Source organism: Cupressus sempervirens, chromosome 11 (genome assembly GCF_028749045.1).
Source record: "Cupressus sempervirens isolate cs-2001-9-10 chromosome 11, ASM2874904v1, whole genome shotgun sequence".
Taxonomy (NCBI): domain Eukaryota; kingdom Viridiplantae; phylum Streptophyta; class Pinopsida; order Cupressales; family Cupressaceae; genus Cupressus; species Cupressus sempervirens.
This window is the reverse complement of record NC_143128.1, coordinates 497,768,242-498,056,599: the sequence shown is the minus strand read 5'-3', so window position 1 is coordinate 498,056,599 and position 288,358 is coordinate 497,768,242. Positions and strand designations below refer to the sequence as shown.

Below are 288,358 nucleotides of genomic sequence, written 5' to 3'. Positions count from 1 at the left end.
GACATCCCTATCTAATACAATGTTGATAGGTAGTCCATGAATCCTAACTAGTTCCTTGAAGAAAAGGTGTGCTATGTAGATAGCATCATGAGTTGTCTTGCATGGTATAAAGTGACTCATCTTACTAAATCTATCCACTACAACAAATACACTATCAAAATCAGTTCTTTTCCTTGGTAATCCAACTATGAATTCCATACTTATGCATTTCCAAGGCCTGTTAGGTATTGGTAAAGGTTGGTATAACCCAGAATTTGAAGAAGTTCCCGTAGCCTTCTGAAAAATGATACATTGCTCAACATATCTTCTAATATCCCTTTGCAATTTTGGCCAATAATAGTGTCTACTCACAAATTCTAAGGTTTTATTTAGTCCAAAATACCCACTCAAACTCCCATTGTGTTTTTATTGGATATAGTTTCCCTTATGGAACCCATTGGAACACATAACTAGTTATCTTTAAACAACAAACCATTTTGTAGAGTATAGTTAGCAAACTCACTATGAAAATGCTTGTTAAATGATGAACATACCTGGCTTGGTAAGCTTCTAAAAAATATTCATTTCCCTCACAAAGCTCATTGAATCCCTCTATGCCAATGCTCTTCAACTAAACATATCTTCTAATATCCCTTTGCATTCTTGGCCAATAATAGAGTCTACTCACAAGTTCTAACATTTTATTCAATCCAAAATACCCACTCAAACTTCCATTATTATTATTTTTTGGATACAATTTTCCATTATTGAACCCTTTGGAACACATAACTAGTTATCTTTAAACAAAAACCATTTTGTAGGGTATAGTTAGCAAACTCACTATGAAAATGACTATTAAATAATGAGCATACCTAGTAAGCTTCTAAAAAATATTCATTTCCCTTATAAAGGTCATTGAATCCCTCAATCCCAATGCTCTTCAATAGAATTTCTTGGACTATTAGGAGCCTCCTACTCAATGCATTTTCCACCTTGTTAGCTTGCCCCTTTTTGTGCTTAATTGTGAATGTGTATGCTTGTAAGAACTCCATCCACTTAATGTGCCTCAAACTGAGTTTATTCTATGTATTGATGAAGCTCAAAGCTTGATTGTCAATATAGACCACAAATTCTTTAGGCAATAGATAATGCCTCCATTTCCTAAGTGCTTGGACTAATGCATACAAGTCTAGATCAAAGAAAGAATATCTTGACTTAGTCTTATTCAACCTTTCATTGAAAAATACCACGTCTTCCCTCTTGTAATGCCTTGCTCAGAGATCCTTGGAACAAGGATAATTAAAAGCTAAGATAAAAAAAAATTAAACAAGTATGGATGCACATGAAAATCAACATACAAGTATCTATAATATCACAATAAAAGATTTAATCGATAATCCCAACATCCAACAAATCTCCAAACGCCACTACCAAACTAACACGCTCAAACTAAAATCAAAATCCAAAGATGACAATAGAACATAAAATCTCAAATCTATTAAAGCATGGAAATACAAGCAACTTAAAAGGGTACTCAGATTGCCAAATTACATTCCCCAAAAAATAGCAGAGATGCCCCCTATTTTCCATGCGAGAAAACATGACTAAAAATCTTGTTCAAGGAGTAACTTATCATGTGAGAAAGTACACCATGCCACATGAGGAAACACTTGGTGTAGCATCCAAAATATATTGCACTAGTAATGAGGTTCACATGAGGAAGTACAAAGAACCACGTGAAGAAATGCAAAGTTGTGTATGAGGAAATCCCAAGTCTCACACTAGAGAGAGTAAAATATTGTGTGAGGAGTAGCAACAGCAAGCAAGATAAGCACAAGAGAGTAGATAGGTAAAACAATTCCTCCATACTAGGGAGTATGAGATCCAAAAATCAAGGCTTAGACACTCAAACACAAAAATTGAAAGATGGAAACTACATCTAACCATCTGAAACATAGTTGTAAAGGAAATGTATTGAAAGAAACATCACAATGTACAAAAAAAACACAACTCATGCATGGTTCCTCTCAACCATAATAGCATCATGAGACCACAAAGGCCTTAGCCATCCCCCACATGTAACATCCCAAACTGCCAACTAAATAGGTGGAACTGTCTTATGAGGATGTCACTACTAAAATGTAATAACATTATAAGAACAAGAAAACTAACATGCTAAACCAATAACTAATAGATACTCCAACTAACCAAATCACATCATCTAATCATATACAAAACATCATAATATAGGAATGTGTCAATTGAACTAATATCATCTAAACATGATATCCAAGCATTCCAATGAAAGCATAAATCACAAGGAAGCATACTCTAGAATCTTGAATATACCAATTGAAAATCAAGCACCGGTCATACTAGAATACTAGACTGTCCCTATACACTGGTCCCTAGAAGTGGTATAGGTTGCTACACCTCCCAACCATCTAAAACCCATAGGTCCACTCCTACTATGTTGATAAAGATAATGATCCAACCATGAACACACATAAAGAGAACATCCATGGCTAACACTCACACCATACAATAAAGAGGACTGCAACCAAGATCATGAGATAATGAGAGTGGATCAAGTCTTGGTTAGACAATCTATGGGTCACTATATAGGGGCTTGTTGCAAGGGAAATAAATTGGCATCAAGTATCCCAAGATGGTGGTGGCAGCATCAACTTCCCAATGGAAGGTGCACAATCTTATGTTCTCGGACTTAACCAATTGCTCACATAGAAAGTGTCCTCAAAATGAATCAGGTGTTGACTTAGAATTTGATTATCTTTCATTTATTACCCAGTTAATTTATTTAATTATCACTTAGTTAGAACTTCTTTACATCAACCTTCAGGTAATATTCACCAAGGTTGCAAGAGAAGCCCCCCCATGCTACCCTACATACCCATACTCATTACAACAATGAGTGCCCATAGGCATGCATAGTCCCAACCTAACCCCAATAAAAAAAATCAACTAAAATACAAATGGGAGATCATGCCTCGCAAGTCACCTGAAAAATGTATGTGCACGTGCTTGTGTGTGGCATACCACCATCATGAAGATCATAAGACAAGAACTAGATGAGAACACAAGTAAAAAATAACACTCAACTAAATACAATCTTGGGAGGATGGATGTGATACACATCCCAATGCAACATAAAAGTGCAACAATGGTCTAAGTGACATCCTATGGATGATCTAGGTTCTTGACCAACATCGTACCAAGAAAACTTGAGAAAATTGGGTGGCATGCAAATTGAGGTAAAAACCCCAAAGCTCAAAAACTTCAAAAATAAAACCCATTTGGTCTTTGAGCATAAAAGCTAAGAAAATCCAATAAAATTGAGGTTTAGATACCATATGCAAAAATGACCAGCATAACAGTGCAAAATCTCAAACCCTCATCCTGATAAATAGGAAAACATTTATACCTGACCAACTGGGTAGAACTAGCAATCAGAAATGGAGGGGAACACTAGTTCTTAGCCTCCTAGCATACAACTACCAAAAATAGAAGTAGAAACAAAGATAAAATTAAAAAATGGGAGAGCCCTACCTGATAGCTAAAAGGACTAAAATAGGAATCTGACAAATAAAATAAATATCCCACGGAAGCTATCGAAAGTCACGGCAAAGCAAGGTCTCCCCAAACTGGATCCAATGAGATCAATCTCACGAAGATCCCATGCATGTAACTCTCACAAAAAATAGAAACATAATCCTCTAGAAGAGTATTTTGGGAAAAAGCTCTCAAAAGTTTAATTTCCAAAAGTGAGAAGTGAGTAATTAATTTCCTCTTTGAATACTTATTCACTTTTCGAGTGAATAATCGATTAGGGTGAATAACCAGGAAGACTAACTAAACCCAGAATCAACCCAAATGAAAATAGGATATTCCATGTAATTGGAATTCATCTATGGAAAATTTTCTAGAAATTAAAATTAATTAAAAATAAAGCCCAAAAACCCAAAATCACAAAAATTACCATAACAACTTTTGCGACAATGTGAACCTCTAAATGCATAGACATGTTCACAGGTCTAATCACATAATGCAAATGAGTCCAAATTTATCAAATAAATATAAGGTTTAAATTAAAAACTTAAATAAGATGTGTTAACCATATAAGGATGACATTGGTTAAATATGAATAGTTGAATCACTAACTCCGTGTATCACTACCAGAGATATAAATCCTACATACTAAAACACATGATCAAGTGCAATTGCATATAATAACATAGCTGAAGTAATAAATATATTAAATAATCTAATTTAACCATTTATTTAATTATACTAAAATAATCCATTTACATTACTCATGTTTGCATAAAGCATAATGAAGCAATAATGAATTAAATAACCATTGCATTAAATCCAACATATAACATAATTAGAGATTTGTCCAAATACTAGATAACCAGATATCATCATAAATCATATTGTCATCTCAAAATGGCATCATCATGCAAATATAATAAAATAAATAGCATAGTAGTCTAACATCTATGATACTAAAATCAAAGTATAACATATGACCCTAAGGTCATCTCAAATGTAAATAATAACATGAGTAACAATTATCTCTTAGATCAAAATATAACAAGGTACAGACTACAACCACGAGAGGTGCTACATCCTCCCCCACTAGGCATAGACTTACTCCTGGAAGCCTACAAAAAGATAGAGGTACAAATCTCTCAACTGTGTAGCATCTTCCCAAGTAGAAAAAGTCTCATCGCTTAGGTCCCACTGGACCCTTACCCGCTCTATGTCCCAACCTCTCAAAGTCAATCTCCAATGCTAAAAGATACAAATGGTCTCCAAAGAAAGTTGTTCATCCTCCACCTACAAAGCATCCCAATCAAGAGCATGGATCACAATGGGTTATACTGTCTCAGAATAGAAACATGAAAAACATCATGGATGTATGATAGGCTAGGTGGCAATGCTAGTTGATAAGCAATAGGACTGATCCTCTTGAGGATCTCAAATAGTCTGACAAAATATGGCACCAAATTAGAGCCTTTCCCATAATAGATGGGGTGCTTCCTCAAACACACTCTCAAAACCACCCTGTCACCAACAGAAAAGTGACGATCCAACCTATGGGCATCTGCATACTTCTTCTACCTATCCTAAGTAGTAACCAAATTATCTCTAATGTGAACAACATGTTGATCCATATCCTAAAGCATCTCTAGACCTAAAAGTGCATGGTCCTCCAAATGATCTTAACTTAAAGGGGTATAGCATGGTCTATTGTACAAGGAATGAAAAGGTGACATGCCAAAAGAAATATGATACATGTTGTTATATGAAAACTCAACAAGGTATAAATAATCCTCCCACTTCACCTATCTTTCCCTAACATACATGTAAAGCATGTCTACTAGAACTCTCTCTATTGTACCATCGGTCTTTGGGTGATAACCCAAACTAAAACTGAGTTGCATGCCAAAAGCATGTTGAAGAAACATCCATAGTGCTGAAGCAAACACTAGATCTCTATCCAAAATAATCTGATGAGAGATCCCATGCAAGAAAACAATATGTTTCAAGAAAACATGCACTATAGAAGAAGTTGTGTAGCATGTCCTCATGGGTGAAAAATGTGTTACCTTGGACAACTTTTCCACTATCACCATAATACAATCATGTCATTGTGATCACATAGGCAACCTCATGATAAAATCAATAGATATTGTATACCATTTCCACTCTGGAATGCTATGTAGTTGTAAAAGACCTACCAGATGTTGATGCTTTGTCTTCACTCTCTAGCACTTGAGACATCTAGCAACAAAATCAGAAAAATTTTACATCATCCCTACCCAAAAGTACAACTCTTTAAGGTTGGCATGAATCTTCTTGATGTCAAGATGTGTAAAATATAGTGCACAGTGTGCTTCCAAAAAATCCAAGGTACAAAGATCACAAGACACTAGTACATAGATATGCCCCAAGTGTCATAGTAGTCCATTAGACTCAAGAAAATAACCTACAAACCTCCGCTCAATGGTACATACAAACTCAATCTCCACCCTAACCTCTTGATACCATGTGTCACCAGGTAGAGCCTCCAAGATACGGCCTCGTAATTCCACTCCCAATGAAAAAATTGATATCTCATGTCGCCTCCTACTTAGGGAATCTATGATGAAATTTTCTTCCCCTTTAATGTAGTGAACATCAAATTCATATTCACCCAGGAACTCCATCCAGTGATGTTGTCATGCATTTAGGTTTGGTTGAGTAAAAATATACTACAAGCTCCTATGATCACTATACAACTCAAAATTGTATCCCAAAAGGAAATGCCTCTAATGAACAAGAGCATGCACTATTGTCGCAAGTTCTAAATCATAAGTGGGGTAGTTAATCTCATGGTCCTTGAGTTTTCTAGACACATATGTAATTACACAACCATCCTACATTAACACCGCACCTACACCTTCTAGCGAAGCATCTGTGCAAACCATAAAATTGCCTATAGAATTAGGCACTACAAGGACTAGTGCACTAGTCAAAAATTCCTTAAGAGAAATGAATGTTGTCTCACATTGGTCTAACCAAACATACTTCTTCCCTTATCACTACAAGGAAGTTATGGGATGAGCTACACATGAGAAGTATTTGATGAAGTGACAGTAATAACCCACCAATCCAATGAAACTATGAACCTCAAAAACATTAGTGGGTACTAACCAATCCATGATAGCTCAAATTTTCTTTGGATCCACTACAATACCATCACCAGTGATGATATGCCCCAAATACTTTACCTCCAATTGGAAGAATCCACATTTACCCATGTTGCCATACAATTGATGATCTCTTAAGAACTGCAATGCCTAGCATAAATGGACCTCATGTTCCTCAATAGTCTTTAAATAGATCAATATGTCACTCAAGAATACAATGACACATCGATCAAGGTACTTTTGAAATACTTCATTCATTAAACTCATGAACACCAATGGTGCATTGGTTAACCCAAAGGGTACAACCGTGAACTCATAATGCCCATATCATGTACAAAAAGTTGTTTGATGAATGTTGGCCTCCTTAATATGAAGCTAATGGTATCTTGACTTAAGATCAATCTTTGAGAACACTCATGCTCCCTTCATCTAATTGAACAAGTCATCTATCCTTGGAAAAGAGTATCAATTTTTCACCGTAACCTTATTCAACTATCGGTAGTCAATGCGTAAATGCAATGATCCACCTTTCTTCTTCATAAAGATGACTGGTGAATCCCATAGGGATACACTAGGATGAATATGGCCCTAGGCCAACAATTCCTCCAACTACAATCTAAGCACACTTAACTCCTAAGTAGTCATGTGGTAAGGAGCTCATAAAATCAGCTTCACTCCTGGTATGAGATCGATCCAAAAATCAATATCATACTATGGTGGCATACCTGGCATCTCATTAGGAAACACATCTACATACACATGAAGGAGTGAGTGATCATCAAGTTTCATCATATGAATCATGGCCTCCTCAAGATCACTAATAGAGACTACAAAAATCTAACATCCCTTTTGTACACTCCACTTTAGCTGGTTAGCTGAGATTATCCAAAGTGAGATTGGTCTTTGGACCCCTAAAACTTCCACCTACCCACTTATGTCATCAACACATTGTATCGACTTATGGCAAAAATCTATATTCACCTAATGGGAAGCTAACCAATCCATGCCCAACACAATGTCATATGATCCTAATAGTAGGATACAAAGATCAATTATGGTGGTGAAGATGCCAAAGTTCAATCTACAACCAGTAACCAAGGAGTCTACCAGAACTTTGAATCTTATGGCTAACTCAACCTACCACTATCGACCTGACATGCTATCACTAGCCCACATTGTTGAACAAGAGATGGTGAAATAAGAAAATTTGAAGCACCTGAGTAAAGCAATATTGAAGAGGAAATACCATGCAACGTACCTATAGCCTCAACTATGGTACCCTGATGCTCAGCTTGATAGTTATCAACTGCCATAAATACTTGATGGTTTTGACCAGCATCTCCCACAGTAGGCTCTTATCTAGTTGTACCTCTACTAGGTCCTGTAGATGGCTTAATAGGACATTTCCATGCTTCATGGCCAAGTTTACCACAAGAGAAACATTCTCCTAGAAATTTGGAACTATTCTCATGGCTACCTTGGGTAGGACTAGAATAAGGTACACTACCTTGCTAGAGTTTTGTTGGCTTCTCTAAGAAAGGTGATTCTATTGAGACTTTTGACCATGGCTCTAGTTATCTCCTTTCTTCCCCAAGGCACCTAAATTTTGTCTAACCACCTTGTGAGGGCTTGGCCCTTTCTAGAGGATGAGTTAACCTATGCATCCTATCTTGAAGTCTTGGCACAATGGTTTTGAGAACCTAATTTACCACTAAACCCTCTAGCCAAATTACTCTCTACAATTTGAGCCTTCTCCATCACAAGGATAAGTGTCCTGGATTGATGCATATGAACATTTCCAATAAGGGAGTCCTTTAGATCTCAGATAAAATGTTGAGTAAGGAGTATCTCATTATGATTATAGCATGAGTATTGCCTAAGCTCAAAGAATCTAATCTCATACTGGTCCACTATCATGTTCCCTTATCTAATATCATGGAACTCATAAATATGAGCCTCTTTGAACTAAGGAGATATGAATCTCTCTTGGAACCTCTCTTCAAAGATCTCCCAGGTGAGATCTACAATGTTGATTTGGAGCTCTTGTGCCTATATATTCCACCAAATGGATGTGTCATCCCTCAATTGCATAATTGTACAACAAGCCTTCAAATTGGTTGCATATGGATACATGGTAAAATAATGCTACATGTCCAATAACCAAGTCTTTTCCCTGAGGCCACCTCCCTTTCCATCATAGAATGGTGGTTTGGACTCCTCAAGAGTCTTCCTAATGTCCAAATAGATGGAATCCTCATCATCATGGTTCCTACCACCCCAATGGTGTTTTTGACCACCTGATGATGTATGAGAATGTTAATGCTCCTCCCTATGCTCAGACATGTGGGAATCTCCATGATGAGATCTCTCTTCCTGACCATGCTCATGTTGGTTTTCCCAATTGAGCTATGATCTCTTATAACAAAGGCATCAGTGCCCCAATGCCACCCTAATCATTGATACCCTATTCTCCCTCTCCATCCTATCATTCCTCCTCATGGTGTTCTTCTTCATTAATAATTTTTTGGTTACCACCCTGACCACTAGGTCTACGTGCAAGAAGAATCACTATAGTGAAACAAGATAAGGTCAGATTCACACGTTAGAAGCATAAGAGTCATGAACATAAACCATAATGAGATTTCAAAATAATAAACATAAGATAACAATACACACACTGAAACAAAACATAGTAGAAGCATAACACAAAGATCCCAATGTTGCAACATGGGCTCTGACACCAGATGTAATACCCTACTTCTAGATCCTTGGAACAAGGATAATTAAAAGCTAAGATTTAAAAAAAAAATTAAAAAAGTATGGATGTACATGAAAATAAATATACAAGGATCTATAAGATCTCAACAGAAGACTTAACTGATAATCCTCACATCTGACGAATCTCCAAATGCCACTACTAAACTGACACGCTCAAACTAAAAATGAAATCCAAGATGACAAAATAACATATAATCTTAGATCTATTGAAGCATGGAAATACAAGAAACTCAAAGGGTACTCAAATCACCAAATTGTGTTCTCCGCAAAACAACAGAGATGCCCCTTATTTTCCATGCAAGAAAACATAGTTGATAGTCTCACGAGAGGAAGTACCTTTTTTTGCAAGAAACTACACCATGTCACGTGAGGAGCTAACCTCTCACAAGAGGAAATGCTTGGTGTAGCAAACAAAATACATTTCACTGGTGCTAAGGTTCATGCAAGGAAGTGCAAAGAACCATGCAAAGAATTGCAAAGTTGTGTGCAAGGAAATGCCAAGATTTACACTAGAGAGTAAAATCTCATGTAAGGATTCACAACATCAAGCAAGAAAAACATAAGATTATAAGATAGATAAAACAATTCCTCCACACTGAGGAGTACCTGATCCACAAATCTAAGCTTAAACACTCGAACACAATAATAGAAAGATGGAAACTGCATCTAACCATTTGAAACATAGTCATAAAGGAAATGTACTAAAAGAAACATTACAATGTACAAAAACAACACATCTCATGCATAGTACCTCCCACCACTAATAGCATCATGAGACTACAAAGGTCCTAGCCATCCCCCGCAAGTAACATCCCAAACTACCAACTAGATAGTCAAAGCTATCTTATGAGGATGTCACTACTAAAATGTAATAACATCATAAGAATAAGAAAAATAACATGCTAAACCAATAAGCAATAGATACTCCAACTAAGCAAATCACATCATCTAATCATATGCTAGAAATCATAATATAGGAATGTGTCAATTAAACTAACATCATCTAAACATGATATCCAAGCATTCTAATGAAAGCATAAATTATAGGGAAGCATACTCTAGAATCTCATATATTCCAAGTTAACATCAACCACCAGTCACACTAGAATAATAGACCATTCTTGTACATTAGTCCCCAGCAATGCTATAGGTAGCTATGCCTTCCAACCATGTGAAACTTGTAGGTCCACTCCCGTCATGTTGATAGAGATAATGATCCAACCACAAACACACATAAAGAAAATGTCCATGGCTAACACTCATGCTAGATAGTAAAGAGGACTACAACCAAGATCATGAGACAATGAAAGTGGACCAGGTCTTGGTCAGGCACTCTATGGGTCACTATATAGGGGCTCGCTGGAGGGTGCATAGCTTGGCATCAAGTAGCCCAAGCTAGTGGTGGTAGCATCAACTTCCCAACATAAGGCACATAATCCTAGCAGCATCAACTTCCCAATGGAAGGCACACAATCCTATGTCCTCAGACTCAACCGAGTGCTCACATAGCAAGTGTAGTCAGACTAATTTGGGTTTTCACTAAACATTTTATTATCTTTCCTTTACTACCCAGTTAATTTATTTAGTTATCACTTAATTATAACTTCTTTACATCAACCCTCTGGGAAATAGTCACCAAGGTTGCGAGAGAAGCTCCTCCATGCTACCGTACATACCCATACTCATCACAATGATGAGTGCTTGTAGGAATGTATATTCCCAACCCAACCCAGTAAACATAACTCAACCAAAATAAAAATGGGAGATCGAACCTCACAAGTAACCCAACAAATGTGTGCACATGTGTTCATATGTGGTCCACCACCATCACAAAGATCATAACACAAGGGATGGATGAGAACACAAACATAAAACAACACTCTGCAACCAAATACAAGCTCAAGAGGATGGATGCAACATGCATTCTAATGCAACATAAAAGTGCAAGAATGGTCTAAGTGACATCCTACAGATGATCTAGGTCCATGACCAACACCATTCCAAGAAAATAAAACCCATTTAATCTTTGGGCACAAAAGCCAAGAAAATCCAATAAAATTCAAGTTTGGACAAAGTATGCAAATATGGTTAGCATAATGGTATGAAACCCCAAACCCTCATCTTAAAAAATAGGAAAGCGGTCATACCCATCCAACCGAGTAGACCTAGCAATCAGAAATGGAGAGGAACACTAGTGCTCAACCTCCTAACATAAAGCTACTAGAAAAAAAAGTAGAAATGAAACTAAAAAATAAAAATGGGAAAGCCCCACCTGATAGCCAAAAGGGCTAAAATGGGAATCATCCAAATAAAATAAATATCCCACGAAAGTTGTTGAAAGTCATGGCAAAGCAAGGTCTCCCCAAGCTTGATCCAACAAGACCAATCTTGCAAAGATCCTATGCTAAGTAGCTCTCACAATAAACAAAAATGCAATCCTCTAGAAGAGGATTTTGGGAATAAGCTCTCAAAATTCTAATTTCCAAAAGTGAGAAATGAGTAATTAATTTCCTCTTTGGATACTTATTCACTTTTTGAGTGAATAATCGATTAGGGTGAATAACCAGGAAGATTAGGTAAACCTCCAATCAACCCAATGAAAATAGGTTATTCCATGTAATTGGAATTCATCTATGGCAAAGCTACCAAAAATTAAAATCAATTTAAAAAGCTCGAAAACCCAAAATCACAAAATTTACCATAACAACTTTCACAACAATGTGAGCATCTAAATTCAAAGACATGTTCATAGGTCTAATCATAGAATGCGAATGAATCCAGATTTATCAAATGGCTGGAAGGTTTAAATTAAACACTTAAATAAAATACATCCACCATCTAGGGATGACATTGCTTAAATATGAACAACTGAATCACTAACTCTATATACCACTGCCAGGGATATAAATATTGCACAGTAAAACACATGATCAAGTTCAATTGCATATAATAACATAGCCAAATCAATAAATGCATTAAATAACCCAATTTAACCATTTATTCAATTATACTAATATAATCCATTTACATCACTAATGTTTGCATAAAGCATAATGAAGCAAGAATGAAGTAAATAACCATATCATTAAATCCAACATATAACATAATCAGAGATAGGTCCAAATACTAGATAACCAGATATCATCATAAAACATACTATCATCTCAAAATGGCACCATCATGCAAATATGATCAACTAAACAACATAGTATTCTAACATCTATGATACAAAAAATCAAAGTAAAATAATTGACCCTCATGTCATCTCAAATGTAAACAATAACATGAGTAACAAGCATCTCTTGAATCAAAATATAACAAGGTACAAACTACAACCATAAGAGGAACTACACCTCTTGACTTAGGACTTCTCCTACAGCAATCTAACTTGTATCACACTCTGCAATGAACAACTAATCAAAATTTGGCAAAACTAGTAGGGTTGTGTAGCAATTTCTTTCTTCAATCTCTTGAACCCTTGATATGTTGCTTTGTTCCACACAAACTTTGTTTTAAGTCATCCCTTGATGGCATCCAACATAGGTGCAAAAATTTCACTAAATATCATCACAAAATTCCTTTAGAATTGAACCAATACATGGAATCTTCTAGCTTTTGTCCTTATTTTGGGAGTTGGCCAGTTTAGAATAGCCTCCACCTTACTTGGATGCATCTTTAAATCCCTTTGGGAAATCACAAAGCCTAAGTACACCAATTCTTGTTTCATAAACTCATTCTTTTCAAGATTAATAGTGAGGTTCTCCTCTTGTAGCTTTTTTCAATACCAACTCTAGATGATTCATGTGTTCCTCCATTGTTTTACTAAAGATAAGGATGTCATCTAAGTACACTACTAAAAAATCTCCTATATAGTCCTTCAAGACTTCATTCATCAATCTCATAAATGTGCTTGTTGCATTTGTAAGACCAAAAGGCATAACAAGCCACTCATAAAGTCCTTTTATGGTTTTAAATGTAGTTTTCCACTCATCTCCTTCCTTCATCCTAATTTGATGATAACCACTTTTAAGGTATATCTTGGAGTAGTATTTAACACCACCATGACAATCCATCAAATCTTTTATTCTAGGAATAGGAAACCTATATCTAATAGTTATGTTATTTATAACCATAAAATCAATACACATTCTCCACTTACCTCCTTTTTTTGGTGCTAAGACCACTGGAACTACACATGGATTGATGCTCTTCCTAATGAGGCGTTGATCCATAAATTTGTATACTTGTCTAGCTATCTCCTTGTGTTGATCAAGAGTCATCTTGTAGGCAGCTTTGTTGGAAAAGGATGCCCCTGGTACAAAGTAAATTTGATGACTTGCTACTCTTTTAGGAGGTAAGGTAGCAGGTGTCCCTTCCCAAATGATATCTTGAAATCCCTCAAGTACCTATTTTACTTCACTAGGAATAGTAGACTATTTGGTGACTTCTTCTTCCTTGGGTTTTAACACAATGGAAAATCTAATGCCTTCATCATGTTTGATGTCATTCAAGAACTCTTTTCCACTCATCAATAAGTTGTATAATGTTGGTGCTTCATCAAATTCCTCTTCCACTAAGGACTATGTTTTGTAAGTCACTCCACTCTTCTTAAAAGTATAGTCATTCCTCTTTCCTTGATGTACAACATCTCTATCAAATTTCCACGGTCTGCCAAACAGAGTAATACATCACAAATTACTTTGTCATTATAATCCCCAATAGAAAACTCAACCCAAGCTTACTCATTCACTAGCACATTTTGTCCCTTATTCAACCAAGTCACTCTATAGGTATGAGTATGAGGTTTCTTAACAAGTTCTAGTTTCTCCACTACTTCCTTTGAGATGATATTGTTAGTAGACCCTAAGTCTATTATCACTTTACAAACTTTTCCAAGGATCCTACATTTGATCCTAAATAATGATCATTTTTGTTTAGGTTCCTCTTTATTTAGTTCTCTAATCAAAACTCTTTTGAACATTAGGTTTTCTCCCTTCTTTGAAGTGAGTATTAACTCTAAATTGGTAACATCATCCTCCTCTCCTTGAGCATAAGTCACCTTCTTCTCTCTTTGGGATGAGGAAGATGACTTATTAGGATACCTATAAGCTTGGTGTCCTAGGTTGCCACAATTGTAGCACTTCATAGTAGCAAAATGTGTACTCCTACCAAAACTATTGAATCTTCATCTTCCTCCACTATTAGGGCCTCTTCCTCTATTGTAACCACCCCTATTTTTCCATCACTAGATTTCTCATGTAGCTTTGAGTCTCCTTGGTTCTTAGATTCATTTCTTCTTCCTCCATATCCACCCCTATGGGTACCTCTAACATCTCTACCTCTACCCCTACCCTTTGAATTGGATTCTTGCATCTCTGTGTTCTTCTCTTCCACCTTAAGTGCCAATTAAAAACACTTATGAATAGTGGTGGGGGTCCATAGATTGATCTCTTCTTGAATCCCCCATCTCAAACCTCCCAAATACCTAGCAACCTTCACACTTTTGTCCTCTTATATTTTGGACCTTTAACATATCTTTTGAAACTCCTATGTATAAGAGGCAATATCCATGTCCTTCTATTTTAGACTTTGTCTTTTCTTATGAAGCTGTATATCATAATACTTAGGTAGATAGTTATCCCAAATTTTGTCACCACGGCCTTCCAAATAGTTATTAGTTTCTTGCTTTCTTTCTCCCTCTCTTTTTGGAGAAATGTCCACCAAGTTAGGGATGGTTCCCTAAATATTTTCTTTGCAACCTTCACCCTGTGAGCCTCTGTGACTCCTTTACACTCAGAGTGATTCTCCATGCCCTCTATCCATTACATTACCAACTCTAAATCCATTTTTGTTGTGAACAAGGGTATACCTTCCAATGACTTTCCACTCATTGCCTTAAGGGGTTTGAGGAAGGGTTCCTCTTGCATAGGGGGGTCTGGTTTAGGTTGTATATCTTCTTCATTTATGGTTGTTCCCTTATCTCCATTCCCTTATAGCTTATCTTTAACTTGTTATATTGTCTCTGCAACCTCTTCAAGTTTCTCTTTCATGGCCTCTAAGAATTCTTCTAAAAGCCTATTTCTCTCCCTTTGTTTTGTCAAATCCCTTGCTAGCTTTGCATTCATCACCATGGTGCTCTCACCTACTAACTCTCCTTCCAAGCTAGACATGCACTTATCCCAAATCTTTCACTTTCTCTAATACCAATTTGATGAGGAGGGATTGCTACTCCACCTTGGCCTATCACCAAGGCAATCAAGGCTCTTCTCTAGCCTTCTTAGGGTCTTATTTTCACCCTAAAACTAAGGGAATACTTCCTCTATTCTCCTACTCCACCAATCCACTCCTATTAGCTTGAAATGCTTCACAAACTCTAAGGTTCAACTTCATCCCTTGTCTTCAATCCTATCACAGGATGAACCAAGACATTCACCAAGCTTCTATGACTAGTAGAGATCCCATTCTAATACATTTCATGATATTTAAGGTGCTTGAAGTTATTTGATTAATTAGTTTGCATACAATCTCAATATTTCCTTGTTTAGGAGAGCTGCTACCTAGAGTCAGTAGCAATTAGGCCTCCTGGTTGACCTTTTGGTTTCTAGTTCCAAAACTTTCCAAAGGACTTGTCATACAAACTCTAGATCATGATACCCTTTTCAAAGTACTCCAAGATTCACCTAGTTTTAGGTCACCAATGTGTCTGTACAACCCCTTTCCAATTTATCCCTATTTTAAGGGTTTAAAATATTCCAATCAATAATTTACTAGGGTTATTTAAAAACCTTCCAAGATGGCTTCCCCAAGACTTTTCGCTTGGTGTGGTGCACCTAAATTCATCACTCCTTCCATCCAAACAATTGGATTGGTCTTTTCAATCCATTTAATTTACCCACGACCTCTATCTTGTCAAACTTCACCTAGTCAGGTAGCCTCCTACTCACCTAGGGCTTTTCTTTTAAAAATAGAAACCCACCTCAAAAACACTCCAAAAAGGAAATATATACAATATATACATTTATCTTCCTAATTCCAAATATACATAAATATTTGACCATTGGAATTCAAGAGAGAGTCATTTTCCTTTATGTTGCTCCAAACAGGGCAGTAAACTATATAATTACAAGTTGATTTTCTAACACCTACTTAAACAAAAATTAAAGAACTCAAGTCAAAGTACTAAAAAATACATTCAATCCTCTAATTTTAAATGCAAATCAATAAGCGTAATCAATCCATTCACATCTAGACCTTGAGTATGCAAGTTGACTGTAACAAGAAAATGCTTCAAGTTTGATATTACTTCAAAGTTGAATCCATACAATATGAATAGAAACCCTTATCCTAGGTGAGTAATGGTATTTAATATCCCTTTTTTATGTGTAGAAACTTGTTGTATGGACCCATAACCAAAAAATTGCAAGTTGCTTGGTTTTGGCAAATTGTTGTCAATGTTGTAAAGTGCAACTTTTGCAAAATGCGTGAGCAAATTTTTACAACTTTTCACTTTGACCATGTATAGATCTAAGGACATCTTAAATGAGTCTATCAAGGTCCAAAACCAACTTCTATCATGATTTCCCAACTCAAGTGTATTTGTTCAAAGCTTGCTCAACCCTTGACCCATTTAAGCAATTACAAGCAACTTAAACATTCTAAGGACACTACCTAACTTCCCACTTTCTCACACTCATCTACCTATTTATATGACTCTCATCACACCCTTGGGGATTCATATTTAGCCCTTATTCCCTAGTAGTTGGCTAAAACCTCCTACAAACCAAAGCTTCCAGGACATTGCACTATGATCCCTAGGTGCTCCTGCACCATGGTAGATTCAAAAGAGGTAGAGCTAGACCTTATGGGGAAGGTGACAGATCTAATAATTTTGTGGAACATAAGGGAAAATATGAGTGGAAAATGATGACAAAGGCAAGACCTAATGGAAAGGTGGTAATTCTTACCAAGGAGGTCCTAGTTCTTACTGAGGAAGAGGTAATTCTTATTCTAGAGGATGTTTTATGGTAATTGTTTCAGATGTGGAAAAGAAGGCCATAGATCCTTTGAGTGTAGATATTCTGGTGAGAATGATAAAGGTAACATAAATATTATGATTTAAGGAGACCTTGAGTGTTCACCAAGTAGACCTAAGGTTGGATAAAATCTGATGGTGAGAAGAACTTTGTGTAATAAAGGAATTGATGAGGAACCTATCTTGGGGAGAAGTATTTTCAAGACTAGATGTAAGATGGTTGGAAAATGTTGCAAATTGATTATTGATAGTAGAAGTTTAGTAAATTTAGCATCAAAGGAGCTAGTTACAAAATTGTAATTACATAGGTTGAGACACACTAAATCCTCTCAACTTTCATGGATCAAGGATAAACATGAGTTGTTGGTAAGTGAACAATGTGTCATGAAGTTAAAGATTGGAAATTACTTTGATGAATTTCTATTTGATATTATGCCTATGGATTATTGTCATACTATGTTGGGTAGACATTAGAATATGAAAGATATGTTATGCATGATGAAAGATTGAATCAATATACTCTTTGGGTGAATGGAAGAAAGCAAGTATCATTGCATTTGATTGAAAGTCCTAATGAGGTTAATTGTACTACTATTCAAGTTTGTGTGGTCAATGCAAAACAATTTGAAAGGGGGCCAAAGAAGAACCAAGCATTTTTTTTTGTAAACCCTAACGGATTGAGTTGTGGTGGTAGCAACCAAGTGACAACAAATAGTGATGTAACTGAGTGACAAAATCTAATGGAGGTTGAGTGAACACAAAAGTTAGAAGTGTTAGCCGAGTGCCAACAAAAATAGAAAACTTTTTGAATGAGTAAAAGGAAATTATTGTTGAAGATATACCTGATGGTTTACCGCTAGTAAGAAGTATAAGTCATTGTATGGACCTAATTCCTAGAGCTAGTTTATCGAAAACATATAGATTGACACCTATAGAAAATAAAGAACTTAACATACAAGTGCAAGAGTCATTGTAGAAATATTTAATCAGAGAAATTTTGAGTCCATGTGTTGTACCTACTATATTAGAACCTAAGTAGAATGGAGAGTGGAGAATGTGTATTGATTCCAGAGCTATTAACAAAATCACAGTGAAATATAGGTTTCTTATGCCAAGGATGGATGACATAATGGATTGTTTGAGTGGAGAAAAGTATTTTACCAAGATTGATTTGAAGAGTGGTTATCATCAGGTCAAAATCAAAGAAGGTGATGAATGAAAGACTTCTTTGAAGACAAAAGATAGTTTATATGAATGGTTGGTTATGCCTTTAGGTTTGACAAGTGCACCTAGTAATTTCATGAGGTTGTTGAATGAAGTTCTCAAGAGATTTTCCATGAGTTTGTGATTGTTTATTTAGATAATATTATAATATTCAATAAGACTAATGAAAAACATCTTGAGCATGTTAGACAAGTATTAAAGAGATTGAAATAGGAGAAGCACCTGACTAATTTAAAAAAATGTTCCTTTATGCAAGAGGAGATTGTGTATTTGGTTTTTGTAATTTTAGATGATGCTTTGAGAATGGATCCTAAGAAGGTTAAAGTAATTTTGGAATGGCCTACACATGAGAATGTGGGTGAGATAAGATCATTTCATGGTTTGGCTAGTTTCTACATAAATTTTATAAAGAATTTTAGTTATGTTTGTAATGCTATGACTAAGACAATGAGAGGAGATAAAAAGAATTTCAAGTGGACACATAGAGCTAACAAAAGTTTTGAGACTTTGAGGAAAAAGGTTGGTGAGTTACCTATATTAGCTTTGCTTGATTTCAATAAGTTATTTCAAGTTGAATGTGATGCAAGTGGCATTGTAATAGGATTTGTGTTGAACCAAGAAGGTAAGCATATTTTTCTCTTTAGTGAGAAGTTGAATGATGTTAAAAGGAAGTACTTTGTGTATGATCAAGATTTTTATGCTATTGTTCAATCCTTGAAGAAGTGGAGACACTAATTGATTCCTAAGGAGTTTGTATTGGATACTGATCATAAAGCTTTACATTATTTGGGAAGTCAACATAAGTTGAATCAAAGACATATGAAGTGGGTTGAGTACTTGTAGAGTTTCACATTTGTGATCAAGCATAAAAGTAGAGTTACTAACCAAATTGTTGATGCATGAAGTAGATGATGTTCTTTGTTGACCAAGATGAAGGTTGAAGTTATTGGTTTTGATGAAATGAAGGAATTGGATGATATTGATCTTGATTTCTCTGAGGTGTGGCAAGAGTGCAAAGAACCAAGTCTATCAAGTCAAATGAGTAAGTATGATAAGTATTTCATTCAAGAAGGTATGTTGGTTAAAGGATTTTAGTTTTGTATACCAAGAAGTTCTATGAGAGTTAATTTGATTAAGAAAAAACATTGTGGTGGTCATTTTGGAATTGATAAGACATTGAGTTTCCTTAAGGATAAGTATTATTGGCTATAGATGTATAAGGAATTTTAGAATTTTGTAAGGAATTGCAGAATTTGTCAAGTTGCAAAAGGAGTGAGTCAAAATACTAGATTGTGTAGACCTATTTATGTTCCTAAGAAAACTTGTAATGACATCAGTATGGATTTTGTTCTTGTATTACCTAAGCCATTAAGCAGGTATGATTTCATATTTTTTGTTGTGGATAGGTTTTTTAAAATGGCATATTTCATACCATGTAAGAAGACATTATATGTTGTGCATGTTTCTCATATTTTGTTCAAAGAGATTGTTAGATTGCACGAATTACCAAAAAGAATTATTTATGATAGAGACAATAAGTTTGTTGGTTACTTTTGGAGGACTTTGTGGAAGAAGATGGTGTCTGAGTTGAGATTTAGTTCTACATTCCAACCACAAATAGATAGATAGACAAAGGTCGTGAATAGAAGCTTGGTAAATTTTTGAGATGTTTAGTGGGCCCTAAGTCGAGTAATTGGGATATGGTACTGGCACAAGATGAGTTTGTATACAATAAATATATGAATTGAAGTACATTAAAAACACCTTTTGAGATTGTTGCTAGAATGTAGCCTAGAGGATTATTAGATTTGAGGGATGTTTTTGCTGAAGAGAAGAGAATTACTAAAGGGGAAATTTTTTTGGTTTTATGAAGTCTTTGCATGAGGAAGTGAAGTTGAGATTGGAACAAAGTAATTAGAGTTATAAGGATAATGTTGATAAGTCTAGAAGACATCATATTTTTGAAGTTGGTAATGAGGTGATGGTTCATTTGAAGCAAGGAATTTTTCCTATTGGAACATACAGTAAGCTGAAATTGAAGAAATTTGGACCTTATAAGATCTTGAGGAGGTTTGATAGTGGTAATGCTTATGAAGTTGACTTAACTGATGAAATGGATATATCTCCTATATTCAATGTTGCTGATTTGTATGAGCATCATGAGTCAAATAACAAAAATTTTGTACCACGTGATTATCATAAGAAGCAAATTGAAGAGGTTGAATAGATATTAGATCAGAGAGTTAGTAAAAGGATGAGAGGAAAAAATTGCCATGAATTTTTGGTAAAATAAAAAAACAAACCTATCTAAGATGCATCATGGATTTCTCATTTTGAGTTGAATTCATCTCAAGTTGTGACATCTCAATGATTCAGGAGAATCATTTCATTCAACACCAGTTTTCTAATGCAGGAGCATAATGGGTTGTCTTTCTATCCTACTTGTCTTTGTTCATTCTGCCTATTGGAGCAAAGTTTCAATGGTTACCAATTTATTGTTGTTGTTGATCTGTTCAATATTGGTTGAGTTACTGTAGCTAGCATTGGTCGAGTTACTGGAGCTAGTGTTAGTCAAGTTATTGTATCTATCGAGTTAATGTAGCTATCCAATGTTGGCCAAGCTATTGTAGTTGATGAGTTACTATAGTTATCTAGTGTTGGCCAAGTATTCCTTCATGTGTCAAGTGAGCCTAATATTTACTAATGCTTGAGTCTTTCTTTGACCGAGTTTTTCTATGATTGGTTCTTAGTTTGAGCTAACTTATGTAATTAATTAGGATCATGAATTTAATGTTTGGATCTTGTCTTGGGATATGTGTAGACCATTTTAAGGTTAGCCTTTCTATTTGTAATAATCTACAATTTTCTATAAGTCATTTTGGAAATTATAAATAAGGGTGATTAGGTTTAGGTTAGGCAATCACTAAGAGAGTTGAGAGCATATGTTCTTGGAATAACAAAATTTGAAGCTAGATCATGGATTTTCAAGTTGTATTTTGTTGGTCATAAACTAGAAGGCCTTACAATTGGGAATGTATGCAAATAATTTGATGAATTAATAAACCATTTCAAAGTTCCTTCTCTCCTTGGTATTATTCTCTATGATGTTTTCTTCTATTGTGTCACTTAGCAAGGTGATTGGATAGTTAGGTATGCCTCTAGCCTAGCTATTTAGTTCCCTCCTTGCATCATGTTGAAAGCCTCAATGTCGACAATCTTCATGAGTTTGTATAAATCATCACTAATGATACAATAGACATTTCTTCACTATTTCCAAGGAAATTTTTATTTGTGGGACTAGGGTATAAATTTCAATCTTCAATTACAACTTATATAATCGTATATTAATTTTGTCAGTATTGAATTACAGGATATTACATCTCACCCTTCTTGAAAAATGCTTCCCCACAAGCATTCCTATAACATCATGATGATTTTGGATCCCAAGTAAGTTTATAGAATTATTCAACATTTTTTCATTACTTTATATAGATGTCATTGAATTCATTGTGTAATCCACTTACTATGCATACCTTTGCATCACAAGGATTAGAAATAAAATTTATCCTTATGTTTTCTTGTTGAACATCCCAATAAAGAAACTAATTTTTCACAATCCATAACACTTTTTAGACTTTTTCAATGCTTGAATACTTTGGAGGAAACCAATTTTATGATATCACAAGCTAAAAATATTTTCTCAAATTTCCATAATCCATAACACTTTTAATGCCATCACAAGTTAAAAATATTTTTATTTTTAACAATCCATAACACCTTTTGTTGGTATAGATTGTGTCCATTTTTTCATCATATCATATGATTATCTAAGGGCTTAGTAAGAGACCCATTTTGATCAACTCCTATGCCCACTAGGGGAAAAGCCTCAATGGCCACCCATAATAACTTCACAAACCTAGATATCCTAAATTGTAAGTCTAATTTTGTTGATTCTTTTGTTGAACCTTCACAAATGAGTAAAGAAAGGTAAGGTTTCAACTTATGGGTTCTCATGGATCTCTTTATAGGGATCAGAGAACACAAAGTGGTCCAAAAGTGTCATTACAAAATTCTCACCCAACACCTATTAAAATATATAGTCCACCAATATAACTAAGAGGGGGGGGGGAGGGGAAGGGGGGTGAATCAACTATCCAACTAATATCACAATTATCAACCTTATTAAACTTTAACCATATGAGAAATATAATAAGAAACCACAACAAAATACTCATGCACAGTAACACCAGATATGTTAACTAAGGAAACCCTTGATCAAAGGGAAAACTATAGTGGGGATGGTACCCAAAAGATGATGTAGTAATATAAATATTCCTTTTTAGAGGATGGACCCTATTAGGAGTCAATAAAAACATTTAGTAGATATCAATCCCTGTTAGGAGACTTTGAATCCCTGTTAGGATATTCCAACCCTATTAGGAGTTGTGGAAGATAGTTGGACTCACTGCCCAAATAGCTTCAAGGGCAAGATCAATGAACCCACTATCCAAATTATCTATGTATTATTCCTTGTAGAATAATAGAAATGAATAGTACCTCATTCCTCCTTCTTTTTCATGTCAACCAAATTTTTTCTCCTTCTGATCTTGTAACCTGATCACAAATCTTACATCCAACAATCCCTTGGATTGTTTACTCGCATTTAGTAAACACTCTACTCCTTTTCACACTTTTCACTCGATATGATACTTGATACTCACTTACAAACAAGGAAAACATCTTTCCTTTATACCATATCTTCAAAAGAATTCCTTGAGTTAGCCTTGAGGCTTTCCCAGTTAATTATAATAACATAATTAATTAATTTACAATCACAATAGCACTGTCAGCTCACAGTTTGTACAAAACTTCACACGTGTGATTTCAAGACTTGTGCACTTGTTGATGTCACCATTAGAGTGTCCTTTGTCACTGGTTGACTATGCATCAATAGATTATACCATTAACAAAGGATAAAATGCAAACATCAGAAACTACTTTTCAGGTACTCTGTCTCTGTACTTCTCTTTATAAATCAGGTCAACTCTCATACATCTTTGACTTACATGTTGTGCATTTAACCTTCACATTAGAACATTATACTAAACATTTCCATGAACACGCATCACCCAAAAATCAAAATATTGTCCGTACAACTAAGATCTTTGTCTTCTACTCTATCAATCTTCAAAAATTTATTGATATGTTGACATCAATGACAAACACATTCATGAATGCAACAAGTCAATATTCTCCAATGCTTAGGATACTCCCCCAAAGTAGTATCATCAACATTCCATCTAAAAATCTCCCCCTTTGGCATTGATGGCAACATATATGAAAAAACATATAAGTTCCAAGAATACCAAATAGTAATCTATTATTGTTGTCATTGTTCTCATCTTTTCAAATCCTCTTCATCAATCAAATCTGAAATCCTCTAGAACACTACTTTTTTCTTCTTCTTCTTTAGGATCAGCAATAGTTGTTCATAGTAAACAAATCACCATGCATCAAAATTCATCATGTTGCATATCTCCCCAATAGAGATATTTCTCCTTCTTTCTTACATGAATCTTTCTAAATCTCCCTAATAAAATAAAGGCTTCGCATGCACTCTTCTCCCCATACATACTTAGGAAATGTTTTTCATGTATGTTCCCCCCCATTGACATCAATAAAGAAGGCCTGGTTATGTCAATTAACTACTTCAATTCTACAACCAACTCAAGTGTCCAAAGACATTGTTCAAGACCAAATACCAAGAGTCCTCAATGACTTAGCTCATAATAGACACTCCCCCATACAGGAAGCATCTACATTTAGTCCAGTCTAACAATAGTGCTATGTACCACTAGGTTGATACAATCTCTACATCATCTACTTAGAAGTAGGCAAGGGAATAACCCTGAGCATACCTCTCAAGTACTCAAATATATCTTTAGATAAGGGCTTCATAAAGATATCTACAATCTGATGTTTAGTACTCACATATTCCAATCGAATATCATTTTATGTTTCCTTCTCTCTCAAGACATGATACTTAATAGATATATGCTTAGTCTTACAATGTAATACAGGATTCTTAGACATACTTATTGTACTATTGTTATTATAGTATATGATAATAGGTTCTGCAAACTCAATCCTGATATCCTTCAATATCTATTTCATCCACATCACTTGATTACAATTTTTTGCTACTACAACATACTCTGCCTCAATCATACTTTGTGAAATACTATCTTTTTTCTTGCTTAGCCAAGAAACCAATCTTCCTCAAAGAAAGAATGCTCCACCACTAGTGCTCTTTTTGTCATCCATATTGTCTACCCAATCTGCATCAATATATGTACAGAGAGTAAAATCACTCAGTCTATCATACCAAATTCTATAGTCAAATGTTCCTTTCAAATATCTAAATATCCTCTTCACTGTTCCATAATGATACTCTTTAGGATTAGCTTGAAATCTAGCTACAATCCCAACTAAATTTTCTATATCTGGTCTGGTGTGAGTCAAATATTGTAAACATCCAATCATGGATCTATATTTCTTTTTCTCAACTATAGGTGTGTTTATGGTAATATAGGTGAATGAAATACATAGTTTTCATTACATAAAAATATGTTTTAAAGGACCCTAAACCTTTCACAAAGTATCAAGTACAATCTAACATAAAGAGTTCAAAAAATAAAAGGCCTCAGAGAATAGATAAACAAATACATTAACATGAGGCCAAGAATAGCTATGCAAAAAAAGATAGCAAAAAGAAAGCAAAAGGATAGCACCCAAATAGCTACAGAGTTTTCAACAAGTTTGCTGCTTGATCTGCAAGAATGTTTATACTTTCTGTAGTGGCCTTTATTTCCTCCAACTTTTTACCTCCCCAAACCACCCCCCCCCCCCCATCTGCACTCTTCTTGGAGTTGGCCCTCATGTGTTTTCTCAGCCCTTGGTCCACATTCACAACAAAGGAGTCAAGTCATCTAACCTGGTCCATCTTATTCAGCCAAGTATTGCATTTATCAGCAAAAGTCTTTAGAGTGCTACGGTTTTTGTCATCCAAATTCCTAACCATTTTTTCCATATTGCTCACTCTAGCTTCCATGCTTTCCAACCTTTTTTGGATATCTTTATTAACCTATTCCAAATTCTTCTTTTTGTTTTCAATTAGAGGCACCCTTTTCATTAAATTTTTTACCTCCTCACCACTACCAATGACTTCTAAAAGCCTATTAATATGTTGGCCCAAAGTATGCTCTTCTCTTGTCGTCTTATTAAGCTGCTCAAAATCCTTTGAAATCCCTTGCATTTTTTGTTTAAGGGTCCTAGTTTCCTTCAAAATTAACCTTGGGTTACCCATGATTCCTTTAAGGAATCCTTTCTCAACTTCCTCCCTGTTATGATCAGAATGGTGTTCCTACTCCCCTCATTTTCTTTTGTCTACATCCTCCTCATTTGGGATATTATCATCCCCCTCATTCTGAGTCAACACCCATTTCATTTTTCTTTCCATCCCTTGAATTAATGGTTCACCATCTGAGGGAACCAAAACCCTATCCACATTCAAACCCTTATTCCCTGAGCCCTTCCTGACCCTTCTTCTTTTCAGAAAACCCTTTCTCATTTCCTCCTCGTAATCACTATCCTAATCCAAATCACTCCCCTTTCCTTTATTTTTCATCTTACTGCTACCAAAAACCCCCTTCATACTCTTCTTAACATCCTCCTCTTCATCCTCGGTATCCTTGTTCAAGTCATCCTCTGAATCACTGCCCTTTTTCTGATAAACAGTTGCTTGGCTGGGCCTCTCCACCTTTTTAGACTTCATAAGGTTCATAATGAGAACCATTAACCCATCATGGTAGGCATGGTCACCATCTAGGTCATTTTGGAAGGCCAACATGGAATTATCCAAAGATTGTCTAAGATAAAAAGGAAGATTTATCCTAATCCCATGTTAAAAATGATTGACTAACATAAAATGATGGCCATAAATTTTTTTGAACCAATCATCCAAGGTGAGATATTAAATAATCACAAACACCACAAAATTCCAAGGGTGCAAGATGGAAGAATGCTTAGAGTAGGAATTACCTAAATTAACCAGTTTGTTGTGTTCTTTGACAGAATCTACAAACTCATTGACCGCCCTATCAGAAATCTTTCGATCCCGATAAAAATTAATGCACTCCATCTCCAATCCCCTAGCTTTAGTAATGATTTCTTCGGTCACTTTCATTCTTTGGTTTCCCACTAGAACCATCCCATCTCTCCATGTCTTAATGAACTACCGAGTAATGGCAGGGTTGTTTCCCATTAGCTTTTCCATAAAACTAGTAAAGTTTCCTTGCTCAAGAATTTCCCAAATTTCCTTCTTATTCATCCATTCTTTACAACTAGCTTGTTCAATTCTTTTCTATTTTCCACCCATCTTCCTATTTCAAAAATGAATATCTTGTCTTCTCCAAAAAATCTTTTGCAAGTGAATGTGGTAATCAGTATAAAAATCAAAGCACACAGTGGCAAATAAGACCCACAAACCATTTGGAATTAAGTCGAAGAGATCTATTTTTCTCATAAAAGCTCATCGCATCCAAAATCTATCCATAAAATAATTAAAATTTTCTGACATGGTAATCATTAATGAAGCACTTTTTCTTACTTCAAACTTTGTCATGTTCAATCAGTAAGCACCCATCTATAGGTATAATATCATTATTGTTCTATATTACCTTTTCCTCACTTTTACAAGCCACATTAGTAGCCTAGTTAGCAACACTATTTGTTTCCCTAAAATTATGAGTAACAATATAGTTCTCAAAGGAATTAATAAGTTCTATTTCTTGGAAAATAGTGTTATTAATAGTCTAGGAAGGTTTGGCAACTCTGTTGAGGCAATTTATAATATTAAGGGAATCCCCCTCAAGCCACATATTATTTAAGTTCAGACTCTTAGCATAGATAAGACCATAAAGGGAAACATTTTCCTTAGCGACATGGTTCGTTTGAATACCAATAGGGATGGAAATACCCACCCATTCTATCTCCATTCTCATTCCTAATAATGAAGCCACAACCCGCAATTCCTAGGTTGCCCTTCGAGGCCCCATCAAAATTGATCTTATACCAGTCCATCGAGGGACAATACCATCTTGCTAAATCCCAAAGGTTAGGACCAATTTGTATCATACTAATAGCCTTAAGATTCCAATTCCAGATCACCAAATCTTCCCATTCATTCTGAGGTTGTTGACCTTTTCCACTAGACCTGATATTCTTAGTTACCAAATTCTTAATCTTACAAAACACCTAATCTAGATTTGATTCAACTCTCCTAAACACCCTATCATTCTGTTCCTTCCAAACACCCCAGCAAAGGAATGGGAGAATAAAACCCCACAATCTCAAAACTAAGGCACTATTAGAAGGTGGCTTCCAACCAATGAAAAAGTGTTAAATGGTATCAAGGAAAACCCAAACAATATTTAGGAGACCACAAACCTTATCCCACACCCTTTTTGTATAAGAGCAATGCAAGGTCATATGATTGACTAACTCAACCTCATTCTTACAAAGGTAACATTTATTAACAATGTTGAACCCTCTCTTCAGCAAGTTATCCGAAGTCAAAAAATTTCTTGCAAAAGTATCCAAAAAAATATGTTAATTTTGGGGGTCATACCTTTAAACCATGCTTTAGCCTAGCAAGGCTTCGAATACTCTTCAAAGACATTAGCATACACCAAAGACACCAAGAAGATCCCAATAGGACTAAATTTCCAGATTAGCATATCCTCCTCATAGCTTAAGAAGACCACATTCAAAATCTTGATAAGACCATTCAGGCTTCTATCTGTTAGAAATATTAATCTTTCCTTGGATGTATTTAATTTGGGATATTCCAAGGATCCTTAAATGTAGTTTGTCCTATTGTACACATGTGGAGGACATGTCATTTACTTGTCCATTAGTCCACATGTGAGGACAACTCATTTTTATAATTCCTTTATTAAGGAATTTAGTTTATCCTCCTTAAGAGGATTGTGACACTTTGCACACACCTATTATGAATGTGGCATTCATAGAAATGGGAGTTACACATGCGAACACATGCAACTCCTTTCTCATCTCTTTAAAAGAGATGTCCCTCTTTCTTTCTTCTTTACACATCACTTTGATGTTATTGTATTGAGCTATTTTTTGCTCCACCACTCTCTCTCTCTTTTCTCTAGGCATTTGCCTTCATTCATAATATTCACAAGGGGTTTTCTTTTCTTTCCCCTTATAAATCCTTGTCTCCATTGTTGAACCATCTTGGTGTATGCTCTTTTATTTTTCGTATCTCATGGTAACATTGTTTCACACTTAACTTACTTGGATTGCTTTCGTTACTTGCTCTATCTTCTCATTTCTTACATGGTATCAGAGCTCGGTTACTAATCCTCGTTTTAAGTTTTGTGTTGAAGGTTGCCATTCATTGGAGCACACCTTATTTGGAGACGTTTTTGAGAGAAGAAATTTGTGTTGTGGTTGTTTTCTCATTCTAACATCTTTTGTGTGCAGGTTTTATTGTATCATTTTTATCATTGTTTACTAACCCTCTTTGGAAGGCTTGCTGCCAAAGGATTTTTCGTTCAAAAAAATTCAAATTATTTTTTGCTCTTGTTTTGGAAGGAATGCTACCAAAACAAGAAGCATTTATTAGATAGCACTTATTTATTTTAAATTGTGTAATTTTTTTTAAGGAAATAATAATCCTAAGTGTGATTTTAAAAACCTTAAGACATTCAATAGATTAAGTTTTTTTTTTTAATTTAGAAATTTAATATATTTCCTACTCATTTTTTTTAAAATTTTATATATTTTTCTAATCTTTTTTTTATATTTTAAATATATTTTAATCTATATCTTAAATTATCTATTTTGAAAATTTAAATCTTTTAAAAAAATCTATGAGATTTTAATTAGTATCTTGTTCTTTCCATTTTTGAATCTTATCTTTTCAGTTTTTCAAGATCGCTCAAGATCTTTTTAAGAATCTTTCCTTCATTTTCTTTCTTGCCCCTTTTTCTCTGTGCTATCCTTTCCTTCTTCGGCAAAATCCCATTGCTCCCAACATTGAGAGAACTATCGCTACCTCCTAGATTTTTTTTCTGGGTTTCTCCCATTGTTAAAATTGAGTCTAAGGGAAGGACGAAAGTTGCAGAGGGATCCCATCGCCTTCAATTGAGATCCCATCACCATTAATCTTTATCAATCCTCGCCCACGCTTGCAGTGTGTCACTGCCACTACCATCTTCTTCCCAATACAATTACAATAACGTGCCATCTTCTTCTAGCCAAAACTCTGCACCGACTCCACCTTATGCTCAAACCCTTCATTCTGCAGCGGTCGCGTGTATTAAATCCTGCGAATACATTTTTTTAAAAACGCTTTTCTCCTTTTTTTAGGACATTTTACAATAATTGTTTTACATTTTTAAATCTCTGCGTCTGAAGTTGATTATAACTAAAAGTTGGGTGCAATTTTTTTGTCTTTTAACATATTGTATTACTAACTGTTTTTATAAAAACATTTCTTAATACAATTAAAATCATATTACATTACGTTTCTAAAGTTTTTTCTCTCAAAAATCTATATTACGTTTAATGTATTTGACATTCAATAAAAAAGATTGAGTCGTATTCCTTTGAAGGCTTATTCAGACTTTTAGAAAAAGAGAGTCATTTTTTCAGAAAGTAAGTATTACGTGTTTTAAAAAGACTTTTAAGCTTTTAAAATTAGCGTATTAAGTAGCATGTTTTTTTTCAAAAGTCTATTACATTTTTTTTCAAAAAAAAACATATTAAGTATTCATTATTTTTCTTAAAGCTTTTATTGATGTGTTTTTTTTAGCACTTTATTTTATTATTAAACCTTGTTTTTTTTTAAAGCTCTCTTGCTTAATTTAATAAATCTTTTTTAGTAGAACTATTGGTCTTATTATTATTATTTTTTGCATTAACACATTTAGATATATTATTGTACATTTATAATTATTTATAATCATTTCTAACATCTGCTTGCAGAGTTCTATCATTCTATTTCACCTTAATAATTAGTAATTATTATTCTAACCTTTTTTTTTGTAGGGTTGTATCATTTTTTTTTCAGAAACTTCGTCATTGTTTCCTCAGCCAGTTTTTTAATTCATTCTAGTTAATTTTTTTTTAATTCATACTTCTATAAGGGGGACATTTTTTTTCCATAAAAATGTCAACCTTAATTCCAAAAATAAAACTTAATCATACTAATTATCATTCTTGAAAAACACACATTTCATTTATTTTTCGTTTTAAACACCTGTTTGAGATAGCGACAGATCCTTCTGTTGAACCTGGTTCAGTGGCTAGCCAAGATGAAAAAGATACTTGGAAACTTAAAAATGAAGAAGCTTTAGGATTAACTGGTATTTCCATTATTTCAGATTTATATGTGTTAATTGCACACTGTTCTAAAGCTCATGATGCCTGGTTAATTTTGCAAACCAAGTATGACAATGGAGATGAATACCGCAAAATACAGTTGCAAGATCAACTTGAAGATCTCAGGTATACATATTTTAAGACTATGGATGAATTTTTGTTAAAATTTGATTCTATTAAAATCCAAATTATTGCTTTAGGTGTTCTGTTAGATGACATTCGTTTAATTCATATTATTCTTAAAAAGTGTCTTCCTAGACAGTTTCAACAGTTTATAACTAATGTTCATGCACAGCTTGCTATTCCTACATTAACTACTCAGTTAAATTATGTTATTTTTCAAACTTTATTAAGACAGGAAGAAGCTAAGCTAATTCAGTTTGGTACTCTTAAATCAACTGAACATGCATTTATGTCTCGAAATTCGAATAGTAATAACTTTTGTTCAAATAATAATAATCATCATCATAATAATCACAATCACTATAATAATAATTCCAATAATACATCTAATGTCAAACATAAAAATAATCATAATAACCATAACAATCATCATAATCACAATCATAATAATAATGATAATAATAATCAAAGGAATCATTCAAATTCCAAACCCCACTATACTTATTGTGGGAAAGATGGTCATGTAGCTAATAATTGTTTTAAAAAGCAAAAAGATAAGCAACCTATCAGTAACAATAATCAAAACTCTCATCCATCCCATCATGCTTTTACTATTAGTTATAATGTTCCTAAAAATTTAGAATGGATTATTGATACTAGCATGTCTCAACATGTTACTTATCATAAGGAAGTGTTTGATTCTTTAAAACCCGATCCTTCTAATAATCCAATTCAATTAGCTGATAATCATAGTTGTAAAGTTGAAGGATTTGGGAATGTTAGTATTCCAAATGGAAAATTACATGATGTCCTTTATGTTCCTGAGTTGAAATACAATCTTCTTTCTGTTGTTAAATTATGTCAAGATTATAAAATTGAATTTTATAAGGATATGTGCTATGTTATTGATCTTAACACTAACGAAGTTGTTGCTAATGCTAAGTTAGGCCATGATAATTTATTTCAATTTTCTGGGTTCACCTCTTCAAGAACCTCTATGCACAAAGATATTGTTGAACATGAAAAGCTCGCTCATTTGAATACTGATCATATCTCATCTAATATGGTTGAAATTTTACCTCATATTGCTCCATCTAAGATTAATCATGTTACTAACAAAGTGCAAATAGCACAAAATGTTTGTATTGCAAAAAATAATTCGCATGACTCATCTAATGCTCAAAATGTACAATTTAGTGAAAGGAAAATTGTGTTAGTGGAGGACCAACCTCCTTCTCTAAACCTTACTCCTCATATATGTACCTTTATTCCTCCTATTCTTTCTTACAATGGTAATGATACATTTCTAGATCATGGTAATAATACTAATGTTGATAATGGCAATCAAGCTAATGTTGAAACAAATGGTACATTCATACATCATGACTTTTCCTCAAGTGATAAATCTGTTAAGAGAAAAACTAAATGGTTTCAAAAGTTACTTAGTAAATGAGATCAATTCCTAGAATGGGTGGACTTCAACCTAGGAGGATTAACTACTGCAAATATTGTTTGATGCTAATAATTCTCTTTCATCATCTTTGGCATTTTTCTTTAGTCTGTTTCTTAGAAATTATGTTCTATATATGATCTTAATTTTCCTTGCATGATTTCATACCACAATATTTTAGGTATCTCTATTCATGTGTATATATGGGGGCCCACATATATATCCTGATAAATATACAAATTATTGTGTCTTTATGACTTGTCACTTATTAGTGCATTCTTATTTATTTCACATTTGTAATTTTTTTTTAGCTTTTTCTTATTCCTTGGGATTATGAGTTATTATACACTATTGCCTTCATCATTTATTTTGTTCTCCTGATTGGCACATAAGTGCAGTATATGCTTTTCTAGCATCATTCTATTGCCATATTGGCACTTTATGGTCTATACCATTTATTCTTGGAGTTTCCCTCCAATTTTAGTTAATTTGACCCATCTCGAAGGCATTTTACTCTTATTTGAAGGCAATCTATTGTTAACACTCATACTCCTTCCCTTTGGTATCTTTTAAATCATGTCATATAATGTTATGTATACTTCATTGCTTAAATCATGAGTCATGCAGGTTATGGATTGATCACCCATTAACTTGCAGTGAAATGACTTATTAGTGGACTGTCTATATCCACATGATTGATGCATTGTTGAAGTTGGGCTCATTATTTGGCCTTGTATATGGTCATTTGTGCCTTGTATATTCCTTTCTTGAGAGCTTTGATAACATATTTGTTCTTTGAAGAATATGATTTATCTTGATTACTTTACATTTATATTTATCACTCTATTTCAATTTACTCCATCAGAGTTTACTTATACTTAGAAATTTTCTAACTTGAATATACAATAAAATTCTCCTTTTGGATAGTTGCCTTGTTTCTTGTTTCTATGTTTCAGGTAATACATTGTGGTACATACAAGACCTCTTGAAGATGTATCACACTTGAAGGACTATCCACTTCTCTTGGCTCTCCAGCAATGTACCCATGCTAATATGAGACCTCTTGCATGATTGAAGATATTTCAAAAAAATCAAGTTGTACTATTGTAAATTGGGTTTAACTCCCTTTGATGTAAGCTCCCCAAGTAAAGATTAAGGGGGGGTATTAGAAATATTAATCTTTCCTTGGATGTATTTAATTTGGGATATTCCAAAGATCCCTAAATGTAGTTTGTCCTATTGTACACATGTGGAGGACATGTCATTTACTTGTCCTTTAGTCCACATGTGAGGACAACTCATTTTTATAATTCTTTTATTAAGGAATTTAGTTTATCCTCCTTAAGAGGTTTGTGAAACTTTGCACACACCTATTATGAATGTGGCATTCATAGAAATGGGAGTTACACATGCGAACACATGCAACTCCTTTCTCATCTCTTTAAAAGAGATGCCCCTCTTTCTTTCTTCTTTACACATCACTTTGATGTTATTGTATTGAGCTATTTTTTGCTCCACCACTCTCTCTCTCTTTTCTCTAGGCATTTGCCTTCATTCATAATATTCACAAGGGGTTTTCTTTGCTTTCCCCTTATAAATCCTTATCTCCATTGTTGAACCATCTTGGTGTATGCTCTTTGATTTTTCTTATCTCATGGTAACATTGTTTCACACTTAACTTACTTGGATTGCTTTCGTTCCTTGCTCTATCTTCTCATTTCTTACACTATCCACCCTTTTAAGGTCCAGCCACTTATTCCCCTCCCAATAATCTTCAAAAAAAATCCCAAAGAGATTCTTACATTGCTCCATAGATTCATTCCACCTTTGATTAGCACTAAGAGGATGATCAAGAATCCAAATATCATCCTAGAAAAGAACAATCCTCCCATTTCCCACCTTCCATATAACCCCTTTCTTAGTAATATGTTTATGTTTTTGGGTATTTTTCCATATCATAGAACCACCTTGCACCGACTCATCATTCAGAAAGTGATTAAGGTCTTGGTTCTCCCTATTATACTTATAAGTCCATATATCTCACCATTCACCTTCATCTTTGTGCCACCTCCATAACAATTTGGCAAGAAAAGCATCGTTCATAGTGGTAACTCTTCTCAGACCAAGGCCACATTTATTAATAGGCATGCAAACTTTCTCCCAAGCAATCAATGGTAGTCTTTTATTTTTTTCCATACCCATCCATAAGAAAAGCTTCTGAATTTTTTCAATAGCCAACATAAACTCTCTAGGGATCTTGAAAACACTCAAAGCATATAGTGAAACATTCTATAAAATGGATTTGAGAACAATAATCTTAACAACCTGACTAAGGAGGAAGCCTTTCCAACCTAAGGAAGCCTTTCCAACCTACTAACTTTGAGTGAATGTTGTCAATCAGAAAACTCCAAAAGGTCTTAGGTGGGTCCAAACAAAGAGGTAATCCAAGATAAGAACTCGGTAAGGTGCTCATCTCACAGCCAATAATCCCTTTAAATTTTTTATGTCTCTTCTCATTCACATTGATAAAATAAATCACACTTTTGCTCCAGTTAATAATTTGAACTGAAGCTTTCCCATATTCCTCTAGCGCCTCTTTATGTTTCTAACATTCCTAATTGAGGCCTCTCCCATAACTATAGAATCATCCATAAATTGTTGATGCAAACAAATCAACTCTTTGGAAGAGGGTTTCAGACCGAAAAAGTCTCCCAAACTCACCATTTTTTCCATGAATCTTCCCAAACATTTAGTCATCAAAATAAAGAGGATAGGTGAAAGTGGATCCCCCTACCTTAAACCTAGTGAACCTTGGAAAAAGGGGGTAGGTGATCCATTCACAAGAACTAAGAAAGTAGCTGAAGAAACTAGCATAAAGACTAGTTCCCTAAATCTCTTGTTAAAACCAGAAGCTTCAAGTCCTCTTTGAAGAAAAACCCAATCCACTCTATCATAAGCTTTGGAGAGATCTAACTTAAGAAGAAACCCTCTTTCTTAGAGGTAGTGAGAGAATGAATATTTTCATGCACTGAAATAATTAAATCCAAAATTTGCCTTCCCAAAACAAAACCATTATGCTGCCTAGAGATCAAGCTAGGGAGAAGAGATAAAATTCTAAGAGTGAGCACTTTAGAGATAATTTTTTTAAAAGAATTACAAAGACCTATTGGTCTAAACTAATCCATACTATCTGCACCTAGCTTCTTGGGAATTAGAGCAAGGAAAGAACCATTCAACTCTTTGAGTAGTTTCCTAGACCCAAAGAACTCCTTAACTCCATTACAAATGTCATTACTAATGATACACTAGTACCTATGAAAAAATAGGAAAGGAAACCCATCTGGCCCTGGAGCCTTGTCCCCATCAAATGAGAAAATAGCCTTTGATATTTCTTCATGAGAAGGAATAGCAGTTAGGAATTTATTTTGCTCCTTAGAGATATAGTTTGGAATACACTCCAGAAACAAATTTTGCTTATCCTTATCCAAATTGGGGTCACCTTGAAGAAGAGTGCTAAAAAAATCCATGGCTTTCCTTTTAATAATCTCTTCATCCTCCATGAACCTGCCAATAGTATTAAGTCTAGAAATTCTATTACCCATCCTATGCTTCAAAGTAGTCATATGAAAGTACTTAGTATTCTGGTCTCCTTCCTTCAAAAAAACTTTTCTAGATTAATTAATAGATTTTATATATATATATATATATATATATATATATATATCCTATCTACTACATTGTATGTATAGGCTAGGTCACCTGGGGATTGGACAAGGAGACCACATTAAAAACTTGACAAGACCTTGGTCCTTGCCTTTCAAATGAGTGTTTTCCATCCCTCACCATGCCTAGATGCTATGCCATACCTCAGTCCTCAAACATTGTGGTGGGGTCCCATAGCTCGATAAACCTAAGCCCAAGAGTCAGTATATTCCCCTCTTGCCTTAGGACTCAACCCTACCCTCTTATCCACCTAGTTCTTACTGATTATCATAATCTTGAGATCTTTCTTGAATCATTAACTCTTCTTAATTAATTACATAGATTAGATGTTTGTTTCTTTTATTTAATTATGTCAAATGAAAGAAAATGTTCATTCTTATTACCTTGGTATTTCTATATAATTATGTTACCTCATTATTATCATAATTAATATTAAACAACATTTAAATTAATAAATGTTTACCTTATTACCATTTTTCCATGAGTGTTGGATGATGTGGTTCTCGGTTGACATGGAGATGTGCAGATCAACTCCCTCCACGCTATCTTGTCCTTTGGTGAATTAGAGGTTACTTCTAGCGGCATTGACTTGCTCCTTTCTCCACCTTTTTCAATGCCTGTATTTTCTTTTCTTGGTCCATATGGCTCTATCCTTAGTTAGACCTTTAATGAATTATACCTTCTAGATTATCTCAACTCTATATTTACTTTCCAAAATTCTTCATTTTCTAATTATAAGGAAAGGACAAGATATACTATTTTGTTTCTCTTTTTCCAAGAGTCAACCTTTCATAATAAAAATCCTTTTGAAAATCACAACACTTCTTAATTATAATCATTTCAAAAAGTCATGACACTTCATAATTAAATTCATCTGGAAAAGTCCAAATACTTTATAATCAAAATATTTTTTAAGAGTCACAACTATTCATAATTATGACCCTTTCAAAGGTTCGCATCCTTTCAATACCATTGATGCCTCTTTAGAAAGTCACTTCCTTATTTTCTTCATATTCCTTTCCTCTTCCATTTTTCCTCTTTGAACTCCTCTCTTCTTCTCTTTCTTTTTTCCACTCTCTAAAATAAACTCTCCTCCCTTTTATATCTAAATTTTAAGGAATCGTGTCTATTTGTTAAACATCTCTTGACTTTTTATTAGATTTAGTTAATTTATATTATTCTATGATATATTATTTATTAACTTACTTATTTGTGTTTATTTTATTTATTGTTAAATTCTATTTAGAAAGTCAACATACTTTCTACAATATTGTCTCTTGTATTTAATTTAATTTCTTTATTTACTTTTTGAAAAATTATTATTTTTTATTTATTTAAAATATCATACTAAATATTATTTCATTAATAATATAGATTAAATAATAATTATTTCCTAGTTTTACAAATATAACTTTATTATCATTATTTATTTAATAACAATTTATTATCTAATTATTATTAAAATTCTATCTTAAAATAGGGATATCACAGTTTGTCCTTCCTCAAATTGCTTGTCCTCAAGAAATTATATAACTTCTTCTGTTGAGTTGAAATTTATATTTCTTTTAGTCCAAATTCTTAGGTTGCTATCATGGATATATGTTTGCATCATTTCTAATAGTCATTAAATTTCTACATTAGTCTTTTATATAAATTATTTTTCTAAATCCTCTTAACCCTACAGGATGGCTAGATCATTCTCTGATACCACTATAATGTCCTGAGCAGGGACATTAAACTTTTGCAGTCCAAAGATCTTTATTTCTTCATATTTTCCCTTACAAGGAATAAACTTAACATGTTTCCTTTCCTTCCCTTTGATCTTTTCAAATCATCTACTTATATATTTCATTTTTTTTCTCTTATCTATTTGTGAGATTCACTACTGCTTTATATTTTTTGAAATAAGAAAAGTTGTGTCTTTTCAAATTATATTTAATTATATTTATATATCATATTATATTTCTTATTTATATTTTTTTTTAATAATAAATTTATTTATTTTTATAATTTCTATTTCATATTTAAATATATGATCATATATAATATTTATATTTATACTTTATTATAATCATACATTGATAATATAATTATTTATACAAATATAATTATTAATATTTATTTAACCATTATTATAATTGTCTAAGTAACATGTTATTGTGCTACTAATATATTCTTATTTACTTCAATAATCATTATATCTTTGTTATTAATTCATAATGAACTTATAATATAATTTGTTATTTACTCATATAATGATTAAATGTATATATATAATTTATATAATCTATTCATTAATAACTATGTATTTCATTCACCTATATTACCATAATTAGGGGACATGATAAGGTGTCTCATCTTTGCTAGATAGCTTGTGACTAGTTATCATAGGTGTACCAATAGGCTTACAACTTTTCTCTTCAACAAGTATTTTAAGTGCTTAGCTTGTGAAATGAAAAGACCATCACTATTCTGCACAATCTACAATCCTAGGAAAAAATTCATTTCTCCTATCATGCTCATCTCAAACTCATTCTTCATCTCTTTAGAAAAATTATCACTTGCTTCATCATTACCTCCAAATATGATGTTATCAACAAATATTACTATTGTTAGCAAACCATTCTCAATTTCTTTCAAATACGAGTTATGATCTATAGTACCTTTAGAAAATCTAAGTTTTTCCAAATAGTTGTCAAACCTTACATGTCAAGTTCTAGTTGCTTTTTGCAATCCATATAGAGCTTTATTTAGTCTGCATATCATATATTTTTCTTCTATCAAAGGAAAACTTTCAAGCTGCTCAATATATACCTCTTCTTCAAGTTCTCCATTCAAGAAAGTTGATTTAACATCCATCTGGTATACTCTGAAATTCTTATTCATTGCATAAGCCAAGAACATTCTTATTGCTTCCATTTTGGCTATAGGGGCATATGTCTCCTCATAGTCTATGCCTTATTGATGTGAGTAACCTTTGCATACAACTCTAGCCTTGTTTCTCACAACTTCACCTTGTTCATTCATCTTGTTTCTGAATACCCATTTGGTTCCTATCACATTCTTATCTTTAGGTCTAGAAACTAACTCTCATATTTCATTCTTCACAATCTAATCAAATTCTTCCTTCATTGCTTGAATCCAATGATCATCTTTACGTGCTTCATCTACACTTTTAGGTTCAACTTGAGAAATCAAACATATCTCCTCATTAACTATGTTTCTTATCATCACACCTTTGTCTTACTTCCAACTATCTACTCTGGAGAGTGATTCTTTTTCATGTTTCTAATAGGGGTAGGAGTTGACATCTCAACTCTTATCTCATCTCTAGGTTTGGACCCATGCTCTCCTCTTTGCTCAACAATTTTCACATTATTATGTAGATCATTGTTAGTCTTAAAGAAAATTTCTACATTCTGTCTAACAATTCTTGAATTATCTTCTTCCTTGTTTCAATTTTAATCTAACATCTTTTCCTTAGTTTCAAACTTTATGTCAATCTTTACATTTGAGCACTCAACTATTATCTTGGTTTTGTGATTAAAAAATCTATATGCCTTTCTTTTCAATGAATAACCAAGAAACACACCTTCATCACTTCTTGTATAAAACTTACCAACATCATCATCTCTCTTAATACAACACTTGCTTCCAAATATTATGAAATACTTAACTAATGGTGAATGACCAAACTATTGTTCATAAGGGGTCTTGCTCATACCTTTTCTGATATGTACTCTGTTCATAGTATACATAGTTGTATGAATTGCTTCTCTCCAAAATGTCTTGGATACATCATTCTCAAACAACATCGCTCTTACTACCTCTGCTACTGATCTGTTTCTTCTCTCTACAATGTCATTTTGTTCAGGTGTCCTAGGTGAAGATAATTGTCATTTGATTCCATTATCTTCACAAAACATGTTAAACTTTCTAGAGGTGAATTCTCCTCCTCTATCTGATCTCAAATAAAATATCTTGAAACTAGATTCATTCTCAACTCTATTATTAAATACCTTAAACTTCTCAAAAGCTTCAAACTTCTCTTTAAGAAAATCTACCCACATGATTCTAGTAAAATCATCAACAAAAATCATTAAATATGTTTCACCATAGAATCCTCTTGTTCTAGAGGGACCACTCAGATCTGTGTGGACAATCTCTAGCTTCTTTGTGGTTGTGAACTTCTTGTTGGTAAATGATACCTTCTTCTTCTTAGCCAAAATATATTCTTTGCAGACAATATTAGTAGGCTTTATTATCTTAGGCAAATCTCTGACTACAAATGTGCTACTAATTTTCACAACATTATCAAAGTGTATATGAAAGAATCTCTTATTCCATAACCAATTGTTATCCATTTTAGCAACCAAACATGTTATTTCAATAAAATTTAACTAAAATACATTACCTTTGGACCTAGTTCTAGTTCCAATCATCTTACCATCCCTATCCTTGATAGTGCGAGTCTTTTATATGAGTTTCAATTGATACCCTTTGTTCACCAACTATCCAACACTCAACAAATTATTCTTTAATCCATCAAAAAAATAAACATCATATGTGTTAGTTCTTCCATCTAAATTAATGGATCCAATCCCTATAATATGACAAGTTGCATTGTTACCAACTCTAAAAATACCTCTATCATAGTTTCTAAATTTAAAAAACTTATCCATATCACTAGTCATGTGATATGCACAACTATTATCTATTATTCAATCAAATTTCTTTTCAACTTGGGAAACTAGATCCTTTTCTTCTCTAATTTCTCTATAAGAATCATCTTCCTTAATAGGTACAAATCCTAGCTCATCATCACTTTCACTCTGACCTTTTTCATTGGATTCCTCTTCTTCATTAGAAAACAAGCAATTCCTAGGCCTCTTGGGATTGAACTTTCCTTTATACTTTTTCTCTCTTTTAGGATATTTAGATGCATAATGACCAAACTCATTACAAGTCCAACATTTAAAGATATTCTTACAATCTTTTTCTTTTCTCACAAGAAGTGCTATAACTTCTTCAATCTTCTTGTCTTCATCAGATTTTATTTTGATGCTACTAGAAAAATCTCCATGTGTACTTGCACTTCTAGACAAACATGGTCAAACATTTAAAGAACTGAAAGCTATCTCCACCCGTGTTAGTTCTCTTGATTGTCTCAAACCTACTTTTGTTCCTTCCTATCTTCCAAGCAACATTTCCCTAGTAAACTCCTTAGTAAAAGGTATAAGTAGTTGAATCATCTGAGCTACTTGCTTGAAAGGTAGTGTCAAAGTCTTGAAGATCTTCTACACAACCTCATCTTCTGCCTTCTTTCCACCATATGTCTTGATTCTTGCAACAATTTTTTATATCCTACCAATGTGGCTTCTTAGATATTCATCTTCCATCATGTTAGAATCTTGAAATACACATATCCAATTCTACAATTGTACTCTTTTCATATGTGTATCACCTTCAAAAATATATTCTAATATTTTCCAAATTTCATGAGATATTTCTAGTGATTTTACCTAACTATATTCATTATCTAGAAGAGATGATAATAAAGCTTCTCTAGCTCTCATGTTACACATGAACAGATCTCTCTTTACTTCATTACATTCTTCAAGTTTTCATTCTTTGATAATTTTCTTTTCACTCTTTTTCAAGAGCCAATAACCTGGACCTATACAAAGCAAATGATTCTTTATCTTCTCCTTCCAACTATCATAGTTGACCCCATCAAATCTAGGACTATCCTTTCTGAAAAGATTCACCATCGACCTCCCAAATTTGTTAATATTTTCCTTCAAGAACCTTGCTCTGATACCAATTGTTAGAATATATAGTCCACCAATATAACTGAGATGTGGGGTGAATCAATTATCTAACTAATATCACAATTATCAACCTTATTAAACTTTAACCGTATGAGCAATATAATCAAAAACCACAAAAAGATACTCATGCACAACAACACCAGATATGTTAAATAGGGAAACCATTGATCTGAGGGAAAACCCTGGTGGGGATGATACCCACAAGATAATGTACTCATATAAATATTCCTTGTAAGAGGATGGACTCTGTTAGGAGTCAACAACAGCATTCAGTACATATTAGTCCTTATTAGGAGACTTTGAATCTCTATTAGGAGATTCAAACTCTCTTAGGAGTTGTGGAAGATAGTTGGACCCACTGCCCAAATAGCTTCAAGGGAAAGATCAATGAACCCACTATCCAAATGATCTATGTATTATTCCTTGTAGAATAATATAAATGAATAGTTTTTCCTTCCTCTTTCTTTGTCCTGTCAACCAAACTTCTACTCCTTCTGATCTTGTAACCAATTCATAGATCTCACATCCAATAATCTCTAGTATCACTTACTCACATTTAGTAAACATTATGCTCCATTTCACACTTTGACCTCAATATGATACTTGATACTCACTTATAAATAAGGAAAACATCTTTCCTTTATACCATATCTTCAAAATAATTCCTTGAGTTAGCCTTGAGGCTTTCCCAATTAATCATAATAAGATAATTAATTAATTTATAATTACAATAGCACTATTGAGTCATAGTATATACAAACCTTCACACATGTGACTTCAGGACGTGTGCACTTGTTGACATCACCATCAGACTATCCTCTGTCACTGGCTAACTGTGCATCAATAGATTATATCACTGTCAAAGGATATAATGGAAACATCAGAAACCAATTCTCAAGTACTCTAGATTTGTACTACTCTCTATAAATCAGGTATAATTTCCATACATCTTTGACTTACATGTTGTGCATTTAACCTTCACATCAAGACACTGTACTAAACATGTTCATGAATGTGCATCACTTAACAATCAAAATATTATTCGTATGACTAATATCTATGTTAGTCCTTATAGACTCACTGCTATGTTGACATCAATGACAAACATAGTCATGAATGCAACATGTCAAATTTCTCCAATGCTTAGGATACTGCCCCAAAATAGTATCATCGACATTCATGCTAACAATACTCACTATGCTTTGCACCAATAGTCACTCACTAAAAAATGTAAGTACTTGTGGCTAAATGTCCCAGTATTCTTTATGAAGTGCCCCAATGGTGGTGCACAAATGGTCCAATCACCAACCAAAAAAGCTAAAAATGATCGATATTAGTACATTTTTTATTGATTATTAGTACATTTATTCTCACTTTTTGGGTTGTAATTGGTTAGTATCTATGATAAATATAATAACGCTTATCAAACCCTCTATGAGACCCACTACATTATAGGATCTCTTATCACTCTCTCAAATGACTATGAAGCAAACAAAATTTTCTTAGATATTTTATTTTTCTTATTTATTAATTAAGTTAGAAATGCAAAAAAAATTATGTATGATAATTAATCAGCTAATATGCTATTATATTTGATACTTTATCTTAAGTGAGTGATGTCTCATACTGGATTTTTTATTTTATGACATTTAGCAAATTGATAGGTAATTATATAACAAAAACTTTATGATAAAAAAACAAGATATGATAGAAGGAATCCAAAGTGTTTCTTTCTTTCTTGTGAACCCTAAATACTCTATTGTAGTGGAGAAACAAAGCTCACTACCTCGGCTCAAAAAAGATCCCACCAAAGTAGGACATTATGGAAGTTATAAAATATGTTGGGATTGCTCCCCTTGATTAGGATTCTTTCATCCAAAAGTAGATGGGTCATGGAATGGTTACATTCAAGGTATTTTAGCCCTAGGGAGATATACAAATCATTTGGACCTATAGAGGAGTGAGACTTAATTTTAAGGAATTTGTTCCATTCTTAGCACCGTTGATGATCAACAAGATGTAGAGGCATCTCTTCTTCATCTTCTTGTCCTCATGCTTTGCATAATCTTCTTCTTTTAGGCCTTTGCAAGTGAATCAACACTCAATGATGTGGAGATAGGAAGGTGACTCTTTGAGTTCACTGAAGCATTCGGTGAGGTAAAGACAAAGGGAAATAAAATTAGAAGATCCATGGTGCCCATGTGGTTAATGATGGAGTAGAGACAGATGATAATATTCCAACCTCTAATTTCTTGGTTCATCGTTTCCACCACTTCTATGAAAAATTGTCATTGAATTTCTATTGATATGTGTAGTCCCCTATGCACATACTTAATATGACACTCTTGAATCTAAAATCAAATAACATGAATAATGTTATACAATAGACTATGTTCATATATTGGATAGTTTAAGTTGATCAACTATTATAAGTAATGTCATATATTATCAGTCTCGCCTATCTATAGGCAGAGACTATAGCTTTTGTGTGACTCTTTACAATTAATTGTTGGAAACTATAATTGAAATAATTGTTATGTTGTCATTGATGTCAAATCTATTGGTGAGATAGTTTGTTATCGTATCTGAGTGTCATATCTATTTGATTGATGAAGAGGATTTGAGAAGTTGTTCATAACAAAATAGTCTAGAGGATAGGTTGAGTTATGATGAGGAAACTAAAAATGGACATTTGATTAGTTAGACTTTGACAAGATAAATTTATTGTTTAAATCGTGTTACAAGTGGAGAAGACAGTAATGCTCAAGTCTTGAAATTTTGAACAAAGATAGATCAAATGCATAGGCTTGACCGAGAAACAAAGTAGTGTTGAACTATCATTTTGCATGATTTTGAATGATAAGGATCCTTTTGAATCCCTCTCTTGAAAAGATAATCAAGGATCAACTCCAAGGTTCCAGGTGGTCTTACAACCTACTAGAATCTACTCAATTGAAGATAAATGTACATGTTCATGAGGAGGCTTTTGTTGGTTCTAAACAATTTTAGATAATCTGTTTGTTGATATTTGAGATGTAACAACAAAAGAGATATATTTTTGTATTATCTATTTTATGATGAATGTAATTTATCGATGCAACTATATGAATTACCATTTTAAACAAGTGTTAGAAAAGAAAATAACAAAGATAAGGTAACAAGAGATTTAACACAAATAACTAAAAGGGAAATTCCTAATGGACATAAACCATGGTAACAACACTTTTGTGAATTAAATTGTCAAAAAGGATCGGGTAGGAAACCAATGAAATTAGGAGCAGCACTTCTTTAACTCCACTGATGCAATCATCGATGGGAACTCAATATAAACTGAAAGATGTTTCACATTTTGCCAAATTGCAAGGCCACAAAAAGTGTGCTCATGTGAGACAAGACACTATGTAAGAAAAAAGATAATCCTTTCTCTAATTCATTACATCAGTGAAATTTTTTAACATGAGGCAAACACCAGAACTAAAAGATCTCACAATATTAAAAACACAATAAAACTATTGACTCCATTATTATTCATGAACATGCATTCACAAAGATAACACACTCTAACAAGAACTATACCATGAATGAGAGCACCAATAGTATATATTATTACATCAAAATAACGGCCTGGAGTACATATTACAACCATGTATTTATAAGAAATAATATCCTCCATTTGTGTTAGGAATGAGAACTCTTAAAATGAAAACTCATTATAAAAACTAATAAAACAAATCTAATTATATACAAACTGACTCTCTAAATGGTGCTAAATAGGTCTCCGCCCTTGTTTATCTTTATTAATGGGTGCATGAGCCTTTACATGACACAAAAGAATAAAATAATGAGAAGGTAAGAAGAATGTAGTTGTAAGATGATCTGGGAGTCTCTAGAAGCTCTAAAAATGGAAGCTTGGCCTTCTCTGGGCAGAATTGGGAGTTTAATTGTTGTCAAAATGTGTTTTCAGTGCATGGAATGCTCTAAATTAGGAACTAGTAGTTAATTTTCGGTGCATTGTTTCTTACTCAAAAATGCCAGTGCACCTCTATGAAAATTGCAGTTGTGCACCTTGGGGATAGGTTCCAAAAATCTAAAATTTCTCTTCTAAGTGTCCAAAACTGAATTTCCAGCAACTAGATTTTTTTCCCTCTTTACACCAAAATGATGTCTTGATGTTTACTCTTAAATTTCTCTATCATCTCTGCTACTAGGGTAGCTACCGGTATCTAAATCTCCATACTTATCCTTTATTACTTGTTGGTAACTATTGACTTCTATCTTAGTCTCCACAAAATCCTCAAGCTTAGTGTCCAGCTCCAACAATACTTCTTTGGTCTTGAATGCTTGTCTTATGTCATCATTTGATGAAGCATCTTTAAATATGGCTCTAAATTGTTGGACAACTTATTACACCACAAAAAATCTTGGTTTTAGACTCATCTTCAAAAATTACAAGGCAAGAAGTGTTGTAGTTCTTCTCCACTTCCAAAAATTGTTCTTGAGTTTTATCCTTAATCTATTGGATCTCTTTGTGCAATCCCTCCATTTCTTTATTTCTCACTGATATTTTTTCTATCCAATCATCGAGCTTATCTAGATCCTCTATAGTATACACATCCATCAACATCTAATACCTTTCAGCTTTTATTGATCTTAATGCTTGTAATTAATTCACCCAGGTATGTACTTCATCCATCAGTCCTATTGGTGTTTCAAACTACTGAACAACAAAATGCTCAATATCATAGTGAAAATACTCATCCAATCTAAGGATTAGCCAATTTCTAATAGCAATTACATGAATAACCCACTATGACCCAACTTCAACAAAACCAAAGGATGGTTTCCTACTCTTTTGGCTCTGCTAAACCAAGGCGGGTATACCTAGGGATGATTCTAATGCAAATTGTTGTGTAGAGATTCTTTTAGTTTCATTATGATTCTCATCTATTACCCACTAACACATGAGTAGTTTACTTCACTTCCTTTAATGTTTGCAAACTTGTATGCATCCCTTATTAGCAGATCTGGTCATAATTCTCCTAGGATTTACAAATATTCCTGGAAACAGCAACTACCTAAGACTTAGAGAATAGATATAAATGAGTAGTGACCAGCATTTATAACTTTGAACAAAATGGAACGAAAAATTACTTTGATTTTATAACTGGTTTGATATGCAGCAGCAGAATTCATCCTTGTTCACTTCTGACTTATGTGACCAGTGCCTTATCCATTGGGCAGAAAATTGACTATTGGCAGGAGATCTAATTCAAATAACTTGTAAATGAATTAATCAATTGTAATCACCCATTCCTATTCTTATGAAGTATCCTTTTCATGAATTCATAAACCCTATTGATTTACTAAAGCATTTCTATAATTCCTTGAATTAAAAGCAACAATGAAATTAGTATACAACCCATCTAGATTGCATTCAATCAATTTAAACCTTATTTAAATGACTTCAAAGTAGATAAACACATAAAATGGACTCAGAAATTGATGACATAGACATAGTGTAAATACCCTTTTGTATTGTCCTTTTAGATGACTAATACAATGACCAATATAATGGAAAGCCCAGAATACCTTGTTGATCCTGTCATTTCAATATATCATCAAAAAGTATAATTGGAAATAAACTCAAAACAACTACACATTATTGGACCGATTGTATTCTCTCAAAAGACTAAAAATTATACAAAATTTGGACCATCACATTGCCTTGAAAACTCACTTATATAGGCATGAGTTGCAACAAGAAAAGGGAAAATGTGATTGATAGGTGTCCTTTTACAACAATGAATATACTACCCCTTTACAAAAATATCCGGACACCTTAACTCAAAAAGAAACAATAAAAACAATCGCAGATGACAGCTAGAGCATAAAATCTTTAACTTTGTCTTTTTCTCTAGCTGCTCCCTGTTGGTAAAGCTTTGATTTCTGTGATTGCTTCCCAGACAAATATTTCTCTTTTGGTGGGCCATTCACATTCCTTGACTTTTGTTAGTTCACTAACAATTTTCTGCAACCTGGCATCAGTAATTACCCTTCCTTCTATGGAAAACCTATTCATTTTAGTCTCAACCTTGAATAAGGTATCAATTAGTTCATTGAAAGCACATTCATTAGTATCATCCATGAAGATTGATGCCATGTGTGGCAAGTCTACAATATGATAAAAAGAACTAGACCATTCATTGAAATCTTTTAGTTTATCATTAGGATTAATAACATAAAGAATTAAAGAATAAAAACCACTTGTTAATACTTTCATTTACTTTGAATTGCTGCCAGCTGCCCTATGAAAATTTGCAATAAATCTTTCACCTTATCCATACCCTCTTTCACAGTAATAACTTTATCTGGGAGATCTGGCTTCTTGGCTAACAAGGGTATCAGTCTATCAAACAATTGCATATATAACCCCTATTGTTGAAAAATTGGCTCAAGCCATCCAATTGCATCCTTACATACCTATTGTACAGACTATAGATTTATGAATGCATTATAAACATCTTGAGATGTCATTTTCAAAGTGCTTATTCTATGGTTTAATACATTCATCAAAACATCTTTCTTGGTGACACTATCAGATTGAGAAACTCCTGACTCCATACTAACCATAGGCACTAGCACTGTCACCCCTATAGATATTTCTTTTGTTTGGGCCTCTACTTCTATAGTGTGCCTTCTTTCTTCCTCTTTCCTTGGTGCATGTTCTACCTCTATTGCTGCCTTGAGTTATTCTTTGAGGGATATTATTTCTATTTCTAGATTTTTAATTTTCTCCTCCAACTCTTCTATTCTTTGCTTCTATACATGGCTCATTTTGAGCTCTTCTTCATACATTTTTCTAATGTCAAGGCACTCATTGCACATTGTAGCTAACTTATCCTCAATTTCATCCACCTTTTCCTCATTCATGAGAGCAAAGTTTTTAACCAAACTAGAAATCTCTTTGCCAGTAGTGCTCTCCAATGTCCACACAATCATATTGCCCTATGCAATCTCCTCTATATCCATCATTTTGGGCTTCTTAGTGTCAGGGGCTACACTCCATACTACTACAATTTCTGTGTCTATATTAAAACCTGGCCCTCTTTTAAAACCCTCACTGCTAGTGGCTTCATAACTGATGGCCTTGTCTTGTCTTCTCATTTGATCCAGAACAAAGGCCCTCTCAATATCCCAATGTGGTATTAGAATCATACCACTCCTATGTACCAACTCCCTGGCTTCTGCAGAGATCATTGTTTCACTCTCAGGATCATAAGCCAATAGTTTTTCAACTAAATCCTTATTCTTCTTTGGATCCTCTCCTGGCATGAGACTCAATGTGAGCTCATTTTGTTTGATTTTATAAAGAAAACTTTTAAACTCCGATGATCATCTTCCATGAACTTTTCATATTGAATGAGCCTGTCATCCAATCTTGATGCTACAACTTGAAGATCAGTAGAGGCTTTCCCTACTTCTGTAGCCCTTTGGTGTAAATAATTTTGCCTAATATCAGTAAAATACTCACTATTCCTCGACATTACTTGTAGGGCTTTGCTTACCACCTTTTCTAGGATGTGCATTGTCTTTTGTCTCTTATTTCCTTTTGGCACCCAAGTTGAAGTTGATGGTTGCTCCTCTTCTAACTCAATCTCTAATTGTGTATCTAGCTCAGGGGATTCTCTATTTACAATGGCTCCCTCTCCCTCTAGCTCATGCAGCATTTGTGACATAATGTAGTCAAAATTGTCCACCATTTTTCTCAAGTTATTGGGATATGGAATCTCTGTATAAAAACCCTTAAAATTAGGGTTGGTCCTCTTCAAAGCCTCCTCTACTCTCCTTGTCTCCTCATATTTCCTTAATAACTCATCAGCCTCCTTTTTTGCTACTATATTGGCAATTAAGTCCTCTTTAGGGATTGGCTTGCTTGGAGGCAGAATGTATCCCCTAATGGCCTTGACCTCATTGGTAATGTAATTGTCAAGGTCATACATCCTATAGGGCCCAGTAGCAAATTTGTATTGGCCTAAATACTCACTTAATTCCTCAAATGCATTCTTGCCTATTTCAAAATCTCCTACTTTAAAGGTTCTACAGAAAAAAGTAGGCTTGTGCAAAGAGGGAGGGATCATTTCTTTATTCGTCAATAAAAAATGCCAGAAGAATTCAATAATGGCCAATCTAGGGGGTAAATATTTAGGCAGAAGATGAGGAGGCTATGGGTATGCAAACACTCTGATTAAAGTGCAATCCTTAAACAAAAAGATACTCCCCCAGTTATGATCTAATTTGGTTTTTTCATCTAAGAATGAGGGCCTAAGCAAAGTCTTCAAAACATTTGGTGCCCTAAAGAAAGTATGATCTAATTGCCTCATGATAACAGAACTAAACAAATTAAAGAACACAAGGGCATTTGAATAATAGAAATCCTTATGCCAAATACGAGTTCAGAGTTGCATAGGTAACTCACAAAATTCATCAGAAGTTTGATCAATGAAGTCCTCGCTGATGTATCCAATGTTGTTATATAGGATAAGGTGCATTAGCAGTGAATAATAGTGGAACTTGAAGTCTTTCATCTCTCACTTCTTTTCATCACAAATCTACATGTGCATACTGTCAATGATGAAGGCCACATAATCATACTCCTTATGGTAGAAAGGGTCTTGTATATCACATGCCATCAGAAAAAGAGAACCATACACATGATCCTCTGCACCATCACTTTGTGCAACCCATACACTGTGTTTTTGAAATAATTCTTAAACCTACTCAAAGGTAGAAAATCCCCCACCTTTTTTGGAAGTAACCCTGCCTTTCTTATCATGTAAGGAATATGTGGCAGCATAACATTGTTCACAAAGTAGGTTTTATTCCTATCAAACTTTCCTTGCAAATCTGCAATGTCAATAGGTACATCCATTTGTCCCATTAATCCAAAAGCCTCAACAAAAGAAGTTTTGTCCAATGTGCATAATAGACTCCCATTATGCCTATGGAATGTCCTGGTTATTGGATTGTAGGAATTCATTAGGGCCTTCAACAAATCAACATCAATGAATACTTTTGGAAATATCAATTTTGCCATGTTTATGTTCCATGGGTTACACACTCGCACATTTTTTGTTCTATTCTAATAAAAGTACATTAAAAATCATAACCAGTCACTCTAGGGCATTCAGCATCTCGAACAAAAACATATGGGTCTCAAAAAACATGGTCATTTGTAGAAATTGCATTTGATGATCCTAGGAGAATTTTTAGCCAATCCTCAGCATGCTTATTTGGTTCCTAATCCTTGTCTTCTTCTCAATCTTAACAACACCCTTTTTCCTTTTCCCTTTAGCTGTGACTTCCATGATATCGTCACCTTCATCTTCACCCTCAACCTCTTCTTCAGGAACTTATTTGACTTCTTTGTTAGCCATGTTCTCTTCAAAATATATTTTGAGTTCTTTCACAGTAGCACAAAACACACAAAGCTCTACAACTTTCAAATTTCAAAGTGGAGCAGAAAACAAGCTTCTTCGCAATAGAAAATACTCTGACATTCAATCAAATTTTTGATGTTTTAATCATACAACTACTAGCTTTTTAAATAAATTTAGCATACACGAGCTTTAAAATCATTCATGCAAGTTGTCAGCAAGGTATGTTAACCACAAATTCTATCATGTCCGCTTTTCAAATAATTAAAAATAATAATCTTTGCTAAGGCAGGTAGGCCCAAAAAGGTGAAGTTTCAGCAAAAGGGGATAACTTTGGAAGCAAATGGACTAATAAATGAAAATTATTATTAAAATATGATTTATTAACCCCTCTTGGACGTGAGTTAGGGTTATTCCCTCTTTTAAGGGGTTTGGAGGCATTTTGGGCTCATTCCAGAACTTGATTTTTGCTCATTTCTTTGTTATTCTTCAGAGGCTGCCAAACCTGTGGAGAAGGAGACCCAAGAACGAGAGTTTGCAAGTTTCCAAGGAGACCCAAGAATGGGATTTTGTAGGTTTCCAGGAAGGCTAAGGATGGGATTTTGAAGCCATTCCATGTGCATGCTCATGCAGAGTTTGCCTTTGTGCTGAACAGTGCAGATTTGTGGGTTTTCGGGTGTATATTTTGTAAGAGTTTGGCGTTTCCAGTTGAGTATTTCATATCAGTTTGGTTTGCTGCTGTATATCAGACTTTTAAATGTCAAAATAGATCTGAAAATATTTATTTGGATATGATGATACTTCTGTGATAGATTATTAAGTTTTTGTGGTGATTCCGGGCTATTTTGTGCTATTTTCGGGAGCCCGATGAGCATTGTTTTTGTCCTTCGTTTGGGAGCTATTGTGTGCATGTTATACAGATCTGGAAATTTCATTTTATATGCTGTTATGCTGCTCAAATTTCTATAAAAATTTCCACTTTTAGATTTATTAATAATAGGTGAAGCTGTGAAGCTTTTGGCACTATTTCTGGCATACCCGATTTGGGGTTTATTGAGAAATTTGGTGGATCTTTGAAATATTGGTTGTTTGATCTTAAAGATCTGATTAGAGGTTGGAAATATCATACCAAATCAGTAAAGGGACATTTTAGTGGTATCAGAGCCATGATCTTGCTAGCCTGAGGGTTTGTAGAAGTTTGCATGTCAGTTTTGACAACTACCCAGATCTTGCATGTCAGTTTTGACAACTAGCCAGATCTTGCATGTCAGTTTTGACAACTACCCAGATCTTGCATGTCAGTTTTGATAACTACCCAAATCTTGCATGTCATAATTTATGGTCGCATGTTGCTTCCAATCAGTTGGATGTCAAAATTTATGGTTGCATTCTACTTCTAATCATTTGCATGTTAGTTCTTGGTGAATTTGGTGGTTGCATGTTGCTTCTAATTAGTTGCATGTCAAAATTTATGGTTGCATGCAACTAAGTGAAAGAGAAAAGAGATATTTACAGCAAGAAAAGAATAAAGAAATTTTGATCAAACCTCCAGTTGAAAGTAAAAGTATAAAATCCAAGGAAGGAAAAAGTATGGCTAATCTAGATGAGATGGCAAAGAAATTCTTCCAAGACATCCAAAATACTCAGAAGCAAACAGTGGATAGTTTGGCAGAAACTAGAGAGGCTTTGTGAATATTGAAAGAAAAATTGCAAGGAGTTGCATCTATTAATGAGAAAGGAAGCACTTCAGAGGAGTCAAGAAATCTGAAACTCACACCCTCTCAATCAACAAAAACTATTTTTCTGCATGCAGATGAGCCACCAGTGCCAAATCCAGCCCTTAATCCCATGGAAGAGGTTACAGGTAACTTGATTGCATTAAGAGTTACTTACAATGGTTTAGATGATGACTTTCGCACTTTAGTTCCTTTTAGAGAATATGTGGATATGATGAACACTTTGATGCCCATGAAAGAGTACAAAAGGGAGCATGATATAAGTGGAAGAGAGCTCAAAAATAAAATAAACAAGTTTATAGCACCTACTTTTGATAGAACAAATAAAATTTCAGCTAGAGCATGGTTACAAAAATTACAGACCTTCTTCACACTTAACCCCATGAAGGAGAGTGATGCTGTTCAAATTGCAAGTCTACACTTGGAAGATGCAGCCTATGATTGGTGGTATCATGGAATGACTACTCAAGGTCATGATCAGGTAACTACATTTGATGATTTTAGTCAAAGAGTGATGGATAGATTTGACCTCAAGGATGATGATTATGAGGATGTTGTTGTGCATGATGGTGAGATACCTGGTAGAGATGAGCAGACATTGAGCATTCATGACTTTTCTGAGAGAGAGTATCAGGCATAGTTAGATGCTTCGACACATGAGGTTGAGACTAGTAGTACTTCACATGATTTGTCCAGCCAGCTGAAAGTGAACAACGACAGTATTTTTACTTCATTATCTCATCATGACAGGTATGTGGAGTTAGTTGGTATTGGTCATATTACTCAAGTGAGGAGTTTTCTTGAGTTACCAGCTGATTCTAGTTTACAGATATGGACTTGAGATTATTATATTGGCATTTGGGATTTAGTTGACTGGAGATCTTTAACACTTTTTGGTAGCAGTGTTTGTTTGGGTGCTATCATGGATTTGATTAGCAGATTGCACGGTGTTGTCTTTTCTTGTGCCAGCAGCTTGTCCGATGCTAGTATTAGTTTTTATACACCGGTGTTGGGCTTTGTTCATATATCCAGTCGACCATACTTGCTGGAATGTGTTGATGATCTTTCATATTTGGAAGTGTCTACCAATGAGTCCCAGGATCATATTGGCATTGATGACATCGAGGAGGATGCAGTGGGTAGTTTTGAAGACTTAGTTTCCTTGGTAGTTTCTTTTGGTATAGAGGAGTTAGACATCAGTGCTACAGTTTTTGATACTCCATATGTTGATATGAGCTTTGGAGTTGATTCACAGGATATGGATGGTAATACTCTAGAGACTAGTAACTTTGAGGATACTCCTTTAGACAGTGCATCAGAGGAGGTTTGTAGAAGACAGTCTAGCTAGTGCCATCATGTGTCTAATCAGTTGAGAGTTAGTGAGCAAGACATTTCTATCACTTGCCAGCATTTTGATGCTGCTCATCAGTTGTTAGCCATTTATGGATGGGGTTCTCCTACTAGTGATGAGCAGGGAGGCAGTTATCTTTCCTTGACAGAGTTCCACTCTTTATGGGAGGCTATCCAGATTCTAAGACAAGATTATATGCAGTTGGTAGCCAATAGAGATTATCTTATGGAGTGGGGCAGTACAGCATATGATGCATTGTTAGCCAAGGAAGATGAGGTGAGTGAGCTTACTCAGTAGCTTGAGGTGACTTCTAAGATTCTTGAGAGTACACAATTGGCTTTCAAGGAGTCACAGTTTCATTTGGCTAAGGTGACCATGGAGTTAGAGTGACTACAGTCTTTACCTAATTCTATATAGTCACAAGCTATGGTGTTTGGTGATCCGAGGATGTCCATGGTCGAGATTGTTAGAGACAGTGGAGATGGGGATTCATCCATCCTTGATACTAACATTGGCATATCAAGTTCATTCCCACTAGAGTCAGGTTCAGTTGAGTTGGGTGTTGTAGCAGATTGTTGTATGCCTGACATGGTGGTGGCCTCTAGTACTGATGGCACAGAGACTAGAGATGTATCAAAGATCATGTGTGATGTTGGTGAGTCGGCAGTTGGCATGGTTCCTGCTAGTAATACTACTCCCTTGGTGATATCTTCGGAGGTAGTAGTCAATTCCAACATGCTTAATGATCAATTGCAGTTAGTTTCATCTGGATTACAGTTTGAGCCACTAACTGAGATTGGCGCATTCTATCGGCATTACACCATGAGGTACGCTCATCAATTTACCTTTGATGACCATGTTGATGAGATGATGATACAAAGATGTACTTTGTTTCCTAGTGCTTGTCATCGATTATGGGATAGTTTGATGCTTCGGGATGAGAGTTGTAATGGGCATGACATGGTGATAGGTTCTGTAGTTGATAGCTTCATAATACATGACTTAGAGCAGGAGTTTGGGGGTGATGCTTCAGCAGTTGTTGTTACTGATTCTACTCATTCGGCTATGACATCTCCTAGCTTAGCTGGTAGTTAGTCACAGTGTGCTATATCACTTGTTCATGGAAAATTTGGTTTGGGTTCCATTTCTTACTCTTTATCTTGTAATGTCTTTTAACCATTAGCAGTGCATGGGAGTTATGGTTATGAGATAGTGGCTGGTGATTTGCAGAGTTGTGTTGACTACAGGAGTCGTATAGTGTTTGGATTCTCCATACTTGGTACAGTTTCATTCGAGAGCGTTCACCATTGTTGCAGAGTTGGATTGTACATTTCGTATAGGCCAGTGGGATGCGTTGATGGTATTTACTGTGTTGGTAGTTTGATTTGTCCACTTTACTTGGGTTTTGATGTTCTAAGAGTTTGTGTCTCATGGGTTTTTGACTATGGCAGTGGTGATTTTGGAGTTTGGTTGAGCTGTAATTGTCAATTTGATTATGGATTCCTCTTGGTCATATTGCAGAGGATATTGCAGGAGCCTATGTTAATTGGCAATAGTATAGTTCATGACTACATTTGGGATCCAGGTGGATTGATTGGTTTATTATTCAGCCATTTCTTGAGGACAAGAAATATTTGGGAAGGGAGGACTTGTCATGTCCCCTTTTCAAATAATTAAAAATAATAATCTTTGCTAAGGCAGGCAGGCCCAAAAAGGTGAAGTTTCAGCAAAAGGGGATAATCTTTGGAAGCGAATGGACTAATTAATGAATATTATTATTAAAATATGTTTTATTAACCCCTCTTGGATGTGATTTAGGGTTATGCCCTCTTTTAAGGGGTTTGGAGGCATTTTGGGCTCATTCTAGAACTTGATTTTTGCTCATTTCTTTGTTATTCTTCAGAGGCTGCCAAACCTGTGGAGAAGGAGACCCAAGAACGGGAATTTGCAGGTTTCCAGGGAGACCCAAGAATGGGAGTTTGTAGGTTTTCAAGAAGGATAAGGATGGGAGTTTGAAGCCATTCCATGTGCATGCTCATGCAGAGTTTGCCTTTGTGCTGAACAGTGCAGATTTGTGGGTTTTCGGGTGTATATTTTGTAAGAGTTTGGTGTTTCCAGTTGAGTATTTCATATCAGTTGGGGTTGCTGCTGTATATCAGACTTTTAAATGTTAAAATAGAGTTGAAAATATGTATTTGGATATTATTATACTTTTGTGATAGATTATTAAGTTTTTGTGGTGATTCCAGGCTATTTTGTGCTATTTTCGGGAGCCCTATGAGCATTGCTTTTGTCCTCCGTTTGGGAGCTATTGTGTGCATGTTATACAGATTTGGAAATGTCATTTTATAGGCTGTTATGCTACTCAAATTTCTGTAAAAATGTCCACTTTCAGATTTATTAATAATAGGTGAAGCTGTGAAGCTTTTGGCACTATTTCTGGCATACCCGATTTGGGGTTTATTGAGAAATTTGGTGGATCTTTGAAATATTGGTTGTTTGATCTTAAAGATCTGATTAGAGGTTGGAAATATCATAAAAAATCAGTAAAGGCACATTTCAAGTTCTGATCTAGTTGTACTTTTCAATGCTTTATTTTACTTGGTTGTGGTGATTTTGTCCTTTCTGCTTACTTGGTATGACACATCCACAGCTTTCCTTTCAAAATCTGGTCTTTCGCCCTTACGCTAAATCAAGATCTCTAGTCTTTGTAACCTTGGAAACACCTTTGGTGAGCAAGATTCCTTAAAACATCCCAAGCATAAGAGCATTAAGGCCTTTTAAATACTGCACTAAAATCCTTTTATGCCTTTACGCAGCCCTTTACACCGTAAGATCTCAAACCTTCTCAACCGACACCTTCACTGTTATAATTTAACCACTCCTCATATGAGTGTAAAAAACCCTTGTTAAGACTTTCTTTTTACCCTTTACACTCATACGTACACATATCAAGGGAAACCCTAAAAATTTCTTCTACATAGCTTTGCTCACTTCATTACCCAAGACACCGTAAGACTCCAAAATTCATCTTCTGATCATATGCTTGTAGCTTCACCCGTAGCATTGAAATATCTTTTAGCTTTTTCCTTTATGTCTTTTCGAGTTACCTTTACCTCGTATGCTCAAAGAGCCTTCTGAAATGATACCCCACTCCTATGTTTACCCTTTCTTGTAGAAGCGTAAAGCCCTTTCCTTTATTTCCCTCGTTTAACATTTTACACTTATATGCTAAGATTGAACTTGTAACCATGGAGAAAGGATAAAATAGCTCTTTTTTCATATGCCTACCTTGCAGTGTAATGACAAAACTTCCTTTTCCACCTATCAATGACCTAGATCTGATCTTTAAAATGATAAAATAACATCGCCATTGATTTTGTCCACATGCAAAATTTAGAACTTAAGTTGTATGCCACATGGGTTGGGCCAATCTGACATGGATGATGTGTCTTCATCAGATTCGCTTGTACCAGGGCCCATATGACAACTCAATAGGTCCCACTCGACACTATCACTACTAAAACATGGCTTTATGATTTCTTGCGAGCCCAAGGAGCATATGCACGTAAACACATTTGAACTTTATCTTTGTCCTTACGAAATCCTTTTACCTGTAGAACTGTAAAACCTTTCATGCATCCTTTCAAAAAATATTTTACACCATGCTAGGTATTACGACCTTACGCTATCCATTGAAACGTATATGTGTAAATCATAACTCAATACCTCTCCACCCCTTCGCTCAAACTGCTTACTTGTAACCCTGTAATAAGATCTTTCAAAGCGCAACAAATCTTTACGCTTCTTCACTTTAAGACCATTCGTATGATTGGGAAGCCTTTGGACAAACCATTCCACTACTATGAAAAAAAAAAGTGTATCCCTATAGAACATGAAATCCTTTATGTTGCTACACTACATTATGAAACATGACCATGAAAACAAAAGGAATAAGGTATTTTGCTCTTACATGAAACCCTACACTGTAAGACCGTAAAGGATGAATTTTAAGCACTTTACAAATCCTTTTCCAAAATTTGAAAGGAAACCTAGGGTTTTTCACACTTAGGGTATTTTCATGGCCGCGTTAAGGGACAAACCTTGAGAATTTAATAGAGTTTGACAGCACATGAAACAAGGCACAACTAGGGCAACCTAAAAAATTTAAAACAAATGAGGAATGAAAACCCTAATCTGCTTAATTCAAAGACCGAAATGATTTTTCACCAAAATTTTAGATTTTTCTACACTATGAAAAATCAGACCAACAAGTCCAAAATCTTGGTTCACTATAGAAACCATCTTGTCAACACTCGATTGGATTTGGTGCAACACGTTCAAATTTCCCTGTATTATTAGCACACATTTCTCTTCCAAAATTTCTCGCCATTGTTGACATGATTCCAAAAATGGATCCAACTATGTTCCTGTCACTTTTCTTCCTAATGTCACTGCAAGATCAATCTCTAGATTCTCCAAGTCAATGGGGCCCACTACTTCATTCAAGTAGCCTATTAGTAGCTCATTCTACTTTTGTAGCACTATTAGCTCTAATTCATCTTGATCCATGTACCTAAACACATCTTTCATGCATGTGTTGATCATCACTTTAGTCGTGTCCACCATGGGCCTTCCCAACATGACCTCCTTGATTTGATAATATTTTAGAGTCAATTCTTTGGTGTCACCATGAGGAGGAATGACAATATGTTCAAGAAGGTCCCGATCTTGGTTCTTCATTATGAAGGCCAATGTTCTTGCATCACCTTTAGGTGGCTCAGGCCTCTTCATTGTTTTAATCAATTCCTTCATTCCTTCATCTACTATTAGGTCTAGCAGCCTTTTCTAACAAAACATAACCTCCCTCTTTAGCCACATTGGTGTAGTACCCATGGGTGACATGTGCTTGGCAGAAGAGGTTGGTTCTCCAGTAGGCTTCTTTCTCTTATCACTTCTCTCTAGAGTCTTCTCATGTCAAAGATCTTTAGTAGGATTCTTTATACTCTATTGTGTTAAGGATTTAGTTTCTATATCTTAAGGAGCTTGCTAAATTTCTTCTACTATTGTCCCTTCTCAGATACTTCATTGACATGAAGTTGTTGGAACTCCCCTTCCTTGGTTTGTTGTTCTTTTTCCTCTTCTTGAATGCCTAGAGGAAGTGGAGTTACTGACCCTTTGTCTAGAATGACCATATCCTGTGATGGTTGTAGTGGAATGCCCAAAGGTTCTTGAGGTAGAGGAGGCAATTGATTACAATCCTCTCCTAAGGGTTCACTAGTGGGGTGTCTGATCTTCTCACCTACCATCTTAGTAACCACTGGCATAAAGTCAAAATTAGAGAGATCAAAGATATCAATTCCTTCACTCTCCATATCTACTATCCATTTTTTATGTTCAACTTTTGAAGTTGACACTTGGATATGCTCTCTTGGAGCAGATGGAGGTGTCATTGTGGAGCTTCTTCTCCTCTCTTCCTCTGCAAATTTACTCAACTAGGTCCTTTGGCTTAAGGGGACAAATTGTATTTTCTCCCCTTCTTCTTCATTCCCCACTTCTAGGATGGTATTAGGAACCTATGGGGATGGAGTATTTTTCTTCTTTAATCTACTCCTCCATGTACCCACCACAGTTATTTTAATTCTTGCTTTCTTCAGACCCAGGGGAGGAGGAGCTTCTTCCTATGCAATTGTCACTGGTGGAACCCTCTACTCTTCTACTTGTTCCTCCTCTAGTTGATCTAGATTAGCCTACTCTAGAGGTTGATCAACTGGCTCTACTTGAGGTTCATCTTGCTCCTGTTGAGCTACCACTAATTGGGCCTCAACCACTTGTCTCTTTGCCCTTGGAGGTACCCTTTTCCTTTGTGTGCCTCTATCAGCCTCAAAGTACTCAACCTCCCACTCATCTTGATGAACCATTTCTAGCCTTACTAGGGATTGAGTGGGGTGGGTTGGCATAGTAACGTTCACACCATTTCCTTTGATCGGTCTAGTTGTGGTCTGCAGGGGTATGGCTTGAGGAACTAGATCCATCTAAAATGGCTTTTGGTTCCATTCCCTTATTAATTCAACTACATGCATAGCCCAATGAGCTATGTCATCATTCTCATCCTACCCTATCTCAGCATTCATAATCAGTTGGTCGTAGATTTTATCTCTATTGTATAAAGGATCCATCACTTCTTTGGCATCCTTTTCTATGGCCTTTAGATGAATCTTCATTTTTAGCACATTTTTTTCTAAATATAGAGTCATCCTACAATAGTCCCTTATATGGACATCATATTCATCTATAGTGTTCATCCAATGATCCTCTAACACTTCCTCATGAATGAACTCTTTCCCTATCAGGTGTTGAACCATCCCAATGTTATCAAATAATGGGTGAGGGGAGTTATATTCTTCTATGGGATATTGCTCCTACTCAAAATCAAAGGTGGAAATATCCTACTTCTACTTCACCTTGAAGGCACTAATTGTGATGGGCTAGACCCATGTCTTCTTATGTTATTTTCTCACTTTGTTATATGCAGAAGTGAGTTGGCATGCAATCTCTAGGAGTATGAGCCTATCTGATGGGTATCCTGGGAGATTCTTTGGGCATAATAGAGTACTAGCTACCCAAAGATATGTGAAGATCTTGAACTGAATGTAGTACGTGTCAATCTCTATGATTTTGGTTGTTGCCTCTACTAACATTCTCTTTGCATAGTCACCTTCAATAAAACTAATAATCGCAAAGATAAACCCATAATTCACCACTTGGTATTCCACACTTTGTAGTGGGATCTTTACTAATTGTGGGTATACCACATAGGGCCAAGTATCTGCATCTTGCATGCTTCCCTTTCTGTAAAGGCTTGGATAATGTATGGTTATAGCCACTAGTAAGTACACCATGTATGATTTCATATAGAAGCATAGGTCTACTTTGATAGCTACTAGTTACTCATCCAAGTTGTCACTTAGGATGGTAGCCCAATCAATGGGAATCTTTGTTGTTCTGATGGTTTCAATGAAATGAACCATCCAAGTTTAAAGGTGACCTATTGCTGGGAGACCTATAACTCTTCTCAAGAGGATAATTTCATATCTAATATCATCCTTCATGTATCCCCTTGTCATGTCTACTTTTCCCACTTTGTAGCCCATATGTGTCCTATCAGTTAGGAAAGAGGATTGTACTATTTCCTTGGCCTCCTCCTTGTTCTCCATGTACCATCTCTTTCACCTGTCATACAAGATTTGCAAGTATTGATCTGCCCTTGGGAGGTGAAATACTTTTTCTATGTTTTCGGGTCGGAGGTCCAAGATAATTTCTCCGGTTATGTTCTTGACGATATTTTCTTTGGTCACATAGTTCTCAGGTAAGGTCATTATTAGTTCTGAGGATTGAACTAATGGTGGGTGAGATGCTGAATTCACAGGCCTTGACCAGGTGAGTGCAAATACCATTGGCAATATTTCCTTTGATTTATTGCAAATGGTAAGGAATGTGTTCTAGTCTATATGTCCCAATTCTATGTCTTTAATTTCTGCATGTCCATCTTGGAACCTTGACTTCTTTGGTTCTCCTTGGAACTTGAATGAGACATGTTTTGAAGCTATCTTCTTCATCATGGAAGATAAGGAGGATGTCATCTGATATGCACAGAAGAGATAAACATCAATTAGAATAAAAAACTTGACCTAAAAAGACCCTGGACTGAAGCCCAAATAGGTCAAAACTATTCAAAAGACATGAAAAAGAATTCCCCCCCTCAAAGAACCTTGCTATTAATTTTAGCACATGTAGAACATCCTTACAAGTGTGTTGGTGCGTTGAATTAACCCTGGAAAAGGCTAATTGTGCACCTGTGCACCTAGGCAAGATGTACACATGTGCATGTGTGCAGCTACACATGTGTGTATTGCATAGTTTTTATTTGGGTTAGGGGTCTAATTCTTTTCCTTTTGAGTATAGGGGTGCACACTTATGCACCTCATGGAGGTGTGCCAGTGCACACCTTCACAAAGCCTTAGGAGTTTTAAACTTTATCTTTTTATGTTAATGTGGAGGTGCATACGTATGCACCTCATGCAGGGCCTTTTGAGTTCTTTTAAGTTTTCTTTTTCATTTTTTTAAGGTTTTTGGGGTGCACACATGCACACCTGAAATGGTCTAACCTTGGTAGGTTTAGCTATGCAGGAAGGAGTAGAGTGCGGGGAAGCGTAGTGGAGACTAGTGTGGAGGTGTGCTCTTGGAGGAGGCAAAGTGTAAAGTGAGAAGTAAAGGGGGGGGTTGGGGTCTTTTATAGATCCTAGGTGCCAAATGTGCACCCCCATAGGCGTGCACCCTCTAAGGGTGCATACATTTGCATGTGCACACCCCCGTACTAGGGGTGCAGTATGCACAAGCACATTGAGCACACATATGCATGTGCACAAGTGTGCATGTGCACAAGTGTGCTAGTGCACACTTAAAATGCAATAGGGCCCAAAACGTGACTTTTTCCTCCTTCCTAATTGCCTAACTCAAACCTTTCTTAGAGATTGGGGTTTGAACTAGACCCGGGGTAGAGTCCAAAATGACCAAGACTAGGATCTTAGTAGAGACAAATTCACTAGGGAGTCCCCATTTCTCATAGAAATGGGGTGTGCATTGTGAAACCACAACAAGTAGAAGACCAAATAATTTTGAAGTACATGTCAAGTGATGCTAGTGTCAACCGAGCCACAGTAAGTGTTGAGCAAAATTAGTGTTGACCAAGCATTATTATCAACTAAGTGACAATGCATGTGTCAAGAAAAGTAATTTAATAGCGACTGAGTAACCCAATGATGACTGAGTGTCAAAACTTAGTGTTGGCTGAGGAACATCATTTTTAGTGTTTATGAGAAATTGTAATTTCTAGCCGACTGAGTTGATTTCTTGGAATATGGAAATCATTTTGTTAGTGTAAATAATTAATAATTATTAAAATTTAATTAATTTTACTTAAAATAATGCATTTTTATATTAGTTTTCATGTAGACACTTAGGAATATGCATAGTCATATGAGTTGTCTTGTTGACAACACAAGAGTTAGCAACGTATTTGAGCACATGGTGTCTACAACATCTCTTTAGGAGATACACCTATGTAAACTTATCCTCTCATCATTGCACAAACTCTTGTGCTCAATGGAGGATAATGCACTCTTGGTGGGCATGTGCTTAGTTGTGGTGTTTATCTCTTGGGTCAATGCAAGAAGTTGGGTCTCACTTTTGGCCAAAAAGTGGAAGTCTTTTTCTTGTTTTTGAAATATTTTATCAATTGATGCCAAAATTTGAGGCATTTAGAGATTAAATATTAAAAAATCTAGAAATAAAAATTGTAGTGCTTGGAATCTTCTTTTTGAATATGTAATTTATTTGTATACCCATATGATAGATTTTTTTTTTGGTATGGATCTTTAAAAACCACTTTTTCAAAATGCATGTTTTAGGACCATACCACGCTCGTGTATGGTCACCATAATTTGACACAACTAAATGAATTTTTGCAAATCCTTTTAAACGAAGTTACCTAACACACCAAAGATTGATGAGAATATTTTTCTTGAATTTTTTAATGAATTGTTTTAATTAAATTTTAATTGACAATTAAGCTAATTTCTAAAACGTCTCGTGTACGGATGCCATAAATTCTTTTTTTTAACTTTAAAAGACTTGTGTGAGGATTGATGACATCTAAATTAATTTACAAAATAGAAAAAATTAAAAATGTTATTAAAGTTTTAGTGAATGTCACTATTTAACGTTTAAGAGATACTTTTGATTAATAAATAATGGAAAAATAGCAAATGAACTCATAACACTATAAAATTTACATTTTTGAAATCAAAGCAGTAAGACCTATAATGGGTTTTATTTCATCAAAAAATTCAATGGGGACAACCATATAAAAATTACAACAATCCCTAAAATTGTTGATTAAATGCCTTAGAGAAAAATGGTTCATGAAGGCATGGCTTGGTGGGACCAAGCCTATGCCATGTCTTTCCCCAAGGAAAAACTCAAAGCAAATTTGCAACCATTCCAAAATTCCACCTATGTCAACTAGAATCGGGCACTCAATTTGTAATTCAAAAATTGGGTGCCCGATTTGATTTTAACCATTGACAAAAATGGGTACCTGATTGTTTAAAAATTGGGTACCCAATTTTTAAACAATTGGGTACCCGATTCTTATATATCTGAAGCAAATTTGTGACCATTCCAAAATTCCACCTATGTCAACTAGAATTGGGAAATCAATTTGTAATTCAAAAATTGGGTGCCCAATTTGGTTTTAACCATTGACAAAAATGGGTACCCAATTGTTTAAAAATTGGGTACCCGATTTATTTAAAAATTGGGTACCCGATTTATAAATCGAGTACCCAATTCTTATATACCCGCTAGGCCCCAAAAGATGCCCCATAGACCACTTTTCAATGATTGCAATCATTAAATAACCATTTCGATCTGCAACAGGGAATTTTATCATAGTTATTCTATTTTCTTGTCTTCTTCTGCAATTTGCAAGCTGTTGATTTGAATTCAAAACTGGTGCAAACATGGGATCAAAACAATGAAGAAAGAAGAAATTAAAAGTTCTAACAAATGAGGAGATTGCAACAAATAAAGAGCATGAAGAACAACGTCAATGAGAGAGAAGACAAAGAATTAGAGAATTGAGCAATGTTTCAAAGGAGAAAGACATTGAAGATACCACAATGGATGAAGAGGCTAAAGAAGAGAACCCATTACAAGGAGATTCAAGTGCACATTCTAATCAAATATTCAATACAAGTGTGTCTCCAAACCCTCAAATTTTTTCTCATTATGAAATTGGTGATTTTTTAGAAGTAGATTATGATTTAAACAATTTAGATTTTCTTCATGAGAATAGATTGTCAAATGATCATGCACAACAAACTCCAATAGAAATGCATGTCCAAAAGAAATACCAATAAAAATTGAAAATGAGATTCAAATCCCAAATAATAGTGATTTAATAAAATGCCAATTTAAAATAACAATTGTATGAATGTAGACATAGAAACACCAATTACTGAACAAACATATCAAAATGATGCTAAAGTGCCTGAACATAATTTTAATTTTCCTAATGATGTGCTAGATAATCTTGAGGGATTGATTTCATGGAGACAAATTAGGACATGATGGAGACACAACCAAAGACTAGAATGAACACACAAGAAAAGGGAAATATTATTATTAATGAAAATTCTCTATGGGCTTACAACAGTATGATTCTGGAGAAAGAAATCCTCCACATAGTAACTTCTCTCTAATTCCACTAAGAACTGTCTTTACAATGCCAGAAATGTTCTTAAATAGAACCCAATTTGTTTAGGGTTAGGAACACATTCTATAATATGCTATTTGGCATCCACTTCCAAAACAGAAGGTTCCATAAGTCACGTTAGAAGTCGGTGTAAAATTAGAAGAATCCAGAAACGGTAGTCCAACTTTCGAGAGGGATAACTTTTGAACCAGGATTCCGATTGACGAACTGTTTACATTTCTAGAAAGCTCTCAAAGTGCTCTATAGCCTAGATAGGCTTCATTTTCCCCCATTTTTTGGCCCTGTACAAGACCATTTAGTGCCCCATATCTGACTTTAAAGCACTCTCAGGAGGTCTCTAGGAAACTTAAAACTGTAATAACTTTCTAACCATAAAGTCTTTTGACCTGATTGTTTTTCTGGAGAGTTTTAAATTACAAATATGATCATCTCTCAAAATTACACCCTCTAACTCATCATAATTTTGGATCTATTACAAAATAATCCATTTTTTGCATTTACACATATCCCAAGGTGCTTAAAACTCTAACCCAGAAAACTAATAGTGGAACTGTGAGAGTTGGAACCTTTATTTGAGCCAAATGGGTATCCAAAAATAAAAACACATTAAACAGAAACTATCCCTAAGCATTTTTTTTTTGGGTGATAGAGAATTGCCCTTACACCACCAGATACTCCTGCATCAAACACTTAAGGTGGATTGAAAAGTGACCCTATCACTTTATGGTAGAGGAAAACCCAAATGGGAAACCTTTGCTACGTATATCCAAGTTGAGTCCTCTATTTTTCGTCCTTTCCACTTTACCATGTACTCTTCATACTATCTATTTCTGGTACTCTTACCCACACGACTATCCAGAATCTCTTCTATCTCCTCCTTCTTAGAAGTAGGAATTGGACATGGCTCCAGCATCAACCCCTCATCTGCACCATCATCATGATATTCTATTAAGTATGTAATGTTGAAGATAGGAGAAATGTGAATCCCATCTAGCAACTCCACCTCGTATGCATTTCCGGAGTCATGTTTCTTCAAAATTTTGCAGGGCCAAATTTCTTCATCTTCAGCTTGTTGTAAGTACCCACTGGAAACCATTCCTATCGTAAGTGTACCATAACCATATCCCCTACTTGGAACTCCTTATGTCTCCTCCTTTGATCTGCCCTAGCTTTATACTATTGATTCATCTTGGTGATGTGTGCATGGACCTCCTCATGTAGGCTCTTGTTATATTCAGCAAATTCTTCTACCTCAACATTTGACCTCTCCCCTTGCTCCATCTTCCTTAATTATGTTGTAGTCCTTGGACTACTTCCATACACAATTTAGAATGGTGATCTACCAATACTCCTATTTACAGAATTATTGTAACCAAATTCTGCTTGTGGCAGAATCAAATCCCATCCCTTGGGCTTATCTCCCACTAAACACCTCAGCAAATTGCCCAAACTTCTATTTACCACTTTGGTCTATCCGTCAGAATGTAGATGATGTGTAGAACTGAACCTCAATTATGTCCTCAACTTCTTCCATAAAGTCCTCTAGAAATACCCCAAAAATTTAGTATCTCTGTAGGAAACAATACTCTTTGGGAGACCATGTAGTCTGACCACCTCTCTAAAAAATAAATCTGTAATATCTACAACATCATGAGTCTTGTGGCATGGGATGAAATGTACCATCTTCGAGAACCTATCAACCACCACAAATACTGATTCATTACCCCTTTGTGTCCTTGGCAATCCAAGAACAAAATCCATACTTATGTCCTCCTTAGGCTTTGATGCAACAGGCAATGGCTGATAAAGTCCAGTATTGTGACTAAATCCTTTGGATGCTTGACATACTTGACAACTCTGCACAAATTTCTTCACATCTTGTGACATTTGAGGCCAAAAATAATGTTCTCTAAAAATGGAAATGGTCTTATCTCAACCAAAGTGTCCTGCCATTCCCCCACTGTGTTTCTCTTTGATCAAGTTTTCCCTCATTGAACTCCTTGGAATCCATAATTGACTGCACTTGAATAGCATACCATCCTGAATCAAATAATCTAGCCACCAGATTATGTCTATAGTAACAGGTTCTTTACAAGCCTTCCATGCTTCAGCAAAATTAGGATCCTCTGGGTATAGATTCTTGAGTTCATCAAACCCAACCACTTCAACTTGCATTACTGTAAGTAACAACTGTCTCCAACTCAATGCATCTGCAACCCTATTAGACCTTCCACTTCTATGTTTCAACACAAATGTATAGCTCTACATGAACTCTACCCACTTCATATGTCTCTGGTTCAATTTACCCTGGTTATTTAGGTACTGCAATGCTTGGTGATCAGTATAAAAGACAATTTTTTTTGGAAATAAATGATTCCTCCATTTCTTTAAGGCCTAAACAATTGCATAGAACTCTTGATCATAGATAGAATACTTCTTCTTTGCATCATTCAATTTTTCACTAAAATATGCAATAGGCTTACCTTCATGGCTCAATACAGCCCCAGTAGCACTGCCACTAACATCACAATCTACCTGGAACACTTTATTGAAATCGGGAAGTACCAACACAAGTTGTTCTATCACCTTCTTCTTCAATAGTTCAAAACTCCTTGTAGTTTTTGTAGTCCACTTGAACTCTTTCCTATCCCCCCTTATTGTTTTAGTCAGGGGTGCACATATGCCACTAAAATTCTTAATGAACTTCCTGTAAAAACTAACCAGACCATGAAATGATCTCACCTTAGTAGAAAACCTTGGAGTAGGCCATTCCAAGATAGCCTTTACCTTCTCTAGATCCATTTTGAGACCTTCAGATGATACAACAAACCCCAAGTAGACTAACACTTTTTTTACAAAGCTACATTTCTTCAAATTAATCAACATTTTCTCTTCCCTCAACCTTTCAAGGACACTATGAATGTGCAATAAATGTTCATCCAAAGTATTACTAAAAATTAAAATATCATCCAAATAGAAAATAACAAATTTCTCAAAGAACTTCTTTAGTACCTCATTCATAAGCCGCATGACGGTGCTTGGCACGTTGGTCAGTCCAAAGGGCATGACTAACCAATCATATAGACCATCCTTGGTCTTGAATGTAGTCTTCCACTCATCTCCCTCTTGTATCCATATCTCATGATAGCCACTCTTGAGATCTAGCCACTCTTGAGATCTATCTTTGTGAAGTATTGAGCTCTATTCAAATAGTCCATAATATCATCCATTCTTGGCAAAGGAAATCAATACTTGATGGTTATTTTGTTTATAACGTAAGAGTCTGTGCACATTCTCCACTCTTCGTCCTTCTTTGGTGCCAGTACTACAGGAACTACACATGGACTCAGGCTCTCTTGAATCAAACCCTTCCTCAATAGCTCCTAAACTTGTCTATTTAGCTCCTTAGTTGCAGTAGGAGTCATCCTATGAGTAGCCTTGTTAGGCAAACTAGCTTCATGAATTAAATTTATCTGATGACTAATCTGCCTTACTGGTGGTAACCCTTCTGGAACATTGTCAGAGATGACATCTCCATACTCACTTAATAGACCTAAAACTTTAGGTGGAATTTCACTACTACCTTCCTTATCTCTTCTAGGAATCAAAGCATAACACATACGCTAATGTTTCATACCATCCAAAAAAATTCTTCCATCAACAAGACATATTCTAGCACTAATGCATACCTTTTCACCTTCCTTTATCAAGGGCTTCATTTTATGGCAAACTCCATCCTTTGTTAGAGAGTATTTATTTGCATGACCATCATGTACAACATGTCTATCAAATTTCCAAAATCTTCCCAACAATAAATGGCAGACATCCATTGGAATAATGTCACAAAGAACTTCATCATGGTAACTCCCAATCTTGAACTTCATGAAACAATGTTCACTAACCAAGACCTTATGATCATCCTTCACCCATGAAATCTGATAGGGTTGAGGGTGTTTCTCCCTTTTGAGCTTTAGCTTAGAGACCATCTCCTCAAACACCAAGTTGTCAGTACTGCCACCATCAACAATCATATCACAACACTTATCCTTGCACTTGCACCAGGTACGAAACAAACTCCTCCTTTGTCTAGGTTCAGTCTCACCACTTAATAAGACCCTTTCATTTATAAGAACCTGTCCTCTTTTTGCATCCTTAGAATGTGATGACTGTGCATCTTCATCCACATGAGCAACCCTTGCTTGACCATTAGTTCTCCTATCTATCCTTCCTTGTCATTGAGGGCATTGAAATGCATGATGACCTTCTTCATTACAATGAAAATAGGTACCACAGAAGCCTCCTCTTCTTGAACCTTTTCCATGTCCTCTACCTCTTCCTCTCTGATCTCCAAAGTTTTGATCATGGGAGCAGTTGAAACCCTCGTTCCTCTAGTTCCTACTAGTACCCGCATCTTCATTTTTCTTTTGGGTCTCATTTTGACCTCCAAATGATCTACCACTACCCCTTCCTCCTTGATTGTACCCTCTTTGCCTTCCATCAAAAATTTTTTTAAGCTTCTCTTCAACTCACAAGACAAACTGGTATGCCTCTTTAATGCTAGTCATTCTAACCAGACTTAACTCCTCCTAAATGCTAGGTCATAACCCACTGAGGTAAAGGGAAACCTTCTCCTTATTAGCTTTTACATGCCCTACCCTAATAAGAAGTTGAAAAAATTCCTCTATATATTCCTGGACAGATTTTCCTGCTTACTTTAACCCTTGCATTTTCTTGAACAAATCAAGCTCATAATCAACAGGAATGAACTACTTCTTTAGTTTGTCCACCATGTGATCCCACCTTGTGATTTTCTCCTTTCCTCTTCTATTCCTTTCCAGCTAAACCTCTTCCCACCAAATTTTTGAATGGCCTTTTATTTTGGCCTTCACAAATTTAACCCTCTTAGGGTCTTTGATATCCTCATACTCAAAATACTCCTCTAATTCATTGATCCAATCAATCAACTCATCTGGGTTTAGAGTTCCCAAAAACATACCCACATCAATTTTAGGTCTTTTTCAAAGCTTAGAAATGGCCCTAAAAAGCCTCTCCTCTGCCTGATTTAGGATTTCCTCTTCACCTTCCCCTTCTTGTCCAATATTTTCTTCTTCATTTTCTTCCTCACTTTCATTGCCTGTAGCAATATTCATTCCTCTACGTATCTCCTCCTACAATGCTTGAAATTTTCTCTAGAGGGCTCTAACCTTAGGAGCAACAACTTTGTCCCTTCCACCATGTTCCCTTCATGGAGGCATCTTCTTGTCTCAAACCCACAACCACATAGTCTTGGTACAAACTGCCTCACAATCGGCGCTCTGTCTACACACTTAGGAAAACCTGCTTTGATAAAACTTGATGGAGACACAACCAAAGACCAGAATGAACAAATAAGAAAAGGGAAATATTATTACAATGAAAAATTCCCTATGGGCTTACAACAGTATGATTCTGGAGAAAGAAATCCTCCACACAGTACCTTCTCTCTAACTCCACTAAGAACTACCTTTACAATGTTAGAATGTTCTTAAATAGACCCCAATTCATTTAGGGTTAGGAATAAATTCTAGAATATGTCAGTTGGCATCCACTGCCAAAATAAAAGGTTCCAAAAGTCACGTTAGAAGTCAATGTAAAATTAGAAGAATCCAGAAATGGTAGTCCAACTTCTGAGAGGCATAACTTTTGAACTGGGACTCTAATTGACGAATTGTTTACATTTGCAGAAAGATCTTGAAGTGCTCTATAGCCCTATGGATAGGCTTCACTCATCCCCCATTTTTTGGCCCCATATGAGGCCATTTAGTGCCCTATATCTGACTTTGAAGCACTCTTAGGAGGTCTCCACAGAACTTAAAAATGCAATAACTTTCTAACCGTAAGGTCTTTTGACCTGATTCTTTTTCTAGAGCATTTTAAATTACAATTATAATAATCCCTCCAAATTACACCCTCTAAATCATCATAATTTTTGGCTCTATTACAAAATAACCCATTTTTTACATTTACATGTATCCCAAGGTGCTTAAAACTCTAACCCAAAAAACTAATAGTGGAATTGTGAGAGTTGGAACTTTTATTAGACCCAAATGGGTATCCAAAAATAAAAATACATTAAACAGAAACTATCCCTAAGCATTTTTTTTTTCAGTGATACAGGATTGCCCTTACACCACTGGATGCTCCTGCATCAAGACACATGCTAATAGATTATATAGACATTTTTTTTATAATAAGAATTTTGGGTTTCAATGTCAATTAATGTTGCAACTAATTAAAATGTCTAAAATGCGAAAAGTAATGAAAAGGTTAGGAATGTATGCAAAACCCAAGAATAAACACGAGTCTTTAAAATGAGTTGTATCCATTGTTGCTAATGCCTTTGATGTTATTGGAAAGAAAACTCGCTCTAAAGATAAGAATGTAGCATGATGAACAATAACAACAATTTTAGTTAACAAATCAACAACTAAAAAAAGATTGATTAGCAACATAAGTGGATATCTTAATGTGAATCGTAACACTTTAGAAAGAGTTGTAAAGAGAAGGGTTAACTTTGAATGTGATCCAGCAAATATTTTGTGGACTTCTAGTGGTAGACTCCTAAGATGTGATATGAAACATACTAGTGAAGTCAAAAGTTTGGTTGAAAAATTGTTGCATGATAATACAAGAGTATCACCTAATTCAAGAGATGTTCTTAACTTGAGAGTTGGGGCAAAAATATGTGATCCACATCCTAAACACCTTTTGGACATGACTCAAACTGAATTGTTTAGAAAATTTGTAGATGGTAAGGTGTTAAATATTACCATTAGTCAAAGGTCTTTTGAAAAGCATAAACCATGGTATGTAAGGATTAACAAGTAAAGAATCACATGTTGTTGCAAAACTCATATTCAATTTCATTACCATTATGATGTATTTCGATCTATACGTGGTACCATGCATAGTAAAGAATGTTGCAGGAATGTGGTATAAAAATACCACCTAAAACTATAAACGATTTCATATCAAGTTTATTTTGCAAGCCACCTAATGATCAATACTTTCTTTTCAATGCATGTCTTTCTGGTACATGTGATATGTGTGGCAATATTTCTTTGTTAGATGAATGTTTGCATGAAAATGCTTTGACTACTTTTTGACAACAATTAGTTGAGGTAAAAAGATTCAAAACTATTGAATATCCATTGAAGGATGGGAAGATTGGAAGAAGGTGTGATCGAGTTACAGATAAAGTTAGTTGTCATGCATTTATGGATGAATTTAAGAGTGTGATCATACCAAAATATGTTAAACACTCTCAATATGCTAGGTGGCTTGATGGATAATTTTGCATATGTAAGAATACATTTCCAATTGGTACTATACTTTTAGTTGTTGAATTTGCAAAGAACTACACACTTGCACCGCAAGATGAGGTACAACCACAATATTACAATTTAGTGCAAGTAACAATTTATGTCCATATAGTTTATAGGCATGCACCTGATAGTACAAAGGAGGATTGAAAAATATTGAGAGAGTATCATTTTTATATGAGTGATAATAAACTCCATTCATCTAAGTTTTTCCAATATTGTTTCAAGGTCTTTTATGATAATTTAAAAGAGAGACAAATTCAAATGACACAACATTGGATATGGTCAAATAATTGTATAGGACAATTCAAGAATGCTAGAATGTTCTATTGGTTGAGTAGGACACATAGGCAAACTAACATCCAACATGCGTGGAGTTTTTTTGAGGCTAGACATGGTAAAGGAGAACATGATGGTGTTGGTGCATGCATGAAGAGAGCCCTTAGTAGAGAACAATTAAAATTTAAAGAAAAAGCCAAATTCAAAAATGCACATGAGATTGTCGAATGGTGTAAAAAATATTTATACACGTGATCAAGTGAGAACTCTACAATCAAATGTTTCTTATACTTAGTTTAAGAGAAGAATATCCTTTCAAGATATGATTGTGATACAATTAGTGGGTCAGCTAAATGGCATTCATTTAGGAGTTCATATTCTAACACTTGGACTATATGGACTAGGGAGCTTGCTTGTTTTTGTCAGTTTTGTCTTGCAAGTGAATGGGAAGAATGCAAGAATACATAATGGGTTGAAGATTGGAAACGAAAATCATTAGCACCTACTAAAACACATTTTCAAGATGATCTAGTAAATGAAGGCCAAAATGTTACTTTTGCATTAGAAGAGTATGATCGTATTTCAAACCTCATAGAACCTAGTATGCACAATTTAATTAGATTTTTTTGTGATCATGCTTCAATTTATATTATTTATTTATGTACATGTCATTAATGTAATTAAAGTACATAAATGTCTTTAACATATTATTTATATATGTACACATGTGATTAAAGTGTTTGTGTACTTTATCTTAACTTGTAGGACATGTTTATGTTGTTATTGCACCTAATGATAACAATGAACAAACTGAGTATTGGCTAGCTAGATGTGTGGAACCTAAGAAAAAATTGATATGTCATCAAGTAGACGATGATGGTTTTGAGTATCTAGTTGGGTCTATTATTGTTGCTAGCACCTGGCTACATAGATACCTAACAAGAAGAAATGGTTTACCAGCATTTGAAGACTACCAATCTGAAAAGAAGATTTTACACTAGTCTCATTTGGTTGTGGAAATGAATATCAAATTAGAAAGATGCAAAGGGAGACCCGCCAATAAGGTATTATGGACAATTTCAATGGATGAGCACGAGACAATCATAGATGCATTGCAAAAGAGAGAGGATGCAGATGGTACAGTGGGATGACTACATTTAAATCAAACACATGTAAGTTTTTTCTTTATTGTGCTATTTTTATATGTGTCCTTAGTATATTTAATTACATGTATGTATGTGTTGTCAATAGAAAATTAGAGAACTTATATATACCTCTTATTCAGGTCTCAATTACAATTTATGTAAATTTAAATGTTAAGGTGGATTGAACATCAACATCTTATGGAATTACACATAGTGAGTACATACAAATTACACATATTTACATAGTTCAGATAAATTTATGCTTTTATTAACATGTGTTTTTGTTTTACAATTTTATTTTACAGGACCTCATTTGAAGAAGTGTGTTGAACTAGTTTTATATTTTGTCACTTCTATAAATATGTCATTGTCATTGTCTTACATGTATTGTAAAACATGTTGTAAACATTTTAAAATAGGAGTTTAGTTCTATTTGAAAGTTAAAGGTGTGCACTTGATATTATAAATTAATTGTTAATTCAAGTAATGACCTCCTAATTTTTTCCATTACTTTTACATTCAAACATGTTTAAATTAATGTTTGTATATATAAATTGTTAAAATTATTGTTAAATTACCATATACTTACAAAATGTGTCATAACATGAATAAAATATGTCGCAATAAAGAAAATGGTTTGAATACTTACAACATGATCTAACATAATAATATATACTACATCTAACATGTCATAACATGATCTATGAAGTCAAAAAATACATGTAATACAGTTAACTGTCCTAATACAAAGTGTATCAAAATAAACAATGTGTCATAAAAACACAATCTAAAGGTGCCAAAAAGACCTAATTTTTTTTATCTATAGTCCTCTTTAGTCCACGTGAAGGGGACTCGGATGGATCATCCTATGTAATATGAGCTATCTCATCACATGGGACACCTTGTGAGGCAGATGGATCATCCTATGTAGCATGAGGTATCTCATCATGTACATGCTTAATTGAAAATGGTTTCAACATCTAGCTTGCAAATAAATTAAATATTCATTGCAAAATAAAAATACTACCACATGAGATGGGTGTCCCTCTATAATTGGAGGAGGTGCATTATGAAAGCTACCAAATGCAACACTTGTGAGGTCCTATAATTTACAATACATACATTTTTAAAATTTGATAAAGAGCATAATGAACTATGTATATGTACATAAATCACAATACTGACCTCAAAGGATGATGTAGGTACCTCCATTTGGCTTAGTCTCGTACTCTCAACAACACTCATGGCAACATTGTCCTAAATTTATGGATAAATAAATGTTGAGTCAATATTATATATACATGAATTACTAAAGTACATAATTTGTACACTACATTTTTTATACACTATAAAAACATGTGTGTGTGTGTATCATACCTGAGTTGTAGCCAATGTCACAGATGTGTCTAAAGATGTGCTAGCATGATGATCAAAAGATGGAGTCGAAAATAAACTATATCGAGGCCTATATGGATAAGTACGATCCATCTCCTGTTCATAAAATCAAAACACATTATACACACACACACACGTGTGTGTGTGTGTGTGTGTGTGTGTGTGTGTGTGTGTGTGTGTGTGTGTGTGTGTGTGTGTGTGTGTGTGTGTGTGTGTGTGTGTGTCTGTGTATATACGAGTCAAAATTGTTCAAATTATAAGTTAATAACAATGTACATACATAAAAATAGTGCAAATTATTTATCTTCAGTCAAAACTTCATATTGTATGTATTTGAGGTTGTGCCTCAGTGGTGAATGGACCAAGACCTATATTGACATCAAACTATGTAGCAGCCGACAATTCCTACAAATTCAGATAAAAAGAACATATGAGCACATATTATTAAATTCAAGTTCAAATGTACATTTTTATAGTGTAAATCAAAGTGCATAACATATGAGGGATGCCAATGTTTGTAGGTCTCGAAAAAAGACTATGCTGCCTCCTAGGAGGAACAATATCATCCATCCTCTATTATTTCCAAAATCAACATGTACATAAATATGGTTAATACAATTACACATGTATGTAGAAAGTAAATAATTATGTGTTTTATATTTAAATTTTAATTAAAATTTTCCCTGCTACTCTTGATTGTCTCCAAGCTCTTCCTACATGACGTCAAAAAGTGATGACACATCAATGTCATCACTACCATCACCATGGGTAGCATATGTATCATCACCAAAATTAGGACCCTTAACATAATGGTCATCATGTGATGCATCAACATCACTCTGGGGGGCTCTACATATGCCTCCACAACTAGTACAAATGTGTCCAACTGGATGAATATGTCTCACCTGCATCCACTGCTCTACTAAATTACTTGAAAGGACACTCAAAGAGGTAAGAGTAGATGAAACTGCTCAATGATGATGTGGAAATAGTATAATAGGTGTGGGAAGAGGTACAAGAAGCTGAGGTTACATGTGATTTCTTGTTCTATCACTCAACTTTTCCCAAGGACTATCTTGAGGCATCCCTCCACCAACCCCTTGAAATGATTTCATATCAAAATAATTGGGTTTTAAACCCAATTAAAGCTCAGCCCATAGTTTCCTAAGGAAGTACATGGGTACCTCATGATTAGCGTGTGGTGGATGGTCAAATACCATCCACCACTGCTCCCAAAAGTGTGTTGATATACGTGGATGTGTGCACCATCTAATAGAAATACAAGGCTTCTTCTCATTAATCTCCTCACCCATCTTAGGGTTTACAAAATCTCTTGTAAAATTTCATTTACGTATTTTGAGGTTATGGACCTCTCTATATGATAAGCCATCAAAATAGTAGGCACACATGTTTTTCCTACATAATCTAAATGAATCAATATCAGAATCAAAATGTTGTATAGAGTGAACGACACCTTGCATGTTATCTGCAAGGTGTAGTAGGTGAGGAAGGGAGTGGGCCTCACGCCTAATAGCCTCAATATTTTTCATGAGGTCATTAAGATTATGCTTCATGCTCTCTCATAGATCATCTCTGGTAGGTGGTGGAGGAGGACTAGGCAGTCATGGAGGTGGGGGTGGAGGTGGAGGTGGAGATGGAGGAGGCAAAGGTGGGGGTGGGGGAGAGGGAGGCGGTGGCAGTGGGTCCATCAAATATAATCTACATATATGTTTAAACAACATAAAAAATCACAAAATTACTATTTAATAAAATAAATCTAAAATATCAACTATATAAGCGCAGATCTTTAAAACCATATCAATTAAATAAATAAAGTTAAACACTAAAGTAAACTTTAATGTTAAGGCCAATTGAACATTATACTGAATTTAAGTCTAATCATAAAATAATACTCCAAAAAACTATATTAATAAATCAACTATAAACTTAGTTTTAATGTTAGATACAAACTTGTTTTGTCTATGCAAGTTCAAGGGAACATGTTTTTGATATTAAGGAAAAGGACGTGAAAGTGCCCAATAGTTTAACCAAATTGTTTTGTTATATTATGATCTAGATCCAAAATGGAATTACTTTATGAAATATTGTAGTGATTTTTTTTTATTAATATTTTATATTGAATGCTAGAGTAGTTATATTCCTATTCTATTTAGTTTTTAAAGTCTTGTTGAGATAAAAATGAGGATAATATAAGGATAAGATGACTTTAAAATGAGGATAATTAAGATTATGGAAGGAAAGTATGAAGAAATTGGTAGGGGGACTAAGAATGCAACTTCTAATGTGTTGATGGAAATAGATTATAAGGGTACATAAGTACCATAGTCTATGGGTGTAACAATTAAGGATGATTTAGACAAACCATGTGTGATTAAGGATAGAAAAAAGAAATCAAGGACTCACTTCTAGGTAATTTCATCAATAATGAATGAAGAAGAAGAGAAGGAACCAAATAAAGTTAAGGATTACAAATGTTGTAGAAGATATTATGACTAAGAAAGAGAATAGAAAGGTAATTAATGAAGGGTAAGCCTTAAATGATTTGCCTTAAAATATTGTGATTGTGAGTGAACAATCTTTGTGATAAGAGAAGGGGATAGATAAAATGGAATATATTATCTAGACTAACGTTCCTTGTAGTGGTGAGAAATCAGGCATAAGTTTATTGTTGGTAGGTGATTTTGGTAAGACATTAGAAAAATTTGGAAAGGAATAAGACTTAGAGACATATGGCGAGGATCAACTCATGAAACAATTACTAATCCTTTATGAAGGAAAATGAGAGGTTAGAGAAGAAAATATAAGAAGATTATTGGAAAATGTATTCCATGTGACCATATAGATGTTATCATTGCTGGAAACATATCTCTTGGGTGTGATTAGTAGTCATGATGAGTCAAATAAGAATAACATGTTTATATCTACGAAGGACTCATAGTGTTTCTTGATCCTAATAAAGGGTTCATTAGTGATGGCCTAACCAATCATTTGGTTTTCCAAAGAAACCTTAGCAACTAGATTTAATGGCACAAAACCCTCCTCCAACAACAAATGCACTTTTGGTAAAACCTATTGGAGTTGATCAAATCCAACTCCAAAAATTCTCAAGATCACCTGCATGTGAAAACATGTCAAAGGGAAGCCAAGGAAGGAAGAGTGTGGAGCTAGGGAAAAACCCTAAATGGACATGAGAGAGAAGAAGATATTGCAACACAAGAAAATATGTATTTACAATATGCTAGAATGAGTTATGTTGTTGTTGAAAATACAATGAGGGAGATCAAATATAAAGAGCTCAAGGAATCTTATAGAACAAGCTAGAGGATGCTAGGAGATAAGTGTGACAACTAAGCATAAATCCACATGAGGTGGAAAGTCCTCGAACAAGGTTAGAGGATAAGTATGACTTAGGAGAGAATAAACTCCCGTATTGTCAACAACTTATAACAAACTCCTAGACTACAACTAATAAATAAATGCATTTACCTAAGTAAGCTTAAGTAAATAGAATAAATAATTAGTAAATTAATTATTTACTCTAACACCCCCCCTTAAGTGCAACTTAGGGAAATGCCTTAAGCTCACAAAACTAAGAAATGCAGAATGGGTCCCGGGAACGAGGCCATGTTAGGTACCTATGTACAATGCAAAAAAATGCAACCTTTGTAAATGGGGAAAGAGAGAAAACCACGTGGGAAAAACCCTCCCCCAAAAAGAGGTAAGAACCTAGTGAAGAACTGAAGAAGCCTCCAACTAGGGAAATGTTCCCTAAAACAAGAATAAGGAGTGATCATGAAGAGCATCACTGAAGCATGAAGAAGCTGCAAAATCTACCATCTGAAAGAGAACTACTAATCTGAAGAACCTCAATGGAAGAAGAAGGCACAAATTGAGCATGTCTATATGGTAGATGATCCATCTCACCAAAATGCATAGGTAGCCAGCCACTGCAATCGCCTTGTATATAGGATCAACCACTGAATACATAGTTCACACTATCGAACCATCAAACCATGGATGCATTAGAACAATAGCATAACCCCCCCTTAATGCAGAGAAGGTGAGATGACAAGCAACTAAGAAGGTGGGCCAAAGTCTCATGTAGACAAACCAAGAACGATGAGAGAGGAAGAGGTACAAACACCTATAAAGACACGATCACACTGATGCTACATGGGGCTAATGTCATGGAAGGGACACTCACTTGACAAAGGGAGAATTCCTAAAACAGCAAACAACTATCCCCCCCATGGTGCTTTATAAAAATAGTGCATGTACAACTGACTCAAGAACAATGTTCATGAACCCGAAATGCAAAAGTGGCACTTTATCTTAGTGCATATACAAAAGAGCTTGAAAATGATGTCTACAATGATCAAAACTAAAAAAAAGCTGTAACAAAACAAAGTATAGCCCAAAACAAAGGAAACCATGCCAAGAAAACAATCTTCAAACCTAAAATACTCAAGATATCCACCATATAGCAAAAATACCAAAAATATGATAGAAAGAGCATGGGCCAAAATCTAAGGAAAAGGACCACATTTCTAAAAGGGTGACAAAAACAGCTTTCCAAAAATATAAATTTTTCAAAGAACTGACATGGGACACAAAAGATGTGCATGCTAGAGTCAAAAACACAACTTCAGACTTCAACTAAAAAAAGGGCAACAAAAAAGAATCAAAACCTAAAAATACTTGCACCAATGTGTTCATCTCAGAACCAGCTTTTTGGCACTTCTTTTGGATTGGAAAAATACCTTTGTATGCTCAAGTTATGGCCAAAAAACTTAAGGTAGGTCCAAAACTAACCCTGGAGATGTGCAAGCAAGGATGATGATGCAACACTGACATCATGCTGATTTCAGCAATCCACGCGATTAAAATTGATGGTCTAATGGTTGTCATGGAAAAAAAAAAAAAAAGCCATATGGAAGGAGGAGGATGTGGCAAGTGATGTGGCAGAGTCTACGTGGCACCCATGCCACGTGTCACATGCTTGTTGGTGCTGACTGTGCTGCAATTGTCGACTAAAAGACTACCACACAAGAGGGTGGCATTGACTTGTTGGAGTAGAGTAATGAGGGGCACCGCCTGTCTGTAGTGACCCACTAGCAGAGGCCTAGTGGCGGTGTCACCGCGATAGTGTTGTTGGCTACAGCCACCCATGGGCTGCGCCCAGGCGGGGTTGCAGTGGCATGGCAGTGGCAAATTGGCGGCATAGTAGCGACACTACTTATTTTTTATTTTTAATGCACAAATTGTTTGTGCAGTCATACAATAGGGCCTGTAATCAAAAAAAAATTGTTGTTCCCTTGATTTGAAGAAAAAATGCACAAACAAACTAGGGTCTGTGACTCCAAATCACGGCTTCAAAAAACCTTCAACCAAGCAGTAGCAGGAAGGCTCTGATACCATGTTGGAGTTGATGAAATCTAACTCTAAAGATGCCCAAGATCACCTGCATGTGAAAACCTGTCAAAGGGAAGCCAAGGAAGGAAGAGCGTAGAGCTAGGGAAAAACCCTAAATAGACATGAGAAAGAAGAAGATATTGCAACACAAGAAAATATGTATTTACAATATGCGAGAATGAGTTATGTTGTTGTTGAAAATACAATGAGGGAGATCAAATATAAATAGCTCAAGGAATCTTCTAGAACAAGCTAGAGGATGCTAGGAGATAAGTGTGACAACTAAGCATACATCCACATGAGGTGGAAAGTCCTTAAACAAGGTGAGAGGATAAGTATGACTTAGGAGAGAACAAACTCTCGTATTGTCAACAACATATAAAAAAATCCTAGACTAAAACTAATAAATAAATGCATTTACCTAAGTAAGCTTAAGTAAATAGAATAAATAATTACTAAATTAATTATTTACTCTAACAAAACCTATACAAGTGCCAACACAACTAGTAACTAATCCCAATAGAAAACTCGTGAAGCATTAATTTTATTCTCTCATATCTAAATCAACAAAAAACATACACCATAAGGATTAATGATATCGATCTTAGATCAAAAACTACTATTCCAACTTGACCATCTAATCCTATAACCATAGAGATACCTTTAGAGGAAATGGCCCAAGAGGAATCTATTGATCCACTTGCTAAAACAACTTCAATACAATGACACTTCGATCTAGTTCATATATTTGAAGTGGTTCCTATGAAAAATATAGTCAGTTCTCCATCCAAGAATGAGAAAAAAATAGATAGAGACTACTGACCCCATTGATGTATTAGATGCTTAGTGGACCTCATAGTTGTTTCTTGGAATAGGCCCATGATTTTGAGATTCAATTAGCCTTTTTTAGTTCTTCTTGTTTGACTCTTATGTGATGATGGATTGATTATGTAATTTTTTGGGTGCTAACCAACTGAAGTGTTGAGTACTCATATGTGTATCTCAAGATAGAAAGCTTTGTGATTTTTATTTGTGCATGCTATTTTTATTTAAAGATAGATATTTCTATTTGATGTTCATGATGAATAGTGTAGAGCTTCTTTTGGATTATGAGATAGAGATGTGTTTTTTCTTGATGTGGTATTTCACAATACTTATTTATGTTTCTTAATTGTATCATGTTATTAATATGGGAAAACAATGAGATTTTTTATTGGATTCAAAAGGTCTCTTGGAGTGTGTTGATGTATTATTGCCTAACTCAATTAGTTGTCATGTTGCATTAGATCATGAGTGTGATTGATAGATCATGGCATACTAGAGATTATATATGTGGGTCCTAACTATGTCTTGGTTTAAATATCTTGGGTAAAATTGATTATTGTAGTTCATTTTTGTATCAATATGATGGTTAAGATCAACCTTTTTTATGTTAATTGCATGTATATAAAGATGAAATTATTTTTTAATGTTACAAGAAAATGGTGATGTTATGAGTGTATGAGATATAAATGTGTGTAAGAATGTCATACTAAAGATTGATCTAAGAGGTATGACTAGAATATATTAAAATAGAGAGTTGATAGTTCTTATTTAGAGTTGTATTAACATATCATAGATGCTATCAGTCAGTCCATAATGCAATGGATTTTTGTCCATAATGGATTGTTGTTTATTCTGGGGTTGTTTCCCTCAAAATTGTTTCCCTTTTGTATATTCAAGTAGCTAGATCAATTTTTATGCATACTTATTTTGTCACATTGGGGGATTGTATTCTCATTATGGATTATATGTTCATCTCAAGATCAAACAATGTTTAGTAATGTTACCTGCGTTGGCTCGAAATCTTAGTAATGAATGGGTAATGGACAATTATAAAATATACTTAATTTAATAGTTTGATAGAGGAAGTTTATAGTTGGTATAGTTTTAGTGTCTCAAAATATATATTAATGTACCAAGATCTAGTATTTAACTTAAGACAATTATATCTATTAAATAGTTCTACATTAATAAATGAATTTTTATACACTTACATTTCATTATTTAGAACTAATTATTAATAACATATATTCTCAAAATAATATTATTCCTATTATCCATAATATTTCTTCAACCCAATTTAAAATCATTAAATATAGTATTCAAACTTAGGATTAAGATTAATTTCCATTATACCTACTGTAATGGTTACCTGGCTAGGGATCAAGTGTTAGGTTTAAGATTTGAAGTTACAATTAGAATTAGGGTTTAACATTTAGGATTAAGTTTACTAACATGATTAGGGTTAGGCTTAGAATTAACTTTATCAATTTTAATTATATAATTTGGTTAAAATTTTAATCAATGTTAAGGTTAGGTTAGAATTATGGTGAAAGTGAGATTTTACATCAAGGTTAATGTACTCTATTTACGATTAGTATGTAGTTTTATTAAAATATATATGGTTTTAAGGTAAGGGAGCACATTATGTAATGCCCAGCCAAGGGATCCAAAGAACTAACCTAAAGTTTTACTAAGTAAGCAATAACATGTACAATAATTTACATTGAAAACATAAGAGATTACATTCGTTAACCATCCCAAGATGTTGAGTCACATTTCATTTTTAAATAATTATACTAGAAGTAAAATAAATAACACATCCACATGAAAGAATAACTACAAGTTCAATCCATTTAAATAATATACATTTGTTCTGAATGCCACTTGGCATTAATTCAGAATGCACAATCATCCACTATACATGTCATAGGGTAAAATAGTTTACATCATCCCTTTTTGATCCATGAAACAAAGTACAATACAATAAGTAAAATCATTAAATACTAAGTTTTCTATTTGGATCCCTTGGCGCGGTGTTACGTGATTAAATTCTTAGTTTTATGTTTAGGGTTTTATTGTATAGTTATGGTTAGGTCAAGGTTAAAGACTTACGAATATAGTTAGTTTTACTTTCTTTGTTATATGGTTTACAAACTAATATATAATTAATCACTATTTATTTGAAATAGATATAAAATATTGAATGTAATTACATGTTTAAACAATGAATTTACATCTATCTAATCATTCAACATTATAATTTACATATTAAATATATTTCAAAACATCTAAAATAACAATTTTTAAATGAACATCTAGAAAACTATTATTTAAATTAACAGATACAATAATCTAAAGATAATACTCTTAACAATGGAAATTTACAATTTTATGTATATTAAAATTGAAAGAAAATAATAAATTGACAGTATATAAAACGTAAAATTGAAAATAATTAAATAAAATAGTACAAAAATAAATAAAATACCTAGTATGTCAGAAAATAGTAGCAGGGGGGTCAGTAGACGTTGAAAACGGGCCCCCGTATTGCTCTGAAATCAGGCTCACATTTTGCAAATGATAAAAATGACACAAAAGGGGGGGATTTGTAGTTTTTCAAATCGGGTACCCGGTATTTTTAGAATTGGGCACCCGATTTGTTCAAAATCGGGTGCCCAATTCTAAAAAGGTTCAGGTACCTGAACTGCATTTTAAAAATTAGGCGCCTGATTTTTAAAACATGGATCAGGTGCCCGAAGCAAGATATCAAAATCTGGTATTCAATTTTAAGAAAATTGGGTACCCATTTCTGAGAGGTCTAATTCCACAGAATTGCAACCCAACTTTGTGCTCTTACCCTCTTTGCTGACTATTACTCATTCTAGTTGCCTTTATATACAGACATTTCTAGTCTGTATTAATCTCATATCCAATCATCTGATATCCACTATCATCTTGATCATTATTGAGATTCTCATTAGATCATCATTAGTCTCTCTTGTACTATCTATTGATCTTCTTGCTCTTGGTGTTGAATTATTGCCTTAGGAAATTTTTTACATTGTATCAGAGCTATACCAAATTCTTACATGGTATCAAAGTCATAGGAGTTTCATTGAATAGCCATTGGAGAGATTTTTTTTTAGGTCAAGATTATAGCTTGCTGGTGTTGGATACAATTGTCTAATTATGTGTTGTCTTTGATGTCACACAAATGTCATATTAGTTGTCAGGTAGTGTCTACCAAGCTCACTCAGGTGTCGAAGGAAATTATGATAGAAAGAAGTGTTAACCAAGTTCTCATGGTTAACAAAGGAAAGTTGGTTAGAGTTAGTATTAACCGAGTTCACTTGGTTGCCAAAGGATTTGTCAAAAATTTGTAGTGTTAACTGAGCTTCTATTGGTTAACATAGGAAATCATTTGAGGACCAATGTTTACCGAGTTGGGTTAGCTATCAAAGGATTTTGTTGATTTGGGATATGAAGTTTAATTATTTCAAGTATTGATTCTAGCTGACTATGGTAATGATTATTGGTCACTATAATTTGTATTGAGCCAACTTGACAATCTGAATTATATAAGGTCAAGTTGTGACTTTCAGTAGTATGCAAGTGTATTGATTGGATTGAGAAGGAAAGTGTGTGAGAAAAGTTGAAGGATGGTTAGATATCCTTGTGGAGTAGCAAAGTAATATTTGATAAGGAAGGATCAAGTTTTTGTGAATAGAATAGAGATCTAGATTCAGCAATTCAGTTGCATCTCAAGCAGGTCATTTCATTGTTACTCTCCAACCTTTGTAGTAGTAATCTAAAATCTATTAACAGAGTTGTTTAATAGCCAATTTTAAATCCTCTAACATGGTGATAGCTCCATTGAATTATTTTAAAGACCTCTTACAAGGCCACTCCTAACAGGGTGATTAAATCCTCTAACAAGGTCACACCTAACAATGTGTTTTGTAACCTTTAACTAGGTTGGCTCCTAACAGGGCTCACTTTAGAAGAGTGAAAAATAGTAACTGGTTGCATTGGTGATTTTTCCCATATTGGGTTTCCATGTTAAATATGGTGTCTCTTATGTTCATTTCTTTTCTCTCATGTTTGCAAATTATTACTACTGATGTTAGATCTACTAAAGTAAAACATACTATGCATTTACCGAGTTACAACATTTTTAGTATGTTTACTGAGTGATAGCAGTAATTAGTTTTATCAAACATCTAAAGGATCTCTGGATTTTTTTTTTGAGTAATTGATTCACACCCCCCCCCCCCCCCCCCCCTCAATTACTCCATCTATATCTCCAACAACTAGTGCAAATCAGATATTGGCATCATATTTAGGTGGTCAAAAACCCCCCAAATTGACTTTTTGTTTCATCAAAATCAGACATTTGAGGTGAAATCTAGAGTCATTTGATTTTTGAAGGTTTGATAGCAATGATTTAGGAAAAATAATTACAGAGGTGATTTTAAAACAACGATATCTCCCTCATACAGACTCCTTTTTTCAAGCAATTTTTTTTTGGGGGTTAGAATTTCATGATCTACACATTGGTGCAAGTTGTTTGAGATCTCTATTCCTGAATGTTTTGGAAAATTTCCAATCCTAATTTTCACAACTTCTGAGGCTTCATTCAGGCTCATCTGGACACATATTCAAGTGCTTTTTTTTAGAGTGCATAATTTTTGGTCTACTTTCACGATCTGGTATCAGTTTGGAGTAATTTTGAGTAGGCATAGTACTTTCAAATTTTGGTCACATTTTGGCCTATTGGCACTTGTAATTAATTATATCTTTGAGAGGTCTTGTGTCTTATCTTGTTGAGTCTAATATAGCCTCATATTTTTTGTTGTAACCAGCAAAATCAAAAGTCACTTAGGCCCAAAATTTGCAAGTGGCCATTGTAATTGCACTAAATATAAAGTGCAAAATCATGCATTAGGGAGGGTTTCTTTGATTTTTTTACATTTTGGCAGTGCATACATTATTTGATCTCATGGATTCATGTCAAAAGTGTCACTTTTGCTTAAGATTCAAATTGACAAAAAGGAACTATCAAAAATGGAGTGCTTTGATGATTGATCATCTAAGAGAACATAAGGAAGTGTTTCCTTATCTATATTTAAAGATATTTCCACCTAATACTAATTGGGGACATCTTTCTCTTCTTCTTTGCTTTATGTATAGAAATATGAGTAAGGAATCTTTTGCTCCTCTTAGTAAGGCAAGTAGTCCTCATGACATTTGGATGTGTCTTTGGGAAGCATATGGAGATTCGTGAATCCCTTCATTGCCAAAGGACATTCTATCTCCAGTCACTTCAATTGTGGTACCTACAACTCTACTTGAGATCATACCTCTTGATGCTCCTGCTACTTCTATTGATCCATTTCCAACCACAGATGCTCCTAATTTAGTGCAGCAGGAAACACCATGTCTTCATATTTCAACTTTATGGGATGACTTCCTTCCAAACATTGCAATGTTGTTTGTGGAGTCTTACATTGTAGATGTGGGAGACATTATTGATGACATCCATCTTCTCTTTGTTGAGAATAATTCTTCTTCACTTGTTGCGAGGGAACACTCTGACCCTCAACCACTTGATCTTTCTTTAGAGACCCTCATGGTTGTGGACACTTCTTTTTAACAGTTGGAGGAGGACTCTTTTACTTCAAAGGAGACATATTAGTCTTTGGAGATTGTATTCCAATTTCCTCAAACATCATATCTTTTGAGGATTCTTCCTACTAGTTGGGGAGCATTCTCTACTACATCTATGGCACCACTTCTTCCTACAAGGAGGAACATCATTTAGTTTTCATGGTGCAACTTCTTCAGTCATTAAGGAGCTTCTTTCATGGGTGTGCATTCATCATTGAGGGGAGGCTACATTGCGTCTCTTCCCATATCTTCCTATAAGGATGATTCCTTATCTTTTGAGTTTGATTCACTTTTATACATGGACATGTTACCTTGTTTGCCACCTTCTTTTGGGCATCCACTAGATTGGCTTGTGGTATCTACATTCATCAAGGACTTGTCAACATATGAGAAAAGAGGCAGCATCCATAGCATACTACATATGGATTCCTCATCCATCTTCCTATCCACAATGGGAAGTATACTTGTACCTATACTTGGTGTATCTTCTTCCTAAAGGGAGATATGTCATTTGTAGGCATTGGATACTTTTTTGTCTTCATGACGTCCTTGCAAGAGATTATTCAATATGGGGGGATACCATTGTTGGAAATATTCAATATATGATAGCTTACTAAGAGGGGAGGGGTGAATCAATAACCTTTAATACTTCTTTGATTTAGTCACAAACCAATATATGCTACTGTATGCATTAATACTGAAAGTTAAAACATTCACCATAGAAAAGAACACAATATTTTGGTGACCCAGAAACCTTCTAAATAGAAAGTAAAACTAGGGTGGGGATGATACCCACAAAACTTCAATACTGCAGCATAAAGTTGGCCTTTTAAGGCTTACATTGACCACTTCTAGTGATCTACCCTATTAGGAGCACAAAGGACTGCTAGGTCCACCTTGTTAGAGGATTTTCAAACATACAATGAAGTATGCGCTCTATTAAGAGATTTTTACAAAGACTGTTAAGTCTACCTTGTTAGAGGATTTAGAAAAATGATTCACCTGTTAAGATGAAGCAATGGATCTACTTACAACTGGTTGCTGATAAGATCCCTTTTTGCACTTATCACCTCATGTGATAGATATAACTTTTCTGCCTCTAAATTGACCTTGTTGTGTTCCTTTAACTGTTGTTGATAATATTTCACATATACTTCTCATTACATTGCTATCTCTTCATACATGATATCTTACAATATACCTTACATATATACCTTTCAAATTTACAAATCTGTAAGGTTGACCAAAACATAAGTAAACAAATACATTATAAAGTTGGTCCAATAGTAAATAACTCAGGTTCATTGAACTGACTCGGTAACCTTCTGATACACGGCATTCACTGCATTACTCGACATCATCATGCACTTGGTAGAAGTGAAGGCTCTATCCATACTAATCACTCGATGTATTTATAAACTCAGTGACCACTGGTGACTTGGTAGATGTAGTGTCACTCAGTAGATACTAAGTTTACCTTGCTTCACTCAGTAAACACTAATTCTCCTAATGCTTGGTTTACACAGAATTTGCATGACACAAGCTTACTACTCGATAGACATTGTGAAGCTCAGTAGACACTGTTGATCTTCATATTGCATGTATTTTCTCGGTAGCCACTATCTTCTCAGTGTAAACTGCTGAACTCTTCAAAGCTTCATTAATACTGGAATGCTTGGTGAGAGTAGAGAATTAAGTGCTGAGCTTAATAGCTATACTGATATGGATAAGTGTTGTCACTAATGGAAATACTAACTTAATGCCAACAATCTCCCCCTTTGGCATTAGTGACAAAACACTTATAAGCCAAAACATATGTACATAAACTGACTCACTAAGTTTTGGTTTTTCAAAATTGATCTTTGTAAAGTTGTTGCATATACATTTCTAGATATATATCCTTGATGACATATAATGTATATACAAAGATACTTATGTACATAGCTATACACATATACATGTTGACTCTATTGAGTTTTATCTCCCCCTTTCACTTATACAAAATTTCCCTTTTTGCTAAAGCTGATAATCTCTCCCACTTTTTGATAGTAATGCCAAAGGGCTACATGTACTATCTATATAGTTACACCAAAATGAGAGAGAAATTCTTGATGTACCTTAAGAATAAGGGCAAATGAAGTATCCCAATTCTTTTGAAAAATATATGATAGGTTACTGAGAGGGGAGGGGTGAATTAGTAACCTTCAATACTTCTTTGATTTAGTCGCAAAAAAATCTATGCTATTGTATGCATTAATACTGAAAGTTAAAACATTCACCACAGAAAAGAACACAATAGTTTGGTGACCCAAAAACCTTCCAAATAGAAAGTAAAATTGGGGTGGGGATGATACCCACAAAACTTCAATATTGTAGCATAAAGTTGGCCTGTTAAGGCTTACATTGACCACTTCTGGTGATTTTCCCTGTTAGGAGCACAAAGGATTGCTAGGTCCACCTTGTTAGAGGATTTGCAAACATACAATGAAGTATGCACTCTGTTAAGAGATTTGTACAAAGAATGTTAAGTCTACCTTGTTAGAGGATTTAGAAAACTAATTCACCTATTAAGATGAAGTATTGGATCTCCTTACAACTGATTACTGATAAGATCCCTTTTTGCACTTATCACCTCATGTGATAGATATAACTTTTCGGCCCCTGAATTGACCTTGTTGTGTTCCTTGAACTAATGTTGATAATATTTCTTATATACTTCTCATTACATTACTATCTCTTCATACATGATATCTTACAATATACCTTACATATATACCTTTCAAATTTACAAATCTACAAGGTCGGCCAAAATATAAGTAAACAAATACATTACACCTTACAAAGTTGGCCCAATAGTAAATAACTCGGGTTCACTGAACTGACTTGGTGACATTCTGATACACAGCGTTCACTGCATTACTCGGCATTGTCATACACTCGGTAGAAGTGAAGGCTTGGTCCATACTAATCACTTGGTGTAGTTTTGAACTCGGTGACCACTGGTGACTCAGTAGATGTAGTGTCACTCGGTAGATATTGAGTTTACCTTGCTTCACTCGATAAACACTAATTCTTCCAATGCTCGATTTACACAAAATCTACATGACATAAGCTTGCTGCTTGATAGACATTGTGAAGCTCGGTAGACACTACTGATCTTCATATTTCCTGTATTTTCTTGGTAGCCACTCTGCTCAGTGTAAACTATTAAACTCTTCAAAGCTTTGTTAAGATTGGAATGCTCGGTGAGAGTAGAGAATTAAGTGCTGAGCTTGGTAGCTATATTGATATGGATAAGTGTTGTCACTAATGGAAATACTAACTTAATGCCAACAACCATCATTTATTTTTTCTTATGGGAGATATATGCTTGTACATGCAGGATGTATGTCATACTAGGGGGGTCTTGATTACTCCATCCTTGCATGCATCTTGTATTTCTTCATCTCTCTTTTTGGAGGAGGTTTTCCCCATGAAGTTTTCCCTCTTTCTCCATTTTCAGAGAGATTGCATTGCATCACATTGTATGAAGAGCATTACATTTGTACATGGGTACCTAACATGGCCTAGTAGCCAGGACCCACATTACATCTTGCATTTAGCTTTGTGAGCTTAAGTGCATTCCCCTAAGTTGTAGTTAATGGGGGGTGTTAGTGTAAATAATTAATTATTATTACACTTAAGTTTACTTAGGATAATGCATTTTTATATTAGTTGTCATGTAGACACTTAGGAATATGCATATTCATATGAATTATCTTATTGACAACACAGGAGTTAGCAACTTATTTGAGCACATGGTGTCTACAAAATCTCTTTATGAAATACACCTATGTAAACTTATCCTCTCATCATCACACAAACTCATGTGCTCAATGGAGGATAATCCCCTCTTAGTGGACATGTGCTTAGTTGTGATGTGTATCTCTTTGCTAAATATTAGTCATTCTAGTTGCCTTTATATACAAGAATTTCTAGTGTGTATTAATCTCATATCCAATCATCTGATATCCAATATCATCTTGATCATTATTGAGATTCTCATTTGATCATCATTAGTCTCTCTTGTGCTATCTATTGATCTTCTTGATCTTGGTGTTGAATTATTGCCTTAAGCAAATTCTTACACTCTAATACCATGTAAGAATTTTCTTAAGGCAAGAATAAAATTCCAAGATCTAGAAGCTCAAGAGATATACCAAATTCTTACACATTTAATATTAGGAGAGGATCAGATGATGGATTCCAAGAGAAGTTTCTAGAAAAGAAGAGATAAACAAGATGACAATCAGATTCATTGTATGTGACAAATCTAATTGTAAACCCTAAGATATATAGTGTTGATTAAGTGACAAAAGATTAAAATTACCTATTTAAGGAGGTACAAGGATGAACTTTAAAGATGCCCAAAGAGTTTGAGTGTTTGCTGATGTTATTGACTAGTGAATAGAAGCAGAAGGCTGAGACGAGATGAGAAGAGGTGAAGAGTGATTACTTGAAGGGTTGCCAAGAAAATCAAAGACATAGATGATAATGGAGGTCTATTAGTGAATTAGTTTATGAATTGAATAGAGATATGTGCATGCAAAGTGAGTTGTACTTAACAGATCAAAACCTGATGTTACTTTCTAACCATTGTAAATAGTTCTTTAATCAAGGTTGACCTAACAGTCATATATAAATCCATTAACAGGGTGGCATTCTAATGGGATGTTCTAAAGTCCTCTAAAAAAGGCACTCCTAACAAGGTGATTAAATCTTTTAACAAGTTCACATTTAGCAGTGTGTTTTGTAACCTTTAACAGGGTTGGCTCTTAACAAAGCTCACTCCATAAGAGTGAAAATTAGTGACATATTGTTGGTGGTTTTCCCCAAATTAGGTTTCCACATTAAATACTAGTGTAAAACTTGTGTAGATGTTATCTATGATGTTTTACTAATTAATGTTTACATTCTGCAAGTCTGTTATTTAAAATAGTGGACAACTAGTTGATGTTGCTAATAGTTTATAGTAGATAGCAAGTTGTAAAATTATAAGATCTGAAGTTGCTTAAGTGGTCTTTTGTTCAATTGGTACATCTAAACCTTGGATAATGGATTCACCACCCCCCCACCTTCTCAATTATTCTAAATATTCTAACAATTGGTATCAAAGAATTGGTGGTTGTAGGGAGAAGTTTGAAGGTACTTAAAGCTAAAGATCATGATGTACAAAAAGGAGATACCAAAGTTAAACAAAGAGAACTTTCCTCCATGACAAATGTTGATAAGGCTACATATATATAGTATTGGTGATTTTGCATTGGATTTTCTAGACAATGCATATGTGAATATTACAACAATCCCTCTGACTTCTCAACAACTAAAAGAAAAGAAAGAACATAATTAGGCAATAATGGAGATTCCTTCAGCCTTAAGCTATGCTAAGTTTGATGACATAAAAGAGTGCAAGAATGCAAAAGAAATGTGAGATAAATTGAAGATCCTTAATGGAGGAGATGATAATGTCTTGAGAGCCAAATCAAAAAGCTTGAGAGGTAAGTTTGATGAAATTAGAATGACAAAAGGTGAGAACATAGTTCAATTCTGTGCAAGAATCAAAGAGGTTGTCAATGCTATTCAAGGTTCCAATGGAAAGATTGAGGATGAGAAAGTAATAAGAAATGTATTGAGAACTCTACTTCTTATATATGCTATTAGGGTTTTTGCAATACAAGAACTGAGATGTACCGTGGGTAGTGACCTAAATCTAGAAGATGTAATTAGTAGGCTTACTTATTTTGAGATATCTAATTTTGATAATTACACTCGTGCTTCATTGAACCTACTTTTAAATCACAATTGGTTCTTAGAAAGAAAGGAAAAGGAAAACATGTGAAAAGTGATAGTGATACTTTTCATGATGAACTTGAAGCACTAATAGCTAGGAGATTAGGAAGAGGCAATGGTAAACTTCCCATAAAAAAAATTTCATGTAACAAAGTTAGCCATATTGCTATAAGATGTCTAGATAGAGAAGAGAAGGATGAGAGAACAGAGAGAAAGTAAAAAGGAAGAAGAGATGACTAAGACTACAAGAAGAACAAGGACTACAAATAAAAAGGTAAGAAATCTTGTTATATTGCTGAAGAAGAAATCGATACTGAATCTAAAAGTAATGATGAAGATAAAGTATATGTTGCTATGAAAGAAGATTCAGATGAAGATGAGAAAACTGCCTTAATCTCTTATGTGAATAAAAATGATAGATGGATAATTGATAGTGGTTATTCAAATCACATGACTGGTGATAGAAGTAAATTTGAGAACATTGGAACATACAAGGGTAGTTGTGTTAAATTTGGTAATGATATTCCATGTTTTGTGAAAGGTAAAGGATCAATTCAACAGGCTAATAAGATCAAATGTGACAATATTTATTGGGTTGAAGGCCTTAACTATAATTTATTGAGTGTTTGACAGTTAAAAAAGTCAAGTTACAGAATTGAATTTCATCACAGAAAGGAAAAAATATTTGATGTTGATGGTAAATTGATTGGAAGGGGTGATCAAACAAGAGGTAACTTGTTATATCTAGATTTATCTGATGATACATGTTTGTTTGCACAACATGAAGATATTTGGTTATGGCACAAGAGATTATGTCATGTAGATTTTGTCAATTTGGTTAGAATTAGTAAAATGAAAAGAGTAAGAGGTTTTCCAAAACTAAAGAAACCTGATAATGCTATGTGTAAACAATGTCAACTGGGAGAAATGACAAAGTCTAGTTTCAAGAGAAAAATATATTCATTTGACGATATTTTGGAATTGGTTCATACTGACTTATGTGGACCTATTGGTGTTCAAAGCTATTGTGGAGACAAATATTTCATTTTGTTTGTTGATGACTACTCTAGAATGATGATAGTGATGTTTCTTAAAGAAAAATATGATGTTTTCAATTATTAAGTGGTATTTGGCCAGAGTTGAAAAGGGGATAGGGAAGAGTCTGAAGTATTTGAGATCTGACAGAGGTGATGAATTCATTTCCAACAAGTTCAGCATATTCTTCAATGACAGAGGAATCAAAAGACATATTTCAGCACCTAGGACCCCTCCTCAAAATTGAATAGCTAAAAGAAGAAATAGATCAATCATGGATTGTGCTAGAAGATTGATGATGGAGAAAAATGTGTCACGTAAATATTAGAGAGAACCTATAAGTGCAACTATTTATACCTTGAAAAAATTGCAAGTCAAGAAAGGTACAAATGCTACACCTTTTGAATTGTGGTATGGATATGCACCAAATGTGAAATATTTCAAATTTTTTGGAAGCAAATGTTACATACTTAAAGATAATAGAAATGGAAAACTTGATGCTAAAAGTGATGAAGGTATATTTGTATGATATTCAACTAAGAGAAAAGATTATAAGTGTTTGAACTCTAACACTAACAAAGTTGTGAAAAGTGCAAATGTGAAAGTTGATGAATATACATAAAAGAATGAAGTTGAATGCAAGATAGAACCTAAAGACTACATTTCATTCATATATGTGAATGACAGTGCTCCTAGCACTCCACCTGAGCAAGAGAGAGATAATGAGCATGAAATCATTTTTCAAGATGAACCTATTGAAGAACAAAGAAGAAAAGAACCTGTATTAGCAAAAGATGTGAGAAGACATCATGCACCTGAGAAAATCATTAGAGATAAAAAGTTTGATGTTATGACAAGAAAAAGACTCAGAAGTGATACGTTCTTACTTTGTGAGTTTGAGTACAAATCTATGAAAGATGCTTTAGAGAATGAAGATTGGATACATGCAATGAATGAAGAAATTGAGTAGATTGAAAAGAATAATACATGGACCCTAGCACCCAGACCTAAAGACAAAAATGGTATTGGAACAAAATGGGTATTCAAAAATAAGCTGAATGAAAAAGGTGCAGTCACAAGGAACAAGGCTAGATGGATATGCAAAGGATATGCACAAGAGAAAGGTGTTGACTATGGGGAAACATTTTCCCTTGTAGAAAGATTTGAAGGAGTTAGAACACTACTTGCATATTCTACTTATAAAGGATTTAAGGTATATCAAACAAATGTTAAATCTACATTTCTAAATGAGATACTTGAAGAAGAAGTATACATACAACAACTTGAAGGACTTGTGGATCCTAGCAAGAAAAATATGGTGTGTAAGCTACACAAAGCTTTATATGGTTTGAAACAAGCCCCTAGAGTACTTCATAACTACTTGGTGAAGATTGGTTTTACAAGAAAAAATGATAACAATAATTTGTACTTGAAAACTGGCAAGAACAATGAGGTATTGTTATCTAATTTTTTTGTTGATGATATCATATTTGGAGGCACGAAAGCATTATGCAAATCTTTTGTTGATGAAATAAAGAAGGAATTTGAAATGTTACTGTTTGTTCAGATCAAATTATTTGTCGGTTAGTAACTATATCAAATAAAGCAAGATATCTTCATTACTCGGTCCAAATATACCAAAGAGATGCTAAATTTTTTTGGGATGGAAGATTCAAGACCAGTGAGATCACCTATGTCTACTAGACATAAGTTATCTATGAATGATGATTCTACTTATGTGAATCAGACACAATACATATCAATGATTAGAAAACTATAATATGTTGTTCACAATAGACCTTATATTGAATTAGCAGTTGGGTAGTTGCAAGTCCTAAAGAAAATCACATGATGGCAGTGAAAGGATATTGAGATATTTGGAAGGAACAAAAGAGTATGGATTGTATTACAAGAAGAATGATAGGTTTGAACTAAAGGTATTCACTGACTCTGATTGGATAGGAAATGTCGATGATAGAAGAAGTACAAGTGGAGTTGCATTCTTTCAAGGAAAGAGACTAGTTCCATGGACAAGCAAGAAGCAAAACTACATTTCCCAATCAACAGTCAAAGCTGAGTATGTGGCAATAGCAATGAATTGTTCAAATATCATATGGATCAAGCAATTATTAAAAGGTATGAAGGAATAAATTATTGATGCAATGGTTATCTATTGTACTAACACAAGTGTTATTAATATATCAAAGAATCATGTGATCTACACAAAGATAAAGCACATTGCTATCAAGTATCATTACTTGAGAGAGCTAGTTCAAGACAAAGAAGTGAAATTAGAGTATGTGAACACTAAAAACAAATTACTAACATGTTCACTAAAGCTTTACCTAAGGATGCTCATGAAAATCTTAGTGGTAAAATAGGGGTGATTCCCCTAGACAAAAAAACTTAAGCAAAGATGGTGCTTTGCATCAAATGTGTTGATCAGACTATCTTACACATTGATGCAAACAGTTTTGCTTTAGGATTTTCCTAAGGTAGTAGTAAAAAAGAATGAGAAAGTGATGGATCAGTCACACAAAGATGACAAATGAAGAATTTAGAACTAGCATGAAGATATCTACATGATCCAGATGCATGCAATAGAGTTAAAGATGTCTTTGGCATTATTGTCAAAGAGGGAGAGATTATCTAAGTTACCATGAGGGTGGAGATGTAATTTAGTTACCATGAAGAGAAAGAGATCATGGGAGAGATTATCAGAAAGGTTATCCAATAGAGGAAGATCAGAATATTGAAGAGAGTTAATGAAAGTTGGCAGAGATATCTAAGTAAGAGGGAGAGATTACTTAGAGGGAGTTCATAAGACTTACTTAAGGTGTTGTTAGATCTGATATGATAGAAAGAGAGTTACAAATGAGAATCAAAATGAAACTAAGGATATTAATTGAGATCTGATACATTAAGGGTGTTGCTCAAGAATGTACAATTTTTTGGATTGTATGGTAATGTGAAGTATTTTTTAGGTGTTTCCATCAGTGCCAAAGAGGATGATTGTTGGGAACTACAATTGAAACAATTGTTATGTTGTTATTGATGTCAAATATATTGGTAAGATAGTTTGTTATCTAATCTAAGTGTCATATCTATTTGATTGATGAAGAGGATTTTAGAAGTTATTCATAACAAAAGAATCTAGAGGATAAGTTGAGTTATGATGAGGAAACTACAAATGGACATTTGGTTAGTTGAACTTTGACAAGATAAATTGATTGTTTAAATCATGTTACAAGTGGAGAAGGCAGTAATGCTCAAGCCTTGAAAGTGTGAACAAAGATAGATCGAATGCATAGGCTTGACTGAGCAACAAAATAGAAAACTAAAGAATTTGGAAGTACATGTTGAGTGATGCTAGTGTCAACCGAGCCACAGTAGGTGTCGAAAAAAAATAGTTTTGATCAAGAATCAATATCGACTGAGTGGCAATGCATGTATCGAGCAAGAAATTTAACAGTGATCAAGTAACCCAATGATGATCGAGTGTCAAAACTTTGTGTTGGCTGAGGAACAACATTTTAACTGTTTATGAGAAATCATAATTTCCAGTCAACTAAGTTGATTTCTTGGAATATGGAAAGTGTGTTGAAGATAAGGATTGATGAGTTGGATCATTTAATTTTAAGAGAGGAATAGATAAGAGACCTAAGGGATGGATTCTAAGAGAAGTTTCTAGAAAAGAAGAGATAAACAAGATGGTGATCAGATTCATTGTATGTGACAAATCTAATCATAAACCCTAAGATCTACGGTGTTGATTAAGTGGAAAAAGATCATAATTACCTATTTAAGGAGCTGCAAGGACAAACTTTAAAGATGCCTAGAGAGTTTGATATTTGGAGCAACTGTTTATGTTATTGACTGGCGAATCTAAGTAGAGGGCTGAGACAAGTTCAGAAGAGGTGAAGAGTGATTGCTCAAAGGGTTCTCAAGTGAATCAGAGATAGAGATGAAAATGGAAGCCTATCAGTTAATCAACTTATGAATTGAACAAAGATATGTAAATGCAAAGTGAGTTGTACTTAACAGATCAAAACATGTTATTACTTTCTAACCATTGTAAACAATATTTGAAATTATTTAATCAAAGTTGACCTAACATTCATATTGACATAATAGTCATATGTAAATCCTATAACAAGGTCACATTTTAAAATGTGTTTTGTAACCTTTGACAGGGTTGGCTCCTAATAGAGATCACTTTAGAAGAGTGAAGATAGTGACATGTTGTTGGTGGTTTTTCCCAAATTGGGTTTCCATGTTAAATCCTAGTGTCAAACTTGTGTGGATGTTATCTATGATGTTTATTGATTAATATTTACATTTTGTAAGTCTATTATTTAGAAAAATGGATAACTAATTAACGTTGCTAATAGTATTAATCTATTTTTTTGAAATTGTGCTCGATTCATTTAACCTATGGTATCTTTATAATTTTCTATTAAAACATATTTTTATGTATTTATTCCTATTTTATGATTGGCTATGACTACTTTTGTTGTGGGTTTTTCTATTTTTAGCTTTAAAAATTTGGAAAAAAGGTTAACAAGTTACCTATCTAGGAATCATGAGTAGATGGAAAGCTTACAATAATTTGTGTGTCTTGGTGTGCTTCAACATTTTGCATGCATGCATGAGTAGGTGGAAACCTTAAAATAATTCATGCCATTGGGTGTGCTTCCACATTTTTCATACATGTATGCTATCATCTTATTTGTTTGCTTGTTTTTTTAAATTATTTTCTTCTCCAAAAACAAAGCAATGCAAGAACAAATTTCATGATTGTGAGAGTTTTAGCCCAGAATATTATCCCACTAACACCCCACTAGTTTCGCTCTCCCTTTGGTTTGGGATAATAGCTCCTATATTATTCACATTTTATTCCCATGGGCTACAAATGAATTTGATGGAGAGAAAAAACAATTGTTTTAGTGTGAAGTGGAAAGAATCAGTGACCTTTTTGTCTTCTCCAGATTCATCGTCATTGAATGCAATGGGAGTTGATTCTTGGACCAGTAATAAAGTGGTTTGTGTTTTAATTCAGTCATTGGCTGCATTAGTTTGCCTTGGGAATCTTGCATTCTATAATATTTTTGATGATTTTATAATGTTTGGTGAACTCTTTATTTTTATTTGAAATATGTAGAAAATATTTCTTTAATTTTACTGGCTCTATATATTTTTGTTGGGGATAATATCAATTTTTAATACATAAATTTAAAAAGTATGTCAAACTGATTTATAATATTTACAAAATAATCATCCAAAAACTTATGGTTAGGAGATAGGGTTTTTATCTCCCCCTCACCTCCATCTAATCTCAGTGTTAGTAGGAATATGGATTTCCTGGCAGAGATCTCGATCTAGTTGTAGATGTTTATGGCATTGCCAATGCTGGATCTCAACTGCTAGGAACTTTCTGGTAATATTTTCCCATTCATAATATCCCCCTTAAAGCTTCTTATTTTTTTCCATAATTTTAAATAAGGATATTTCTTTTATTTTCTACAATCAACAGTTGATCTCTTGGTTTCCACTCATAAATTAGCACGATTCTGTCAATAATTTTCTATTACCTTTTAACACATCTGCAGCTCTTCAAATATAATCTAGCAGTTCCCTGCTTCAGAACATTAATGAATCTCCAACATATTATTCTAGGGTACATGAATTTTAGTGGGAGAATGCTCATTTTGTTTTCCCAATTATCATCTCTTAGTCCCAATAAAGTTTATGCACTGATAGAAATGACCAATGATTGTAATCCATGTAGCACTAGGTATTCCATCACCACACAAAACATAACTCAACCACTTTGTTTATTTTAAATATTTCCTTTCAATGACTCTTTTAGTTTCAACCTCATTGGTATACACTCCTACACCCAATCCTAGTATGCTTCTTCAGAAAATAAATTTAGATATTTGAACTAGTTTTTTTATCAAAGACAATGGATTTTAGATTATTGCAACTTTCTATCAAACATAGGAACACAAAAATTCTTCTCAACAAGATCCATCAGAGAGCATAAAACACTATTTGTTTTCTTCTATTAGGCGAGACTCAAGCTGTAACACAACTCTTGTTTTCTTTACTCGATATTTCTTGATTCAACCCACATGGAACCACTAGAATACTCATCGATAATAATTTTCAATGTTTCCATTAACTTAAATAACTTTTAATTGTTTGTTTTAGACCAAAAAGTTATATTTTTTAGAAATATTTTTTTCCATACAACTTTATTGATTGAAATTATATAATTCAACCTAGAAAATGAAGATGATAATTTTGTGTCAATAGTTGGTAGTTGTAAATTTAATGGTTATATTTAAATATATTTATTATAGAATAGTATATACTTCAAATTCTAAGAAATTTTTTATATAAAAATATATTAAATTAGATAATTGTAGTTCAATTGGTCAATTACAATTGAGAAGAGTGATGGTCTTTTCTTTAATAATGTTATTTTTCATGGTGTAAATATTTGGAGGTGCAATAATAAGGGGTTAGAGATTATATTTATCAATTGCAATTCAAATGTTAAGAAAATTGTTATATAAAAAGATATTTAATTAGATTATTATAATTTAGTTGATCAATTACAATTGAGAAGAGTGGTGATCTTTTCTTTAATAATGTTATTTTCCATAGTGTAAATATTTGGAGGTGCAATAATAAGGGGTCAAAGATCATATTTCTCAATTGAGAGGAATGTATATCATTTACTTGTTGGAAATATTCAAGACTATTCTAAGTTACTGAGAGGGGAGGGGTGACTCGGTAACTTCTAAAACTTTAACAATTTCAATTCTTAATCCAATAATCCAATTAGTAATTAATTCATCATATATGATCTAATTGCATGCATGAGAAACTACAAACATAAAAGCATCCATAACACATTGACATAAAGATTTGGTGACCTAGAAACCTTCCAAATAGAAATTAAAATTGGGGTGGGGATGATACCCACAAACTCTAGTACTGTAGCATAAAGTTGGCCTATTAAGGCTTACATTGATCACTTTTGATGATCTGCCCTGTTAGGAGAAATTATGACTGCTAGGTCCATCTTGTGAGAGGATTTACAAACATACAATGAAGTATGCACTTGGTAAAGAGATTTATGAAAGACTGTTAGGTCTACCTTGTTAAAGGATTTTAACTGGTTCACCTGTTAGGATGAAGCAGTAGTAGATCTCTAATTTGCAACTGGGTTTGTTGAAAGAGCTTCCTTTATGTATTGATCACCTTTCTATGATAGATATGTTTCTTTTGCTCCTTATGTTGTTATGGCCTTTACAATTCACTCTTTTTCTGTTGCATTCATAACTTGAACTTTTGCATTCACATTCACATTGATATGGTACAATACATTACATATATATACCAATCCAAATTACATAATTACAAAGTTGGCCATGATACAAGTTAACATAAATATTACCAAGTCGGCCCACATGAAGACACACAGGTTCTGAAGATTGACTCGTTGAGGTTTTGATACTCGGCATCGTCATGCACTTGGTAGACATAGAAGCTCAGTCCATACTGATCACTTTCAAGTAGTCTTGAACTCAGTCTACACTGGTGACTCAATAGATATTGTGCAACTCGGCAAACACTGAATCAATTGGTTAGCATAAAGTAGCTCGGTTAACATTGGCTTCACATCACATGAACTGCGAACTTGATAGACATTTTAATGCTCGATAACCACTAATAAACTTGACATATACTAAAATGCATGGTTTAAATTGCTAGACTTCACACTGACTGAATTTTCTTGGTAACCACTGGGATTTGGCCAAAGGACTCGATAGCAATTGTAGAACTCGGTTACAAATGAATTACATGGCAAACACTGTAAAGTATTCAATAAGCTTGGTGGCTGTATACAATTTGAATAAGTGTGTTTCACTAATAACAAACTTGACTGATATGTTAACAATCTCCCCCTTTGACTTTAGTGACAAAAACACTTATTAGCCAAAATTGAATACCTTGTATCCATCACCATGTGATACTAGCTCGATAGAGTATACTATTTTTTTTTTTGAGATTTTTGAAAATTGATTTTATAAGGTATATACAGTATACTATACATCTTTTTCTATATACAACATGTCTTACTGATCATTTTACACTTGTTACATGTTCTACCCCATAGCATATTTCTCCCCCATACTATCTTCTATCTTTCTCCTCATACTATGTGTCTCTCCCCCTTTTTGATAGTAATGCCAAAGATTTATTCTAACTTATTTACATAGAAACACCAAAGTGGGATAAGAATTTAGAATGTACCTTAAGAATGATTGCCAATGTTCTATCCCAACTTTCTTGCAGGACCTTGCATGTATGAAGTGTAATTTGTACCTCTGCTGATAGTTCAATCATATGGTCCGCAATACAGAAGTTATTGTCATGGATTAAAGTTTCTTAATATACAATATTCTTTTGCATTGCATCCATGTTTGGAAGGATCATATTTTGTATGTCAATCAATGTTGATCTAATCCTTACTTCTTCTCTTAGCAATTTAGCTTGCATGTCTGACAAAAATATGATTTTCTTGAAATGTGCAGAGCTTGAACAAGGGTCAAGTTACAGCTGCTGAGCACTATTCTTTAGATCTATTTGGATAATTTGTCCTTTATTTCATTTGTAAATTCAGACACATCACATATTTTTCCAAAAAGTGATGACACATTTGAACAAGATGATTCAAGATTGACCAAAATTGTAGAAAGCTCTACTTGATGAATGGCTATTTGTTGAGCAACGTGCTCTAGCATTTTATTATTAAATTTATTTTTAGCCTTTTCCACTAGCTTATCTTATCCATCGATGTCCTCATTGAATTTTTGAACTGCTTCTGCTAGCTGATACAAAATAGGTTGAGAAAAATCAACCTCAATTCCTATTGCCTCGGTCAAAATGTTATGGTATCTTCAATTATCTTATTCTCTTTATCTCTCTCCTCTCTTAGTCTTTTTTGTTTAGCCTTTTTCTGGAGGAGTTCACCAAATGTCTGCATTTGGTCTGGAGTGAGCTTGTAAATATCCTAGTTGGGGATTACTATTTCCTCATCTAAATTGATGTCTTCCTCTATCTCCTTTCCTTTCCCCAAAAATTTTGTGCTCAGTTGAACCTTAGGCTCAACTGTCCTTGCACTTATTGCTTTTCTATCTAGAATTGAAACAATGGTAGACATACTTGGGCTTGTAGTAAAAACTGATACAGTACTAACTGATGGAATACTTATAGAAATACTTGAAGAATCCAAAATTGATGAAGTCAAAACTGTAGTACCCAAATTGAAGTAGCCAATGTATCCATAGTTGATGATGCCAACACAGTTGATGAAGAAGGAGTCTGTAGCTTAGTAGATGAAGTAGAAGTTACTTCTATCAATAATGTGTTGAGCTAAGTAGGGGTAAAGTTTGATTGGACATTTGATATATCACTGGTGGTCACAATCAAACTTTTTGAAGTTGTCTCCATACTTGATGTAGTCAATGGTTTTCTCGGGGAGTGAGGAAGTGAGGCAATGACTACTACAGCTATCTTAACTAGGTCAGTCTCCTCATCATCTTGCTTTTCTTCCTCAACAGCCTCTAGTCCTTGATCCTCTTCATCTTCTTCATTATCAAAGTGAGTCACTTCTTCAACATTCTCTTCCTCATCTTTCTCCTTATCTTCTTCATCATCATCATCATCCTTTACTTCAACTGGATATTCACTTGGTTTGTGAAGATGATAGACATTTTTCCAAGTGTTTGTAGCATTCCTAACAACATGCTCAATGTCCTTGATCAAAACCAGACAAGTATTAAACTTTAGAGTCATTTTTTCTTGATTTTTCTTCAATGACTCTTTCACCTTAGCATCTAATATGCTCGGTAATAACTGCCTCAAGGTTTTTCCATATATATCTTTGACTATTTGCATAGCAAAATCCCATCTTGGCTTTATCTTTTCTAATAATTCACTGGAAACTAGAGAAGCGAGCTGATCTAGTGAGTATTTCCACTTACCTATTTTATTCAACACTAGGTCTTCAACTTGCTTCTACTCTTATGTTTTCCTAATCTCATATTTCAATGATTTAAAAAAAATTATCCCTGCTCCTTCCAATTTCTTTAACCTATCCTGGAAGGTGGGTGGAGGTCTATTGAATATAGTGTTACCTCCTTCCTTGTCAACTTTCTTTTGTGAGCTCCTTGTGAAGACTGCAGTGGATGACTTTTCTGGCTTGGTGATGATCACCTTGCCCTTTTTCTTCAAAGTTTCTTCTTCTTTCTTAGATTCTTCCTCATCCTCTACTTCCTCCACATCCTCACTTTTCCCTTAGTTAACAAGAGAGGTGCACTTGATTTCAGCTTTGTTATCCTTCCCTTTCCTTTGTTGACTACCTGTGGGAGCTTTGTTTCTAGTTCAATCCTAGCCTTGGCTTCATCATACATTCTAAATTAAGGGGCCTTGGGATCAACTAGTTCATTGACAAGGTCTTCACCTCATAGCCAAGAGGTTTCACCCACACAATTCTAGGCTTAACTGCTTGGATATACACCTTGTCATTGTCCACCATGAAGCATACACCATCCTTATAATCTTCAACTAACTTCTTCAGAATCCTAAACCTATTGTTCATTTTCTCCTTGAATACATTGAAGTAGTTGTCCATGATGTTGTTGTAGTTTTCACCCATCTTAGCAATATACTCATTTATTTGGTAGAGCACAGACACATCTTTTCACTAGACTACAATACTTTTAGAAGAGAAGAACTTTTGTACATAAAAGAATAGGCAGGTTAACAATGAAACAAACTTGCACAGGTTGTTCTTTGATGTTCTTATACTTTCTATGTTTTTGTTGAATTGTTTCAACAATAGGTTAGCAAGGTCATATGACAAGTTGTTCTTAACCACCTTGTATGCCAAATCTAGGCTTCACATGACACACTGTTTAGTTAGCTTGAATTGTATATCTTGTGTGCAATAACATGAATTCCAAATTTTAATTTTGCATCAGCAACTCTGCTGATTTTCATTCCTCTACCATCCCATTTAGCTAGGGTTTTCTTCTTTGACTCTACCCGACCTAGGGTTTTCATCATTTTGGCTTTGGCTAGCACAGGGAGGCCAATTATTTGATGAATCATCTTCTTTGTTATCAGAATTGGTTGTTCTAACCATAGTTGCCCATTATGCACCTGACTAAGGATAAACCTAATCCATTTGATTTGAAATTCTCGAGGCATATGAGGGATATGTGTCAAGCCTTTGGCTTCCAGTTGTTGATGCTCAGATTTTAAGGCTCCATTTACACATAACTAACCTAGGGCATCATCCATTTCTAGAGTACCAATTTCTTGAATAGCATATTTTAAATGAGTACAAATGTCATTGAAAAAAAGTACCTTAGGAGGAATCTGGGATTGAGCTCCACTTGGATCTAGGATTTTAGCAACCGTGGGAGTGAGTTTGAAATTTGGCACCTTCCATTAAACTATACGAAGCAACATGTCAGATCCTTGCTTGACCTTGATGCTGCTAGATACCATTTTCACTCAGTAGACTAAGAGAACTTCAAAAAACTTTTGCTAAAAATTTGCTCAAGTCACTTTGATCACACTGAAAATAGCTCTTTGCAATAGCACTTGAAAATTCACAGTAAGAAATGAATTTGATTCCATACCTTTTGATAAAATTTTGCCATTAATGCTCAGTATGAAAGTAGATATGTTGACAGATTGTCATCCACTACATGGCATTGAATACTCGGTGACATCTTTATGACTTGGTAACCATAGGTGTCTTTATTAATCCCAACCTTGCTCAGTAGAGTCTATGACCCGTCCTTACTTGGTAGAGAATGTAACTCGGTAATAACTGATGCTGATCTTGCTCAATGATCCCTTTGTATCTTGTATACATATTTGGATCTTTGTCACCTTTCAACTGGAACTGATTTAGATGTCTTCTTTGATAGCCTAGTTCTAGTTCTTCTTTGAGAACTTAATTATAAATGGTAGAGTCACCCAATTCTTGAGTGACTTGACTATTATTGCTTCGACTAGTATCCTTGGTAGACTTAGGAATCCATTGATATCTCATTTTCTTTTGGATGCTATCAACCTGATGTAGGAGCATCTTGCATGGGAAAATTATTGAAAAAAAAAAATCTGGAGGAGAGAGAAAGTGACAAAAATTAGAGGAGAAATAATAAAAAAAATAAAAAGGGGAAAAAGGAGAAAAGAAAGGAAAAGGGGATTTCTATTTTTGAGGTGCATAGGTGGTGTAATAGAAAAGTTAAAAATAAAAATAAAAAAATGGTTGTCATTCCATTTATCGAGGTGTGTTGGTGGAATTCTAAAAAGTTATGGATATTGTAGAAAGTTGTGGATGTTGTAGAAGGTTATAGAAGTTGTAGAAAGTTGTGGATATTGTGTAAGTGGAATTCTAGAAGGTTGTGGATAAGTCATGCATTGGATGGTAAGTGCCTATTTAAGCAAGGCATATGAGCATTTCTAAATCAAGCTTGAGAAGGAGAAGCTTGGGAAGTAGAAGCTTTGGAAGGAAAGCTTGGAAAGGTGAAAGTTGTGGAATGTGAAGCTTGGAAAGCTTGGAAGGCTTTAAGGTGTGAAAGAGAAGGAGGAAGTGAAGAGTGAATTTTCTTGAGTCTGTGGACAGAGCATTGAATGTGAGGTAGTTTACACTTGAATCTTGGATAAAGTTGGAGAAGAGCTAGTAGTTGCGGTTTAGAAACAAGGAGGTTGCTTGGTGGCTTGCGAGCACAAGTTGAGATCTCAGAGGTTTCTACTAGAGTGTGGATCTGGACTAGCTTGGGTTTGGATAGGATCTTGAGAGATCTTGTAGAAATGTTATTGTAATTGCTAAGGATTTTCAAGTTTAATAAAATTTCTTGGGAAGCATTTTATCTCTCTTTTTATTCATATTGTTGCATTCTTGGTTGTGATTTGGTAAGGGTGGTGTGGCCCTTCGTCAGTGGTATCAGAGTGTACTGTCATCAATGGTATCAGAGCAAGAGTTCCTAAGTGTACAAGTAGATCGCCGAAGTGTGAGGTAGTTTGTACCAGGACCTTGGTTGGGTGAAGTTTATTAGAGTGGGAGTTCCTGAGCTTGTAAACAAATCGTTGAAGCTGAGGCAGTTTGCACTAGGACCTTAGGAGGACATGCAGATTGATCGATTGATGCAAAGATGGAAGATTGAACTTGTTGAGGCATGATCGTAGAGAGCTTGTGGATTGCAAATCCATTGTCCTAGACTTGTGATGTGGTTCCTAATTGTTCATGCGAGGTGGCAAGTTTGCGATCTAACTTGCAAACAATTTGGTTATCACAAGGAGCGTGGGAAGGATTTTTTGCAGAGGGTTTATGAAGATCTTGGGAGATGGCTCCAAGAGGATTGGACCCTAAGATGATTGCAAAAATCCATGATATAGTGGAGAGGAATTTTTCTAAGATGTTTGCTCGGTTGGATGCTAGATTGGTTGATCAAGCTAAGAAGGTCAAGGTGGAAGAGGTTGGTTTTGCTGATTAGTTTGTGGAGCTTGATGCAGAACCTGTAGAGAAAATAGAGGTCGTTGCTGAGGATATTCCTAACCTTATTGATGTTGGGATGGAGATTGGTTTTAATGATTAGTTGGTTGAGTCTAACATGGAGACTACAAAGCATTTGGTCGTGGATGATCTAGTTGATGTTGGTGGTGACTTGTATGTTGTAGAGCACTTGGTCATGGATGATCTGGTTGTTGTTGGAGGTGAGTTATGTATTGCAGAGCATCTTGTTGTGAGCAATGATATTGCTATTTTGGCATGTATTGATGGAGATCTACATGTTGGTGCTGATATGGAGTTTGTTGTTGTTGATGCAGGAGTTTTCTTGAGTCTGTGGACAGAGTGCCGAATGGGAGGCAGTTTATAGCAGGATTATTGTGGAGTTGTGAGTGTGTAGACAGAGCACCGAATGTGAGGCAGTTTACACTTGGATCTTGGATAAAGTTGGAGAAGAGCTAGTGACTGCAGTTTAGAAACAAGGAGGTTGCTTGGTGGCTTGCAAGCACAAGTTGAGATCTTGGAGGTTTCTACCAGAGTGTGGATCTGGGCTAGCTTGGGTTTGGATTGGATCTTGAGAGATCTTGTAGAAATGTTATTGTAATTGCTAAGGATTTCCAAATTTAATAAAATTTCTTGGGAAGCATTTTATCTCTCTTTGTCTTCATATTGTTGCATTCTTGGGTATGAGTTGGTAGGGTGGTGTGGCCCTTCATCAGTGGTATCAGAGCGTACCGTCATCAGTGGTATCAGAGCATCTTGCATGGGAAAATTATTGAAAAAAAAAAAATTTTAAAAAATTGAAAAAAATAAAAAATAAAAAAAATTGGAGGAGAGAGAAAGTGATGAAAATTAGAGGAGAAATAAAAATAATAATAAAAATGGGAAAAAAAGGAGAAAAGAAAGGAAAAGGGGACTTCTATTTTTGAGGTGCATAGGTGGCATAATAGAAAAAATAAAAAATAAATGGTTGTCATTCCATTTATCGAGGTGTGTGGGAAGAATTCTAGAAAGTTATGAATATTGTAGAAAGTTGTGGATATTGTAGAAGGTTATGGAAGTTGTAGAAGGTTGTGGATATTGTGTAGGTGGAATTCTACAAGGTACATCTTCTGCAACGAACATCCAACAACTGGCAATGTGAAGGGGAACCCAAATGGTAAGAAGGCACTACCTCCCGACCGCGTGGTTACCTAGTCAGGCTTCCACTCCCACCGTGCAGGGAAGATAATGAACGATCCACATACGGAAAATCAAACATAAAACATTCCTAGGCAAGGTACCCCTAATAGCCAAAACTACCTCAAAGGTAACACATGCTACTCAAGAAGATAAAATAATCCAAAAGTAAGAACACTCACTCCAATACCGACACCACATAATCAAACATCATACATGAACCAAGTATAAACCAAATACCAAGGTCATAAGATAAAGTCAACAAAAGATAATCACCTCAAGTCAAAAGCCACATGTCAAAAGTACATCATCCATGAATCACCAATCATCCTCAATGAAAGTAATAACCACAATAAACACAATCAATAATAAGTACACCACCAGAGATACACAAAATCTACAGAGAAGACTCAGGCTACATACTAGGGAGTGTCATCACATGGCTGCTTGAGTTACCCTGGACTGATCTCTTAATAGACCCCGAACCCTCAAGCGTTGAGTTACCCTGGACTGGTTACTCTGAACCCCGGACCCTCAACATCACACATATGGAAACTAGAAAGCCCTTTCAAGAAGATGAGGCACTCATCTCATTCCCATCCTTAGTCTATACAAGCACTAAAGGCATGGGTAGATCAAAAATCTCTAACTTATCTTTTTAGTGTGTTTCCCCCCATAAATTTTAATTACTAGATTATCACTTATTACATAACTTGCATTAGGTTACCCTGGTACTGACCACTTTGGGTCCCGGACCCCTATGCAAGCCACTCCCAAGTCACGTACCTAGACAACCTCTCCTAAGCACATAAAAACACAGTTGTGTCCCATACCACAACACCCATAAAGATCAAACTCAGTTCCTTAACAAGCAACCTGATAACAAGATGGTTCTCCTATTCGAGTACACATAAAAGCTCCACAAATAAAACTCATAAATATAATCTCCAATATGAATGTCAAAACACATCATGACATCCAATCACATCAATAGTATAAAATAAATCTCACAAAACCTCTGGTGTACTCCCTAGACTAGTCGACATCTAATCAACGCCAAAATCTCAAAGCATAGGAAGTACAAGTAAAACAATACAGATACCAAGAGTAAGTTTCATGTTTGGTTTAATTGAACTCACGTAGTTAAGTTGAACATAAGGTTTCATTTTCAGTTAAACATATGTTCTAGGTAATAAGTTTTCACAATCATTCCTTTTTAACTAACCCATTTCTATATTTAAATGATTGTTCAATTACCATATAACTAAGCTAAGGATAATCATTTATTTATTTATATTATAAAAACAATCCTTAATGATTTTAAATAAAACAAATTCGACTTTATTAAAATCATTAAACCCTCATTAATATCTTCTATTAAATCAATAATCTAATTTTACAATTTTAACAAATAATGCCCATTATTAATTAACTTTAATTAAGCTAATATTAATTAAATTAATCAATAATTTGTTCATTTAAATACTTATATTAAAATCTTCATTGATTATCAATTTATTAATATTTAACTAAAAACTATTAATAATTATGAAAACTACATTAATATATATTAATATTTAAATTATTAAATATTAATAAAAATCATTAATAAAACATTATTAAATCACATTTATTAATTACATTTTAAAACGCATTAAAATTTATTTTAAAAAAAAAGCAAAATATAAAAATGTATATATATATATTTCGGTGTGTTTAAAGGCCCGCCGGCCTGGTACCTGTGACAGCAGGTACCCTGCTGCGCGCAGCAGCAGTTGTACTGCTGCCTGCGGCAGCAGCGGTACCGGCTGTCGCGGCAATGAATGCCGGCAGCAGGTACGATGGGGGGGTAATATCCCCACCCTGCATTATGTATTATTATATATTTTTTTAATTTTAAAATTATACAATTTCGAAAAATGTTTTATTATTATAATAAAAAGCTTTGTGTATATATATAAAATTTATTATAAACTTTCTTTTATTTCATATATATATATATATATCATTTTTACACAATACTTCTTCCAGTTCATATTAAAATATGTATATATATTTTTAATCCATGATTGAAACTTCAGTCTAATAGGAAAAATAAATCGAACCCTTTGAATTTTCAATCCTAAAATTTTCATTTCCACAGACAAACTCTTTCTAAATTTAAATATTCTTTTTCTTCAAACCCTACATGATTTAATTAATTTCCTCAATGATTCTTCTGTATAAACAATGAGAAACTAATTTAAACCAATCAGATCTTGAAAATAATCGAAATGATAAACAGAATTTCAGGAGACTAATTATCAATCAGTCAGATCAGAAAAACAATCAAGATGACAAACGTAATTTCAATCACCCAACAATCACGAAGCAGACAGATATTTCCAATTAAAATTGCATTCACAGGATTTCAAAACCCTACCTCGTACTGATGCTAAAACTCTAACAGCTGGATGAAAACTTCTACTGCAAGCAATATCCTTCAAGCTACGAAAAATTCCTTCTTTTCCAAACCCTCTGAATTACTCTCCAAACCTGTGTGTGCCCTTGAAACTTGTGTCTGAAAAACTCCCTCCTAAATAATGACCCCAAAACCCTCTAATATAGAATCTAATTACCCTTTAGGGTTTCTATCTCTACAACTCTAAAATAATAGTTATTTTATTTAATTCATTCATTCATGCACAATTAATTTTCTTTTTAAATTAAAATATTCTTTTATTATTCCTTCATGCACTTTAAGTGAATTGTTAAATTACTTTATTTAACTTTCCACTTTACTTTGCTTTTAAAATTAATTTATTAACTTTTTAAAATCTCATGCACACTTTCTTAGAATATCTTTATTAAGTTCACATGTTTTTTATCTTTTAAATTAATCTCTTATATTTTAAACTCATGCATAAATCATGCGAACTATAATCTTTATGATAATTAAATATCTTTTCACTTTTAATTTCATTTTTTTAGAAACTTAATTGATAAAATATTTATTAACTTAAATAACAATAATATTTAGCATTTATTTAAAAATGCACTCTAAATATATTATTATTAAATTAAATAAATATAATCACGTTCTAAATTTAAACTTTATTTAACTTTTTAATATATTTAGAACGTTTAATTTGATAAATATTTATTAACTTAAATAACAATAATATTTAGCATTTATTTAAAAATGAACTCTAAATATATTATTATTAAATTAAATAAATATTATCATGTTCTAAATTTAATCTTAAAACTTTTATCTTCAATTTAATTCTTTATATTTAATTAATTTCTCAATTAATTAAATATAATTAAATATTCATAATATCATAATAATTTTACATTAATTTAATCTTTTAATTAGACTTAATTTAATAGAAAATACATCAAACACTCACAAAACAACATACGCACAAAATACTCACGGGTTTTAAAAAGGTAGACAGTCTGTTACGAGTCCTCCTTACAGGAGAAGTATTATAGGCTTATGGCTAGGATTGGACCTGATCATTATCTTCCCATTCTCACCATTTGAGTATTTGTAATAGGGCACGCTCATCCTGGCAATTTAGGGAAGTTGATGCCCGGTACCTACATCCTGCATAAAAGACAAGCATGTACATGTATATAATATATCTAAACTAAACAGACAATGGCGGGGAGTGGTTCATCGTGTAGATCCCGACTAGTAGGTGACTACGACTCCCTCCCTTAACCACATCAAACATGTCAGACAGAAAGATAAAATAAACACGCACACCATACACATGCAAGTATGGGGTAAGTATCGTAAAAATCACACAAGTCTAACATCAAATGCGTACATATAATAATGCATCTCTATCAATACAACATAATCATCATTAAAGACATCATGTTAACATTTGTATAAAAGAAACTACATTTACTAACTAGGATCATTAAGATATCGTTAACAACACATGAATGAAATGAAATCAACAAGTATATATGTAATCCAAAACATGAAATAATATCATACTATTGTAAATCCAGTATCTCTAAAACTAATAAATGCATAAAATCAACCTAAAAGAATTTGACAATGATAACAGAAATGCGAACTAGGGGCAGGCACTACAGATTTGTCTTTCAGATCTTAGATCATTTTTCATTCTTTCATTGATTTTCCTTTCAGAATTTAGATCATTCCTTATTCTTTCATTTTCAATTATTAGGCTCATGATTTCCTCATTTGCATTGGAGAGTTGATCAATAAGGTCTACTTGCTAAAGGGATTGGTTTTGGATTTCATTGTTCCTTCCATCTATCTCTTCTTTTATCTTGTTTCTTTATTCCAAGACTTCACATAACCTTAGTGACTGAATCTCTTTCTCTCTTCTTAGCTTTCTTACTTCTTCTTGTAGAGAACCATTCTTTTCTAGAAGTTCTTTGATTGCATTGTTTGCTTCATCTAAGATGCTTTAAGGGTAAAAGTCTTCAATTATTTCTTCACTGTAGAGATGATCATTCATTTGATTTACAAATTCCTCTCTTCTTTTCAAGGATTGGGAAAGTTTCACCTTAGCTTTTTTGAGTTGGGCAATGGCCTTTTCCAGATCCAACTTTTCATTATCAATAGCTTTGTCAAGTTTGAATATCTCCATATCCTTGATCTTTCCTCAAGTTGTTAAACTTTCACTTGAGAACCACACAGCTCTGATACCAATTGTTGGAAATATTCAAGACTATACTAAGTTACTGAGAGGGGAGGGGTGAATCAGTAACTTCTAAAACTTTAACAATTTCAATTCTTAATCCAATAATCCAATTAGTAATTAATTCATCACATCTGATCTAATTGCATGCATGAGAAACTAAAAACATGAAAGAATCCATAACACATTGACACAAAGATTTGGTGACCCAAAAACCTTCCAAATAGAAAGTAAAACTAGGGTGGGGATGATACCCACAAACTTTAGTACTGTAGCATAAAGTTGGCCTGTTAAGGCTTACATTGATCACTTTTCATGATCTGCCTTGTTAGGAGAAATTATGATTGCTAGGTCCACCTTGTGAGAGGATTTACAAACATACAATGAAGTATGCACTCAGTAAAGAGATTTATGAAATACTATTAGGTCTACCTTGTTAAAGGATTTTGACTGGTTCACCTATTAGGATGAAGCAGTAGTATATATCTAATTTGCAACTGGGTTTGCTGAAAGAGATTCCTTTGCATATTGATCAGCTTTCCGTGATAGATATGTCTCTACTGCTCCTTATGCTATTCTGGCCTTTACAATTCACTCTTTTTTTGTTGCATTTATAACTTGAACTTTTTCATTCACATTCACATTGATATGGTACAATACATTACATATATATACCAATCCAAATTACATAATTACAAAGTCGGCCATGATACAAGTTAACACAAATATTACAAAGTTAGCCCACATGAAGACACACAGGTTTTCGAAGATTGACTCGATGAGGTTTTGATACTCGGCACCCACTAGAAATGCTCAACATCATCATGCACTTGGTAGACATAGAAGCTCGGTCCATATTGATCACTTTCAAGTAGTCTTGAACTCAGTCTGCACTGGTGACTCGATAGATATTGTGCAACTCAGCAAACACTGAATCACTTGGTTAGCATAAAGTAGCTCAGTTAACACTGGCTTCACATCACATGAATTGCAAACTCGGTAGACATTGCAATGCTCAGTAACCACTAATAAACTTGGCATATATTGAAATGCATAGTTTAAACTGTTGGACTTTACACTGATTGAATCAACTTGGTAACCATTGGGATTTGTCCAAAGGACTCGGTAGTAACTATGGAACTCAATTAAAACTAAATTACATGGAAAACACTGTAAACTGTTCAATAAGCTCGATGGTTGTATATAATCTAAATGTGTGTGTGTGTGTGTGTGTGTGTGTGTGTGTGTGTGCGTGTGTGTGTGTGTGTCACTAATGACAAACTTGACTGATATGTTAACATTACTAGAAGTGCGAGATTATATTGAATAAGAAAAGTGATATATATATTTGAGCTTTAGCTAAAATTAAAAGAAAATATATATTTATGTAAATAATAAATAAGTTAGATACAAAATCAATTCAAAATTCTTAGCTAACAAAAAATAATAATGTACGTATATATATATATATATATATATATATATATATATATATATATATATATATATATATATATATATATATGGATGGTAAAAGTTGCAAGCTACTAATATAATAATAAATAGCACTTGCTCAAGGTTTATGAGGGAAAGAACTAGCAATAAAACATTTAATCCTTACCAAATACAAAAGATTACATAAATAGGGGCCCATAAGGATACTCATAAGATTAGGTAGCAAGAGAGTGGAGCCTTATATCAAAAGAGCATAACAATAAAATGGGGACTTTGAAATGCCCTTATAACATGAGCTACAATCAATATTACCAAGATTTCTCCAATAATAACTCAACCAAGAGGTTATAAAATGGGGACTAGTTACAAGTACCCTATAGAAAACTGGTTCAAAAAAAGGTATAAAGTGAAGCATGTGTAGGTCACTTTGAATCAAAAAGGGAAAGCGATGTAAAAGATCAAAGAGAAGCTATAGTCTAAATTAAGGAAAAATCATAGGCCAATATCTAGTTGCAAAAACATTTGACACAACAACCGGTAGATTCACTACTGAACTAGAATACAAAGTCAGAGTTCCCATAGAGTGTGACGATGAAGTCTAAACTAGTTGATAATTTATCAAAGATCATAATCGATAGCTATGTACAACATCAAACTAGAGTGAAGAACCAAAGACCACTCAAGGGTTGATGACAATAGCATAGAATCTAGGCAATGTCAATAAAATAGTGAATAAGTATTGAAAATGACATCTCTTCCTTGTCCCTTTTAGCCCCAAAGTGGAATGAACAAACTAGGAGCACCCATCAATAGGGAAAATGGGAATCATTTTGGCATCAAACCATGAAGTCGACAAAAAGAGTACAAGAATCCAACTTGAGAACAAAAATTAACTCAAGGACTTACTTACTCTTGTATGAGAACCACGACATCAGTAGCTTCAACTATTTTCAATCTGGTGAAAGCCTCAGACAATTTAAAAAAAATATTATGTTGAAGAGCCAAACCAATGATAGGGCCACCAGTTTGGTGAACTATCATAGGGGGTACCACTACAATTTGAGGAAGAAAAAAGGTGACATATGGGGCACACGAGTCACAGGAATGAACCCACGACTAGGAAAATGGACGAAGGTGAAATCCATGACTGAGGATGGTCATAATGGCCCAAAGATTGGAAAAAATAGAAATGTGCATCTCCTAACCCACATTTTGCATTACCTACTGAAGAGGGTGGAGGTGGCAAGTACAAATGACTATTTTCATACTGTCCAAAATATGCTTAAACTCCCACCTATCTTTCAAGGGTTTCCATGGAAAACACCAACGACTAATGCATTACCATGCCACATACCATATTGTTTGATAAGCTCCAACAGGTTGATGTTGACTCTAATCTACGGGTAAATTATAGAGTTGATTATATCTTCAAGCGCCCCCACCCTGCCAACACTAAACAATTTTCATGATATGGGAAAGGGAAATTGAGACCAATTGTGATTTCCCTCCCCAATAATACACTTGATGGCCCCATAGAAGAATGGATATGAACAAAATAACACCCAAGCAAGCCGTGTGTCAGAAATGGGGTCCTCAAATGACCTTTCCCACTCAACAATTCAGAGTTGGATTCTAAAATTCCTTGGATAGTAATCCATATTTAGAAAGATGAAAAAGACAAGTGAATGTGAATGTTAATAAGAAGATATGTATATAAATAGATTCACATAGAATGATGATGTGAAGAACACGGAGTTGATTGAAGCATGAAACACCAAGAATGTACATTAACTAACGCAAGGAGGGATCAAATAGCTAGGGCAAGAGGCATGCCTAACTATTCAAACACCTTGTTGAGTAAACAAAATGAAAGAAAACACATAGATAACAACACCAAGTAGAGAAGAAATAATGATACTTTATTGATTCATTAAGTTAACAACATACATGCCCAGCTATAAAACCTTCTAGGTTACGACCAAATACTAATACAACTTCAAAATCCATGATCCAGGATTACAATTTGCTATTCCAAAAACACTTGTTCTTCACTCTCTAAATCCTTGCCTAACCTAAACCTAGACACCCTTATCTATACTTGCCAAAATGGCTTACAAAAAGAGTGTAGATCATTACATAATAGAAAGGTCAACCTTAAAATGGTTCACACAGATCCCAAAAAAAGATCTTAACATTAAATTTATGATCCAAATTAAATGCATAAGTTAGCTCAAACTAAGAACCAAACATAGACAAACTCGGTCAAAGAAGGAATCAAGTATTAGTAAATATTAGGCTCACTTAGCACATGAAGGAACACTCAGCTAACACTGGATAGCTCAGTAAATATTGGACAACTCGGCCAACACTGGATAGCTCAATCATTACTGGACAACTCTGTAGTAACTAGTAGAATGAACGAAATGAGCAGGATTACAAGCCAACCCAAGATGCTACTACATTAGACAACTAGGGTTGAAAGAAATGATTCTCCTGAATCATTGAGATGTCACAACCTGAGTTGAATCCAACTTAGATTGAGAAATCCATGTAGCATCTTCAATTGGCCCATCATTTCACTTCACCAAATTTTCATAGTAATATTTCCCTCTTGTGCTTTTACCAACTTTCTGATTCAACATTTGTTCAACCTCTTCAATCTTCTTCTTAGGATAATAATCTAATACAACAACTTCATCATTTGACTCGTGATATTTGTGCAAATCAACAATATTCAATATGGGAGATATATTCATGTCATCAGGTAACTCAACTTCAAAAGCATTACCACTATCAAACTTCCTCAAAATCTTACAAGGTCCAAAATTCTTTGTTTTCAACATACTGTATGTTCCAACAGAAAATCTACCTCTCTTCAAATGAACCATCACCTCATCATCAACTTCAAAAACATGATGTCTTCTAGACTTATTAGCATTCTCCTTATACTTATGATTACTTTGTTCCAACCTCAACTTCACTTCCTCATGCAAAGACTTCATAAAACTTGCAAATTCTTCCCCTTCAACACTTCTCTTCTCTTTACTAGCAACATCCCTTAAATCTAATACTCCTCTAGGATACATTCTAGTAACAATCTCAAAAGGTGTTTTTCTTGTACTCCTATTCACAAAATTATTATATGCAAACTCAGCTTGTGCCAATACTATATCCCAATTTCTCAGCTTATCTCTAACTGAACATCTTAACAAATTACCCAAGCTTCTATTCAAAAGCTTTATTTGTCCATCTATCTATGGATTGAATTTAGAACTATATCTCAACTCAGTACCCATCTTCTTCCACAAAGTCCTCCAAAAGTAGCCAACAAACTTATTGTCTATGTCAAAAATAATACTTTTTGGCAATCCATGCAATCTAACAATCTCTTTGAAGAAAATCTCAATAACATGGACACCATCTGATGTCTTCTTACATGGTATGAAATGTTTCATCCTAGAAAATCTATCCACAACAACAAATATGGAATCATACCCTCTTGATGTCTTTGGTAATTCAAGAACAAAATCCATACTAATGTCACTCCAAGGTTTCTCAAGAACAAAAATAGGTGTGTACAATCTAGTATTATAACTTACTTCTTTTGCAACTTGACAAATTCCACAACTCCTTACAAACGTCTAAACATCCTTATACATATGTAACTAATAGCACTTATCCCTAAGAAAACTCAATGTCTAATGAATTTCAAAATATCCAGCCAAACCACCACAATGCTTTTCCTCAATCAAATTAACTCTCATAGAACTTCTTGGTATACATAATTGAATTCCTTTGAACAAAATAGCTTCTTGAATGACATAATCATCAAAATTACTCATTTGATCTAATATATTTGGTGCTCTGCACTCTCTCCATGCCTCAAAAAAATTAGGGTCAATATCATACAATTCCTTCATTTCATCAAAACCAAGAACTTCAACCTTCATCTCGGTCAACAAAGATCATCTTCTAGTCAATGCATCTGCAACTCAGTCATTTGACTCCCCTCTTATGCTTGACCAAAAATGTGAAACTATGCAAGTACTTAACCCACTTCATATGTCTCTGATTCAACTTATGTTGACTTCCCAAATACTATAAAGCTTTATGATTGATATATAACACAAACTCCTTAGGAATCAAATGATGTCTCCACTTCTTCAAGTCTTCAACAATAGCATAAAACTCTTTATCATACACAAAATACTTCCTTTTAGAATCATTCAACTTCTCACTAAAGAAAAAAATAGGTTTACCTTCTTGACTCAACACAACTCCTATTGCACTGCCACTTGCATCACATTCAACATGAAATACCTTATTGAAATCAGGTAAAGCCAATACAGGTAACTCAACAACCTTTTGTTTCAAAGACTCAAAACTCTAATCAGCCCCATGTATCAACTTAAAATCCTTTTTATCTCCTCTCATTGTCTCAGTCATAGCATTAGAAACAAAACCAAAACTCTTTATAAAATTTCCATAGAAACTAGCCAAACCATGAAATGATCTTACCTCACTCAAATTCTCAAGTGTAGGCCATTCCAAAATTGCTTTAACCTTCTTAGGATCCATTCTCAAACCATCAGCTAAAATTGTAAAATCCAAATACACAATCTCCTCTTGTATAAAAGAACACTTCTTCAAATTAATCAGTAGCTTCTCCTCTTTCAATATTTTCAATACTTGTCTAACATACTCAATATGTTCTTCCTTAGTCTTACTCAATATAAGAATATCATCCAAATAAAAAATCACAAACTTACCCAAAAATCTCTTAAGAAGTGCATTCATCAACCTCATGAAAGTACTAGGTGCATTAGTCAAATCAAAAGGCATAACCAACCATTCATAAAAATCATCATTTGTCTTGAAATCAATCTTCCATTCATTACCTTCTCTAATTCTGATATGATGACAACCACTCTTCAAATCAATCTTGGTAAAATATTTTTCTCCACTCAAACAATCCATTATGTCATCCATCCCCGGCACAGGAAATCTATATTTCACTATGATCTTGTTAATAGCTCTGGAATCAGTACACATTCTCCATTCTCTATTACTCTTAGGTGCAAATATAAAAGGTACAACACATGAACTTAAGATTTCTTTGATCAAACCTTTTGCAACAATTCTTGCACTTGTCTGTTAAGTTCTTCATTTTCTATAGGTGTCAATCTATATGGTAATTTGCTTGATAAACTAGCTCTAGGAATTGGATCCATATAATGACTTATACTTCTTACTGGCACTAAACCATCAGGTATATCTTCAACAAAAATCTCCTTATACTCACTCAAAAACCTTTCAATTTCTAGTGGCATTTGACCTCCATTAGCTTCTGTCACTCAATCATCATTGTTCATTGTCACTCAGTCGCTACTACCACAACTTGGTCCCTTATGGATTACAAAAAAACTCACTTGGTTCTTCTTCAGTCCCTTTATTAGAGTGGGGTTTCTATTGCACCAAAAGATTGATCTATCAATGCCCAATACAACCACTCAACTTATAGTACACAAGAGGCAATTAAGCCCTTGCCACGAATCCCGAGGGGAGCAGTGAACATTTTTCCAACAATCTCCCCCTCAACATTACCTGAGGGTCTGAGGATTTGAACTTGTGACCAAGTTTTGATGCCACTTGTTAAAGTGGGGTTGACATTGCACCAAAAGACTGATCTGTCAATGTCTGATACAACCATTCAACTTATAGTACGTAGGAGGTGGTTAAGCCCTTGTCATGAATCCCAAGGGGAGAACTAAACATTTTTCCAACACCCTTTTCAAATTATTTCCCATTGACCACACAAACTTTAATAGCAATATAGTTAACCTCATCTAAACTTTCAATCAAAGGCAACAATACTTGCTTTCTTCTATTTGCTGAAAGAGTATATTGATTCAATATTCCATCATGTGCAACACATATATCATATTGTCAAGGTCTACCCAACAAAATATGACAACAATCCATAGGCATAACATCACACAAAACTTCATCAAAGTAATTTTGAATCTTGAAATTTGCAACACATTGTTGACTTACCAGCAACTTATGTTCATCCTTGGTCCATGAAACCTGATAGGGTTTAGGATGTCTCAACCTCTGCAATTGCAACTTTGTAGCCAACTTGTATGATGCTAAATTTGTTGAACTTCCACTGTCAATAATCACTTTTTAACATTTTCCATCCATCTTACATCTATTCTTGAAAACATTTCACCTCAAGATAGGTTCCTCATCAATTCCCATGTTACACAAAGTTATCCTTATAATCAGATTTCATCAATCTCAGGTCCACTTGGTGAACCCTAAAGGTCTCCTTGAATCACAACATTTTTGTTACCTTGTTCATTCTCGTGGGAGTGTCTACACTCAAAGGATCTATGACCTTCTTTGCCACATCTAAAACAATTACCATGGAGACCATCTCTAGAATAATAATTGCCTCTTCCTCAGTAAGAACTAGTATCTCCTCAACAAGAATTACCACCTTTCTATTTGGTCTTGCCTTTTTCATCATTTTTCCACTCATATTTACCCTTATCTAGTCTAGAATTGTCAGACATGCCACCTTCTCCATAAGATTTACCTCTACTTCACTAGAATCTACCACCTCTACATCCTTGTCTTTGTTCATGCTTCTTTGTCAAGATCTCCTCAGCTTTCAAGGCATATTGGTTTGCTTCTTCTACACTTTCCAGTTTTACAAAACTTATCTCATCTTGAATTCTATATCTCAATCCATTTAGATACCTTGCAACTTTCTCAACTTCATCATCTACATGTCCAGATCTGATGTCCACTCTATAAAATTCCTTAGAATACTATTTCACAATCATGTCCTTTTGTCTCAAATTTTGCATCTTTTTCAACAAGCTAACTTGGTAATCAATAGGGACTTCTTCTTCACCTTGTTCACGATTTTTAGCTAGGTCTTGATCTTCTCTTTTCCTCTTCTCTGTCTATTAGTTTGCAAATGCTCCCACCATAGTGAGGCATGACCTTTAAACTTAGTGACTGCAATCTCCACCTTCCTATTATTAAAAGTGTCTTCAAAATCTAAGAACTTCTCCACATTAGAGATTGAATCCAGCACAATGTTGGTGTCCAATTTTCCATCATAAGGAAAAACTTGCACAACAGGCTTTGAATGTGCCCTATATAATACTCTCAACAAGCTTTCCTCATCCGGATCTTCCTCTGGTTCTAGATTAGGGTTTGGTGTTATTGCTTCATCATCACTCACATTATCAAGATGTTCTCCTCTCCTTTGGGTTGTCTCTACAACATCTAATCTAGCTGCAATTTGTCTCAACATGTCTATAATAGCAGTGTCAACATTTCCTCTACCTCAAACCATCTTTGAAAATAGGGTCGTGCAAGATTGTAGCCCTCTGCATGTTATAGGTCAAATCTACATATCTGCCACCCTACAACCAAATTCAACTTAGGGTTCTACACGATCCAATCTCCACAAGGATGAACCTCAAGCTTTGATACCACATAAGGAGGGATTGGATACCTAGGGATAGAGACACACATAACTATCCAAACACCTTGTTGAGTAAACACATAGAGAACAACACTAAGGAGAGAAGAAACAATGACTCTTTATTGATTCATCAATTTAACAACATACATGCCCAGTTGTAAGGCCTTATGGGTTATGACCAAGTAATAATACAACTTCAAAATCTACGATCCAGCTTCCAATTTGTTGTTCCAAAAACATTTTTTCTTCACTCTCTAAGTCCTTACCTAACCTAAACCTAAACACCCTTATTTATACTTGCCAAAATGGCTTACAAAAGATTCTTAATCATTACATAATAGAAAGGGAAACCTTAAATGGTCTACACACATCCCAAGACAAGATCCAAACATTAAATTTATGATCCAAATTAAATACATAAGTCAACTCAAACTAAGAAACAATCACAAACAAACTTGGTCAAAGAAGGAACTGAGCATCTGTAAATATCAAGCTCACTTAGCACATGAAGGAACACTCAACCAACACTAGACAACTCGACCAACACTAGATAGCTTGGTCAATACTAGAGAACTCGACAATAACTAGTAGAATGAACAAAAATGAGCAAGATTACAAGGCAACCCAGGATGCTACTGCATCGTTAACGAACAACCATCTTTAGCATTAATGAAATAAAAGAGAATCAATGGCATGATCTATACCTTGCATTTACAAGAAACTTCACATTTATGGAAGGATAGGCCATATAAGATATGTCGACTTATCGACACCACAAAAACCCATGTACTTGCTACAAAATATTTTGCAAATAACATATGTAGGAGTATTAATTTAAGAAAGCCTTAAAAAATATAAGATATGCTGACTTATCAATGCCACAAAAACCCACGTACTTGTTGTAAAGTATTTGGCAATTAACATATGTAGGAGTAATAATATTTTAAAAATATATATTATTTCAAGTAAATGTTAAATTTAATGTAAGAAAGTCTTTATTTTTTATTCTTTTACTAATTGAATATTAAAAAATAGATTATAACTTTTAAATAATTTTTATTCAAATCATATTTTGATAAATGTTACACTTACATAATATAATATAGTAATATTCATTTCCTATTCATTTCTCATAACAATATATAATTATACGTTAAAATAAATAACAAATCCTATAAAACTAAAATCATGAATAAATATTCATCTTCAATCCATGAAGGAGAAGGGTGAGACAGAGTGGAAGAAGAAAATCATAGTTCATATACTTTAAATCGTAAGAATTTTTTTATATGAAAACATATTTAATCAGATTAGTTCAATTGGTCAATTACAATTGAGAAGAGTGGTGGTCTTTTATTTAATAATGTTATTTTCCATGGTATAAATATTTGGAGGTGCAATAATAAGGGGTTAGAGATCTTCAATTGTGAGGAATGAATATTATTTACTCTCAATTGAAGGGAAAATGTCCTAGGAGTGTAAGCTTATATTGAATAAGAAAAGTCATATATATTTGACCTTTAACTAAAATTAAAAGAAAAAAGAGGTCATTGTTATCTTCAAGATAAAAGAGAGCATGTTCCTCCAGCTGCTAAAGGACGAAAAAATGTGTTATGGAAAAGAAGGATCTTGCCCATGGTTACACTACTACTAAAGATGATATTGATCTCTTCAATATGCCACTTTCAAACCTCATCCAGAAGATAAATCAACTAAAAGAGAAAAGTAGGGGCTGAAGATGTAGCATTGTACATGCCTTCTCCAATAAGTTTCACTACTTTGGAGACTAGTGAGAAGGAGAAAGAATAGGTTCAAAGATTTAGTTAGATGTTATTTCATTTTTGGATATATAAGTAATTGTATCTAGGCTATGTAATCTTAATACTTCCTATATTATATAACTTTCGATATGGGACATCCTCGGTGTATGGTCCCTTAATTTTGTATAAACTCTTTCATTATTTCTTAACATGCAATAGTAAAAGAAAAAATATATTTATGTAAATAGTAAATAAGTTAGATACAAAGTCAATTCAAAATTCTTAAGAACACCTTTCTTTTTTAAAAAATTATTGATTAAATGTTAAAAATCTATTATAACTTTTAAATATTTGTTATTCAAATTATATTTGATAATTTGTAGTGGGCTATTCCAAGATAGTGGGTTCCATCACCGATTTATTGAAGAAGGACATAAGTTAGAAATGACAAGAGAAACAACAACATGCACTTGATACCTTGAAGGAGAAGCTGACTGAGGAGCCAGTCTTAGCCTTATCAGAATATAGAAAACCTTTTGATGAGCAAGATACATCAAATTTTGGTGAAGTTTCCATGCATGATGGAAACACATTTTCTCAAAGTCTTGGAAGGATCGAAGCATAGGTGGTAATGATGTGGTTGCAATTAGATGACTTGGAAATTTGTAGGAGGAACAAGTTGTAAATCACCCCTCCAAAATTCATACTATTTGCATTTTATTTAATCGATTAAGAGGGGGCTCAACATGCTTGTACATTGATTTCCAAATTGATCACCACTTTTCAGACTTAATGGATATCTTTTTAGTGGATGATATCTTATATAGGTGGGAACGTTGCATATCAACCTCTTTGAGAGACTTGATGATCTTAGGCTATGGAGCAAGCATATAGTCTAGATGATAGATGAAGGCCTTAACACTTTTAGGTAGTTTCTCGAAAGCACTTGATCAATAGCAATGGGATGGTCAAGTTATAATGGAACCCTTAAGAAACAGAGTTGTGCAAGACTAGCCGATTTGCTTTAACATGAGTTTGTATATAAGTCTGGGCATTCATTTCTTGACTTAACAGGACAACATGGAGCAATCTACTTAAACAATGTGGTGATCATTTTAGGACAGGAAGTGGTCATTGCAATCCAACCTAAGATAGGTGTTAGCATGAAGGTGAACACTTTGTGTATCATTAGACATGGAGTTGAGGATGACAATGAAGGTTTTGTAACAACTCAACTTGAGGATGCAAATGGGGACAATTCAAGGACTTTGCCTCATGGAGAAGATCAAGACAACATACCATTAGAGCCTCATATAGTCTCCATTACCTTCATATAGCTCAGTAATGACTCAGCACATATTTGTATTGATTATGTGAATGTTTTTCCAAATTTCATTAGCTTCAATGATGAACTTCATGAAGATGGCATCTTAGCGACATGGGATCTACACAAGTTCATCCATCTTGGAGATTTGATATACCTTGGAGACAATTCATATGTTTCTAACTCAAATGGGTGCAAAAGGACTTTAGAGATCTTGACATGTTGATCACAAGTTGTAAATCACTAGTCATGGGATGACCACAAAGATGTGCCTTATGAACTATTCATGGATAGATTGGTTCACTTGATGAAGTCAATATAAAAGGAAGATGAGTTAGATAATAATCTAGATTTCCATGTCTCACAAGTCCTTGCAATGCGATCTTGAGGTGGTGGAAAATAGGGTATCCAAGACTTCTTCGCCATTTTTGATGGAGAAGGACATTAGACAACCACTTGGGACCATGGCGAAACATTGTGGTGCGATGAGGACATCATCATGGAGCTCCTTGATGAAAGGAACCCTTCTAGACCTAAGTAATCAGTTCATGGTTGAACTCCTAGTGCAAAGCAGGCTTGCAAAGGCATCAAAGGCACAACCTCTAGTTTATTGGGGGAGGATGTAAGGGGTCTACACTTCAAGTCGTCTAGGTTGACTCATTTTCCTTTTTGACACATCCGTCTTGGGATCTTTCTTTCATGCAGGCTAACTAGTTCCTTCATATTTAACTTGGTGTCATAAATATGAGGTCAACCTGCATTATTTGGAGCAAGGGTATTTTGGGTTCTATGGTGAGGTTCCCATTCTTTCCAACATTAGAATTTGGAAGTGCTTCATGGAGCCATGTAGCTCTTTGTTACCATAGAGATTGTTCTTCTAGAGTCGATTGGTTTAGTTGTCATGGCCTCTTAATAAGTGGAAACATTGATTGAGGAGATGGGACATTTGAGTCCTGCCCTATTTTGGCAACAACTAGTTCTAGATGCATTCCCAAGGCATCTCTATTTAAGGAGACCTTTCTCATTCATTTGGAGCATGTTCACATTAGGTGTTCAATTCACATTCAAGTAGCAAAGGGTTTTGGTGATGATACTTGGAGCAAAGGAGTAAACTAGGGACTCTTGCTAGGTGAGTCTTTGTAGCCATTCTATGTATTCAAGCCAGGGGCTCATTTCATTGTAATAAGATCTCAGTCAAGATTGCCTTGGCAAGACCAAACCTAGGGGATGATTTGTATTTATGAATACAACATCATATCCTTGTTATTATAATTTTGGATTGCACATAATAAAGGAAAATGGGCATTCCACATAAGGTAGTTGATGTTGTATGAGCTGCTCCCAAAGCTGGCGATGAAGAAAATGAAGCTGAAAAATAAGAAGAAGAAGAAGAATAAGTCATATCAATAACTGCTTATGAATTGGCTAAGATCATATCAAAACAATCTTGGAAGTCTTTCCAACAATGTTACTGCAAATATTAGGAATATGGTAGAGGGTGTAATATGAACAAACCACTATGTTCAAACTGTGCAAAAATGTGAAATTAAAATGACATAAGAAGTTGTGCAAAGATACCACACAATATGTGGGTTGTTGGAAATGTATTGCAATTTTTAAAAAAGTTCTTAGTAGGGCTTCCAAGTGATTTCTTAACAAGTATTAAAGACTTTTATTGCCTTTATTCCCTCCAAAATATCTTCATGCTCTACCTTCTTAAAGACTTCCACTGCCCTTCACCCTTGTAGAATATCTTCATGCTCTACCCTCTATTAAAGAAGGTATACCATATTTTCCTTTATTTTTTATTTTTTTTGGGTTATACTAAGTCAACTCTATATAGGAAAGTGTATTAAGTGTTCAATATAATTAACAAATACAATCATTTGACTTGAGTGACAAATGTTGAAAGTACACATTTCATCAAGCTTTCTTTAATACAAGGTGAAGGAAAATGGGAAGGAGGAGAAGATAGGAAAGAGGGGAGGATAAAGAAGAAGTAATAGTAGAAAGAGAAGAATAACAAATAAAAGAAGGATACATAAAGCGGAATGAGAATAAACTTGGTTTTCCCTTCCTTTAACCCTTGATATATTAACTAAGGTCTGCAACTTATTTTCTAACTTTTCTGTACCCTTGAAAATATGACTTAGAACATATCTTGTTTTAAGTTAGGATAGGATTATGATTAGGATTAGGATTGTTATTAGGATGAAAATTTAAGTATTCTATAGTTAAGCCCTATAGTCTATAGTTAAGTGTTATATGTAGGGCTCATATAAATAAAAAAATAAAATTTAATGAATATCAAAAGATTTGAAAATATTTGGAAAAAAATAAATTTCAAGAATACAATTACCATTGTAAGATAAACTTTGAGTTAAGAATTAAAATTGAATTTGGGGTAAAATTAGCGAAGGGTTCAGTTAAAATTGAATTTGGAGTTACTTGGATATAACTTAGATTAAATATAATGTTAGGGTTAGGGTCTAATTAGTGTTAGAATAAAGGTAAACATCATGATTAAGAGTTCATGTGTGTTATATTAGGCTTAAAATTTGCAAAAACTTGACCAAGTGTTATTCCTTATGAACCATTCATTATAAAGCCCTTTAAGCTCATCAGTTGATAGTAGGAGATTCCATTTTACATGTCTTATAATATATTATCCACTTAACCATTGCACCTCCTTTTAATGCAAGTATTAATTTGTTGGTAAATAGATTTGTCACTATGTAGTTACTTCTGAAAATGACCTTGTTCGCCCCGTGAGTAGTGACAAGTGTGCCAACAGTTGGAGAGACCACAATTGATCACTATCAAGTTACAATCTTCGTCTGCATTTGAGAGGTGCATCTCCCTCGTAAGATAAGGTTATTTATGATTTTTCAATGAAAATGTAATCAATCATAGGAGATCAAAAGAAATCTATTGATGATGAATGCACCACATGACTTCAAAGCTTCCCCAAAAAAACTTAAATTGCTAATAAGAATGATCAAGAACTATGCTTGAAGGCTTGCATTAACTCAATGATAATTCAATGGTTCACTAACATCTACACCATACCATGAAACATTAATTACAACAAGAATCAACACCCAAACAATTCAGACTTTGCAGAAAAGAGAACACAAAATGCACTTCCTTTTATTTCTTAGTACCAAGAACATAAGAAAATTGTTGATTACAAGAACAATAGTTGTACGCACTTTCCAAACATTTCCTTGCTATCATAACATAAGTTTCCCTTCTCTCTAAATCCAAATAGTCCCATATTACAATGAGATTCAAAAATTTATAGTCAATTCTAGCTTAACTAACTTTTTGGGTTCCTAACCACTCAAAAAGAGTTTGGACTAATGCAAAGATGGTTCGTAACCAACTCTAACTTTTACAAGGTGCAAGTTAAAATTTTAACCTATGAGTGACAATGTCACTTTCACAAAATGAAAATCCAAAAAAAAACAATTTATTGATAAGCATGTTGGAATTCTTTAGAATAATTGAGAGGGGGGTGAATCAGTTATCCAAGGTACATATGCACAAATAAAACTTTTCACAACTTAGTAAACCCATATCCATAAAACATATTCATCATGTATGCATCCATTAGATCATACAATCACTTAAACTTTGTAGGTTACTGTCAAATCAACTTTGTATAAATGTAGACATGAAACATAACAGATTCAATAACACATTTGACACAATGATTTTATGTGGAAACCTAATTTGGGAAAAAAATACCAATAACATGCTACTCATTCTCACTCTTCTGAAGTGATACCCTGTGAAAGATCAACCTTGTTAAAGGTTACAATGCACATTGTTTTGATTATGTAAAAATAGGTTTTAAAGGACCCACAAAGTATCATAGAAATAAGGGCATATAAGTTCAGATAATAGAAGGCCTCAAAGCTAAAATAGAATAGACAAAACAAGCCAAAAAACAAGAGGCCAAAAAACAACTATGCATGAAAAGATAGCAAAAGAAAAGCAAAAAGATAGCCCCCGGATAGCTACAAAGTCTTCAAAAGGTTCACTGCTTGGTCTGCTAGGATCTTTATATTTTCTGCAAATGCTTTCATGTCATCCAACTTTTTGCTTCTGCACCTTCATTCTTCATGGAATTAGCCCTTATGCACTTGCTCGGCCCCTAGTTCTCTTTCATAGCATAGGAGTCTTGGCCTTTACTCTATTCCAGCTTGTTTAGTACCTAGGGTGTTAAAGTTGTCAGCCACAATCTTCAAAATTGTGCAGTTCTGATCTGCTAGTTTCTTGACTATTTTCTCCAAGTTACCCACTCTAGTATCCAAACCATCCATCCTTTTTTGAAGATCTTTGCCCAGCTAATCTAAATTCCTATTCTTGGCTTTGAGTGGTAGCACACGCTTCATCAAATTCTTTACCTCTTTCGTGTTACCTATAACCTCAAAGAGTTTGTCAATGTGTTGTCCCAGAGTTCTCTCCCCATTTACCATCTTGCTGAGCTGATCAAGATCCATTGATATGTCTTGCATTTGTTGTTTTAGGGCGCTAATATCCTTCATCATTATCCCCGAGTTACCAATGATTCCCTTTAGAGACCCCTAGTTATCCTCTTCCTTGTTATGCTCAAAGAAGTCCTCATGCTCCCCCTATTTGTTCATATCCAGTTCCGCCTCCTTAAGTTCATTCTCAACATCTACATCCTAAGCAAGAACCTTTTTCCTTTTTCTTTCCACCCTCTTAATTAATAGTTCATCATCATAGGGGATAGAATCTCTTTTAGCATTCTTCCCCTTGTTTCTCGAAACCTTACCCAAAGATCCTCTCTTCTCAATACCCTTTTCCTACTCCTACTCATAATTACTATCATGTTTTGATTCAATCTCCTTTTCCTTCCTTTTCTTCCTAGAAGAGCTCCCAATATCACCTTTCTTCCTCTTCTTCATTTCAACCTCAACCATTTCATCCTTTGTATCTTCATCGAATTCCTCCTCAATTTCACTACCCTTTGTCTTACAATATAAAGATTTCTTGCTTTGCTAGGGCCTATCCACCCATTTGGATTTCAGAAGGTTCATTATTAAAATGATTAACCCCTTATGATAGGCGTGATCACCCTTAGGATCATTTTGAATGGCTAAAATAGAATTACCCAAAGATTGTATGAGGTAAAAGGGTAAATTTATCCTAACCCTATGCCTTAAATTGTTAATCACCATGAAATGGTGACCATATATCTTAGTGAAGCGACCATCTAAGATAAGATACTCTATTACCACAAACATAACAAATCTCCAGGGGCAAGAAATGGAGCCAGGACTAAATTAAGAATTACCAATTTTTACCAGCCTATTGCGTTCCTTAACCGAGTCCACAAACTCTTCAACCACCCGATCTAAGAGCTTCTTATCTCGGTAGAAGTTAATACCTTCCGTGTCAAGCCCCGTTGCTTCAACAATGATATCTTCAGAAACCTCCATCCTCTGATTCTCCACTAAGATACTCTCGTCTTTCCATATTTTGATAAATTGTCGGGTAATGGAAAAGTTACTACCTTTCAATTTCTCCATATAACTAGTAAAATTCCCTTGCTCCAATATGTCCCAAATATCACTCTTCTTCTTCCACTCTTTGCAGCTTTCCGGTTCAATTCTCTTTCTCCTTCCTCCCATCTTGTTATCACTAAAACGATGACTCTCACTTCTCAAACAAATCCATTGCAAAAGAAAACCAGAATTGAAATCGAAGTCAAGGATTTTTGTGGGAAAAAAGATCCACAATCCATGTGGTATTGAATGATAATACACTATCCTTCTCATAATAACCCGATGCTTCTCTATCTTGCTCATATCATTATTACTCCTTGCTAGCATATTCATCATTAATGAAATATTTTGTTTACTTCTAGCTTTGTCATGCTCAATTAATAAAAACCCCTCGATAGGGATGATATCATTTTGGTTCCAAATTAGCTTTTCATCACTCTTGCATGCCACATTAGCTACCCAGTTAGCAACTTGATTAGTTTCTCTATAGTTGTGAGTGACAACACAATTTTCAAAGGAATTTATAAGATCTATGGCCTTACCTATAATATTATTAATAGTCCAAGAAGGATTAGTAACTTTATTAAGATAATTAATTATATTAAGGGAGTCCCCCTCAAGCCATATATTATTCAAATTCAAAAAAATTCATGGCTAAGACCTTAGAGGGTTGCACTTGCTTCTGTCACATGGTTAGCTTTAACCCCAATAGGAATAGCCATTCCACCCACTCTATCCCCATTCATATTCCTAATGATGATACAACAACAAGTTGTTCCTAGGTTGCCCTTCGAGGCCCCATCAAAGTTAATCTTATACCAATCCTTCGGAGGACAATCCCATCTTGCTAGATCCCTAAGGTTAGGACTATTTTGCACTAGACTAAGACCATTCAAATTCCAATTCTGAAACACTATGTCTTCCCAAGCATTCTAAGGTTGGTGTCCTTTTCCACTAGATCTGATATTCTCAAACACCATATTCTTTATCTTACAGAACAACTAGCATGGATTAGTTTCCTTACCGCTAAACACCCTATTATTACGTTCCTTCCACACGCCCCAGCAAAGGAATGAGAGTATAAAATCCCACAACCTCATAACCAAAGTATCAGTAGAGGGAGACTTCTAACCATTGAAAAAATCTTGAATTGTAGAGGGGAATACCTAGGCAATATTCAACAAGCCACAAACCTTTTCCCATAATCTTCTAGTATATGAACAATGAATAGTCATATGATTGACCAATTCATCAGCTTCCTTACAGAGATAACATTTGTTAACAATGTTGAACCCTCTCTTGAACAAATTAACCATTGTCAGAATTTTATCCTGTAGAAGAATAAAAAACAATATGTTAACTTTGGGAGTCATACCTTTAAACCAAGCTTTAGCCCAACAAGGCTCTTGATGCTCTTCAAAAGCATTAGTATACACTGAAGACACAGTAAATAATCCATTAGGATTATTTTTCCATATCAGAGCATCCTCCTCTTGGCTTAAAAAGATAATATTCAAAATCTTATTGAGATCATTAAGGTTTTTATCCACTCTATTGAGGTTAAACCAATTATTCTCCTCCCAATAGTCTTCTACAAAAATCCCAAAGAGATTCTTGCACTGCTCCATAAAGTCATTCCACCTTTGATCAGAACTGAGGGGGTGATGAAGAATCCAAATGTCATCCCAAAAAAGAAGACTCCTCCCATTTCCCACCTTCCATCTGACCCCTTTATTAATAATCTACTTTTTTTTTGTGCATGTTTCCAAATCATTAAACCCCCTTGTAAAGTCTCATTGTTAAGGAAGAGTTTAAGATCTTGATTCTCCCTATTATACTTATCATTCCAAATATCTTGCCATTCTCCTTCCTCTTTATGCCATCTCCATGTCAACTTGGCAAGCAAAGAATCATTCATAGAGGAAACTCTTCTTAGACCAAGGCCACCTTTATTAAAAGGCATACAAACTTTCTCCCATGCAATCAAGACCAATCTTTTCTTTTTTTCCATACCCATCCATAAGAAAAACTTCTAAATTTTTTCAATTGCCAAGGAAAACTTTCTAGGGATCTAAAAAACACTCAAAGCATATAGTAAAGCATTTTGTAAGGTGGATTTGAGAACAATAACCTTACCAGCCTAGTTGAGGAGGGACCCTTTCCACCCTGCTAACTTCAAATGGATTTTATCAATTAGCAAACTCCAAAAGATCTCAGGTTGGTCCAAACAAAGGGGTAAACCAAGATAAGAGCCCGGTAAGATACTAATCTCACAACCAATACTTCTTTTAATTTTATTCTGCCTATTATCATTAACATTGATGAAATATAACACATTTTTTTTCCAGTTGACAATTTTTCTAGGAGCTTGCCCATAATCTTCCAAAGCTTTCTTCATATTTCTAGCAGTCCTCGCTAAAGCTTCTCCCATCACTATAGAATCATCCACAAATTGTTGATGAGAACAAGTAAGCTCTTTAGACGAGGGTTTGAGCCCAACAAAATCCCCAACATAAACCATTTTCTCCACAAATCTACCTAAGCATTCAACCATTAGAATGAAGAGCACAGGCGAAAGCAAATCCCCTTGCCTCAAACCATGAGAAGCCCAAAAAAAAGGAGTTGGAGAGCCATTCACTAGAACAGAGAAGGTGGCAGAAGAAACCAGCATAAGGACTAGCTCCCTAAATCTCTTATTAAAACCAAAAGCTTCCAACCCTCTTTGTAAAAAAACCCAATCCACCCTATCATAAGCTTTAGATAAATCAAGTTTAAGAAGGAACCCCTCTCTTGGACATGGTAAGGGAATGAATATTCTCATGCACCGAGATGATAGAATCCAAAATCTGCTTGCTAGGAACAAAACCATTATGCTATCTAGAAATCAGATTACGAAGAAAAGATAAAATTTTGAGAATTAGCACTTTAGATAAAACTTTATAAAAAGACTTACAAGGATGATTGGTCTAAACTGGTCAATGCAATTAGCACCCAACTTTTTAGGAATCAAAGCAAGGAAAGTACCATTTAGCTCCTTGAGAATTTTCCTAGATCCAAAGAACTCCTTAACCCCATTACTAACATCTTCTTAGATGATACACCAATACTTGTGGAAGAAAAGGAAAGGGAACCCATTTGGCCATGGTCCCTTGTCTCCATCAAAGGAGAAGACAACCTTGGTAATTTCATCATTAGAAGGAATAACAGTGAGGAATTTATTCTGATCCTCTAATATATAGTTTAGGATACAGTCCATAAACATTTTTTGCGTATCCTTGTCCAGATTGGGATCACCTTTCAATAAATTATTGAAAAAATCCATGGCTTCCCTTTTTATAATCTCCTTATCCTCAGTAGGAACCCCATTAGCAATAAGTCTAAAAATTTTATTAGCCATTCTATGCTTCAATGAAGTCATGTGGAAGTACTTAGTATTTCGATCTACTTCCTTCAAAAAAAACTTTTCTAGACCGTTGTCTCCAAAACATCTCCTCCTTAATGATAATTTCATGCAACTCAGTCAATTTCACACTCTCCTCTTCCTTGGAGACTGTCCCATATCCATCAACTTGAATACTATCTTGAATCTCTTTAAGTTCCTCAAAAACCTTCTTTTTATTGTCAAAAATATTCCCAAAGGTATCCTTTTTCCATCTTTTGATATTCCTTTTAACATTTTTCAACTTATTTGCAACTTTGAATGTGGTAGTACCCTCCACTTGAATGCTCCACCATTCCTTAACAAGATTTTCTAGTCCCAGATGAAGGGCCCACATTTTTCAAACCTAAAGGGATAATTCTTCTTAAAGGTTAAAGGATCAACCACAAGGAAAATGTGGTAGTGATCCGATCCAACTCGAACCTGAGTAGAAAGAGAGTATTTATATTTTAAAAACCAGTCACTACTAATAAGAGCTCTATCCAATCTGACTTGGATGAGGTCCTTCCCAGATCTTCTATTGGTCCAAGTATAATGAACCCCATGCAAATCCATATCATGCAGGAGATGATTGTCAATAAAATCCATTAATTCCAATCTATTATCCAAGTTAGTCTAACTTCCTCCCCTCTTCTCATTTTCTTTCAATGGAGTATTAAAATCCCCCATAATGATCCAATTTTCATCCACAATTTTTTTTCTTTGATTGGTAATAGCTTCCCAAAGTGCCCTTCTTGCCCATTTAGAATTGGAAGCGTAAACATTAGTAAGCACCCAAGCAGAGCCATCCTTAAAATTGGTAAATGTATTGTTCATCATATTTTTATTCTGAGAAATAAGTTCTCCATTAATACATTTGTCATTCCAATAAAACATCATACCACCTGAGGCCCCATCATAATCATTCCCAATAATATTACCTCCTCAAAAAACTAAATGACCTTCAACTTTATCCTTTAACATTTTTGTTTCTTGAATAAGAATAGTATTTGGTTTGTTATCCCTAATCATATTTTTCATTATATCTTGCTTGTGAGGATTATTTAATCCTATGATATTCCATGATATAAACTTCATTTCATATGAAAAGATTTTGAATCTAAGATAGTCCTCTGACTACCATCTGCTATACTCCTATTGGTCTCCACTATTCTTCTCTACATATTGGATGGTCTTCCCGTAGAAGGAGGGGATTGATCAACATCTCCAACTTTGATACCTTTACCAAATGATGTTGAGGGTAAACAACAGTCCCTAGCCTTGTTGCTCTTAAAATCACCTTTTTAAATGCCTTTTCTAGATGGTGTGCTAGGGATATCTCCTTTCTTATTACTCCTAGTTTTTAATAGAGCATTCTCTTTATTCTTTTTAGAAGATAAAACCTCAATTTTCTTTTTTGATTTAGTCATTTTTTTAGCCCTCACTTTTATCTAGTCTACACCAGAGCCATCATCTTCCCCTTGTAAAGCTTTAGAGATTTCCTCAACATCCCTCCATTTTTTATTACTCTCTATGGTTGTAACATTTGAAAGAGGTTTAACCAGACTTTGAGGTTCCTTTCTTGTAACGATACAATCATGTTCCTCGTGGGATTCAGAATCATCGTAATTATTATTTTCAATCTGAGTCTCCCTATTTACTTCTTCATCCCCTTTATTGGGACTATCCACACCTCTTTCTTGTGCCGATATAGTATTTTTGACATCCCTACTGTGATCCAAAGGTGCCCATTCCTGATTCTCCACTTTGGCATTCTCCTTTGTCCAAGTTGATTCCACCTGTTGAGAATCATTAACCACCAAGGTTCCCTTCACCATACCACCTACCTCTTAAGTATTCCCTTCCTTACAACTACTTTTCTTAGCTTCAACCTGATTATTCAATCCTTTGCGAACCCTATTTTTAAAAAACTTTTTGGGAGCTCCATTCAAAGATGGGTATTTTTTAGCCCAATGACCAGATTTTTTGCAATGAAAACAAGCAAAGGGGATTGATTCATACTCTATTTTCTGCTTCCAAATTCCTAGTTTAAATTTGAGAGAAATAACCTCTGGCATATCCATACCTTGAAGAGCTCCCACACAAATTTTGGCATAGGTCAATCTTCTTCTCGACACTGTAACTGGGTCCATGGAAATGAGTTCACCAAATGTATTAGCAATACCTTGAAACACATCCTCCATCGAAAACTCTAGAGGTAACCCTATTAGCCTAATCCATACTGGTGCTTGAATCCTAGATTCATCATGAGAGTTCATGTTTGGTGTCTAATTATGCATAATCAAAGTATGTTTATCCACAACCCAGGGACTATTGCATAGAATCTCTCATTTATCTTCTTCATAAGAAAAAATAAAGGATAGGTAACCTTTCACCATAGCAGCGATGTCAACCTGGCCTTTTAGAACCCATTTCCTTCGAACAAAGGCCCAAACAACCTCAATGTTGGGCCTAGCTCCTAAAAACCTCCCCACTAGAGTCGAATCCATCCTTAAAATATTTCTATCTATGACTTGATTTGAGATTTCCAGTGTTAACATACCTTGTTCATTCAAAGAAATATTCTTTACCGGTGGAAAGGAGGACTTACCTATCGGCTTGATGCTAAACTGATTGGACAACTTTTTTCTCAGAAAAATAGTAGGCCCGGGACCCCCCCTCTAGATCCTCTATTGTCCCACCTTCATCAGGATCCTTTTGCTTTTCAGAGTTGTCCATAATTGTCCCTTCTTGATCTCTAGATCCAAACGATTCTGCCCCATCCCCCTCTGAATTTTTGAATCTGTCCTTCCTGCTTACCACACTTGCTCCGCTCCCCATAGTTTGATTAGGGTATCCTCAAGTGAGTCTACAATGCACACTATTAAATGTGACTTGGTTAGAGGATTTCAATCACCCTATTAGGAGTGTGCCTTGTTAGAGGACTTCAGATCATTCATTTGGAATGTCACCTAGTTAAACGATTTACAAATGATTGTTTGGTCAACCTTAATCCAATTTTTTTACCCTAGACTGGTACAATGATGAGAAAGTAACAATAAGGCTTGATCTAATAGAAAATTACAACACACTTACAGATTACAGATCTTTGTTTTAGTCCTCCATTTTGGCTTTCACACACTTCAGCTCTGATAGCTTGTTCACCCTTCAAGAATCCATAACCTTAAGCCTTCTTGCTTTGCTTGCCAATAACAATCTCTTCTACTCAGTCTCCAAATGAAGCAATACCCTAGACTCCTTGTCTTCCTTAGGTTCTCGCACATGACAAACTTTGCTTTTGACCAACCATCTCTATAAATAGAAAATTAAGATTTTTTTGTCATTCATCCTCTATCGTCCATTTTAGGGTTAGGTAGGATTAGGTAGGATTCAATGAATCTACCTATCTTTTCATTTTAGTCCCTTCTAGAAACTTCTCCTTCAATCCTCTTTGAAGTTGCCTCAAAATGGTTTACCATGAATTCTATGCCACCAACTCATCATAGTTATCTTCCATGCACTTCACAAAATTCAAGAAAACAAAATAGTCGGCTCAGATTTGTCAAATCCACGATTTAAAATGAATACTGGCACTCAGCATCAATATGTTGTCACTTGGCTTCCATATTGTTCTTCCACTTGGCATCAACTAGATAACTTGACAAACACTAAAGTTTATTGGTGCTCGACATCAACTAAACTTGACTCGGCTTACACTATAACACTTGGCATACATTGAATTTTGACTTTTCTCGACTCCAATTGATTTTATGCTTAGCTTGCACTAACTTTTCTTGGAACCTATTGTCCACTTGGTCAAGCTTGGCAGACTAAATTATTCTTACTTGTTCTTCTAGACTTTGTCAGTGTATCCGACCTTTGCAACCTTAAGTAGGTAATCAATGCACTATATCATCACTGTCTTAACTGATCTTTGTACTCCTTTTTCATACCATAACTTGAAACCTTTCCTCTAGGTGCTTTTGTTATCTCATTTAATCAAAACCTCCCCATCAATCAAACAAATGATAGTACTCAAATCAACTAAACAATTGTCTTACTAGCAAGTAGTAAGTTTGACATCAGTGACAAAACAATGATTGAAACACATTCTCATACTTGTATCAATTTGTTTTCAACAAGCATATGATCGGTCTTGCTAATGTAGCCTTCTATCTTCATCTGCCTCTTCTTCATTTGTCGTCACTTCACCACTTGAATAGTTAAATGTCTACGTGGTAGTCATGCCTTCAAAATGAGTGTGGCTTCTTTCCTCTATCCATGAGTAACCTTGATAGCCAAATTATCTTCCATTGAGAACTTCATCTCACCATAGTACACACATCAATCCTGAATGATTTTGGGTTATTTTGAAAGTTTGCAATCTTATGGTGATCATTCTATTTCATGGCTCTTAAGACCGTTTAATCTTGATACATGGAGATATCTTAATTATGTTCTGAGAGTTGGAGGAATCACTATGTTTTGGATCCAAGGTGAATTTGGATATGATCAAGATCTACATGATTTGGATGACTATATAATTGCAACATTATTTGAACTTCATGTAGTTGGGACCGGATGTTTTATGATTTCGTGCAACCTTTAGAAACTCCATCTACAAAGACATTCCTTTAAACATATCATATGCTTAGTTGCATTTGATAGAAATCCATACTCTGAATTTTGAAAGTCATTTAAAACTTGAACACACATAACTTGTGCCTTGTTGAGTATTGATGATTCGATTTCATTTGATTTCGCAAATCTCTTACTTTGTCACAATAATGAAATGATAATTCACTATATACTTGGATTATTGATCTCTCTCCCATAATATGTTCATCTTCATTTGTCACCAACCAACCTTTCAACATGTTGTGGGCTGGAGAATTGTGTCAAATAGTTTGCATATCCTGTCAATGCAAATTAGATTAAACTTTGCGGCAAACATGTATTAGTGAGCTCCATATTTTCATTTTCATGTTGAGAAGGAGACACGAGCAAGGAGGATAGTGGATATATTTGATAAGTTTGTTTCACATTTGAAGTTGCATTGACTTCAGAGGTTCTATGAGCTCCTTATCAATTCAATTTTGTGCATATTCTACAATCATTTTGTTTCCCTCCTTGTGATGATGACTCCCCAATGTAATATATCCAACAATAGCGATGCATTCTTTTTAATGGTAATTGCATTACATCTGCAAGTAAATGGACTCCAAACTCTGCACTAAGCATATTATCAAATAGTTTGTATGTCATATTATTTGTCTCCCCATCAAGGCTACGAGTTGGAGAAATGAAGGGAAGTCTTGCCATATGTGTTACACACCTTACCCATGCTATGCCATTTGTTTCATCTATGCTTTAGCTGAAAGTGAATACATTCTGTCAAAAAGTTCACTTGTCTTGTCACTTCTGCTACCTCAAAGTTCTAATTCCATTGTAGGGGAAAAGTATAACTTTGGGTGGATGCATGAGAATGAATCTCAACATACTTTGTATCTTCAAACTTTGTCTGGTGGCTCACATAGCTCTAATTCATATTCCACATTACATCCTCTGTCACCATTCTTACCATGAAATCATTGATCAAGGAACATGCATCACAACTGCTACACTTCTGGATGTTCATGGATTGCTAAGAAGTAGAAGACATTCAAACTATTCACATGCCGTGTCTACTACTAAACCATGGATTTTTGGGGACATCAACACTTTACACCTGCTAGTTGCATTTGCCGTTGCATTTTCTTGAAGGTATAATGCCAAGCAATTCGTTTGCCTTACCTATGGTTGAAGTCAAACCATTCATGTGCCTTGTCAAGACGATCAACTAAATAGTTCACTTGTGGCTGCACTGGCTTGGGGTTGAGGTATTCTGTTAAATAGTTGACATGCTTCCATGATCTTCCATATTGGACACAAACACCTGCCTAATCACCTTTATTCATTATTAATTTTATGTGGGCCATTTACGTTGCTGAACTAGAAGAAATTCACCACTCAAGAACAACCTTATAAAGAGAGGCTTGCACATATGAAAAGGTAGACAACTCAATACATGTTGCCAATGTACACAAAGAAATAAAATTCTCTATCATGGATTTTATCAATGAGGCTCTCCCTGCAATTATACTTTCCAAGTAATGGTATTGTGTGATGAATCAAGAAACCTTCATGTTTTATATCAATACCAAACCCAAATCTATAGTGGAGCTCCATAAAACAGTTAATGTGCTCCTTTTGTGCTCCCATGCCATACATGCATGTATATTTACGAGCATCTCCATGTTAGGAAAAGATGTGGAATTAACTTTATGGGAGCCGTATGCATCTCTCATTCTTTTCAAACTTTGGAGGCTCTATGTCAAACAATTATTAATCCCTTGCACATTGAATGCCATTTCATTTTTTTGAAAATAGGAGTTCGGGTTCTTGAAATCTCAAGGTTAAGATTAGGACAAGAGTACGTAGAGAGAGATGGTTTTAGTATGTAAAGAGAAGTAATTTTGAAAAGTTGTACATGGAGAGAGAGGTTCAAATACGTAGTGAGAGAATGAGAGCCTTAGTACATGGAGAGAGAAAACTTTTAGTATGGGAGAGAGAAGGTTTTTGCATTTTAAATTTACTCTCATTCCCCAACTAAAAGTTCTTTTAACTTCTTAGATAAATTATCATAGTAACATACTTTAATTAATAAATTAATTTTTTTTAATGAGATAAATTCTCATTTTAAGAAGCCTACACTTTTTCCAACACTTGATCCATTGCTGTCATTGTAAAATCCTTGCGTTTAGTGATAGATTCCTGTACCATTTAGTGTTGCTGTCATTGTACAATCATATATGAGATTAATGAACTTGGACCCGTCAGTCTGTACCCTGGTGGATTTGGCTTAAAATTGTCGATAATTCTTTTATGATTTCTACTAATAAATTTGGATCGCGGTTGTGGATAATTCCTTATGAAAATGAAACATAACCCGGGGAAATGAACTTGACCAAAATTAATGTCAAAGAACTCTGTGACACTTACTGCTGCTCAAGTTTTAACATCCTTTCTGTGGGGAATGCGTACACTCGTTTAACCTGATGGATGTGTTAGGCACTTCAATCTGAAAGGCTGGGAAGGAACCAAAACATTTCAGCGTCAATGCAACTCTTTCAAACAGAACTCTAATGCTTTTGGCAACCAGGTTTTTGTGCAAGCCAGTAATGGCCTCACCTTTGAATTCTGCTGCTGTAAAGTCAAGCGGAAAGCCAAGATTAAGAGGAGTAGTGTTCGACATGGATGGGACCCTGACTGTTCCGGTTATCGACTTTGCTCTCATGAAACGCAAAGTTCTTGGCGATGAACACCACTACTTTAAATCTGGAAGCACCTCGCGTATTGATATTCTTCACGAAATCGAGCAATGGAGTCCCGAGAGGCAGGAGAAAGCTTATTCTATTATTACTGACATTGAGCGTCAGGCTCATGAGCGCTTACAGATAATGCCTGGTCTCTATTTACTTCTTAGCCTCATATAAATACTTGATTGTTCATTTAGGGTTTCAACTTTGTTTAGTGTCCTTCATATCAGCGTGTTTATGTTGAACTGTACTGTTATTCGTACTCGTGTCTTTCGTTACTGAGCCAGCAAATATTGAAAATCGGTGAATGCTTACTGAATTGTAATGATTGGGAGAGTCTTTTCGCATTCTATTTGTTTTCTGTTATTCATTTCTCTTGGCTGTTTTGAGAAATTGATTCTATTAGGGGGTTGATTAGATGCGCACATGTGAAATCCCATCAAAATTAAAATTTTGATTCGTACAGTCACGACAGGGGGAACGACCCTCGCTCAGCTTGCAGTCATCCTTGACTTCTTCCGATTCGTTTTGACTCGTTACATTCCGTCCGGATCTGTGGCACAATAGGAATGCAGAAGAACGATGAAAAAGTCAGCTGACTGATATTTCCGCCAAGTGGTCTATATTACCCCCGAATTTTTTTACGTGTCCTTTGTTTCTGGACATTAATGCCGTATGAGTTTAGAAACCAACGTGTCAGTGTCAAATGCACCAATTATCACAACTAACATGAACACGCAAAAGTAGTATAAGCAGCCTCATTGCAATGGGGAGACTAAATTATACTTATAAACGCTTCTTCCAGTTCCATTGCATCACAACCACTCCAATCACCATGCACTTTTTATGTCTATTTAGTTAAGGTCTGGTTGGCCATGTGTAACATGAAGTCCTTTGCACATTTACCAAATGTGCAAGAAACGTAACAAGCGGCTCAAGGTCACTGGTGTCTGAAAAGCCTGCAAGCTGTTCAAAGTGGGAACAACTATTGCAAGTGGTGGTCTGACCTCTGATTGCTATACTGTAACCATTGAATGCAGTGCCGTTGTATGGCTGTTGTTTCATCTCCATTATTCACTCCATTTGCTTCCATCTGATCCCTTTGTAAAATATTGTAATATACTCTGATGGATTTTTCTGGTCATCTCATTTGTGCCAACTGTTATTTGCTCGTTTGCTTTTGCTTTTATGCGAAGTATCAGTATAAGAGATTTTCCTCCTCACATTTTTGCCCTTAAATATGTTGAAAACGCTTGAGCGCTTTGGAGGAAACCATTTCTGGACGAAATGTATTCTTTTTAGACTTGTTTATAGAAAAATCTAGAATGGAGTCCAAAGTTTGACTTTATTTGTATGGAGTTAACCTTGGGATGATGCAGCAACGATGAAGAACTTAGATATGTAATAGGTTTAAACCAAATTGTAAAATATTATATACTGGCAAACATATATACACCGATATATACAAAATTACATAATAATATATTTCAATAAACATTCCTTTTAACTCATCCTTCATCCTTCACTCTCACTCATTGTCTTCCTTATTCAAAATTCTCATGCATTTATACTTAATATGATTCGAGTTCTTACCTTGCTTCCCTTCCTTATATAGCCTATTAGCGCATCGTCATTATGGATTTCTATCATATCCTTTCATGATAATATTTAGTTATCTTATTAGTTAACTTGTTTATGTCTTATTTAAGCATATAAAAGATGTTATAGGGATATCAAAGTAGTATATTACCCATGTAAGGGTCTACAAATAACACAAATGGCATGTGTAACCTCCTATAGCTTTTCATAACTTTCCCCTAGCCCAAATTTTCTCCATAGTGTCCTCTAATATGTCCATTTGAAGTATCTATCCTTTTTCTCTTACTTTCTTGACTTCATCTTCAAACCTCTTGGTGTTGGCTACTACTATTGAATCCTATTGGTGCTCACTTGTTTGACTAACCCTTGTATGCTGCGATAGGAATCTAGGAGGCTATGTTGCATATCCACTAATTATAAAGTTTTTTCTTAATATGTCAACCATTCTGCACGTTGGGAACCATGTGGTACTAGTTGGGTGTATATGCTTAGGTGGTGAGAGTGAGACTTATCTTGACCGAGGGTGAGATACGACCAAGAGTCAATTGCCCACGAAGAGTGCACTTCCCATCAAGGTTGTAGTTAAAAGTACCTGCCAAGAGTGAATTCTTAGATAAAATTGTTGTATAGTGTTTTTGCTCAAATTTTGTACTTTTCATTTTGTTTATGCCATGTCAAGACCAAATGGTGATGTTGTATGAATGGAAGTGCCCATATAGTGTATCACAAACCAAACACTTCTTGTGTCCATATGTAGCCAAGGAATAGTAGTTGTATGCCAAGAGATCTCACTGATACGTGGTCAAGGAACAATGATCATACGGTGCCTAGAAAGTGTGGCTGAAGACTAGTCTGTATGAGATGTAAGAGTCTATACACTAAGCTAGTATCCATTCTCAAAAGCTGTTGTATGTATGTAACGCTCAAAATCCGCAAAGAAATTGTATGAAAATGATTAACCTACCAGGGAGTTGTTGTATGATAGGAAGCCGATGTTGTAGCTTAAAATAGTTGGCATGTTGCTTGTGTACGGGGCCATATGGCTTGAAATTGTTGGCGTACGAGGCTATATAGTGTAAGAGGAAATAGTATTTTGAAATGTTGATGCAAGAAAACTAGCACATTTTTTTACTTTTGGCCTTGTCAATAATTTATTTCTTAGGCATACTAATACTCTTTATTTACGACACTTATGTGCTATTTGCTTTCTGTACTGGGGCCTAGTTATCACCCACCAAGATAGCCTTCAAATTGCCTTCATTGCCAAATTTATTTGCTTTACACTCATCTCTTCATATTTTTTGTCTTATCTTTATCAAAGTGATGAGCCTACTTATTATTGACCCATGTTGCTCCTTGTATTCCTCGTGCTCTGAAGGGAAGGTGTTACTCTCGACACTTTAAGTGCCTTCATCCATTTCCTTTGTAGCATGTTGCATTCATGGTGAAAGAGTTCATAGTCTTCCATTCGCTAGTGGAATAGTCCATTCGGGGAACTTGCCTCATCTTTAGAACAATCCTCTAATCCGAGTACCCCTTCATCATTTGGTTCCATGCTCAACTCATTGTCTTCAAACTTCTATTTAAAGGATGTCAATTCTTCAATATCGGCTGGTTCCCTAGGTCGATATTGTGTACTTCCTCTCTTTACTCTTGATCAAGATGTGTTATGCTTCCAATTGTGATCTGCCTTGGCAACATTTAGCCATCCCCTCCTAATGGGTGTGTCATATGCCTTCTTCTTGAATAGGGCAATGATGAAATCCAAGAGGATTTGTTGAGTCCTAATCATTACTTTTTGTGCCATTAGTTTTCCTAACGACTTGATGCCATGTTGATTGGTGCCTACCAAGTGGAAGGTTGATAATCCGAGTGCTGGTCTCCTAAGACATTTCTAGGATTCTTCTGGTAGTACATTTACTCTCAAGCCTTTGTCGATGATGGTATTTGGTATCTTTTTTCCCCATTAATTCCATCTTGATAGTGACCAGATTTCTCTCAATAATGCTCATTGTGAACAACATGGGATCAATGATTTGGTTACCTTTGGGTGGTAACTTCACCATCAGTTCCCTTGGTGGCTTACATTGGTTTTAGCTGAGTACGTTGTGACCAACTATATGTGAGATTTCTTTTTATTGTTATGGCATGGTTTGTAGAAGTTTTGTTACCTTTACAAGTATTGTCATTTGCAACACTTGTAGTACTATGTTCTTCTCAGATTTTGTTTGCAGCGAAGTGCTAGTAGCTTTCTTTGAGGTTTTTTGTTTATTTTCCATAGCCCATTCCACATTAGCCTTGGCCTCTCAAAGTCTTTCCTTTTCTATACGAGGATTTGGATACATTGTTTTCTTTGTTTGTAGCTTAGTGAATGCTAGGACTTTGTTGCCTCAATCCTTTACAACCAACATGTTCACTCCCTTTTGCTTTGGATAGTCAACATCTTCATGGTTCCCATGTCCACACCACTTGCACAACATGCACCACTTGCACAACATGCTTCCATTATTTTAACTTCTTCAACACTCCTGGGCAAAGTGAACTCACTCATTGCATTTCCCAAAATGAATCATTTGCCTTCCCTTTGTGTTGGACTGTATTATGCTTTGTGGGCCACCATTTTATTGTTGTTATTATTTTCTTGCTTGTTACCTTGTTTGCTAGGCAAGGCATTGGAGTTAGCAAGTAGTTTTGGTGGCGTGGAGAGTGGGGTTGATTGCCTCTTTTGTAAAGAGCACTTGTGTGTGTATTTTTGAGTTGTACTGGCATTCATTGGTGGAATGTCCCACAACATGACAGATTTTGCAAACAATTTTCTTTGACAGGTAGTTTTTATGTGACCCCAATATATAGTCGATGCACCACATCTCTTTGTTCTACTTCTCAGCTTTCAACTCCATCATGCACATCATATTTTGCCATAGGGCTTGAACGGTTTTGAACTCAATGTTGTTGCTATCTTCAGTGCTCTTATCAACATCCGTTCTTTGTTTTTCTCAAGAAGATGCTTTGGCTTCTCTCTTAATGCCCATTGCCTAGTCGTACGCAACAATGTACGATGATGGAGGTACTATCTTCATTTTCTTCCTTAGCGAAGGGATTAATCTTTTGATGAATCAATGCTTTTTTAGATTATTTGTAGGTTGGTTTTCCAATTTTACCAACAACTCCTTGAGCCTATGATTGTAAGCACACATATTCTTATTTTTACATTGTTCGATGTTGTAAATTTTAGCAATGATCTCATTATTGTCCTGAAGTAGTTTAAACTCAACCTCGAATGCCTTCTTCAATCCATCCCTGGAGATTTTGGATGAGACATCAAATTCTATGAACCAATTGATGGCTATACCCTATAGCACCATTGGGAACACTCTTAGCCAATAGTCTTTGTCCTTTTAACCACTTCCTATCTAGATTCGTAGGTTTGACAATGTCGCACTGGGTCCTTCAACCTATTCTCTGTGAATTCGGGGAGTTTAGCAACCCGTGGACTCATTGGAGAGTCATTATCTTCAAGGCTAGTGCAAACCTTGTACTCTGCGGCTGATTGAATTGTTAATTATTCGAGATTGGTGCTTCACTAGCACCCATGGCCACATTTGAATCCTCCACCGTCCACCATCAACTCCCCTCGCTTCTCGATTACCTTCCTTGTCATTCCTAGACTCTCTTCTCCTCAAAGTCTTTGACTTAGTGCCTCCAAATCTTGGTTTCTCTAATATGGATAGTTGTTCAATCTAGGGCATGTTACTCTCTAGTAATACCTCAAACTCGATAATAGGGTTTCTTCCTTTGTTTTCTTCATCTAATGTTGATTGTATCAACATGTTGCCTGCTTGATCTAAAAGGTCTTATGCTTCATTTGGGGGTGGTAGGCTGTCTAGTAAGTTTTACCCATACACTCTTTGTTTATGCATTGTCATCGTTTGTGAGATTCTCTCTCCCTTTGACTATGCCTATGGCTACGATTAATGCTATGACTTACACTCTTTGGTAGGCTTGGGCTTTCTGTTTCGATAAGTCTTCATAGTCATTCATATCACTCACTTTGTTCCCTTAATTGAAGGGATTTTACTGTTTGTGACTTCCTAACTAGTTGGTGCAGGTCTTCTATCCTTGTTTGATTGCACTATAATTAACTTCTAGAGGTAAATCTTTTGCCAACATTTCTTCATTCCTCCAGTTTTGTTCTTCCTATAGCTGTAGTATTCGTTTTCTTCATTGCTTTTGGTCACATTCTTGAAGATCGTAGAGATTGATGAAGTTATGTGCAAGCAAATGTGGCAGTCTTTGAAAGAGATGATTATCTTCGTCGTTGATTGTTAATCGATCTTGGGTGATGCTCTCAAATACCCCTTGCTTGCCCCCCTTCAAATGTATGAGTTTACAAAGACTTTCAACAAGTACACCAAGTCCTAAGTCAATTCGCCTTTGGTTGTGTATTCCTCTTCAATCTCAAACACTTCTGGTTCTTGTACGGGTCAACCTATTACACTGGCATCCTACTTGTTTGCGACTTATATCACCTAGCTTTGTATTGGCAATGACACCAAATGTCCACTCCAATACTCCAATAAGGTTATGTTACAACAGAGTAACGAGAATGGAGCATATAAACATAGAATATCAACACAATTATAGTTCTAGAAAGATAAAGCACTTTATTCCATTCAATTGATATGCAAGTACATGACATTTTATCCACTATTCCCAATACAACAAAATGAGTACACATATAGGAGTCCTTGACTCGTTAAGATTACTAGTGACTAGGAATTGTCAATTGATTAAGTATTCATCAGGAACAAACAACCCAATTACAACATAATTAACTTGGCACGTATGGGCGACTAAAAACTTCACTTCTTTTTTTTTTGCATTAATGTCTAGGATCCTGAGTTCCTCTGTGAAAAACCAAAGGTTTCTTCTTTTGAGTTCATTCTTGTTGTAATCATTCTTCATCTTAATTGAAAAGTTTTCCTATTTGTTGGAAGGAGATGTCTTGGATGTAAATTTGGTCTTTGGCATCAAAGACAATTTCTAGCTTAATTAAATTTTTCTTCTCTTACTTTTCCGTATGTTGTTTATAAGGCCCTTTTTGTTGGGACACTTTACTCAAGTACATTTAAGAATTTATCAAAAGAGACTTGATCTATAAAGTCATTCCGGAATTCCTAATATTGATCAATGAATTAGGTGGCCTTTCATTCTTAGTTCATTTTTGCCTTTTGTATTCTTAATAATACATCTTGGATATTATCTACATTCTTCCTTGAGTAAGAATTTAGGTCATAAATCCATGTTGTCTCTCCTATAGGCTGTCAACCTTGCTTTGATGGTCTTCTATTAAATAAACCATTGTCGGGTAATCCACTGAAACCAACATACGTTGACATGAAACTGAAAGTCTACAACACCCCCTATAGGTGGCAAGAAGCATGCTTTTATAGCACTACATAAACTACCCTATATTGGCCATTTACAAGTTTAAATAGTTTTGATGCATAGTATTTTGTCAAACATTTTGCATGTAACTCAATATGAAATATTAATGAGAGCAAACATTGAGAGTTGTTGCTACTAACATTTAATGTCACAGTCTTGTCATAAAATTGCACCATTGTTCATAGAGGTCACATAAATATTTTGTCAAAGAGTTCACAGCCAATTTCAATTCAGCATATCATCCCAAAGAGTCACCATCAAATTAAATGTCTCAATCTCAAATGCTGGGAATGACTTTCCTTAACAAAATCATTAATTTTCATTGGCATTCCAATTAATAATTGATGAATATATAAATGGGTATAGCAAACTGTGAATTATATAAATACCATACTCTTATCATATAACATAAAGTATTAATATTTTATTTTCCGGCCTCTTGCAGCTTCTAAATAAACTAAATTTTTTTAGACGTTCCTAAATGACTCTCGACTACTTTATGGTACACTAGGCTCGGTAGGACTCTTTCAAAAATGTGTATGGCAGGCTTAAGAAGTGGTAGGACAGCCTGAACCTTGGAGCAGCAGGCCAAACAAATGGTATGACCAGACAGATCAATAAATTATATGAAAGATTAAAGGGTGCTTTACCATGTTTACAACTGCCTCTAACATATCTGACCACCCCTGTATGCTGCATGGGCAAAATGGGAGGCCATGTTGGATATTCATGAAGTCTAAAGTTTTTCCTTAATGCATAAGTCTTTCTTCACACTGGGAATCATGTGGAATGGCTAGGTGTATATGTGCTGTGTGAAATTTTATAAATTTAAATACCCTTCTACAAGCATATTCACCCTTTCTGTACATCATCGGAAAATCATTTAGAACTCTGTAATTTTGTTTTGGAACTTCAATAAATTGGTATCTGTGCAAACCTGGCAAACTTGGAGAACATAAATTAATTTTCTCTATACTCTTATTTGCAAACATTCAACACAAAGGCAACTTCTATATGAAGATTGCTCCACAAAATTTGAAGCTTTCCATCGCGAAACTCCAAATCTTCAGCTCATTGTTAATCTTTAGATGGAACCGCCATCCCTTTCAGGTTTCTGTTTGTTAGGAAACCATATGGTTTTGTCCCACCAGTATGAATTTGGCCACAAACACAAAATCTTAGAAAGAGAAATGATCAATGTTTAGAATGTCTCAAAAGAGTCCCTTTACCCTCTTTTATAACAACTCAAAATGTTCTGGAAAATGTATTTTAAAATCACTTATAAATTACAATTCTTTTGCTCCATAGAAGTAACTTTATTCTATTTTTTACTTTTCCAACACTTTGGTCTCTTTAAATCCACCTTATTATATAATTAATAAAAGTTGTCCCTTAATTTTGCCGTTTTGATAGCTTAATATTGAATATTTTCCTTTCGTCTAGCTAAAGTTGTTAAAAATCCACAAATAACCCAAAGGTGAATTTTGGATATGCCAACATACTTTGAAGTTCACTTGAGATCAATCTTACTAAAATTTAACACTTTATGGATATAGAATATTCTAAAAAGAATTTCGGAATGCACTTGAAATGTTGAAATTGCATATTGAAAAAATCAGTAGACTTAACTTGATCCTTAGAATACAACTCTTAACATTTAAACTCCACTGCAAAAAGGTTGGCACTCTCCAAGAATGTTGGAGCTATCAAAGATGTTGGAATGACCATAAATTGGGATATTACAAGACTATCAGGGGTGTGCCACATATGAGATAGATACTGCATATATGCTAAGTGTAATTGTAATATCCCCTTCTCCAGGCTAGACGCTAGACCTAATGGCGCCTAGTTGGTCTATCTTTCCATTTGGGTAGGCTAACGGCATTGGTTTTAGGATGCCAGCCAGGGACAAGAGTCTTTTGGTTTCAGTAAAGGAGATATTTGAGTGGGAAATTCTAAGGTTAAAGTCACATTGTTTTATTAAGTTGATTTATAAAGTACTTTATTATTTAAAGTCACTTTATGACAAAATGACTCAAGTGACTAAAAGACAAAATAAGCTTTTATCCCACATTGCTAAGTTGTACGCATCTCCCCTCACTTCGAGGTTATAAAAGAAAGCAGTTGCATTGGGATTGACACCATGAGATATATTAACATATTATTTTGAAAACATGGTTGCTTGAATGTGGCTGGTCTTTTCTTAAGGACAAGAACCCTTAAGGAGATTAGTGAGACTGGACGCAAACCCAGTGGCTCACATTTCATATCCAGATTTGGAATTCGATTTGGCATAGTGGAAATCGATGGGAAGTTGGGGTTTCCATAGCAGATAGAAGTAATAGAGATTTGAAGGTAATATCTGGTGTTGATGTACAGGCAGCAGCAGCAGGCAGATTTGAGTGCAAAACGACAGATAGGGTGATAGTCTCTCTACAGTCGAGTTTGCAGAGGTAACTCAGGCCATTGGATGTAACACAGCTTGGTGATTAACCAAACCAAAACGTGGCCATCATTAGCATCAAAACTGGCGGCAAGGTTGATGTGAGAGTGGGAACTGAACGCAAGGGTGAGAGTGATTGTGGAGGACTGCAAGGCAGCAACAGGTCATCCCCTTACATCCTCCAGAAGTAAGGGAGTTCGTTCCTCCACACAGACAGTATCCTCCTTTGGTAAAACAGGTATCTGGGGTTAGTGTGCAAGGCGGCATCTTTTTGAAGAGGCATAGATGGTGGCTTGGTCAAACAGCAGGTAGCATGATTCACTTTCAAACTGCAGCACCAGCTCATTTTGGGATCTGCACATCCATTCCAGGTTCCTTCCATTGTATTTCCTCTCGGCATATTAGGACTGTGAATTTATGTGAGGTGAAAACTATTGCATTTAATCTTGCATTCCAGTTGGTAGTTTCTGTCAGCTCATGTATTAGAAGTTATACATATTAATGAAATAATATTGTCCTTCTTGAGCTGCTATTGGTATAAACTATCTTTGGATGTCCATATATCAATTGTTTGATCAGTTATGCCATAAATTTTAATAAAAGTTCCAGCAAGAATATCACAGTGATATCAGAACTTTCATTTTTGGGGTCGCACACAAACTGTTTGTAAAAATGCCACTAGACAAGTTCTGAATTCTTTACAAACTAAGGGATTGGATAGTACAGTAATGCCTTCTAGAGTTAGAGATAAATGTGAAGTACACGGCAGCAGATACAACAACAATGGAATGGGGTGGGGGGTTGAGATAAAACAAAAAGGTACAATGGGTAGAGTGAAATTGCATTTGATCAAATTAGCCATATCATGCTACAATGAATTAGTGACACTCAACTGAAAAGAAGTGGGACTTCCTAGGCAATTTGCATAGATTGTGGGCAAGGGAAGTTCACCGAGGACATGGGTTGTGGAGTCTTGAGATTGAGGTACAAAAAAAGATTTGTAGAGTAGGAGCAAAAGTTCGACACAAATGTCACAAACTAAATTGCAAATGAAGCCCAAGTGTTTGAAAACCAAAGCAAAGGTCGAAGGCCAAGATGCAATGGCAATGATTGTAGAAGCCAAGAGGGTTGAAAAATGGTCTTAGGTGGAGAAGCCAAGAGGGTTGAAACAAAGAAAATACCGACAATTCAGATTTCGATATTTTCCCTTTTCTGCTTCTTCCAGCCTCCTCTGGATCACCATGGACCATGTTATGATCACTCCTTGATTGGTGTAAGGATTTTTACTGAAACATAGAAAATACCGACAATTCAGATTTCAATATTTTCCCTTTTCTGCTTCTTCCAGCCTCCTTTGGATCACCATGGACCATGTTATGATCACTCCTTGATTGATGTAAGGATTTTTTAATTATGTCTAGAACGGATCCTTTGACTCCAAGACAATCATCCCATGCATGATCAAATGTTGATTTCTGTATTACTAAAGACTGATACCAATGACAGCAATCATGTGCCTTCTCCTCTTCAATTTTCCCTCTTGAATTAGTGTTGATGTAAGGATCTTCCCTAATGCTTTGAGGCAATGAATCATTCCTGTTTTGGACTGGTTGGAAATCTTCCCGTATCCCTTCCAAACTTTGAATCTTGTTCACAAGCAGTGTAGTCTTGTTATAAGCTTGGACCATTTAAGTTCCATTGTCTTTCAACCATTCCTTAACCTCTTGACGTGTGTTCCTCATTGCTTTATAGCTACCAAAGGATTCTTGAGGATTGGGAATAGGTGGAGCAATGTAGCACCTTCTTGCCTTATTTGGTTCATTAGCCTTTTTATGTACTCCTTTAATCTTTTGTTTCCCAGTTCTAACGTCTCCTCTTCAACTTATCTATTTTTGACTCAATTGTATTGGCGGTATCCTTAAGCTCTTGGAACTCCCCAAGATCAATTGTTGTAACTTGACTTTTCATGAGAGTGACCACCTCTTTGTTTTAATCAACTGTTTGAACTGCCACCTGTAAGTTCCTGAATTATCTCTGGCGATTTGAGAAAACTTCTTGGCTTTCTTCTCTTCTTTAGCCTTACCAATTCAGGCTAAGAAATCATCTATATCTTCTACTGGCTGAACTCTTCTATTTTCTTCTTCTTCATGCTATGCATCAACCAATTAGGAATCGTGGATAATTCCATTTCATCGTTAAGCTGATTATCATCATTGATTCCCCTCAAAGCTGAAGTAATTTCTTCATTGGGATTGAAATCCCACAAGTTCCTTTCAAATCAACTTCTTGTTGTATAGTAGGGGTCCGAGGATGCTGGTTGCTGCTTGTCAACTTTATGTTGTACTGGTTGGGATGATGAAGATTCATCTTGATCTTCATGAGGTGGAATTTTTGTATCAGCATCCTGTCCTGATCCATTCTCCTTATTTGACTTGCCAATCTCTTCAACAGATGAAGTATCCATGGTAGATTGAGCAGTGTTAGAGTTATGCTTCTTATGCTTGGATTCTTCAGCGGTGACCTTTTTATCCCTTGCTTGTGTTCTTCCATCGTATCTTCTCTATTCCTTTAAGCTTGTCCTTCCTCACCATTATTCAACCCTATATTACTGATTGTCCTTTCTTCTCCCTTGGAAGAAGACTCCTCATTTTGTAACTTTTCCATAAGTCAAAGTAACACCTCATTTCCCCGACTTGTTAATTTGTCTATTCACTACTCTCTTGATCTATCAATCACTTCCCACATCAAGATATTCAATATGTCGTCTCCTTTACTTGTGACCAATCAGGTGATGGAATTGACTTATCCTTCTCTTGTTCATATCGGAGATGTATGTGGTTCCCCTTGTCCTTTACCCAAGCAAGAATTGGGAATATGTTTTTCATTAGAAAGGCAGGGATTGCCTATTACAACAGAAAACTCCTTACAACAATGAACCAAAGATAAGCTAAGGAAACAAGCTTTCAAAGTCGAGCCCGAGGGTTTTTGAAAGGAACCTAAAACCTTGAAGGATTTTCCAAAGGATCCTAAAGCTTCATGGATTTTCCTAACCTACCAAGCCCGCTAAAACCACCATGCCTTCCCACTGAAAAAAACAACTAACCAACAAGTGTCCTTTAAAATTGATAGCACACCTCACTACCACTACAAAGAAACTAGAGAAAACAATACCCATAAAGAAATAACATCATGTCATTTAATAACAATCTGAACAGAGACTAAGCCCAAAAGAAAACACATACCTCTAAACAGAACAACATAGAGAGCAGAGACCATAACAATTTTGTGGCCTCAAAATATAGAACCAAAACCCCACTGACACCAAACTAACAAAATAAAGGGATGTAAACCCTCAAACAATTTTTCCCAAAAGGGATCACCACTGACTTCCAATCAAGGAAGCGGAGAAATAGAAACACACTCATGCAAAAACACTAGCACCTAAAATGTTCTCCACCCCCTTCATACTTCCTATTCCAACATTCATCCAACAACAAAACCACTTGAGGTTTCCAACCATAACACCTCCAGAGAATCAACAACCAAGATGCTGTCATAGAAGTAGGATATCTCCCATCCTTGAGAGGGAAGAGCTCTACCTTGATGGGAAAGCAGCTTGGAAGGGTAGCTAAGAAGTCGCTAAAAGTCTTTAGGGTGTTGCTAGAGTAATCTCTCAAAGGGATCCAACATTTGCAAGAGCAGCCAAACACCACGAAAGGCAAAAGCCCCAAAACCCGAAAAGGCCCATCCTTGCAAGGTAAGAGCAAGGCACAATGAACCTACAAAGTGGGTATTGTCTAAGTCAAATAGAAAAAACCCAGCCAAGGGTTCAATCCACGAAATAGAGCATGACTTCAGGGCATCAAGCATACTTCCAGCCAAAGGTAGTGAGCCCCCCTTAGGACTCGACACCAATGGCAAGAGCCATATGAAAAAGCTCAACAACCATCTCTAATGGAAAGGAGCCTTCCATCCTGAGCCCAAACTCGCTAGACTCATAATGGTCCACTCAACGTCATAGCAAGTAGAGCTCTTTTCAGATAAGAGCTGAAAAACTTTTGTGATGTGGAGCCTAATCAGATTTAGAGGTTTATTCGGCGCAATTTCCCTCTAGATTATTTCTACAGGGGTTTGGGGGTAGCGCCCCCAAGACGGGGTCAAGGGGCACCAAAAATGCCCTTATATTGTAAAAGGTGTCGACAACTATTTTTCTATTATTGTAGTCCTAACTTTGTCAGCGGCAAAAGCTTGTATAAAAAGGCTTAGGGTTAGGGATTTCATGATGAATGGTGATATTGTAGCGTCTTGTGGTGGTATTGAGCTATAAGGGATTACAGATTGTAATCAGGTTGTAATTACTAGATAATAATAATATTGGACTTGCTGTTGGTGGACGTAGCCCAAGGATTGTGTGAACCATGTTAAATCTTGGTGTCTTGTGTTCTGTTTTATGTGATCTACTATTTTCTGGTATTGGTTATATTTGCATGTAATTGTTATTTCTGTTTGAGGTTAATCCTAACAAGTGGTATCAAAGCCAGATGGTTGTCATTTAAATTTTTTTTTTTTTAACTAGACTATCGTTTTTTTTTTAGTGATCCTTTGCAAGAAAGTCTCACAGTTGAGTGGGAGTGATGGCAGACGAGGGTAAGCTGAGAGTTGACAAGTTTAATGGGCAAAACTTTCAGTTATGGAAAATGCAAATGGAAGACTATCTTTATCAAAAGGATTTATGGAAGCCGTTGGAAGGAAAAACTAAGAATCAGGGATCTATGACAAATGACGATTGGGATCTTTTGGAAAGAAAGGCACTTGGAAGCATTCGATTATGCCTGGCACCATCTGTGGCATTTAATATTACAAAAGCGAAGACAACAGAAGAGTTGATGCAAACCCTAGCGAAACTGTATGAAAAGCCCTCCGCTTCAAACAAGGTATTTCTCATGAAGCGTTTATTTAATATGAAAATGACAGGAGATGGATCTGTTGCGGATCATTTAAATGGGTTTAATACTATTACTAGTCAGTTATCTTCTGTGGGTATCAATTTTGATGAATAAATTAGGGCTCTCTTGATTTTGTGTTCTTGGCCTGAAAGCTGGAATGGCTTGGTAATGGCTGAGTAATTCTGTTTCTGGATCTAGTACCCTAAAATATGATGATGTGATCAGTGTTATTTTGAGTGAGGAAACTCGTAGGAAAACCTCAAGTGGATCTACATTAGGAAGTGCTTTGAATGCACAAAACAGAGGCAAAAAGACTGAGAGGAAATAATTTTGGAAATCATAAGAAATCAAGAGGAAAGTCAAAGGGGAAGAGGTCTCAATCCAAAGGACCAAGAGATTGCTGGTATTATGAAAAATCAGGGCATAAGAAGAAAGATTGCTAGACTCGAAAGAACAATGAAGGAGATAAAACCAAAAGGGAACAAAGAGGCAAATGTGGTAAGTAACAAATTCGAAGAGGATGCTTTGCTTCTGTCTTTAGAAAGTGTTGATGATTCATGGGTTTGAGATACTAGTGCTTCATTTCATGCCACACCTCATGGAGGTTATTTCATTGATTATGTCCAAGGGGATTTTGCACTTGTTTATTTGGGGGATAATGAACCTTGTCAGATTGTTGGAAAGGGAAAAGTTAAGATTAAGTTGCAGAGTTGAAATCATTGGCTACTACATGAGGTAAGACATGTTCCAAGGTTGAGTAGGAATTTAATTTCAGCAGGGCAACTTGGTGGTGAGGGTTGTGTAGTTACTTTTAATGATAAAAATTGAAAGGTTTCAAAAGGTTCCCATGTGGTAGCAAAAGGTGTGAAAGTAAGCACCTTATATCTTTGTATAGGTCATATTGCTCTTTCTACTTTGATTGTTTCAGAGAAAAAGGAATATTCAAGAATAGTTGCTGCAATTGAGCAGGGAGAACAAATAGCTGCTGTAGATTCTGATACAGCGCTGTGGCACAACAGACTTGGGCACATGAGTGAGAAAGGTATGAAAGTACTTCATTCAAAGAAAGTGTTACTAGGTCTGAAATGTGTTAATATGGATTTCTGTGAAAGTTGTGTGTATGGAAAACAAAAGAGAGTGAGCTTTGTGAAGACTGAGAAGGAAAATAAAAGTGAGAAATTAGAGCTTGTGCATACAGATGTATGGGGACCAACTTAGGTATCTTCCCTTGATGGTTCTTATTATTATGTTACATTTATTGATGATATAACTAGAAAAGTATGGGTTTATTTCCTTAGACAGAAATATGATGTATTACAAACTGTTAAGAAATGGAAATACTTGGTTGAAAATGAGACTGGAAAGAAATTAAAATGTCTCAGATCTGATAATGGTGGTGAGTATTGCAGTCAAAAATTTGAAGATTATTGCTCCACTAATGGTATTTGTAGATAAAGAATTGTTCCAAGGAGTCCACAGGAAAATGGAGTGGCTGAACGCACAAACAAGACTATAATGGAGCGTACAAGAAGCATGCGGTTGCATGCAGGGTTGCCCTTAAACATGTGGGCGGAGGCTGTTAATACTGCTGTATATTTGATTGATAGAGGTCCCTCTACTTCTTTGGGTTGTGGTATTCCAGAGGAACCATGGACTGGTAAGAAGGTGAGTTGTTCTTTTCTCAAAACCTTTGGTTGTGAAGCATTTGCTTATATAGATTCTGAAAATAGAACCAAACTGGAAGCTGAGTCAAAGAAATGTGTATTTGTTGAATATGGCATTAATAAATTTGGTTATAGGCTTTGGGATTTAGGAAATTGTAAAATTATAAGTAGGGATGTCATATTCAATGAGAAAGTGTTGTACAAAGATGTGTTGCAGCAACATGAGAAGAAAGAAAATGATTATGTAGTGCTAGATGATACTCCAAAAGCTGATATTCCAGCAATTCCTCTTGATGTGCAACAACCTCAACAACAAATACCACACCCCCCAGTGAATGTTAGACAGTAAACAAGGATGAGTTGACCTCTAGAAAGATTTTCTCCTTCCTTTTATTCTATTTTACTTATTGATGCTAGTGAACCTGAATGTTATGATGAAGCTATGCAGTGGATACAATTCAATGGAAGTCTGCAATGAAAGAATAAATTGACTCTTTGCTGAAAAATAAGACATGAGTTGCAAGTAAAAAGGCTTTACAGAATAAGTGGGTTTACAGGTTGAAAGAAGAGGATGGAGTTAAGAAAAGATTTAAAGCTAGGTTAGTTCTAAAAGGATTTGCACAGAAAAAAGGCATCGATATTGATGAGATATTCTCTCCTGTTGTTAAAATGACTTCTATTCGCATTGTTTTAAGTATCGTGGCTACTGAAGATTTGCATTTGGAGCAGCTTGATGTTAAAACAACCTTCCTTCACGGTGATTTGGATGAAGAGATATATGGCTCAGCCACAGGGATTTGAGGTCAAAGGTAAGGAGAACTTAGTGTGTAGATTGAAGAAAAGTTTACATGGCTTGAAGCAAGCACCTCGGCAATGGTATCTGAAATTTGACAGTTTTATGCATGAGCATGGATATAGCAGGTTTCACTCAGATCATTGTGTTTATTTTAAGAGGTTGGATGATGATAGCCACATTATTTTATGTTTATATGTTGATGATATGCTTGTAGCTGGGTCTGACATGGATCATATTAAGGGGCTTAAACGCCAGTTAGCACATGCATTTGCTATGAAAGATTTGGGGGCAACAAAACAAATCCTTGGTATGAAGATTTGTAGAGATAGGAAGAACAAGAAATTGGCATTATTTCAGGTTGATTATATTGAGAAGGTGTTGCCACGTTTCTCTATGGAGAATGCTAAAGCTATCAGCACACCTTTATGTGGTTATTTGAAGTTGACTAAGGAGATGTGTCCCAAGACACAAGAAGAGAAGGACAAGATGTCTAAGGTACCTTATGCTTCAGCTGCAGGAAGCTTGATGTATGCTATGGTATATACTAGGCCAGATATTGCACATGTAGTGGGAGTTGTTAGCAGGTATATGAGTCATCCAGGGCTTGAGCATTGGAATGTAGTTAAATAAATTCTTAGATATTTGAGAGAAGCATCCAGTAAGTGTTTACACTTTGGGTTCTCTACTACTGATTTATAGGGCTATGTTGACTCAGATTTGGCAGGGGATGTTGATACTAGGCAGAGTACTACAGGTTATGTATTTACTGTTGGTGGGGCAGCCGTGAGTTGGGTTTCTAGGTTATAGAAGGTTAATGCTTTATCCACTATAGAGGCACAATATGTTGCTGCTACAGAGGTAGCTAAGGAGATGAAATGGCTTCAGTTCTTCTTAGAAGAATTGGGACACCCTTAGAAGGATAATTATTTGTTTACAGATAGTCAAAGTGCCATTCATCTTGCAAAGAATTCAGCTCTGCATTCGAAGACAAAACACATACAGTTGCGATACCATTTCATTCGGTTAGTTTTGGATGATGGATAGTTAAAGCTGGAGAAGATACATACAAATGATAATCCAGTAGATATGTTTACAAAGGTTGTGACAAGGAGAAGTTGAATTCCTCTTCGGCTTCTGTTGGTCTTCCAGACTGAACAAAATAATAGAACAACAGAGTCCAGAGTGGTTTGATATTTCAGTGGAAGCTACAGGTTTAGCAATGCTATGATCAGTCTCCAAGGGGGAGGTTATTATTGTGGAGTTTGATTAGTCTCCAAGTGGGAGATTGTTGTGATGTGGAGCCTAATCAGACTCAAAAGTTTATTTGGTGCAATTTCCCTCTAGATTATTTCTATGAGGGTTTGGGGGTAGCGCCCCAAGACGGGGTCAAGGGGCGCCAAAAACGCTCTTATATTGTAAAAGGTGTTGACTACTATTTTTCTATTATTCTAGCTCTAAATTTTGTAAGCGGCAAAAGTTTGTATAAAAAGGCTTAGGGTTAGGGATTTCATGATGAATGGTGATATTGTAACTTTTTGTGGCGGTATTGAGCTATAAGGGATTACAGATTGTAATCAGGTTGTAATCACTAGATAATAATAATATTGGACTTGCTGTTGGTGGACGTAGCCCAGGGATTGGGTGAACTACGTTAAATCTTGGTGTCTTGTGTTCTCTTTCATGCAATCTACTATTTTCTGGTATTGGTTATATTTGCATGTAACTGTTATTTTTGTTTGAGGTTAATTCTAACAAAAACCCCATCTTACAGTGAGGGGACCTCACCTCAAGTAGGGAAACTAAGAGACCCACCAAGAGAGGAGGCATCCACAAGTAGGAAACATACACATCTATGCCTCTTAGCTGAACCAACCACATCCCACCACACCATTGAAAAAAAACTCTACAACCACAAGGAAAGAAAGACCGGCAGCCAAGCACCCACATTCCCATTTCCTCATGAAGTCCACAAACATTTTGGACCACTTCTTTCTTCTAACTCCATACTCAACAGTGAGATTCACCCTATAGTCCTCTAGATAAACCTTATGTATTTACGTCTTTCCTTTGGTTGTGAGAATGCTTTGACATGGATCAAAATGATCACTAGCCTTGTAAGTTCTAAGCTGGTAGAACTACAACTTTGTGTTGGCTATTTTTGCTATCAATGCAGTGTGACACATCTCTAACATCTTTCCAAGTGTGATAGGAGAATTAATCCCTTGCCTATGCTTTTCTTTTTGAATGTGGTCAAACTCAAATAGCTGCCTTACTACCCCAAGCAATACCAACTGGTTTGTAGGATACCAAGGAAGTTCATAAGGTTGAAAAGTTCATCCTTGAATCCTTATGTATGTGAAGGTCAGGAACTAGATGAACCATGATTCATATTTTTCTACCAATGAAATTGCTTTCTTGGATAACCTCTTGTACAATCCCCTTGTAACAAACGAGTGAGATATGTAGAAAATGGATAGCAAACAAGTGGGATACATAGAAAATGCATCATTTACCCTTCTGTAATGCCCCTTTCCATGTAGCTGAAATTGAGGATAGCAATCATATACCTTAAGCTGACCCTTCTTGTTTGCTACTTCACCTTTGCATATTAGTCTTGTGTAGTTTATATTTCCTTGCAAACATATAAACCATGTAAGAGCTCATGTAGAATGTCTTCGTTCTCTCCAAGTTTCTCAATTGGATGTTCAAGTTGTCACTTATTATCTTTGCCCAATTTATCATCACTGATCCAGCTGAGATCTCTTCTATGGAGTAAAACATCCAAGCTCCAAATATTGCTCCTTGAGGGGTTCCCATGGTCATGTTCAATAGGAAGATCATGTTATTGTATTCTTCTTTGAAATATGTATTATAGCTTCTCAGGTAGCTTGGAATGTTGTCATGGTGATTCCATGACCCACTTATTGTTGACGAGGGTCATACATGCATCTTGTTTCTTTTTAAACATAGCTTGAGCATCGTCCTTTGTCCTAGTTTGCATCATTTGATGATTGGGGATTCCAAATGTTTCTCTTATTCTATCTTTAGTAAGGATTGCAAGTACCGCCCCTTTTGATGTCCTGATTGTCCTTGTTTGAGGATCATAGGTCTTGCACATTCAACTGTGAATTCACTACATTGTATTGTTGATGGAAAAACTGCTGCATGACATATCCCATTCCTCATCATACTAACCACCAAAGGAGAATACATCTGATTTCTGATTCCATACATCCTTTGCTTGCTCTTTGCCATGAGGTGCTCAAATTTGGTATCCCCAACTTTCTTCTACTTAGAAGACATTGAGATTCCGGATAGTATCCTTCAAGTATTTATTTCATTTTGAGTCTTCCTAGAAGCTACCACACCCATTGGTTGAGACATGATTCTGCACGAAACCCAAAGTCAATTGGTCTCACAAGGAAAATAATTTAAAAAAATCAAATTCCAGAATCTCACGAAATTCTGATTTTACTGTGAAATTCAGACTGTTAGACTCCTAAAATCAGAATATCATTGCAAAACATAGCTTGGAAAGGATATTTCACAATCATAAGATCTAAAAATGAAATTTAAATAAGACAATGCTGATCTTCAAATCTTAGACAAGTCTGATTTTATTAACAAATTTTGGAAATAACACTGATCGGTTTTATCTTGGGCGACTGTTTACCGTATGGGGTAAATAGTTTAATGCATACAGACAATACACAAGAACATGTAACACAACAGTACTCCTTTTATTATTTGCATATATGCCGAATAGATTACATAGTGCTTCCAATGATGATTACAATGATGATCCAAAGTTGTACATATACCTTTCCGAAGGGGTGACTCAACCCCGTCGGCTATTTTATAACTTCACCAACAGCATGCTAACCTGCCCGTTGGCTATTTTATAATTTTACCGACAACATCATCTCCTCCAAAAAGAAAAGTCATCTCCGGACGACAATTACAAAATATCCACTCATGCCGCTTTCTTTGCTTCCAACTCCTAGGTACATTGAGCCAGGTGTCGCTGTACTGCCTTCAACTGAATGATCAGCTCCTCTCAAGCTCTCTATGCATCCACCAAGACAACTTCATGTCCAACACCTATTCCAAGTGCCTCAAAGCGTATCACCCCTCTTGAAAGGCTTGCTCTGTTGTTCTCTCCACCTCTGGTACACAAACACTCCATGCTTGCAGCAGCTCTAGGTCTCATCAACTGGTCATACTTCGCACAATCAATAACTGAAGCGACTGGGGGTCTAGGGGGCAACGCCCCTAGCAGGGTCGAGGGGTAGCGCCCCAGGCGTGCTCCTTCTCGCAATACAGGTCAGGGTGTGCCCCGCCGCCAAGACCAAATTAGCACTCTCAAACCCACACAAAAGTCCATGGAACACACCATTTTTGTCATTTTCTTCCGATCCCATACTCTTTCTGCCAACAGCTTATGTTTTACTACCTTTTTATGTCTTTCCCTTCTCTTCAGTATTATACGTTACTCATTTTGAACTGTTTTGATCTGTCGTTTTTAAAAATTTTTAGCTGTAGATTATTCCTCCAAGTTTCTCTTCCACTTCCTCTTTCCTGCAGAATCCATTTGTTCTTCTGCTTAGTTAGGTTAGTTACTTCTCCATACAACCTTGTTTCACAAATTCCTCTCCTTCCAGGTGTTCGTATGACCCTCTTGCAAGGCTTTTGTGAACGGCTTCCCTTGTATGGCTTCAAATATTGTACGGTCTCAATTATTTAGCCTGTACAGTGGTAGAAGCAGTATGGATGTCACCAGAACTCATAAATTCCTCTTTTTTCTGCATCGTATGTATTCTATGCCAACCATACAGTGTGTCATGGCATCTGTACGGTTGCAATGTATCTCCCCCTGCTTGTTGCATGACTATACAGTGTCCCGTAGTCTTCAACTTAACAGTACAGTTTTCTTGGACGTCTGTACGGTCTGTGAATGCTCCTTTTCATTTTATACTGTACAGTGTTTATTTGGGTTCCTTCCAGCTTTGTATGCCGTATGGGTTTCACATATGCTCCTCCTCACCGTATGGTAGCCTTTAGCCTGACGGAGTACAATGCTAGTAGCTTCGCCATACGGTAATGGTAGTCCAAGTACCGTACGGTGAATTTCATCTTCTTGAGGGAAGCCGTACGATGACCATATGGTGATTATAACTTCACTTTTTTTTTTTTCCTTTTTTTTTCTTTTATTTAAAAATTTGTGGAACACTTCCTATCCCCTTCTATCAGTCACCTCTAACTAGCCATTCTGTCTTTTGCAACCCTCTGATTGATCATATGGCAATGCCTCCTTCATTCTCTCATCGATCCTGCAAGGGCCGTATAGCCACTTCTTTCAACTTCTGGGCATATGATCCAAACTTCTCTTTCTTGGCTGTATGACTTTTGCACTTTTCACTTTCATGTATGTTGATAATGTATAGTGCTTGATGTTTTCTTTCTTTGAGCCGTACGATCATATGGAATATCTTCATATGGCCACTTCCATGTCTTTTTGTTGTTTTAATTGCTCCTCCATACAACGTACGGTACTTTCTTCCTCCCAATAATGCTCTTATCTGTTTGTATGACCCTATTTTTATCTTCTACTATATAGAAGGCCATACGGTGCTTTCTCCTTCATAGACAGTGCATGTGTGTCCGTATGGTAGCCTCTTCTGGTCGTTCGTACGGTTGCTTTGTCTAGGTCATACAATACTTCCTTGCCTGCTTCCAGAAGGCCGTACGGTGGTAGCTCCTTGTCCGTACGGAGCCTTCAGTCTATATGGTATTTTTTCCTTGCCTTGTGCTTGCCGTATGGTTCACCTCCAGGTCTCTTCCTGCAAATTTCCAGCCGTATGGTGTATTCTTCTCTTCTCCGCGTGGGTCAAAGCTCTCTCTTTTCCCACCTGTATGTTTTTTAGTTCAATATCATCTCTGAGGTTCATGGTTTGTACTATGGCCTCTTCATATTTTATCGGCTTGTCTTCACTGAACGTATGGGCTGGTGTTTCATCCACCTGTGCTTCTTCCTTTAGTTCACTATATTCCTCTGGGAACTCGTTTCTTCCTTTTTCTTCTTTGACGCCCAACATGTTGTAGCTCGGGAAGAGTTTGTAATCCTCCATTTGCCAATGAAATAGTCCGTTCACCGAATCTAGATCATCCTCATTCGACCCTTCTTCCAATCTCAATACTCCCTCTTCATCAGGTTCCATTCTCTTTTTCCCCTCGTCATCCCCTCCACCTTTGCCTTCGTAATTCGACGACACTGCCTCCTCAGCTGCCATTTGTGTGTGCAGGTCAATTATGAATCTTCTGCCTCCGCGCTCCATTGATAGGGTATTCATCTTCCAGTCATGCTTAACCCTTGCTTCTACAAGCCATCCTCGGCCCAGAATGGCGTCATATCCTCTCCTCTTCAGTGGGATGACAACAAAGTAGAGTAGGAACGACTATGTTCCAATAATCACTGGTTGTGCCATTAGGATCTCGAGAGGTTTAATGCCATGTTGGTCTGCCGTTAGTAATTGGAACATAGGTGGCCACAACGTTGGCTGTCCTAACTTTTTCCAAGTATCTTCTGGTAGGACGTTTACCCTTGAACCTTCATACACAATTGTGTCTGAGAGGACCATTCCTAATATACCCATTTGTATGATGCCAGATGTCGTCCGGATGTGAGGGCTAGCAGCATTGGGTCTGCTGCACTTGCTCCACTTTCCTTCTCCCTTCCATGTTCTCCTGGTAATTTAGCAGTTGGAGCGATGTTTGTGAGTGCCAATCGAAGTTGAGGCATTGTGAGCAGCAGAGTGTTTAACTTGACTGGTATTTCAGTTTGTAATATTTGCCTTATGATGTTTTGTTCTGCGCAGTTCCTCGTTGAGGTATCGGTAGTGTCCTTCAATTGTGATTTCTTTGCTTGCATTGCTTTCTCAATTTCCACCCGCGCTTCTTCCAATCTCTTCTTTTCTTCCGTCGGATTGGGGTACAGTTTTGCTTGTTTACGGGTGATTGCCAAGACTTCGTTCGTGTCAATGCTGATCAAATTCACTCCTGATTTCGGGCACTTGGCATCTTCATGATCTCCAGGACCGCCCATCTGCATAACAACTTTGGTGCATTTGTTGATGTATAGTTTTGTGCAAAGTGGCCCCACAAATTGCATGCTCGACATTGAACCATCGGCCGGCCGTTCGCATCGTACTGAATTCGGTTGCGGCCCCCATTATTATTGTTGGTATTGTTGTTTTGCCCTCTTCTATTGTTTCTGTACCCACTCGAAGTGGCACCATCATTGCTTGTGTTTCCGCTCCCTCCTGACGCGGAAGCCTCCTATGTCAGGAGCACTTGTTGATGCCCTTTTTTTTTCATATTGAAGGGGCATTCCGTTGTGGAATGTCCCATAATTTGGCAGATATCATAGAACTGGTTTTTCGGGCATGATCCCTTCGTGTGACCTTCTGTCTTGCATTTTGTGCACCATAGCTCTTTTCCCTTTGTCTCTTTCTACAAATTTTTAAATTCTTTCATCATTCTGATCATATCCTTCTGGAGAGCTCGGACCTTCTTACTGTCCATTTCGTCACTACTTCTATCTCCTTCCAAAGATGAGTCATCTGAGTTGGATGAGCTACTTTTCTTCTTCTTTTTCGTTTTCTATTCACTCTCTAAGTCCATTGCCTGATTGTACGCTTCGGTGTATGATGATGGCGGCACAATCTTCATTTTCTTCCTTAACTCGGGGTGTAGTCTTTCAGTGAACCATCGCTTTTTTAGCCCATCTGTCGGCTTACTTTCCGTTTTATTTATTAATTCTTTTAGTTTTCTGGCATATACACAGACCATTTCATTTTTCCCTTGCTTTGTGGTGTAGATTTTTGCTACGATCTCATTGTCGTCTCATAGCAATTGAAACTCGGTGATAAACTCCTTTTTAACTATTGCCCAAGAAGTTAATTTTTGGGGATCGGTGTCGGCAAACCAATCAATTGCTACACCCCTTAGGGTTGTTGGAAATTGTCGGACCCGTTCATCTGTGTTGGTTACGCCATTCGCTGTCCAAATTGTTTCGCATGTCTTACAGTGTTTGATTGGATCGATTGTTCCATCACCATCAAACTTTGGGCAATTTTTCCTTTGGTCCAGCCATTACTATTGGAGGTACTTGTTGTGTACCCGCGCTATTTTGCACTACTGCACTGTTCTGCACACCTGCACTGTTCTGGACAGTTGTCTTACTTCCCACAGCCATGTGATTTGGTGAAGAAGGGTTTTCTTTAGGCGAAGTTGTCCGTTCTGGAAGTGTATTGCGGACGAAGAGTTCACTCCACGCTCATGCTTCCTCGGCACTTCGAGTCGTGTGAGTTAATTCCCTTCCGTCTGGATTCTCTTCCCTCAGCGTATACAAGTTAAGAAATTCCTCCCTTGCTTCTTCCACCAAATCCAACCACTGTCGAGTCTCTTCCAATAATTCCTCGGTGCTTCGGTGTTCGTCAACAATCTGCTGAAACCTCTGTTTGTTTGGTCTGTTGTGCTAAAATTAAATTCCCTTGCGCGGTGCGTATTTCATCTTTTTCCTTTAGCTTATTCTTATTTTTGTTTAGCTGGTTCGGCATTAGTTTTCATTCCTCTGCCTTCGTTCCAGGTTCATTGGGCAATGACGCCAAATGTTTACCGTATGGGGTAAATAGTCTAACGCATATAGACAATAGACAAGAACGTGTAACACAACAGTACTCCTTTTATTATTCGCATATATGCTGAAGAGATTACATAGTGCTTCCAATGATGATTACAATGATGATCCAAAGTTGTACATATACCATTCCGAAGGGGTGACTCAACCCCGTCGACTATTTTATAACTTCACCGACAACATGCTAATCTACCCGTCGGCTATTTTATAATTTTATCGACAACAACGACTTCCTTTTTGAAATTTTTATGATATTTTGCCAATGAAGACATCTATATGTTTGCTCTGGTTCGCACTAGGTGGACATGGTCTTAACCTTTCCCTCTGATTTCTCAGACTCACAGCTGTAATGACAAATATTGAATCCAATTTTAGGGCTTCCACCCGAATTGTGCACCCAAGTCAGAGCTTTGATATTAATTCGTGATTTTATCTACAAATTTGCTGGTTATTTTTTAAAATTGTTTAGGGCGGTTTCATAGGTATTTCTTTGATCTGCCCTCTATTTGTTAAATCGTTTTGTACTGTGGTTGAAAGCATTGGAACTGATCCGCATTTATGTCTATCCCAGAAAGGGATGCCACTCTTAGACCCTTAAGGCTTTACAATGCCTTCAAGTGATTTGCCTCAATCAATGTCCCAGCCTCTAATCAAGTCACTTCTTTGCCGTGTGTTTCATTGCTGGGTTTCAATGCAATTTATTACAGCTTTATCTCAGTTCCACCACTCCACAATGCATCTGGGAGAAAAAAATGACTTAAAGTGGATAATCAACCAGTATAGGGATTCAATCACATTCATTTTCTTTTGCTTTCTTTCATCTAATGCCATGGTGGAAAATCGATCAGGGACAAGGTGAATCCTCATATTTGTCCTTTAAAAACTTACTAAGTCACTCAAGTGGAAATCATTAGTCATAGGGACAAATGAATTCCATGTAATTTGGACAATTCTTCCACTTTTCCCTCTTGGCAAAAACTCAATAGGGATAGAGATAAATTCATTCTTTATAAAATTTTGTCTTTCCTTGAGCATAGGGTAGAGGGTCAAAATCCATCCCTCATAGGGACTTCTCAATTATTTGTATATGTGATCAACGGGAAATTTAACTCTTATAGGGACTAAATGGAGAATCGGGCCTCATTAGGTCAAAAGGGGAAAATCAACCTCTGCAGGGAGAAGTGGAAAATTCTCATTAATCGGGACAAATTCAGTCAGAATTTTTCCTCGCAAAGTGGAAATCTGGCCTCCGTCTGGAGAAAGTGGAAAATCAATCTCTGTAAGGACAAAGTGGAAATTCCGCATGCATCGGGGCTTTTAATTCCCAACTTATTTCCCAAATTTTCTTAGGGTTTTGGAGTTAGAAAATCAACTTCCATAGAGACTTTTTACACTTAACTTAATTGCTCAATGGAAAACAGACCTTCATAGGGACTTTTTGGTTTTGCCATCCCAAAATCCTTTTTACTTGCAATACTCCATCATTTTGCTCGAATTCAAAGGCAAGATGGGATTTAAATATCCAGGAGGACTGACTCACTAACAAAAGCACCCTAACAGTTTTAATATCCAAAGAGCTTGCCACATCTTTTATGCCAATTTTATTTGCTTTCTTTCCAGAAGAAATTTCAGGGTTTCATTTGCTTATGCCTTTGTAGAAAGTAGAATCTAATGTGAGAGATTATATCTCATTTTAATTAACTCAGGACTTTAACTTTTAGGTGGAACTTAATTATCAGTTTGTGCTTTGTGCATTTCAAATGCTAGTATATAGTGCTAATGATTGTTCTTGTCCCTCTATTCTTGCGTATGATAAATTGAATTATGGTTTTACATTCTATCCATTTGAATATATAGCACAAAAAGCTTATATATGTTTTTTTCTCATTCTCTCTAAGAATTTTCTTTGTATTGTTTATTATATACATACACTAAGCTTTCAGTGATGTACAGTCTACGTTGGATACAAAGCAAAGTTATTTGTTTCTAATTTAGATGGTTTTTCATATCTGTTGTTTGGTGAGTAGAGGTTATGTTTAAAAAAATAATTTGATTTTATGTTTTTATGTATTAAATTGATTTGACTTTTCCTAATGAAAAAAAGAAGAAGAAGAAGCAGCATTCATTCTTTTATTCTTAATATTTCATATTATGAGAAGCTTTTAGTCTAAATTGGAAGAAAGCTAAATAAAACAATAGTGATGCAGGAGCACTGGAACTCTGTGAGATGCTTGATTCTAGACAAATAAGGTGTGTTATCACTTTCGTTGTTAATTCTCTAGAAAATGCACATCTATTGAACAGGGTAAATAAAGTACATCTTCCAAAATTGATAAAATCCAATTGAATGTTTATCTTTTAGTTTGGAGTGCCAAGCAATTCATTGCAGAACACAAATTAAATGTACATAATCATAGTTAGTATCAGATTTACATGTTGACATTAATGAAATGATATTGGGTACATTTGGATTCTGCATTGACATCACATATATCAAAAGGCATTATTGTTCTGATGTAAAAGACCATCTACGTGAATGCATCGGATTGCTACAAAAATAAAGGAAATAAAAGCAGCTACGATTGTTACAGATTTGAGCATTACACATCAGCCATGACTCGTTTTTTACTACCTACTATTTGAAACAGCAAAAGTCTAATAAATTAGGTTACCTACGTGTACTATCTGCAATATCTATAGACTTGAACATATGAAATATCATAAGAAAACTATATGGGACATTATCTGCAATATCTATAGACTTGAACATCTTGCATATGAAAAATCAGAAAAAATTTAATTATTGTGCTACGAGGAAACCTTTATGAGTTGTTTTTACAAAATTCAGATAAGTCATCGATATTATCATTATGTTGTGGAGCCACTCCTGGAAATATGTGCTTTGAGTTGCTTATGACCATCAACAAGGGCATTCTACATTAGATCATGTCCCGCAACCACTTCCTCTGTATCAATAGATATTTGCAAATTGGAATGGTAGATTGGTAGACTCTAATTGATGGACCTTGCTTGAATGGAACTAAAAATTACCTGTTTGAGGATAATGACAGTTATTGGGATTATTTTGAGCGGCTTGCTCCTGAACCAGACAATCAATTAATTGGGTTCATAGAGAACCATCTCAAGGTTTTGAAAATTTGAAAACAGACTGTTGAAAATGATTATTACAGAACATTGTTGAACACACTCATGCCTCTTGGTAGATGAATTTAACTGTACTATACATTATCTCAGGAGAGGATTTGGTTTCCATGCTTTCCTGTTTTCATCGGCCAACTTGGTGGCTACACCTCTATCACACATCATGTGTTCGAAATCTGATTAGTTCCCTCCATAATGCTCTCCCCTATTTAAAAATTAGCAAGGGGAGCACTTCCCTCATATTGGTTTCTTGGTATCATGAGGATGAATTTTGCAACAAGGCTTCTTATGTCATCCAATCCACCCAATGAGTTCCCTTCATTTTCAATAGACATCAAAAACTGAAATTTCCAATCACATTCAGGTAAATGTAGTAAACTGCTGCTATGATGGAAACTAGAATCGATAGTGACTCTGTGGCTGCCCTCAGTCTTATGAACCTACTGAAAGCATGACTCATCATCATCATTTGGCCCATGATCAACTTCAACTTCAACTTCAACTTCATGCATTAAGTTTTCTGCTTTGCATACAATATTTTCCCATTCAACTTCACTTTTCTCAATGCCATTCTATATGCATGATTTCTGAGACGAAATAAGGACATTATTATAATTAAAATGAAACTCATCCCAATGTGGACCCTCATTGTACTTAGGTGCCAACACACCCAGATCCCATGTGTGAAAGCTCATTGCTCTGTTTATAGATAACATGTTCACTATGTTCCTCATCAGTGGCTGTCTTTCTAAATAAGTCACTTTCCATCTCACCAAGATTGAATGCATTGTAAGCATCTCTCTCTCTCTCTCTCTCTCTCTCTCTCTATAGGCTTGGTGTATTGTCCCCTTTTTGGTCAACTTGGAAAGCCGGGACGATTACCTGATTGCTTATTCTTGCTTTGTCAAATAGTTGCAATGAAACCAAGTAAAGTAGTTTCACCAAATATCAATTGCTTTTTGGTAATGTGAAGTATAAATCTATGCAATATATAGAATGTGTAGCAATGTCTGATATGTATTCTTATTAATTTTAATTAGTATCTGCTTTATCACACAGTGATCAATGCTAGATGCAATGTATGATATGCGATATGCTTGTGCAATTGGTAGGTTTTTCTTTTAGCAATTTGATTGCTATATCTAATTTATCAATCTGAATTCTGCAATGCACTAATACTGCCTTAACAGTGATATGTTTCTGTTTGTGATTTATATCTATAATCTTGCAACTTCGATAATGACTGCTTTATCTGATTTACATTTAAGATACCTTGCTATGTCTTCAATTATTCTTTAAAGCGATATTATTGCTGTCTCTGATATTATCTTGATGAATGTGTCATATGATGGATGTCTGATTTACAATCTTGATAATGTATGCCACTGATTTGCCAAGAGGCAATGTGCTCAGAAGAGCAGATCCGATACTGGATATGCATAAAAGAGAAAATGTCCAATGATGCCTTGAGTGATCAATCCCAATCTCCTCATGTATGTTGAATTACCGAATGGTTGCACCCATCAGAAATTAAGAGACGTGTCTGTCTTTTACTTCATATCTCTTCTCAAAGGATCGCAGCCATTCATAAGAGATTGCATCTCAAAATAACAGAAATTGATGTGCATTTGATGCTGGCCTTAATTAATAATATGACCGGTCTCTTAATGATTAGTTACATCATTCCAAATGAATTGTTTATATTTAGGCTTAACCAAAGATATTATTAACTCTGTTATGAAATCTGCTTGCTACTATACTTTATGATAGTGACATGTTTTTTGTCTCGATCGCTGCTATCCACAATTATCCAATCACAACTTAATTTGTTGTTGCTGCCTCCCAATGGTTTTTATCAATGTTTTTCCTATCATATTTGATAATCACTTATTACTGATGACTAAGTGAATTGATGCTGTTATGTCTTAAGTCGAATTGTACTCATATTTGTTGCCGTTATTTGTAGAACTTAGTCAAATATACAATGCTGTTTATCTTCTTATCTATTGTATTCCATCCTCATATTGATTGCTCTATTACCTGGCAACTGGTAATTATAGCTACCGTCCCTTCTCAATATTATATTTTCTGTTCATATCCTTGATGTCTGTTAGATAAAGCTCTTCAACGTCTTCATCAGTTCAGTTCAATCATCTATTCGTAAATAATGTGCTGAAGTGATCGATGTAAATTCTTCCTCATGATATGTATGCTGTACGTGTGTAGTCACAGTTCTCTTATGCAACAACTCACCTACTTTTGTAGTTGTTGACTTTGAGCCATAATCGATAATTAAGTCTTTTTATAATGCTTATTCCATTGTTGTCTCCACTTTATAATTATGTTAACTACATTTCTGGTTTGATTGCTGCTATTAACATATCTTGTATATCAATTAATCTGTGTGTTTCATTTGTCCAATGATCAGAACACCTATTTTAAGAGACCCATTATACATCAGATAATGTACATGTGCATTATTTCCTCAAGTTATTGATGGCTAACAAATTTAATTTTGGCATTCTATTATTGGAATTGTTGTTTATGTGTAAACAGGGGAACTCCAAATTGGGTACATTATAAGGCACCCTATCTTATATCCTCTTATTCCAAGAGATGGATCTGGTCCTGGTTTGACAATCTTGCCTCTTGTAGATTGGTCACTCCACACAATTAATAGAGATGCATTATAACTCTAAGAACTAATAAGAGGTTTTGAGACACCAAATTGACAATAACCAGATAAAAATTTCTAATAACAATTTAGAGCTATGAAGCTATTAACTTCAATGTTCAGCCTTGCAGCTTCTCCAAATTCTTTATTTGCGGATCCAGTAGAGAATACAATTAACCAATAGAAACTACATTCTCTGGTTCAACTGGAACTTGCGTGGCTTGAGTAGAGGCGAGATTGATGATAGCTCACCTAGTTTTGAACAGCTAACAATTCCTTTGTTTGATCTTTCCCCAAGATACGGCTTGCGAACCTCACAGACAAAGAAATATATTGGAGGAATCCCACACACATCATACATAAATTGTAGATTGTTTTCCTCTATAGTATCAAACATTTCGTAGAGCAGCTTCACCTTTCTGGATCTTGGAGCTAGAGCACAAGTGAGAAATGGTCACAGAAAGGCACATAAAGTTTGATCATGATGAAATGGTTTTTACAATAAAAGATCTCTAGTGTTCTTGGAAGTGATCTAATTAAAATCATGCACGGGTCGACTTACCAAACACTGCCTCCAAGTTTTTGACCAACTGTAAGAGTCTTACCGTGTTTGAGTCACTTTGAATAATAGTTCCGAAACATTTACACTGCAACCATATCATGTCCATGTTCTGCTTCAAACTGCTTGTACAATGTTCAGAATTTCTCAAACAATTTCTAGATTTTATTCTACTTGTTCTCCTCTTTCCTAAAAAAAATAGACTTTTTGATTTACTTCAGTATCAAGGAATATATTGTAATTTTAGTGAGTAGATAGTGGAAGAAACTTTGGATGCCTTGGTCTGATGTCATGACAGAAATTTTGGGCAGAATTATGGTAGGATGCAAATATTTTTACATAACTAATATTGTGCTTTTTTTTTCAATAAAATCCGTTGCACTTATATAGGTGTTTAATCTGGTACGTTATAGAAAACTACTGAAACAATTTTCCCAAATATATTGAGTTGTTTTTAACTGATCAACACATTGTTATATTGAGCATGGATGTAATGCCCCTCTTAAAGAATTTCACTAATTTAGCACTTTAAAGTGCTAATTATATTTATGGAGTCTTGATTGGGAATGTTCAATAGGTTTATTGATATCAATGAAATAATATCAAGCAATAGCTTGATTGCTGAATCTCATATGAACTGCTATTATAGCCTTTCTTATTCGATACATTTTCAAATTGTCGTTTAAGGAAGTTAGTTCTAAAACCTGGTAATCATATATATAGGATATACTATATTGTATCTTTGTCATTTACAATCATTCACAGCATATAAGCTTCTGATCATTGTCTAATAAGATATATTTTTGATTAATTCATTATAAGAAAGCGGTGAGATTGATGTAAATAGGTCACAGATCAGATTTATATTGTCCTACCTACGATTAAGAAGGATGCAGCTTAAACTTCAGTAATCTAAATATGGATGAGGAATGTTCGATGATGATTTGGAATGTTGAATAACATATAAAAAAGGTGGCAACTCTTCATTATATTATTTGGTCCATCAATAACCACACGTCTTGGCATCGTACGTTCACTATTCAGTGATTAATTAGCCATTGATTATAATCTTTCTTATAACAACAATTATGGTATTGGTTTGGTTGGTATGATACTTCACTTCCCTTCCCTTCACACTTTTATAGCTTTTGAAATTTAAAAGGTTGGAGAACCACATCTAGGATCAATGGGGAGCATATTCACTGCTAGACCAACTCATCTTCCTAACACATTTTAGTGTTTTGATTCTTGACAATACTTCGTATTGGTCCCCTGAGTAGTGAAGCTCATAAATGGAATTGGAGAAACCACAATGGCTCGAAAGTAGGCATAATATCTTTCACTTGCTTCAATTTCTCCTTGAAGAGTCCAATGACTTAGAGACTTTAAGCAGGAGTAAGATGTTGTAATTGAAAGACTTAGGTACTCAAAACACAACTATGACTCCGTTCCAAATTTAGGACACATCCTTTTCGCATGATGGGGTCATTAAAGACGATCTTTAATTGATGAGAACCTCAGAGGGATATTTCCAAGAAATAGGCTGAATAAATCTATTGGGAAAACACCTGAGTGTTTTGTATGATACATCACCTTTCTCACTAACCAGGATCTCTCAAACCAAATTACCTAAGAAAACACCTAAACTACTTGGGTCAAATGACTCAAGGCAGATCTACAAACTGACTCTCTAAATAAAGCTAAACTAAACAACTAACTGAGCCACTAAACTAATCTCAAATCAACAGATTCAAAACAGATTACTCTTTAGGCTCCTAAGACGATTAAGTTAATTGACAAAAAGGAAACCTACCTTAAATGTACAAGAGACTCAAGTGGACAACACTCAAATGAGCTCTATACATACTTGACTGTATATGGTTTCTTAGGATGTTCAAGAGCAACAAGGCTTGTGTGATGGTTCTCAACTTGACAAACTCATCCTTGTACTCTGAAAATATTTTTATCAGCCCACTTTCAAATTCAAGAAATCTACCATTTAAAATCAATAATTGAGGTAATTCATGAGCACCATGATTGATCCAAATGCAAGTTGTACTCCCTAAATTACCACAGTCAAAATAATAACTTTCATGACTTTCAACGTTAAAAGGAGGGAAAGATACAATTTGGTGTGCTTCGTATTAAATGGAATCTGCAAATTCTCCACAGCTATAGGAGAGGCTGAAGTTGGTGATGAATCCTCTCGCTGACATCAGCATTGAACTCACGAGAGGATTTAAGAATCAACTGTAAATCGATATCTATGGAATATTGCTTCTACTAGCTATCTTTGTATAGCACAAATCACACACCTTGTGTTTCTTTGTCAGCATGTCCTGGAAATCAGGGATTCCTTTATGAGTTGATCTTCAAACATCTCCTCAGACTTATTTTCAAATGCATTATCAAATTGCACCCCCTGATTTGTCCTTCATTTTTGTCTTCTTTGGGAGTAACTTGTTCATACCCTTGGATATTCTCTCCAAGAGTGCCTAAAACCTCATCATCTAACATGAGATTGCCAATTGCATCTTCTTTAGGAACATCTTGCAATTCTTCATGTGTAATTTCATCAATCATGGTTGTTGATGCGAGTTTTGTATCACTTACATAACATATTAGTAATTGGATATTCGATACAGAGTATCAAACATACAATTCCTCTCTTGAAAAGTTATTGCTCATGGGATATGAGAACAACTCCAATGTTCCTTGCACTTGTGGATACTCACTCAGTTTTATTGATGTGATTCGTTGGTAATCATGTAGGCAGCCTTATGCAAATTGTTGAGGATGTCTTAGACTTTGGTGGGATGATGGAGATGGTGATGGGTTTGTGAAATATGCGGGTGGCCGATAATGTTGATGGTGGTGGTGATGGAGGATGTTTCTGCCAATGATGATGTTGATGGGAAAGCAATGATGGTGGAGGGTGAATGGGTGTGTTCCGATACTTGACTTACTTCTCTAACTTCCCTCTCTAAACTTTGACTACCCAGCTACTCACTATTCTACTCCTACTCCTATGAATGGAAGGTTAGCAAATGGACGGGGATCGAATTTAATGAAGGCTAACCAACAGCCCCACCTCCACAGATGCAATGATTCAAAGGAAAATGAACTAGTTTACCACACAAGGCTTCCCAACCAGCCACTAGGATGCTAGTGGTCTAGTATTAATCTCTATCAAACATCTACTAATGCTACCATACAACTATCCATCTACTTTACTCTTGCTTAAACAACTTGAAATGCAACCAACTTTAACAACTTGAAAAGAAATCAAACTATGTGGAAGTAGAAACTATGCAATAACACCCAATGTTCTTAATCACCATGCAAGTCACAACAATAAAGAAGAGAGCGATTTTGGTATTATCTTAGCAACAATTTCTCCGACCCTTTACAAATGAGAGCAAATGACCTTATATAGGGGCCAGAAAATACCATGGACGGTGGAGATCAAAACAAGATCGATGATCCAGATTGGATCCCAAAAACCCTAATTAGGGTTGCCACCCCATCAACCAATGTGAAGATGCCACCTCGTCAATGGACCAATGAAAAAAGTGCAAAGAGTGGCAACGAATGAGAAGGCACCAAAATAGTGGCCAATCAGGAATAGACACTTGTCCTATTCTAGAAGAAAGAGAAATTGCCACTTGGGCTTACATCAAATGATCTTCTAATATAAGTTTCCCTTTTTCTTTCATTCTTTTAGCTAAGACAATGAACTTAGCTAGCCTTTCATTAACTTCTTCCATAGGAGGACAAGGTGTGTGCTTCGCTCTGAGTTCCGTTGACTTGACCATGCTGTTTGTTGCTTGTAGTATCTTTTCATGATCCTTCTCATATTTTTTCGCAAATCCAATAAAAGCATTGAGAGAGGAAAGGGTGCCCAAATGCTTTTTCTTGATAGCAACCTTTCCTAACTCGTCCAACCTCGATCCAAAATCTATTTCATTGACATCCTCTTCTCTGATATCGTCAAAATCAAGTGCCATCCCAATGTCGCTTATCATGGTTGAAATGGAAGTGTCGACACTTGGGCTGTGCTGTGCAATCTCATTATGTATTTTTTTGCCAAGGGGAATTTTCCTTCCTTTAGTCTGTCCTTCATCCGTATCATGTCTACTGTACCGATATTGGTGTCGGTTATTTGCTTCATTTTTGAGAAGAAAGGTGTTTTGGGCATCATATCCTCTTTGTCTTTCTTAGTGTTTGTCTGCTTGTGATTCTTACTTGCACTAACATCCTCCAACTCGTCGCCTTATTACCGGATGGTAGAGTGATGGACCGGAAGGCTAGCAAAACCAAGGGAAGCAATCCTTAGACTAGAACGAAAGAAGGATGTCAGCTTAAGGACCCCTTTTAACTCTAAATGATTAAAATTCACCTTAACCAATAGCCGGATAGTGACTTTTCGGAATTTAGGATCAGACCTCAAGAACTTCAAATCCACTTGCAAATTAGAAATTTATCATGTAATTCACCTTCAAATAAAATTGCCCAACCTAGGGAAAAACTCATAGCTCCTTGCCAAAATTAGAATTTGCAAAAAATTGCCAACACCATGAAAAATCTGCCTTTCAACCAAAAATTGCCCAAAAGCAAAGGCCAAATCTGCCCAAGGAATAAATCGCTAATGGAAGAGAAATCTGCCCTCAAGGCAAAGTCGCCAAAAATGGAGAAAAATCTGCACTTGCAAGGAAAATCGCCCAACAATGGAGAGCTGCTCCAAGAAGAAATTCGCCCAAAAATGGAGAAGTCTGCCCTCAAATAAAAATTGCCCAAAAGCAAGGAGGAGAAGATGAGAAGTGAGGAAAGAAGAGGAAGGAGTTTCCTCTTATAGCCAACTCCACAAACCTTCCCTAGCTGGCCGACTTGGACCCTAGGAGAAAGAAAAACAAATAATTAATGCAAAATTATGGCCCACAATTAAATACTTAACCAAAATTAATTTTGCCATGATGAAAATTAACTTTTAAAATTGCCAATTGGACCAAAATTGCAAAAAGAAAATAAATAATGCCTTAGATGTGTTAAATATTTCTATTTAATGAAGATTTAGTGATTAATACATCATTAAAATTGGATTTTGGCTAGCCAAAAGCCATTTTTCAATATTAAATTACTAATTTCATTAAAGACTAAAAGTTTTCAAGGCAATTTTAATCCATTTAAAGCCAATTTTTGCAATTTTAATTCAAATCGATTTTGCTACGCCATCAAATTTTTTTGATAAAAATAAAATTACCTCTAGAGTCTAAAAATCGATTTTGCAATTTGATTTCATCATCACAAAAATTAATTTTTCCTTCACCAAATAAAAAAATTAAGATTTTCCAAGAACCTAAATCTAACAAAAAATTCTTTTTTTTAAAATTACTCAAGTTTTGCAATTACATCCAAATTTTCAAAAGAAATCGTCTAAGTACAAAATTCACAATTTTATCCTGCCAAGTTGAAATTAACTTTGAATTTTGTTCAGCTTAAGGATAGAATTGGTGGCTCTGGAAAATCAAGTTGAAACTGGGTGAAAATAAATCTAACCTTCTCCCCACTGGCCCTAAAGGCGTCCAAGACTTAAAATTTTCAAAACTGAAATTTTTTTGGACAACTCAAAAAATTGCCAAGGCGATTAAAAAAATAAAAATAAAGAAGGGGGGGTCTCCAAGATTTGGGGCGATGGTGTGAAAACCTCACAACAACGGTGTCTTTGAAATTTAAGGATTTACTAGTAGGTGGATTCTCTAATATCCTTGTGAACTGCTCATTGACTTCAATCTCAAGTGGCAATGCCTTGGGTAGTCAAAGTTGATGGTGAATAATGCCACTTGCAACAAATTGTATATCCTAAGATGTCATTGGCAATGGCTCCTTTTGCATTTCTTCCTTGAGATATTTCAGCACCTCCCCAAAGAATATGGTGGCAATGACATCTTGTGTTGTTTGTCGAATTTCTCTTCATATTTGGATTCATTTATGATATCTTGAAGTTCCTCAACCTATCACGTTGATTACCTTCTTCTCCAAGGATATTTGAAACCTCCCGCAACTCATTTTGAAAAACCTCCTCTTGAATCATGGATGAAATTTCACCAAGGATTTCCTCTTCAAATTTGCAATGATCTTTTTTTGGTTCTCCACCGTCAAGAGTTTCCAAATATTTATCTTCTCTTGCTATCATTTTTCTTTCTTGGATGAATCCAATTGTCTTTTTAATTTCCTTCTCAACGCCTTCCTCTCGTGAAGTAATGTGTGAAGATTAATCTTCCACTTGTCTATCTTGGTCATTAAGTCCGTCTATGCCATTTTCTAGTTATTTTCTTTGTTAGATGAAGATGCCATACACTCATCTTTTGGTTTCCAATTTGAGTAATGAATGATATCGTTTTTGCCTTCCTTTGATGCCAAACTCATTCATTCAAGGTACGCTCTCCAAATTTTGTTTATATTTGGCTGCTCACAGTTGAGGCATCCCATCTCTTGCTTGATCCACTTTATAATATCCTAGTATGGTTGACAGCTATATTTTGAATGTACCACATCGTGTTGTCTACACCAACTAGAGAGCAACATACCTTCCACATACAACTCTTCCTCACTTAGTCGCTTCTTGATCATTTCCTTGAAATTGTTTGCAAACATGTAACTCTATCATTTGTTTCAGCAAATAGGACTGGTTTGAAGATACCCCAAAAGTAAATCTTGCTTTGCAGTACCATACCCACCCTTGATAGAAATGTCAAACAATTTAACTCTTTATGCTTAGTTGTTCCATGAATCCTACATTCGCAAGTTGATGCCAATTTGAACATATTTTGCAAATTGAGTTGTGCATTCAAAGCCTCTTGAGATATAGAAATGTCAACTTGATGAATGCCTAGACCATCAAATCGTTATCTATCGATTGAGAAACCTTTTCCTATTTTGTATATTTTTGGACTTCAAAAATTTCACCCTTTCTTGGGGTTTTCAACATTAAGAGAGATCTATCTCAAATATAACTTTGAAAGTTCATTTTTGTTGATATCCTCATGTACGAACTCTGTCCTTCCTCCCTCTAGTGCCAAATTCTGTTGCTGTGAGTTTCATTCCCCTACACCATGCGTAACTGAGGACTTGATATCCCAAGATGAAATACGAAATTTCCAACTCTCTCTTGAACAAGGATGCTCATATGCTAAACAATGCATATAGATTGCGTGATCAAATGAGACAACCTCAATGTTACTTCTTATTGTGGACTTTTGTTTAGTTTTATGATGTGATATGCTGGTTATGACAAAGGGACTTAGATTTTCGCTCAGTTTTATGACGTAATATGCTGGTTATCACAAAGGGACTTACACCGTTCATTCAATGAATATCAAGCGGACTTTTACTTCTTCATTGTAATGTCATATTTTTATCTGGCTTGGGAAATTAAATAGTATTTAATTCCTAAAACTTAAATATGTCAAAAGCGGGAATTAAATAGTAATTAATTATTAATCTTACATAAATATTAAATTAAGGCAACATTAATAATTAAGGTGACTTCAAGAACATAATGACTAATTAATTAAAGTCACTAACCATATCAGAAAGCAACTGAATGGAATTGAAAATAATATTATAAAAAGGGAGTTTGGTAATCGATGCTGGCATGGAATGGTCTTCTATTTTCTTTTATAAATATTTCGAAGTAGTTTCTCAGATTTACATGCAAAGGTTTGAAGCCTGAGAGTTCTCCATTTTTGGCAGTGACAGACCTACTCTAGATTGTACTTGGTAGATTTACTCAAAATCTATAGTTAGACTCGTATTGAAGTTATGGTTTGAAGATTTGTGAAACAAAAGTCAAAAATACTTTAGCACCACTCAGAGGAAGATTTATTTACAGACTATAGATGGATTACAAGGAGAGATACAACAAAGGCCTCTCAGATTGAGTGTTGAAGTAGAATATGCGCAAAGCCGATGAATATTAATATGGGAAGTATTAATGCAAGAGTATACTAGGTGGTAAAGAACGATTCATTTCAATGTTCAAATGGGAAGATGAGAGTGGAATGCTGCCATTTGGAAATGTTAATCAATGTGTGCACAATGTCTCCAATATTATGTGATATCTACTGTGGCATAAGACATAGTAGTAGATTCATCCGACATCACTCTTACGACATTGACAAACTATAGAGAATATATTGACGAACTATAGAGAATATTGAAACTGCATTAAGGAATTGGCATATCACATAACTATCAATAGTGGTTGTGATGAATTCAGTACCCATTATTAAGGAGTAGCATCTTCATTACAGTTAGCAATCACTAGTTGGAAATTCATATTGGACTATGTGGTGCTTGTCGTCTGAAGTTGGAAATTCGTTTTAAACTCAAGATGATAGACGTCTTTGGTTGAAGTTTACACTTAGGGTGATTTATGTCTCTGGCTGAAGTTGACAACACATAGGCCGAGTGTACCTGAGCTGGGAACCTGTGCATGTCCCATCTTGCATCATTAGCTTTTGTACAATCTTTCTAAGTTGCAAATAAGGGGAGTGTTGGTGTATTTAAGTCGTTTTACCTTGGTTAATTCTCACAAAACTCTTAATTACACTTTACTTAAGCTTACTTAGGGAGTTGCATAGGAGTAGTTGGAGCATTCCTACTTTATGTGGACTTATCATGTTATCACTATATCTCTTTCCACCTTTGTTGCACATGTTGCACATGTTAGAATGTGAGGTTGATGCTATCATTGTTGCTATCATTAATGTTTGTCATTGATGTCAACATATCCTATGTATATATGCGTATTAGATGTGGTTTAGTGATTTGGCAGAGGGTGCTCTAGATGATGTGCCTTAAAGATTTAACTTTAGTTGTGTTGGTGCGGGTCTCATTTATCTTGCAACATAATATGGTGTGTTTGTTTAGCATTGGTCCTATCTGGAAAGTGGTCGTTATGCTTCAGTTCAAGTATTTGCATTGTATCATATAGATTCTATGTGTTGGTTTCAAAGATCTTGGGAGTTGTTGGGTGATGAGTTGTTGTAGATTCAATATCTTCTTCTAAATTTTGCATTTGGAGGTAGAGATTAGCCAACTGTTATTTATTGCGCTTCTACGTGCCTTGAGGGATCATCATTGTTTTTTGCTCCCTTTCTATCACTTTAATTTCCTCTATGATGTTGGTCAAGGTATTGTGTTTAGATCGATAGCATAGTGTTGGAGACATCATCCTACAAAAGAATGAGATTTTTGAATCTGTGGATCCAAAGGAATTACATTCATTGCCATCCTCATCAATTTGTCACGCTTTAGAAGTTTTAGGAACATAAAAAAATTCTTCATCATTAGATGAGAATTTCAAAGTAATATCAAAAGATTTTGATGGGTAATCATTTATATATTCATATTCTTCTTCATAAAAAATGCCAAGCTGATGAACCCGATTATCCTTAGCCTTTCCTTTTTTACTTTGTTTGTCTCGGCACTGTTAGCATTATGAGGACCTTTACAGATGTAACATGTAGGGCGTCATTCCCTTAACCTTTTGAAAGATTTCTTTTTGTGGAAAAATCATTTCCATTATTGAAATTTTCCATATATAAACCTTTTTAAATTTGCAAGTACAAATATCAAATTTCTTGCAATTTCACCTACCTTTCTTATGTGAGCATGGAAAACTTCCAGTCTTGTAGTCAGGGAACCAACTGATTACAGGCTGATTTAGCAATTACAGATTTTAACCTTTCGTGTTTGTAATCTTGACAAATTTCCCTATTAACTTCACTAATAGAATTACAATTATGTGGGAAGGTTATATCTGCCATGGTTCAGTTTGTGAGAACTAAATGCTCCAGACACTTTTGCAAATAGTACTTACTAATCTTATTCCTAAAACTTTTGAAGAACGTAAGTACATGGCATCATGATTTTGTTCATGCCCGGAGTAGTAATTTTTTTGATAGTGATCATTCAAATATCTATCTTGCTGTGTTAGATCACAACACTTCGCTTCCATAAATTTGTTGTATGTGATGCATTGGATGGCATCAATGTGATCAATAAAAATGAGGACAAGTTGATTATACACTGTATCTAATCTTGTTGCTGACAAGTCTTCTTTATATTGAACATCCAATCTATCCCAAACTTTTCTCACCAATCCTGTCTTTCCATTTAAGGCTTGGAGGATAAATTCTCTTGGAGGGACTATAGGATTAGGGCTGATATTATTTCAGAGTCCATGCCCTTAATGCCTCAATACTTTTGAGATTATTAATTGGGTCAAAAGAACAAAAAAATGATCATGAAGGAGTCTGTGCTTCAAAATTTTGTAGATTGTGGAATGGACTCTGGTAACCATTGCCATTTCCATTTTTGACATGTCATGAAAACTTGCTGTTGTTTGATAGGGATAAATCTTTATATCTTTTTGTAGTTGGGTCCCATTCCTTGATAGGATGAGGATCGTCCTTCCTATGCATTAATTTGGCAGGAAATTGTGAATGTTCATCGATTTCCATACTTCTTGTGCCCAAAGGAAATGATATTGGTGGTTGTGTGGGAGGTTTGTGTTGCAATTGAAGATTAGATGTTTGTGAGACTTCCCTAGAGATAGTCATTAATGCTGTTAAGATATTTGAGTTGGCCTTCTTTTGAGATTCCCACTAGGTTTCTGTTGTAGTTTTAAAAGCTCGATGATCCTCACGCAAAGCAACCAATTCAGATTGAAGGTATTGGAAATGGGAGTTAGAAAGATGTTTTTAATCAAAGGTTAAGCGTGTGATGACATCATGATTTTGTTGATTGTGCTTAGCGCGAAGCTTTTTGTGCCAGAGTTTAACAAGTTGCTGTGAAATGTGAGAATCATTTGAGATAAGAATTTGTTTGCGCAATCAAAGGTTTTTCCAACTAAGCAATTTGGATAGAAAGGGAATATCATTGCCTATGGGAGCGACATGTTGTGGCCAATATAGAATATGCAGCTTTTGAGGCTCATTTATACGCATAAAGTAACAAACTTAGGAATCAATCTAGGATTATGTGACATACCATGTGATGTTTGTGTATCCTAGGCTTCTATAAGTTCAACGTCAGACTTTGTAATCAAAATAGACATATCAGGCATAGAAATATGGCCAAGACAAAATCTATATGGACTATTATCACACTTTAGCCATCCAAAATCATCAATCTGAGAATAAGAGTATTTCAATAAAAAAAAAATTCTCAAACTAAGAGGTGCACAGACAAGTTTGGTTCTCAAATTGCCTTTTATCAAGCTTTGGAAGTTGCAAAGAGCTTGTAGATCTAGCCAAAGAACTTTGTTTAGTTAATTGAGATAGGTGCAAACTCATTGGGCCATCTGATTCAACAAAGTTAATAATGGCAGAGTATGGGGTTTCCCTTATAGAAATGCTCCATAATTGTGTAGGCCTAGATTCTTGTTGATGCCCATTAAACAATTGATCAATCATCAAACCATTCTATGGATAATTGGATATCACTCCATTTAACATTTCTAGGGGCTCTCAATTTGGATTTAGTACTAGAAGAGATCTAGATTGTAGAGAATGTTCATTGAATGGAAGATTCCTACAAGGGTCATCTATAAATGGCATAGTAGCGTTAAACAAATGGAGATGGATAACAAATTGGAGAGTGTGATCTGTAGAGCCTTTTTCCATTAGCAAATTCATGGTTTTGAATTTATAGGTTAGAACATCATTGAGATCACATCTCTAAGGCTCATTGAGAAATTTAAAGATGAGTGAAATATAATTGGATCATAAACCATGCTATCACATATAGTACCAAGAAGAGCATCATCAAGATAATTATAGGAAGTTCTCTTCTATAATGAGCAGCCCTCTTCTATTATGGATATGTTTACAAAGGGCTTACCTTGCTCTGTGTTACATCCCAATTTTTACCCTAAAATTATTAAGCTAAATATAGCTGTTGAACCAAATTAATTTTTCATGTTCAAGTGAAATTGAGTTAGTTCATAATAGTCATTATATCATGGTAGTTATAGCCGTTGTTTATTTGTCCATGTTCATGTGAAATTGAAGCAGTTAATTTTAGTAGTTGCATCGATGTAATTATCATATGAAATTGAGTTAGTTAAATCTAGCCACTGTGTTCATGTGAAATGGAGTCAGTTAATTTTAGCCGTTGAACATTTATGATGAATTAGTTAGTATTTATAATGAAATTTCCGAACGATTTTATCTAACAAATTATGAATCATGAAATTGATGTTTTTGCGAGAATGTTGTTTTAAAGGTTGCAGGATGAAGATGAGAGAGAGAGGGGAAGCATTACGAAATGAGGTCATCGGAATGGGATAGTCATAAGATTCAGTCATCAGGAATGACAGGTTTGACCTAAAAATCGCCCTGGCAAGTTTATTAGGACTTGACAATAAATTTCTTGGAGGAATCTGCATGAGCTAAAATTAAAAACTAAAAACAATATAAATATAAAAAATAAACAAAGTTCTTACCTTAATTAAATTTATCAAATAATAATATCACTTAATATTGTTTTACTCTCTCGATTAAAATCATAGAGAAATAAATACAAAGTAGCATCATTACATTAGAATTATTAATCCAATAATGCCATTAGGCAAATACATATTTATAAATTTAACCAAGAAGATAAAATAATATTATTAAATAAACTTTTCATCTTTCCTTTTTCCTTTCATTTTTCCCTCTTTCTTTTCGTTCTTTCTAACTGATCGAATTAAAGAATTTGAATGTAATCTTGTAACGACAAGAAGCCGTAAAGTCTCTTCCAAAGTTATTTATGATGGCCTTGTCATGTTTCGGCTCATACAGAGATATCCAACTTCTGCTTTATTTTACAATTTCTCTTGATTCCCTTGCTCGGTTACAACGTCCTTAACACCCGAAATTATAAGTATTTGTATGCCATAATCCACTGCTTCCTGTGGAGATTTGAAGAAGGCGTTTGAGTTCAGGTTATAGCCAATTCGACTGCATAGCATTGAGTCACATAAGGAGACCTTTTTATAATTCTTTCCTTATTCTATTCTCTCAACTTGTTAAGCTGAGTCGGCAGTTGAGTATTGTTCATGTTTTCTAGTCAGTAATAAAACAAGCCGTCTGTCATAAGATTTGATATATGTACGTAATCATCTGTATTCATGTCCACTTCATAAACTATGAGTGTTAATAGAAACAACCGACTGTGAATGCCATATTGGTTTAATATATTTCTCAAGAATAATCGACTGCCACAACTTTGAATTTCTTTTGAATATAAGATTATTCCATCACCATACCGTACATGTTAAACTCTGCAGATTTCTTGAAATGTTTTTCTTCTGATAAATATGTTTAACAATATGGAACAATGTTCAATTATGAGATGAGTACAAATCCAAGTACCAAGGAAATTCACAGGCTGTGGAGCCAGAATCTTGTGAATAGGTACATGTTATATTAGTAAAAGTTAATGGTTCAGGCACCAAGGAAACACCGGCCTGATGGCCTATTAATGGTGAGGAGGTGTAGATGAACCTGTTAAAAAGAAAACAAGAATGAAAATCAGTAATCATTACATTACAAATAAATCTAATGCATTTAGCTCATGCAAATTCCACTTTTGAAATTAGTTGTCAAGCTGAGTGGTGGAGATCAGGTTATAAACCCACATTCGAAATCCTTGGCCAGGGTGGTATTAGGCAGACTTGCCACAACAAGTTGATCGCGTTGTTGTCCTGATGCTTTAGTTATTCTTCCGACTAGTTGTTGGGACCTCAACCCACCTGAATACTCCGAAGCCTATGATAATGCTTCTTCTCTCACCAAAGTTAGAGCTTGGACAACCAATTTAGAAACTCTCTCAACTAAAAACAGTATATTCTATTTATCCTTTAAGTTAGTGTTTTCCTTTCAAGTTGCAGATTTCATTTATTGAAAAAAAAATTAGATGTTATCTTTAAAGTCTAGTTAGTTGTTCATTAGCATAATAACTACATTTTCATGTTTGTAATCTATAATTAGATTAGATTTATTTTCGACTGTTTACATTAATTATTAGTTGATGATAAATTTGTTCGAATAGAAAGGCATTGTAGATTTAATTTCAGTTCTAGACTGCTTTTGAATTCTATGTCATGTGATTATGAATTATAAATCAGTTAGTTTAATAATGAAATTAGATAGTAGAAAACCGGCTGTTACATATGGTATCAGAGCGCTAGGTTCAACACTGAACCTAGGGCACATCACTTTCCTAAAATCTGATAAAATTGAAAAACCGAATACAGGATGCTAGTACGTAGAACACCTCGTAAGAAAACACGACATCCTATTTTTCCTTACCTCATCAAGAATATGACTAAGTACGATTATTCTTGCTGTTCCGAGCCTCGAGATGATGAAACATTGAACCAAGCTATTCAACGAATGAAGGAGGAGAGAATTCAATGGACCCTTGCCAAGAAGGCAGCATACAGGAATAAACTGATTCAGAATTGGAATGCTGAATAGAGCAGCCTCCTCCTCCATTTTCATAGATCATGGATGGTACGAGACATGTACCAGACAGAATCAGATGTTGCAAAACAAGAATAAAAATATTCTATGGATGTAGACTACCTCAATAGAGGAATTTTGTAAATAAAGATTGCTTTGTCGAGCAATGGATATAATTTTGTAATTAAAAAATTTGCTTTGTCGAGCAATGGATATAATTTTGTAATTAAAATTTTTGCTTTGTTGAGCAATGGATATGATTTTGCAATTGCTTTGTCGAGCAATGGATATGATTTTGCAATTAACAATCTTGCTTTGTCGAGCAATGGATATGATTTTTGTAATTAAAAATTTGCTTAGTTGGGCAATATAAGTGAAATTTGGTAATTAAGGATTGCTTAGTTGAGCAATAAAAGCTAAATTGGAAACTGTGTAAACTAACAGGTGAAAGACCTGAAATACAACATGAGTAACAATGAGAATTTGGAAAACCGAGAGATAGTTCGAGAGAACCATCAAACCTCTAATGAGCTGTTACTTCAAATTCTGCAAGAAACACAACTAAAAGTAGAAGTTATAGATATAAGAATGAGTGAGATGGCAGCCCAGATGGGGCAACATCACGAGGAAATGCAAGACACACCCAGAGCTGAGACAGAAGTCTCAGGACATAATAGAACCCCCTCCCCTAAACAAGTTGATAAACAAAAGAAAAAGGAAATTGTGGCTGATTTATCAGTAGATATTAAGAAAATTAAACCCCCTAAATTCTCTGGTACTGATTCTGGAGAGGAAGCCAAAGCATGGCTGACAGAGATGGAACAATACTTCGAGATCCGAAACTTTGCAGAAACCTCAAAGGCAATTTGGGGCATATATCAATTCACTGGGGAAGCAACAACTTGGTGGGGAAACACCAAGGTGGAATTGAACATTAAAACTATTGACATTACATGGGAAAAGTTTGTAGATATATTTAGGACACGGTGGCTGCCTCAAACTTTCCATGACCAGAAACTCATGGAATTTCAGAACTTGAAACAGGGGGATTTGTCAGTTCATAGATACTGGGAGAAATTTACTAGGGTGTTTAAATATGTACCACCATACCAACAAGATACCAACCTAAAGGTAAGAAGGTTTATCATGGGTCTGAATAATAGGATAGAAGGAGCCGTAGATGTCCTTGCACCACGAACCATGGAGGAAGCCTTGGAAAAAGTTGTTCGACAAGAACATAAGGTTAAAAAGGATGATTCTATCTGGGACAATAAGAGAAAGACCAATTGGAACTCAGAAGGTGCTGAATTTGGACCACCGAGGAAACAGTTTAAGGACTTTAAGAACAACAAACCTAAAAAAAAAGCAGTGGAACTAGAGACATCCAAGTGAATTTTCATATGAACACAAGTGACAGTAATAATGAGAGAAGAGGACCACTAGGGGGTTGTTATATTTGTAAAGGGAACGACTATAAGAGACAATGCCCTAACTTCAATCAGCCACAACGCCCATCTTTGCCACAACAAAAACAGGATTGCTTTACCTCCAACCCTTGCCAGGATGCATAATGTCTTCCATGTGTCTTACCTTAAGAAGTTTGCTGGTCACCATGAGCACATGATTGATTGGAAATTGTTGCAGGTGCGAGAGCTAGGGGTGGTAGAGGTAAAATCGCTCAGAATACTCAAGGTATGTAATTTGCGCTTACGAAATCGAGAGGTAACTTAGTGCAAGGTCCAGTTGGACCAATATACAGAGGATAATGCTACATGGGAAGACTATTGTGAGATTTTTCAAAAATATCCCTATCTATTTACAGAAATTGTAGATTGAATATATCATTTCTTTTATTTTAATTCTTAAAAACAATTTGATATTATTTCATTGTGGACGATGAAAAACCTAAGGGGGTGGGTATGTTACATCCCAAATTTTGTCCTAAAATTATTAAGCTAAATATAGCCGTTGAACAAAATTAATTTTTCATGCTCAAGTGAAATTGAGTTAGTTCATAATAGTCGTTATATCATGGTAGTTATAGCCGTTGTTTATTTCTTCATGTTCATGTGAAATTGAAGTAGTTAATTTTAGCCATTGCATCGATCTAATTATCATATGAAACTAAGTCAGTTAAATCTAGCCGTTGTGTTCATGTGAAATGGAGTCAATTAATTTTAGCCGTTGAACATTTATGATGAATTAGTTAGTATTTATAATGAAATTTCCTAACGATTTTATCTAACAAATTATGAATCATGAAATTGATGTTTTTGGCGAGAATGTTGTTTTAAAGGTTGCAGGATGAGGATTGGAGAGAGAGGGGAAGCATTACGAAACGAGTTCATCGAAATGGGATGGTCATAAGATTCAATCATTAGGAATGACAGGTTTGACCTAAAAATCGCCCTAGCAAGTTTATTAGGACTTGACAATAAATTTCTTGGTGGAATCCGCATGAGCTAAAATTAAATAATAAAAAACAATATAATTATTAAAAATAAACAAAGTTCTTACCTTAATTAAATTTATCAAATAATAATATCACTTAATATTATTTTACTCTCTCGATTAAAATCATAGATAAATAAATACAAAGTGGCACCATTACATTAGAATTATTAATCCAATAATGCCACCTTGCAAATACGTATTTATAAATTTAACCAAGAAGATAAAATAATATAAAATAATATTATTAAATAAACTTTTCATCTTTCCTTTTTCCTTTCATTTTTCCCTCTTTCTTTTCATTCTTTCTAACTGATCGAATTAAAGAATTTGAATGTAATCTTGTAATGGCAGGAAGCCATAAAGTCTCTTCCAAAGTTATTTATGATGGCCTTGTCGTGTTTCGGCTCATACAAAGATATCCGACTTCTGCTTTATTAGTCCCTACCTATATATAGGCAAGGTACTAATATTTTTGTTTACCCCCCTGCCAATTTGTGCAACCCAAAAAAATACTAAGTTCTAAAGTTCAACAAACTTTATATTTTTAAATTAATTTACATTGATTTATTAACTTTTCTAATTGGTCCGTTGCATTTTTGGTGGGGTTTATTTTGTTTTCCCACTTCAAAAAATACAATATTTTCTAACATGCATTAATGAATTCATTAATTACAATTTCATTCTTAATTACAACTTTATCTTTTGCATATTTGTCACAAGTTCATTAGATTTATAAAATAATTACAACTTTATCTTTTGCATATTTGTCACAAGTTCATTAGATTTCTGAAAAAGTCATGTTTTTATCTTCCACAACAAAAATAATGTCTTATCAATATTAATATCACAATTTTTAGTTTTCAAAATAGTTTTTAAAAATGTTAATATATTTTAGATTATTTTAAAAATTAGTTTTATATAAATCAATAATTATTAAATTAATTTTTTTATTAAAATATATTATTGCTATTAAGAGTTGCATTGCTTTATATATATAGACTTTAGTATATATTAATTAAAAAAATTAAAAACAATTAGTTCTAAATTTAACTTATGTAATAAAATTCCAAATTTTAAAAATTTCTTGGTTAAAATTCTATTAATCCAAATCTTGTGATTTTACAATGCATTACAATAAGTTGTATATTTTTAGACAATGGCTAGTCGCCACATTATTCTATAAAACTAAAATTTAAAATATTAATTAAAAATCTATATTAAATTTGCTAAAATTTATAACTTCTCTTTTCAAAACCATAATTTTAAATATTACGTCCAATTTGTTTCCCTAGAGGCAGGGACTCCAACTCTCAAAGAGCTTTTGTTTTACAATTTCTCTTGATTTCCTTGCTTGGTTATGACGTCCTTAACACCCGAAATTATACGTATTTGTATGCCATAATCCACTGCTTCTCGTGGAGATCTGAAGAAGGCATATAAGTTCAGGTTATAGCCAATTCGACTGCATAGCATTGAGTCACGTAAAGAGACCTTTTTATAATTCTTTCCTTATTCTATTCTCTCAACTTATTAAGCCGAGTCAGCAGTTGAGTATTGTTCATGTTTTCCAGTCAGTAATAAAACAAGCCGTCTGTCATAAGATTTGACATATGTACGTAATCATCTGTATTCATGCCCACTTCATAAACTGTAAGTGTTAATAGAAACAACCGACTCTGAATGCCATATTGGTTTAATATATTTCTCAAGAATAATCGACTACCACAACTTTGAATTTCTTTTGAATATAAGATTATTCCATCACCATACTGTACATGTTAAACTCTGCAGATTTCCTAAAATATTTTTCTTCTGATAAATATGTTTAACAATATGGAACAATGTTCAATTTTGAGATGAGTACAAATCCAAGTACCAAGGAAATTCACAGGTTGTGGAGCCAGAATCTTGTGAATAGGTACATATTATATTAGTAAAAGTTAATGGTTCTGGCACCAAGGAGACACTAGCCTGACGACCTGTTAATGGTGAGGAGGTGTAGATGAACCTGTTAAAAAGAAAACAAGAATGAAAATCAGTAACCATTACATTACAAATAAATCTAATGCATTTAGCTCATGCAAATTCCACTTTTGAAATTAGTTGTCAAGCTGAGTGGTGGAGATTGGGTTATAAACCCACATTCGAAATCCTTGGCCAGGGTGGTATTAGGCAGACTTGCCACAACAAGTTGATTGCGTCGTTGTCTTGATGCTTCAGTTATTCTTCCGAATAGTTGTTGGGAGCTCAACCCCCACTTGAATACTCCGATGACTGGATCAATGAACGTCCCATGCCCGACCTCAGGGTAGGGAGAGCCGTTCTATTAATTTAGAACCTGTGGGGATAAGTAAAAAGGTCTGCGGTTGGGAGGTTAAGCCTATGTAATGCTTCTCCTCTCACCAAAGTCAGAGCTTGGACAACCAATTTAGAAAGTCTCTCAACTAAAAATAGTATGTTCTATTTATCCTTTAAGTTAGTGTTTTCCTTTCAAGCTGTAGATTTCATTTACTGAAAAATAAAATTAGATGTTATCTTTAAAATCTAGTTAGTTGTTCATTAGCATAATAACTACATTTTCATGTCTGTAATCTATAATTAGATTAGATTTATTTTCGTTTGTTTACATTAATTATTAGTTAATGATAAATTTGTTCGAATAGAAAGGCATTGTAGATTTAATTTCAGTTCTAAACTGCTTTTGAATTCTATGTCATGTGATTATGAATTATAAATCAGTTAGTTTAATAATGAAATTAGATAGTAGAAAACTGGCTATTACACTCTGATACCACTAAAAGATCATATACATGGAAGACAAGCTAGTGGATAACATGGAACATTCAGCCATAAACTTTGCACATATAGCAAGCTTTGAACTTCAAAGTTTGTTTTTGTTTTGCAGGATGATTACTCAAAGCGCATGTGCAGAAAATACACGAGGTTTAAAATATTATGGACACACTTTTGATTCTAGACAAAAGACTAACACTTAATGTCCCTAATGAGCTCTTAGGGTTGTATTTATAGAGTTGGTAGGAAGGAGCTAGATGGTAAGAGATAAGGATATGAGATCCAAGAATGAAAATAAGATTAAATGAGTAAGGATAAGGATAAGGTTGAATGGATAGGGATACGATTATTAGGACAAGTGGCAATTGCATAAGGATAAACGATATTTTGGTGAGAGGATAAGATAACATAAGGAAGGTGAGAACATCATGACAAGTGGCATGTGGATAAGTGGTTAAAGTGGGAAAGGTAGGTGGAATATATGAGCTCATTATGACATTTACAAAATGCTCTAATTTCCTCCTATGTACTATCACTTCTCTCCATTTGTTTTTTTATTTTACCATAAAGTGAGAATGGCCCACTTAACACTCGTAAGTGGTTTTGGAGATCTTTTTATGTGGATATTATCCATGACATAGACAGACACTTGTGTTAGTCATAATTATGCTATTATAGTTTTATTCGTTTTGAAGTGAATATGATGAATATCATACAGAATGATAGACATTGTCAATCCTTGCCTCTTGAAATATCAAGATTTTCATTGTCATTGATCAACATCATAATTATATTCATCAAAATCATTGAAAAATCCTTGTGGTGCTTCATTATAAATTTCATGTATTTGTGATTAAAGATCATCCCACCAATACAAATATTGTGCAGTCCAATGTTGCTATTGAATACATTCTCCATTTGGATGATTATCATCACATATTGAAGTTTATGAAGATAATGGAGTGTGTTCAACCAGGTAGGAATGTAGTGTTCTACAATGAAAGGGATCCTTTCATACAGTGGTTTGGTGAAGAAGAAGCCCTAGGGTCCATATTCATCAACGATCTAATGTCTGAAATTATTCGTGGATTTGCAAACCAGATGTGCTGGTATTTGCCATTATATCTTGTGCCTTAGTACCTTGGCCTAGAGCTAGTGCATGCGGAAATCCTTGGAGCCACACTAAGAGATTATCGTGGATCCAAAAATATTTTAGGTTGCCCATCTCATAAAACTAGGGATTGTAAAATTTAGATCCCATGGTTCTCACCAGTTAGGAGCTACCAATTCCTTCGAACGTGGGTCATGATAAAATTGGCCTCTTAGTCTAGAAGGTGATTCTGTAGGGGCAAAACTAGAATTGATCTCGATGTTTCTTTTCTCTGACTACATTGAGGTCATCAGTTTGGATATTGGTATAAAAATTGCGAATACGGGATTCCATCACCATATTGCAATGTCTTTCTTCAAATTAACTACCTTCTGGGGAAAGAAAATTGGCCAATAAATTCTACTTGCCTAGGTAATGAACAAAATCAAATTCAAAAGTGTCCAAAAGTTGTGCCCAACAAAGTAGCCTGCTGCAAACTACTTTATTCTTTGACTCCTTAAAGAATCTATTTAATTTTTTTGCCAATCTATTCTCAAAACAAAGTTTTGATCAGCTAAAAATAAATTGAATGTTTTAAATGTATCAACCACAACAAGAGTTTGTTTACGGGTACTGTGGTAATTCAATTCAATCCCTTTAAATGATCCAAAAACATATCTAGCAATCTCTTCTTTTCCTGTGGGAGTGATTTCTTTTAAGATCTCTCCACAAGAGGAATCACTTGCATCTATCTTAATAAGTTTGGGGCCTGACTAGGTAATGTAAGTGGAGGAAGCTCTGCACATTTGGCCTTGATACATTGGATGACGCCATCATATTCCTTCGTCCATTTTGGAGAATTGCTTTTCAAGAGTTTGTTTAACAATACTCTATTAGGGGCAATATTTTGGTAAAGACCAACAACCTAACTAGTCCCAAAAAATTTCGGAGTTCTTTCACATTGGAAACAAAGAGTTTTGTATCTGGGATAGAATATGACTTTGAGCTTCCATCTTCCTATGGGGAAGAAGCTTTGTGCCTAAAAATATTATAGAATCCATATTGACATTTATCCTAGTTTAATAAGATGCCATTTTGGAAATATACATCAAAAATATGTTTAAAGCTTCAACATGAGATTCAAGGCCTTGAGAAATACTTAAATACCATCTATGTAAGGGATTAAATTTTTCAATATGGGCAAAACAAACTATCCATGGCCTATTGAAAGATAGATGACACAGTTTTGATTCCAAATGGTAGAATTCTCCATTGGTAGAGCCTGCGGTACAAAGAAAGTAGTTTTGAATTGATTAGATTCCTTTAATTTTATCCGCTAGAAACTTTTCAACAAGTTGAACTTTGAATTGATGGTAGCACCAGTAATACATTGCCATATATGTTCTTTGGAATGGAGAGGATATTAATTATCTAGTAAGCAAGCATCCATGGGTTTGTAATTAACCACTAACCTTTTTTCTACCAGTTCATTCCCATGTTTATCCTTTTTTGGGATGTACATAGTGCGGCATGGAAATGACGAGGATGGCTTGATGAGGCCGTTGGATTATGGATCTGCATTCTCCCTTTTGCACATTTGATGTTCTGATCTACTTGGTAGAAAGTAATTACCATGCCTTCATTGCATGATTTCCTTACCACCGACATCTATCTTGAGGGGCAAAGAACATTCATGATTACTTTTAAGCTTTGTGAGATCTATGGAGAAAACATTTTCCGTAAACATTTCTTGGATTACATGGAACCGAGGTTGGATTGAATCAATCTATTTAGTAAACTAGATATGATTATCGGGCTGTTTCATTTGAAACAATTCAATTTCTTTTGTAGTACTACATTTGACTTGAGTAAGCTGAGGCACAAAAACTCTATTAAATTGAAAATAATTGTAACATACCAATTTTACTAAGCTGAAAATAGATAACATGCCCTAGGGTTATAACCGAATATTCATAACAAAATGACATAAAGTAACAACATTTTGAAATGAGCAACTATGATATGCAAGTATTCATAATTAAACAATGGCTATTTCTAATTCATATGAAAGATAACAGATTAACGTTCATAACTAATTTCTATCATACACACAAGGAAGAACTAGTAATGAAATCTACATTGACATGTATACATCTTGTATATCGTAAAAGTAAATAAGAACTTATAATTCATACATGTTTCTGGACTAAGTGTCAATGTGTTGTGCAAGCCACGACATCTGGAGAAGAGGAGAAGCATTGACATAGGCTTTACCTCCCAACCACAGACCTTATCTTATCCCCACACAATCTCTTACGAGAAAGGCCCTCCCTACTTCGGGTTAGGCTTGGGGCATTGTAGTCCAGCCATTCGAGCATACCGGTGTTAGAGTGTTTGCTCAACAATAGACAAGGTTGAGGATATGCCTCCACCAACCTTTGCTTTGTCAGCTAGCACCACCGACCTCTTTTTGATCCATTTAGGCAAGCATGCCTCCAGTCTACCTTGGCTAAGGATTTAGATGGGCAAATGAACATCCCGATCACTGCCACTCGACTTGACAACAAAGAATAATTTGGACAATCATGAGCTGACTTGGATTTAGCTACTTTTTTTAAGACGTTCATGCATTTGAATTCTGATCACAGTCGTTTTTCCCTTGCAGGATTCCTCTCCTTTTCACCCATTCACACAAGCTTCACTAGCCTTGGGTGCATCCTAGGAGACTGCCATTGATAATGAGATCTTTATCATATGGTTTCTTTGAACACCTTTCTGATTCTTACCATAGCTGGTATTCAACAAATACTAGTGTGTAAGTCAAAATGTCATAACTTTGGATTTAGATTCTAAACAAGAATACTAATGCACAATATAACCAAGAATATGTGTTAAGGGAACTATAAACCATTGCTATGGTTATGAGATCAACATATAGAGAGCTGAGATTTAGATATAAATAAAATAACAGAGCTTGAAACATATTTGAATTGTTTCTATATTGGAATATGGTTGTGTTTTCATTGGTATCTGCAACTTCAACATGACCATCTTCATACCTGATAGAACTGATGCTTAATGACATTGATAAGGACATAGAATGAAAAGAAGATTTGATCATGAAGATTCATGACCTGTAATGATACTAGTTGGTTGGTGGCAATCGATTCAGCAGTAAGGCTCCACCTGTGTGACAAAGTAGACAAACCAAGATGCCGATAGAAAGAGGAAGAAAACTTGCTAAGCTTGCGGTTCAGGAATTACGCTTATAACAGGGTGATTGTGCTTTGATTTGAATGCCCTCCTGCGACCGTGGGAGATTATATGGTCTCCTGTATGTGGTTACAAGATGGCTTTGCAGATTCGAGAGTTTTTAAAAGATGGTGCCGTTATTGAGGTGGACACCACTCATCGATGTGGAGTTAAAAAGATTATATTTGTTGTATCTTATTGGCAAGGTGGAATGAATGTCAACAAGCTTGGATCATGGTTCAGGACTTGTTTGTGCAACTATAGTCATGGTAGCAAGGCTTTGGGATTATTCTAGAAAGGTCGTTGTTGTGTAATGTAGAATATATTTTATTGAGGCCAACAATGTCAACGAAGAGCTTATTTTATCATTGTGAAATGTAATGTGTCTTGTGACATGTGGGAACTACATTGTAATAGTTGTAGTGATGCTTATGAAGGCGTGTATGCCTTAGCATGGACCTGTGTAATTTATTGTGTATTTGGGAAGCTTTAACGAACTGACCTAATTAATGATTTGTGAGGGTATAAAGGAAAGTTGTTTTCCTTGGCTGGGTATTGTTGCGTGGATATTTTGCAACTGACAGTTTTGGGTAAAACCTAGTAGCAAAATAGGATGACCACCCACAGTGTGTGAGACAGAGTCTCTCCTACCTTAAAGTAAGGCTCCCCCTTCTCAGCGTTCCTTGGATTAAATCAAGGTAAGCAAGAAGTTGAGAGATTTTATAAGGTGTGTTACCAATATTCTTTCCTCTTAGCTTTCAAAAAAGAATCCACTTACTTGCGGAGCAAGTAATGGGCAAGATGAAATCTCTAACTACACTTCTATCTCGTAGCTGGAGAGGGTGATACCAATAAACCAACACCAACTCAAAGGCTAGTTGAAAGCATACCAGCTTAGCTCTAAGTCTTGTTTGTCTAATTTATAAGAAAAATCACTACCATTGGGGTGCAAAGACTTCCAAAAGTAGATGATCTCTATTTTATAAGAAAAACCTCTTCTATTGGGGTGCAGAGACTTCCAGACTAACTATTTTTTGTGAATTTGAGATGGTAATACAAGCTACAGTCAAAGCTCCTAGTCTATGTATCACCATAATCGCTCCCAGTCAAAGCTTCGGCTCCGATTGGTTCTTAAATCACTATGCTCTATTATTGAACACACAATAATAACATGAATTAAAGACAATAGGCACAAATTATAGTCAAAGCTTCTAATTTGCTCTATTACAATTGCTTCCAGTCAAAACTTCGAACCCAATTGCTTCTTTTATTCATTTTTCTCCCACATTCGTACTACACAATTCAAATTTATGCTTGCACAAGTATGGCGGATCTTTCTTGTATACAACAAAAGATGATTTTTAAAATGAGCGGTCACTCCTTATATAGGAAAAGGACTTGAGAAAAAGATGGAGGAAAAAGTGGGAACAACTCAACGAACTTTGACCCGGTCTAACTAATAAGAGAAATTATTGGATTAAATGTCATTACACATGTAAATCGTATTACATGTAATTACACATTTTCATGTAATACATCCTCTTTAATCACAAACATGAAATAAGAAGAAGAAGAAAGACAGAATCCTAGGGATTGTTCTGAAGGGCATTGTACTTGGCGATGCTATCCCAGATGATCACAGGATCAGGTTTTCCTGTATTTTGTGCCACTGCATTCACCTTGATTACCATGGTGTTATGTCTTTTGATAGCCTCTGACTCTCTTCAATAAATTGTCCGTTGTCATTTCAAAACTTGATGTGATCAAGCATTTTCTTGTTCAAGTTGTCACGAATTCACCTTTGTAGATCAACACAACTTTCCACCAACACCTTTAATTTTTTTTGTTTCAGGCAAAGTGCTTGGCGCATTCCCGCACGAACTCAGGTTCTCAGACAACCATTGGGAAAATGAAGAGCAAATGAATTACAACTTGAGAATCAAAACATGCCCCTTCTTGACGGGATATCTCTATTTATTTGAAGAATTTTTGACATATCTTGAAGAGTGTGCTGCAACATGAAGATGATAATATCTTCCAATGAGATTAAATCCTTGAGAACTTTGGGATTTGAGTTAACATAACGAATCCATGAGGGGTTGGTATTCAAAGTATGGATTAGACACTTATGGAACACATATGATGACTAAAAATGAATTAGAGAGTGTATGTATTTGGGTGGAAAGAGCCAAAGTCAGACTTGGAAAGATGGATTGCATGTGGGCAATGATGGGTTTTCGTGGGTATGGCCAAGAATGCAAGTTGGGATGCATATGAATGCGTGCAAATGATAACTTTTGACTTTAAAAGTGTGACCTTTAGTCAAAAACGGGTTCTCTGGATGTCATTACACGTAATGTGGATTACATGTAAAATGAATATGCATGTAAGTTCGGAAGATGGAAATGCGTGTAAATGGGAATGAAGGATGGGATTGCATGTGTGGATGGAGGGTGAGATTACATGTAATCGCATGTGGAGAATGAGATGTAGTGTATCATGACATGAAAAGTGAAATTACATGTAATCGCTCTTGAAGTGTAATTGCATATGAAAGGAATGGATGCAATGTACCTTGGCATGTAATGTTAAATATGGAATGAAACAATGCACTTGCAGGAAGAGGTGGAAGGTGGAGTGAAGTGAAACGTGCTCAAGTTCATGGGAAATAACTTGCAATTTCTTCCAAAAGAAGAAAAATGAGAAAGCAAGCAAACAAACAATGAAAACAAGCACAAAACAAACACATGCCTTTGATTTTAGACTCAAACATGTCAATGAGCAAGTTACTTAAAAATTCAAATTCTAATTTGGAAGTTGGAAAAAACCAAAACTTTGAAAATGAGAATTTTCATTATTTTAAAAGAAAATATGCACTTTTCATGGCATCTATATCAACAAGTGTGCAACATCAAGCTAAAATATGCATGGAAATAGCAAGATAAGCATGAATTGACGAGCAAGTTTGAAAATGTCCACTTGGAGATCAAAGAGCCAAAATAGCAAGAATCATAAACTTTGAAGACCAATTCTCCTCCAATCCGGATTCTCAAACAATAATTTGACTTCTTCTATACTTGCATTCAACAAATATTAATGAGCAACGAAGGGTTGAATTTGACATGAGAATGCCAAAAATGTGGTCTCCAAAGGCAATAGCATGCATTAAAACTCAAAAGCAACCCCTATTGATCCAAACGTATGGGCTGGAAATGTCATTTTTTAAGTGTGTTTAAGAAAAATGTGCCCTTTTCATGCAAAAATCTTGCCATTTTTGCAAAACCGTGACTCACAAAATGCATATAAATTGATCGTTTTTGACTTGTGAATACAAAAATGACTTCCTCAAATGCTGATACATGGATCCAAATGCAAAAGTGTGGCTCCAAAATGCAAAAAAGTGAATGAAAAACCCATTTTTTTGGGCTTTTTTTACAAAAGCGTGGCTCAAAATGTAAAAATCTGAGCCATTTTTGTCTTGGATATGCAAAATCATGACCCCCAAATGCATGTAGATGCATTAAAATTAAATAACGCCCCCCTTGTGATGGATTTCAAGTGATTATATGGGCAGATCTAAACATTTTAGATGAAAAACGTGTTCTTGGAGGAAGATAACATGAAGTTTTTTGCCCTTGAATCTTCCATTTGGGGTTCTACGAGGCATATGCATGTATTTCAAGGTAAGTCACACCTTTGGGAGGAGATTGCATGTTTTAAAAATATGTAATAGAGTCTCCTTATTCAAATCACACTTTTTGAGTGCATATGCATGTTTTAAAAACATGTAATAGAGTCCAAGTGCAAAATCACACCTTTTGGGGTACCTTAAATATTTCATAATATGTTCTAAAATGACCTTTAGTGCAAAATCGCTCCTTTTGTAGGTCACTACATGTTTTGAAAACACTTAGATATGCATATCTTACTCTTGGAGAGTCATTGCATATTTTAAAACACATGTATTTACATGTTTGATGTGTTTTCAAATTGCCTTTTTGTTCAAAATTGTGGTTTCTAGAGGCAATTACATGTTTTCATGTAAATGTGCTTGTAGACATACTATGCACAACTTCAGTGATGAATTAAGCACATCTCAATTTATTTTTTGATGAAATATTACTTAAATGGGTCATAAATAATATTTACACTATATAGATAAATATATAATGCACAAATATCATTCAAAAAGTAATATTTACTAATATGTTTGAATTAAAATAAAAAATAAAAAAATCAAACTATATAGTTAATATAGTCACTTAAGTGAAAATTTTTAAAAAAACCCAACTTAAAAATATAACATAAAATGCTCTATAGTTACTTGTGAAAAATTAAAATGATAAAGTAATTTATGAACATAATGAATGTCAACAATCCATTTGTGAATTTATGTTATATTCCACAATCCATTAGTATCTTCTTGTGTCTTCATAAGATTGGGAATAGGGGAATTCTCTTCAAATATACAATAATTTCCAAGACCTGTCCCTTGAGCCGTCTGTACTGGATCAAATTGGAAAGCATTAGCCCACTCATCCAATAGATAATCAGGAACCTCTGTCAAGAGAGTAGCATGCTCATAGGTTATGCATTCTTCATCCTCTTCACGAATTGTGCAATTCATGTTTATGGGGCTAGTTGTATAAGTCTGTATGTGGTTAAGGGCCAATGGTTCTGCCTTTATGGAAGTTTTTGTTCCATATCTAGTCTTAAAGAATATGTAAGACCAATCAGATGCAATATAGCCACCAATTTGTGCAATAGAGTCTCTTGATAGACAAATAGCAAAATGTGGAGAAAGCTCAACTACTGATATATCTTGTATAACAGTACAACCAGGACATGCATGCATTGTCATCTTTATATTTTTTAAACACTCCGACTGTTGTGACAGAGCTACCATCCAACTGAAGAACCCCTTTAGCCATTGGTTCATACTAAATACCAAGTCCATCAGCTACACACTTTGACATAACTGAGCTGCTCGCTCCAGAGTCTATCATACAACTGTGAACTAACTTATCTCCTATAATCACAGAGAGATAAAAAGGGGGAGGCTTACTCTTCTTCCCTTTATCTTCTTCCCTCATAGGTTGCACAAAGCTTGCTGCCCCATCCATGGTATCTGGTCCATTCTGTATTTTACAGTCTTCAGCTCTTGCTGTAATAATTCCCACTGTGATGGCATAGTAAGGATATCCCACATAGGAACACTAACATTAGTCCTCTTCATTTGGTCTACAATATTGAGAGGAGTGTATGTTTCCTTGGCTAGAACCTTAGAGACCATAGGTCTGATATATGAATTGGGGTAGCATAAGGCTCATTTGGCTTCTTGCTGTTCTGTGATTTTGCAATAGAACAGCAGCATCATGCTGTACATTCTCAATTGCAGCATGTGAGATTGTGTTTGAATTTCAAATCTGATTTGATGGAGAAGACGAGGCATTCTCTATGGCTCTCTTCTTGCTTCTAGTGTTATGAGCTATGCCATCATTACCATCATGATTTATATGGCAGTGATCTCCAGGCTGATAATTTATGAAAGTGCAGTCCCCTTGTTGTTGAGGTTGAAAACCAGTACTGGGCTGATTAGCATCATATTGCTGCCCTGCTGTTTGCTCTTGTGGAGTCAATGCTTGAGAAGATTCCGATCTATGGCATATACATTGCTCACATGAAAAGTTACAAGTTCAACAATATTCTTGTTCTTGAGCCAAATTATTTTGAGCAATCAGTGTCCTTACTGTAATTGCATTTGTATTTACAGGGGCAACATTACGCATGAGTCTATTTTGGTTGTATGGAGCTGGCTGCCTATTCGATGGAGGATTTTGATAATGGAGTTGAAAAGGCCTGCTACCCTGAGCTGCTTGTCTCTCTAAAGTCACCAACTTGTTCATTTTTTGCATCACTGCATTTTGATCTTGAAATCTTTTATCCATATCAGAATTATGATCTTTAATCTTATCTATATTTGACATCATAACCTGCATCATGGCCTCAATTTTATCTATTCCATGTAACATTTGGATTTTCTACGAACTAATTTCATCAATAAACTAACTGATTTGTATTTCAATCACATGTCATAGATTTCAAAAAAAATGTCTTATCTGAATATATTCAAACAAAATGATCATTATCAATTATTTGACATAATCAGCTGAAATTAAATCTAAAATATTTACTGAAATGAAAATGCAATTAATATGCTACTATTAGCTGACTAGATTTTTAAGAAAACATCTACTTTTTCATTAAAGAAACTTTCAGCTAGAAAAGAAAAATACTAACACAAAAGTTAAATTGAACATACTGTTTTGGTTGAGAAACTTTCCAAATTGGTTGTCCAAGCTCTGACTTTGGTGAGAGGAGAAGCATTATCATAGGCTTAATCTCCCAACCGCGGACCTTTTTATTTATCCCCAAAAGTTCTAATTTAATAGAATGACCCTCTTTACCCTGAGGTCAAGCTTGGGACGTTCATTGATCCAGTCATCGAAGTATTCAGGTGGGTTGAGGTCCCGTCAGCTATTCGGGTGAATAACTGAAGCATCAGGACAACAACGCAATCAATTTGTTGTGGCAAGTCTGCCTAATATTGCCTTGGCCAAGGATTTCAGATGTGGGTTTATAACCCAATCTCCACCACTCAGCTTGACAACTAATTTCAAAAGTGGGTGTGCATGAGCTAAAATGCATTAGATTTAATTGTGTAGTTTCAATTATTGATATCTTTCTTGTTTTTCTTTTATCAGGTTCATCTACACCTCTACACCATCAACAGGTCATCAGACTGGTGTCTCATCAGTGCCTGAACCATTATATCATGTACCTAATCATAAGATTATAGCTCTACAGCCTATGAAATTCCTTGATACTCAGAATTGAACATTGTTCTTATATTGTTAAGACATATGTATCTGAAGTTAAATATACATGAAAAATCTACAAACTTTAACATGTTCAGTTTGATGATTGAATAATCTTATTTTCAAAAGAATTTTCAAAGTGATAACATACGGTGTTTCTTGAGAAAAGAATATGAGTATTTAAACATTAAAACTTTCACAGCCGGCTTTCTCTATTAAACACCAAACTGCTAAAGAAGCGACTTTGAATGCAGACTTAAGGCATTTACAAGAGTTCAAAACATAAGGTAAGCAGTAAGATTATTACTGTGTGAAATATTACTTAAGATTTGGATCATAAACCGACTCAGAAAGGACAAGGATCTATGATTGAAATATGGAAGAAAAGAAAAACTTAAGAACACTTCCTTAACTTGACTCACGGCTTATAGTCGGGTTACTGTATCTTAGCTCAGTTGTCGCCTTTAGAATTCCACAGGAACAATCGACAATAGTAATGCAAGCACGTGAGAACTTGGGTGTATGGCGCTGTGACTGAGCAGGGTGATAGAAGTTTTGCGGAAAGAATGGAAGACGGATATCAATGTCCCGATAGATGACAAGGCCAGCATATTTATTAAATTAAACCTCATCTTACGGCTTCCTGCCGTTACAAGATCTCAAATACGATTTGCATTCCATCGGTTGGAAAAGTAATATGAAAAGGAAGAAATACTAAATCAAGGGTGGAAGATGAAAGGTTTTTATTTATTAATATTATTTAATGTTTTATTATCATCTTGGTTAAATTATAAATAAGTAAATGCAAGGTGGCATTATTGGATTAATAATGCTTAATGTAATAATGCCACTTTGTATGTATTTATTTATGATTTTAATTAAGAGAGTAATATAACGTTAAGTGATATTATTATTTAATAAAATCAATAAAGGTAAGAATTTGTTTTATTTTAATAATTATATTGTTCTTTTATTTTTAATTTTAGCTCATGCAATTTTCCACTAAGAAATTTATTGTCAAGCCCTAATAACCTTGCCATGGCGACTTTTAGATCAAACCTGTCATTCCTAATAACTGAATCATATGATCATCCCATTCCGAATGACCTCGTTTCGTAATGCTTCCCCTCTCTCTCTCCGGTCTTTCATCTTGTAAACATTTTTAAACGACATTCTTGCCAAAACATCAATTCAAGATTCATAATTTGTTAAGCAAAATCATCAAGTGATCGTTAGGAATCTCATTACACAACGGCTGAAATAAACTAATTCCATTTCACATGAACACAACGACTAAATTTAATTGACTAGTTTCATTTGATAATCAAATCGATGCAGTGGCTATAATTAACTGATTCAATTTCACATGAACATGATCAATCGATGCAATGGCTATAATTAACTGATTCAATTTCACATGAACATGATCAATCGATGCAACGACTATAATTAACTGATTCAATTTCACACGAACATGATCAATCGATGCAACGACTATAATTAATTGATTCAATTTCACATGAACATGATCAAATCAATGCAACAGCTATAATTAACTGATTTAACAACGGCTATAAACAACTTAAAAAATTTAGGACAAAATTTGGGATGTAGCATTCCATTAGAAGATGTTGAAGTTGAAGTAGCAGCAACAGGTGGCTGACTTGTAGTTGTAGTGGGATGGGAGCCATTATAGGTTGATGCGTAGGCATGTCAGGGAAGAGTAGCATTGGAGGCCTTGGAGCTAGCTTTCCTCCTTGATTTAGAGTGTTACCCACCCTTATAGCAATTTCATACGCAGCTGGTGAAGTGTTTCCTCCCATGGTTTGCAATGTGGTAGCAATATCACTATTAAAAGCTTTAAGATAATCCAAGAAAGCATTACCAGGAGTAGGCTTCACTGCAACAGGAATTCTATCCCATGTTTTTTGAAATCTATGGTTGAGATTCGTCATAAACTCATGAGGTGCTCTCTTGATTGTAGTTAGCTGCCCTAAATGTGATAAATGGTCACTTTTATCTTCAAAATGTTTGCAAAGCTTTTCACCCAAGTCATCCCAATTATTGATGGAGTTGTATGGTAACCCCTATGCCATTGTAAAGCTTTTCCCTTTAATGATGAAGCTAAAAGTCTAACAGCAACATCATCCTTTGTAATACCATGTATATTGCGAATATTTGAAATTGCCTGAATATGCTCTATGGGGGGAATAGAAGTTTCACCAGTCAAATCTGGTCGACTTTTAAGGGCAGATACTGGGATATCATTTCTTTGGGCTAAAGTAAGAGAGCTGCCACCATTAAAGGTAGCAAAAACCTGATTCCTAGGGAGGGCCATGTGGAACAATGATCTATTCAGATGATTACATGGTACTCTAGGCTGTGATCTATCAACTGGAGGAGTAGAAAGGGATCTAGAAGGTGTATGTATTACTTCTGAACTCCTAACCGGAGATAGAGAGAGTCTTTTTCTTTTTCTTCTAGGATTTGAAAGAGAAAGTTCAGTAAATTGAAAATTACCTCTAGAAGATGGCCTTATTTGAACTCTGGGCATGAATTGTAGCAAATCTGGTCTAAAAGCCAAAATGTGGAGATGGAGTCGCCAAGTGCTTGAATGTGAGCCTCTTAGTAAGCTTGAATATAGTCCCATCGGGCGTGCCAAAAATTGTTGACACAAAAGTCTGCACCCTTGCGTGAGGCATGACCCTCAAGCGACCTCGTGTAACATGGAAACAACTTCCAAGTGTGGGACTTGCTTTCTGAGGTTGAATCTTTGAAGAAGGCCAACTTCCTTACAATCAGGATGCACCTAACCTACAACTTTTCAGGAAAAGGGAGAAGGAGATGCTGAAAATTAAATTGCTGAAAGGGAAAGGTGATGCACTGGACTGAAAATATGGCTACTTGATGCAAGTGGTAGGGTACTTCCAAGGTAGATTGGGAGAGTACAACCTACAAGAACAACCTAACAAGATTTGACAACCCAAACAAGGCTCAAGACCCCACAATTGCACCTTGACAACAAATATTGCTTAATACAAGAAACCTACACTAGACATGGAACCAAGAACTCAGACTCAAGAAATGATGTTCTTACATCAGCATAGGGATATGGATTGGAATTGAAGACCCCAAATTGAGAAAAGGACATAGTTCCTCCATTAATCTCTTGGATTCCTAGTAGCCCAAGGAATGAGACTTAGGTCTGCAACTTGTACACTTAGCATGAAAAGAAGAGACTAACACCAAGATTACTTCCTATTTTTGATGTACTATCGGATTCCAAAGTGGAGAGATCACATTAGGAAGCAAATTGTCAAAACCCGTGGGGACAATGTTTAGACTGTAATGTCCTTGCTCCAATCTGATCCCAAAATGTTGATAAAGGCTCAAGAAAACACTTTGCATTCAAGGGACATATGACTGATATAATATTTCAGTTTGCTTTAATGACTCTTTTCTTCAATTTGCATCAATGAGAATCTTTTACAAGAAGACTCAAAATTGACTACACAATGACCTAACATGAATGTGCAACTTATTTTGACAACATTCAATGCATATATGTACTAAAAACTACTTGCAATATGCTGTTACAGCAAATAGTAATTATGACAAACACTTTGGATGCAACCTATGATAGTGTTAATGCACTTATAGCCAAGTGGCATTAATACAAACACTTGGTATGTAGAATTATAATACTATTTATGCCAAAAAGAGAACCTACAGCCAATAAGCTGATCATGAATGATAAATACATATTCAATTACACTATATCAGACCAGCAACTTATGTCTCCTTTATTGCACATAAAATGTCAACTACAATGCTAGTATGAAATGGCCACGACTCTTGGCTTACATCCGAAGGAATAATGCTTAAATCTGTTACAAACTTTCACCTACAGCCTTACCTTCTAATATGCATCTAAATGATAAGAAGAATGCATGAAATATCCAAAGGAACCTGATTGTAGATGGCTGTAATAATTTTCACCAATGCTGCCTTTCCGCTTTGCTTTTTCGGATCTATTTTTTGGTTTTTCTTTTTCGGATCTGCTTTTCTAGATTGCTTTTTTGGACTGCTTTTTTCGGACTGCTTTTTCGGATTTTTTTTGCATTGCTTTTTTCGGATTGTTTTTTCGGACTGCTTTTTGTACTCAAATATTTTTTTTCAATATAGCACAAATAAAAGACTGAAGTATCTTCCTCCCAGCTGCAATAATTCAAGTGATATTTCACACCCTCAAAATTGCGTACCAATTGAAAGTTTTCGTTCTCAATGGCCAATTGTGACTACTGCAGAAACCCTAGGCTCCACAAAGTGAAACAACAACAACAACAACATCAAATCTGCTTGCTGAGAATGAAGCCTAGGATGCTTATTTATTCTTTTTTCTCCACTTTCTCCAAAAACTTCTAGAACATTATTTTATTTATTAAGTGACTTTATAAAATATTTTATAATTCAAGTCACCTTATTAAATTAATTAAATATAAAGTTACCTTTTAATATTTGTTTATTTGATAACTTTATAGATAATTAACTTAATACCACTTATTTATTTAATTAAAATAATTAATTAGTCATCCTCATAAAATATTCATTATTTTGGACAACTTAATTAATTAAATTAATTAAATCAAATTACCTCCAAAAAAAAGGGACATGACATAGACACAAGGGCTAATTAGGCCATATTTACAAAGGAGGTACCATTTAAACACGTGCTAAAAACATGAGACCAATTGGAGATGTTGAGGAATGATCCAAATATGCTGATTACCAAGTTACAGACCATAATATGGAGTTTTGAGGCCTTAAAATGCTGGGACAGCAGGTTTGTGTATTGATGCATACAAGGTGTATGCATCTAGGCATCATGTTTTTTTCCTTCTCCCTGCATCTTATCTAGGGCATCATGTTTTTTTCCTTCTCCCTGCATCTTATCACCTGAAACCAAAAGCATCTTAAAGTGCATTAAAAATACAAGGATTCCACCAAAGGCCATAATTTTCCTATGGTGGAATCTCACATTATATCTTGATTTCAATCAAAACCCTTGAAACCCTTGAATTTCGAGCTGTCAGCAGTAAAACAGGAATAATTTGAATTCTATAGCGTTTCAGGACCTGAAACCAATTGCATTAGAAAGGTGATTCAAATATCTATCCAACCATACCAAGCACAGAGCCCTAGGCATTCGTGCATGTCCGTACCATGCAGAAAAACAGCCCAGAATGCAGAAAACAAGGTTCTTCTTATTGATTTCAATGCAAAAAATGTACATTGTATCTTCCACTTGCCTGAAAGGGCTATATGAATGTCTTCCCCAACTGATCCAACCATATTTGAAAGGTTGTGACCGTTGGAGGAAAGATTAGAAGCATTTTTGCTTAGTTATGCAAAAAGTTGCAAAGTTGCATAGCAACTTTTGCACTTCTAATGCATTTTTTTACATTTTAGAGCCTAAAAAACATTTTAACCATTCAAATGAGTCTAGATTGACCCAACACAACTACTAGACCCTAAATTATAAGTACATGCATTCAAATTACATAAATTGTGCCCTTGTGGCCTCATTGAGCAATGAGTTCATAATATACCCAAATTGCTAATGGGCCACACAAAAGGGTTAAGGTTGAACCTAAGAGTCTAGGATAAATGTCTTATTGAAAACATATAAAATAAACTTTAAACAAGGTCATAAATGACCCAAACACCCTTATTTCATCATTCCATGCGAGAGTGCTCCTGCATCACTACAACTTTGCCCGTGAATGCACAACACATGAATGAAATACCCAAATACACAGATCTTGACTCTATTCTACCCTCTCAGAACTCACATACAAGTTTGGAGTTAATTAAATGCTGAAAGGAAAGAAATCTTCACAGTGCAACAATCATCAACAAATTAAACACAACATATAACTCTAAGAAGTAGGAAAAAAACATTCAAAACAAGGCAAAAGACATGCACAAATTATGAATGGCAAGAAAAGGTAAAAACAAGAATTTCATTAATGGAAGGTAAAAATGGAATGTAGTTTCAGAGCATAAGGCTAATACAAAAATACAACCGAGAAGAACAAAGAAGAACCCCAATATATGTACAAGGCTATGTTTAAAGAGATCAGGCATAACTTAATTACAACAATCAGCTCAAACTCCCACCAACTAGAGCTAAGATTATAGAGTGCAAATCAAGAAATTAATAAGATAAAATCTGATTCTATCGATAGATCTGCTCAAGAAGTGACAAAAAATGGGCCAATGAATGTTCATACAATCAACAAAACCATGCCCATACCTTTTGCAAGTGGCTACACAGCAAGGTCAAGCCTTTACGTTACCTAAAAAAGCCAAAAAATGTAGTTCAGCAATAAATACCAGACACTCAGGTCGCAAAATAGTCTGTAGAAGCATTTAAATCTAGCACGAAACTGCATAACAGCTTCGGCCTACATGCCATTGCAACACACTCCCTTCTTGGCTAAAAGACTTGCGATGCTACAAAAATGCATGAAACTGCACCAATCGCAACGTCGCATCATGAAACCTCACAGCAGAAGGTGGCTCCATGACTACGGGCAACATCAGACCGTGGGATGAGCATAATCTTTTCACTTCATAACTAGCTCATTCGATGTCTCGTGGTCGCAACTTCAATGTTCACTGTTTTGCAAATTGTGACAGATTGGACTTTGCCTTTCTTTGTAACTGGTCAAACCTAGTTGACCCACTTACGCACCACATGGCAAGCTTTGAACGACTCCTCAAATATGCATCATCTGCCATGTCATCATTGATTGGACTGCATTGCCACGTGCCACCTCGTGGCCTCACAAGCTCACTCGATCAACCGCCTTTTGGCTCGGAGATGTTGCGACTAACCATTAATGGTTAGTCCCATCGTTGCAACCTTAATCATTGATTACCCAAGAACCTTGGTGATGTTGCGCTCAACAACCTTCACACTTTCGCGACTTCGAACCATTCTGCAAACCATGGAGATGTTATGACTAACCGCTAATGGCTAGTCGCAACATCACAACCGTCAACCTTAACCTGCAAACCATCCTTGTGAAACCATAAACAGGACTTTTACCGCGATGTCGCACCATCGCAACCTCACCACAATCAGACAATTAGATGAGTGAAAAATACCTCCTACAATGCCAAAACTCATTTGATGGCGACTCATTCGACGCACGAAACCACACAAAATCGCAGGCTCTCAACTTGAAAGCTCTCGACAGAAAGTGGCTCCGCGACCACACGAAACAATGATACGATAGCATCGCAAGGTCACTAATTTGTAGCTTGAAAGTTCCCTTCATAATTTGCCCTACGATGTCGTGCGGCCATGAAACCGCTTAATAGTTTTGACTTGCGAATGTCGAATGAGCAAAAAACTATTCATTCGATATTGGACTCATTCGATATAGCTCCTATGATGCTTGAAACTGTAGTGCATTTTTGTGCATCCAAGAATGCTCGAAACTACATAACTATTTCTAGCCGATAATTGCATAACTTATGCCATAAAATGTATCTCAGATCAGTTATTTGTAATGGGATAATTGGTGACAAAAATGTCAATAGGAAGCATTGATAAGCGCATTATTAGAAGCTGAATTCATTGAGGTAAAAGGTCTTGATCTTGCACATGATATTTGGATTAGGTTAGAAAGATTATATGAAGGTGACAAACATACAAAGAAATCGAGGTTGCCTAATTGGAAAACTAAGCTAGAGAATGCTAGAATGCAAGAAGATGAAATTGTTAGAACATATGTGCAAGGGATTACTGAGATTACAATAGGTATAAAGAGCTCTAGAGGAACTATAACAGAAGATGAAGTTTGTCTGAAGATTCTCAAATCCTCGACTCTTGCTTATAACGACAGGGTAAATACAATTGAAGAAGTTATTCCTCTTATTAAGGATTTTAATAGAGAAATGTTGATTGGGAACTTGCAAGCTTTTGAAACTAGTAGATTTGAAAGATGTTTTGCCTAGAGTTAAGATTGCTTTTAGAGCTAGTGCATATAAGTATGAGAGAGTACTAATAAAGAGTGCGAGCACCAATGGAAATTGTGGAGATTATGCAAGTGATTAGGAAGATACTCAAGAAGAAGAGAAGACGATTGATGAATTTGTATCACTGATTGCTAAGAGAGAACCTAAAGGTAAGGATATCTTCAAGAGCAAAGCTCCTTTTGTTGTTGGCATTGCAAGTAGATTGGTCACTTTTCTTTCAAATGTCCTAAAAGAGAACCTAAGGTGAAACCTAGACCATACAAACCAAAGATTCCTAAGGAATGTATGCTAGTGATGATGAGATTGAAGTCAAAGAAATTAATTTTCTAGATAGTGATGACGAAGATGAAATTGAATTTGTTGCTATCAAGGAAGATAATCCTGTTGAAGAGGAAAAAACACTTATTTGACATGTTGAGAAAAAAAAATCTGATTGGATTGTAGATAGTGGATGTTCACATCACATGATAGGTGACAAAGATAAGTTTGTTGATTTTACATGCAATGATGGAGGTGTAGTTAGAGTTGGTAGCAATGCACTTTGTCCTATTAAGGGAAAACGATCTATTACTCTTAATGGTGAAACTAACATTGAAGATGTATACTGTGTTGACACTTTGAAACATAACTTGTTGAGTTCTGTACAACATGTTCATAAGGGCTATCATTTACAATTTTCTGATAATATATGCTCAATTAAGGATAAACATGGAAATGTGCTTGGCATAGGAACAAGAACAAGAAGTAATGTATTTCAATTGAGTCCTATTCAGATCAATTGTTTGGTTGCAAAAGTTGATGACAGTTGGCTATGGCATAGAAGATTTTGTCACATAATTTTTGATAATATAGTGAAGGTGATTAATTCTAATGTTGCGAGGGATCTACTTATGATTCTGAAACCTACTAATATGATGTGTAAGGATTTCCTAGCAAGACATTTACTACTTTAGAAAAGTTGGAAATTGTTCATACAAATCTATGTGGTCCTACAATGACAACAACTTTCTATGGTGAGAGGTATTTCATTCTTTTCATTAATGATTCACTATAATGATGAGGGTTGTTTACTTGAGAGAAAAATCAGAAGCTTTTGATAAGTTCAAGATGTTTAAGGCAACAGTTGAGAATGAATAAGGTGCAAGAATAAAATGTTTGATGTTTGATAGAGGTGCAGAGTTTACTTCCAATCAGTTTAGTGAATTTTGTGAGGATAGTGTAATTCGTAGGCAAATTCCAGCACCTAAGACATCACAACAAAATGGTATAGTAGAAAGGAGAAACACAACAGTGAGTGAAGCAGCTAGAGTGATGTTGCTTGAAGGTAAGGTATCACATATATATTTGAGAGAAGCAATTAATACTGCATCATACACCATGAATAGAGTTCAAATCAAGCAAGGAGCAGGTAAAACTTCTTGTGAACTATGAATTGGTCATACACCTATTGCGAAATATTTTAGAATTTTTGGAAGCAATTGTTATATCAAAAGAGAAGATGAGATAGGGAAATTTGATCCTAGAAGTGATGAAAGCATATTCCTTGGTTATTCAACTAAGAGTAAGGCTTATAGATGTTATAATTTGAGATTAAAGGAGATTGCTAAGAGTGCAAGTGTTAGGAGTGATGAGAGATTTTAGGTACAGGAAAGAATATGTGAATATGATTCCGATGATGATTCAAACCAGGCTAGTACAAGTTAGATACTAGTGCAAAATCAACACAAAACAATAATTGTTCTTTGAAATGGATGATTCACCTAATTCTATGCAAACAAGGTACAAATCAATGATCGGTGGCTTACAATATTTGACTCGCACAAGACCTAATATTGATAATGTAGTTGGAGTTGTAACAAGATATCAAGCAGATCCTAAAGAGACACTTTGTAGCAGTAATTTTTTTTTTCAGATATTTGAAAGGAACATTGTAATTTGGATTATGGTACGACAGATCTAATGATTTCACATTGTATGCATATATTGATGTTGATTGGGCAAGAAATGTAGATGATAGGAAGAGCACAAGTGGAATAGCATTTTTACTTGGAGGAAGGTTAGTATCTTGGTTAAGTAAGAAGCAAGATTATATTTTTCAGTCTACAACAGAAGTAGAATATGTTGCAGCAGCAAACAATTGTAACCAGATAATGTGGATGAAACAAATTCTGAAGGATATTGGTATTACTTTTTCTAAACCTAGTATTATGCATTGTGATAATACAAGTACAATTAGTATGTATAGGAATCCTATTTTACATTCAAAGACTCAATAGATTGTAATAAAGTGTCATTTTCTTAGAGAGAAGGTTGCAGAGAAGGAAATCAGATTGGATTATGTGAGTACAAAAGAATTGGTAACAGAGATATTCATTAGACCATTGGCTAAATACACCTTTGAGTATCTCAGAGGTATGCTTGGGGTAATGGCCCCGCCTAGTGCATAGTAATTGATGTAGCTTTGCATTAGTCCAATATATATAGAGCATTACTCATTCATCTGGATGTGATGCTTGCTATTGTTCCTAGGGGAAGTGGTCACAATGGGCAAAGCTATTTCAAGAGCTCATGTAATAATTTTGGCATAATAGTGTTTGTTAACTCTTGACATATTTTTGTTTGTTGATTGGCTTGATCCAATGCAAGTACTCTGATGGAGATGTTCATCAAAGGGGAGTATTTTGGATTAACACTTGATGATTGGCATATTGTTACCTTTGCCATTGATGTCAAAGGGGGGAGAAATTTAATGAAAAACCTTTTTGGGAGAAGTTGAGAGAGAAAATTGTATTAGAGTTTGTAAAGGCTATATATGTTGAAGATATTCAGAAAATCTTATTCAATTGTCAAATAGGTTACATTGTTACTTTTGGATTGGTGGGTTTTCATCATATATTGCAGTCAATGTTAAAGCGGGAGATTGTTAGAAATAGAGGTTTGGTTGACACTTGGATGTATTGTTCATGTGTTGTATTAATGACAACATATGTTTATGTGATCAGGGTGGTTGTTGGCACATGACAGGTTAAGCTATGTGAGCTTAGATTTGTGTCGAAAGATGAGTGTAGAAATCATATCTATGTTCGCTAGATGTTATGTGGAGTTCTAGATGAGTTACATTATGCTTGGTGAAGACTGGTAACTGACCAGTGTATAGGAAATAATGTCAGAGACGGTAGCATATTTGATGTATCTTATTGGCGAGGTGGAATTAATGCCAACGAGTTTGGATTATGGTAGAAGACTTGTTAGTGCAGTTATGTTCGTGGTAGCAAGGCTTTGGGATTATTTTTGAAAGGTTGTTGTTGTGTAATGTGCAACATATTCTACTAGCAGCCAATAGTTTTGAGGAAGATTTTATTTTATCATTGTAAAATGTAATATCTGTATTGTAACGTGTGGGAACTACATTGTTATATTTGTAATGATACTTAAGAAGTCATGTATGCGTTAGCATGGACCTATGTAATTAATAGTACATTGGGGAAGCTTAAACCAAACGACCTAATTAATTATTTGTGAGGGTATAAATGAGAGTTGTTTTCCTTGGTTGCCTATCATTGTGGGTATCATGTATGTAATGTATGTGGTCATTTGATTCAAGCTTTCATGCTAGAATCAGAGTATAGAAGAGATTGAGTTGGTTGATTGTGGTGAAGATTCAAAGGAACTGCTTTGGCAAGTAAGTTGTAGGTCAGTCAATTTATTGATTTGGATATGATATCTTGAAGTTTGTTCTTCATAGTTGCTGAAGCATTTAGGTAGTGGATCTATTTGTTTCTTTATCAACCTGTAATAGGGTTGGAACCTTCTAACAAGGTTTCAAGGTCTCCTAACATGGATTTGTCCTCTAACAAGGACTGTTGTATTGAATGCATTGCAATTGGCTCCTAACACAAGGAACTTATATATTACTACACTATCTTGTGGGTACCGTCCCCACGGGGGTTTCCCTAATCAACAAATTGTTGTGTTATGGTGTATGGTTTTGTTTTAGTTGTTGGAGTTGAGATTTATAAGTTTGGATTTAAGTTTAATTGGTCACAAGTGATTCACCCCCTCCTCCCTCTTAGTTGTGTGTGGACTTTACTTCTTAATAGATAAGTCCACCTAAAGTGAAAGTGCGTGAACCACTCCTATGCAATCCCCTAACCAGCTTAAGTAAAGTGTAACGAGGATCTAGTTGAGAACTAACCAAGGTAAATTGACTTAATTACACCAAAGCTCACACGTAGTTAAAAAATTCAGATAACACTTGGTGAATTTTTCAAGAGTTAAATACCATATATCTGTAAAATAACATCAAAAAAATGCACAATGATAAACTGAGAGAACTCAAAAGCAGTTCTTCCTTCATTGATACATAAAAAATGAGCTCAATGCACATTACCGTGCCATATGATTATACATTGACATTTTTCTTCTCCAAGTAGTAAAGCTTCTAGGTAGTTGTATGGGTCCCCTTGAAGTGGCTGGTATTGATTGTATTGAGGAACCATATCATTTTCGAGCATATCATGATCGTCCAAGGAAATCCCTATCAATAAATCTACTTTTTCATCCACTTGTCATTGTACATTTACTGCACTTTTGTTTGCTTCTATTTCAAAAACAGCAATCTCATCTGTGAAAAACATGAGCATAATATTATTTTTTGTGTTTTTCTTCTCAAAAACAAAGTAAGGGTTTGGGGGTGAAAAACCCTAGTGGTGTTGAGAGGTGGCATCCCTTGAAATGGTTGAGGCTGTAGCCTCCAAAGCCGACAACATGGCCGAGGGATATTCCCCAGTACAGTGTCCTGCTATGGTGCCCCTGGTGCATTCTCTGTTGTGGTACAGGAAAGAGTCAAGGAATGGAGGTCCTGCCACCAAGCCTTCAATGCGCATGCCAATTTTCTTAACTACTTTTTAGTTTTAACCCACTGTTGATAAATCAATACAGTGTTGTTAAAGGAACAATTCAATAAATGAAAAAAGGGGAAGGTTTTTGTGTTCTTTCTGGCTGCTTCCTTTTCTTCTCCACCAGCAGGGAAGTTTTCTGTACCAGCATGCTGGAACTTTTGAGTTTCACAGAAAGTTGCTGAAAGTTTGGTTGGTGGTATCTTAAATATAATATATTGAGTAGTAAGCACACCAGTTTCTGTTTTAGCATTCTTTTGTTATGACTGGGTAAGTATATTTCTTTTGCTATGAAGAAACAGCATTTTTGACGATTTTGTACAATTGATTAAATTGTAAGCTAGTTTAAGATCGTATTGATCTGTTTTTGATGTAAACCTTTTTTTAAGACTCATAAAAAGGCAAAAACTTGAATCCTTTTAAAAGTTAACTTTGATGACAAATTCACCATTTTTAACACGCATTTAACATTTTAGGAGGATTTACTGCAACCTTTTCTGAAATCTCATTTGGTAATGGTTATTTTGTTTGCAATAAAATCTATCGTGAATTATCTTAGCAAGTTCTTAAAAATATCTGTAGAAAGTGGGATATTTGTTACAATGTATCATCTATCTTCTATTGACATCACTGGTACTGAGAATTATCTGCTTTAGTTTGGTAATAAAAATTTATCATTTTCTACAGGAGGGGTTTGATAACACGCAATATCAAAGCATCAGTTGATTTGTTTCATTCACTTTTTGGGGTAAGTCATTATATTTCGCTGGTTTACTATTTAAATAAAAATGCTAATTTATTACATTTGACCCTATTCTAGCCTCCTTTAAAAGCCACATTGATTATTTAAACTGAATCAGTGGGATATAAATGAAGTGTTGCTGTTAGACATTATGACGAGTAATAAAGAGTGTATTCAATTATGCAAACCAGCTGTTACACCGAGAGCTAAGAATGATGATTTATAGGACCCATAAGCTATAATCTATATGTCTACTAATATGTGATGGCAAGTTTATTATTCTTATTTCATTCAGGCATCCTGCAACTTGTAAATACAAATAAAATTAAATAAAAAAGACCATTTTATATCCTTATTTTGAACTCATTTGTATTAAAATGTAGTATTACACATATCCACTGGACTCACTGCTATTGTCGAAATGGATAAACGAACCAAATGGTAGAGCAAGCCAGTTAACTGTCTTGTCTCTGTAAGAAGAGCCATTGTCCGCTCCAAATATGTAGTGGAATATAAATGGAATGTTTCTAGTCAGTAGTCAAGGCTCAACGGAAGTGATACGATAAATAGCATTCATTATAACAAGTACTTCAAATAAGACATTTCATTGGATCTGAATACTTGTTCTAAAATGGCTACTCAATCTTGAGTATGACATCTAGTAGTGGCTTTTGTATGAAACATGCAATTATTGATTGCCGTAATGAATTTATTATTATCATTTAACATAAAAGGAAAAAATACATTTAAAAAATACCTTTATTTTTACTGAATTGAATTCTGTTTGTGTTAAATTGATGAGTTACGTTCATAATTGGACAAACAGTTAAAATCCACAAGTAAAAGAGAACACCAAGATGGGAACATTTTCTGGCATCAAGAGATATCAAAATAAGGAAAGAATATAGGTTGATAGCACATGCATTCAACCATAGTGATTTCCATAATCCAAAAGTTGGGAGACTCTATCCATACAATACAACACCAAAATACACAAAAATAGGTGAAACATTCAAGGTACTAACCCCAATTAATACAAAATCATACATGTAAGTTCCATATTTACATTAGCAAGCCACACATTATTGTCCTCAATTTTAGGATCACAAAATAGTGGTAACCATAAGCACTTTCTCATGGATTTGTAGGTGTATCATCTATGTTTCAACACATTTATAAGGTGTCATAAAGACAGTTCGTTTATGTAGCCTTGTTTGTGTGTTCTTTTTGAAGGTTTTTGTCAAGATTAATTTCCTTAAATGGTTGTCAGAATGAGTTTTTCTTCTCTTATGCAAGCACTTGATTTTTGGCAATCTTTAAGTTCATTCTTTGTTTTTCCCTCCCTTTTTAAGAGTTTTCAATCGTTTTTTCCCTTAGGTTAATATTCGTTGGAATCCCACATGTCTCGAGCTATCTTAGGCTTCAAACAAAGTTGTCTAGCTCAAGTTATAAAGGAAAAGGTGAGGTTTTTTAGACTAACAACACGTTTTATAAAAAAATCCTCCAAAAGTGGGCTTTTTATTGGCAACAAAACTAAATAATTTTTTTAGTAGTATGCAGGGTGGATTTTGATCCCCATTTTCAAATTTGAAACCATTCTGAGTTGATATGACCATAGTTATTAATGATTTAATGAAAATGTATTTTTAGTCTCTTTTCATGTTACTTTATTGAAAACTATATTTTATATATTAAAAATAATTACATGTGACACTTAAATACATAATGGTGGGGTTTTTATTACTCATTGCATATCATCCACATGCAAATCTCCTCTTAAAAATCCACTACCAATAAAATCTAAGTCCCAAATGTGGGGAATTTGAACCCATTAAACAAACTAACCATAATTGCCATGAAATCGCCTGAATCGCTGATTTGGCGATTCCATTCATGGCTGCTCATTTTTTGTGAACTGGTGAATTAGATCACCGATTTCATGAATTGCCTCAATCACCTTGATGAATTGCGAAAAATCGGCTGTAGGGGATAGGAAAAAGTCAAATCAAAATTTAATAAAAACACTTTTTTTTAATGTTTTTTTGCCTTTACTCTTTGTTTTAACCCTAAAGGGCCTTCTAATTGTTTAGCACGAGTAGAAGAGAGGAAAAGTGAGAGAGGAGAAAAGAAAAACCATAGGTAAGCAATCAGCAAGGAAGAGCACCAAAGAGATCAAAAGTCCATTTGGGGAGGCCATAAGATTGCATTGAGAGCTTTAAGGAGTCAATAACAACATTCCTCAACTCATTTGCAAGAGGTAAGTGTTGATTTTTTTTTGCATGTTAGTATAGCATTCATTTTTTGTTAATTTGTTTTAGTTTTCATTTGCAAATCTTGAATGTTTTTAAGTTTTACTAAATTGCAAAGTAGGCTTTGCTGTTTTGTTTATAGTATGAAACTTTGACGTTTTACTTGAATTTTCTTATTGCAGCGGCGTTAACTTTCATTTTCTACAATGGGTGAAAAAGATGAATGTTGGAAATACACTGAAGACTTTCCTGGGAGAACAAAATATCAAACGAAATGTATGTTTTGTAAAGATATAAATTTTGGTGGCATTTATAGATTCAAATACCACATTGCTGCTATACCCGAACATGATATTACAATTTGCACTCAACAAACTACTGAGGCAAATGCACTTGTTTAGTGGTATTAGAAAAATATGAACGAGAAATTAAATACAAAAAGGCAACTTGAAGGGTTAAGGGCTATTGGCTCCCATGGTCTCGTAGCTGCATCAACATCCGCAGGTTGTGTTGGAGAGGGTTCTTCCAGGCTTCCTTTTCGTCCTAGTGCTAATACTCGTGCTAGTTTTGGTACTAGTGCTAGTCGTTCTTATACTGAGATTGAGTCCAACCTATTGCTGCCTAGAGTATGGAAGAATATATTGGATAGTTACTTTGTGCCCCACACTACTCCTGGCTCACAACCCATGCTTGAGGGCACGGGTTTGAACAAGGAGATTCATGATGTCGCTAGAAAAGAAATTTGCAAATTTTGGTACTTTTGCAATATTCCATTTATTGCAGCCAGGTAATTGAATTTTTTTTATTTGTTTTCTTTAAAGTCAAAGTAAAATTTTAATTATATCTACTTGTTTAATGATTCATTGATTAATCATAGATTCACTTTACAAGTTTACATAATGATTTGTCCTCTAAATTTCTAATCATAATCTATTTGTGATAGGACTACTTATTGGCAAAACATGATAGATGTGGTTGCTATTTGTGGTTTGGGGTTTAAAGCTCCAACTGAGGCTGAGTTGAGTGAAGAGGATGTGAAGGTTGAGCTTGAGGACCACCGAAAGGAATGGATCGAAAAAGGTTGCACCATCATGACTGATGGTTGGACAGATAGGAGGAATAGAAAAGTCCTCAATTTTCTTGTTTCCTGTGGAGGTGATTGATCATTCTACTTTCCTACATGCATTGTTGTGAATCGTGATTGAATAATTTAAATATTGATTTGTTGCTTGCTAATTTGTTGATGATTCATGATAATTCATTGTTTTGTAAGATATACCATGTTCCTCAAATCCATTAATGCTTCCACTCATATAGAAAATGCCACATACTTATGTGAGGTTATTGAGGAAGTCAGAAGAGGCGGGGGAGCAAAATGTGGTGCAACTTTTCAAAGTTTTGAAAATAAATTTATTTGAAATTTAAACTTTTTCGAATTCTAAGTTTCCTAAATTGTTTAAATTTCTAATTAATTTAAAATTGTTATAGGTAAACTTTTGATGGAGAGGCACCCCACCATAATTTGATCTCCTTGTGCGACACATTGTCTTGACCTCATTTTGGAGGAAATTGACAAGCTTGAGTGGATCAAATCATATGTAGAAAGGGAAAAAAATATATGCAAGTTTATATACAATCATGCATTCGTCCTTTAGCACAATGAGGGACTACACAGGAGACAGGGAGTTAGCTCATCCAGGCATCATGAGGTTTGCCTTGAATTTCATCAACTGCAGTCCTTGTTGACATCAGGAGTAGAATTGAGGAGCATGTTTGTTGGGCAGGAGTGGACTACATCTTCCTATGCTATGACACTACACGGGTAGATGTGGTGAATCACATCTTTGATGAGGATGGTTTTTGGAAACTTGCTAAAGAAATCCTTAGAGGTAAATTTCTTACAATTTAACATTTAGTATTTAGTATTTATTATTTAATTGTTTAATGATTTAGTTTTACTTTTAGTTTTATATTTAAGTTTTGACTCAAATGTTTTTTTTACATTATATGCAGGTCATTGAGCCCCTTGTATCTCTCCTATGAACTGCTGATAGGGATAAGCCCTCTATGGGCTACATATGTGAGGGCATGGATAGTGCCAAAGAGGCCATTAGAGCCCAATATGCAGGAGTGCAGGAGAAGCATGCCCCTATTTGGGAGATCATTGCTAGGAGATGGTAGAATCAACTCCACTGACCCATCCATGCAACAACTTATTATCTGAATCCAACATTACGTTTTCGTCTTGACTTCAAGGCGGATGAGGAGGTTATCATTGGCCTATATACAGTGATCTAGATGTTAAGTAGTGATGAGTGTAAGAATTTGGCTAAGGGCAAAATTCACCCAGGAACTAAGAATTCAAATACAAGCACAACTGTAGACCAAGAGAGAGAGAGTATGATCAGAATGACGATATATTCAATATGCCATGCTAAGAGTACACTAGGAGTGCCTGTATATAAAGGCCTCTGAGATACATCTAGAATGCCTCATAATCAGCTACATGATATGTCATACAACCAGGCACATGTCCACCAGATATGGGTTATCCTCCATTAAGCACGGAAGTAAGTGCGGTGATGAGAGGATAAGCCTGCAAAGGTGTGACACACAAATCAGTGTCGTAGACACCATGTGCTAAAATAGGGTTGCGTACTGCTGTGTTGTCAACATGACAACTCAAAAGGTGCGCAAACTCCTGTCTCACAAATAAAAATAATAAAATAATGCAAAATAATAAAATAATGCATTAACCTAAGTAAACTTAAGTAAGTGTAAATAGTGAATACGTATTTACATCAACACCCCCCCTTAAGTGCAACTTAAGGGGATGCCCTTAAGCTTACGAAAACTAGAATGAAGATGCAAGATGGGTCCCGGCTACTATGCCATGTTAGGTACCCATGTACATAATGAAGATGCAATCTCTCGTAAAGCGGAGAAAGAGGGAAAACCTCATGGGAAAAACCCTTCCCCAAAAAGAGAGATGAATAGGGATGCATGGATGGATGAAGTAATCAAGATCCCCCATTACGACATACATCCAGTATATACATAAAAGAATGAGAGAAGGAAGAGAGACAGAATAGGCTCCCCCCCCAAAAGAAGAATGCCGACAAGTGAAAGCCACTCCGATGAAGAAGCTGGTCCATGAATGCTGAATGAAGCTCCTCCTCATAGTGACCCTCGTGAGCTAACAGGGTGTTTTGGGGGTTCCAACTGTAGATTTACTATTTTTGGTAGTGCAGTGGGTGGCTTTGGCAGTTGGTTGTCACCTATAGTAAATAAAGGTAATAATTGCTTGAGCTCTTATTTATTTATTAATTATTAAGTTGCATTATTATAATAATGTTTATATTGTTTTAGATTAAGGTAAAAGCAGGTTTTGAAGGGGCCCCGAAATCCTTTACATCAAAGAGAAGGATAAACCATTAAGCACAACCAGGTTCAAAGATCAGAAACCAGATAAACAACTAAGTCAAGTTTTACAGGGACCTGAGACCAACTGATGAGACTAGAAAAATCAACCAAAACAATACTGGAACCTGGAAGGTCAACAGACTAGAACAACAACCTAAAAAACCTCCCAAACTAGTATCCAACGAACCAGTGAAGCAACTAGTTCACCAACCCAAAAAACCAGTCATCATAAAGAAACCAAAGATTTTCCTTTAGATATGAATTTTCCCTTACCCGACCGAAGGATCCTATCTAAAGGGGGGGCAGAATAATTAGACTTCTTCCATTTAACCGTGATCCAACCGTCCTCAATCTTCGCAGCCTCAGTGACCCAAGCCTCAGAAGACAAAGACCCAAGGAACCCAGGGGACGCAGAAGCCGCGACAACCTCCGTGAGAGAATCAAACAATGTTTGACCCCTAGGAAGGACATCCGCACCAGGGGTAGAGACCAAAGCATCCACCTCCACCACCGGCTTGGACTGAAAGCAAACCTCAGCCATAGAATCCTTAGAAGCATCCAAGGAAAGATCCACCAGAGCATCCACCGCAGCCACCGGCACCGAGCTAGCCTCAGCCTCAGAATCCTCAGGAGCGACCAAGGAATGTTTTATTATTGTTATAATAATGACATTAAGTGATATTTCTAAAAAGTGTGGTGACAAGTTTCTAGTTTTGAGTTCTTTTGGGAAGTTTTCACAATTTTTGAAGTGGAGTTTTTTAGAAAACTTTGACCAACGAAGGATTATAAATGAGAGCTCTTTCATTGGGAAAAGCACGTTTGAAATTATATTTGCTTTTGTTGCCTTTGTGGCTTTTTCTTGAGTTCTAAATTGTGAGCCCTTGCTGAAGTATAAGGGTCTCTGAGTTTTGATGTTTGAAGTCACTGCTGATGTATAGTGGTTTCATTGGTCAAATCTCCTATCTGTCATTATCTATGTCTAGGAGATTGGCGTTATAGTTTTGGGATCCATCTCTGAGTATTGTGGCAAATTGTTGTTGTTGTTGTATAGCAATTTGCTTGGTCTCCTACTTTATTTTTTTCACTAAGGAGAGTCGGATTATGAACATTTGATATTGTGGTGATCTGAATTTTCTGGTAACCTGCGAAATTCTGAAAGAGGGGGATGTTATTAATTTTTTGAGGTCTGTGTTTTGACTGGCAGCATTTTGAGCTTGGGCATTGTGCTATATTAAGGCTAGTGTTTCATCATGGGATTGTAGGCAACTATCATTGTGTCCTGTGTTTATTCTTCTACATCTTGGAAGCTGAATTGACACATGTGGCAACATATTCAAAGAGCCACGTGTTAGTAGTGAGAACCCTCACTTGCGGCTGATCTGTTCTTTTACAAACTTCGGGCTTCTAATTGATGATTGGAAGGAGCACGATTTCATATTAGAGAGCAACCAATAGCAGCGGTTGTAGGTTGGCAAAGAAGAGCTAATGTTGATTGATAGAACGGATAGGAGTGTGGGACGACCAATCAAATTCTATCACAATCCAAGTGCTAATTAATAATATGTAAATTTGGTTTATGTTTAAAGCAAATAAAGAGCAATGTGGTTACAGTTTGATTTTCATATATCAGCATTTTAAATTTCTTGAAGTTGCTGAAATGAATTAAAATCGTGAGTGGTTGTGCAACTTTTGATATGGTGACTAAGATTTACAACATTATAAAATCTCTAAATTTCAAGGGTTTTTTAATTTGCTGATTTGTGGCCGATTCAAGTCCGATTCATGGGCGATTCGCGATTTGATTCAGCCTTGCCGATTCTGATTCTTGTTACTTTGCCATTAACACATGCTTTTGTATTTTAACAGCTTATTGTTGTGCATTTAAACTTGTAATGACTTAAAAGCATAAATGTAGGGATTTTTAACTCAATAGCATATGTGCTATGTGCATTTGGATTTTAAAAGTAAAAATAAATGTTAATGATATGTAAAAACTCCTCATTGCTTGTCCAAATGGGGTGTTTTGGCTTTAAAATGCATATGGTGACAATTTTTGGGTTGGTAGCAGATGTTATTGATACTAAAAAGCTCATTAGTATGTGTTTTACCTTAAGTTTTCACTATTCACTCATAAACTCGAGGGTGGTGATCTTTGACTCAAAAGCATCTGCTTTTGACTTGAAAAAACCTGTTTTTAGTCCATTATGACTTGTGTTTAGCTTTAAAATGCATATGGTGGGATTTTAGGGTCAATAACACATGTTATTGATAGCAAACATTGTGTTTTTACTCACCAAAAGGAGCGTTTGGCATCAAATACTCAAGGGTGGGGATTTCAGAAGAGAGCATATGCTTTCTTACTTCAAAAACACGTTTTTTTCCCTTTCCTTGTGAATGTTTGAAGCTGGATGGTGATTTAGGACAATAAATGCATGTGTTTTGGAGTCCAAAATTCACGTTTTGCCTTTCATACTTGGGCGTTTTGGCTGCATACTCAAGGGCGGTGATTTCAATAGAAAAAGCACATTTGTTTCGAATGTGTTTGCCTTCCAAACAGCTCATTTAGGGCACATTTTTGCTAAAACGTGCACCATATTTGGCTATTTTGCTTCATCAAAACTCAACATTTTGCTTTTAAGGTGAGTTCTTGGTTGTTACATTTCATTTCCAGCTTGTTTATCATTCTTTCCAAGTTGTATTTGATGCCCTAGGCGCCTTTTTTGGTTACCATTACACATTGCATTTGATTTGGTTAATATGTTTGCTATTCTTGTACATTTTAATCCTCTAACTTCCCCCACTTGGAAAGCAACAAATCTTGACTCTAACATACATTCATTTTTAGAGGCTTGTGTCAAGATACAAAATCTATATAAGTTTCATTTCTTCAATCTTATCTAAATCCGAAAATCTTCTTAGATTTATTTTAGATTTTGCATAGAGATTTGAAGAGACTTCTTCCTTTTCTTTTTGTGGAAAAGAGGTAAGATTTCTTTTGATTTTCATAGGGCAAAGTTGCATATATGTTTGCTCCTTTCGTTTTTACAAATCTCTTCTTTGCATTTTTAGATTTGATGTATAGAATGTGCTCCTATCTTCCATCTCATTTCTCCAAGTTGGATATGCAAGTGCTTCATTTTGCTTGCATATGTAGTTGGGATTAAAAACTCTGTTCTTCAATGAAATTACAAAGGTAAGCAATTACACTTCGCAACATGCTTTTGCATCTGAGAAAACCACTTTCATGCTTGCACACACTTCATTTGTGCTTGTTATATTGCTGCCACATGATTTAAAATTCATGATGGTGCTTGCTTGTACACTTGCTTCGGATGAAAATATAACAATTCATTATAACTAGATGTTATACTGCCCATTATCTATGCATAAAGCTTGCTGCCCACACATTTTATTACCCTCCAAACACCCATTATTTGGGTTTTCTGACCATATAAGCATATATTTGAACTCAAAGGCATTATCCATTTGCTGTCCCAAAAGTCTCTAGCCATACTTCATATGCCAAAAAGTTGAAATTTACACATGTGCATCCAAAAGCATACAATGGATCCACCCCTTGAAGATGTTATCATGTTGTGAAATTTTCATGTTACAGTTACTTGCAACCACAACTCTGCTCTTCAAGAAATTACAAAGGTAAGCAATTACACTTCGCAACATGCTTTTGCATCTGAGAAAACCACTTTCATGCTTGCACACACTTTGTTTGTGCTTGTTATATTGCTGCCACATGATTTAAAATTCATGATGGTGGTTGCTTGCACACTTGCTTCGGATGAAAATATAACAATTCATTATAACTAGATGTTATGCTGCCCATTATCTATGCATAAAGCTTGCTGCCCGCACATTTTATTACCCTCCAAACACTCATTATTTGGGTTTTTCCACAATATAAGCATATATTTGAACTCAAAGGCATGTATCCAATTGCTGTACCAAAAGTCTCTAGACATACTTCATATGCCAAAAAGTTGAAACTCACACATGTGCATCCAAAAGCATACAATGGATCCACCCCTTGAAGATGTTATCATGTTGTGAAATTTTCATGTTACAGTTACTTGCGACCACAACCTTGCTATGATAGATGAGATCACACCAAGTAAAGGTAAAGAGAAAAAGAAGATGAAGTATCGGTACGATCCCATACCACCTTCACAGGTTATCTCATACTGTAAAGACATCAAAGATACCAGATATCTCATATATGGATATCAAAGACTTTTTGAATAGAGTGGACATTGCTTCCACCGATGATATGTTCTACATCAAGCAAATCAATATTTATCTTGTCTCCACTTTTCCATTGGCTGCCTACGAACCAGAGTTTGTGCATGCATGTGCAAGGAATTTTGTTCTCCCATCAAGGACCATTAGAGACCAAGATGGGAACACCATTATTAGTTTAGATCCAGAGATTGGATAGGATCTTCCAATTTCCCTTTGATTTAGTGGTTACCAACATTTGAAAACAAAGGGCCTTGGATAGATGGAATGATTATGCTGCATGCTGCATCAAGTATGTGAATGACAACTAGTTAATCAACAAGAGGCCCAATCTTATCAGTTGGCCAAAGGGAGTGTGCTACACTGACTTTAAGGAGGAGATTAATGAGCTCATTACAGTACTGAGTCGCATCGGCGAACACAAAGGATCTCACACCTTTGAGCCATGGATTTACCAATACATTTCTCTCATCATCCGATCCAAACAAAAGAAATCTTTTGGGGAGAAATGATCAGTGATGTGTTGTTTGAGAAGTTTGCCTAGGTTACTACTACCGAGACTTTTTGCATGAACTCCTAGTGTACATTGCTGCTGCCCTAGGTTCATTCTCAGGCTTATCTACAAAAGGAGACGGAATGCGAGTGCCAGTTTGGGAGTTCTATGACCAGCTTCCGTTAAGGGCTAATCAGATGCACTAGGGTGCAAGATGCCTTCTATGGGCATTACTTGTGCCTATTTGACAAGGAACTTCTAATGAAGTGCGTATCAAATGAGGCATGGACCAGGGTAAATGAGTATGGTTGCTTGTTCCTTGAGGTTAGCCATACATACTTTCTAGGTACCCCATTGATAAGATCATATTGATGAAGTTGTCAAGACAACTCATGGCAGTGCAGTCATGCCAGTTTACTTTGCATAGACCAGGCATGGGGATTTCCTCAAGAAATCTTTTGAATATTGGTGGTTACTCTCTGGACACGATGTGAGGCAAAGGATATGGAGTTAGAACTCTAGTGGATCACCTTGAAGAAGTTCATGACAAGAACTTGCTTTGACTTGGGGGGTTTGAATGATGAGATAAGAAGGTAGTTCATCCATATTCATCATCTTAAGGATATTTGGATCAACTTGTGCACAAAGATAGACATCAACCTAATGTACTATTCTCAGATAACTGTAAAGAATATCATAGACTTCAACCTTGTAGAGATTCTTGCCAAAGTTGAAGATGATGATCAAATTCTAGATCTAGACTATGTTGAGCATCATGCAAAGAACCTACTTGTTTTGTCGTCATCATGGTCATGAAAGGAGAGCACCTTAATTTGGGATCTCTTCCAATCTATCCTGGCCAACACTAACATTTGTTTGAAGAAAAGAGGGCTGAAACACATGAAGATCAAGATGGGAAGAGACTTCAATTCTGCTGATCCAAATGGGTTGAAATCCAAAATGGGAGGTAAAGAAATGGATAACACATCTGCCTTACATCCAAAACCCTTGGTAGCATCCACTCCAAAGCTTACCATCAAAGGGGGCAAGACAAAGGGTTGTGTGTTTGAAGTAAAGTCCACAGGGCCTCAAAAGACCCATATTGATCTTAAGTGACGATGAGCTGTCACTGCCACTAAGGAAACCCTCTCCAAAAGCATCTACTCCTATAGAAGAGTCAGTTGCCACTGTTTAATACTTTTCTTGCAGAGCTGACACCTCATGAGAATCCGATCCTAGTTACACCTACTTTGCCTATTTCTTTGTTGCCCTTGGAGTCTTGGAGTGGACCACTATCACAATTTTGAGAGTGTGTTTGATGCATACTTCATGACTAGTCCTAATGTGGCAGTCCCCTCTCCATAGCATTGATGGATACCTCATCGACATAGTTTGAACAATTCATGGCAGAGGTCACATATAGTAGTCCAACTCAAGTGGTAATGCAGATTGAAGCTCTGCCCATTGTGACTATAGTTGCACTGGTTGATCCAATATCCACTTTGGTTACCACCACTATAGGAGGATCTTCTTCATTCTCCCTTTCTCCACAGCTCACTGCAATTACTCAAAAGAGGAAGAATGAAGAACTTCTCTCGAGGATCATGATTTTAGGTAGGCTGCCAAGACCAAGGCCCCTAAAAACAAGAAGGGAAAGATGGTTTCCAGGGTCTTGGTTAGTGATGGAAACATTAAATGCGTAGAGGTAGCTGAGCCTCTTGTTGAAAAGCCAATAGAAGAGATGCAATTAGTGACTAGAGGTTCAAAACCATGAACTTGGTAAACAAACTTGCTTGGCTTGTCCGCAAGATGTACGTGATGCAGTCAAATTGCTTACTCATAAGAATGACAAGATGTGGGAGAAGAAGAAAAAGTTGAAAGAGGAGAATGATGATTGCTTGACATCATTGAGAATATAAAGGCTTCTTCTTTGACAACTGATCCTGTTTCTTCAAAACATGTAGTGTAGGTTGTAGGTTGAAAGGAAAGCCAAGGCTGTGGATGAGTGGAGCAATCACATAGAATCACAAGGTGTACGAGTGATTTTGGATGTATATAGAGTATTGAAGAATTGAAGAAAAACAACAATCGCATCAAATGAACTTCTCTTGTCATTCAATCATCAACTCAGATTGTTGGATGGAGGTCTAGAGGTCTAGAGAAGCATGCCAGAGGTTGATCTCGACATCTTGTGTAAGTATGAGGTCATCTTTTCTGTGAAGATGTATTATGACTATTTGCATCTTATGACCAGCAAAGGCAAGCCGTGCAAGGATTAGTGGTCAAGATCAAAACAACAATGGAACAAGGCAAAGCCTAAGTGAGCATGATCAATAAAGGTTTTCAAGAACTGAAATGCAAATTTTTTGCTGAAAAGGGTGAACTGATTAATGAAGAAGATAACCTAACTTAGTTCATAGAAGCTATTTGTCTACAACTTGAGATAAGTGACATAAATTTCAGCATGATAGATATACTGGCAAGCTGGGAGTCTTCACTAAGTATCATGCAGGGTAAGCTGAGGGAATGTAACAATGTGATTTTAGAAGGTGCTAGCATACTTCAGAAAGTGATCATCATTGCACAACATACCGGTGAACCAGATGTTGCAGTTGTACAAGAGTCTATGCAGAAGTTTGGATAGCTTGTAGATACTCTGTGAAGACTCCTATGTGTTTTGGGCAGTTATTTTTCCATACATCTAAGAAAAGATGGTTTTTATGATAGATTGCATATAGAAGCAAAACACTTTGTTAATATAGGAAAACATGTACTTGTATACATGCTTCATGCAATCAAGTTTCAAGTGCATTAGACATGCAACTTTGAATAAGTCATAGGTAGTTATAGAATAAGTTAAGGTGGTTGAGAATTTCCCCTTTTCTCTCCATCTTTCACTCTCTTCTTTTCCTATATAAAGGAGAGAGTTCATTGTAAATATTCATCTTGTATTTGTGCAAGGAGACTATACCGAAGATTCTTTTGACTAGAAAACTTTGTGTTTCTTGATGCAAAATTTCTGAATTGAATAGAAGCAGGTGTTCCTAAACTTTGTGTTGTGAAACTTTGAGATTGATCATTGTATTGTTATGTTGCATTGATTGATCTATCTTGGATTTAATTTCTATTTTGTTTGTGTGAATCATTTGAGCACTTAATTTGTTTTCTTGAAGACTTTGAGCTTCTAGAAAAGGGATTGTTATAGTTAGATAGTGGCTACAAATACTTAAAAACTTTGAGCTTTAATTTTAAGTATCTTATTTCAGTTTGGGATAGTTGGCAAGAGACTTTACGCTTTGCTACCTATTCTGATTCTTCATCAAAATGGATTAATTATGAGAGATTTTGGACTCTTATCGTTAATCTACCAAATATAATTGTAATTGTTGTCTTAGGAGTTGTTTTTAAGTTAACCACCAAGCCGCCAATATTACCATAGCAATAGATACTTTTTGTTAAGTTTCAAGTATTTGTTTTTCCATACGTCATTCCTAAAAATAAAAGAGTTGATTTAGAGGACCACCCATTTTGTCTAATTCAGTTAAGTCTCTATTGAAGCCACATGCGGTAAGAAGGGAGCCTACCCTATTGTTGAGAGGAGATATTTATCTCACTATACCGTTGCCTAAAGTCACAATTTTGTAAGTTTTAGTCTTTAATGACTTGCAATTTTTTTAGTGAACACACATGATAGAAAACCCATCTTCTTAGGACCCTTTGATTTATTGATACTTGTGATGTAGCATTTAGTTATATGGAAAACCCATCTTGTTAGGGTACTACAAGTTACTGATACTTGTATTATACTTGTTATATTACATTGACTATAGGCTATCGTTGTGATGTTTTCACACCATCGCCCCAAAACTTTTGGGGACCCCCTTTTTCCAATTGCCTTAGGAAATTTTTTGGAATTGTCCAAGAATTTTCGATTTCAAAATTTTACACCTTGTATGCCTTTGGGCCAGGAGGGGATTCGATTTGTTTTTGTTATTTTTTTCACCCGGTGCTAACTTGATTTTTCAAAACGTGTAATTTTATTCTTAGGCCAAATAGAATTCAAAAATAACATTTTTTTGACAGTTAAATTGAATACTTGGCAGCATAAAATTGCAAATTTTTGGACTTAGATGATTTTTTGAAAATTTGAAATAATTGTATAAGCTTGAGCATTTTCAAAATGAAATTTTTTAGATTTAGTCATTTTGGAAAATCTTGAATTTTTTGGTGAAAAAGGAAAATTTTGATAGCGAAATTGGAATTAGAGTTTGAATTTTGAGTGCTAGGAAAAGGATTTATTTTGTTAAAAAAGAAGAAGAAATTGAAATTGCATTGCAAAATTGAAGTTGGATTAAATTGCAAAAATCTCATTAATTTGGTTGAAATATTGCTTAGAGGATTTTAGAAATATTAAAGTTGGTAATTTGGAATTGAAAATTGATTTTGGCTTGCTAAATTCGATTTTAATGATATTTTAATTGCCAAAACATTATTAAATAAGAATTTTGACATCTCCTAGGCTTACCTTGTTTCTATATTTTGCTTTTGATCAAAACTAACAATTTAATGGGCTAATTTCACTATGGGCTAAGTAATTGTAATGTTGCATTTAAATCTGGCCTATTAATTAAGAGGCTAATTTAATTTTGTTTTCCCTCTAGGCAGGTTGGCCCACTTGGAGAGGGAAAAAGTGTGGTAAAAGAGGGGCTTCCCCTCTTATTTTCTCATTCCTTCTTCCTCCTTGGATGTGCGATTTTGCTCTAGAGGTGAATTTCAGACTTGGGCGATTTTTGGGGCAGATTTTCCTTTTCTTAGCGGCATTTTTCTCCTCCTTGCTTGGGTGAATTTCTTACTTGGGTGATTTTGGAGCAAATCTGATTTTTTTCTAGCTTGGGCGATTTTTATTGGGTCTGATTCTCCATCTTTGGCAGCGATTTCTCCTTCCAAAATTGGACGATTTTATTTGGTGAAGAGGCTATATGATTCAAGGTCTGATTTTTGGCAAGCGTGGGCAATTTCAATGAAGTTGAAATTTTGATTTTTGCTAGGGCATCATTATTTGCAAAAAAATTTGAAATTTTCGAGATCTGATCCAAACTTGAAGAGGATCCAATTATTGGTAAAGGCAGATTTAAGGTAAAATTCTATTCATTTTTGGAGGTGAAGATTGGTTTTAAAGGTGGATTCAATCCCTTGTTCTTGCTTGGTTCGTTTCCCTTACATTCTTCTTGCACTCATCATCCACCACTTCATCATTCCATTGATAGGCTAAAGTTGGGAGATATAAGTGTAGATTTCATGATAGGACATTTGGAGAGGCAGAAATAGGCTAGACCACCCTAGGATTGAAGTTGGGAGATACAAGTGTAGTCCATCCTAAGATAACAAAGAGGTAGAAATAAGTGGTAGTCCCTCCCCTAGGTTGAAGTTTGAAGATTGATAAGTGTAGAGATAGGACTTGGAGAAGCAAAAATAAGTTAGATTCCATCGATAGAAAGAATGTTGGAGATTGATAAGTGTAGTCCATATCATTTAGAACGAAGGGGCAAAAATAAGTGTTTAAGATGTTAGATGTTAGTGCAAGCAAGAACCCAAAGGGAATGAATACCAAAAAAGACAAGGAAGACATGATGCCCAAGACCACCTTCTTCTCAAAAGTGAGGAGAATAAGTGATACCAATATCAGTACAATGAATATGATATAGTTGAAGGACAGATTGAAAGGAGGACAATCCCCCATGGCGAAGAAGATCTACAAGAGCGGAATTGTACATGCGGCGGCTTTCCCTCCTACCTTGCCTTGTTCGGAATTGGTAATGGAATGTGCATCCCAGTTTGATATTGTTACTAAGTCCATCATTTTTGATGAAGGGAAGAGAGTGTTAGCCAACATCGGCGGACAAGTGGTCGAAGAAGTATTTAACATTCCCCAATATAAAGGCATGACAGTGGTAATGATGGATTAGGCGGCTAAGTTATTTCAGGATAATCAGGAGGCTTACTTCATTCATCTAAAGCAGAATTGGTTACACGAAGGCAAGAAGGGAGTTACCAAGTCATCAAAGCTCACCAAGTCAGATTTCAAGCCGGAGTATGGTGACCTTATTGTGCTTCTCAGCCGAATCATGGGCGTGGCTCAAAGTATGTAATTCGAGAATTGGATGTACTTCTTTATTGATGAAATTGAAAATGGAAAGAGAAAATTTGATTGGGCTAGAATCATAAGTGAAAATTTAGAGTTGCAACTTAGGACAGTGCAAAATCAAAAGCAATTCTACATAGGGTCCTATCTTTTCTATTTCATTGCGAGACTATATGAAAATCTTGGACTTAAGGCCTTAGGAGTGATCGACAATGGGCTAGGGCAATGTTTGGTGCATGAGTGCCCTCCACAGCTTCGTTTGCACAATATCAAAGATTATAAGATGTTTTATGACGCCTTTGCCATGAAGACGGTAAGGATATTACAAGGGACACTTGCTAAGAGGCTCTCATCGGAAGCGGAAGCAAAAGTTAAGAAGTATGGGAGTTGGGTCATCCAATTTCTGCAATTTACATATATCAGAGTAGCAGGAAGTACAATTTGTCCCAAGAGAATTCCAGGGTACCCACTCAACAAGATAGTTTTGATGGAGTTGGCTAGGAAACTTGAGCATTATGACAAGATGATGAAACCTAAAGGTGAGACAGGGATTACCTTCTCATTTGGAATAGGCAATGATACTTGCCCCAATCTCGTCGCCTTTGTAGCTGCGGAGAAAGAGTTCAGAAGCGACGATGGAAAAGGTAATAAAAAATGACGATGAGGGTCACCAAAAAAGTTTAGATTGCTATACCAAAGGTAAGGCAGTGGATTAGATTGTAGCCTAGGAATATGAGATAGTAAAGCATAACTTGGGAAGAATCACAGATGACATGGAATGGGAGGAGATCCAGGAAGGCATGGTTTCAATTAGAGAAAGGTTGAGGAAGGCAAATGAGAGGATTGTAAAGTTGGAGGCTGAAAACAAGTATTAGAGGGATTGCCAACCTATCCAACAATTGCATCAGGCAGCTCTTCCACAAGACAGTGGGAGCAATATAGAAGAGATATCAGCTTAGTTGCACGAAGTCAAGGATTAGATCCATGATATAATTCAAGATGGCCAAAATTTCTTGCCTTCCTTTATCTCGACATTCAGGTCATTGGTGGCTATTAAAGACAAATTAAGAACATTTGAAGGGGAGTGCAAGGATTTCCTTCTAGTCAAGGACTTGGCCATTCCTAGGCTACAGGCATTTATCCAGCTACTAGAGGGATATTCGGAGAGAACCAAGTTGGTAGATGGAGGAATGAGTACGGTGGAGTCTTGGTTTGTTGCCTTGACCATCAGATTAAGCATACTCGAAGAGATACGAAATGAGATTGCGCAGCAAGGCCCAAGTGTTGACACTTCCATTTCAACCATGATGAGCAATTTTGGGGCTGCACTTGATTTTGAAGATATCAAAGAAGAGAACGTTACTGAGACAAAATTTAGATCAAGATTGGATGAGTTGAGGAAGGTTGCCATCAAGAAGAAACATTTGGGCACCCTTGCCTCCCTCAATGCCTTTATTGGATATGTGAAAGAATATGAGAAGGATCATGAGAAGACATTGCAAGCAACGAGCAACATGATGAATTCAACTGAGCTCAAGATGAAGCACACGCTTTGCCCTCCCATGAAGGAAGTTGACGACAGGCTAGCCAAGTTCATTGCTTTGGCTAAGAAGATGAAAGAAAAGGGTAGAATTATATTAGAAGATCATTTGATGTAAAGCCAAAGTGGAAATTTCTCCTTTCTTTTGGGTAGGATAGATGTCTGATTCTGAATAGCTACCATTTTGGTGCCTTCTCATTGGTTGCCACTCTTCGTTTTTTATTATTGGTCCATTGATGAGGTGACATCTTCTCATTGGTCGATGGGGTGGCAACCCTAAGTAGGGTTTCTGGGATCTAATGTGGATTGTTGATTTTGCCTCTTAATCTGTACCGTTGGTTGTAATTTTGGCCCCTATATAAGGCCATTTGCTCTCATTTGTAAAGGGTTGAAGAAAATTGTTGCTCAAGATAATACCAAAATTGCCTCTCTTTATCATTGTTGTGACTTGCATGGTGATTTAGAACATTTGGTGTTATTGCATGGTTTCTACTTCCAATAGTTAAAGTTAGATTCCTTTGAAGTTGTTAAAGTAGATTTTATTTCAAGAAGTTGTTAAGTAAGAGTAAGAGTAGATGGATAGTTGCATGGTGATATTTGTGGATGTTTGATAGGGATCTATAAACTAGGCCACTAGTATCCTAGCAGTTGGTTAGGAAGCCTTGCATGGTAATCTAGCCTTTTTCCCTTGAATCATTGCATCTATGGAGGTAGAGCTGCTGGTAAGCTTTCATTAGATTCGATCTCCGTCCATTTGCTAATCTTTCCATTCATAGGAGTAGGAGTAGAGCAACAAGTAGTTTAGTAGCTGGAGTTCAATCGAGAAGGAAGTTAGGAGAAGCATTATTGGCAGATACACCCTTCATCATCATCACCATCAACATTATTTGGCGCTCATATACACTGCAAAACCAAACATCACCACCATTACTCATAAGAGTTATCCTTGAATGAACAATGTAAGGCCGCCTACGTGATTAACTTCATGAATATTTACTTTTCAAGAGAGGGATTGAGTGTTTGACATTCCGTATCAAGTATTCAATCGCTATATGTTATGTAATGGTACAAGCTGACAATCAACAACTATATCATCAGAATGGCTAAAAAAACACAAATGAAAAAAGGTAGGACACACCATTGTTTGCCATCATATATTAAGGTCTGTTGATAGTCTTGCTAAATGTTTTGGGGCTAACCATTGTTTGAAGGGTCGATGTTTTAAAAATTAAGTGTTTATATGTTCATTCTTCTTTCCAAATTTATGTTTTCAACAGGCCATCGTCTACATCTACACTAGCAACATTATGCCATCAATGTGTTTGTGGCAATTCATTAGGTGACAATTGATAAAATTTTGTATATAGAACTTCATATTAAACAATATATAGGACAGGTTTTCTGGATTGCCCATTCAATGATTCTTAAAACATATGTTGTCATCAATCAATTAGTGTATGTACACATTTTATATTTTTCCTGACAATAACTGTCTTTAGTGATTGCAGATGAAAGAGTTCAGTCCTGCTTTAAGCAGAGAATTTCGCCCTTATAAACCAAATCCTGCTCCACTGCTCCACATCTGTAAAACATGGGCAGTTTCACCAAGTGAAGTAATGATGGTTGGTGACAGTGTTAATGATGATGTGAGTTTCCATATCTCAATTCTTTTGCTTGTTTTATTTGATAGTTACGATGAAGAATACCATCACTGCACATGCAAAATAATTGTCATTTATTTCTATTCTGAATATCTAATCAAAGTTTCTCTGCAGCATTTTTGTTTGAGCTTTTGGATATGTTCACATAACCTGTGAAAGAGAACACGATAACACTCTTTGAATTTCTGGGAGTATAAACTGACATTCTAGAAGACATGCTACGATGCTAAACTAACTGTGCTTCCCTGTTTTCATGTTCTTTAACATTCATGTTTTTCAGGATTGAATCAGTAAAATTTAAACTATTTTTTTACAAAGCATATTCATTGTGGTATATCACTGTGAACCATGTTCCACTAACATGTCATCTGCATAATCTTATCTCAATGCTATTCCACTAAACGCAAATTAATCCAATATAATACTTGCGTGATCTTCATCATTTTACTCCTGCCCACGTTGGATCCATAACAATACAAGCTGCCTGATGTATCAATCACAACTGACACCGTTCCTTGAAGTTAAATGCTAAGATCATAGTTGAAAAACTTGTGCTTGGCAACTTCTCATCAAGTTCCAGAACGAAATGTCAGCAATAACTCGGCGACTTAAATTTTTTCTTAAATTCAATCAGAAATGCACTTTTTGTGCTAAATTCAAAGAGGATGCACATCTAATGAGTCAGTAAATGAGTAAACAAAAGAAAGAAGCCAAGTCTAGATATATTAAAATGCAAATTTAGTACAAAATGGCATCCTCGTTTGGAATGATGATGACTGGTAGCTTGATAGTCTGAAACAAAATTAAAATAGAAAATTGTCTTTTGTAAAATTATTATCAGATTCAACATCAGAACAGTCTACATCTTCCTCTTCCCCTTCCCAATAGCTCTAGTAAAACCTATGGGAGGGGGAGGGGGTCTAGTCGTAGGGGTCTTTTGTAGCTGGGACTCCTCGCTCGGTACAGATGGCTTTGATTTGACCTCTATCTTGGATGTAGACTGTGTTGACACTGGCAATGACTCATCATCTTCATCCTCCCTATCCTCCTCAATGTCATCCAATCCCAGTTTGAGTCCACACTCCTCCATAGGCCTCTCCATATCATAGATCTCATCTTCTGTAAACAATGAAGGGTTCACTTGTGATGTTTAATTACTGTAAGGATCTATGTCATCTAATTCAAGTGGACTTGCTAGTGTTTCCTTTACCTTCCTTGTGCTCAACTGAAGGTTATGTTACACAAAGACAAGGTCATTGAGGTGTTTCTGCCTTAACGTTTTCCTTTTCTTCTTGGGGATGACCTCACACAAGCTCTAATTTTGCTCACCTAGATGAACTACAAGGCTGGCGTAAGATTGATGCAAAACTTTTGTAGATTTGGGACATTTCCACCCCAATTTCACCACCAAGCATCTGGAAATTTTTTATTGAATAATTAGATAAGATAAGATAAATTTATTAATGTCCAACAAAAGAACACCCAAGGGTCTATGGGACTGAAAAGCGTACAAGAAGAGAGACAACTAGTTACAAGAGCACCAAATGGTGTTTGGGAAAGAGCAAACAGGAAATAAAAGATGCAAGGAGCAAATGATGAGGCATTGACTAGGGGACCTTCCTCGGTTGAAAGTAATCAAGCACTAAAGGGTACAGTCTAGGGGCGAACAAGGGACCCTAGCTGCCGTCGAGAGCTGCTAGGGGGGTGCCACTGACGAACATAACCACTGTGAGGCCTCATACATTTGGAGTGATTGGTGGCGGAGGTACATGATGGCCGCTTCATCCCACATGCCGGAGATGAGGAAGAGAAGAAAGTGGTGATAAGCTGAATTGGGGCCTCTCTCTGGGGGAATAAGAGCTGTAGAGTGTGGTTGTTGAACTGCATAGTCTCTCTGAGATATAATGCAAGGCACCTCAGGTCTGTATAGGTGAAAAATGCCACGAAGGAACTGCACTCTCAATGAAGGAACTATACTCTTTGAATAAGCAGAGTGTGGTTGTTGAATTGCATAGTCTCTCTGAGATATAATGCAAGGCACGCCAGGTCTGTTTAGGTGAAAAATGCCATGAAGGAACTGCACTCTCTGAATGAAGGAACTACATTCTCTGAATAAGCAGTAGAATCTCCCTTTAATCTTATAATAGGCGAGGCAGTGAAAAATGAAACGAATCTTTGTCTCAGACGCGACCAAGGTACACAGATGACAAGTCTGGTCCTCTATTAATGTGATGATCGGTCTGAATTTGAAGCTGGTGGGAGTCAACTATGAATGACCCCAGAGAGATGCGTAAGTCATGGGACCAATGCTGAGACAAGTAGCCAGGGCACACAATAATACCATCCCAAATATCAAGGAAGTGCTTAAGATAAAAGGCCATCTTCGGACATAACCCTCTAGTAGGGTTACTCCATGTCGTGGTGATCTAGTGTCTATAAATGTCAAGTCTGACATGTCCGTTCAGCTTCTACTGTGAGGGAGGAGGTGAGCAGGAGCATCAAGCGAGAATTAGAAGGGAGGGAGGTAGTCAATATTGATCCTGATCAAGCTCGGTAGAGAAGTAGCCTGTGCAAACCAGCAAAGGGCACGCGAGGTTAGATTAGAATCCACAATTGCGATCGAGGGACAATAAGCCAAGTATGAATACCTATGTCGGTCACCCATGAAATTCACAAAGCCATGAAGACGGTGAAGAAATCAAATCAGATGAAAAATGGTGGCCTCACAAAGTTGAAGGAGATGGTGACCATAAATGAAGAGTGGACCTTGACTACCCTCCAAGGTGTGTTGAAGCTCCAGGCTAGCGAGATTCATCTCTGATGTACAAGTCTAGTCTAAGTGGCAGTCTTGTATAGGTGTGTGCAAATCTTTGGTTCGGGCATTAAAATCTCCTAATATAATGATGTCACCAATGGCCACGAACTTGGAGATGCACTTGTGCAAGTCCAAGAAAGGGTCCCCGTCCTCAATGCTATGTATGGCACACAAAGAAAAGGAAGGCGAAAAGTAGCAAACAACAATGAAGATATTGCTTTGATGTTGACTAGTAGGACTAATACAAATCCAAAACCATAAATGTTAGAATGGACCATCAAGGTATGATTGAAGAGATCATCTCTAACCAAACAACCCACACCCCTTGAGCCTTGAACACCACCAATAGCACATACCTTCACCCTACAAGTAGATAAGAACTGATACCCAACATAACCTGGAAGAGGACGTATGTGATTGTCATGTGTCTCTGTGAGGACTAGGATATCCGTAGAACCAACCGCATCGTGAAGGAGACTCGGTAGGGACCATAAAGAGTTGTTGCTATTCCAACAGTTGACAAGAAGAGAGCTAGATAAGGGCCCACCCTTGTCCGACTGGTGGTGAGAATGTCATTCTGCCATGGTAGCTTGTCTCGACTCGCAACCACTAGGAGAGTCGCGAATAACTACCCTGAGGTTACGAATAACCACCCACTTACCAGTGCGCCTAGCCTCAGCAATGAGGCTCTTGGAGTGTTTCAGCTCAAGCACTTGGGATTTTGTGAGGTTCTCGGCCAAATAAATCTTAGTGAGAAGAGGGAACAACTTCCTCTTCGCCCTAAGAGCCTGAAACCAGTCAAAGGAGAGAGAAATCAGATAAAGAGAATGCCGTCTAGGCCTACCCAACACTTGTCAAGTGTGATGTTTGAGATACCAAGTTGGTCCCTGAGAAAGGAGTGCCTAGCCATTGATGGGTCAGCAGTGGATCGGAGATCACAGACTTGTAGGTTCAATTCACAATCCCGCCTTGCATGCTCGTTGTCCATCTTCCCTCGAACCAACTTCTCAACACCCGACAAGGGTGCAACAACAATAGAGTTACATAAAGAGGCCCAAGATTTCACCTTATCTTTGATTTCCGTCAATAGGGAGGAATGCCTCGCGACAATCTCCATTTGTTTCTCTTTAATAGAGTCAAGTTCCTCAAGTTGTCCGATAATAGAGTCTAGATCTGATCTAAGGCCTGTAGTGTCGAAGACAATCATTGAAGAGAAAGTCGCGTTGGAGTGAGTTTGATGTTTAAGTTCCGTAATAGATTCAGAGAGAGTTTGAATTGTGTTCCTAAGCTACAAATTTTCTTGCTTCAATCTTCACCTGTCTGTCAAAAAGTCTCTGGTAAGTGAGAGACGGAGGGGGCATGTCATCACTAGTAGCCATGGTGAAGCACACAACACAAAAAAACCTACAGAACCAGTTAAACATGCCTGATGGGTGTAGCTGAGCAAATCTTGTGCAATCTTATAAATCCAGTTGCAATGATCAGAGTGACTATTGGATGTAGCCGAGGTAGCTGGAAGGAGTTGACAGGGGTGCTGGTTGAAGCCTATAGTCATAGCAGGCTACAACACCACCAACAAGAAGCCGATTAAGTTGTAGTGCTGTCAAAAACAGCCGCAGCAAGAGCTATAGCCATAGTGGTAAAATCCAGCGCACATGCAAAAGTAAGAGCAACAAACCACACTAACCAAAAACGCACACAAGAAAGACACCTGAGATGCACTGACTAACACCAAGGCGGGCAACAACGAAACAAGCAAAGGCTCGACTATTGTAGACCGGTGTGCATGCAAGAAAGGCAAACAACAAGTGGGAGGATGGCACGCAGATGAAAAAGGCGGAAACAAGAAAGCATGCAGGAGAAGGAATGTTCATTGGACGACAATAAAGATAATGCTGGATTGGAGTTATAGATAGATTGCACACGATCGCGGGAGATGACACCCTCAAACACAATAATGACAGCCATGATCATGCGGAAAGGATGTGTGTAGCAGTAGTGGTGTCGCGGGAGAGGTCAACACAGGAGAGATCATCTCGAGATATGTAAAAGTGTGGTTGTCCTTTTTCTGGCAGTAGAGAACAATGTTTTCCACCCTTGGGAAAAATACTTCTTTAGAGGTAATAGACAAGTTGAATACCTATTTTAATTTTTATCTACTTATCATGCATATGAAAGACTTCAAACTTCAAAATATTTTACTTGGGGTAAGAGTGGTTCTTCCTCTCTTGGCCATGTTTGATGAGAATAGCTTGCCCCTTGCATATTGGTACGTGCCCATTTTAGCCTCAGCCTTGGGTATCATCATCTACATGCATTCAATGAGGCCCTACAGGCAAAAACAAGGAGTGGGTAAGTACCGTGTTGCATAGATGGGTTGGTGGAGCCAATCATTCCACCTCCTATCAATAATTTCTCGTACGGGGTCAAATTTGAGGCTGTCCCCCTGGTAGTAGTTTTTGATAGACTCCTTGGCCCTATCCATGGCCTCATAAGGTTACTTCATTAGGGTTTGATTCCCATCTACTTCTTGTAAGGTTTTTACTAGGAATACAGGTTTGGTTGGCACTTGGACATGCTGGTTATGTGTTGTATTGATGTCAAGTTTTGTCATTGATGACAACATATGCTTATGAGATCATGACAAACAAAGGCTCTGTATATTGCAAAAGGTTATTGGCACAACAAAGTTGGCATTTACCAGGTTAAGCTATGTGAGCTTAGGATTATGTTCACGGATGGGTGTAGATATCACATCTATATTCGTTGAGTTTATGTTGAGTATTGGTTGAGTTACAGTTCATTTGGTGAACACTGGTAGCAAATGAGTGTACAAGAATTATTGACAGAGACAATTGACAATATATTGGTTATATCTTATTAACAAAGTGGAATCAATGTTAGCAAACTTGGATCCTAGTTGAAGACATGTTTGTGATAACAAAGTCTAGAAGATATTCTAGAAAGGTTGCCGAAGTGAAAAGTGCAATATGTTTTACTTGCAATTGTTTGGGTTGAGAAAACATGTTGATCTTAATCATATAATGTGTTAATTTTATTGTAACATGTGGGAACCTTAATATAATAATTGTAATGCCGGTTAAGAAGGCATGTATGCCTTAATGTGGTCCTATGTAATTAAATGAACTTTAGGGAAGATTTAATAGGCCGACCTAATTAGTTATTTGGAAAGGGTATAAAAGAAAAATGTTTTACTTGGATGTAATATGATATCACATGTATTATCATGGATGTGGTCAGAGGATGTGGGCTTGAATGTTGGATAATCAAAGCAAAGCAAAGATTGATTTGATATATGTATTGGGCTTCAAAGGAATTGTTTTGGCAATTAAGTTGCAGATTAGTTAGTTCACTACTTTGGATATGTTATCTTGAAATATTGATCTTCACAGTTGTTGGAGCAATTTAGACAGTGGATCTAGTTGTTTCCCTATTAACCTTTAATATGGTTTGAATCTTCTAACAAGGGTTCAAGGTCTCTTAACAAGGATCTGTCTTCTAGTAATTGACTCCTAACGAGGTCACATCCTTTCACAAGAAACTTATATATTAGTACACTATTTTGTGGGTGCCATCCTCACCAGGGTTTTCCCTCAGATTAAGGGTTTCCCTAAACAACGAATCATTGTGTCATCGTGTATGGTTTATCTTTTGTTGTGCACCATTGTTTTACTTATTGGTGTTGGATATAATAAATCTGGATTTAAGTTTAATTTCTCACAATTGATATACCCCCCCTCCCCTCTTAGTTGTGTGTGGACTTAACATTTTCCACACCATCACCCCACTAAAAATGGGGATCCCCCTTTTTGCTTTGGCTGTAGAAGTAGTTCTCTAAGATGCTTTTAGATGGTCTAAGTTGGTGGCAATTTTCAATTCTCCAAGTCTGATAGATGAGTTTGTGAGACTTTGTCTTGCTGTGTGGCTAAGTCTGTCAGGGGTGTGAGCAAGAGTTGGGGTAAGATAACCAAGGATATGAGGTTGAAATCAAAGGATTTGGGATGAAATGAGTTAGAGTCTTTCGAAAATCCTTGTTCAAGTTATCAATATCATCTTATAAACTTAGGAGAGGTTGCCGGAGGTAACAATGTTGAAGGCATGCAGTGTAAGAACCCTGCTGCTGGTTCTACCCCTGAAGTCTCAGTTTTGACATTTTGTCAGATGGTTGGCATGCAATGCCCAAGTTATGATTTCTGAGTGTATATGGCTTTTTTTGTCTGTATTTGAATGGTTTGCATTTCCAAAACATATACCAATCATAGAAATGATTACCAATAACTTGCATAAACAAATAATGAACATTCAAGCCTTCAAATGAATTTTTATTGCCACTACATCAGGTCTGATTACAATGCAAATCGGGTTTGATACACTTTCTTTTAGATCACAATAACATGTAATATTTCAATATATTTGCTCCAATTCTACAAACAAAGATTGAATGTTCTTTAATCTTCATACCCACACAAAATATGGAAGATGTAATTTAATGCCGCAGAGCTCTCTATATGTGAAAAATATCAGAGAAAACCATAATTGTTTTTTCATTTTTAATTTGAACTTGAGGTAGGGTATAGAATTTATCAGATAAAAAAATTCCTGGAGACATTTGACTGTCGTGAAATTGTAAAAAGTGAATGCTTTCTAGAATTGTTGCTTGCTTTATCATCTTGAAAAAAAAAAGCTTAAGTCTTTCTTGGAATGTGTTGTTTGTTTTCAAGAAAAGGAAGAAGCATCACGATGGTCAGCTGAAACTGTCTCATTATGTAAAAACCCTTAATTGCCTTCCACAAATTTGCTGGTTGAAAATGAGAAATGTTTGGATTTTGTGTTTCTATTTCTGATTTGAAAACTATACCTTTTTAAAATTCTTTTCAGACATATATGAATTGACAATGAACAATATTGCAAAATGACACTCTCTCAGAATTCTCCAAAATTTAATTGCTCTAATTGAAATGCTGATGGAAAATATATTTGAGGTGCAAAAACACAACGAATGATCTATGAAGTGCAGTTTTTAATTTGCAGGAAACCACCACATATGTGATTGAAAATTCAAGTCATTTGCATTCATCAAATTCTGAAATAGATAAATAAGCACTAGAACCTGATTGGCACAATCAGCATTATCGATTCCCCTTGAATTAGTGAATTGCAAACTCAGAAATGCATATGCTGATCACCATGTGAGTGCAGAAGGTGCCACGATATCCAAAGTGGTATGCCGTCAATGATCCAAGCTGAACACAAACCTACATAGCGGATCACAGGTACTATGCTCGCCTTGGTTGCTGAATCACGTGCTGCTGACTGGGCAATCTCCACGCAATTGAACCAGAATTGCAGACCTGTTAATGGATGTTGTCCAGACCAAGGGAAATGGTGTCGGTTCACAGTTAGCCTCCTAGAACCTCAAAATGCTGCTCCCAAATAACAGTTGGCAGCTCTAACTTCTCCTGCCAATTCACTTCTTTGCCACACTCGATCTGATAGCAAACCCTAACGCTTGCTTCCCTTTCGAATATGATAAATTTCTTCCTTCACACAATTCTCCGTAGACATAGATCAGACAATTGGAGAAAGTTTGATCAATTGCTATATAACTAGAAATACCTAGAAAGAATCCTCTCCTTAGCCACAACAAACAACAATAGGAGTAATTGCCAGCAAATATCAAATCCACTATACTTCAGCAGTGGAATGAAAACACTTCTCAGCTAGAGTGATGAACAGTAGAGAAGTTGGGCAAACTTAGCTATACCTCAGTAGCTAAATTGCAAAAGAATTTCCAAACCCTTATATATCAGTAAGGGCATACAGTTAAGAACTTAGGAAAAAGCCACAAAGGCAAAAAATCAAATATATATTATCAAGCTTGTCTTTCCCTATGAATGAGCTCTTATTTATAAGCTTTTCATTGGCCAAAGTTTCCTTAAAACTCCACTTCAAAAATCGTGGAAGTTTCCCAAAAGAACTCATCACTAGAAACTTTCCAACTTGCTTTTTAGAAATATCTCTTAAAGTCATTATTTTTTTTTTTGATTGATAATAAGAGTTTATTGAAAGATGAACCGGGTTAACCTTGGCCTGAACCAGTAACACAGAAGGGAAATACAATCATCCAGAAAAAAGACAATACAATAGGAAGATTCATAAACTATAACAAGGGCCAGGAACTGACTTTCCTTTGCCCCGAGACTGAGATTGGAGAATCATTTCAAATGGTTCTTTAACCCACTCCTCTCCTTTTTGCCCTTCACAACTTGCCATCCATCCTCCACCTTTGCAGCTTTTGACTGCCATGCCGCCTTCTTTTGTGAAGGAAAAGCTCTTTCATTTTTCTTCCTTGGTGATGTTTCTTGTGCAGCAGCATTTTCATAGTTCTTCCGCTTCTCCTGTCCTTTTGGTGTATCGGTGCCTACATAAGACTTTTGCATGCCCTTTCCTCCCTCTGTGGATAAGTTTCTATTCTGTTTTGGAGGCGCATTCATGGCTGCTGGAGGTGACCTTTGCGGAGAATCTGTCACAACTTGAGAAAAACTCTTCTGATTCTCACCCCCTTCCACATTCTTCATAACCAAATAGTGCTGTTCCTCTCTATCTTTCCACTAGGATGCTTCCCACTGAACTCTCTCTTTTGAGCATTTTGAAGCCATATGTTCCACTTGGTGGCATCTCCTACATCTAAATGGAATACCTTCATAATCCAAGAGTTGAGTCCAGCAACCCTTTGAGGTTTTGATCTCAATTTCTGCCGGTAGCCCACTTGAAATGTTTATTTCCACTAAAATCCGGGTAAAGGTGGAATATAAGAGGTTTGCAAATTCATCATCAACCATTAAAAAATCTCCTAACGAATTCCCAATTGCCTCCAAACAGGAATTAAACCAGAAATGTAAAGGGAAATATGGAAGCCTTACCCATATTGGGATTTTATCAAAACCTTTTGAATCCGGGCAGAAGTTTGGGTGCCATGGTTTCAGCATAAGGGCATATTGTTCCTCCCAACACCAAAAATGCTCACACAACACCATCTTTCTATCCTAGGTATTCTCAAACACTACAATGAAAAACCCTTTTGTTGCCGAGTAAATCTGGACTGTTCCTGTTAACAGGGGTCTCCAGTTCTCTGAGATCCATTTATGCAGCTCACTTAAGCTTGGCCACAACCCATTGAACTTTCCTTGTGAGGCCTCGCCCCGACCCATCGTAGCATAGCGATGCATTACTATTTTTTTTTGATATTCACGACTCGAGATGTCGAGACATTATCTGATGCTTAGAACATATTTTATTATTTCATGTTGTGTAATGTTATTTTCCGATATATTTGATGATTGTCATTTAATGTTTCATGTATATGTATGTTGATGAAATCAGTAAATGTAGGATCGAGACTTTGATTTAAAAGATTTTAAATGATTAAGAATTAAGTAGGATAAGGAAACCCTTATTGATGTATGTTTTAATTTATGTGAATTTCTGAATACGTATACATTATGTACATGTGATTTTACGGGACTACTGATGTGTGAAATGAGTGTGCAAATATTTAGCCGAGAAACCCTACGAAAGAACAGAACTGATCTCCATGTGCTAAGTTTGAAAATTTTGTTGTTTGTAATTCACGTATTGTATTGTGAGATGTATGTATGCATCTTCTTTGTTCAGTGAATGTTAATGTTCGTAATTATGTTCTTTCAGTGTCGCTTGACACTCGTAAAATGTTTGTGTGCTTCGGCGTGCTGTTTAGGGTTAATTGTTTAACCTTTGGACCAAGTTGGTTTAAGTTAGTGTCAGTTTTTCTATTAGGTTCTTAATCAAGGTTAGTCATCCCTTAATCCGGATTAGTGCTTATTTGCAAGTTAGAGTAGTGAGTTGGACCTTTTTTTATTCCTAAATTTTATTTCACTCTAACCCCTTTCCTTAGGCTTGTAAACATGTTATTATTCTAACCAAAGGGTATGGGTATGGGTTAGGGGTCTTTTCCAACCCCTAAGCCCCTTTTTTTGACTTTTGAGGTCACTCAAAAAGTCCCTTTTTGCCTTTGTGCGAAAATTGACCATGGCTATCTTGAGTTACCTCACCTCATCTCCACTTAGGGTTTAACCATGTTGTAGGTTGAGTTAGGAGTTTCTAGATTTGTTAGTAGGTGGAGATAGTTATTGCTCCTTTTGGGTGGTTGAGTTGGAGGCTTATTTAGAGGCCTTCCTTGGACTAGTTGGTTGTTACCCAATCTCTACATTTAGAGAGGAATGCTTGAAGGTTGGAGGAAGGAAAGGGATACTCTACTCAAACTTGTCCATTGCCATTACCTCTTTGTAAAGGTAGGAAATTCTCATCTCCCCTATTCAGTTTTTATGGTTTGTTTCATGTTCATGCTACCTTGTTGCTGTTTCACTGTTTGTATGGATGTGGGTATGTTGGGAAGATTTGATAACCATGTTATTTTGGTTGTTTTTCCATTCTTGTTTATGTTTGCAATTTTGAGTTTTCCTTGCATGGGTGTTTTGGTATTACTCACCCTTGGAGAGGGCAGAAGTGACCAATTTTGGGAAAGGTCTGTTCAGTTGGACTCCAACCAGTGTAGAGTCTCTTCTCAGGATGAGAAGAGGGATAAAGGGTAGGGTGTTATGGGCCCCTACCCGTCAGCACAAACCTGGTATGAGTATGACATGTTTAAAAGGAAGAATGAAAGTTCTTGATTATTAGCCCTGATTGGGCATCTGAATTGGTGTTGTGCTTGACTTCTCCTGTTGGAAGAGTCCACCTTTCCCTAGTCTTGATTCATTGTGAATCCGATTGTGTAAACCATGTATGATTATGCATGTTTGATTTTCTTTTGGTTCTGCTTGGTTGTCACCCGATCAGTTATTGGTTTCTTCCATGGTTATTGAAAAAAGATTCAGAAAACATTACAAATTCCTTGATTTTGATCACGAGGAAAAATTTGATTTAATTGTTGAATTTTGGGATTGAGATCCTATTGTAAATTGTATTTTAAACCTTATTGTAAATGGCAACGAAGTTGGGTTTTCTTCCTGATTCTTTCCCGGCTGAGCCTTTGAATCAGGTTTGCCAATAAAATTGGTGTTGAGCATATTTGGTTATCATGTGATTTAATTGTGTATTAAATTTAATATGGTTGCACATAAAAGAAAAATAGAATAACGGATAATGTCATGTATTGTGATAGTTCCAAGTTTTTAAATTGTTAGGAAGAACAAAATGATAGAATGAAATTTTTCAAATATGATGTATAAGTATTATGATGAGATCAAATCAAGAGCAAACCCTATATTACGAAATCAAAGATATTTCATTTCTTGATAAATTTCATGGTGGTTATAATCAAATTTGAATTAGAACAATCCACCACCTTTTCAATTATGTGTATAGTATCATTCACCTCCCAAGTTCTTCAAATATGATCAATTGGACTGAGAGGTTGTATTATTGAAATCAAAAATAATAATAATAATAAGAATTTAGTACTCATACCATGTCCTTGATGAATTAATATAAAACATACATGTTTAAATAAGAGACTGAGGGACTATACCAAATGTACTCCCTTGCATTGGCATGCTTGTAAAAAAAAGAAAAATGATAATAATAGATTTGATTAAATCCTAAGTAACATAAATGAAATGCATAAGATAACATGACCATGCTTTGTTAAAATTTTGTTTCAAAAAAAAATATGCACTCCCAGGAGTAAAAACTCTCTGGAAAATACATGAGGAGAAAATTACATTCCTTCCCAAACCACAGAGCATATTCTTGAATAGATTCCTTCCTAAGAGAATAAAGAAATAAAAGAAATTAATATCTATATTATCACCTATAAAACTTTATTGTCTTTAATGCATGACCACCTTCCTTGGGCGTCAGTTTGGGTTGCTGTATAAAAGATTTTCTTTGTTTTAAAAAATGCCAACTGCCATCATAGAAGATGACGTCATCTACTCAACATCCCATCACTCTGCCCTCCCTTAACTCTCGCTGACCTTGGTGATTATGGTGTTGTGTTTAAAAAAATTTCTAAAGTTTTAAAAACAAAATCGTCCTCCTTTGGTGGCTACCTTGGTTTCCACCCAAGGCAAGTGGAATGAAGGAGGGAGGGAATGTTACTGACGCAGGGTCAGTAACCTCGTGCAGCGCGTAGGTTTAGCGCTTGGGAGAAGCGCATGTCTTTGGAGAAGGGGGTTGACGTGACCCAAAGGAGGGGGGGGTAGAGTAGGATGGTAGGGTTAGTAGGTTAGAGTTAGCCGTGTTTAGGTGTAGGTTAGTTTATTTAATTATTTTAGTTTGAGTTTGTTTAAATGTTTTAATTATGTTAGAGTGTTAAGAGTTTAGTTAAGTTGTAGTTAGATTAGGATATAGTGTTTAGTTAGCTTGTAAGTTAAATTAGTTAGTTTTTAAACTTTAAGTTTAGTCTTAGATTAGTTAGTTATTTAATTATTTGATTTTAGTTTCTTTATTAATATTATTTTATATATATATAGTTAGTTTAAAATGAAACTTTAAATTGTTAAAGAATAATTAGTTGATTTAATAAAATTTAAGGTTATTTTATCTTTGATTAAGGACTTTTGTTGTAATTGTTAATAATTTTTAGTTACTTAGTTATGTTTAAATACTAATTTAGTTAGTTTTAATTTAAATGTACTCTAATTGTTTTAACCATTAAGTAGATTAAATTTATCGATTAATTGGCTATTTAAATAAATTTTAATGTAGGTTTGATTGATTTGTTATTGCAAGAAATTTTAGATCCGAATTCATGTACATTGTTATTTAAGTAAGTTTTATTGCATATCATTATAAGTTAATATAATATCATAATTTTATCGATATTAATCTTATAACGAAAGTTTTAAAATTTTAACGATGTTATCGTCCTCATGTTTAAAATCTTAGGATCGTAATGTAAAGAACCTGTACTAAAACTTCTATCTCAATCATATCAACTTAGAGCATGTTTAATTACTAGTTATTTAAAAAAAAAAAAATAAAAAAAATTGTGTGCGTTTTTGCCTTGAAGTTTGGGCATGACATTCCTATCAATCCTAACTCAGAGAAGATTGAAACATTATGCATAACTTACTCATCTACACGTGTCTAAAACTACAGACAAACCTCCTTTTTGTTGCACAGAGGGTCTTCCATGGCAATCGTGACGTTCAACTTTGTCAAACCCCTCTCCCTCATTGTTCCCTCCTGCATATTTCTCCTTGACGCCCATGTATCCACCCTCATCTGCAGAAAATTTGCCTGCATTACCGCCCTTGCCTCCTTTGCATCTAAATCCTCTATCATTTTTGCTGCTGCTACCATGAAAAACCCCAACCAATCCTTGATCTCTGTTATCTCCATGACTTTCACCCTTGTCGTTCTGACCGTTAGCAATCTGCATACCTTGTGCATGCTGTTGTTCACCATCCGCTCCATATTCTGCTGCGAATGGCCCAGGTCCTCCAATGTTTAAACTCCTGGGTCCTTTGTTTTGAAGGAACGACTGGTTATCGAAAGCCCTTGTATCCCCTCCCTTTGAAAAAATGCCTCCAACCCTATTCCTTACTTGCGTACATTTAACCGTTCATGCATTGATCTTATCCTTGCCATATTGATCCTGAGGGACAGAAGCCCTTCGAAAAAGCTCAGCATCATGCAACACACGAGTAGGAGAAACCCTAGGCACCGCGGCAGCCACAACAACAATGGGGAGTGCCATAACAATTAATCTCTTAAAGTCATTATTATAATAATAGAAGCATTATTATAATAATGTAACTCATTGAATAATAAATAAATAAGAGCTCATGCAATTCTTAACTTGATTAACTGCAGGTGACAACCAACTGCCAAGCCACCCACTGCACTGCCAAAAAAGAAAGTACTAAAAATAGACTTACTAAAAATAGTAAATCCATAACTGAGACCCCCAAAATGCCCTGTTAGCTCATGAGGGTCGCTATGATGAGCTAACTCTATCAACCACACAGACTGGCCAAAAATGGGGACATTACAGTCCTCCCTCCTTAAGATTGCTTGTCCCCAAGCATTTTTGGAGCAAAATGAACACAATCCACCTGGATCCCAAAGGTAGAATTATGTACCATCCTTGCTGTGTACAAGCAACTCCTGTATCACCAACACCCAAATAACGGACATCAACATCAGAATCATCTGAAAATTGACCTGAGGTGTTGATGAAGGCGACAGCTCATCGGAACTCAAAGCAACTGAAATACCAACTTTGTCCACACCTGAGTTCCCATCAAAATGATAATCACACCCAACTGCATTGTGGAGATCGTAACAACCACAGGTACTTGTGTTATATCCCAATTTTCGACCCAATTTAAAATATTCATATAGCTGTTGAGGTTCACATGAAGTCAGTTGACAGTTAAATTTGTTATAATCCTGCGAAATGGTAAGATGGTTAATCTTTATAATTTCATATCAAGATGACATGCTAGTTAATCATTATGATGCTATTATATTGTTATCTTGAAATCTTAGAAAATTGGTTATTCATCATGGGAAGTGGGATGGTGGTTGGCCATTATGGTGGTTTATGAATGATAATTTGTTATGGTAAATTGTTATTATATTGAAGAATATAATATAATCATGGAGAATTCCCTTACAGGAGCATGTTGAAGGGGGCAGCATTGCTAGAAAGGAATTGGGCATGGAGGGGCACCACCATCATTGAGCAAATAAGTACAAGCCCTTAACCACCAGGGCTAAGGATAACGACTAGGCAGGCAAGAGTGTATGTTGGACGACCATGAGCTAACTTGTTAAATTACATATCATTTAATAGTAAAAGAGATTGCTAAGCATGAATTGGAAATTGAGCGAGTATGTACCTTTGTAATTATGTTGTTGATTGGAGCCTTCTAATGTATAATCATGTCTTATCATGTCGACATCAGGATACTTACATATCTATACATGTACATACATGTATATGTGTACATATGTAAACCAACTTTATATATATAAGGACGTATACGCATACTTGATATTTGGAGTATATGTAAGAAATATATGGTTAGGGTTTACACATGTACACGTATATGCATACATACATATATAAGTATCTATAGATACCATGATGCTATATACTAAGAGATTATTACTTCTTTCACCTTGGATGTGGTCTATTATTATTTCGTGCATGGCCACCTTTCTTATTCTATTTTATTCTCCATCGGGCCTTATATTTTTGAGATGGCCATTTAAATATTTGGGGTCCAATGACTTCTTGTTGGTATTGTAACTCCACCGCCACCTTTTCTTTGTTCTAACTGAGCGTGGATTTACATATATACATTGAGACTCCTACCGCTAGGGGGGAAGATATACCTCAACTTACTCCCTATTGCGAATTATTAAAAAAAAATGATCCTTGCATGTGTTATGCGTGAAACCCGATCGTAATCTTGTGATAGTGGTTTGGTATTTCTCTTTGAACGGAGTTTTAATCCTCTCTCATGATTGGAGAGTATCGATGCATATACATTTCGTACCATGTTTGGACGACTGCCCAAGCACCTATCTCTTAGCCAAGCTTGATCCATGATATTGGTTCAACCCCTGACGAATTCTTTTATGGCTTCCATGGTATAACCATTTACTTGTTTGTTCATGATTTTATCGAGTCTCAATATCTGCCGCTTCTCTATATTTATTGTCATCGATCATGCACTAGATTGCTATCTATACGATCTTTTGTGGACATGAATGGCTGTCCTGAATACTTTTCGCTTCTATTGGTGGTTATTTTACATGCAACATTCATATGCATTTAGATTGGTATTGATACCGTGAGTTATGCATCCTTGTGGTATTTGTATATACTCTGTTTGTTGTGTATGATCTTTGTAATACCTCTTCAAATGCTTAATATTGAAAGGGATTATAATCTTTCATGTATAATGCCGTATAGCAGATTTGAGCATTAATGAGATATCAGTACCTTATAAACAATAATCAAATTCCTTTATGGAATCACCCAGGAATTCATCCGCAAGGACCAGCATGGTCAAGATGAAGGGTGAGAATGAAAATACTCCTGCATGATAAAGTAAACATAAATTAGAAACAAATAATCACATATAAATATTCAAGATAGCTCATGATAATCCATTGTTTAGATCTTGTTGTCTAGTCGAGTGATGGAATCAAGTACCAGGATGCTCACTAGCTGGTTAAGTTGCTCCATGTCTATTTTTGGGTAGGGAGGGCCTTTCTCATTAGAGATTGCGTGGGGATAAATTATGGCCTAAGGTTGGGAGCTTGAGCCCCTGACAATGTTTCCCCTCTTCACAAGATGTCAGGACATGCATCAGATAAAGATAAGTTGAGTATTCAAACATTTATTGGTAACAGGTATTTTTACTTTTATGATATTTATACAAGTAGAAGATATGATGGATTAATTTATATTGTTGAATTTAGTTATTTCCTTTGATGAAAACAACCCTTCTCGTCAATGTAATTGGTAACCAGTTAGATCGGTTGAACTTCCAATTGAATATGGAATATATCTATAGGATCGTTATTTTAGTCTTTCGTTTATAAGAATAATGATTGAGAGAAAATCTTCTAATCTTATGTTATTGCCACAGTTACCAATAGGAAGAAAAGGAATTATACAGTGGTATCTGATGTCCCAAATGATACAGTGGTATTAGATGTCCTAAATGATCCAATGGTAATTGATGCCCTAAATGATACAGTGGTATCTGACGTCCCAAATGATACAGTGGCATCTGATGCCCTAAATGATCCAACGATAATTGATGCCCTAATTCATACAGTGGTATTTGATGCCCTAAATGAAACATTGGTATTTGTCATTACAATAAAGTAGTATAGCTATTTGTTCTTTAAGAGGTATTTTATGGACTAACTTGGGTTTGCAGAAGCATCCCTAGACGGTTTCCGGTTTTGAATTCTATGGTATGTAGATTTTAAATTCCTTCGTAAATTCATTGATGGTGTTTTCAATTGTTAGTTATGGAATTTCGTTTAACTGATTGTAATCGTTAATCTCATTCACTTGAACGTAACTAATATAACTGTCTTCCTATGAAAGTGAAGTAATAGTTGTATTTCTTTATTATGTTAGTTCTTAGTTAAGACCCGGGAAAAGTTGGTTGTTACAACTTGAATCACTAACACCAACTCCAACCTCTACCAAAATGTCTTGGGTTTGTAGATACTGCAAGTAGCTGTCTATCCTATTTGCAAAAGAGGGTGCCAACCCATCCCATAATGGATGGTATGAAACTGGAGCCAACCCACACCAACGTGAAACCAAGTCCTCTACCTGTGGGTCAAAAGAAAAATGATGAGCAGTCCTTACAGTGTAATGCCAATAAAAATTGGCAATCTCTGTCAAGGGTTCATCATCATCAAACTGGGAATTAGAAGATGGCTCCAATCTTTGACTTCAAACTAATGGTCGAGTAGGATCCTAGGCAACCCTATCAGCAAACCCTACCTCACAAATCCTGTGGGGAAGCATAGCAGACAGAGTCTCTACAATCTTTCCCATTGACCTTTGAATAACATGCGAGCCTTGGATGAGAGTACCCTGAGACACTTTGTATGAATCCTTCCTCACATCCGAACTCTCCAATAGATACTCCATGAAGGACTCTGTGTAGTAGAAATTATATGTGGAAGCATCCACCTGCTCCCTTGTGACCCACAGCTGATCCCTCTGAAAATGTGGCACTGCCAACTGTCCAATGGTATCAGTTGTATGAGATGAAGAAATAGATTTGCTTCCAGCAGAAGGAAGAAAATCAGCATGAGAGCCCAACTCCCTTGACACTCATCTCTACTACACCTAAATTCTAGACGAATGTGTCGGCCACATCATCACGTCCATCAACCCCAACTGTAGAAGAAAACTCACCACCAATCACAATATGCAATTGAACTGGATCTGGGTCACGTGTGGTTTGAACATGCTCCAACTGTATGGTCACCTCATCCATTTGTGATTGTGACTCTTAAAGAGCCCACTGAGTACACTGAAGAGAGTCCACGGTCACCTCAAGCTCTTGGGTGAGCTCCACCACCTCCTCTTTCTATAACAATATCTCATGACATATGCTACCCCACTCCAGAAGGTAATCCCAGTCAGCAACTAGCTGCGAGTAATTATGCTTCAAGATCCTAACGGCCTCTCGAAGTGCATGAACCTCTGCTAGAGAAAGAGTACTATCATTGTGCTCATCAGACATAAGAGCACCCCAACCAAATGTAGCTAGCATCTGACGGACAACATCATAATGCCCAAGAGCTAAAGAAATGTCACTATCACTCACCTTCAGCTGACTGGTCACATGATGCTTCTGTAACCCCTGACTCCTATGCAATTTCTCTGTCTCGCAAACTGCACTATGATGGGAAATTGAATCAGAATTGTCCACCACAAGATCACTCATACGTGTGCCATCATCCTCGCACAACTCCACATCTGAGATACAACTACTAGGTACCTCAACCAACTTATCCAAAGAAATGGAAGCCCTTGCAATAACAATCTCCTCGCATGTCTCAGCTTCCACCTCAATCATAAGATCTGTAAACATCAATCTCAAGACTCATTCAAAGCTTCCTTGGAGTCATCACCCAATATTTGATAAGGGATATCATACCTAGTGCAACTCATAGCATCATCAGATGTGTCCATACCATCTGCATCCGCATCTCCTGACTTCATTGTAACATCTATATCACCAACATCATAGTTCGGTGACTCCATACATGCCTCGGTCCCACCTAAGGAAGCAACTGCCTCTTGTACAGGAGCAACACTACAATAGTTGACATATAAGTCGCCAATAACAATTCCCTCCTCTGGTGAGTCTGAAAAGTCAGTGACAACTACATTACCAATTGCCTCTCAACTATCCATAGCAACTACTTTGGGAGCCTCAACTTGCTGAAGCTCAGTGCTGCTATCCATCACGTGTACATCCACATGTCTCTAAGAAACTAGTCCATCATCAATACTACGGATAGAACTAGTAGGTGGCGTACTAAATGAAGGAACATCAACATCATGGACACCTGTTGAGGAAAACTCAAGCTTCCTTCCCTGCAACCTCGATGTTGGCCTTCTAAAAGTGGAAACCATATACCTTGCTGCCCTCTCAACCGTCATTGGATTTGACAAGCTCTCTGCTAGCCTCTGTTGATGAAGCTTAAGTTTCTCCATACTCTCCTGCAAAGCATTCATTTTTACGCTAACTTCCTCATTACTCCACCGATTTCTAGAACTACCAGTCCTATGTCTGTCCATAGCTAGAGAAATTAAAGTGCTGGTCACTCTGTAGATAGATCTGAAAAAAATAAAATTTTTCCTACCTCAGAGGATGGCAGGAAAGTGCTTTGATACCACTGTAAAAACCCTTGCTTGCCTTCCACAAATTTGTTGGTTGAAAATGAGAAATGTTTGGATTTTGTGTTTCTATTTCTGATTTGAAAACTATAACTTTTTAAAATTCTTTTCAGACATATATGAGTTGACAATGAACAATATTGCAAAATGACACTCTCTTAGAATTCTCCAAAATTTATTTGCTCTAATTGAAATGCTGATGGAAAATATATTTGAGGTGCAAAACACAACAAATGATCTATAAAGTGCAGTTTTTAATTTGCAGGAAACCACCACAAATGCGATTGAAAATTCAAGTCATTTGCATTCATAAAATTCTGAAATAGATAAATAACCACTAGAACTTAATTGGCACAATCAACATTATCGATTCCTCTTGAATTAGTGAATTGCAAACTCGAATTAGTGAATTGCAAACTCAAAAATGCATATGCTGATCACCATGTGAGTGCAGAAGGTGTCACGATATCCAAAGTGGTATGCTGTCAATGATCCAAGCTCAGCACAAAATCTACATAGCAGATCATAGGTACTATGGTTGCCTTGGTTGCTGAATCACGTGCTGTTGACTAGGCAATCTCCATGCAATCGAACCAGAATTGCAGACCTGTTAGTGGATGTCGTCCAGACCAAGGGAAATGGTGTCGGTTCACAATGAGCCTCCTAGAACCTCAAGACACTGCTCCCAAATAACAGTCGACAGCTCTAACTTCTCCTGCAGATTCACTTCTTTGCCACACTCAATCTGATAGAAAACCCTCATGCCTGCTTCCCTTTCGACTATGATAAATATCTCCCTTAACACAATTCTCCGTAGACATAGATCAGACAGTTAGAGAAAGTTTGATCAATTCCTATATAACTAGAAATACCTAGAAAGAATCCTCTCTTTAGCCATAACAAACAACAGTAGGAGTAATTGCCAACAAATATCAAATCCACTATATTTTAGTAGTGGAATGAAAACACTTCTCAGCTACAGTGATGAACAGTAGAGAAGTTGGGCAAAATTAGCTATACCTTAGCAGCTAAATTGCAAAAGAATTTCCAAACCTTTATATATCAGCAAGGGCATATAGTTAAGAACCCAGGAAAAAGCCACAAAGGCACAAAATCAAATATATAATCAAGCGTGTCTTTCCCAATGAATGAATTCTTATTTATAAGCTTTTCGTTGGCCAAAGTTTCCTTAAAACTCCACTTTAGAAATCGTGGAAGTTTTCCAAAAGTACTCAATACTAGAAACTTTCCAACTTGCTTTTTAGAAATATCTCTTAAAGTTATTATTATAATAATATAAACATTATAATAATAATGCAATTCAATGAATAATAAATAAATAAGAGCTCAAGGAATTCTTAGCCTGATTAATTGCATGTGACGACCAACTACCAAGCCATCCACTACACTGCCAGAAAAAGCAAGTACTAAAAGTAGACTTACTAAAAATAGTAAATCCATAACTGAGACCCCCAAAACGCCTTGTCAGTTCACGAGGGTCACTATGATTAGCTAACTCTATCAACTGCACAAACTAGCCAAAAATGGGAACATTACACGTTAGGTACTAGACATTCAAGTGTAGTGTTTCTGTTGTGTTTTCATATTCTTAGGTGTTTCCAATTTTTATGTGTAACCTGTTTGTTTGAATATTTTTTGCTGCTCCACAAAATTGCATGTTCACAATGTTAGCATGCTAAAGAAACTTCTTAAATGGATTTGTTTCTGCATGAATATGGACATGCATTTGTGCAGATAAAGTCTAATAAAAAATGTTAAAAAAAACTTGAATTCTCTTTTTTAGTGATACACTGTTAATTTAGGTTTTTTTTTCTCACCAAAGATAGTTTACATATAATTTTTAATGTTGAGAAAGGTGATTTCTTCTTGTTAGCTAGTGAAGCATGAGTATAAATAGACTGTGGCATCATATTTTCTCTAAACAAATTAGTGATAATTAGGATAACTGGTTAGCCAAATGTCTAGTTTTTGTCTATATTTACATTTTCAGTAATGTTATCTAGTAGTAACTCTTATTTGCCAAGCAAACTATATTATTCATCTCATGTTCGTGATTCTGCAATCTTAGATTCCTTGTGGCAAAGATGCTGGTGCAATTACTTGTCTCCTTGATGAATCTGGAAAGTTCACCAGTACTGATGCATCTACCATTGCACAACCGGATCTCAAGGTGAACTCATTGTTGGAATTATCTACATTATTGCAAAACAAGTTTGACCTGACACCTTAGATATGACTACTTAGTCATTTTATACATTGTGATTCCCTGTATTCAGGAAAGCACTTCTTATGAAAACATTTTAACTTTAACTTTTATGTTCATCTTGGAGAGTAATAACATTCTTGAAATTTTCATATAAGAATTGTAACATTTTGCTGTGAGAAACTAGAAGATTATTCTGGAAATAATCTCATCAATTGCACCGATTATATCGAATTGCAAACAGAAGGAAAAGTTGAGTATATTACATGAGTTCCATGAAACGTACTATCAAACAATCTTTTGAATTCTTGCAATACAGTTGCAAAATGCTCCTGCAACATAAATGATAATCTTTTGTGTGTGTGTGTGTTGTGTGTATACAAACAAATTTCAAATTGAAGGAAGTCGATTACTGGATGTCCCAGAATAAAAGCACACATAGCATACATGCATCTATGATATATAATGTCAAAGGAAGTCGATTACTGGATGTCCCAGAGTAAAAGCACACATAAGAGCACATATATCCATTTTCTAAGCTTGCAATCTCTTGTAAAAGGTTTGCATCATTCTATTGTGTCAAATGGTCACATAGTTTGTCATCATGGCAATTTTATGGCACTGATTTAAACTCGAGAGACGGGCAGTAATAAACAAGAGATCCATCAATATTACACATCATCAATAAAAGCCTAGAATGCTTACTAAAAGCTAATTATATTAATCAATAGCAATCACAATGAGCGTTCAAACAAACCAGAAACACACTGAAAAGGAAATACATACATCATATATATATCACATAATAAAAACATCTAAGATAATGCATCTATATGCATAATGTTACCCTACTTTCTATTAACATCAGGATTTGGTTACATTTCATCTGCATGTTTTTGCCATCATCTCCTAAACTATCCCTATGCTACTCATTACACTCAAAATCTTACTCCATGTAGTTACAATATCACTCCTGTTTGACAGCATTGTAGAGCAAAAGTACGGGTGAACAGTATAGGACAGCTGTTAGAATGTAAATTTTCTTCTGCCAAATTGCACTAAGTTGTCTTTAGGGAAAGTGTGTGGACTTCACTTCCTACACCGATGATGGTATTTCACACACTCTACTATATGTTTGATCCCCTGCACAGTTGTGTTTGAGGGCCAGTTGCATGCTTGTGTGTACCTGAAATCCAACAAACTTTTATTATTTTCTAAGGTTATATATCATAGGATTTCTTCTGTAAGATGGCATACTACTCCCTAAAGTTCTTAGGAAAAGTTGAATGCAATAATTGGTCTTGTAGATTGTGGATTTTGATTGGTCAGTTGAGGGTTTCTTCTCACAGCTGTGAGCCAAGTCAGACCAACATCTTCTTGCATGGTCTGTCGATAATAGCTGTTGTCTCTATTCATGCACTGAGATGGAGAAAAAGGGACATTGGTTCAAAGTCCCAAGATTTATTCCTGGTTCAAATCTCTAAAATAGATGGATCTGGGTGCGTCTCAAAATGGACAAGAGCTAAAATTCATTCCTAAGAAATATGATTTGTTTCAAAATGAGAAAGTAGATGGGGCAATCTCTAGGGAGGTACACCTGGGACACAAATTTCTTCTCAAGTCTACCTAATGTGTAGCTGTATAATAAGTAATAAGAACTTTACTAAAATTGAAATCATTGCTAATGGTGGTGATGTGTCCCTCTTGTTGGCAGAAAAAAAAACTTTTGGATTAGGACATTATTTTAGAAGCTGAAATGGACGGTATTGGTTTATTTTGATGGTGTCATTTGGGGTTAAACTCCCAATGTATCTCAGACTTTCAAACTGAGATGTATTAGAAAGCCTATGTTATGAACAGGTTTAGAAGAATTGCAAAGGTAAAGTCCACTTGAATATGCCATATTAAATGAGAAAATCTAAACAATGCTGAGAATTTAGAAGCTACAAAATTCCTGTAATTTTATGGGATACTGCTGGCTCTTATCATTCAACTTCACCATTGATTCATAGTTTCTTTTTTCAAAGTTAACAGTTCAGGTTCAGGTAGGCTGGTTGGACAATTTTTTTGTGTGGTTGGGTTTGTTTTGGTTATCCCCATACAATAAATGTATAAAAGTCAAATATATTAATATGTGCAGCCTAACACATAAATTAAATAGAGTACCAGATAACATTCATATTTTTTTTGCATGTATTACTTTAATATCAATTTGTCTAACTTCAATTTCATGATAGGTATTTGTTTGATATTAACATAATAAAATCAGCAATCAGTGTCATATAGGTCTTCGTAAAGAATATCATCATCATTATTAACTCTATATGATATAGGCAGGTTAGAAGAATTACAAGGAGTGTTTCCTATGACCATGTCCTCCCATTATGACAGGGATAACCACCTGCAACTATAGCTCATCATTCATGTCTTGAAGCTGCAAGTTAGTTAGAACAAAAATAATACACAAGCATACCGAATTGAGCCCAAGGCATCATAAAATTGGAATGAATTACCACATTGCACATATTTATATAGTATATACTATTATATTATGCATATTAAGTATCAATTGTTAAAACTAGAGCCTATAAATCCATGAAGATAATCAGCAATAAAAGAGACAAAAACTGCAACAAAGAACACCAGAAATATTTTGAGAAAACTCTTCTAGAATGAAGGGAAAAACCCAGCCACACAACATAAAATATCATTTTATTGATAATAGAATTCAAGTTTACAATATCCTTTGGTAGCTACGAATATATAACAATAGGAGAGAGTCTTCACATTATAACTGAAGGTCTCTTGAGATTCCCATAAATCGTATAATTAATTGTAACTCTTCGAATATTCATACCTCAATGCATGTGAATGACACGTCATTTACATTTAATATTACAAATTAATCTTAAGTCTCGTTTTCAGCTTAACGTAATAATAACGGTAGTAACGTTCATATTTTCAGAGAGAAAGATCTCTATCACAACTACCATCTTCAACACTCCCTCTTAGCCAAAGAGAGATCTTTAGCTAAACAATCACACAAGATTGCAACCAAAATGTTAATGATGAAATCTCATTCCATATATTCTGTAAGATTCATGAAACCCTATAACAATCAATCACATTCATGGAATCTGATGCAGGAGCATCCAGAGGTATAAGGGCAATCTTGTGTCACCCAAAAAAAATGTACTTAGACTTAGTGTCTGTTTCATGTGTTTTCATTTTTGGATACAATAAAGGTTCCAACTCGCACAGTTCCACTATCAGTGTTCTAGGATAGAGTATTTGAACACCTTGGGATACGTGTAAATGCCAAAAAAATAGGAGTATGTAATTGAGTCATAATTTTGATGATTTAGAGGGTGTAAATTGGCCAGATGAATGTAATTGTAATTTAGAGCATTCCAGAAAAAGAATCAGGTCAAAAGGCCCCACGGTTTGAAAGTTATCGCAGTTTTTCGGTTTCTGGAGACCTCCTAAGAATGTTTCAAAGTCAGGTTAGGGGCATTAAATGACCTCGAACAGGGCCGAAAATGGGGGACGAGCAAAGCTGGTCCATAGGGCTATAGAGTGCTTCGAGAGCTTTTCGAAAATGTAAACGGCTCGTCAATCGAAACTACGGTTCAAAAGTTATGCCTTTCGAAAATTCGGTTACCATTTCTAGAGTCTTCTAATTTTGTGTTGACTTCTAATGCGACTTTTAGAGCCTTCTATTTGGTCGGTGGATGCCAACTAGCACTTTCTAGAATGTATTCCTATTCTTTAACACTTATTTAAGAACATTTCTAGCATTGTAAAAGGTAGTTCTGAGTGGAGTTTGAGAGAAGGTACTGGGAGAAGAATTTATCTCCAGACTTATGTTGTTGTAAGCCCATAGGGCATGTTTTGGAGTCTGTTTCTCTACACTAAGTGTACTAGCATATTTTCGCAGTTAATAGAATTTTCCCTTTCCTGTTGTGTTCATTTTGTGCTTGGTTTGTGTCCCCATCAGAATCGCTCAACATGAAACACTAACAATTAATCACATTCATGGAATCGCTCAACATGAAACATTGTAACAAGTAATCACATTCATGGAATCGCTCAACATGAAACCTTGTAACAATTAATCACATTCATGGAATCACTCAACATGAAAAGATTTGCAAGACTCACAGCCAAACCTTTATTCATAAACTCTCTCAACGTGAATTGTCATGGAATCTCTCAACATGACATCCAACTCCCATCACGGAATCTCTCAACATGATGACATCATGGACTCTCTCAACATGATGTTCACTATCGCATAGTGAAAGAGTTATCATAGTTGATCTTACAATCTCATTCATTGACGCAAGAATAGACATAGGTATAACAAAAGCAAGACTTGGTTCCATTTAAGTCTCAAATTTTACAAATACCACAAGTATCACAATCATATATGAGAATGAAGAGGATTTCTTAAGCAGTCCCTCTTAATTATGAAGCCTCCCTCTAAAGCTCAACATCCTTATCTTGTTGCTTCTAGTTGTGTCCTGCAACCAACAATGGTTATTAATAACTTCATAAGATTAAACCCTCATCTCAAATATATAACTCAAAATACTTATTTGTTTGAACTTTGAAGTATAATCTTCTTGATGTGAATCAATAACCAGTGCTAGAAGTAATGTATGCAACTATTACACATAGGCTCTAGCCAGTTAGTACTGAGAAAGATTTAAACAAATATTCTACCCAAAAAATAATTCTAAGTAATACACGTAGAGATAGTGTTAAGGAGATTCACGCATGAAGATACCGTTCAAGTGATTCACGCATAGAGTCAAATTTTGCTGAGTATCTTTCATTGCCACGCGAAACACAAAGGAGTAACTGAAGTACTCCATCATCTCCCACAAAGACCAAAGCAAGAATAACACTAATAGAAAACACAGGCTCCACAAATTTCCAAATAGATGACAATCCAATACAAATAAATACTCCAAAAATCTCGCACCCGCATAAAAGTGCTCATGTAAAACATAAATGTTGAGTCGGTAGAAAGAAGACAACTAAAATCTTTTGTGAAAAGCACAAACAAAGGTGACACGATTTTGTGAGATGTCATGATAAGAACCATTGGTGACATGAACAATATCAATGACGATGGCATCTGTTACACTGGAGTCTGGCAATATGATGACCATGGTAGTACCAGTCCGTTGACAGTCTTCACATACTAGGATTCCACTGTATCCATTGAATATATGTAGAACCAAATGATACCCCAATCTTCCCACTACTTGCGACTCTCTCCTTACTCCCACTGTCATGCCTTGTCTGCGACCTTCAACACAAGCTTGTCTAGTGAGATATTAGATAGACTGCATACATAGTATCCTGAAGCTTCATGTGGTTAGGTTGACTTTTGTGATTGATGAGCCACTTACTCACCCATTCACTCAACAATGAAACAACACACAAGGATTTCACAGAGCAAAGAGAAGAGTAAGATACAATGAATTTTCTCACTACAAAATTTTCGTAATTTTCAAAGGCATCTTAAAAAATCCATCAAAATACAAATGATGACAATAGACTATACATGAAAGAGAAATGAAAGTGAGAACACTCACCTTGACAATGAATTGATGCACGCAAAAGATGCAAAAGAATATAAAAGATAAAGAAAGAATGACGAGTTGCTTCTTTCGCTTAATATAAAATCTAATCGCAACCATTCATGCATATGACTCTGGAGCTAACCACAACTGCATGGGCTTTCCTTTCATCCATTGCAAAGTGTGATGAAAGAATAAAAGTAGATGACAATATGAGAAAACAAAACGGTAGGAAGATCTGTTAGAAGCTTGAAATCACCATCTAGAGTTCACGAACTTGGAAGGAAAAAGTCCAAAATACTATACAAGATTTTAGTTTGGGCAAAATACTTTCAAAGATCAACAATGAATTCAAAACATTGATACAAACACGATAGCCAAACAATGTAATGAAAAAAAAAAGATATCCTGCTAAAATTTGGAATCCATATTAAAAATGCAACAACAATTGTTCTACACAAATATATAAGAAAGCATTTGCAGACAGGAAATATTTGACGTACTATCCCAAGAACACATACAAAGCCGAAGAAAAACATAAAAGAAAGAACCTGAAATGATATGGACATGCAAGAATTTCTCTCACAACCACCATAATAAACACATATATCCGCTCTCCTTATTGTTAAAACTGTTATTGTTGTTATCTAACTTGGCTCCGATACCATGTTAAAATTAGAGCCCATAAATCCATGAAGATAATCAGCAATAAAAGAGAAAAAGATTGAAACAAAGAACACTAGAACTATCCTGGGAAAACCCATCTAGAATGAAGGGAAAAATCGAGATACACAAAAAAAAATCATTTTATTGATAATAGAATTCAAGTGTACAATATCCTTTGGTAGCTACAAATATATAACAATAGGAGAGACTCTTACCATTATAACCAAAGGTCTCTTGAGATTCTCATAACTCTTATAATTAATTATAACTCTTTGAATATTCATGTCTCAATGCATGTGAATGACACATGTCATTTACATTTAATATTACAAATTAAACTTAAGTGTCCTTTTCAACTGAACGTAATAATAACGGTAATAACATTCATATTTCTAGAGATAAAGATCTCTATTGCAGCTACCATCTTCAACATCAATACATGTTTATTGCAATATATTGAAGTATAAAAAGGTTTTAACAAAGCACGATAAAACATCACAAAACCAACTCAAAATACCCAAAAGCCAAGTTTTCAGACTCATCAAAGGGGACAACTATGTAAATTATATATGGAAATTTCAAATGTTCATAAAAAAGCACGGAAATTTCAAAATTCCTTTAAATTGTAAACCCATCTAAAACCTTTTGTTGTCATTTGGAGGTATTGTTCCATCCCTTGGGTGGAGCATTTGGGATTTAGAGCCAAGAAATTGTTATATGAAGTAGGGTGTTCAATATCTTCCACCTTCGGATCACAATGGGTCTAATATGTTGCTTAATCAAACTCTAAAATATGATCCTTAGCCAAAATTATTTGCTTTATCTTCCCAACAAGTCTTTCAAATGTCTCATATATATGTTAAAGTCTAAGGTATTTATCTGCTTCATAACAACATCTACAATATATGAGATGAAATCTTTCCAATATTTGTAAAATGCAAACACAATTATAAAGAATTAGTTGACATGTTGGGAACTTTAAAGGTTGAAACATTGGACAATAAAATTAAAATATTTAAATATGTAATGTGAAATGAAAATCAATAATCTGATAAAAAAATAAAATAAAAAAATCAGCACCTCATAGTGGACTACCAATTGTATCTTGTTTGATGGATTTTCTTTGAGTAGAGCTTGAAATAAGCCATATAGTCCATACATAATTCACCATAATCAAATTTCAGAGGTTCATGAATGTCAAACATCCTCTCCAACAAGATGAAGTAAGTGACATACCTATAGTATATTTGATTGAAAGACAAAAGCAATATAAGGCTCAATGTAGTTGGAATAGATGTTTGAACTTCCAATTTTTTTAATGTTTCTATATACAGAAAGTAAAAGAAGTGAATTGGCATACATCGTTTCAATAGGTTTGAGGAACTCATTTGAAAACATCTTAAGGAGAGCAAGTGAGATGTCATGGTTGCGAATAAGTATTTGAATTTTTGTAGCTTTTGCTGCCATTTTCTTCACTTAATCTATCTTCCCTATGCATTGTTCAATGCATGAACACAACATAGGTTCTAAAAGATGTGCTTGCAAGTGCCCTCCATTGTTAAATCAATTGATTTGTACACACACACCGATTTAGTGATCATATGTACAACATTAGCACACCCAACCTCCTCTATGACATCTCCCAAAGTAGTAAATAGAAAGTTTGCATCCTTAGACTTCCTTGAACAATTCATGGCTATACGAAAATAAGAACGAACAAGGTATGTGACTATCATATTGATTAGTGACCAATGTCTTGTATTAATTCAACCATCCATCACAACGTAGTAACCAATGCATATCCAAATTAGCTTATGATTTCTAGGGGTATGATTGAGGGACCAATAAGTGGTATCTCCAAAACTTGTTTGAAGTAAGAGGAAAAAGCCACATGAAATGGAATGGTAGTTGTGGGTTCCCCCCCCCCCCCCCCCCCGCATATTGCAAGACCTTGTACTTTCTCATGCTTGCACATTATTCAAAACTTCAATTGATGCTTCCTTGTCACACCAACTCATCTTCATCTTTACTCTTAAGGCAACTTGAATACTACCAATCTTGGGTGTTGTAGGCATATATGATTGTGCACTTGTGAAAGAAAGTTTCACCATTTCCGTACCTTGTTTCCTTATTCACCTCACTTGTAATCTATGACACTCTGTCTTCTCATTTCCTTTTAGTTCTGGAGAAACTTTAACTCTATGTCCTTTGAAACCCATAAAATGAGATTGTACCCTCGTGAGTTGCCACTAAAATTTTTCAAGTAAACATGACAATTTCATTATATACTCCCCTTTGATTTTTGTAACTTTTATCCTTAGGTATAATAGATTGGAGAAGAAGATTTCTCTTGTTGAAAGGACCCTAGCATACTTTTGCATGAATTTTGAAGGACACTTGAGTTTGGTTGTTGTCCTTAGATTGTCCTCAACATTTCCACTTATATTTCCACTAGCTATTTCCACTACACTCCACTACTATTACACTGTTCACTCCTACTCATGCTTTTTGAGATTGAATCCAACTTTATATTGAAAAAAAATGTTCAAAACAACAAAAATTTCCATGCTTTAATCTTTGATTTTTTAATTTTATTTTCTTCTGAAAGGATGAAACTTAACACTTCGAAGGATTTGTAGCCCCATTGCCTTGGATTGAAACTATTTTCCTTTTATGCCTTACCAATTGTTCCTATTTCTTGGCTTGTTTGAAACACTTGTTGTTAATGCTTTTTTTCCCCTCTCATACATATGATGAAATGAGTAAAAAATGGTGAACCTAATCCCCTTTAGGGAAAGCTCAGAGGTAGATAAGATAAGATAAGATATGATAAATTTATTAATGTCCAATAGGAGACCAACAAGGGTTTAAGGGACTGGAAATAATGCAAAGGGAAAACGCCAGCAAGGGGAAGCACTAAACGGTGTCTGTGGAAAGAGCGTGAAAGTAAAACAACAAAAGAACCGAGAAAAGGAAGAGCAACATCTAAGAACTCCTCATAGGCAAGAAGTAGTCAAGAATAGAAAGGTGAGCATTAGAACAATCAAGTGTTCTAGAAGGTCGCCTCTAAGGCCTACATGTAGTAGTAGTAGTGAGACACTATCAAGTGTGATCTCTGTGGGATCTTACAGATCTAGTGTGAACCGAGATAGTGTAGAGAGGCCGTTTCAATCCTTGAGTAGGAACTGTAGGACTGAAAAATGAGGGGATGAGTTGCATAGGGGTCAGTGTCAAGCAACACTGGAGTTATAGAGTGTGCTCACAAAGCCGCATGGTCTCCTGAAGGTAGAGTGCAAGACAATGCTGGTCAATATATCTGAAAAATAAGGGAAGGGACTGACACTCTCTGAACAGACAATAGAATCTCCCCTGAATCTCAAAGTAAATGGGGCAACAAAAGATAAAGTGAGACTCGGTCTCAACCTCCTCAAGGTGACAAAGCCAATAGATCCTATCCTCCCTGCCAATCTGGTGATCAATCTGAATACATAGCCTGTGAGCTCCCACTCTAAAAGATCCCAAGGAGATGCGAAGAGGTGCACAATAACATAAGGAACATACTTTTTAAGGAAATAAGTTGAGAGTAACTTCTTTTAATAAACTTGGTTGCCTCTCTAGGATTTGAGGACATCCCCCAAAGAAATATGCTCACTGGGGAGATGTAGGGGATATTTTCAAACTATCCTTGGACCATCCAAGTGTTGGCTAAAGTTTTTGTAAGTCATCATGACCATAACTTTCAAAATTGCGACTTTAGGTAATGTCATGAGATTTCTCTCTTCTCAGCAATAGGCTTCAACATGAACTTAACTGAAATTACAAAAAAGGTGATTCTCTTAATCAATTCCTCTTTTCTCAGGAATGATTTGGATACAATTACAATTTTACAACTTAACAAAAAGTGCTTTATTGCTATGATAATATTGATGACTCTAGAATTGATGTAAGAACAATACTAGGGGCAACAATTTACTTTTATATTTTGCGAAACAAATATAGGAACCTAAGGTCTTTCATGGTTATCTCAAATGAGGATTCAAGCAGAATAACTAGTAAGGTACAAAGTCTCTTATTGGATACTCTCAAATTTAATAAAACACTTACAACTGAAGCCCAAAGTCTTTAACTCTAAGTGAGTACAACCACTACTATCTATCACAATTTGTCCTCCTGCAACATATAGTCTTCAAAAGTTCAAATTGGTTCTATATACAATAAGCAACTCAAAGTCTGTACAATTAAATCTAAATCCCTCTTGAGAGAAAAGCTCCAAAACTTACAATAAATATCTAGGAAAAAGTAATCACATAACATCTTGAGTCAATACAAAGTTTGAAAGCAAGTTGCCCTTTTTCTTGAAATCAATTTAGTTCACATCTAGGCTCGAAGTCTTAGAGTGCAAATACAAAGTGATTGAATTTTCTTGCATTGCCAAAAGATAATAATTTTCAACAATCTCCCTCATTTATATGAAAAGAGTGGAGAGAAAAGTGAAGAAAGAAGGGGAAAACCTTTAACCACCTTGACTTATTCTCTAACTTACTAGCTAACTTTGACTTATTCAAAGTTGCATGCCTAATGCGCTTGCAACCTAATTACATGCTACAACTTTTCACATTATTTTGTCACATGCAATCACATCTTATTTTTCTATTATATGTAATATGTTGATTCAAATTACAATTGCACGGTGAAAATATTCTAGGTGTCTGACAATACACAACTTCTATTACATCTTTTATTGGTCTTGATGCTACTACAAGATGACCAATGTGAAGTATTTGTGTTTGGTGAAAGCATCTTGAATTGGAATATGCATATACATCCTTGATTGTACTATTGAGTGTTTGTAAACCATTTTTGTCTTGAAAGCATTCTATGCTTGTAATCATTCGTTTACCTCCTTATAGGCTCCATTATGTGATCATTCTTTCCTCATGCCCATCTTTCTTCATTGCATGCATGATTGGAGGACTCTAATGCAATGAAGGATGAAGGAATTAAGATAAAACTTGGAGCATTGCATATGAATGGACAACAAGCCTTACATGAGAAATGAAGCATGAATGAGTTCATTGCACACTTTTGATATACAAGTATAGATTTGGGGTTTTGGCATATGAATAATGTTGGGAAACTTTTGGGATAGCGAATAGATATATGCATTTAAGCTCAAAATATCTACTTATATGGTGGAAAAACTCAAAAATGAATTTTCAGAGGGTAGTAACATGTGCGGGTAAAAAGCTTAATGTGTGAAGAATGAAAGTGGGTTTTTTGGACGCAAAAGCATGTTGAAAAGTGAGCTTTCTTTCCTTAGTAGTTTCATTCATGAACACAGTTTTTAATGCGACTACATATGCAAGTAAGATGAAGTACCTATATATGCAACTTGGAGAAATAAGACAAAAGATAGGTGCACATCATGTACATCATGTAAATCTAAAAATGGAAATGAAATGATTTGCATGAACAAAAGAATAAACATATACACAACACAACCTATGAAATTGACAAATATCTTACCTATTTTCCACAAGACGCAAATGAAGAAGTCTCTTTAGTCTTTTTATGCAAAATTTGGTAATAAATCCAATAAGATCTTCGGATTTGGAAAGATTACAGCAATGAAACTTGGATTTTGAATCTTGACTCAATCCTTCCAAATTGAATGCATTTTTGAGTCAAGATCCATTGCTTGCCAAGTGTGGGAAGTTAGAGGATTAAAATGCACACAAATAACAACTGTATTGACTAAAAAACAAATGCAATGTGCAATGACAATTAAAAATGACGTCTAGGGCATTAAAACAACTTGAAAAGAATGATAGACAAGTTGCAAATGATAAATAATACCTAAGAACTTACCTTTGGTAGCAAACACTTGGATTGGATGGGAGAAAATGGCAAATAAATGAGTCATTTTTGGGCAAAAGCATGCCCTGAATGGGTTGTTTCTATAGATGCTAAAAATGGTTTGTGCCTACTCTTTCATCACCTTTACATCCTAACATTTCTCATTTGTTCAATTTACTAACTTTGATCTTCTGGCCAACTTGATCATCATTCAAACTTGTTTCACAATGTTCTCTGAATATCTTTTGGCATTTTTTTCATCATTTGTAACCCTTTTGAATCAAATGTATATCATTTCCAAGTTAATTCAAAACCATTTCACTGTCATCATTAGTCCTTTTAGGCATCAATATTCATCAACTCATGTCATGTGCCCTTGGCATGCCATCATTTTATCAATTTGATCTTTGACATTTTCATGTACCTTAGTGCTTTGTCATCAACTCAATTATTGACAATGTTGAGTCCTTCAGTGTCTGATCATGTCCTTCTTTAATCAATTTAACATCATTGACTGTGTTCGTTGATGTTATTATAGTCAATTCTTTCAATCAATTTCAATCAATGTATGACATTTGCAGAGTCCATTAAATCTCATGTGTCATCAATCCTTGTCATGTGTCCTTGATAAGCCATCAATTTTTTTCATTCATCTAACATCATTTATTTCATCAGTTCAATCATGTCATTGATCCTTTCTAATGTCATCACATTCAATCGACATTTTCATCACAATCCTTCAAAAGGGTTAATTCTTGTATTTATTTCATCATTTTGCTCAATCAATTCGTTTATTTTCCTTATAGGGATTCGATAATCCATTAGCTACTTCTATGTCTTATTCATTTAATTTCATCCCTCTTTATTAATTATTCCTCTTTACTAACCTTTCTCAATTAATTAATCTTTATTAATTAATTGATTCCATTTTTATGAATTATGGGAATTCACAATTCCTTATTTTTCTAAAATCTAATTTCCTTTTTTCTAATTTCTAATTTCTATTTTCCCCCTTTCTATTTTTCTAATTCCCTAATTTCTATTTACTATTCTAGAGGGAATTATGAGTTTTAAAATTAAAACATGCTAACTCTTACACATTCCCACTAATTGTGCTTCCACTTCCTATTTTCTAGCGTCCACTCTTACACCTTCCTTTTTCCAACTCTTATAATTTCCTTTCCTTTTCTTACACCTTTCCTTTCATTTTCCTCTTCTTCTACCAAATGTTCTTGCATATTTCTATTCACATCTCTTACAACATCTCATAATGTGCCATTTTATGACACATTTTCCAATTTAAATCTTTTAATTTGAGCAATTTTCTAAATTGTGCAATTTAACTATGACATCTTCCCAATTGCACACTTTCCTTCCAATTTTGTATTTTGGTGCTCAAGCTCTATAAATTGAGCTCTTATGCACTTGCTTTGGTTAACCACATTCTCTTAGTATTCTCAATATCTTGTCATTTTGCTGATCATAGCATTGTCCTCTTGCTATCATTTTGTAGGTATAACTTGTGAAGATCAAGAGCTACATCAACTTCAAATCTTTGAGAACAAAGGAGAACATTGGAGCATCATCTGAAGGGGGTCATGCATTTTATGCTTATTTGGTTATGAACCTTTATTTCAATAACTTTCATGGTAGACTATAATTGTTTGCATATTATTTTATGAGATTTGTCGTTCTCCCATTTATGTGAATTTTCCCTTTTTCTAGTCCTACAGTTTCAAACTCATGTCAATTTGTTTTTGCTTTAAAAATCACTGCTTAAGGATAATGCATATGAAATGCCCAAGTATGAGGAGACACATTTTTTGCAAACCAAAACACATCCAAATGACCAAAGAAATCACTGTCCACCTTCAAAATTCATGAGGAATGAGCAAAAATGATGTTTTTTTGAATGTAAAAACATGTGCTTTCTTCCTAACAATTGCCACTACCGACTTTTTAGTACCAAAGACAAGTTAAAACAAGCCAAAACACATTTTTCCATGTCAATAACATGTGCTTTTGATTAAAACATCATCACCTTTAATGCTTTATGCCCAAACACAAGATAGAAAAAAGTCAAAAATTAGTTCTTCAACTTCAAAAGCATGTGCTTTGGGGTATAAAGTTGGAACCTTAAGCAATTTTAATTAAAACACATTTTTTTCAATGAGTAATAATGAGTTTTTAAACTTGAACACCACATGTTTGACCTTTTAAAACATCAGAAACACATAACATATGTGCTATTTGGTTCAAAAACCCCACTTTTACGCTTTTAAGTCATAACTCAAGTTAGAAAACATTAAAAAGGTTTTAAAAATGCATATGCATGTGTAACTGGGTTCAATTTCCCCACTATAAGCCTTTAAGTAATAAAAGGTTTATAATAATAAGATTTTAATATGTATTTGCATATAAAAAACCCACTTGTACATGCAAAATAACATATTTTTGATTTAAAATATAAAGTTGCATATAAAAACCCCATTTTTAATGCATTTAGGACTTGGATGTTATCATTAGTGGGTTTTTAATAAGTGATTTGCAATGTGTATTAAGAACCCCATTTAATTGCATTTTACGTGTCTAATGTAAATATTTTTAATATATAACTATAGTTTCAATAAACTTAAAAAGGACGTTTATGTGCTATTCGAGGATGCATCTACTTGCATCACCATCAATGGAAGACAATCTGAGGCCTTTGGTCTCTTTAGGTCCATCCACCAGGGATGTCCTCTTGCTCTGTCTTTGTATGTTCTTATTGCCGAAGGGTTTGGGCATTTGCTTGCTAATGCCATTTCTTTAGGGCGTGTCAGAAGCATTTCCTTGCCTGAGTCGCCTACACAACTTGTTAATAGGTACTTTGGTGATGACTCCTTCCTTACTCTCCTTGAGGACAAGGAAAATGTTTCCAATGCTTCACATTGTCTTGACAATTTTTGTCTGGCTTTTGATCGACTATTCAATGGCACAAAACCTTATGCTTCAAGTAGTCCCTCCTTGCTGCATTGCCATGGCTCTTACAATACAATTGGAAATGGATTCGACTTTGAGAGATGTTCCATGTTCTGGATATCCCCTTTACCTTCCAAGCTTTAGCTATGGATCTTTGGAATTTTGTTCTTGCCAAGATTGCAAAGAAGCTTGATTATTGGATCACTAAGCTACTTTGTCTCACTGGCAAATTCTAGATTTTCTCTAAGGTTTTGGATGCTACCCATGTGTACTATTCCTCCTGTTAGGCTCCTTCCAAGGCTTCTTATTTGAAGTTGGAGAAGCTCCTTAGGGATTTTCTTTAGGCCTCTGGGTGAAATCATGATGGATTTCACAATGTGGCTTGCAAGTACTATTGTCTGCCCAAGGAGTTTGGTAGCCTTGGTCTTATTTCCACTCAAAAGAAGGGTATTGCATTATGTGCCAAATGGGTCAACCTTGGCCTCACTAGAGACAAAGCCTAGAAAATTCTTCTCAAGCATTGCATTTTGTCTAGATTACCAATTAATAGACCTCCTTGGAAGGGGATTGGTTTTCAAACCCTTCTCATCACGTCCAAACCAATGCAAATCCAAGGCATTTTTGTTGTCAAAAGCATATGGAGAGCCATCAAGTCGTGGCTTCGTTGGGCTGGTGATGATTTCAGGGATGGGTTATCTATAAACTGACATAATATTTGGTGATCTCCCCTGTTTGCGGTGCAAGGGGTTCCAGTTGCTAAAGTGCAAGGTGCCAGTGTGCTACATTTTTCAAACTTGGCATCAAAATGCCTGAAGATTTGTTTTCCAGAGTTACCATGAGCCTCAGATAATGGGAAGACATGCAAGTCCAATTTCTACTAACTCATCCAGATCATCAGATGTTTGACCTATTTGTCTCTTCTTTGCCTCCTCATATGCTTTGCAAGCTAGGTATTCAGCTAGTCAAGCCATTGTGGAAATATTGAAAGTGGTATCTGTGCACTCCTCTTCTTAATTAAAAGCCCAAGATGGGATACCTCTGGCTGGTGATACACTTGCCTATGGTTGATACCCTCAACCAAATGTGGCACCTCCAGTCTTAGCAAAATTGGAGATACATGTTTAACACTATTTAAAATGTCATCACTGAGATGAAGATTGCACACTTTGCTTGGTATGTCTTGTTCGAGAGATTGCCTCTAGGTCCTCGGCTCAAGCATTTGGGGGTTCCTGACCCTTAGTGTCCGTTTTGTGGGCAACCTGACTCCTTTTTGCATAGTTTTTGGTTCTATCACAGAGTCCAACAATATTGGCTTTTGGTTCATGACTTTTCAAGCCTTTTAGGTGGAGTCATTTTGTTGGCAAATGATCTTGTTGGGGGATTGTCCTAGAATTGCCTTCAAGTATACTGAGATTTGGCATGTTTTTAGGATGGAGATTCTATTCACTCTTTGGAAGTATAGGAATGTTGTTCTTTTCATTCTCAAATTTCTTGATATAAATGTTTTTATGTATACTATAACTTGTATATGTAACAATGTAATGATGCAGATACAAGTGCAGGTTGATTAGGTGGCCAACTTGCAAGAGCTGCTCAATCACTAGGGTAATGCCCTATGTATGGTGGCTAGAGTGCCGCCAAAATTTTGGTTTTGCTGATCGCACCCCTCCCAATGGCTTATGTCGGGGTCATAGTTCTTCTGCTTAGCACTTCCATACTCCTTGGTCCTAGGCTCCTTGTCATTCTCCTGGCGATGGAAATGGTGGCTGGCGTTGCCGCTCGAACTCTCCATCGCAATACGACTCTGGTTGGTCCCCAGGTCCTTCTCCTGTTGCTCCTTTTGCTGCTGGTATATGTAACCAATTATGGGTGGTCTCTACCTGACTAGCTTGTGAACCTAGTTGATGTATGGGATTTTGATGATCGCTAGGACCTTCCTCCCTTAACTGGAATTGCTCTTGCAACCTGAGGTTATTACCTTTTTTTATGACTAGATTATAAGTTATCCAATCTTGCTGTCATGTGTAATTTCACAGGTTGATCTTGTATTCCCTGAACCTTTTTTTGTGAATATGCAACTTTGATGTTTAATTAATAGAGAAGGGACTATTCATTAAAAAAAGACCATTTTCATTAAAACATTAAAAAAAAGGTGTAATAAAACCAGAATGAGCTGAAATTTATAAATGGGGGTCAAAGTCCACTTTATATATTATATTAATTTTATTATATGAAATTAACAATACAAAGCCCACTTTTGGTGGACTTTTAGTAAGTCGTTGGTTTGAAAACCCTCACATTTTCTTTCATAAATTGAGCTAGAAAACTTTGTTTGAGACCTATGATGCTTGAAATGAGCGGAATTCCAAGAGTTTTTATCCTAAGGGAAAACCGAGATGAAAAACTACTAACAAGAATGGTAAAAACAAAGAATAAACGCAAAGATTGGCAAAAATGAAGTGTTTGTAGTTAGAGAAGTAAAACGCATTCTGACAAGCATTTACAAGAATTAACTTGACAAAAACCTTAAAAAAGAACACACAAACAAGATTACGTAAAGTACAATTCAAGGATGATGAATTGCCTTTGTGACACTTTATGAAAGCATTGAAACATAGTGGATACACATACGAATCCATGAGAAAATTGTGTAGGGTTCCCACAACTTTATGGTGTTAGAATTGTGGACATCACATGACAGAGACGAGAGATTTAGGCTGAGTGACATTTCCATAGTTAATAAATTGATGAATCATTGTTTAAAATGATTAAATGTCATGAAGTATATGAAGAGGTACAATACAAAATCAACATAAACTATATATCTTAAATGATTGGAAAATAATTTAAACATAAGGTTAAGTATAAAGAAAACACATTTTTAAAAATAAATATATGTTATTTAAATGTTTCATAAAACTATGTATCATATCACATTTTATGCATTTTTTTCCATATAAGGTAAACGACCTAAACTTTGTATTCAGGTATATATAGAAATTACATTGTACAATGACTTAAGATCACACTATCTTCCCACCTCCTATCGATACCTACTAAGCATATTGATAGCTTATGTTTATACATTTGATCTTATTTAATTCTACTTCTGTACAAAAAAATAGGTTGATATATAAAAATATTAAAAGAGTTTCAAATGAACATGATTTTTTCTAACAATAGTTAAAATTAGATATAATTTTTTTAATATAAAAATTTAATTTCCCCTTTCAAGTAAAAAGGAATATGTACAAACATAAATCTAAGTCTAATTTTTTACATATCTTGTAAAGTATTTATTGATTCAAGGATTAACTATTAGAGAAAAAAGGATAATTTAATTTAATTTATTAAATTATTTTTTCTCCCACCACTTTATGCGTTTTTTAGCTTTCACCTTTAGGTTACCCTTTTTGGGGTTCGATCTCCTTTTATAAGGATTGATCTCTTCAATCTCTTCTTCATTTGAATATACAATTTGCGTGTTTTCAGATCAAATCCTTGCCTCTTCTTGTCTTTTTCTTCTCCCTGATAGGTTTTCTACATGCATGTATTCTTGGGCTTCGTGGATTTGATTTGCATATTTGCTCAAATCCTACATGGTATCAGAGCTAGATCTACTGTAGCTTGTTCGGTATTTGGAGAAAAAAGGGAGAACAAGGGTTTGATAGATTAGATCTAGAGTTTTTCAAGTATTTCCTGAGAAAATAGGGGGGTCACTGATTTTCGGAGTAGTTTGAGGCCAAACGAACTTCACAGATGGATTTAGAAGGAGTCAAAACCTCCGTTTCCATATTTGTTTGTTTTGGACAACGTTGATTCGGGAGGCAAATTTTTTTTGCCTGATAGGGCCGTACGACCTCTGGCATGTGTTATGAGGTAGAATTTTTGAAAAAATTGCAAAAAGAATTTAAAAAACTAGCTTTTTGTGCTGCTGCGGTTAGGAAAACCGTTGGCAGTCACCAAAACTGCTAGCTGTCCTGTAGACCGCTACGATTCCACCGCCTGCCGCGAGCGGAGTCTGCCCACCTCCGCGGCCCCACTCCGCGGACCACGCTGCCACCTGATTGCTCCTCCATCGGTGGCGTGTTTTTGTAATTTTTTTATTATTAATTTTTTTTAATGCATTTCCTGGGGCCCTATTGGTTTTTTTCTCTGTAACTTCAACATACAGACGTATTTTTTCGATCCAAGAAATGCATTAGAAAGTTGGTCCCGAGACGGAGACATTGGTGCAGGTGTTTTTTTGGTTTTGATGCAGTTTGGTTGCCTCTTTTGGCAGTCAAAGCCAGATGTTTAGTTTTTCACTTCAGAGGGCATATCTTGAGCTTTCCATCTCTGTTTTTTGAAAACGTGATATTTTTAGAAAGTTGGTTTTGTCTAATTTTTAGAAATGCTGTAATTTCTTCTAGATTTTGCTCCATGCTCTTTTTATCATATTTTTTGCTTTATTTCTCTATAGTGGATATCTTGGGTGTTTCAAGTTCGAGGATCGTTTTCATGGCATGGGATCTCTTCTTTTGGGTTGTACTATCTATTGTATCAGCTCTTTGCCCATTCTGATCATTGATGATATGATTTGTAAGCATTTTAATGCAAACACATTGAGATAAAGTGCCATACTGCATTTGTATTTTTTCGTTCAGTTGTTTTCCTTGTTTTGCCTTCTGATTTGAGTAGTGTCATCTGAGGACACTTGTATAGATTACTGTATTCTTGGGATTCATTATATCTTGTGCCCTATTGTACATGCACTACTTTGATAAAGTGCCATGGGGGGTTGATATTTTCCTAGTTTGTTATCTTCCTTTGTGTGGTGAGTGTCCCTTTCGTGACATTAGCCTCATGACATGTCTGAGATTGATCACCTCAGTACACACTTATGTACTCTTTTGAGCATCTTGATTGTGGTTCCTTGACTTGCAGTTCTTTTTGGCCCACTTTTTCAGCTGCCTGTCACCTCACCCTTGTCTGCACTAGGGTGGGGTTCTTTTGTTGTTTCTAATGCTTCTGTGGTTCATTGGAGTGAGCTATGTATTTAGTATTTGGTCCTATGTACTAGGCGATTGTAGTGGCTAGATACCTATGCATTTTGGTGAGATGGATCATCTACCATATAGACACTCTTCTTTTTTGTTCCTACTTTAGTTGTAGCCTTCGTTGGTTCGATTGATCAACTCTTCAGGCTTTGGTGTTTTACACCATCTGTATTTTCGAGTTCAGTTGTTTGCCTTTGTTGCCTCTTGATTAGATGCAGATTATAGTCCTCTCTACCTGGTCAGGTTCTATTTCAGAGGAGGTTCTATAGATCAACCGTTTCTTTTTGAAAGAGTTTGTGGCTTCTTCATGCTTCAATGGTTTTCTTCATGATCATTCTTTGTTCCTATTTTTTGGAACGTTCCTCTAGTTGGAGGCTTCTGCAGTCGTTCACTAGATTTTTCTACTCTCTTTTTGGAGTAGAGTTTTTTCTATTGGGTTTTCTCTATTTCGCCATTTCACAGAGATTTTGTTGTGATTGGGTACCTCATCAAGCCTTGTTGCCGGGACCCAAGTTTGCTTTTAGCATTGCATTGTAGTTCCTTGCTCTTTCTACATTGTTTGTAGCTCCATTGTTGCTCATCTTAAGTGGGGATAATTTAATTTAATTTATTAAATTACCTCTTCTCCCTTCTTAAGATTTTACTTAATGCGTTTTTGAGCTTTCACCTTTAGGTTACCCTTTTTGGATTTCTATCTCCTTTTATAAGGATTGATCTCTTTGTAATTATTATCTCTTCAATCTCTTCTTCATCTGAATATACAATTTGTGTGTTTTTAGATCAAACCCTTGCCTCTTCTTGTCTTTTTCTTCTCCATGATAGGTTTTCTACATGTAGGTATTTTTGGGCTTCGTGGATTTGATTTGCATATTTGCTCAAATAAGGATATCCTTGAACAAACCCTTCTAGGGTTTTGGATTTCTAATGACATCAATGCTTCACAATTGCAAGCCATAATTTAGAACCTAGTGCAATAACACCTTGTGTTCACAAACAAGGATTTACATGCTTCATATGTGCATCATAATGAACCCCTACACATTGAGGCCCTTATTCATAGAGGCAAAAATAAAGAAAAAAGGGTCTCTATAGATGGTGGATCCGGCTTGAACCTTTGTGCCTTTAAAATGATAAGATAGTTGGGATTCCCTAAAGACCTTTCAAATGTTACAAATAGGATAACCATAAAAGCATATGATGATAGAGAAAGATAATCCACAGGTTTGATCACACTTCGCTTCAAGTGTATCTTGAATTGCTCAAGGGTGCATGTCATACAATATACTCCTTGGTAAACCTTGGATACACACTATTTAAGATGTACCATATATAAGAGTAAAAGGTTAATTTAATTTCACTTATTATATTAACCTTTAATCCCTTCTTGAGATTTCCCTTTATGCATTTGCATTTGCATTTTCATTTAATAATTAATTAGTAATTATTAAATATCATTTACCTCTTAGGGTTTCCCTTTTAGGTTTTCAATCTCCTTCATAAGGATTGATCGGTTGTAAATTTATTCATTCTATTTTGCACAAGTAAATACAATCTTCTTGTTATTCATTCTATTGAGCAAACTCTCTCTCTCTCTCTCTCTCTCTCTCTATCTCTCTGCCTTTCTTACTTCCTTGTAACAGATTATTTGAATGTAGGATATCCATGGATTTGTGAATTTGTTCATTATCAAATCCTGCATAGTATCAGAACCTTGTCCGCAACTCCTTGTTCTTGTTTGAAGAAAAATAATAAGTAGTGTTTGATAGAACAGATCTAGTGTTTTTCGGGTATTTTTTGTAAAAATAGGGGATCTCTGACTTTTAGAGTACTTTGAGGCCAAATAGACCTCACGGTTGGATTCAAAAGTTATCAAAACCCCCATTTTCATATAAAATTTGTTGATTTTGGATAACATTGATTGGGGATACAATTTTTTTCCCCTAACAGGGTTGTATGACCTCTACATGCACTTCGAGGTAGAAAAATTTGCAAAATATCACAAAATAAAAATAAAAATCTACCATTTTTGACTGCCGTAGTTATATTAACCGCAACAGCCATCACCGTGGTCTATTTCAAAATCGTCGCTCTTCAACTATCGATGTGTTGCCATCCCACCGCCGCTGCGCTGCCATCCCACTGCCTTCACCAGCCGTGCATTGCCACTGCTCTACCCAACCTCCGCCATCTAGTCGACGGTCATATGGAGGGCCAAGGGGCTTAATTCTTGGCCCCTTTTCATTTTTAAAAAGGGTTTGCATTTTTTTGGTTATACGGAGGCCTTAACGGTTTTCTCACTCTAACTTGAGCATATGGGTGTATTTCTTCAATTCGAAATAAGTGTTGAAAAGCTGATTCAGTGACGAAGACAATAGTGCAGGTATATTTTGGACTATTTTCTAGTTTGGTACCTATTTTTTTGCTCGAAGTCCGATGATGTCTTCAATTGTTCGTGTGGCGTAACTTGCTCATTATAGCCCTATTTTTCGATCCAAAAGAAGCATTGGAAAGCTTTCCTCTAGTCCTGTCAAGATCTCTGTTAATTTCATCAGTATTTCTCAAAGGTACATGTGATTCTCAAACTGAATCATTTTTCTCTCTTCTTGTTTAAGCATTCCTTTTGCAAGTTGGGGTTCAATTTTTTGCATTGTGGGGGGTGTTCTTTTATTATTTTTTGTTACAATATTAGTATATCAGAAAACTTCAAAACACCTTCTTAAAAAAATGGCCAAGACCTCTTCTTTTCTAGTACTTCTAAACCTACACAACTATCACACATGAAAATCTCATATGCAATGACTTGTCTGTTCAAAGGGTTTGTGCTCTTGTTTAGATACAGTGCAACTTGTATTTCAGAGTCAATATCAAACTTTGCAACACAAGAATAAGATGGATGAAGCCATGGGTCTAATTTCTTTGAGTGTTTTAGATATCTTATAGTTTCATCTTGATGAGTCTTCCACTCCTCAAGAAATGTGGGACAAGTTCAATGACTTGTTTGGTACCATCAATGAGTTCAGAGGACTTGAGATTGAGGTAGAACTTACCTCTCTTTTACTTGATTCTTTTCCCTCCATTGAGGACTTCTTGACGAAGTTCAAACAATAGAGATCTTTATTGTAGGGTTGTGAGAAAACCAAGATTGACACTAAGTGCATTTACTTGATTCTTTCTAAGCTTCATGGAAACTTTTAGATTTGTGCTTCTACATTCTATTCCACTAAAGATGCTTTGGGTAGTAGATTTACCATGCCATCTTTTGAGTTTTTTTGTGATTGTTTTACTCAAGAGCAAGCTAAGCTCTCTCAGTTGGATTCTTTCATAGGCTCACAAACTTATGCATTGGTAGCTCAACCATCTTCTGGGATGAAGGAGAAGAAACAAAATTCACATCCTACAGAGTCTCAGATTGATTCTAGCCCTCACATCACGTCAGGCCCACCTCCTCCTAAGGGAGATAAACCAAAGCTAGAAAGACTAAAGTGTGCTTATTGTAATAAGCTCAATCATGATGAGTCACGTTGTGATGAAAATAAGTTAGATGGCTATGCCAAATAGGTAAAGATAGGAAAGGGTCATGCACTATGTGCAACTGCTACTCCACCCTCTTCTAGATGGTTACTAGATTCATATGCTTCACACCACATGGCATCTTTTTAGGATTTTTTCTCTTCTTTTGAGGCTTCCCTACTCCACACATTTTGATGGGGAAAAACATTGTTATGAATGTACGTGGGAAATGTTCTATTGGCATTGATAATGGTACATTTTATGGTGTGCTTTACGTTCCATCTTTGTCCTCTAACCTTCTCTCTATCTATCAGATTACACACAATGGGACAAGGAAGACAATTGATTTTGCACAAGATTTAGTGCAGATTAGAGATAGCGAGACATGAAATATTGTTGCTATAGGGATTGTTGATCACTCTTCCCACCTATACACTTTCTCTCATTTTAGTCCACCATCTCCACTATTAGAGACTCACCCTCCTTCACAAGAGACTATTGAGGTGAAGTCTGATCACTTAAACTTATGTGTTGTTCTTGAGACCAGTGTTGTGACTTCTACACTTCGACCTCCTGCTCAGATTCCATCTATTACACACGATTCCTCTTCAACATTGCCTACCATTATAGCTTTAGTCATCAAGCCACCTACTGCAATTGTTGAGGATATATTAGAGGAAACACATCTTCTCTTAGATGACAAACTCGACACACTTGTTATCCCACCTCCATTGGAGATTTCATTTTAGGATTCTCATGCATTCTCCTTTAGAGCATTAGCTAGGACTTCTAGATTCACCTTACTTTGAGGGGTTTCATCCTTCTTGTCCACTGCCATTGTTTCTTTCAGATTGGAGCCACATTATTATGTTCATCGACATAAGAGTTCTACCATTAATGGGGGGCTTTAGAGTCTCAAGCCTCTATCATGGGGTGCTTCATTGTACTTATGGTCTTGAGAGAATCTCTTGAGACATCATTTGTACTTTTTTCTTTGATCTCTCTTTTTGGAGTAGGGTTTTTTCCATGTGGTTTTCCTCGTTTCTCCGTTTCATAGAGAATTGGTTGTGATTGGGTACCTCATCAAGCCTTGTTGTCAAGATCCAAGTTTGCTTTTAGCATTGCATTGTAGTTCCTTTCTTTTTCTGCATTGTTGGTCATCTTAAGGGGCATGTTAGAGTAAAATGCTAATTTAATTTAATTTATTAAATTACCTTTACTTCCTTCTTAAGATTTCCCTTTATGCATTTGCATTTAATAATTAATTAGTAATTATTAAATGTCATTTACCTCTTAGGGTTTCCGTTTTAGGTTTTTGATCTCCTTCATAAGGATTGATTAGTTGTAAATTTATTCATTCTGTTTTGCACAAGTAAATACAATCTTCTTGTTTATTGAGCAAACCCCTCTCTCTTTTCCTTTCTTACTTACCTGTAACAGGTTATTTGCATGCAGGATATCCAGGGATCTGTGGATTTGTTCATTATCAAATCCTACACCATCCACATTCCACCAATGCTTGAAGTTCCCACAAAAAGATAGAGAAGTAATTGTTCCTAGAGACTTGCAACCCTTTTGTTATTACAAATGATTGGAAGTTGTACAAACCAAATGTTTCCTAATCAATGAGTTGGTTAGGCCTTTTGCTAAAATCCCTCCCAAGCACCTCACCAAAACCTTTAGTAAATAAGTTTTAAAGCCATCTACTAATAAGGCCTCTAATTCTAAACCTCCTAAGGGAAAAGAGAAGGTTACTAAAGAAAAGATACCCAAATCTAACAATAATGTCAAGTTTACTAATAAAATATGGGAGAATATAAATTTTAGAATGCCTTTTCAATTGGTCAACTCCCTTTATCACATAAGTCCTATGGTAATCCCTCAACTCTTTCCCAAGAAAGAAAAATCCACCACAAAATGTAACAAGAATACTTTTGAAGATTGTGGATCCCTTGATGATGAACATATGGAATCATGCATCATATCTTGGCTCTTTGATGCTAAGGAAAACAAGCCTATAGAAACATCTAAAAAATATTTAAAGACGTTTCCTATAGCATATATGATGTCATATTGTGGAACAAGCCTCAGGGAATAAGAAAAATGAATGAAAGAACCCATCCAGGCAATTAGCTACGCTACCCCCGTGGTAGAGGAGTAGGCTTTTAGAGACTAAGGTGCCCTTTACTAATGACTATGTTATGGTTGATACTAATTCAGAAGATGAGGAGGAATTCCATGAAATCTCCTTTGAGTACATTGAAATTGATCTCATTGATACCAACCATGTCCTTGCCAACATTTTCCATAGACCTTTCATCTCCTAGCCTCCCACTAAAATACTTTGAACTCATTTATTGTAATAACCCCAACAGGTTATAACTTCCTCAAACACAAAGTCTTCTCTAATTCACTTGTTTGACATTTCGTCAAACACTTTGCAAGCAAGAGATACATTGCATATCTAAATTTTGATTGCTTTCTAAATGCCAAAGTTTAATAAATATGCTTGCAAAGAACAAACCAAAAATATAACAATGAAGATGCAATTGTTATTGTATAATATTGATTACAAAAAGGAAAATATGCATCTACATCAATAAGAGATTAGGGCAACAAATTCTGATAAATTTTTGATATAAATCAGATTACAACAGATTTTACAAATAGTACCAATGCCCTAAATATCTACTCTCAAACAATGCAAAATGTAGTAGATAAAAATCTAGAATTGCTCCCAAAATATGAGTTTTCCTGTAGCAAATCATTGTAGTAGTGTCACGGTAGCAACAATACTGCAGCAAAGTTACTGTAGCAGCAGTATTGTTGCAAAGTTACTATAGTAG

At 35.5% G+C, this 288,358-nt stretch overlaps 1 protein-coding gene across 2 annotated transcripts; it reads left to right on the top strand.

Annotated features, from left to right (window-relative positions):
• Window positions 1-142,375: 142,375 nt before the first annotated feature.
• On the top strand, window positions 142,376-262,170 carry LOC149530546 (Haloacid dehalogenase-like hydrolase (HAD) superfamily protein). 2 transcript variants are annotated; one of them, XM_089808821.1, is made up of 5 exons: window positions 142,376-143,114; window positions 170,768-170,810; window positions 219,573-219,633; window positions 239,234-239,371; window positions 261,755-262,170. In XM_089808821.1, the coding sequence occupies exons 1-5, from the start codon at window positions 142,793-142,795 to the stop codon at window positions 261,914-261,916; spliced, it is 726 nt and encodes a 241-aa protein (XP_089664947.1). In that variant the 5' UTR covers window positions 142,376-142,792; the 3' UTR covers window positions 261,917-262,170. The 2 variants fall into 2 exon arrangements, with proteins under 2 accessions (XP_089664947.1, XP_089664948.1); XM_089808822.1 differs by lacking the exon at window positions 239,234-239,371 and having other exon boundaries at window positions 142,414-143,114.
• The last annotated feature ends 26,188 nt before the right edge of the window (window positions 262,171-288,358 follow it).

What these genes read in the sequence shown, in the direction of transcription:
- LOC149530546 (XM_089808821.1), top strand. Translation starts at nt 142,793, where the DNA reads ATGCTTTTGGCAACCAGGTTTTTGTGCAAGCCAGTAATGGCCTCACCT. An exon ending in TGTTTCATTCACTTTTTGGG is followed by an intron (nt 219,634 to 239,233) that starts GTAAGTCATTAT and finishes TAGTGATTGCAG; the next exon opens with ATGAAAGAGTTCAGTCCTGC. An exon ending in GTGACAGTGTTAATGATGAT is followed by an intron (nt 239,372 to 261,754) that starts GTGAGTTTCCAT and finishes CTGCAATCTTAG; the next exon opens with ATTCCTTGTGGCAAAGATGC.